The sequence below is a fragment of the Phyllostomus hastatus genome, unplaced genomic scaffold, assembly GCF_019186645.2.
Source record: "Phyllostomus hastatus isolate PE091 unplaced genomic scaffold, TTU_PhHast_1.1 phas_contig_308, whole genome shotgun sequence".
NCBI classification, from domain to species: Eukaryota; Metazoa; Chordata; class Mammalia; order Chiroptera; family Phyllostomidae; genus Phyllostomus; species Phyllostomus hastatus.
Genome location: NW_025333848.1, coordinates 894,925 through 1,142,284, shown reverse-complemented (window position 1 = coordinate 1,142,284; position 247,360 = coordinate 894,925). Strand labels below are relative to the sequence as shown.

The 247,360-nt window shown below is 36.5% G+C and overlaps 4 protein-coding genes and 1 pseudogene across 5 annotated transcripts; 4 read left to right on the top strand and 1 right to left on the bottom strand.

Moving 5' to 3' along the window:
* The first annotated feature begins 14,354 nt into the window (after positions 1–14,354).
* On the top strand, positions 14,355–63,946 carry LOC123819416 (alpha-1-macroglobulin-like). Its single transcript, XM_045839762.1, has 36 exons — positions 14,355–14,500; positions 18,050–18,233; positions 18,895–19,048; positions 19,212–19,264; positions 19,842–19,862; positions 20,318–20,486; positions 21,223–21,307; positions 23,355–23,478; positions 25,100–25,214; positions 27,302–27,411; positions 28,894–29,055; positions 29,780–30,007; positions 31,102–31,165; positions 35,295–35,437; positions 38,246–38,395; positions 40,676–40,840; positions 42,507–42,612; positions 50,796–50,937; positions 51,283–51,511; positions 52,002–52,128; positions 52,279–52,400; positions 52,603–52,654; positions 53,790–53,873; positions 54,415–54,591; positions 54,879–54,966; positions 55,584–55,740; positions 56,126–56,200; positions 56,492–56,669; positions 57,206–57,429; positions 59,975–60,193; positions 60,363–60,493; positions 60,865–60,955; positions 61,529–61,597; positions 62,188–62,290; positions 63,104–63,145; positions 63,781–63,946. Exons 1-36 carry the CDS (start codon positions 14,418–14,420, stop codon positions 63,801–63,803), a joined length of 4,449 nt encoding a protein of 1,482 aa, XP_045695718.1. The 5' UTR covers positions 14,355–14,417; the 3' UTR covers positions 63,804–63,946.
* An 11,413-nt stretch (positions 63,947–75,359) lies between these two features.
* On the top strand, positions 75,360–119,328 carry LOC123819415 (PZP alpha-2-macroglobulin like). Its single transcript, XM_045839761.1, has 36 exons — positions 75,360–75,516; positions 81,988–82,171; positions 82,959–83,118; positions 83,285–83,337; positions 84,806–84,826; positions 85,087–85,255; positions 85,695–85,779; positions 88,126–88,234; positions 88,548–88,662; positions 88,813–88,922; positions 89,823–89,984; positions 91,276–91,503; positions 91,767–91,830; positions 92,254–92,390; positions 92,939–93,088; positions 97,322–97,465; positions 97,832–97,943; positions 101,881–102,037; positions 102,724–102,952; positions 103,775–103,901; positions 104,249–104,370; positions 104,864–104,915; positions 106,036–106,119; positions 106,381–106,557; positions 106,846–106,933; positions 108,143–108,299; positions 108,678–108,752; positions 109,096–109,276; positions 111,982–112,205; positions 113,541–113,759; positions 113,871–113,998; positions 115,204–115,294; positions 115,991–116,059; positions 117,067–117,169; positions 118,544–118,585; positions 119,172–119,328. Exons 1-36 carry the CDS (start codon positions 75,419–75,421, stop codon positions 119,192–119,194), a joined length of 4,449 nt encoding a protein of 1,482 aa, XP_045695717.1. The 5' UTR covers positions 75,360–75,418; the 3' UTR covers positions 119,195–119,328.
* A 16,700-nt stretch (positions 119,329–136,028) lies between these two features.
* On the top strand, positions 136,029–187,266 carry LOC123819378 (alpha-2-macroglobulin-like). Its single transcript, XM_045839699.1, has 36 exons — positions 136,029–136,216; positions 142,434–142,617; positions 143,465–143,624; positions 143,789–143,841; positions 146,189–146,209; positions 146,484–146,652; positions 147,106–147,190; positions 148,427–148,547; positions 149,338–149,452; positions 149,592–149,701; positions 153,646–153,807; positions 160,207–160,434; positions 160,660–160,723; positions 161,727–161,869; positions 162,487–162,636; positions 164,617–164,781; positions 165,245–165,353; positions 168,441–168,558; positions 169,234–169,462; positions 170,472–170,598; positions 170,947–171,068; positions 171,463–171,514; positions 174,833–174,916; positions 175,169–175,345; positions 175,669–175,756; positions 176,565–176,721; positions 177,002–177,076; positions 177,708–177,888; positions 179,928–180,151; positions 181,753–181,971; positions 182,373–182,500; positions 184,428–184,518; positions 185,199–185,267; positions 186,156–186,258; positions 186,745–186,786; positions 187,127–187,266. The coding sequence occupies exons 1-36, from the start codon at positions 136,134–136,136 to the stop codon at positions 187,141–187,143; spliced, it is 4,425 nt and encodes a 1,474-aa protein (XP_045695655.1). The 5' UTR covers positions 136,029–136,133; the 3' UTR covers positions 187,144–187,266.
* Positions 183,606–183,991, top strand: LOC123819379 (annotated as a pseudogene).
* Positions 187,267–214,578: 27,312 nt separating the features above from the next.
* KLRG1 (killer cell lectin like receptor G1) lies at positions 214,579–234,290 on the bottom strand. 2 transcript variants are annotated; one of them, XM_045839743.1, is made up of 5 exons: positions 234,138–234,290; positions 232,431–232,535; positions 229,015–229,184; positions 216,146–216,246; positions 214,579–215,631 (listed from the first exon to the last, which is right to left on the bottom strand). In XM_045839743.1, the coding sequence occupies exons 1-5, from the start codon at positions 234,223–234,225 to the stop codon at positions 215,520–215,522; spliced, it is 576 nt and encodes a 191-aa protein (XP_045695699.1). In that variant the 5' UTR covers positions 234,226–234,290; the 3' UTR covers positions 214,579–215,519. The 2 variants fall into 2 exon arrangements, with proteins under 2 accessions (XP_045695699.1, XP_045695700.1); XM_045839744.1 differs by lacking the exon at positions 232,431–232,535.
* Positions 234,291–247,360: the final 13,070 nt, after the last annotated feature.

Here is a 247,360-nt window from a genome sequence, read left to right as displayed (position 1 = left end):
TTATGTTTATGAGTGAGAATTTAATCCAAGGGCATTTTATCTTTTTAAAATTATTTTATTTTTCTGAGATTATCACTTATTACTGAAAAGCAATGCTCAAAGTCTACCTTTGGCTTAACTTAACACTACTATTTTAGCAATGAATTAATATTGAGAAGAAGGAGGTAGGAAGAAACTGGGAAGAAATAGGGATGGAAATGAAAATAGTTTCTCTACTAACTTTAACACAAGCTTCTGACTCTGCTGAGATACTGCTACAGACAAGAAAAAGCCAAAAGTAAATTTTCCAGTTTTAGAGTGGAAAAAATTTTAGAAAAAGTGTCCTGGACTCTATCAATATTCAACAAACTTAAAATATAGTGTTTCCATAGGAGATGGTTAGACATTTATTTGTGTAACCTCTCTGCCAGTGTACACATTAAATAATACCTAAATTACAATTAGCCCTTAAAAATCTTTAATTGGTTTATCACAGATGAACTGTTAAGCTTAAGTCTATGTCTGGTGCTACAAAAGTTTATTTTACTGTGTTAAGAATATCTTCATACCATCTTAACTCTCTTATTTTACCAAAACATGATGCATCATATGTGTAGATAAGATACCAGTATTCATATTTTTAAAAAAACACCCCATCTCTGTATCTATTCAAGTATTTAACTCAAAGAAAATGTGACTCTTCTAGTACATTTTTTTGCTAAAGGGTCAAGAAAAATGAAGGAAATTTACTTTGTGATAAATAATTTCTCTTAGTGGGAAACTTTGGTTTTCTCAAAGTAAGTAATCAGTTCTTAGCCCTCATTTTACCTGGCATATATTCAATATAGGTCTGCTCAGATAATAAAATATTTCCTCCAATTATAAGCAAGCAAGGAGGGTATGCAGAGTCAACTATTTGCTATACCTCAAGACACAGAGAAAGTCTGGGATTTAATGTTTATATCTGCAAAATTTCATGGTGTCACAATGAATATTGGAGGTAAAAGGAACTGAGATCAAAGTATCTTTGAAAGAATTAGACTGTGGATGAACAATACAGCTCTGTTACTTACATTTTTCATTGAAATCCCTCTCCACTGTATTTTGGACAAAAAACAAACAAACAAACAAAAAACAGTCATTGCCTTGGTTCAAATTTTAACAAAAAAATTAGGCATAAGGTACATTCCAGTTTAGAAATGTTACATAGGAAATGCCAAGCTTTGATGTGATTGTGTGTGTGCTCACTTAAGAAGCTTTTAGCAAATTAGACCACCATGTAATATTTCATGGAGTCTTTATAGTTCTGATTCAGAAGAGGCTTGTGTTATCAAATCATCATCTGGTTCTTGCTCCTCTTCTTCTCCACACAAAAATACTTTGGACAATGGAAATTCATTCCATCTGTCATGTTCTTACATGGTTATCACACTGTTTTGCATTTTGAAATAAATTATACATATGTTTAACTAATGTCTGAAATACTTAGCATTCCTTTTACTGTCTTCTACAAATCCTATTCTCTGACCTCCTCATTTCATTTCATCAATTTTGTCTTCTTTCTCTTTTCTTTAGTCTCAGTTTCTTTTCCTTTACTTTTTTCTTCCATCGTCACTTAAAGGCTTTTCTTTCTTTCCCATAATATACACATTTTTCTTCTTACTTTCTGTAAACTTGTTAATATCCTTGGTTTCAATTGTTTCCCATACATTCTGGGAGACCTCTGCTACATTGTTCCTGAAAATGTTGTTTTGCTTATCTTGCATATTTTCATAAAGAAAATATAGCAGTGCTATTTATATTAACCAAATGTTAGAAACAGCCCAAGTGTCTATCAGATGAGTGGATTTAAAAAAAAACTGTGATACATTTACACAATGGAATACTACACAGCAGAAAGAAAGAAGGAGCTCCTAACCTTCGTGACAGCATAGATGAAACTGCAGACTATTATGCTAAATGAAAGAAGCCAGTGGACAAGCAACAAATACCATATGGTATCACTTATAACTAGAATCTAATGAACAGAATAAACTAATGAGAAAAATAGAACCAGAGATGTGGAAACATAGAACAGACTAACAGCTATAGAAGGGGAGGTGAAGGGGGAGGAATGGTGGAAGAAAAGAGAAGGGATTAGTCAAAGATCATGTTGAATGGCCCACAGAATGGCCCATGAATGGGACTGACTGTGGGAGAGAAGGCTGAGTTGGGTGGCGTACAACAAAAGGGAAAAAATCAGGACAACTGTAATAGAATAAACAATAAAAATTGTGACATAAAAAATAATAAACTTAAACCTGAATAAAGAAGAAAAAAAGTGAATTTGGGCAAGGTGAGTCCTTTGTGGCTCATGGTTTTCAATGTTTGTTTGAACCTAAGGTCATAGTTGCTCATCAAGCCAAATAAACATTGCAAAGAAGCACAGAAGGGTATTGGGAAGTGAGAATGATTCCATGACTACAGGGCAGATAGAGAAGCAGTATTCACGTAGCTCTTCCTTTCTTTCATTACTTCATGTAGCATTTTCAGAAATCTTTTCCCCTTTTTATGGAACAGGAATATCTTCATTAAAATACATTTAATTTTGTTTATTATTAATCCTGTATTTTAAAAGTTAGAAAATTGTATTATTTTAATGTCCATTTCTAAATCACTGAAAAATTGTCATGTTTTTGTACTCTCTAGTTAGCAGAACTTTGGGAAATTTCAAGTATTACAAGTATCTTTTTTACTTCTTAATGTTACCAAGTTGAGAAAAATGTTTTCAAGCGCACCTCTTCTGACATAAAGATAAACGTACATTTTAAGAGATGATTCTGGCTCACAAATTGCTGTTGGCCTTGACTATTTCCTAGAACAGTGGTGGGTTTTCCTTACTATCTTCTCTGTTCTTGGCTCATTCACTCCATCCTGCTCACTCTCAGAATGCAAAAATTTCTTTTTCACCTCTTGGTCATCCAGCATCAAGTGTGACTCTTCATGAACAGTGAGTGAGCCCTGATGGGAAAATCTCAAATGTAATTTTTTTCCTTACTCAGTGATATTAGAGATCAAGGCCCATGCATACAGGAATATATGTATGCATGACCAACTTAATTGATAAAGGCTAGAAATCTGGAATAGGTTCAAATAAATACCAGAAACCCAGAACAAAATGTATTGTCTCTCGCATTCCATCTAGACCCTTTTACCCCAACCCAAATGTCCTTCAAAAGCTCTTGCAGAGAGAGATAAACTGCGTGAAATAGCTTCAAGGACATCAATCTCTCCTGCCATTTCTTTGCCTCCATTTGCTAGCATCCCCAATAACATTTGACTATCTTCTTGAATTTCATGGTTTGGTAAAAACTTTTCCAAAAATTAACAGGCAAGAATAAGTTTCCCTGATAATAGAGGGCAGAAAATTGCTGAAAACTGGAGACTTCTAAGTAAGTATATTCCACCAAAGAATATATCTCTTATTCAACATGCAATAACTCCCTCTCCCCTTCATGAATGAGAGTTGTGGCACCAGTGGGGTGAAATCAGGAACAAGGAGTAAAACAAAAAGAGGAAGAAGAACCAACAAACAATTAAATTTTTAAAAGAGAGAGAGAAAGATTGCCAGACACAACTTGAGAGAGATGAAAGTGGCACAGGGATTCAGATCTTAGAATGAAACAAATGTAACAAGGGTTTAAATTCACACAAGACTAAAAACTTTTTTAAAATTTATTTATTTATTTATTTATTTATTTATTGTTGTTCAATTACAGTTGCCTGAAAACTCTTAAAATTAAAAGATATATGCTTGTATATCTTCACTTTGATTTTTCCCTTTTCCTTAACCAGAATAGAAAAGTGTTGAAAAAGTCAAAAGTTAAATATTCTAATGACAAGAGCTAAAACAATAATAACCACAAATTCTGAAGAGAGGGACGATGTTGTGAAAAGCATACTTTCACAGAAGATATCTTCTCCTTCATGTGGGTTTAAATAAATGCCCAAGGAATGATTCTGGAAAATGAAATTCAGGAGACTTTTACTTTGATGAGCTTTTTAGCATAAGGCTGCCATTCAGATTTATTGGCATGGTAGATAACTAAATCTGGTATTTGCATGACTCTTCTTTGCTAAATATTGTTGCTCAGAAGATAAAGTGAAACTAAGGCTATAGTTATCCGGACAGATTTAACAGTGTGGTGATGCCACAAGGCATGGGGAAGGGGATGGAGGTGGAAGCGGGTATGGGGGTATAAGTGGTAATGGACAATACAATAAAAAATAAATTACTTAAAATTGAAAATAAAAATAAATAAATGAATATTATCCAGTAGTTTTTAGTTGGAATATAGACAAACAGCTAGGTCACAGCAGTTCAGCTGGAGAGAGTTCTATAGTCTGTGTCTTTCCCTCAGTGCTGCTTTCCCTCAGTCCTTCAATGCCTCGGTGCCCAATATTGGGCTCATGATAAATCCAAAATGGCTGCAGTAAACTCGTGCTTTGTCCTTATACTACTATAGTCCTCATGAGTCCATTTACAGTTACGCTCATACAGATATTCACTGGTGAAGAAATTCACACCACTAATAGTTTCTTCCTGCAATATTTCTTCTGTCTAAAGCATGCCCTGAACATAGTTACTAGCACTTTCATCATCCAATGTGAATTTTCTCTTGGCATCTCATGGATGCTTGTTTTCCCCTAAAAGAATTATACAACCTCGATAATACAACCTTGTAAATTATACAAGCTCCACCAGGAGGATGAGCTTTTTAAGGGCAGCAAATTAAATCAATGCAAATGGAGAGATTAAATCAGATGTAATCAAGTAATTAAAATCAGGCATGCTTAGCTTACAGAGCCCTGATAATCCAATGAAAGTTTCAGACTCTTAAAAATTTCATGTGAATGCATAAATTTTCTAGAGGCTTATATAATTCCTGAAGCTAATTTATAAAACAAATGTTTAAAATCCCTGGATAATTGAATTTCCCCTAGAGAACCTAGTGTCTATACCCAGTCATGTTTATCCTGCACCAAAAATTTAGGAAGATCTGTAGTGGTGCAGAAAAAGAGTCAGGGGTTAGCCAAACAAAGAGGTCTTCCATTCAAACTCTGTTTTTCGCTTCTAGAATTTGAATTTGAAAAATAGAATATAAACTTTACCTCCTTCCTTTCCCTCACTCTATACATTAGGAACTGCTGGTATTTGGAAGATTCATTAATCTTAGCATTCTATTCTCAACCTTTAAGCTACAATGAGAAATTACTAGTATGTATTTTTATTAAGCCTTAAAACTTTTTTATGTGCATTTGGTGCATTTTTCCAGAGCTATGCAAAAAACAACAAACCTGTACTCACATCACAATGTGATCTTGATAGGAACTTTTTAAAATTTTCAGAAGGCACTATTTGGTATAGTGGTTGTTAATAATTATATCCAATAGTAGCAAGCACTCAGTAATTATTTGTTGAAAATCATGTGCTCTTGAGACATGACACCACTTCTCACTGAGAAGTTAATAGAGGACAAAGGTTTAAAGTGAGGATGTTAGCTATATATGTGAACATTTAAGGGAAGAGAAATGTTGAAAAGAGGAATAGAAAGCACTACGTCTTTAAGGCAGGAAGGTTCTCAAGCACTGCAGTAAAGCAATGAGTTCAGTATGGCTAAAACAGACAAAGTAAAGGGGAAAGCAGATTGGTGGTATTAGGAGTGAAGATCATTGTGGGGAGGGCAGACAAACTTTCCATTGATGACTCAGAGGAAGAACATTAAGCTGGACAGAACATTATTTTGCCATGAAGGCAGTTTTTAATGATGTATCTGAAAAAAAATATTACTGCAGTCTGAACAACTCAGCTGAAAAGCCCACTGGCCTGATCTCTGAATCAGCATGGTAATATCAAAGATGAGCCTTTCTAATAAAACACAAAATTGAACATTCCTTGCATTCTTTTCCATCATTGTCCTGACTCTCAGTATTTGTTGCAGGAAATTTTTAAAAAATGAAAATGTGTTCCTCAAGTCCCAGATTTTTCCAGCCTGCTCTCTACCAGGCCAAGTATTGAAAAGGAGAAAATATATACAAAAGATCAGCAAGTTATCATGAAAGACAAATTAGCAAAACCAGAATTCCTTCTTCTTTTATTTATTAAAAACATTACTATAAATCTCTCATGATAATATGAACTTTAATTTCATTCTACATGTGTTAATGATTCTAACTCTACCTCCCCCAGTGTACACAGAGGTGTCAAGGGCATGCTCATTCTTCCCACTCACAGTTGCTCAATCTTCTGTAAACATATTTTTCTTTGGAAATACCATTGGTTTAGAAATATGTTCAAAGGTAGTGATGTCTTTCATAGTTTTTTTAAATACCTTTATTTTGAAAATTTTTTAAATTTTTCATACAATTAACATTGTATAAGAATTATCAGCAATTACAAAGTCAAGTCTTTCTACATTTCATTATTCCCTAATCTTTGTAAACACTATTATTAAAGTCAGAATTTAGATTTTGGTCTGTTTTTTCTCACATAGCAGTAAGTAAAGCTCTTGATGTTGGGAAAAATCTTCATGTTTGTCACTTTTGGTAGATTTGTAATATTTTACCAAGGTAATATACAACATGTAACTTAATTGTAATCAAACATTTCCACTCATCTAAAATTTTACTAGTATTAAATTTTGCTTTAGTAATGATTTGGTATGTTCATTTTTATTCATTGTGTAGGAATTTCTTTACTGAGTCCGTTATACTTGGTTCTCAAAACCATGGATCTCACACATCAATTATGTATAGCAAATATCTCCCACACAAAGAAGAGCTTCTAAGTTAAAAATCAGTAATAACTGACACTTGTATAACACTCACTCAAAGCCAGGTACTTTCTAAGTGTTCTACATATGTTAATGAATGTAATCCAATCACAGAATTATTATTAAGCCAATTTAACAGATGAGGAAGTTAAAGCACAAAGAGTTTACGTAATTTGCCCAAGTGACACAGTAAGTGACGACCTGGAATTCCACCCCAAGCAGTTTGACAGTTAAGTATTCTCTTAACCACCATGTTGTGCTGCTTTGAGCAGTTGAAACATTCCCCTATGTATTACAGATTGTTTCTTTTTCCAGGTGCTTTTCTTTGTCCTATAAACGTTTCTGTAGCACAGATAAGATGGTAATTATTTTATTTATTCTTTCATTCAACAAATATTTATTGAGTGCTTATTAAACAGACAACTGACTTTTTGTTACTACATTTTCATTCATGCGAGTTAAGTTGTTATCTACTATTAAAGTTGGAAGACTGTGACATTGATCTTTGCCTTTGACATTTGGCTAAAATCTGCTGTTCGAGTTCATCTTTGGTCACAACCTATTTCGACATAATTTTTAGTATCTCTGAAATTGTGCATGATCAATAATTCTACGATCTTTGTAGGTAATGATTATCTGAAATCACTATAATAATGTTGATAATATAATCAAGGCATGATGTAGATTAATTTTAATGTGTGAATATTCACTTATTGTTACAGAAATTTGCACAAGTTCCCTTACAACATTGTAAGTTCATTGTAGGCCTCATATATCCATCTGTCCTAAATATATTTCTGGTATTTAAAACACTATGACATTAGATGGGCTCAAGATAGTTTATTCAATAAATGGTGTTGGGAAAATTGGACAGATACTAGCAGAAAAATGAAAATAGACCATTTTTTTACACCACAACAAGAATAAATTCAAAATGGATCAAACACTTAAATGTTAGACCCAAAACCATAAAAATCCTAGAAGAAAACACAGGCAGCAAAATCTTGGGTATTACTTGTAGAAATTTTTTATCACATATATCTGCCCAGGCAAGGGAAACAAAAGAAAAACAATAAACAAATGACCTACATCAAACTAAAAGGTTTTTGCACAGCAAAGGAAACCATCAACAAAATAAAAGACAACCCACAGAATGGAAGAACATATTTGCTAATGTATCTGATAAGGGGTTACTATCCAAAATTTATAAAGAACTTACAAAACTCAACACCAAAAAAAACAAACAACCCAATTAAAAAATTGGCAAAGGACCTAAATACACACTGTTCCAAAGAGGACATACTGATGGCCAATAGACATATAAAAAGATGCTCAACATCACTAATCTTCAGAGGAATGCAACTTAAAACCACAGGCTATCACCTCATACCTGTCAGAATGGCTGTCATCAATAAATCAACAAACAACAAATGTTGGTGAGGATGTGAAGAAAAGGGAACCCTTTTGCACTGTTGGTGGGAATGTAGGCTGATATGACACTTGAAAAGCAATATGGGAATATCTCAAAAAATTAAAAATGGATCTTCCTTTTGACCCAGTGACCCCTCTTCTGGGAATATACCCAAAGGAACTCAAAACACTAATTGAAAAAAACATAATCACCTGTATGTTCACTGCAGCATTATTTACAATCATCAAGATATAGAAGCAGCCCAGGTGTCCATCAATAGATGAGTGGATAAAACAATTATGGAACATTTATCCATTGGCATTCTACTCAGCCATGAAAAAGAAGGAAATTTTACCGTTTGTGACAGTATGGATGGACCTGGAGAACATTATGCTAAGTGAAATAAGCCAGTCAGAGAAAGACAAATACCATATGACTTCACTCATATGTGGAATCTGAAGAACAAACTGAACTAATGAGCAAAAAACAGAGACAAAGTCACAGATAGAGAACAGATGACTAGTTCTAACTAGTGGCAGAGGGAGATTAGAGGGTGGAGGAATTGAGCAAAAAAAAAAAAAGTACTCACGGACATGGACAAGAGGATATTGATGGCTGGGGGGAGAGAAGAATAAGGGGACTAAATGGTAGTAGACAAAATGTAATAAAGATTATATATATATGTATATTTTTAAAGTATGGCATTAGAAATGGGTACTTTTGACCCATTTTGGAATATTATGCATTTATATATGTTGTAGGGGTGGATAGCAGAAATGACAATTATTTAAATTGTCTTCCAGACTGCTAGAGACACATCTCTGTTGGGGTTATATGTGTGATCCTTGGAGTGCCCTCATTTGTAGTTCCAGATGTGAGAGAAACTCTAAGACAATGGTGCACAGGGAGCTGGTGCAAGGCCACAGGGAGGTTTGATGACATGGGATGGTCCATGTTCTTGCTGGTTCAGCCATCTCCCCTCCAACTAGGTATCTAGGAATCATAAACACAATAGTAGAAGAGTTTGAAGCCTTTGAAAGAAAACTCAAAACAACCTACCTATTGCTTTGAGATAGTGGAGCAAGGTATAAGCCCAAACACTAAGTGGTATGGGGGGATCTCTGGATAAACCACCCCCTCAGATCCTAATGCCATTAGCCTTCCATGGATATGGTTTCCCTTCCTGGGACTACTGCTGCTAATGCCCAATGCCTCCTCTTCACTTCAGCCTCAGTGTATTGTTCTGCAGTCTTTTCTTGAAATCTCTTAATTGCTTTCCCTTGAGAGCTGTGAACAAAAACCAAAAAATCCTATGCTTTATGGTAGGATTTTGTACCCTGATCCTCTGAGCTGCCTCATTTCTGCCATTCAAAATCTTGACCAGATCTTACACAGAGATCTCTGCCTTTCATTCACAAGGGACTGGGTTAGGTCTTCACAAGATGGTGTTTCTTGTGAATTGTTTCCTTTTTTTCACATTAGCCGTAAGTCTAGGCCTTTGTTCTTCAACAAAGTTGTAGACAGTTCCCTTCACAAGCTACAATCTTTCTATCAACAAAATTTCTGCCAGGCCCACTTGTTGGGGTTATTTAAATCCTTCAGATGTCTTACTTTATTTGTGTCAGTGAGCAGAAAAGATGTTTGAGAATCTTGGGTGCTTAGGTTTGAATTATTTAATATCTAAAGAGCCATTCTAAAATACCAGCTTTTTATAAGTGACTATTGACTCTGGTCTGCTACTGACACCTTTGCAGAAAAAAGTCAGTTGCTCAAATACACCTAAGAGAAAGAAAAGTTTGCTTAGGCCACCTTTTATAAAGCTTCACAGAACTTCTGGACCAGATTCACAATTTCCAGAGTTTGAAACTTTAGGCCAGGAAATTAAGTGGTTTGGCAGCAAAGTCTCAACTGAGGCCAATTTCATATTTGCCAGCAAAGATAATGGGCTGACAAGAGTCATGTTGCTTTAATCTGCCAGGCAAAATTTCTTCGGTGGCACATTGAGGGCATCTGCCCCCAGTTTTGTCAACCCGACAGTTTTCCCCTTTCAATCGCCCTGCCGACTTTGGAGCCAAGAAACACTCATTCCTTGCGACTCTATCAAGTAATTTCTGTCTCTGTTCTTCAAGTGGTTGTTTATAAGAAAGTTGTATGGAATTCAAAGCACATTTCCTCTTTTAAAAAAATGTCATAAATGGGGATGAGCTTTTAAGCCCAAACACACTGACTGGCTTAAGTGAAATTTTCTAATGATAAAAGTGAACTACTACTTATAACTGTGTTGGGGTTTTTTTGTCTTTAAATATACAAGATAAATAATTTATAAATTCCAAATTGGATTGTCAAGAACTCTGACATTACAGTGCTAGTCCTTATGGCTTTATCACCCCTGCCCCCCCCGTCACTGTTAGCCAATTAGAAGAAGAGCTCTCTGGTTCTGTCCATTGGCAGGATTTCTGGAGTATAGACAGGGAAACCGAAGGTGGGAAGAGAGGCCAGGAGGAAGGAGGAACCATGAGCCCTGGGCAGCAATGGCAAAACTCCCTGCCTTAGCTTTCCACTCATCTTTCCCCCAACTCTTTTCCCCCTCACTCAGGCTGTAGGAGTGGCTTTAAAGTGTACTCTATACATTGGGGAATGCTGGTATTCAGAAGATTCATTAATCTTAGCATCCTACTCTCAAACCTTAAGCTGTGTTGAGACATTTCTATATTTTTATTAAGCCTTAAAACTTTTTATGTGCATTTGGTGCATGTTTCTAGAGCTGTACAAAAACAACAAACCTGTATCACATCACAATGTCATTTGATAGGAACATTCTTATTGTCATGAGGCAGAATTATGTATAATCATTGAATTACACCTAGTAATTAAAAAAAAAGATTAAAGCAGAACATGGAAATATTGAAGTAGAAGTCTCATTTCATCTAGGAAATAAATACTCAGCAAGACCCTCTACCTTATCTTAAAACTCAAAAGTGTGATAATTGTCATAGGTGATATGTATTTGTGAGTTTATTAAAATTAAAAATGAAATGATATTTTTCCTATCAAAAATAAGTTTAAATGACTTGATTATTTTGACAATTAGAGCAGGCTTTGCAAATTAACTTACTGGTGGATATTTTCTAGAAGTTAATTCAGCTATGTACATAAATCATAGCTTAGATAATATGAAAGAATTTTGATATTTCATATTGATAAAAGTACAATTAAATTAATAATATTCTCATTTTCCCAAGTTTCTTAAGGATATTAAATGGCTTCTTACTTCTTTTATTTTTCAATTAGAGTTTATTTGCAATATGACTTTGTATTATTTTCAGGTGTACAGCATAAAGTTGTCCCCCCCGCCCGGTATTGCCAGTACCCACCTGGAAACATACATAGTTACTAGAATATTATTTTCTGTATTTCCTATGCTGTACTTTACACACCTGTGACTATTTTGTAACTTCCAATTTGTACTTCTTAATCCCTTCATTTTTTCCACCCAATCTCCCTCCTCTTTGGCAACTACCAGTTTGTTCTCTGATCTATGAGTGAGTTAGTTTCTATTTTGTTTGTTTGTTTATTTTGCTCTTTATATTCTACATATAAGTGAAATTATATGATTTTGTCATTGACTTATTTCACTTAACATAATACCCTCTAGGTCCATCCATGCTGTTGCAAATGGTAAGATTGCATTATTTTTTATGGCCAAGTAATATTCCACTGAGTATATGTAACACAGTTTTTTTTATTGTTGTACCACAGTTTTTTATCCACTTATCTATTGGTGAGCACTTAATTTTCTCCCACAACTTGGCTACTGAAAATGATGCTGCAGTGAACATAGGGGAGCTTCAATGCTTTACTTTCAACAAAATTCACAAAGATGTATTTGATTTATCAGCTGATAATTAAAATCATTTTTGAATGATGATTATAATATGACCTTTGCCTTATAACTTAGATGCCTAAATAATTAAATGATACACAATAGTGGATCTCTTCCTGTGTACCTACTCTTTGTATTTGTGCTACTCATAAAATAGTGTTTTTGTCTCATAATTTTATATTTTTTATTATTCACATACTACATGCAAACTCCAGAAAATCAGAAAATGCAGTTAAAAAAATAATTTCACTCTCCAGAGGTAACCACATTATTATTTAAGCAAATTTTCTCAGATTTTTCACAAGCAAAAATATGTAAATGCAATAAAAAATATATCACATCATATATAGCTACTCTAACTTATTTTCACTTAATATTTTCACCTCTTTATCTATACACACATGAGAAATATGTAATATATTTTTGTAATTCATACTATTTCACTGAATGATTAATCAAAAATCAATTTCTTCATAGTGGAGATTTAGGATGTTTTCAATTCACAAAAACTGAATAATCGCCCTCCCATGCATATCTTTGTGCAGTTAATCTTTCCTTTATTTTAACTAAGGTTGACCAGACCATCATTTTTACTTTTAATCAATTTACTACCAACTGCCTATTCCCACCCAGGGACCATATACATATACGCATATATAAATGGACTCAAATACACCCTTACTTCTGTATGTCCCTTACACCGTCACTTCCATTCACAATCACATTCAGATTCACACAGAAATCCAGTAAGCCTACAGGTTCATATATGCACTTTTCTCTGTCACCCAAACAAAGGGGGAGGCTGGGATGGGGCTGGGGGTGAGTGAAGGTGGGAGTGGGAAAGGAAAGGATTTCTGAAGGTTTGGGAGGGATGAAAGTCAGGTCGGGATTCGTCAGGGACATAAGAAAGTAATAATGGGGTTATGAGGGTGGCATCTCCAGTTATGGGAAAAGAAAATGGTATTACAGCCATCAGCTAGGAAAGATATGGTGCTGAGACTGGGAGGCTGGCAGTGGTATTTGTGCCCCAAGGGTATGATGCAGGCAGGAGGAGGAGCCACATCATAACCTCGCACAGCCCAGGTTGAGGCCACAAGAAAATGGTCTCTGAGGGGTCTTGAAGGAGAACAGAATAATAGATGGAAGAGAAAAGCATAGGCTGATGAAGAGAGGTAGGATTTGATCCCTGTGAGCCACTTTGCTCAAATGCTCAATCAATGCACATGCTGCTGCTACCCAGCATCTCTTGATGACTCAAAGCAAATACTGACACAACCAGCAGATATTTATCCTGAACTCATCTATTTTCAGAAATGTGCTCTAGTAATGTCTGCAGCATCACAGGCCTTCTTGGTTATCACACCATGTCCCAGTGCTATCCCAACCCACAAGAAGCATCCACATACCCACCGAACCTAGTTCCCTACATTTCTCAATTCTACCGTCACTGTCTCCAAGTGAACTCCTTCCCTGCCGCTCATGTTTGCCCTCCTTGTAGCCTCATGAGATTTCCTCTTTCTCTTCACTTCTGTATCCATGTCTCTGTTAAATGGTGATAAAATAGCACGTGCCTCATCGCACTGCTGTGAGGGTTAAATGAATGACCACATGCTAAAGGACTTAGAACTTTGAGATATTGTGAAAGCTCAAAAATGTTAATCTTATTACAATGATTTCCTCATTCATAAATAAAATTGCATATCACTGATGCTTTCATTCCTCATCTCTTACTTAGCCCAAATTCTGAGAAGTCAGTTTCCTCCTGCCTGACAGTTTCAAGTAACTTAAATCAAAATTATTGATTTCATCAAATTATGTAACGTATTTTATTTTGCCTTAAAAATATTTAAAGTAAGCCCTGGCTGGCGTAGCTCAGTGGATTGAGTGCAGGCTGTGAACCAAAGTGTCGCAGGTTCAATTCCCAGCCAGGGTACATGCCTGGGTTGCAGGCCTTAACCCCCAGCAACCACACATTAATGTTTCTCTCTCTCTATCTCCCTCCCTTCCCTCTCTAAAAAGTAAATAAATAAATAAATAAAATCTTTAAAAATATATATTTAAAGTAAAGATTAATAACCAGAGCCAGTGTAGCCTCAAAGGACTATTTTTCAAATTTCTAGAAAATTTTCAGGAAGTAGGTGAAAGAATGTTGATAGTTATGGAAACTTATTTTTTTATACTGGAAGTAGTTAATATGTTGCAAAAAATAAACAGTTAGCAGTTTACTTTCCTTGACCATCAAGTAAAATAAAAACCAATGACTCTGGAACAGCAGGAGAGCTCACGGAATCAAGGGCTCAGACTCCCTTTATTTCCTTTTCCTCTCCACACCATGAGGGGAAGTGATTTGCCCAACCCGGTCTTAATTCTGCTTCTCCTGCTCCTTCCCAGTGATGCCTCAGCTACTGCAAAACCGTAAGCAACATTTCCAGAACATTCTATTGTCCCCCTTTTTCCCATTTTGTTATCTGCTTCTTAATGTCTGTCTTTTTATTTATTTTCTGATTCCCTATGAAATGATCTGTTGTCAGAAGGGCTTGGAAGGGTCATTAAGCTGTTATCACATTCCACTTATATGTAGAATCTAATGAACAAGACAGACAAACAAGCTAGAAACAGATTTATAGATACAGACAACTGACTGACAGTTGTCAGAAGAGAGGAAGATTGTGGGGCTAGGTGAAAAAGGTGAAAAAATTTTTTTAAATCTCACAGACAAGAAGTATGGTGATTACCAGAGGGAAAAAAGGGAGGAGATAGAAGTTATGGAGGAATAAATGGTGATGGAAGGAGACTTGACCTAGGGTAGTGAATACACAATACAATGTGCAGATGGTATATTATAGAATTGTATACTTGAAGCCTATAGAATATTATTAACCAATGTCACCCCAATAAATTCAATAAAGGTAATTTTTCAAGTTCTTATTGCACATGTGAAAAAAGTATACTCTAATTCTAGAAAACTCAGGCATAGGGCAGTAACATTTATGAAATATTCACCAAATAAAAATATATTTTTAAAGTAAAAATTAAAAATTATAGAATTATACAGCACTCATAAAAACATAGAAAACATAGAATTCTGAACTATTCATCCCCCCAAAAAAAGAAGTAAATTTAATATTGGCTCATGAAAAGGTCTGCAGTGCCATGGTCATTGTGAAGTGACTCTATCATTTGCCTTTCCTCAGGTCAGGGCTTGAGAAAATGGACGCAAATCTACAGACAAGCCAGGATTTGTGCATCAGTTCATTAAATCCTTCACAAAACTTTACTGGCTAGCATTAGATCTTGGTACTAACAAAGGTTGACAAGATGTGGACCCTGTCCTTTATACCTCACAGTAGAGATAAGAGAGTTGGTGCACAGAATGAAATGCAATGCAAAACCAGAAACAGGTATTGTGGGATTCTGTGAGAATATTTACAAAAGACATTTAACTCCTTATGGGACCTGGTATAAGGGAAGGGGCATCACTGAAGCCTGCATAGAGACAATTGTTTTCAAGATAAGTTTTATGAAACAAATAGAAGTTTTACAGACAGACAAGGGGACCCCAGTGTATGTTCACAATATAATCTTTCCTTAAGTCAGCCAGGCAACCACTGGGCTAGCTGCCTGCTAAGCCACCCAACATCAAGGAAGAGACAAGAGTCACACAAGTTAACTATGCTATTCACTCAGCTTTTTTAAATGCAGGTTCACTCAAAGTAGAACATCAACATACATTAATATCCTACTCACACCCTAACAATCTAAAAGAAACATAACATACACACACAGCAATCAATGTATAGCATACACACATAGAATTCAAGAGTCTCAAATCAGCAGGTCCAGGAGACAGTATGGTGAACAAGGGATCCACCAGTGTCTTGCAAGGAAGGATCTCTGGAGCCAGGTGAGCAGCAGGGCAGATAAAGTCTTCAGTACATCAGGGCAGAACCTCCAGCAGCTGATGCTAAGAGAGATCAGCATGGTGTGGAACAACACTCTGGTGTATGGAGCTCAGCTGTCTCAGCAGTAGTCTGGAACTTGCCTCAGTTATTCCCTTGAGGGTGGTGTACCACCCTTCTGGGTCTCTTGGTAAGTGTCTTGGCACAATTGAGCTAAGTGGGGAATTTCCCCAAGAACCTATCTATAAGTAGTCCTACTCTGCAGACACAGCTGTTCTCACCACGTGTGCAGATATCTTAGGTGTGTCTCCTTGCCAGATGTGTCTAGCATGACTTAAGTAGTTTCCTTCTTGAACCTAAGTGTCATGGCTGACTGGCGGCCATCTTGGTTGACATAAGTAACTCCATTTTGTTTTATATATTTTATGCTATTTTCACCAGACCAATGCCATTTTATTGGTCTGCTCATACAGGGTCTCTTCATACAAGGACCCTTTCAGAAGGACAAAAGACATGGGCAAGCAGAGCTTCTCAAAATGCAGCATATTTGGATGGTTATAAATAATGAGCAAAGAGCCGCAAGAGAGTGATATTTTATTCTTGGTTTGGTGATTAGGATAGCTTGGCATGGCTTTTCCTTAATCACCAGAGAGTGAAAGATAGAAAAGAGCTAAAGTTGCTTCTAAAACAGTAATAAAAAACAAGGGGCTTGGGAAATGTGGACATCTGTAATAGTGTAAACAATAAAAATAAAGTAAAATAAATAAATAAATAAAGGTAGTGAAAAGCAATTCAAGTCTTTCTTATGCATTAAATGGTATCTTTTTATTGTTCCCTGGAACAATGAAATTTCTTGATATCTTCCATACGAAACAAACCCAAGACTACCTGAAGACAAGTTTTTATGCTTTCAGTGATGATTAATTGATTAATCACATTTTGTTTTTGTTAAAGAAAATAAAGTGTTTTTTCTTCTTTATTGACAATTGATGAAAAAATTATAAGATATTTAAGTGGCTAGTGTGATGATTTGATATACATGTATATTATGAAAGTAATCCCCTTGTTGAGTTAATGAACACATGCTTTTTTCACATATTTACTCTTTTTTTTTTTTGGTGACACCACTAAGAACTACTTTCTTAGAAAACTTAGGTTATACAAAAGAGTATTATCAACTATAGTCACCATGTTTTATATTAGATCCTCAGGCCTTGTTCATCTTATAACTGAAAGTCTGTACCCTTTTACCAACATATCTCTATTCCTACTGCACCCTACCCTGGCAACCATTTGTCTACTCTGTTTCTATGCATTTGATTTTCTTTTTTCTTTCATTATTTTTTTATATTCTACTTAATTAATTATAATAGTGTTTTTGTTGTATTTTTTCATTACCATTTTTATGCCTATACCCTCTCCTCCCTCCATCCACCCCCACCATTACCACACAGTTGTCAGTGTCCATGGCACCCATGAGTTCTTTTTCTTTTTTGCTCAATCCTTCCACCACCCAAGTCCCCTGCCCAGAGCTTTCAGTCAGCTCTCTATTTATGAATCTGTATTTATTTATTTATTTATAGATTCCACATGTGAGTGTTACCATACAGTGTTATCCTTCCCTGGCTTATTTTATTAAGCATAACGTCCTCAACCTGGATGGCCATTGTTGTCACAAATGGCAGGATTTCCTTCATTTTTAAGGCTAAATAATATTCCACTATATATAGTCACATTTTCTTGATCTACTGCTAAAGTTGTAAATTATTTCTATCCAAAATACATAACAATTCATGGATTGCTTATCCATAACTTATAAATAAGTTTACAAATATTACCAGGGCAGATATTTCTACAAGAGAGGCATATACATGTTTAGCTTGTTGGGTTTCTGAGTTTCTAAAATCTTTTGGATAGGCTTTTGAAGAATATGTTTCTCTGTACTCCTGATGAAATCTGGCTTTGTTCTGATTGGTGACCATAACAAAGATTATCTTGGAAACAGCCACAATAATGATGTCTTTGTAACTTCCCAGTGATTGAGCCAGACTCTCCTTCTCCACAGGCAGTATCTGGTGGTGGTCCCATCACGGCTGTACAGTGGAGTTCCTGAGAAGGCCTGCATCATGCTTAATCACCTGAATGAGACCGTGACACTGAACATGATTCTGGAGTATGGAATACACAACCAGACTCTCCTGTCAGACCTGGTGACAGAGAAGGACTCCTTCTACTGCAGCCCCTTCACTGTCAGTATCACTCCTTGGGATAAGGGAGATTGTTAATGAAAGCACAGATTAGTTGAAGCCTTGTGTTCTGACCCCCAGCAATAAAAAAGTGTAATGAAATTCTATTGAATGTGCTTATATAATATTTACAAACAGATATAGTGGATTATATAAAAGCTAACTGTAGACATAGGAAAGATTTTGTTGGCTCTTAAACTTCCAAGACAATGCTTATGCCATCAGAGATATAAACACTAAGATTGGTCAACTTAAGTGACTTATCTAAGATCTCACAGGTGGCTGATGGTTAATGTATTGCCCTAGTAACCTTCTATTACTTAAGGAATTAAATATTTAATCATACTGGCTTGCTACCAATATAACATATAATTGCTGTGAAAATACAAGCATGTCATTTTCTTCACTGTCATTACTGGTTGAATGTCATTACTGATTGAAGATTGTTTTGTTGCAATGCCATTTCCCTTTAATTGAATCAATGAATTGTTACTGTACTGTTACACAATCATAATAATCTATAAAACAGGGGAAATAATCCTTGACCATATCTCCTACTAATTCTCTTGGAACTAACCAGAAAAATGAGAATACCATAAAGGCCGAAACATTCAGAAGCAGGTTGGTCTGGGAAGATTCTTCAGCTCATATTTCTGTTTTACAGATTCCAGAGTTGCCATCATCCTCAGCATTCATTACTGTGCAGGTGAAAGGACTGACCCAGGAGTTCAAAAAGAGGAAGGCAATGGAGATAATGAAAGTAAAGAGTCTAGTCTTTGTCCAGACAGACAAACCTGTCTACAAACCAGGACAAACAGGTATAAGAAACCAAATGAACAAGGGCATCTTCAGCGGCAGGCGGTTGGGAGGCGAGATTCTTTGTTACTTTATTCTGCAGTCATGGAAGTCCTGGCATGTTGTTATCTGTGTTATTACTTCGGATTCCTCTGGAGGGTTTCATGGGAAAAATCTCTGTTTCAGTGAGATTCCGCATTGTCTCTGTGGATGTCAATTTTCTCCCTTTGAATGAAACGGTGAGTATCATCATGATTGGTGAGGTTTAGAGAAACATTTAAAAAGTTAAAAGCCTACTCTTTTGGAGAACCTAAGACCAATATGACATACTTAAACCTATCACAGAAAGAGTTCACGAAAGTACAACTTCTGGAGAATAAGAGAAATCAGTTCATCAATTACATTCTTAAAATAAATTAAATACTGTTTAAATGATATTCTTAAAGATACCAATTATTTTTATTGAACAAAGGAAAAATAACTGTATTTGAATTCTGTCTTAGAGAAATGGAGAATTTCTTAGAGATAAATATCATCTGCAAAATAAGCTTAACTATTCAAACCTTTTTTTTTACCTAATTATATGTTTCCTCAACTTTACATTATTTCATAAAGGGAAAGACATGACTTCCTAAGACATGTGTGTCCCAAACTAAATGTGCAGAGAGTCCTGTGAGACAAATTGGGGCACAATTCCTTGCCTGGACAAGAAATATACAGATTCACTTCCTCTGACCCAGACACTCTATTAATGCTGACATCACAATTTTCTCTTTGTAAACTCTATCTCACACCCTGTTATTTCTTTCTTTTCAGTTCCCAGTGGTTTATATTGAGGTAGGTAATATATCATTGTATCTTACTTGGGATGAGGACTTACTACAAGTTATGTTCAATTGACTGTCCACCTCTTCTGTACCCACAAGCATTTCACCAAAACTAAATAAGCACTGTTTTTTCTGGTTTTTCTTAAATCTTTGAAGAGTGAATAAGATGTAAATGAAGGAACAAAATTCCCTTGGATGATGCAATTTAGTGACTCTTCCAATATTTCTGACCACAATAAATATGGCTAATCTCAAAAAGAGGTACTATAATCTGTAATATCTCATAGCTGGTAAATTTATTGCCCTTTTCTCGCTCTAGAATTCTTCTAAAACTTTGCTAATACCTTTGGTGCCAATTTACCCACCATCTATTATCCAGCCCTCAACATCACACTCCCCAAAGTGTATTTATCAAAAGTCTGCATATTAACTGTTTCTATGAACTCATAATATTTTTACCTATAGAATCCTAAGAGGAATCGAATTTTCCAATGGCAAAGCCTCGGATTGCAAGGGGGATTCAACCAGCTCTCTTTCCCACTCTCAGTGGAGCCCGCACTGGGTCACTATAAGGTCATTGTGCAGAAGGAATCAGGGAGAAAAATTGAGCATTCCTTTGAAGTGGGCGAATATGGTAAGAATTCTCTGCACATGCCCAAGACATTTATAACATTACAATATTTAAGATCAGCTAGCAGGGATTTATTATTTGAATAACTAACTTTATACAACTGTGGAAAGGGCCAGAAAAGTGTCCAGCAGGAATTGATGGATCAGATGAAATTTCTAATAGTTCTCCCAAAACGATGATGAGGACAAATAAATCAGACCTGGCAAGGGTACCTTCAGCTGCCAGAGTGAACCATGAAGAAACACTGATAGAGCAATCTATGGAAGGCTGTTACGTCTTCATAGCTACCACTTCAGTGTTTCTGCAGCCAAATGTCTGGAGTGGGTCTAGGGCCTGTGTTAGTCAGCAGGGCTATCAGTTCAGAAGAAGAATTGGACACAGAGGGAAAGAATAAGAACAAATGGAACCTACTGACCCCACTGTACCTGTTACCACATCTAACCACGACGATCTTCAGAAACTTAAGGTGCTGCTTTCCTTCCACCCTTGAAATACTGAACAAATTCAAGACAAGAAGATTCTAAGAAATGTAGTACCAGCTTAACCAAATTAATGTGACACCAACTGCCCATGATTGTGAATGACATCTCCTTTCTCAGTAGTGTCCCTACTGTTCCAAATTATAAATGAAATCATTTCACCTAATCTTATGATAAAGGTTCTGTAATAGAATTATTACTAACACTTGCAAGATCTCCTGCCCATTCTCACCTCTTTTTTTTTCTTCTACTGACAACAGTTTTGCCCAAATTTGAAGTCCAATTGAAAATGCCCAAGACTATTGGTTTTCTAGATGAAACATTTGAGGTAACTGCATGTGGCCTGTAAGTTACATTTCTTGTCTCCTTTCTATTTTCCTACTTAATTTGTATTGCAAATAACTGTTAATGGACTTGGAAATATTTTAACTACAGAAGGAATGACTCTCCCACTTGGATGAGCCCTGATTAGGGAGCAGGAATAGTAGCATATGACATTTTTACTAGTAACATTAAAGACATTTACTGAACACTTAAAATGTACTAAACAATGATTGAAGTGCCTTGCACTTATTAACATGTTTTAGTCTTACATTAACCCTGTAAGATGGGGATAGTTATCCTCAATTTACAGATGAGGAAACTCTAACACATAGAGGATTTAAAAAAAACTTGCTCAAGCTCCAAGTAGTAAATGGCAGCCTGGAATTTAAATCCAATAGTCTGGTTACAGACACTGAACTCATCACCAATATTCTCTCCTCTGCAATTTTTTTTAAAAATCTAGCTTCATAAGCATTTTTATTTCCCAGGCACTGTGCTAACTTGAGCCTAGACTGTCCAACCCTGGAGCTCATGCTTCTGTGTTATTCTGTGTCCTATCAGCCCCATTGTTTTTATTGCTCCGAATTTCTTAAACTATGGAAATTTAGAAGAAGCTAAGCTGGCCCTTTATTTTAAATGCTGGATACATAGTGTAGAATTCAAAATATGTGTCATAGTTATTTCTTCCCAGACTGCCTCTTCATGCAGTAGAGCATTCTCCACATGCACCAAGGAGAGACATTATGCCTTGCTTTCAAAAACAGAATGAGAAACATGTTTTCAATCTTCTTACCAGTTTTGATGCTTTAAGTTTTTCCAGCATAGGAAATACCTTTTGATTCAGACTTAAACATAAGATTCAACAAAGTGATCAAAATGTACTAAATAACTTATTATTTTATTGTACTTGTAGAAATTTGGGGAAAACATTAAAAAAGGGGAGAAGTTTGGGGACACTGAGCCCAATCTCCACCTTTTCCTCACAGTTTGGGCAATAGATTTCAAACTTAAATGTGCATTAGAGTTTGTGGAGGTGCTTAGTTAAAATGTAGATTCCTGAGCCTCACCTATAGAGAGATTCTAATCATGAATCTCAGAAGAGATTCAGGACTCTGAATCTCAATATGTATATTCAAGTAGTTTCAACATAGGTGGTGTGTACAGCATACTTTGAGAAACAATAAACTAAATTTGACTTCTCATCATGTCTTAGTCCATTCAGGCTGCTATACTAAAATATCACAGATTTGGTAGCTTATAAACAAGAGGAATTTATTGCTCACGGTTCTAGAAGCTGGGAAATCCAGGATTGAGTTGAGAGCATAGTCAAGTTCTGGTGAAGGTCCTCTTTTTGATTCAAAGCTGATGCTTTCCCACTTTGTCTTCCCATAGTGGAAGAGGCAAGGGATTTCTCTGGCACCTCTTGTATTAAAGCACTAATCCTCCCATCCATGAAGGTTCCACCCTCATGATTTAAGCACTTCCCAAAGGCCTTACACCCTAATATCCTCTTTGGAGATTAGAATTTCAAGATACGAATTTGGACACACACAAACCTGCAGACCATACCACATTATATCCTTCTTTCTGATTTGGCAGAACCAGAATTAGTCATTATGATAATATTTATTTATAACATTTTTGTTTCATGGCTAGTGCTTTCCCATGTAACTTCTCTTTTATCCTTTTAAAATACATGAAAGTTAAGAGGTATTTTCAAAACTGGAATCATAACCTAGATAGTCTGACATCAGAGAAAAACAGAAATAAAATCAGCTCATAATAAAACCTCACCGCGGAAGAGGAAAGATCTGAGCAAAACCACATTGTCAATTTTCCATGTGGAGGTGTTTCAAAAGATTCAATATTTTCTCCACATAACTTATAGATGTATGCTTACTCAGATAATTATGACAGTTTCAGAATAAATGCTTTTAAAGTACAAATGCTGTAGAAGGAAATACAATTGTTCTAAATGAACAAGATGGGTATATGAATGGATCAAGTCATGAGAAAAACAAGTTATTTATATTAAATATATTTTTGTATGACTGCTTTATTGTTGTAGATATACATATGGAAAGCCTGTCCCTGGTCTGGTGACAATTAATGTATGCAGAAAATATCCACGATCCCATTCCTCCTGTACAGGAAGGCATTCACAAAGTATCTGTGAAGAATTCAGTCAACAGGTATATGGAAACCATTCTCCCCAGGATATTAAAACCAGATCTTTGCTTTCTCCTGGATTATAATACTATGAAGAATACAATAGAACACTGTGCTCTGAACATGATACAATAGAGAACAGGTTTGAAATAGTCACTTTGAAAAATTGTGAAGTAAGGGAAACATCATAAAATTGTGTGGTAACATTCAGAGCCCACTTGAGGGTTAGGCTCATGAATTTAGAGTGATATTTATTTGACTAGTTTTATAATTTTCTTCCAACTGCAATCAACATGCCAGGTAAAAGGGCAGAAAAGGATGTAGAAGTATCTAAAATTTACTAGATAAATATGAAAAAAATCTAGTAGCCAAAATATTTAATATATCAGAGAAACTAAGATTAACTTTTATTTCCAAGTGAGGCATGACCTCAATATATAATTAAATACAATTAAATTTTTATGCAGTAATTATTTTCATGTAACTACAAAAATAAAAATAAATCTTTATTAAAACATGGCTCTCAATGTTTAATTTAGAAATCTGATTATAGTCATGTGCTGCATAATGATGCTTTACTCAATAATAGGCCTGGTCCACTACTCTCTGTAATATCCCAGTGCAATGCATCACTCATCTGTTTGTGGTGATTCTGATGTAAACCATCCTAACGCTCTACCAGTCCTATAAAAGTATAGCACATACAGTTAGGTACAGTACATAATATTTGATAATAAATGACTATGTTGTTGGTATAGGTATTTACTATACTATACTTTTTATCATTAGAATGTACTCTTTCTACTTATAAAAAAATTGTTCTTTTAAAACTATATGCCACATCATGCCAGCAGCCGCCTCATATAGCTCATGTTTACTGTGTCTCTCTTGATTGCAGCATCTTCTCTTATGTTGGTTTACCCTCATGTTGTTTTGCACAGTAACATGCTATACAGGCTTATAGCCTCAGAACAACGGTCTATCCCATCCAGCCTGGGTGTGTACTAGGTTATGCCATCTAGGTGTGTTCAAATACACTCCGCTCTGTGATCTTTGTACAACTATCTCAAGATGCATTTTTCCGAATGTATTCCCATCGTTAGGTGATGCATGACTATGTTATAATAATTCATCTACTCAGTGAATACTGAGTAAAATACATTTGTTTTTATTAATTTTTGAGACTGAGAAAATACAATTCAGAAAATATATCCTTAGACAATATTTAGGTGGAGGTGGTTACAGAGGCTTTTTAGTTGTTGTATCTAGATTGTGTTTGCAAGAGCAATAACTGTTGGCCAAGAAATGAATGGGAAAAAGAATGTTATCATTTGAGGAATAACATATACAAAAATATAATTGTAAAATACTATGGCAAATTTGGACAATCCAGTAAGTTTAATATGGAAAAAATGAGATGGGCTCTCAAGAGAACAAAGGAGACAAAGATTGACAAGAGTAACTCAATGATTAATGAAGACATTTTATGACATTTTGGGGCTTAAGAAAGGGTAAGTGGCTAAAAGATGATCAGAATATTTGTGAAGTTTTCTTCTATAGCCAACAAAAAATTTCCATAGGTTAATAGCTAACTCTTTTGCTAGCAAATCAGAAGACTTAAGGCTTCTCTTTCTCTCTCTTCAGGCGGACAGTAAAGGCTGTTTTACACAACTTGTAAAGACTAAATTATTTCAGCTGAAACTGAAAGGGTATGGCATGGAGTTAAAAGTGGAAGCCAAGATCATAGAGGAAGGAACAGGTTTGTATTATTTTTAAGTATTAATTCTTCATTTATTAATTTTTTAATTTTTATCAAAATTTCATTCCATGTAAATTACTTTATTGTTTCTAGGGACTGTGAAAATAGCAAGATCCCTGTCCTCAAGAAATCAGAAATCTATAAAGAATTTGTGTGTGTGTACATATACATATACACACATATATGTGTGTATATATGTATGTAGATGTATAACCATAATAAAATTACCACAAGAAATACAAAACATATGAGATAAATGAATATGAAGAGAAATAATTAATTCTAACATAAAGCAAAAGAAAGTTTATATAAGCTGATTTGTATAGAATGAATAAAATTTTGAAAGATAGTTCTGGGCTGGGAAAGCATGATAAGTGTAACACAAATGTATTTGGTCTCAGAAGAATCTAAAAAAGTAGGTTGGTGCTGAGGTATGTAGAAAAAATAAATCATATGCTAAAGAAGTTGGACCTTGTTATGAAAAGTATTGGACATCAAGAAGAATGACATAAACAAGTTGACATTTTTAAAAGATAATTCTAACTGACATGAAGAGGACAGGCTAGATGAAAATAATGTTACAATGTGATACATAGGAACATTATTCAAAGATGACTCCAATGATGACAGATCTGGGTACTGGAAAATGGAAATGCCATTAACTAAAGTAAAGAGTAGATGAAAAACAACTATGCTGATGAGAATGTGTCCAAGATAATTAATTATAATTTGGAATATCAAAATGGAAGTTGAGTCATTCAGCAGATATTTAAAAACAAAGCCAGAGCAAAATCAAAAACAGAAATGTAAATCTGGAACCATTCCCATTGTGTCCATATCCTCCTAAGAGTAAATGCAATTGTTCTGAAAGTGAGGTCACTTAGAATTGCTAAATTGAGGCTAGATATTGACAAGAAGCAGCCCAAAGACAAACTACAGTAGTCCTCTTATCTGTGACCTCCCTTTCCACAGTTTAAGTTATCCGTGGTCAACTGTGGTCCAAAAATATTAAATGAAAACTTCTAGAAATAAACAAGTCATAAGCTTTAAACTGCACGTATAATTTGTAAATTAAACTTTATCTTAGGTATATTTGCATAGGGGAAAATAGTATATATAAGATTGGATACTACTGGTGGCTGCAGGCATCCAGTGGGGGTCTTGGAACATATCCCCCCGAATAAGGGCTACTACTGTGTAATTAAAAGGTAGTATTAAGTAAGTCAGCATAATAAAATTAAAGGTCAGGAGAATAGAGGGCAAATTATAAATGCTATTTTTTAGAAGCCACGAAAAGAGTTTCAGTTATACATATTATGTATGAATTACTTCTGAGTGTTCATTTTGTTAAGTATGAAATGAGACTCCTCTATTGGAAGCACATAGAGGATCTTTTAGACTTGATAGAGTGGTAATTTAGATGATGAAGACAAAATGCAGATTACACTTCATTGAATGGAAAAGCATCAGGTGTTGGTTATACCTTGGACAAGCCTTTCGGTGAAAGGAAGGGTCTTGCTTGAGAAGTTGTTTGTGTAAGAAATTTAAGCATATTTTTAGGCCAATGTTAGTAATTATGTCATATGTAAAAACTCTGGGAAGGGGGCAGAGATGCAAGAGAGACAAAAACAAAGATGGAGCAAAAAATCACAAAGGAGACAGGAAAAACTTAAGCACATAATTTGAATAAGTACAATACTTGTGAAACCACAGGAACTGAAGAATTATAGATGTCAATAATTTTTTATTTTAAAATATTTTTTCTTCTTTTTTAAAGATTTTATTTATTTTTAGAGAGGGGAAGGGAGGGAAAAAAAGAGGGAGAGAAACATCCGTGTGTGGTTGCCTCTCACATGCCCCATACTGGAGACCTGGCCTGCAACCCAGGCATGTGCCCTGACTGGTAATCAAGCCAGTGACTCTTTGAGTTAATATCCAATTGCATGTATTTTGTAAGTGCAAAATCCCCTGGAAGGATTAAGAAAAAAGGATATGGATGGTACTTTGTTGTGATGGAGTGAAGCTGGGATGAAGGTAGGAGGTGAATTGAATACACAGAACTGTTCAACTCCACTTATTTTTTTCAGGGTTGAAATTAACTGGTCATGGATCATGTAAAATCACAAATACCTTAAGCAAACTGGTATTTAAAAAAGTGGATTCATATTATAGACGTGGGCTCCCTTTCTTTGGGCAGGTAAAATATCTTTTCAATATAATCATAATTTGTGGATGTAGCTTTTAATAAAGTGAGTTTTCATATCACAAAATCAAAATGTATTATGAAAATTAATATTCATTTACAGTAAGAAAATAAATTATAGCAAGTTACAAACTTAAAAGGCAATGTCATCACAAAATCCAGAAAATTGAAGCGTAATTTTATCAACTTACTTTCTAATACAGCTCTATATTCATTTTTTCTGAGTAGTTTAGGCTGCATATTCTTTTAAACAATGATTTTATAAAATAATTTTCTAAAGAAAAAGTAAAAAGTCTTTCAACTAGATAATTAATTTTTTAAATTATTGACAATTTTTAATTTTTCTCAAAAAATGGTTTTTATTCAGTTTCAAGGCTCAGTATTGCTAATACTGTTGGTAAATTTTAGGACCAAGATTCAATTTAGTAATCAATTTTCTTTTATATAAGAAATGCAAGATTTCTGGGCATATTTGTTTTATAGTAACTAATCTTTGAATTGACAGTATATAGCCAATTTCCTCATTTTAGTGGCATAGTATGAATTTTATATTATCTTCATTTATTCTAGTATTTCATATTAAATTGACAAAATAATCAATATATAATATGATTAGACAAGATCATTTCAGGTTGGTAGCAAAGCATGAGGAAACTGAAGACCTGAAAGATTAGTGTAACTTGGCCAGAAATTTAAGAAAGATGGGAGAATGTCCAAGGCTCTAACTATGAAACAGCTTTTCAAAAGCAAAAAACTAAGAAGTAGCCAGTGTGACTGGCTGAGTTAGAAGGTATAACTGTATTGACTGACTAGCTATAGGTAAACTAAAACAGATCTTAAGGGGCTTTTTAGTGTATGTTTAGAATTTTGAATTGATAACTTACTGAAGATTGTAAGAATAACATGATTAGTTTAGATGAAGCAGTACAGAGAATGGTTTAAAGCAAGGATGAAGCAGCAAGAAGATGGACTGCATAAGATTTAATAGAAAGCTAATGGAAACCACGTGGGGAAAAATGTTGTGGTTTTAATTAGAAAGGTAGCAATAGATTTGGAGAGAAGTAAATAGCAATAAAATATGTTTTACAAGAGAAGAGATAGCATTTGGCAATGGGTTAGACATAGGCAGTAAAAGAGAAAATGACAGGAAAAAGACCTCAATATTTCTGCATAAACTATGGGATGGATAGAAGTACCATGTACTAACATAGAGAATACCAGACACGAAGAAAATTTAGAAAGGTAATACCATGAGTCCACTTTGCGATATTTTCAGTTGAATGCCCAGGAATTATCTAAATTGAAATTTCAAAAGTAAAAGTAATTCAGAGCCCAGAAAGCAAATCTTATTTTTAGATTCTAAGATCTTCGGTAAATGACAATGACCAAGATGTCAATGGTGAACATGACAAAGAATGGATGATGATGTTATGGCTGTATTATACTAGAAACCAACTATCGCTTTCATATTTCCAGGTTCTTCTAGTTGATGAGAAGGATCAGCCACTCACCAATAAAACTCTAGCTGTCACTTTGGGTGTGACTACATACCATTCCCACTTTACTACGAATGAGCATGGTTTGGCCACCATTGCCATTGATACCACCAACCTCACGTCTTCTTCCATTATGGTTACAGTAAGTGGAAAGAGCATCAGGAACCAAAAAGACAGAGATCACTAGGGCCACATAATTTAAGGACATATGGGAGGCACATGATTCGAGCGATAAAACAAAAGGTGATATAGAGTAAAATGGAAATTAAGCAATGTAGAGAGTTAAATTGTAAGAAACAAAAAAATTTGTTTTATTGTTGTCCAATTAAAGTTGTCCCAATTTCCCCCCATTCTCTCCCCCCCCACCTCCCACTCCCACAGAAACAAAAAGATTTTTGTTATAATTTTATAGATTGGCTGACTATGTTAAATTAACTCTGTTTACAACATCATCTAGTTTCAGGGGATATTTATTAGGTCACTTTGATATTCCCTTGAAAATTTTAATATTTTTACAATTTTATAATAAAATTACATTTTTCTTGATTTCTTCAGTATACTATTTTTTGTCTTGTGCTAAATATTCAAATTCTCTTGTGTGATTTACAGCCATATGGGTTATTAAGAAAAACAAATTGGTCTTGAATGTGAGTGAATATCTACTAAATCAGTACAGTATAACCTAAAATAAACTTAATGGAAAGTCATTCATAGATTATGTGTTTTATTTGGGAAAGCAGCCTATAATAGAACCAAGAAAGCATGGTTTATATAAAATCTTCAGTAAATTATAGAAAGTGACTAACAAAGACAGTATATAATACATATTAAAATAGACTATGTAAGACTTTTATTCCTTCCATTAGGTCACTTACAAACAGAATTCTGGCTGTTTTGATAACCGTTGGCTTGAAGAAACTCATTCACAAGCAGAGCAAACTGTAAGGCATGTTTTTTCTCCGAGCAAGAGTTATGTTCACCTTGAACTTGTTGTTGGTACCATAGCCTGTGGGAAAACCCAAGAGATCCGGGTGCACTACATTCTCAATGGACAGACTGTCAAAGATGAAAAAGAGTTAACCTTCTATTATTTGGTGAGAATGAAAGCCACTGTAGCTCTTCTCAGTTGTGTAGATCCCAAAAGACTGAGTTCCTATCTAAGTAATGCCCTTTATATGATATCAATATAAATGTGCATATTTTTTGTTTTTATGCTTGAAGAGATGCTTTTAGTATATAAGTAAACAAAAGATAAGAATCAAGAATGCATTGAACAAGAAATAAAAATATTAGACAATCTGGAAAATATTTAATTTTGACATTAATGGGAGAAGTAAAAATTAAAACAATAAAGCAGTAGCATTGTATACTTATAAAGGTTTGAATAATTTATGAAGTTTATGACTGGTAAGTCCAGGTAAAAGTACCTTCACAGACATATTATAAATTAGTGTGATATTTTTGAGAAAAATATACCTATTTATGTCCCCAAATTAAATATACTCAAAGCTAGTAGTTACCCAAGTAAGTCATTATTACAAGAAAAATGTTATGTATAGAAAATTCTGTATAGGAACATTAACTATAACATTCTCTAAAATTTTAGTAAAAAATTAAATTTGACAGTAAGTTAGAATCTTAGCTTTCTTTATTGCTTCCTGCTTCTGTACCTTGGACAATGTACCTACTATTATCTGTGAAGAGAAAAGTCAGTCATCTCACCCTAATACTGGAGTTGGCATTTGTAAGACTTTATAACATTACTGTGTAAATTAAATACAATCCTAAAACTATTTAGTTCAGTGCTTAGAACACAGAGAGTGTCAATACATTTACTTTTGTGGTTTTCTAAATGAAGACTATAGAAAATGTTTACATATATTTTATATCTGTTTTCATTATAGGTTGTTTTGCATATAATAGATGTTAAAATACTTTTAAAAGAATATGTAAATTTGAAATGATATTTACAATGCAAAGTAAATATCAAGATAAACTTTGTAAAAGTATATGTCACTTAAAGCACATTAATTATGTGTATAGGAATGTATTAGAAGAGAAATTTGGAGATCAAAAATAATTTCTGGATTAAAGTAGTGAAATTTTTGTTTATTTATATGTTAAAATTTTGATTATGTTTAATATGTGCCCTTCAAAATAATATTAAATGCATTTCTCTCTGTCTTAGATTAAAGCAAGAGGAAGCATTTCCCAGTCCGGAATCCATGTGTTGTCCATTGAACAGGGGGACAGTGAGTACTTTCAGGATTTCCTAGTTTTTCTCTCATATTGTCAAAGCAAGAAGATTTTATCAAGAATAAGTTATTTTTACATTAGAGAAAACTCTCAACGATTCTCTTCCATAAACCAAACGTGAGAAAACTCACACAAAAGTTTTATTTTAGTTTACTTAGTATTTTTCTTCTTTTTTACAGCATATCTATATTTTAAATTTTAGTCCTAAAATATACTCACTTTATAATGATTTTTAAAATGTAGAAGATAATTGAAAATGCAGAAAATCACCAAAGAAAAGTTTTACTCTGTATGTTTTTGTATTAGTTTCCTATTGCTTCTGTAATAGGCTGCCATACACTTTCTGACTGAAAACCATGCAATTATTATTTTATAGTTCTGTAGGTCACAAACCTCACTGTGCTAATATCAAGGTGTCAGCAAGACAACTTTCATTTTAGAGCTTTAGATGATTACCTGTTTCCTTGCTTTATCTAGCTTCTAAAGAACTTTCTCTCTCTCCCTCTCTCTCTCTCTCTCTCTCTCTCTGTTTAAAGGTAAATATTTATTAAAATGGAAAATCAGATCAAGATAAATTGCCAGTGCCATAAAATTATGTATACTAACTTTATTGGGATGATCACTTAGTACGTTATACAATGTCTGATCACTAGGTTGTACACCTGAAACTAATATTGTATATTAATTATAATTTCAAAGTTTAAAAATTATATAAAAATATTGTATAGAAAAAAGGGAAACATTTCTAGTTTCTCATCCCTGCCTTTCTTTTTTAAACATTATTGTGATTACATTGGGCCCACTTAGATAACCCAATATAATCTTCCCATCTCAAGGTCCTTGACTTAATCACATTTGCAAAGCCCCTTTTTCTATATAAAGTAACATATACACATGTTTTCAAGATTATGACATGAATATCTTGGGAGATACATTATTCTACCTCTGGTCCACCCTCTGGTCCAAAATGTTCACATCCATCTCACAGGTAAATTGCATTCACCCCATTCCAACATACCTAAATGTCTCAATGCATTATATCATTAACTCAAGTCCAAAATCTCACATAAATCTCATGAACTCAAAAGTCCCAAATTTCATCATCTGCATCATCTAAATTAGATGTCAGTGGGGCCCTAAGTATAATCAATTCCAGGACAAAATGTGGTATCACCCTCGTTTCTGCTCTCTGAGCTCAAGGCTTCACTTGCAGAATCATTTTCTTTTTCATAAAGTATAGCATATGTTTGCAACTTAATAGTTTAATCAGCTTGTTTCTTGTCTGTAGAATTTGATGAGTCTAATATCCTCCTTTCATTTTACGCTGTCTCTGTCTTTTTTGGCCCAAGCTGGTGGTGTTTCTGCTGATAAAAATTTCTCAAAAATTCTAAAGATCTCCCATATGTCACATGGACTCACTCCATTAAACAAGAATATTCTCCACAGATTTTTCTTGAACAATTTTATCTCTCTTTTCAGCTCTTACTGAGATAGCTTAAGGGATCTGTGATCTTTCTCTTCAATTTTCTGGAAGAATTTATTCAGACTTGTTTTTTGTTTCCTTTAAATATTTTATGGAATTTATTAGTACATCCCTCTGGACATCAAATTTTTTTCTGTGAGAAGGTTTTAGCTAAAAATTCAGTTTTTAGTGAGTTGGTACTTCTTTATTTAAAATAATAGCTAATTAAGTGGAAGCTAAAATCTGTTGTCATTTCAGATTTTCCCCCACAAGATGCAACAGTGATAAACGTGGCTAAATTAAAATGATGCTATGTTCTCTTTGTCAGAGCTGTTTTTAGCCCTAGTGTGAAATTGGAGATTTTCATCTTGACTTTGTCCTTTAACATTTTTAAAATGTTGTATTTTGCTATTCTTAATACTGGAAAAATGCATATGATTGATTTTTTTTAAAGTCTCCATGCATGGTATCTCTTGACTAAAAGCAATCTGAATTGGTAAGTGCCCAAATACTAATATAGAGCCAAATAAAGGAAGACTCATTCACTTGAAGCTAGGAGTAAGCACTTGGGAGTGTACATTATATATATATATATAAAATTTTATTATTGTTCAAGTACAGTCATCTCTTTTTACCCTCACCTCCCACCCTCAGTCCTACACCCCTTTGGCTTTGTCTATGGGTCTTTTATACATGTTCCTTGATGACCCTTCTCCTTCCTTCCCCTGTTATCTGTCTCCCTCCTCCCCTCTGATTACTGTCTGTTTGTTCTTTATTTATATGTCTCTGGTTATATTTTGCTCACTTGCTTGTTTTGTTGATTAGGTTCCACTTATAGGTGAGATCACATGGTATTTATCTTTCACTGCCTGGCTTATTTCACTTAACATAATGCTCTCCAGTTCCATCCATGCTGTTAGGAGGGAAATTTATTTTCTTTCTCCATCAGGTTAGCTATTACTTCTTGAGTGAGATTTGATGGTGTATATAATTCAATTACTTTGTCTAGTTGTCTAAATTGTCTACTTTATTGACATAAAACAGTCCACAATACTTCTTATACTTTTAATGACTGTAATATTTATAGTAATAATACCTCTTTAAGTCAAGATATTGATAATTTCTATCTTCTCTATTTCTTGATCAGTCATGTTACAGGTGTATCAATTATGTTGATTTTCCTAAACAAATGGCTTTGGTTGAATTGATTTCTCTCTGTTTTTCTACATTTATGTCATGATATCCATTGATTTTTGTTATTTATTCCTTTTGCCTACTTAGCATATAATATACTCTTCTCAGTTTCTTCATGTGTAAGCTGAGGTAAATGATTGAGACCCTTCTTCCTTTCATTTTTTAAAATATTTTATTTATTTTATTTTTTTAGAGAGGGAAGGGAGGGAGAAAGAGAGAGAAAAAGAAACATCAATGTGCGGTTGCTGGGGGCCGTGGCCTGCAACCCAGGCATGTGCCCTAACTGGGAATCGAACCTGCAACACTTTGGTTCGCAGCCTGTGTTCAATCCACTGAGCTACGCCAGCCAGGCCTTTCTTCCTTTCTAGTGAAATTATTGGTGCTATGCATTTTCCCCAAAATACAACTTTAAATACGTTCTACAAATGCTTACATGGGAATTTAAGATTGTTGCTAAGAGCATATCAAAACCCAAAGTGCCTCATAAAGCAATTTCTTCCAAATTAGTTCTTGTAATAAAGTTTAAATGGAGTAAGTACTAGAGGGGTGGAATGATTAGAAAAAAGTATTTTTTTAAGAAAAAAGTACTTCATTTTATTTGATTGTATAAATGGTTGTTTTTTCATTTGTCTTTTACTTGTAAAAAACCACAATGCTAAATTTAAGTACTTTAATGTATAACCATTTGTTAACAAAATTCATAAAATTATTAATAAAATTAATTTCTGCCTATGTTTAATCTGGCTTCAGAAATCCACCTTCATACAGTTTCAGTATTATTATTTCAGATTTATATTGATCCTGCTGTTTTTTATATTTTCACTGCCAGCTGCCTTCAAATCTTTTGGAAGGCTATATTTTTTAAAGAATGTTATGCTACAAAGATCAAACTTAAAACATTTATGAGAAAATTAAGCAGGTACATTATATAAGTACTATGCAATTCACACAGAAACAACCACTAAGATAAATTCAGATAATTCTTTTATAAAGATGAGAGGCACAGCTTGTTTTATATGTGATTATTTGTACCTATATCTCTGCTTCTTTGTAAATGATCTGAGGGTAGCAACTGTGTTTCATTCTTTGAATTGTCCTCATGCATATGGCAAGAATTGTGTTGATTTGGACCATAGATAGAGATAATTAAAGATATCTAGAAGTTCTCTCTTAGCTTCTTTCTTAATAAATATTTTCTAATTTAAAAACTGAGACATGCTCTAAATGTTTTTTTCTACCTAAGCGGAAGAAATGAACAAATTAACCTAAATCTTTCAGGAAAAATGTCATTAGTTCAATGTATATTTGTTGAACACTACTATATGCACAACAGTATAAATGCAAGTTTTTTCTTACTTTAGTATACTCCAAATATAAATAAGCAAAATTATTTGAGAAACTCTTCTTTATAAAATTGAGAACTCTTCCCTCTTCCTAATCTATTTTCTTAAACTTCCTTTATTCTCCAGTGAATGGGGTATTTTCCTTCTCCTTTCAAGTGGAGTCAGACATTGCTCCTACTGCCCAGTTGCTTGTTTATACTATTTTACCCACTGGAGAAATTGTTGCAGATACACAGGAACTTGAGATTGAAAACTGTTTTGCCAATAAGGTGGGTGTTTTGCTTAAGCCCAGTCCTTTTATCCAACTCTCTTTTTGAAGTGTATAAAATAAGAACAAACGTATATTAAAAGACCATCATATAATGCTCCTAAAACTTGCCTCCAAAGGTCCTCTAAAGGCAGAGAATGATGCCATACCTTGAGAAGTCTAGTGGGGTAGTCCAAATCAGATTGCCATTAGCACAATTATTCAAGTCTCTTGTTTTATCTTAAAACTTACATGAAATTAAGAATCTATTTTTATAAACTTTTAATACCTTTAATTTTGAAATGTTTTGTTCACATTTTTTTCAATTAAAATTGATGTTTCACAAGGATGTGTCAATTTTATCCCATCATGCCAGCTTGACACACTTCCATGTACTACTACAGAAACCAGTGACTTGTGAATTTAAATTTAGTTTGATAATACAGAACAAGGGCACATGTATGTACCGCATTTTGAGAAACATAGCCTGAGCACTCCAATAATGGCTACAGCATAAAAATATAACAGGTGAGATCTTCATATATTTAAAAAAACACATAGCTGTAAAGAGAGGCCTACTGAGATATAAATAAGCATTATCCCAACAGATTGTGGTGCTGTAATCTTAACATGAATAATCACATAGGATCCACCAACTACAGGTTATCTTTTTAAATCTAGAAGGGCTTTTTAACATGGGTTTTTTTGGATATTAAAACAATATGCATTTATAGCAATTGAACAATTCTGTATTTAGTTTATCTATATCTTAATATACTATGATCTAAAAAATACAGAAGGGATTCTCATATAAATGTTTAATTCCACCTTACAGAAATGCTATTAAACCAGAACAGGTGTCCAAGAGCATACTTTCTGTCCTGTTTAAATGTTCTGTGTGTTTCGTATGAACCAGAAGAAATTTCTGCTTTGAATTTCAATGCCCACATTGCTAATCATAGACAGTTCATTGTTTGTTAAACCTTAGAGTGTCTGTGTTATGCTACAACTTCCAACACTCATTCTAGCAATGGTCTCTCTGTGGTGCAAGTACATGAAAACTCTTGTGTAAAACCACAAACTTGCACATACAAGCAAAACTCCATACACATTGTGTTCAATCACTTATGTCAAATGTCTTTTAACTTACCATTGATCAGACATGGAGATCAGTTATGAAAAATAAGCAATTATAGATGATGATTTATCCAATTTTTAGAAGAAAGTACACTATTTTTATTTACCACAAAAAAAATCTAAAAAGAGGGCTATCAGAGTTAACAGTTGAGGCCCCTACAAAGTCAGACATTCTGACAGGACAAAGAACAAACAGTAAAGAGTGGGCTGAGAACATGAAGAAAGATTCAGGTCAGTTTGAGACATGTGTTCCACCAAACCAATATACTTTAAATATTTTTTCAATTTTGGTGGGGTAAAGGAAAACTGTTTCCTATTCAAAATATTTACTCCTTTTACTTCTATTCATATGCCCCTTTTTTACTTTAAAAATAACAGATTTAGTATAAATATTACATAATATGTAACAGTTTAATTTGCCTGTCATTTTTAGCCAGATGTAATTATTCAATGAAGATTACATTACTTAATATGGATTGGTACAGACTCTCAAAATATAGTCTTTTTTGGTTCTCATGTCCATAAGACATTTTATGTTTCTATCATATCCATTTCTTAGCTAAAAGTTTTTTCAGTTGATTATAATTCCAAATAACTGACTTGATATGGACATAAAACCATATTTTAATGAACTTAAATTTTATAAAAATAAAACACATGTGTTTAAAACAGAATTCCCTATAAGTAGCATTTTCATAGTATAATGAACTATAGAGATGACTATTATGGCATCTTGAGGAAAAATCAATTGTTTATTTTTTCATATATGTCTCATAATACATAAATCCAAACTATTACATTAATTCAGTAGATGGCACAACATATGCCATATGGCATAACATAAGGATAATCATAGTTACATTCAGCAACACAAGTCAAATATTTTTTCACAAAACACACTGACTTTTTATTCCGATCCAAATCAGCTTTCAGTTCAAGAACCTAGACTACCTGATGCCACTATAGTAACTAAATTTTTAATTATTTTATTTTATGTTTTGACTATAAAAATCATGTTGTACACAAACATTAAGGAACCAATAGATTTACTTACCAGTGAATCCCTACCAGCCAAAGCAGAATCAAATATCTGAAAAAAAATCGTGCATGACTTCCCATTATTTTATAGTTCTTATTCTTTATTCACTGTTCTTTGGATTTCTCAACCAATTAATTCTAAGGATGAATATTAGATATTTCATTTTTAAGACTCAATAAACCTCTGATCCTGATAAACATTATTACACTTCTTTAGAATGTCAGATGACTAAGACTGTCAATGAGGGAAGACTTGGGTTGGCTGATCTCAGAGGTAAAGTGCATTTTTTCCCAGCATCCTGCAAAATACACACATTCATCACAAAAACGCTGCATAGAGAAAAGTCAGTTGTAAGATATCTTCTTTAGCATGTGTATTCTTGTTCCCATTCAGGATTCTAGTTCATTGTGATCAAAACCAATTTATATTTCACCAGTTATATAAGGAGTGGGAAACCTGAGTTAACTAGAGCCACATTTTCAGTTTATTCCAAAGACGGTTAACTGGTCATCCCTAGGTGGATTCACCTCTTAATCCTGCTCTAAAAAGGATGAACAGAAAGGAAGTATAGAAAGGACTAGGCCTAGCCTGAGGTAGAAGAGAGTCTGAGATTGTAATAGAAAATTTGCTGCTATAATCATATTTTCTTGACAGGTAAATTTGGGCTTCTCCTCAGCCCAGAGCCTGCCAGCCTCAGACACCACTCTGAAGGTCACAGCCACTCCTCAGTCCCTCTGTGCTCTTCGTGCAATAGACCAGAGTATGCTGCTCATGAAGTCTGAAGCTGAGCTCTCACCTCAATCAGTGAGTCCTATTTCTATCTTGATTGTTAGAAAATGCACATATGATAAGACCATTTTTGGAAGCTGGAAGTTATAATTGCAAAGGACAAGTCCTTCAGCACATCAGGCATAATGTATTGTTTTGAATGAGTTGAAATTCATGCAGTTCCACCAAAGACATTGCACAAGGTGCTCACATATCATCTCATTTCATTCTCTATTATAATACATTCTCAGTGAAGGAACAATCTTACTCACCACTACATTCCCCGTGCCCATCACAGAACCTTATATATGAAAGGTGCTCAACATATTTTAATGAATGAATAAATATATAATAATTCTTTAAGATGGATTTTATTACCTCAATTTTATAGATGAAAAACAAAGCTAGGATAGACTAAGCAACTGTAGAAAGAGTATGCCTCAAATATATTTTAAAAGTGGAATTCCGACCAAATTTCACTCAATGCCACTTTCACTGCACCACATTTCAAGTTCGTGTGTGAAATACCAGCTTTTTAAGCTTCCTCTAAAATCCAGGCACTTACTCACTGGTTTTAATTATGGACAAAAGAGAGTTTTCACTCAAATTTGTCTTTTAAAGATGTCTCTCATAATAAAACATTTTCAAAAGGACCCTAGAGTTTACAGGCCTCACAGTCCAATTCATTTATTTAACAAATATTCATGACATCTTGACTATAGGATGGATAATGTGCTAGAAATAGTTCTGATGGTAAACAATCAGATGCTGTCTTTTACCATTTCAGACTTACAGTCTTGTGAGGTATTAAACAAACAAACAGCAAAAACATAAACATATAGAGGTTCCCAGTTTTGATAAGAATAATAAAAGGAATAAACAGGATGTTGAGATAAAGGAAAAAAGAGTTGAACAATTTTTGACGTAGTAACTAAGGGTGTCTTCTTAGATGGTCAGATAATGAAAGGACTGGGGCAAGCATTACAATGAACGAAAGTAAGATGCCTGAAGGTGTGCAGTCAGAATAAGTCTAGAGTGTTCCAAAAAGGGATACAGCAATCACCTGTTATGTGGTTGTGACAGAGGGGGATGGTAGAGGCCATAGGTGGAATGGAAAGTAAGGAAGAACATCACGAGCTCTGCCCTTGGAGTGGAGATTGGCGTCAACGATAAATACAGTAGTAATTCACTGAAAAGTTTTAAGCAGGAGAATGACAATTTAGATTTATCTGTTAAGAAGATCCTGTTTGCTGCTGAAAGTATGCGAACGAGAATGAAAGAATAAAAAAAGTGAAGAGGTTGTGGCTCAGATAAGAAATGACAGCAACCAGAGTAGAAGGTCTGCTTGGGGTCCAGCATGTGTTTAATGGCCTCAACACTATATACCTGTGCAGGTGGCCTTATTTTGGGCAAAAGCTGAACTGGAAATGATTTATTTCAGAGAAAATAAGATGCATTCATTTTTTTCTCGATTTAGATGTGCTCCTAAAATAGTAGGCTTTAAAAAAATTTTTTTGAAAAACTTGGTAAGAACTTAATCATATAAAATGGGAAAGAGAAATAAATCAAATATTTACAGAGGTTATTCCTGGATGATGGAATAAGTGACTTTTGTTCTCTTGTCACACTTCTTTGTACTCACCATATTTTCTGCTTCCTTTTAAAAGGAAGCATCTGGAGTGTGAGACAGGTGACTTGGTTGTATTGTGACACAGCCAAAATGGGCTCTGAGACTTTGATCAATTAATTTCAATTAATTTGATTTCTTTCTATATTAATTTTTTTCTTTTTTATACTCATACGTTTGTTTTTCCATTATATTTTGTTGTTTATGCTATTACAGTTGTCCCAATTTTTCTCTCTTTGCCTCCCTCCACCTGCCCCTGCCCCAGCCCCACACTCCCATAGTGAATCCCCACACCATTGTCCATGTCCATGGTCATCCACGTACCTTCTTTGTCTAATCCTTCACCTTCTTTCATCCAGTCCTCCCTTCCCCTGTCCCTTCTGACAGTTGTCAGTCTGTTCCATATTTCTATGGCTCTGGTTCTATTTTGCTCATTTGTTTATTTTATTCTGGTTCTATTTTGCTCATTAGATTCCACATGTAAGATCATATGCTATTTTGTCTTTAACGAAAGGCTTAGGATCCATAACCTTTAATATCTCTCCATGATTCCTTATGTTGTTTTTCATAATGTTTTCATGGGAGTGTTAAACACTATGATCTTTTAAATCCCGGACTGAATATTATCACACTTAAAATTTAAAAAAAAAACACCACAAAACTTTTCTTTCCTTTTCTCAATTTTTCAGGTCTATAAGTTATTACCAGTAAAGAACCACTTTAATGCTCACTATGGACATAACACGAATGAAGATGCTGAAGGATGCATAAGTGCAGAAGACATAACTCACAATGGAATCCTTTACACTCCAAAGCAGGTCTTGGATGACAATGATGTTTACAGTATCTTTCAGGTAATCCTTTATCCTAAAAACAACCAAAATTGCTTTCTAAGTCCTTGTAAGCTGGAGAACAAATAGACTTCTGAGCTCTAGAATCTGATCCTGAACCTGCCCTGTTCCCAAACAAAACAATGATTAACTGAAAAACATTAAAACCTCAAATACATAGCCAACTTTGTATGCATACAGATACTTAATCATGAATTTTGAGGCACTTTCAATATTGTCTGGTATACTTTTAGGGCCCACAGCTTTAATTAAGTTGATCCCAAAGCTAATTCCTCACAATATGTGAGGAAGACATTTCCCATGGTGCCTCTGACACCTCTGGAAAGGTGAGTACTCAGTGGAAGACATTATAGTAGTCATTGGCTCAATAAAGGCATGTCAAATGACTGAATACACAAATGACTGAATACAATACATGAGCCATCCCCCTTGGTGCAGTAAAATTTCAGGAAACTAAAAGTAATCTTTCATGAAGAAAAGATCTATAATACTTGGGGTCGAGATGTTAGCATGCTTTAGGGATATTAGATAAAATGAATGTCTTTGGGATTAACTATAAGTAGGTAGAGTTATAAAAGGGAGTTTATCCAGGTTGTGAGACTAAATATGATCACTTCCAAAAAGGAACAAAAAGTCTCATTATGCCTAAGGAAAACATGTCATTCATCCAATAGAGGTACAACCTAGCTGTGAACAATTTAAGCCTCCTCCTTCTGTAATCTCCAGAATCATAAGGTGGTGGAAGAATACAAAGAGGACTCTATATTGAAAAGCTCATTGTTTCATCTTTAACATTTATTTCTTCTTTCTCCTTGTTCATATTGCTACCACCACTAGCCACTGTGCCTCAGAGTCCCACAGTTTCTGATATATTCTAAGACAAGACAGCTAGTAATATTCAACTGTGGCTACTGTTGAAGAAAGAGGAAGTTGGGGACAGGTGGACTCCACAAATAAAGCTACTTCAGACATGTGTGTTTTGGATACAGAGATTCAAGATAGTTTAAAAAAACTGACAAAGAAAAAAGGAAAGAATGAATTAAAGAAGGGATGAGTTGAGCAGAACCATTCAGGGGAAGCTATATTTTCCAATAAAACATAAACAAAGCAAAGTTTACTAAAACTGTGAAAAAAATCTCCAATCCTACAAATTAAAAAAATTAAAAATTACTCTCTGCAATAAAGCTATGAGCTATGTATGTTTGTGCACACACACACACATAAATAACACACACATGTATATACACACATGTGTGCATACATACATGTGTGTGTTGTCTATCTACACATACATGTGTGTTCATGTGTGTGTGTTTATACATATATATGTTATATTTGGGGAGAGAGGGAAGAAAACATCCAAGGCTAAAATACTCAGTTTCCTGTATACAAAAGATAATGAAAGAGGCATCAGCAGAGAGCACACAAAAATTTAGAAATAAGAATCAGAAGAAGTGGTTTCTAATCCTAATTTCTATTCATGAACTGGATACCCTGGACTTTTTGTATCTTCATTTTCACTTATAAAATATCTCTCTTCTCCATTATGTAGAATTTTCATGATACTATGAGCTATATGTATAATATTAGTAAAAGTATAATGCAAACTTAAGAAAACATTCCAGTCTTAGGATTGGATTAGCAATATGCTCTAATAATTTTCTTCTAGTCTGCAGGATTAAATATTTTTACCAACTCAAAAATCCACAAGCCATATTTGTGTCATCAGTCTGAAGGACTTTTAGACTCGTTGAGGACCACAGGATATTATTACGGTGAGATTTACTTGTCTGCTAGAATAATAGAACATTTTATTATATTACATTGCTCTTATAAAATAATAGAAAACAAAATAACAAAAAAGAAAAATAATTCTTTGCTAGGTTGAGTTGGCATAAAAACTGTAACTATTTTTCTTTTTTTCATTATTAGAAAATTTTTATTATTCACTTTTCCTTTAAACATGTAAAATCCCATAAATCATGTAAAAATAATCCTTAAAGTAGATGATCAGTTATATAGGACATAAACTATCTTTAAATATTCTATTTCATTCTCCCCAACCACATTATTTTTTATTGTTGTTCAATTACAGTTGTCCCAATTCTTCCCTTATTGCTCTCCTTTGCCCTGACCACGCGCTCCCTCCTAGAGTCAAAACCCACTATGTTGTCTCTGTCCATGGGTCCCTTATACATGTTCCTTGACTTGGCCCTTCCCCATCTTTCCCCCATTATGCCCTTCCCCTTCCCCTCTGGTCACTGTCAGTTTGTTATTTATTTCCATGCCTCTGGTTCTGTTTTGCTGTTGTTTGTTTTGTTGATTAGGTTCCACTTATAGATGAGATCATTGTCTTTCACCATGTGGCTTACATCACTTAGCATAATGCTCTCCAGTCCCATCCATGCTGTCACGAAAGGTAGAAATTCCTTCTTTCATTCTACTGTGTAGTACATCATTGTGTAAATGTACTACTGTTTTTTGATCCACTCATTCACTGATGGGCACCTAGGCTGCTTCTAGCACTGGGCTATTGTAAATAACGCTGCTATGAACATCAGGGTGCATAGGTTCTTTTGAATTGGTATTTCAGGATTCTTAAGATATGATCCCACCAGTGGGATCACTGGATCTGAAGGCAATTGCACTTTTAGTTTTTTTAGGAAATTCCATACTGTTTTCCACAGTGGATGCACCAATCTGCATTCTCACCAACAGTGTACTAAGGTTTGCTTTTCTCCACGACCTCATCAGCAACTGTTGCTTGTTGATTTATGAATAATGACCATTCTGACTGGTGTGAAGTAGTATCTCACCATGGTTTTAATTTGCATCTCTCTGATGGCTAGTGCTGCTGAGCATCCTTTCACATGTCTCTGGGCCCTCTGTATGTCCTCCTTGAAGAAGTGCCTATTCAGGTCCTTTGCCCAGTTTTTAATTGAATTGTTTGTCCTCTTGGGGTGGAGTCCTTAGTCCTTTGAATATTTTGGACATCAAACCCTTGTCTGAGGTATCACTGGCCAATCTATTTTCCCATATGGTTGGTTCCCCTTTCATTTTGCTGATGTTTTCTGTAGCCCTGCAGAAGTTTTTTAATTTGGTGTAGTCCCATTTGTTTATTCTTTCCTTATATCCCTTGTTCTAGGGAACATACCCATGAAAACATTATTGCATGGGATATCTGGGATTTTGCTGCCTATGTTTTCCTCTAGAACTTTTATTGTGTCATGATTCATTTAAGACTTTTATCCATCTTGAGTTTGTTTTAGTGCATAGTGTGAGTTGGTGGTCTAGTTTCATTTTTTTTTACATGTACCTGGCCCAGTCTCCCAACACCATGTATTGAAGAGACTATTTTTATTCCATTTTACGTTTCCTCCCCCTTTGTCAAATATTAATTGACCATATTGGCATGGATTTATTTCTGGGCTCTCCATTTTGTTCCATTGACCTATGTGTCTGTCCTTATGCCAGTACTACACTGTTTTGATTACAGTGGACTGTTAATATAGTTTGATATCAGGTATTGTGATCCCTACTACTTTGTTCTTCTTTCTCAAAATTGCTGTGGCTATTAAGGGTCATTTATGGTTCCACATAAATTTTTGAAATATTTGTTCTATATCCATGAAATATGTCACTGGTACTTTAAATAAGGATTATGTTGAATCTATAGATTGCTTTGGGTATTATGGACATTTTGATGATATTAATTCTTCCAATTCATGAACATGGTATATGCTTCCATTTACTTGTGTCTTCTTTAATTTTTTTCTTCAGTGTTCTGTAGTTTTCTTAATACAGGTCTTTTACATCCTTGGTTAAGATTTTTCCTAGGTACTTTATTTTTCTTGTTGCCATAGTAAATGGGGTTTTTTCCCTAATTTTTGTTTCTGATATTTCATTTTTGTGTGTACAAAGATGCCTTCAATTTCTGAATGTTGACTTTGTATCCCTCTGTTTTGCCAAATTCACTTATTAAGTTGAGTACTTTTTGATGGAGTCTATAGGGTTTTCTATGAAACTATCGTGTTACCTGCAAACAATGACAGATTTATTACTTTCTTTCCCATTTGGATGATTTGGATGCTTTTTACTTCTTTTTCTTGTCTAATCACTGTGGCTAGAACTTCCAATACTGTGTTAAAAAAGAGGCGTAAAAACGGACACCCTTGTCTTGTGTCTGATCTTAAGGGGAAATCTTATAATTTTGCCCATTTAGTATGATGTTGAATGTAGCTTTCTTATATATGGCCTTTATTATGTCGAGGTATGCTCCCTCTACTCCCACTTTACTGAGTGTATTTATCATAAATGGGTGCTGTACTTTATCAAATGCTTTTTAAGCATTTATTCATGATTATGTAATTTTTGTCTTTCATTTTGTTTATGTGATTTATTACATTTATTGATTTGCAAATATTATATCATCCTCGCATCCCTGGGATGAATCTCACTTGATCATGGTGTATATCTTTTTAATGTATTGCTGGATGAAGTTTGCCAATATTTTGTTGAGGGTTTTAGCATCTATGTTTGTCAGCGATATTGGCCTGTAGTTTTCTTTCTTTGTTGTGTCTTTACCTGTTTTTGGAATTGAACTGATGCTAGCCTCATCAAAAGAGTTTGGGAGTCTTTCCTCTTCTTAGATATTATTGGAATAGTTTGAGAAAGATAGGTATTAGCTCTTCCCTAAAGGTTTTATAAAATTCTCCTGTGAAACCATCTGGTCTAGGGCTCTTGAATGCCAGGAGTGTTTTGATTACTGCTTCAATTTCACCAGCTGTATCAGTCTATTCAAGCTTTCTGCTTCTTCTTGATTCTGTTTTGGAGGATTATGTATTTCCAGATTTTTGTTCATTTTGTCCAGGTTGTTGAATTTCTTGGCATATAGTTATTTGTGGTAATTTCTTATAATTCTTTGTATTTCTGTGGCATCAGTTGTAATTTCTCCACTTCCTTTTCTGATTTTATTTATTTTGGTCCTCTCTCTTTTTTTCTTGAAGAGCCTGGTTAAAAGCTTGTCAATTTCATTTATATTTTCCCCAGCTCCTGGATTTGTTGATACTGTGAATTGTTCTTTTAGTCTCTATGTCATTTAATTCTGCTCTGATCTTGATTATTTCCTTCGTTCTACTGGCTCTGGGCTTTGTTTGTTGTTCCTACTCCAGTTCTTGTAGATATAAAGTTTGGTTGTTTATTTGAAATGTTCCTACTTTTTTTAAGTAGGCTTGTATTGTTATGAACTTCCTTCTCAGGACTTCCTTTACTGTGCCCATAGGTTTTGGGCTTTTCTATGTTCATTTTCATTTGTTCAGAAACTTTTTTATGTATTCTTTAATCTCATTATTTGTCCATTCATTGTTTAATAATATGTTATTCAGTCTCCATGAATTGAACTGTTTTTGAGTTTTTAACTTGTGGTTATTTTCTAGTTTCAAGCCATTGTGATCTGAGAAAATACTAGATGTGATCCCAAATTCCTTGAATTTGTTGAGGCTTCTTTTGTGTCCTATCATGTGGTCTATCTTCGACAATGTTCCATGTACATTTGAAAAGAATGTATGTTTTGCTTCTTTGGAATGAAAGGCTTTGTGTATATCAGTTAAGTTCATTTGATCTAATGTGTCATTCAGTTCCACAATATTGTTTGGGAGATCTATCCATTGTTGACAATGGAGGTGTTAAAACCCCTAGTATAAGTGTGTTTTTGTCTATATTTTTCTTGAAGTTGTCCAAATTTTTCCTTATATATTTTGGTACCCTTATGTTAGGTACATATATGTTTACAATGTTTATATCTTTTTGATGGATTCTATCTTTATGATGTGTCCTTCTCTATCTCTTTTCATAGCCTTTCTTTTGACATCTATTTTGTCTGATATGAGTATTGCCACCCCAGCTTTTTTTTTCCCCCAGCTTTTTTTTTCCTTACCTTTTTTTTGGAATATTTTTTTTCAGCCCTTCATTTTCCATCTGTGTAGGTTTTTTGCTTTGAAGTGGGTTTTTGTAGACAGCATATGTTCAGGTCATATTTCCTTATCCATTCAGCTACCCTATGTCTTTTGATTAGAGCATTTAATCCATTTACATTTAAGGGTATTATTGATAGGTACTCATTTATTGCCATATTTCCCCTTTGTACCCATGTTCCACTCTCTCTCTCACTCTTTTGCTTCATCTATTTAAAGCAGTCCCTTTAGCATCTCTTGCAGTGCTATTTTGGTGAAGGTGTAAATTTTTAGCCTTCTTTTGTCTTGGAAACTCCTCATTTCACCTTCCATTTTAATTGAAAGCCTAACTGGGTAGAGTAGCCTTGGTTGCAAGCCTTTTTCTTTTCATTACTTGGTATATTTCTTGCCATTACCTTCTGGTTTACAGGATTTCTGTTGAGAAATCAGCTGTTAACCTAATCAGAGCTCCCTTGTATGTTGCTTCTTATTTCTCCCTCTTTGCATTAAGATTCTCTCTTTGTCTTTGAATTTTGCCATTTTAATCATGATATGTCTCTTTTAATAACTTTATCAATTATGCTATTACAGTGGTCTCATTTTTTTCTCCCCTTTGTCACCTTTCACCCTGCATCCCCACTCCTACCAGCATTCCCCTCCCTTAATTCATGTCCATGGGTCATACATATAAGTTGTCTGGCTTCTCCATTTCCTATTCTATTCTTAACCTCCTCCTGTCTATTTTTTACCTACCATTTATGCTTCTTATTCCATGTACCTTTTTTCCTATTCTCCCCTCACTCCCTCCCTGCTGATAACCCTCCATGATCTCAACAGACCCCACAGATCTCCATTTCTGTGATTCTGTTCCTGTTCTAGTTGTTTTCTTATTTTGTTTTTGTTTTTGTTTTTCTAGGTTCAGTTGTTGATAGTTGTCTGTTTGTTCTCATTTTACTATTCATAGTTTTCATCTTCTTCTTTTTCTTTTTCTTAGATAAGTCTCTAAGTCTCTTTTTCTTAGATAATTCATATAATAAAGGCTTGGTGATGATGAACTCCTTTAACTTGACCTTATCTGGGAAGTACTTTATCTGGGAAGACCCAAGCTTGCTGCTCTTTCAAAGGAGGTTCACCCTGAATTCTCCACTTTGAACTGTACTGGGTTAAGTCCTCCCATTCCTTCATTGTTTCAGTGTATTCTCTGCTTCTTAGTTTTGGTTAGCAAAACCACTGTACCCCACCCATGCACATGAACTTGGGTCCCTCCTGATCCTCAGGACTTCCCTCAGCTCCCTTTTTAAAATAATTTCTGTATGGCCCCCCACTGCAGTGCCTTGTCTCACCACCCCAGTAACTCATGAGTCCTGAGCCAATCTACAGCTGCCCCAACTCTGTCCAGCCAGCAGTGCTGGGCTGAGCAGCAGTGGTGGTACCCCCACAAAGCCCAGGCCATTGGCCCCCGGGTGCCTCGCAGGCAGGCCATTTCCTGCATAGTCTTGCACACTCCCTATACTCTTGCCCATGTAAGCACTCACTTACAGATGCTTCCACTCATTCTGCACTCTGTGTTCTGACTTCAAATCTGGTCTGTGTCTGTGAGCAGATTAACAGAGCAGCCCGCTACTCTGCCACCATCTTCTGTTCCCATTCCCCAACCCTATTTTCTAAGTATAGAATGTTATGACTGCAGCAACTCCTTGGTAACTTTTCTTCCAATGACATTTTTCCACTAATGAATAGGATTTTTAAAGCAACTATTGCCTCTCTCTCCTCAAAATTGATTGATTTTTGGCCTGGCCTTTAATAGCTTTGCTACTTCAAATTCTTCTTATCCACAATGTATTCAATGTCTAAATTAGTCAGGATAAGCTAGGTTATACTGCAGTAACAAACAAACCCCCACATCTAAGTGACTAAGCATGTAAGTTATTTTTCACACAAAAACTGCTTGTGAGTCTAGTAGCTCTCCAGAGTAGCTCCTTAGCAATGATGAGTCAAAGATTCCCATTCTGATTTCATCTTGTGACTCCATCATCTCCAATGTGTCTTTAGAGGTTACTACCATGGGGAAAAGGAGCAGGTTTGCACATGACTTTTATGACCAGCTGTGCAAGTGATATATATCACACCCACCCTAATGGCAAGGGAGGCTGATAAAAGCGAAGGACCATATTGATGTTAATTGTTCCTGTCGTGTTCTTTTATGAAAAAAATAAAGTGATTTTGATATACTGAACAAAATAGAATAACTCATTTTTTGGCAGACATACTACTAGTCTCTTGGTGTGTTTCGAGTATACCTAGAAATATAGAAAAGTGGAAGAGATTCTAATCTGAGAATTCTTTTCTACTGTCAAGTCCAGAGAAGTTTCTCTCTGCATGCTTGGATGTCTACTAATGCTACCTCATAATAGTATTATAAAGTAGCATTAGTAGGTATAAAGCATTTTTAATAAAAATAAACCTCTATTTTAATAAGGTAAAAATTATTTACCTGGGAAGACAATGAATAAAGTTCTACTAATAAAGTTGAAAATGGAATAAGAACATTTTCTCAACAGAAAGAAATTTTTGTGTAGTGAGAAACAACACCATGCTAAGAGCTAAGGGACATGTTTGTATCATATCCCTATCTGGCATAATGTATGTGAGCATAAAATTAAAAAATACAATTATGATTCCATGTAATAGCATGTTCTTTGTTAAGAAAGTTAAAAGAACTATTACTTTATTTTCTTATTCCTTTTAAAAGCAAGTGCATATATTTGTTTCAATCCCAAGAGAAAACACGTTGATGAAATGATCCAGCAAACCTATATTTGAGTACCATTGTTACATTCTTACCCCAAATATTCAGCAATACTCTATACAAATTTTGCATTTGGTATTTACTAGTTATTCATTCTTTAATTCTCAGTTATACCACCTTACTCCTGTACCTTATTATTTTGTAACCAAATTATTACTTATAAACCACATTAATTTATTTTCTTTGCCTCTGGTCTTTCTCCACCTCAGTCTGTTCCATCTCCTGTGAAAGGCATATAATCCTTGAACACTGTTTTATCATGTCATTTATTTCTCATACATAGTTCCTACTTCCAGGATTTGTAGAATTATTACACTTAAGGCTTTAGAAGACCATGTCTAACTCTATTTCATATATAACATATATTTTACATTATATATATTATACATATTATCTTTATACATCTTCTGATGTATGGAATAACACTTTTTAATCAAGCTAACATCTGCTTTAACAAATCTATTTGTCCTAATCTTCATGGTATTTTATCATATAATTACACCTCCTATTTACTCAATTATGTTAAACATAACCCCAAAACAGACATTTCTATTCCAAGGGGTAAATTTTTTGGACTATCCCTTTCAATTTCTGTGTGCATATTAGCATAGCCATTGCCTTGAAATATCTTCTCCATCCTCATGTTTCTCCTCCTTCAATGATCATTTTAATGTCTGCTTTGAAAAAGTCTTCTTCTGGCCAGTCTAAAGTTCATTTTCTGTCCTTTATTAAGTCTTTGTTGTCTATAACATATTGAAGTATACCCTACTTTTCATGTCTTCATATCTCATTCACTGTTACTTTTTTAAAAATAATCCCTAAAATACTCTTGCAGTAGCTACTATCAGTCCTTCTAGTTTGAGTCTTACCACAAACGGAAAATATGTGATCATCAGTTCAGTGTAAAAGCAATATTTGGCGTATTAAATTACTCGTTATTCTTCCCTCCACCAGTTGAGTAATCAGCTCAAGGAAATACATATTTGTTTTTATATCTAGAGAAAAATACATTCACCTCTAGACTGAGGAAGTAATAGGATAGGCCTTCCTCTATAAGTGACAAGTTTGTAGGTTAAATTGTTCCAGTAATAAATATTCACTGAGAAGCTGCCCTTATTCTGTTTGATTATCAGGCAAGTATAAAAAACTAATGATAGAATAAGCTTTACACTGGGCCCTGGATGTTGTCTTTTCATAGACGTTTCACCAGACGTAGCTGTAGAAAATGATGATTCAGTTTATCCTATGATGCTGAGAGAAGCCCTTCTAGCGGAGGGAGTGCAAAAGACAGTCCGGAAGTATTTCCCAGAGACCTGGATCTGGGATTTGGTGCCACTTGAGTAAGTTATGCATTGCCTGGATTTTAGTTTAAGAGAAGATCTGCATTCTCCTTTGTGATTCCAGTGTTATCGTTTGTTCCTGATCCTTTTAGTTCTACTTTGTTCCTTTCTGGTAAATATTTAGGTTAATAGTTCATTGATCTTGTAGTTAAACAATGAAACTTTTTTTCTAATTTGGTCTTGAGGTACCTAAAATAATAGAAAGCAGGAAGCTAGTCTCGCCCCTAAAAAGAAAAGAAAAACTTTCAGAGACTTCAATAATAGTGACACAATTTATATCAAGTTTAATAAAAAGGAGGGGGATGGGGATTCATTCACTGTCCTCCTTTTTTTATTTTCATTTAGTTCATCAGGTAACAGTGAGCTGGAAGTAAAGGTCCCTGACACCATCACAAAGTGGAAGGCCAGTGCACTATGCTTGTCTGGAAAAACAGGGCTTGGCCTCTCCCCCATCATCTCTCTTCAAGTCTTCCAGCCCTTCTTCCTAGAACTCACTCTTCCTTACTCTGTGGTGCGAGGAGAAGCCTTTACACTTAAAGCCACTGTGTTCAACTACTTGCCCTACTGCATCCGGGTAAGTAACACTTCTCTAGAGATGAACAAAAGTAGAAGGAAGGAACACAATCACCATTCATTACCTAGACCTAGGTAATGTCTATAAATCATAATTGAATGTGATGGCACTTAATTTTGGAATGGAACTAAGAGCAAACTACCTGACAGGTCCAGGGTGGTAAGGTTACATTCATTTGGGGCTCTATATTATCTGTGTATTCCTAATTTCAGATATTATTTATACTTGATTACTTCATTTTTCACTCTAATAAAAAAAAATACTTTCCTTGTGTTGGTACAAGTTTAAATCCTGGACATTTATCCTAATTCCTGTCAGTTTTTAACTCCTTTATTGTAAACATCTAAATGACAAAGTATTTGACAGGATTTCCCCTGTTTGAGCAATTCCTCAAAGCCTCTCAAGTAGTATGTGTTGTCCCTTTAGGCTTCAGTCCCCTATTACCGACCCTCTGCTTGTGCTCAAACTTGTGGGTGGGTATGGGGGACAGGTCAGCATAGAGCTGGAGGACTCCCCTGCCTTCTTGGCTGTCCCAGTGAAGAAGAATGAAGAATCTCACTGTGTCTGTGGAGATGGGCAGAAAACTGTGTCCTGGGCTGTGACCCTCAAGTCACTAGGTGAGTGGTAATAATTCCGCTTTCTTCTCTGACCCAAATATATGTCTTTTTTTCTTTAACAATGATCAATTGACACAAAAACATTATGTATATTGAGGAAATTGGAAAAGAAAAAAACATTCACCATAGAATCGCTGTGTAACTTCTCAGGAAAGGTGAATTTCACAGCAACTGCGGAAGCCATGCAGTCTGCAGAATTGTGCAGCAGTGAGTTCCCTCAAGACTCAGCACTTGGACACAAGGACACTGTAGTGAAGCCCTTATTAGTTGAGGTATGCAGGTATACTTTCTCAGATGTTTATTATATAATAGCAGACCATCTAATATGTGTGTGACAGTGACATTTAATTCCCATATGGATATACCACAACTCAATTTTATACTAACATTTTCTCCTCTTCTAAAGAGTGACTGATTTTTCTCTTATACATCCAGTGTCACTTCATCTTTTTTATTTTTTCTTTTCATATAAAGCCTGAGGGAATAGAAAAGGAGGAAACTTTCAACTCACTCGTCTGTGCAACAGGTAAGTGTCAAAAATAGACAAAATTCTCATGTTTCACCCCTTGCCAAAATATATGGTTATAGAATGCCCTTGGGGGAATGTTGTCCTTTGGGGAGGGAAATTGTATACTTTCCCATGTACAAATCTAAGGACATTTGGTGAAAAACAACTTTTTCCTGATGAAGGCATAGAGAAGTTAAAAGGTCCAAAAGACCTTGGCTAATATTAAAGACAAAAGCTGGCGTGTGTGGGACAGGATTTCTGCCAATACAAAAGTGTGTCTCCCATACTTCTCTCTAAACAATTTTCAAAATACTGCAATAACTATGTGACATTAAGACTATTATTCAATTAGTTGTTTAAATGTGCTCAGATTTTTAAAAATTTAAACACAAATTATAAGAAAAACTTTAGGTCTAATCTGCTTTTGGAGTACATCCAGCATACTCTATTCTCCGGAGTCTTTTCACTTTTTGTTTCTTTTTCCTGGAAGTTTTTTCCCGGAAGTTTTTTCCCCAGATATCTATAAATCTTACTCCATGACTTACTTTAAGTCTCCAGTCACCTATAATTTTTTTAATCAATGAGCTTTTTAGTAGGTAATCCTCTCCCTATACCATGCATTTTCTGATTTGATTTTTCTTATTAGCTTACCCATATAAACACTCTACTTTAATTTTCTCTATAAAACTTAACATCTATCATATTAAATATTGATTTGTTATCTTATTACTCCCATTAAAATAAAAATTCCAGGAAGACAGGAGATTTGTTTTGAAAATTTCTATATCATTACACTTAAAACAGAACCTAACTTGGCACACACTTCATACATATTAATGGAATAAATGTAATTTTTCTAAAAACTAACAATATTAGAAACTAACATATGCAATGAAGAAAAGGGAATAAATATACCATATGATGTACACATCAGAAATCTATAGAAATTTAGCACAAATATATATACTTAATATGAACTACGCTGTGAGAAGAATCATGGCTTTAGGAGAAACTTGGATTGCATCAAAGAAATTTTATAAAAAAACAAGAAATGAGAGTGTGGATCTTGATCATATAGAGGGAAGATATGCAAAAAAAAATAGAACATATCTCTCATGTTTAACTCCCTTATATATGTTTTTTTTTTCATCAGAAACTGGAGTACCTGAAAAGTTGTCACTAAAAGTTCCTTCAAATGTGGTTGAAGGATCTGCCAGGGCCACATATTCAGTTTTGGGTGAGTCTCCCAGCCCAAAGGAAGCAGCTGCCTATCTCCATAATTCTACTGCACAGGGCCTCACCATCTGTTGGTTAATGAGATCACTGGCTCTAGTCACTGGAGTGAGAAAAAGAGCGCTAAACTAAGTATTGCATTGTGTATTCATCAAAAAGGAGGTCAAATAGATGTTGTGATATATATCTTGATATATTGTAAAAAGTATGAAGGGTCACCTCTCTGTGTCCTTATATTCAAAGGATTGAGTATGTGGTGCTGCTTCTTAATATACTTGAACATAGTTGGTTTATACCAGACATGTTTGTCATCAGGAAAGATGTATCCTGTCATTCAGTTTTCCTTGTTTTATTCAATCCTTCAACCACCTACTTTACTTTTCCTACTCGTCTCTTTTCTTTCTATTTCTTGTGTTTCTTTACGTCCTATGTTTTTGTGTCCTCCCCTCCATTAGGTGAGTGACCTCTCACTTAGCTAGTATCTATCTTCCATACCAACAAAAACAAACAGTTCTTCTGATTTTTCTACACCTTTCATTCCCCAGGTGATATACTAGGCTCTGCAATGCAAAATCTTCAGAATCTTCTCCAGATGCCTTATGGTTGTGGGGAGCAGAATATGGTCCTTTTTGTCCCTAACATCTATGCTTTGAACTATCTGAATGAGACACGACAGCTGACAGAGAGGATCAAGTCCAAAGCCATTAGCCACCTCATTAGTGGTAAGAGATTACCCCAACACCAGAAATGTTAATTGAGTCCCAAAATATCTCCTTTAGGGAACTCGAATCTGTATCCCTTTGGTTAAGATTTGATCATTATCATTGCTGTAATGTCCAATGAAATGTCCCACCATACAATCAGAAAATTCAATAGAATCATCAATTCTTGGAGATATCTTGATAAAAACAACAGTGTTCCTATGTCTCCTCAACAAGTATTGAGGAAAAAAACAGTAATTCCCCAATGTCTCTGCTGTTTCACAAATCTATGAAAACTTCTTCTTCAGGATATCAAAGACAGTTGAATTATAAACACAACGATGGTTCATACAGCACCTTTGGGGATCAAGGAGGTACAAGTCAGGGAAATACTTGGTAAGATAATTATTTCCATGTACTCTTTGTAGATCCATATTTCAGAATTATGGAAATGGCTATTTTCTGATACTTGGAGTTCTTTTATGGAAATCTGTATCCTTTAAAAACCTGTATGTGTGTCATCACACTGGGTGATCTCACCATTCATCTGTGAAAGCTTACCTGACCTGATAGCACAGTGCATAGCAGTGAAATAAGGATCCCCCACAATGGCAATGTAAGGCAGAAAGTGTCATAATGAGAAATGATCAAGGAAGAAACTTCTACATTCTATAGTAAGAAAGGGGAGCCTGGAGAAGACAAAAGAAGATTGTAATGTAGAAAAATCATTCAGAAAATGGGAGTTTTGGTGGTGAGAAGGCTTGGAGGCTCCAACAAATACTTCATGAAAAGAAAATAAGTGAAAAGCATCAACTCTGGAGAAACCAATAAAATTGAGAGATTTACAAAAAGAGACTCAGAGTTTTGGGGACAAACAGAGAAATTCAGTGTTCTAGTATCATTTCACCCCCAAATCACCCCACTGATTTTCTTCACTGAATTATGAAAATCAGTGTCTGGAGGCAGTGCATAGAGTGAGCTTGTCCTGATGTCTCATCTTCTTTGCTGGACAGGCTCACTGCATTTGTGCTTAAGTCCTTTTCTCAAGCTCGGTCATACATCTTTGTGGAGGAATCACACATCATGAATTCCCTCAGCTGGCTCTCAAAGAAGCAAAAGGAAAATGGCTGTTTCCAACACTCTGGATCACTGCTAAACAATGCTATTAAGGTGATGCCTTTAACATTGTTTCAGTTCTAATAATAGTGACATGTCAGAGCAATGAAGCTCCTATTCATTCCTCAAGTCTTGGAGACATAGCTTTGAGGGAGTATGGTAGGCTCTAAAGCTTCTGAAATCTAGCAATTAATTAGCAGGGTTTTTTTTTTATTGAATAAGGATAATGTGCAAAAAACCCAGTATATTACTAAAAGTTAGGAAAAGGGATTCAGGGCAGATTTGAGAATTTTAGGGAGGGAGAAGGAGGTGAAAAATCAATAATATTACTCAAATAAAGATACTTTCTAGTAAAGACTTTCTAGTGAAATATAGAGTTAGTTGACTCTGGCTAATGAATATTGGAGTGCTTTAGTGTCTCTGCCTCTGACCCTTACAGGGTGGAGTAGATGACGAGGTGACACTCTCTGCCTACATCACCATTGCTCTGCTGGAGATGCCACTGCCTGTCACTGTATGTACTAGCACATACCCTATACCTGCTTCTCACAAATGTTAAGGGGGAAAAATCATAAATCTCTGAATCTCTGAGGAAAATGAGTTTTGGTTTTGTGTTATTTAATTTTGGTATAGTGCACTGGAACATAAAGGACTACATCCATTTGGATGCTGCAGAGGAAATTATTCTCTGGTCCAAACTATGAGGTTGCACAAGCACGTTCGGGCTTTTAATCAGGGGTTAGCCTGGGAACAGTTCATTATCCTACTTCCACTATCTTAAGATGTCCTTTCATCTTCTTCACAGCACCCAATTGTCCGCAATGCTCTATTCTGCCTGGAAAGTGCATGGGCATCCACTTCAGAAGCCCAAGAAAGTCTTGTCTATACCAAGGCATTATTGGCCTATGCCTTTGCCCTAGCAGGAAACCAGGCCAAGAGAAGTGAGCTGCTTCAATCACTGGACAAAGAGGCTATAAAAGAAGGTAAGAGCCACTCCTGAAAAACTTACTTCCAAAAATCACCAGTGATCAGAAGGGAGAGGACCTATTGAACTCACACTTATTATTCCATATTATACTATTTATATCATATCATATCATATCATATCATATTATATTTTAGTGTATTTAGTATAGTATAGTATATGATTTATCATATATGTGATGTTATACTCATATTATATTATATTACATTATGATATAATAAGAATAATTATCATTGATCAAAAATAAATTCTCTAGGTAACATGAATCATTTTACCTTATTGACTCTATACAGCCCAAATTCTAATATCACACAAGTATGTAATGAACAGAAAGGCACAATAGGATTTGCAGGGAACTTAATTTATTTTCTTGGCAAAGATTTGATAGATCAGTGATTACTTTAAATTTTTACTTTATTTATTTCAATTCACTAGGTGAGCTCTATAATGGCCTCACTAATTAGATTTTGAAACCATTCTCTAAGTTTAAGATTGGGTTTTTGTTTTGTTTCATTTTGTTTTTCCATTTCAAAGAGGACTCAATCCACTTGCAACGTCCTGGGAAACTTCGAGAAGCTAAGACATTCCATTATCAACCTCGGGCTCCTTCTGCTGAAGTGGAGATGACATCTTACTTGCTCCTTGCCTATCTTACCTCCCAGCCTGCCCCATCTTCAGAAGACCTGTCTGTAGCCTCACGTATTGTGAAATGGATAACCAAGCAACAAAACCCCAATGGAGGTTTCTCTTCCACTCAGGTCTGTGGAGAGAGACCTGCATGTAGCTGTCCAGATCTCTCTAGGAAGAAAAGATACCTATGTAGATACAACCATATTCTGAGTTGAAAAATTGTATAGTGTTTCTGATTCATACTTTCTTCATTTCTCCATCACCACAAAGGTTAAGGCCTCATTATTGTGTATATGGGTTACTGCTCTGTCCTCTATACAGTCCCCTATCTTTTCTCTTTAGTTGGACCCTCAATTGTAAAATAGACCAATCTTCCAAAAGCAATGTTTTTATAAGATTACTTTCCTGATAACACAAATGTTATTCAAGTACAGTTTCCTGCCTTTTCCCCCATCCCAGCCCACCCTTCCAGCCCTCTCGACCTCCCTCCTATTTCCACCGCACCCACTGTTATTGTCCATGTGTCCTTTATACTTGTTCCTGCAAACCCTTCCCTTTTTCCCCTGAAATTCCCTCCCCTCTTCGCTCTGGTCACTGTCAGACTGTTTTCTGTTTCAGTGTCTTTGGTTATATTTTGCTTGTTTGTTTGTTTTTGTTGATTAGGTTCCTGTTAAACATGAGATCATATGGTATTTGTCTTTCACTGCCTGCTTATTTCACTTAGCATAATGCTTTCCAGTTCCATCCATACTGTCACAAAGGGTAGGAGCTCCTTTCTTTCTGCTGCATAGAATCCACTGTGTAAGTGTACCATAGCTTTTTGACCCATTTACCAATGGGTACCTAGGTTGCTTCCAGCACTTGGCTATTGTAAATTGTGGTGCTATGAACATTGGGGTGCATAGGTTCTTTTGGATTGGTGTTTCAGAGTTCTTATGATATAATCTTAGCAGTGGAATTGCTGGGTCAAAAGGCAGGCCCATTTTCAGTTTTCTGAGGAAATTCCATACTGTCTTCCATAGTGGTTGCACCAGTCTGCAATCCCACGAACAGTGCATTAGGGTTCCCTTTTCTCTACAACCTCTCCATCATAAACTTTGTTTATGATAGCCATTCTGACTGGTGCGAAGTGGTATCTCATTGTGGTTTTAATTTGCATCTCTCTGATAGCTAGCCATACTGAGCATCTTCTCATGTGTCTCTGGATACTCTGTATTTCCTCCTTGGAGAAGTGTCTGTTCAAGTCCTTTGCCCATTTTTTAATTGGATTGCTTGTCTTCTTAGAATGGAGTCACATGAGTTCTTTATATATTTTTGAGATTAAACCCTTGTCTGAGGTATCATTGGCAAATATGTTTTCCCATACGGTTGGTTCTCTTTTTATTTTAATACTATTTTCTTTAGCCATGCAGAAGCTTCTTAATTTGATGAGGTCCCATTTGTTCATTCTTTCCTTTATGTCCCTTGCTTTAGGGGACATATCAGTGAAGATGTTGCTGCATGGAATGTCTGAGATTTTCCTGCCGATGTTTTCCTCTAGGATTTTTATGGTGTCATGACTTATATTTAAGTCTTTTATCCACCTTGAATTTATTTTTGCATATGGTGTAAGTTGGTGGTCGAGTTTCATTTTTTTTGCATGTAGCTGTCCAGATCTCCCAATGCCATTTGTTGAAGAGGCTATTTTTACTCCATTTTATGTTGCTGCCCCCTTTGTCAAAAATTAATTGACTGTAGAGATTTGGGTTTATTTCTGGGCTCTGTTCTATTCCATTGGTGTGTTTGTTTTTATGTCAGTACCAGGCTCTTTTGATTACAGTGGCCTTGTAGTATAGTTTAGTATCAGGTATTGTGATCCCTACTACTTTGCTCTTCTTTCTTAAAATTGCAGCAGCTATTCAGGGTTGTTTATGGCTCCACATAAATTTTTGAAGTGTTTGTTCTATATCTGTGAAATATGCCATTGGTATTTTAATAGGCATTGCATTGAATCTGTAAATTGCTTTGGGTTATATGGACATTTTGATGATGTTCATTCTTCCAATCCATGAACACGGTATATGTTTCCATTTGTTTCTGTCTTCCTTGATTTCTTTCTTCAGTTGATAATATAAATATTTTTATCCAAAGACTAAAATTATGTAATGCTTTACTCAAAATATTTCTTTTCCTCAGTGAACATGAGTATTTCTTTCCCTTCACTTTTTCTGGAATTGGCTCACTCTCTTTTCTGTGTCTTCACTTAGAACACTTCCCACACCTGATGCCTCTCTTCTGTCTATATAAACTTTTCTTCTTATTTTATATAATCATATTTCTTACCTCCTTGATAGTTTTGTTACTATTGTAGCCCCAGTTTCTTCAGCCTTCTCTGAATTTTTACAACAAATATTATTATATAAATTTTTGAAATAACCTCTGCTTTGTGTCAAGTATTTGAGTCTTATTTCTATATGTATATTTTAAGTTATTGAATGAGGACTCTTCTTCATTTTTCCCCAAATTACCTAGAATAACTCCTAATTAATACCATGACTGTGCTTAATTGAAATTCAGTTAATGAACTGTGTTTATAAATGAATAACTATGAGAAAGAGTAATATTGGTATGATTTACTTCTAGTGTAATGTTGTAACCTTCCTCTCCAGTGATTTCTACTCCCATCTTTTGCAGGATACAGTGGTAGCTCTTCAAGCCCTCTCCAAATATGGAGCAGCAACTTTCACTAAAAGGGAGAAAGCAGCTACAGTTACTGTCAAGTCTTCAGAGACCTTCTCAGAAGAACTTCAAGTAGATGAAACCAATGGCCTATTGCTGCAGGAGGTGGCATTGCCAGAGATCCCAGGGGAGTACAGCACAACAGTGTCAGGGTCAGGATGTGTGTACCTCCAGGTGAGACTGCCAGGGTTTAAAGGATGTTACAAATGGGGGAAAAGTCTCAAGAATTAGATTTGAATTTCAAAATAGAAAAGGAAATGTGTGCTAAGGGGAAATATGAATCACCTAGAAGAGATAGACTATTTAAGTGCAAAAATAAATAATTCTTTTCAATTTGTTGCAGACATCCCTGAGATACAATGTCCTGCCCAAGAAAGAAGAGAAAGTTCCCTTCACCCTGAATGTTGATACTCTCCCCAAGGATTGTGATGGGGTAGATGCTCACAGGAAATTCCAGATTCACATCAACATTAGGTAAATTCTAAATCACTACCAGAACTATCATAAAATATGGTAAATTGATTTTCTTGTGTGGGAGAATGCTACTATCCAATGACATACATAATGTAGATGGAATTCTTATGCTATATATCAGTGAGAAAATATTCTTCACTCTTACTGAAAAGACTTAACATTGAGAACAAAATGTTGCCATAGCCGCAGAGTACAATTTTATAAAGATGGGTTTCCCAAGCAACCATAGCAGAGGCAAATAAAGTAAATGGAGAAGCTGAGTGGTTGGTAGGTATAGTGAACACTACAAATAAGGAGAAGGAAAGTTTCTATCTTGATGAGTTCTGAAGAATTTTGTTTGAATGCCTTGTCCCTGTGCCTTGGCTTCACAGTTATACTGGGGAACGACCCAGCTCCAACATGGTCATCGTTGATGTCAAGATGGTATCTGGTTTCATACCTGTGAAACCATCAGTGAAAAAGGTAAACCCTACATCCCTTATGGATAGAAGAGTCATGATAAGTGTTGCCATTTATGCTTATCAAAATTTTCTTTTATTGATTCAGTTTTCAAGAGCTTACTCCCTTTAACTTGCTTCTTTAGAAGATGTTTCCATCATTTTAATAGTGGGAATCATTGTTATATGGTCTCAAGTATAAGACATATTTCATAAATATAGTTTATAGTATTCTAGCAGGCCCTGAGATACTAGGGGTATGTGGAGAGGTATCAAATTATCTTCTATATATTATATATGTATATACATACACAGTGGGGCAAAAGTAGGTTTGCAGTTGTAAGTACATGCAACAGAGTTTACTCTTGTATTATTATTTATTAATTATTATATTATTTTCCATACAAACAATGGTAAACCTACTTTTACCCCACCCTATGTATGTGATATATGTGAAATATTATAATATATTCTAAAGAAATCAAAATGAGCAGTTTGAATGTTTCTGAGCAACCATTTGGATTTTAAATACCTGAAAACTGCTGTCAGCCTAAAATTTTTTCATCCTGTATCTCTGTCTTATCCTCCTGGTCAACAGCTCCAAGAAAAGTCTCAGATTCAAAGGACTGAAGTGAGCACCAACCATGTCCTGATTTACTTTGAAGAGGTAAGATTTCTCTGTAATATTGCTAGATCTGGGAGAACTACTAGAGATTCCAGAAAAACTGGTACAGATTCCAAATAGTGTTTTTCAAATACACAGGTGAAGGAGAACATAATTACTTAGGGAAATGAAGACAGGACTAGTCAACAAGGTTCAATTTACTACATTTGGCTGTCCATAGAATTGACTCTTTTGCCCTTCTTTTATCTGTCACTGTGTTTTGCAAGTCCTCAAATGTCCCATTCTTTCCACAGTTTTTGTTACAAATAGACAGCATAACCATAGGGTTTGACAATATCTTAAGAAGAGAGGATGATACTCTAGCTGGTGTAGTTCAGTGGATTGAATGCTGGCCTGCAAACCAATGGGTCACCGGTTTGATTCCCAATCAGGGCACATGCCTGGGTTGCAGGTCATGTCTCCAGTAGAGGGTGTGCGAGAGACAACCATACACTGATGTTTCTCTCCCTCTCTTTCTCCCTCCCTTCCCCTCTCTAAAAATAAATAAAATCTTTTTAAAAAAGAAGAAGAGAGGATAATAATTGGTAACTAAGTTAATCTTCAACTGTAATTCAGTTTTTCTGTTTCTCCAGCTAACCAAACAAGTCCTGAGTTTCTCCTTCTCAGTGGAACAAGACATTCAAGTAGAGAATTTAAAACCAGCCATAGTAAAAGCCTACGATTATTATGAGACAGGTGAGTGGGATTCACACATACTGTACTTTGATTTTTAAAAAATGGACTAAACTAACAAAGGGTTGTCTTAACGAAAACAAAACTCTGTAGTTTGTCACAGGGAGAAAAACTGAGTTTATGGGCATCAGACAATCATGTTCTTATGTATTAACCTTTCATTTGCTCCCTAAACAAGTCTTAGAGCTATATGAACTGATCTTGAAGCAATAAGGGGGTAAGCTCTTTCTAAATCCCTTTACAAAGTTGTTTGCTCTGGACTGAATTTGCTCTAGGAAGACAAGAATAACAATAACTGAAAGACCACATCTCAGTACTGATTATGTGATATAAGATCTAAAATTGGATCTATTTTTGACTTGGGCCTTGGATAGTCTCACAAAATCTGGTAAATTTTGAAACATATCTGGAAGTTCTTTCATTTACTCATACCTTTGAACTAGAAACTTACCAACATTTCAGCATGCTAGTAGTGTTAAAACTTTCCTCCTTCTTAGATTAAGGGAAGGTTCAGAGAGAAAGGTATTAGAACTCAAATGACAAAAACACAGCTGTGATAAAGGGCGGTACAGTGTTCTATACATAGAGACAGTTTTCCATCTGTGAAACCTGCCCCTCCATTCTGATCCAACCCAATTTTCTCTTATTCACCCCTCCAAATGCTTTTGTACAGAAGGCCATCGCTTTTATTGGCTCCATGACTGTTTTTATACTTTCTTTTTTAGCTTCCATTGTACATTTTGCTTACAATTCACTGCTCATGTGCCTGTTACTGAATGTCTTCACTCTTTCTGTTTCATCATTTTTGTATTTCAGATGAATTCACCATTGAAGAGTACAGTGCTCCCTGCAGTGCAGGTAAAGTATAAATGAAAAAATCTAATGCCAAAAGAAAGCAAATAAATAAATATCTGTTGTCTGCATGAGGCAGCTTCTTGAATATATCCTTATCATATGATAAAACTCCTTGGGTTATTATTTATGAATTAAACAATTTCAAATGTATTGTAGAATTCCTAAGTAGAAAAAATGCAAGTTAAATATAATTTTTGGTGTCTGGGATAACTTGTTTGAAGATGAGTTCAGTAATTTGCCACATATGAAAAACAAATCATCTAACATTTTGTTGTATTCCATACCTAGTGGTAATATGTTTATCACCTATGACATTCCTAGAATGTTTCTAAACCTATACTAGTTAAGATCAGGAAACTTTTCACTGTAATTCTGCATACAGGATAGCATGAAAGATGTTATGTACAAGACCTTCCTCTGGACTGGTTGACAGGGTTTATCTTTGATAATATAACACTTCTATGAGTCCTTCAGTTCTCCACTTTAAAATAGTTTTTTTAAAAAACTGAGAACAGCTCTATCATTAAAAATAATTGAAATATATAAGTTCAAATATTTACAATTAAGATATGAGAAACTATTACTTTAGAAGATCACAGAATTTCCCAAGTATTTGTACCTTTCCTTTTACTGTTTAGAATCTAAACTTGGAAATGCTTGAAAATGGAAACTTATCGGACCTCATCAAATGAAATTCTCCAAAAATGAAGAACAAAGACTTATAGGAGAGAAGACAGTGGGAGAGAGGGCAGAAATTGGAAATAAATAATATTTGTGTGTTGAATAAATTTATAACATTTACAACTCTGTTGTTTCTTTTGTTCTTTATCAATGTTATATTTCTCTTCTGAAATATGTTTCTATTCCTCATAATGTTTTTAAAAACACTAAACTACTATACAAAGTATTGTATTCCAAAACACTAGTGATAAATTGGGGTTGAAAGAAATGTTCAAGTAACCCACAGGAAGGTAGAAAACAATGTTTCCAAGTATTGAAACAACTAAAATGCCCATCAATAGGTGTATGGTTAAACTACCTGTGGTATCTTTATACCACAAAATACTTCTCATCAATAAAAAGGAGCAAACTTGATATACACACTTGTGTGGATTTCAAAGACAATATGCTAAGTAAACTCAAAGCCAATTTCAAAAGGTTAACTGTATTTCCTTTTATATAACATTCTTGACATGACAATATTACAGAAATGGAAAACAAATTAGTGATTTCCAGGGGTTATGAATGATAGAGTGTGAAAGGTGTGCCTATAAAAGGATAGCATGAGAGAGATCTTTGTGGTGATGAAATCCTGTATATGTGAGAACAGAAGTCCCAGTTCAAGCTTTCACATTTAATTCCTTCTCAAATTATTTTGGTTATTGTGTGATAAGTATCTAAATGGACTTTTTCTCTTGTAGCTTTCTAATAATCCCATTATCATTTATTGACCAATTATATATTACCTGGCTAATAAAAAATGACTCCTTTATCACACATTAAATTATCATACATTCAAAAGCTTGTTTCTGAGTGATTTATCTGATTCCATTGATTAGCTAGTCTATTCTTTCACAGACACCTTGTGTCTCTCTGTTCATGTTGTCTTTACACTACTAAGCTCAATATTTATTCCAGGTAAAACATTGAAATCCATTTATCAAGTTAATTATCCCCATAGTCACACTGGGTATTGTTTAGTACAACATTGAATATGAATGAATTTATAATGATTGTGAATGTAAACATTTTACAGTATTTTAGCCACCCATATTTAGACACATTTTATCTTTATTTAAGTCACATGAAGTTAAAATTAAAAATTAACTTAAGAAAGAAGACCAAAAACTGAACAGTAAAATGACAACAAACTCACAACTATCAACAACTGAACCTAAAAACCAAAAACAAAAACTAAGCAATCAACTAGAACAGGAATGGAATCATAGAAATGGAGATCACATGGAGGGTTATCAGTGGGGAAGGGGGGAATGGGGGGGAAATGTACATGTACTAAGAAGCATAATAGATAGGCACAAAATAAACAGGGGGAGGTTAAGAATAGTATAGGAAATGGAGAAGCCAAGGAACTTACATGTACAACCCATGGGCATGAATTGGGCAGAGGATGGTGGAGGGTGGAAGGGTGGTGCAGGGAGGAGGGGGATAAAGGAGGGAAAGAATGGGGCAACTGTAATAGTATAATCAATAAAATGTACTTTAAAAATTAACTTTATGGACATATATAGTAAGATAAACTGAAAGCTTAAAGTAACATATATATGGAGAAAATTTTAAAGATATGGACAAAAACAAAATTAAAAGATAATGAAGGACTAAAACACTATTTCTTATTTGTTGGTAGAAACTTCTGGAAAAAAATTTAGCAAGAAAATATTTCAGATTTTTCATTGTGAGAGTTTATCTTCTAGGGAATGATATGAAGAAGAAAGCAAGTTTTTTGCTGATCTCCAGATACACAGAACATTTGTGCAGGACTGGGGTGTCTTCTTGAGGCTACATCAAATGTTTTAGCGCACATATTTTCTTCCATGCTTATATCATTAAACACTTTTAAATTTTATTTTCTTCTCATCCATAGACTCAAATCTCTTTAAAAGCCAAACCTGTGTCTTAATCATGTCTATAGCCCACTCACTCAGCACAGTGCTGGGAATGTGGTCAGTAAAACAAAGGTGTCATTAAATGGGTCAGTGCTCAATGAGCATATTCCTGTAGGTAAAGAGAAGACAAATACAGTAATACATAGGTATTGGCATATACTAATACAGAAAATGAACTGCTGGAAAGATCATTTTCACAGAAATTTAACTTGTTGCTTAATGTTTCACAAATGCTCCATGGAAAACATTCACATACTTTTTCAAAGTCAAATTAATGAGGGAAAAACTTTTGGTTATTTATTAGAATTTTAAGCAGAATATGTCTAACAGTACATTTTGCATTCACTGAACTCTAAGAGGAAAATCATTGCCTATATCTTGTAAAACTAGCTGTCACCAATCATCAAAAGGATAAATACAAATTATCTCTGTTGTGGGTTAAATTGTATCCTCCTGGAACATACATTGGAGTTCTAACCCTGCTACCTGTAAACATGACCTTATTTGGAAATAAGATCTTTACAGGTATAATTAAGATGTAAGTTAAATGAGGTCATACTGACCTCAGTAGGTTGGGCCCTTTACTTAATATTACTCTTGTCCTATAACAAGAGGAAAAGGCACACAGAGACAAGCACATGCAGAAGGAGGATAATATTAGACACACAAGGAGAATGCCATGTAATGACTGAGAAAGAGACAGGAACACCAAGGATTGCTGATAACCCAAAAACCTAAGAAAAAGGCATGTAACAGATTCTCCCTGGAGCAAGGCCCTGCCAATACCTTGATTTCTGACTTCTAGACTCCAGAACTATGAAAAAATAAACTTCTCTTGTTTTAAGCCACCCAGTTTGTTATGACAGCTACTGTAATATCCAATTAAAATAATACATTTTTCTTCCGGCCAAGATAGAGGCATAGGAGACACACTGTGCCTCCTCACACAACCAAGATAGAGACAACAACAATTTAGAAACAGAATAACAACCAAAACTGATAGAAAATTGATCTGAATGGAAGTCGGACAACCAAGTAAACAGACTCGTTCATCCAGACGGGTAGGAGGGGAAGAGTCGGGCAGTCAGGTGTGGGTCGCTGCGCGGAGAGCAGAGAGCAGAGAATATTGAGACCGGGCAAGTGAGGCATCCAGGGCGTGCAAGTCCACAGCGGGTGGACCCTGAATGCACAAGCGGCAGTTGGCAGACCCCAGCTGAGGGGTGGCAACCGGCAGACCCAGTGAGGCAACAATTGTGAAGCAAGGCACTGCACACAACCCAGGATCATAGCGCTGGGAAATAGAGCCTTGGGGCACTGATTGAGGACACCTGTGGGGATTGAGGAGCAGGGAGGGACTCCCAGCCTCATAGGAGAGGTCCTTGGAAGGTCCCACAGCATGCACAAGCCCACCCACATGGGAATTGGCACCAAACAGGCCCAGTTGGCTAGGGGGAAGCAGAAGGAAAGACTGAGGTCCCACGGAGAGCAGAGCAAGTGCCATTGTTCCCTCTTGGACCCTGCCCCCACATACAACGTCACAACCCAGTGACTGGGGTGCCCCGCCCTGGTGATTACCTAAGGTTACACCCCTCTTACGTAACAGGCACAACCAGACCAAAAGAAAAAGAAAAAAAAAGATGGCTCAAACAGAATAGAAAGCCCCTCAATCAGTTTTTTTAAGCAACCTAGAGATAGCCAACCTAACAGATGCACAGTTCAAAGCACTGGTGATCAGGATGCTCACAGAATTGGTTGATTTTGGTTGCAAATTAGATGAACAAATGAAGGCTACAATAAGTGGAATGAAGAAAAATATACAGGGAACCAATAGTGATCGAATGAAAGCTGGGTCTCACATCAATGAAGTGGACCAGAAGGAAGAAAGAAACAACCAAACAGAAAAGAATGAAGAAATAAGAATTCAAAAAAATGAGGAGAGGCTTAGGAACCTCCAGGATATCTTTAAACATTCCAACATCCAAATTATAGGGGTACCAAAAGGGGAAGGGGTAGAGCAACAAGTGGAAAACTTATGTGAACAAATAATAAAGGAGAACTTCCTCAATCTGGCAAAGGAAATAGACTTCCAGGAAGTCCAGGAAGCTCAGAGAGTCCCAAAGAAGTTGGACCCAAGAGGGAACACACCAAGGCACATCATAATTACATTAGCCAAGGTAAAAATGAAGGAGGGAATCCTAGAAGCAGCAGGAGACAACAAGGAGACAGTAACCTACAAAGGAGTTCCCATCATACTGTCAGTTGATTTCTCAAAAGAGACCTTACAGGCAAGAAGGGGCTGGAAAGAAGTATTCCAAGTCATGAAAGACAAGGACCTACATCCCAGATTGCTCTAAACACCAAAGCTTTCATTTAGAATGGAAGGGCAGATAAAGTGCTTCTCAGATAAGGTCAAGTTAAAGGAGTTCATCATCACCAAGCCCTTATTTTATGAAATGCTAAAGGGACTTATCTAAGAAAAAGAAGATAAAAAATATGTATAGTAAAAGGACAGCAAACTCACAATTATTAACAACCATACCTAAAGCAAAACCAAAAGAAACTAAGCAAACAACTAGAACAGGAACAGAACCACAGAAGTGGAGATCACATGGAGGGTTAGCAACAGGGGAGTGGGAGGAGGAGAGAGGGGGAAAAGGTACAGAGAATAAGTAGCATAGATGGTAGGTAGAAAATAGACAGGGGTAGGGCAAGAATAGTATGGGAAATGTAGAAGCTAAAGAACTTATGACACATGGACATGAACTAAAGGGGGGAAATGTGGGTGAGAGAGGGTGTGCAGAGTAGAGAGGAATGAGGGGGGAAATAGGACAACTGTAATAGCATAATCAATAAAATATATAAAAAAAGAAAGAAAGAAAATCTTTTTTTTAAGATTTTATTTATTTATCTCTAGAGAGAGAAGGGAGGGAGATAGAGATAGAGAGAGAGAGAGAGAGAGAGAGAGAGAGAGAGAAAGAGAGAGAAACATCAATGTGTGGTTGCTGGGGGTCATGGCCTGCAACCCAGGAATGTACCCTGGCTGGGAATCGAACCTGTGACACTTTGGTTCGCAGCCCGTGCTCAATCCACTGAGCTACACCAGCCAGGGCTAGAAAGAAAGAAAATCTTAAAAGAATTTAAAAATAATATCTTTTCACTCACTTGCCCAGTTTACTTAGTTCATTCTTCTTTGTCTTTTAAATCAGAACAAATAAATGAGAAAGTCCCAATGACTGGGTGGATGAAGGAGAAAGCAAGAAATTTCATTGTGTTTTATGTATTTCTACATAGTTTTATTTAGCAATAAAAATACCTTGTCCTATAACTAAAAACAAACAAATATATAAAATCTGAGATATAGGGTATAGTTTTTCACTTCTAGCACTCTGCCACACTTATAGCTTATCTCAAAAAAAGAAATGAATCTCTTCTTGTTGTTAAAGTCCTCCAGGAAGAATTTTCTTGTTCATTTCTCCTGTGGTCATAACAACAATGCAGTAATTCATAATAAAAATAAATAAATCTATGAGTCTAGACTTCAATGCACATTTGGGTGAAAATGTTGATTTGTAGATTTTGATCTGTCCTGGTACATGCTTTCAGGAATGTTTGATTAGTATTTATTTTTTTAAAGATTTTATTTATTTATTTTTCAGAGAGGGGAAGGGAGGGAGAAAAAGAGGGAAAGAAACATTAATGTGTGGTTGTCTCTCACATACCACTTACTGAGGACCTGGCCTGCAATCCAGGCAAGTACCCTGACTGGGAATTGAACCCATGACCCTTTGGTTCTTAGGCCAACACTCAACCACTGAGCCATGCCAGCCAGAGTGATTACTATTTGATACAAAGCAGAAGTATTGTTAAATACCTTTCTTCTTAGTCATTTTAAAAATATAAAAGAGTGTGAGAAATATCTTTATGCTTTTCACTTAATATTCTCAAGTATTTTTCTTTTAAAATTTAAAAATCAGAATTAATAAAGCACCAAATTCAAGACATTAAAATTCAAGACACCAAAGGCAAAAGTTTTGCAAGGACTCAAGTTATTGTTGAGCAAAGTGCTGCATGAGAAAATCTTGCCAAGGTATATTTAATCTAACAAAAATAAAACTTGTCATGTCCAGTAAATGACCTGATTACTCAAAGTCTGTTAATATACAAGCCATGCAAAAGACTTTCATCATCAGTACACTTGGATAACACATGGCCCCAAAATTCTCTCTTCATTGGCACTGAGAAGCCAAATATAAAAGTAAATTTCTTCTTGGTATCAGGCATAAAAAATTTGAAAACAAAAAGGGAAATGTCTTTATCAAATTGTTTAGAGTAGAACATCCAAGGTGGCAGGAAAGTGGAAGCTACACTAACCTCCTCCCAGGACCAATCTGGAATTATAATTAATTGTAGAAAAATCTTTCTTAATGACCAACTGAACACTAGCTGGAGAAAAGTCTTATGACCATGAGAGCACAGAAAAACCCACTTCACCACAACAAGACTGGTAGGGAGTGTGGAGGAGGTGCAAGAAGATTGGCTGGGCTCCTGTAGGTGGAGGCTGAAGTTTTGGAGGGATATTTCAGTGGCCAGGGTGTTTCACCTGAGAAGTGTGGGGTCTAAATCCCAAGCTAGGCTCTCCAGACTACAGCGCCAGAGCTGGAAAGGAACCCAGATAACATCCAGCTGTCAAAGAAGCATGGTTTCTATCTGCCAGGGAGAGAAAGCTGCACACTCAGAGAGCCTCTTAAAGGGCCAACACACAAAATTTCATTTGCAGCCACTTCCCTGGGCTCTGGTAGAGAGAGGAAAGAGTAGGCTAGAGACACTTGAGAAGAGGCTGGGTTGGTGGATCTGGAGAGGGAACTGAAAGAACAGCTGCCAGGATCCCTGTGCTGAAGCATCCCATACTGCAGAAGCCACCTTTCTCAGGCAGAGCACTCCTCTCCGAATGGCATCAGCCTGAGGGGAAGCAATAGCCTGCCAACAGAAAGTACTTTGCCCCATCCTGTGGAGCTTAAGCCAGGCTGCTGATTACAGCTTGAGGCTATATCATTGATTATCTTAACGACTTCAGCAGATCTCTGGGAGCTGTATAAGACTTCAGCTGACCCTCACCTGGATGGGTGCTAGTTGGTCTTGGTGCACAGCCTGGTTCCTTCTGCACACAAACAGGCCTAGCAAGGGAGCCACACACTACAGATCACTGATAGCTTCAAACAGGTTGACCAGGGCCGGTCATAAGCAGCACCTGACAAAGGCCTCCACCAGAGTCTTTGCAGATCTACCAAATACATGGAAACAAATAAAAGAAGCAGCCAAAATTAGAAAACAGATAAACAGACCCAAATGAAAGAACAAGAAGTTCTCCAGAAGAAGAGCTAGATAAAATGGAGGCAAGCAATTTATCACATAGAGTTTAGAGTAATGATTATACGGCTACTCAGCAGAATAGAAAAATGACATAGAAACCATAAAAAAGGAACCAGTCAGAAGTAAAGAATGCAATATCTGAAATTGTTAATACATTGGAAGGAATAAAAAGAAAGTTAGATGAAGCAGAGGATCAAATCAATGATTTGAAAGACAAGGCAGAAAAAAAATTGAGGCAAAGAAGCACAAAGAAAAAAGAATTTTTTAAAAATGAGGAAAGCTCAAGAAACACTTTGGACGATGTGAAGCATAAAAACATCCACATCATGAGAATACCAGAAGGAGAGGAGAGCAAACAAGTGATCAAGAAACTATTTGAAGAAATACTAACCAAAAACTTCCCTAATCTGGTGAAGGAAGAAGACAAGCCCAGGAAGCTCAGAGAGTCCCAAACATTTGGACCCAAAAAGGCCTACACTAAGGCACATCATAATTAAAATGGCAAGACTTGAAGACATGGAGAGAATCCTAAAAGCCACAAGACAGAAGCAGGTAGTTACATACAAAGGAACACCAATTAGTCTGTCACCTGATTACTCATTAGAAACACCTCAGGCCAGAAGGGAATGGCATGAAATCTTCAAGGTGATGAAAGCAAGGACCTACAACCAAGGCAACTCTACTCAGCAAAGACATCATTTAAAATTGAAGGAGAAATAAGGAGCTTCCCAGACAAGAAAAATGTAAAGGAGTTTGTTAACAACAAATCAGTACTTCAGCAAATGTTAAAGGTCTTGCTTTAACGTGAAGAAGAAGAAGAAAAAAATAAAAAAGAGAGAGAAAAACAGTCTAACAATAAAATGGCACTAAACACATGTGTATCAATAATCACCTTACATGTAAATGGCTTAAATGCTCCAACCAAAAGATAGAATAGCAAAATGGATTGGAAAAAAACCATATATTTTATATATATATATATATATATATATATATATATATATGGCCTCTAAGACATACATTGCAGATCAAAAGATACATACAGACTAAAAGTAAAGGGACTGAAAAAGATATTTCATACAAATGGAAAGAAAAAAAAGCTGGGGTAGCTGTCTTACATCCAACAAAATAGACTTTCAAACTAAGGTTGTATATAGTAAGAGACAAAGAAGTACACCACATAATGATAAATGGAACAATCGAACAAGAGAATATAACCCTAGTAAACATTTACACACCTAATATTGGAACACCTAAATATGTGAAGCAAATCTTGATGGACATAAAGGGAAAGATCAACAGAAATACAGTATAGTTGGGGATTTTAAAATTCCATTGACTTCAATGGGTAGATATTTCATGCAGAAAATTAACAGGGAAACAATCAGATCAAATGAAACATCAGATCAAATGCATTTATTGATATCTTCAGAGCATTTCATCCCAAAACAGCAGAATATACATACTTTTCAAGTGCACATAAAAGGTTTTCTTTTTTTTTTTTTTTTTAAATATTTTATTTATTTATTTTTAGAGAGGGAAAGGAGGGAGAGATAGAGAGAAACAATGTGCGGTTGCTGGGGGTTATGGCCTGCAACCCAGGAATGTACCCTGGATGGGAATCGAACCTGGGACACTTTTGTTCCCAGCCCGTGCTCAATCCATTGAGCTACGCCAGCCAGGGCATAAAAGGTTTTCTAAGATAGACCACATGTTAGGACACAAAACAAGTCTCAGTAAATTTAAGGTGATTGAAATCATATCAAGCATCTTCTCTGAACACAATGTGATAAAACTAGAAATCAATCACAAGAAGAACACTGAAAAACACACAAAGACATGGAAGCTAAATAATATGTTATTTAACAATGAATGGGTGAAAAACAAGACCAAGGAAGAAATCAAAAGATACCTTGAAACAAATGAAAAGGAGGACACAACAATCCAAAATTTCTGGCACATTGGTAAAGCAATCCTAAAAGGGAAATTCATAGCATTACAGGTTTATCTAAAAAAAAATAACTAAAATAAATAATCTAACTTTACACTTAATGGAACTTGAACAACAAAACCCAAAGTGAGTAGAAGAAAGAAAATAATAAAGATCAGAGCAGAAATAAATGAAATAGAGTCTTAAAAAATGATACAAAAGATTCATGAATCAAAAGCTGCTTCTTTGTAAAGATAAACAAGATTGACAAACCTTTAACCAGACTCATCAAGAAAAAAAGAGAGAGGACCCAAATAAATAAAATCAGAAATGAAAAAGGCAAAATAACAACTGACACCAAAGAAATACAAAAGATTTTGAGAAAATATTATGAACAACTATATGCCAATAAATGGGCAATCTGGACAAAATGGATACATTACAAAAAAACATATAATCTTCCAAAACTGAATCAGGACAAATCAGAGAATCTGAATAGACAGATTGCACCTAGTGAGATTGAAGCAATACAATACTGAAAAAAAAAGGACAAAGAAAGAAAATTCACACTTCTTATTTTAAAACTTCCTATAAAACTATAGGTAGTCAAGATAGTATGGCACTGGCAAGGGTGGATGTATAGATCAATGGAATAGAATTGAGGGTTCATAAGTAAAATCATGTATCTATAGCCAACTAATTTTCAACAAGGAGCCAAGAAGTCCAATAAGAAAAGAATAGTCTTTTCAACAAATGGTTCTAGGACAGCTGAATATCCACATACAAAAGAAGGAAGTTGGGCCCCTAACTTAAGCAATATACAAAAATTAACTTCCAATAGATTCTAGAGTTAAATGTAAGAATTAACATGATAAAACTCTTAGGAAAAAACATAAGCGTAAATCTTTGTGACTTAACGCAATAATTTTTTAAATACGACACAAAACACAAACAGCCAAAGGAAAAATTGATAAGTGTTACTGTATCAAAATTAAAAATGTTGTGCACCAAAGAATGATATCAATAGAGAAAAACAAACCATATAATAAGAGAATATTTACAAACCATTTATCTAATATGTATCTAGTACCCAGAACATATAAAAAGCTCTTACAACTCAACAATAAGAAGACAACTGAATTAAAATATGGTGAATGAACTGAACAGAAATCTCTCTTAAAAATATATACAAATGGCCAATAAGCTCATAAAATATCCTAAACATAATTAATAAAAGAGAGGCAAAATCAAAACCACTTCATTTCTACTAGATTTGGTGTAATTAAACAAACAAAATAACAGAGAATGGCAAGTGTTGGCAAAAATGTGGAAAAAATAGAAACCTCATAACATTGCAGGTGGCAATGTAAAAATCTGCAGCTGCTGTGGAAAACAGTTGAGCAGTTCCTCAAAATTTTAAACAAGAGTGTTTCCATGTGAACTAGCAATTCCACTTCTATTTATATACCCAAGAGAATCAAGAACCTATATTCACACAAAAAATTTTACTCAACTCTTCATAGCAGAGTTATTTATTATAGTCAAAGAGTGAAAACAAACCAAATGTTTTATCAATTGATGAATAAACAAAATATGGTACAGTCATACAATGAAATAATTGTCACTCATATAAAGCACTGACACATGCCACAACATAGATCAACCTTGAAAATATAATGCTAAGTGAAAGAAATCAGACACAAAAGGCTACATGTGGTATTATGCCATTTATTTATATGAAATATCCAGAGAGAGAAATCCGTACAGCCAGAAAATAGATTACTGGTTGTCAGGGGCTGACAGAGGAAGGAACTGGGAGCAAGCACATTTGTTTTGGAGGCAATGAAATGTTCAATAATTAGATAGTGATGATGGTTGTATCACACCATGAATATACTAAAAATAACCTAATTGTACACTTTAACATGGTGACTTTTATGTTATGTAAATTATATTTAAATTAAAAATTGCTAAAAATGTGCCAGCTATGCAAAAAGTTGTATTTTTTTTTCCAGATTCAATGCTTTAAATAAAGGAAAAATTCACTTCCTGCAGACCTTATTCTATTACCATCAGGTTTTTCTTTCACTGTTCTATTTCACACTTTGAAAGAACCAGGAACTTTAAAACAAAACTACTCTCTTTTCTTCCCTTTGAAAGCAAGTATGCAGCCCTGAGGGTAATGAAGCAATCACTGAAAGCAACTACCCATTTAGCGAATCCGTGCCCAACTCTGAACTCTATTTTGAATCCTAAGGGTGGGGCTTGTTTGCAAACAGCAGCTATATAAAGCCTGGTAAATTGGGAGATATCAAAGATCTGGCTGAAGGCAGGCGTAATCATCTTTGAGGAATGCCCCTCACTATGGGGAAAGGCAGACTTCCTCACTCAAGTTTCGTGCTACTTCTCCTTGTCCTGTTTTCTACCAATGCCTCAAACTCTGCAGAACCGTAAGTCTCACTCAAAGTCCTTTTCTCAATGGTCTGTTCTTTATTTTAATCTATCATTTATATCTTTGCTTTCTTTTTCCTATTAAATGCTATTTTTTATTCCTTAAGATTCTTTCTAATCATAAGAAATTAATTATAAATAGTTAATACATTTTTCCTTTTATTTATTCCGTACTCTTAAAATAATAGTCGTCCACACTAAGAAGCATGTTTTCATTACAAACTGAAACCTCAGACTCCACATTCACAGATCCATTCTTTTTGGATAGACATTATTGACTATAAAAATATTTAAAGTGTATAGTGGGGTGCAATTTAACTCACATTGTAGACCACATGCAAAGAGAAAATACAGCTCCTTCATTTTTCAATAATTTATTGCATCTTCATCAAGAGGCTTCAGTAAATAGTCAATGCAGGGGGGAAATAGTTTAACCTTACTTAGTTATAAAGTTGGTGAAATCCAAAAACTAAGACTTCTCTTCCGTTTCTCTCCAATTCCTCTCTGAGGAATGTGAACTTCACTAATTACTGGTGGAGAAGAGGGGTCAGGGTCCTTTGTCACAGAGTTCTCTGTCTTCTTGGCCACTGTCGATCTGTCTTCTCCTTGTCTGCTAACATTTATCATTTGAATCTTTAACCATCTAGTTTGTCTCAGTTTGGTCCCTTTGCCAAGGAGTCCCAGAAGTTCTCTTTAGCTGACTTTAACTCACATTAGCCCTTTCTTGTCACATAGAACTACCAACTCTCTACACCATTCTGCCTCCAATTCCATGGCAGTCATTCCAACACAGCCTATGCTGCAGGATCACCTTTGCTAGTCACCCATTTGAGGCCTCTGACCTCAACCCAGCTGCCTTTACATTTCTTCTGGAGGGCTGCACAATTCTTAGATCCAACAGCAACATGTAAACACTAAAGTATCCTGGAAAGGTTAAACTTCTATGCCTCCCTTACCTACCCACACTGTACTCCTAGATGACTCTGATATAGCTACATCCCTGATTGATACAGAGTAGCCTCCAGAGTACAAAATGAGGAGAGGGGTAAATAGACCTGCTCAGTATGTTACCTTTATCCACTCATCACAGTTAGTCCTCTCCAGATCAAATCAAAGGAAGCAGAAATCAGAACTCTAACCAACTGAAGTTCTTTCATTCCTCAGGCTTTGTCAAAGCACAATTACTTAGTAACCAGAAGGAGCACATTTCTCTTTCATTATTCTTCTACCTCATCTACAACTGTGGATGGGGGTTCCATCTTCCATTGATTCCACTCACAGAGCACTTTGGAAATATGTAGGGGCTGTTCAGTTTTCTAAGTACAGGCTGAATAGAAGAAGCAAGTGGCATTTTGGGGAATCTGAAAGTTAAGCAGTCTGTGTTTTCAATCCAACACAACAGAGAACTATTCTGCCCATTGAAAACCATTACTTTACATCTTTCTCACCATTTAACAAAGAATGAGCCTCGTGACCTAGTTGCCAATACGTGGAAAACCTCACCTTAACCCTCCAGCATTAGCTTTTGATGTGATAAATGAGAGTTATTGCCTAGAGAATGAGTTCTCCCCTGCCTTCTGTCAGTAACTTCAGAGAGATAGAGGTTACGGAAAAACATGATGAAAAAAGAAAATGAAAAGTGATCAGTTTAATCATCTGCAAAATTTAATCACTCCTACAAAGGCAAATAGTTAAAATTCAAACATTCATGATTAAGTAATACTTTAAACGATTTACTCAGTTTCAAGTGAAATCTTAGGCAAATTACTCAACCTTGATAAGTCCCAATTTCAATATTTGTAGAATGAATACTAACGAAACCTTTGCAAAATAGTTGTTTGAAATACCAAACGTAGGTGAAATAAATTTTTTAATTGTGATCTCAATTAGGCTAATAAAAATAAAAGGAGTATGTGGAATAAAATTATAATACACTAATGATTTATTTCCTATTGATATCAAAAAAATAAAAGGGGAAAGGAGATGGGGAGGTTAAAAAGTAATTATTATTTTATAGAGTCTATAATTAATACTATACTGCATACTTAAAAATTGCTAAGAGGATAGACCTTATGTTGTGTTCTCATTACAATAATAATAATAGTTGAAGAGAGGGAACTTTTGGAAATGATGGATATGTTTATAGCAAAGGTTGTACTGATTTCACAGCTATATACTTAACTACATACTAGTCAAGTAGTACACACTAAATATGTTCAGCTTTTTGTGTGTCAGTCATACCTTAATAAAGTGATTTTACAACATGTAGAGAAAATAAAGTCTTTGGAAATGAAGCGTTAAAGTAGCCATAACTTTGGTCTATAAGTTTATTATGTAAGCAGCGTCCAGAGAATAATATTACAATTCAATTTGGAGAGGTGAAAGAGATACGGCAATAGACCAATGTATGAGTCACTCAAGTAAAAACTGGTAATCTTCTACTTCCTAAATATGGTCAGGAGTTACTAACAAATGAGGAGGTTTTTTGTTTTATTTTGTTTTTAATATATTTTATTGATTATACTATTACAGTTGTACCATTTCCCCCCTTTACTCCCCTCCACCCCATACCCCCTCTCCCACCCACGTTCCCCCACTTTAGTTCATGTCCATGTGTCATACTTATGAGTTCTTTAGCTTCTACATTTCCCATACTATTCTTGCCCTTCCCCTGTCTATTTTCTACCTACCATCTATGCTACTTATTCTCTGTACCTATTCCCCCTCTCTCCTCCTCTCACTCCCCTGTTGCTAACCCTCCATGTGATCTCCATTTCTGTGGTTCTGTTCCTGTTCTAGTTGTTTGCTTAGTTTCTTTTGGTTTTGCTTTAGGTGTGGTTGTTAATAATTGTGAGTTTGCTGTCCTTTTACTATACATGTTTTTTCTTTATCTTCCTTTCATAGAAGTCCCTTTAGCATTTCATAAAATAAGGGCTTGGTGATGATGAACTCCTTTAACTTGACCTTATCTGAGAAGCACTTTATCTGCCCTTCCATTCTAAATGAGAGCTTTGCTGGATAGAGCAATCTGGAATGTAGGTCCTTGTCTTTCATGACTTGGAATATTTCTTTCCAGCCCCTTCTTGCCTGTAAGGTCTCTTTTGAGAAATCAGCTGACAGTCTGATGGGAACTCCTTTGTAGGTGACTGTCCCCTTATCTCTTGCTGCTTCTAGGATTCTCTCCTTCATTTTTTACCTTGGCTAATGTAATTATGATGTGCCTTGGTGTGTTTCTTCTTGGGTCCAACTTCTCTGGGGCTCTCTGAGCTTCCTGGATTTCTTGGAAGACTATTTCCTTTGCCAGATTGGGGAAGTTCTCCTTTATTATTTGTTCAAATACATGCTCAATCTGTTGCTTTTCCCCTTCCCTTTCTGGTACCTTTATAATTCGAATGTTAGAATGTTTAAAGGTGTCCTGGATGCTCTTAAGCTTCTCCTCATTTTTTTGAATTATTATTTCTTCATGCTTTCCTGCTTGGTTGATTCTATCTTCCTTCTGGTCCACTGTACTGTTTTGAGACCCAGTTTCCTTCCCTTCACTATTGGTTCTCCTCCGTACATCTTCCTTCATCTCTTTTATGGTAACCTGCATCTTTTCATCTAATTTGCGCCCAAAATCAACCAATTCCGTGAGTTTTCTGATCACCAGTGTTTTGAACTGTGCATCTGATAGATTGGCTATTTCTTGGTCGGTCAACAGGATGAGTTCTGGGGGACTGATCTGTTCTTCTATTGGAAACATGTCTCTCCCTGTCTCTCCTTTTTTTTTCTTTTTTTTTTTCCAGTCTGGTAGCTCTTGTTACGGTGGGAGGCGGAGCCTTAGGTGTTCACCAGGGCTGGGCACCCCAGTCACTAGATTGTGACGTTATATGTGGGGGCGAGGGCGGGAGCAGGGATGGGAGGGAACAATGGCGGTAGTTCCCTTCTCCTGGGATCCCAGTCCCTTCTCTGGGATCCTGGGCTGCAAGCTCTGCCCTGGTCCACAATCGCCGCCTCACTGGGTCCGCCAGCCACAGCTTGCGTACTCAGGGACCACCAATGCGTTCTTGCGCACCCCAGGTGGCTGAGTTCACGCCAAGTTTTCCCCGACCTCCGGGGGCCCACCCGGTTCATCCTCATGGCCCCTCCTGCCAGTCTGGATACACGGGTCTACTTCAACTTCTTGGCTGGCCGACTTCCATTCAGATAAATTTTCTATCAGTTCTGGGTGTTATTCTAGCTCTAAATTGTTGTTGTTCTAATCTTGGTTGTGCGTGGAGGTACAGTGCGTCCACCTATTCCTCCATCTTGCTGGAAGTCCACAAATGAGGAGTTTAACTAGGAGTTTGAAGGAAATAGAAAACTTTGCAAAGAAATATCTTAAAGTAATCATCCTAGAAGTTTGACCCTACTTTGTTCTTCCTGAGTTGGATGGAAAGAATTCAGAATAGGAAAAAGATGTATAGAAATGGACACTGGAACTGCCTGCTCCCATATGGTTGTTTTTACCACTGTCAATGCAGTAAGGCTTGTAGAAGGCTGTTGTTGTTGGGAAAATTTTAAAAAATATATTATTTATCACATCTTAGAAAGAGCAGATGTGCAGTTGATCAGAAATACTCAAGTGCAAGAAAGGGATTCAGTGAGAGGTACTATCTGAATGACCTTGGGTAGTTTATTTAACTACTCTGAGTCTCTCTGCTTCAGAACAAAACATTAGTATTTGTGCAATAAGCAGTCTGAGGTTTTAATGATTTAAGAGTGACTCTAAAGATTCATGGCATATTATTTTGCCAAGGAACAATTTAAAACATATACAGGAAGACTGCTGGACCAGACTATGTGGAGACTGCACTTGACTTCCAGGTTCAACAACTAAACTGTCTTTGTTATTCTCTACTCCTAGTCTCACACTTATTAATTTTGTAAAGTACTAAAATTGTGTTTCATGTTGGTGATAGAAAGGAAAGGACAATAAAATAATATAAAATAGTTCATTTAATTGCAAAGATATTCTATAAGTAAATGGCTTAAACCTACAGGCACTAAATTAGTAAAGCTTTGAGGATTCACATTTTATGTATAATATACTGATTTAGTGAAGGGGCAGAGATATTATCTCACTGTTATATATATTCAAATGTGGGAATTAATGAGGATCATGTGTTTTAGCTCTCATGAACATGAGGATATATTGCATGTACCTTATAGGATTGTTGAGAGAATTAAATGGCTTAACAGAAACTAGTTAATACGATTCTTGGCAAGCAGCAGATACTTAAGAAACACAGATTCTCTTTCAGCCCATGGAGATTCAGAGTATGGAGAGATTATGTGGAGCTGAATGCTGCAGGAAAGGTGTCACTGAAAATGGTTCCTGAAGAATGGATCGAACTGTGACAGGGAATATGAGTATGTCATAGACAAAGGAAACTCATCAATGAAGTCAAGATGAAAAGGCAAAGCTCACATAAAAAATTTCTCACACCTCTGAATAATTAAATACATTCAAGAATTTAAGTCAGATTTTTCAAAGTAATATATATTACAAGAACTCATTTTGTAATAAAAAGATAATTTATCCATTGACAAATTCTTGACATAAGCATATATTTTATAAACATAGAAATATTCATACTGAGACATTCAGATTGATTACCTCAAGAGAATCAGAATGAAAGAGAATGGGAAACAAGTGCTCTGTGGACTTGTGTGACATGTATGTGTACGTAAAAATTATTGATAAAGAGCACAGGCTGAGAACCAAAGTATCGCAGGTTTGATTCCCAGCCAGGGAACATGCCAGGGTTGCAGGCCACAGCCCCCAGCAACTGCACATTGATGTTTCTCTCTCTCTTTCTCCCTCCCTTCCCTCTCAAAAAATAAATAAATAAATCTTTTTAAAAAAAGAGAATTATAAAAAAATTGATAAAAATTAAAACTTGTTGATTGAAAAACTATTGATTTTTTGAATAGGCTATATCCGAGGAACCTAAAGAAACCGCATATATGTTCTTTTTCTGCATTAAGAAAATTATTTTGCAATATACATATATATTACTTTAATAATGAATATATGGTCACTGAAGTTTTTCCATTGAATTTATATAAATCCAGTCATGGTGTTCATGCACAGGTGATGCTTACTTAGATAGATTTTAATGTAAATTGTTTCATAAAGTAAGCAATCACCCATCATTTATTATGTGTGTGTCCTTTTACAAGAACATGAAAGAAAAGAATTTAGCTATTAAGATTCTTTAAAACAAAGAATGCCTATAAAATTGAAACATCTTTGATGTCAACTTCCAGTAGACTGTGTGCCTGAGGAACTATTGATGAGTAAAAGGTACTCTTATGCTAATAAGATGGAGGTCACAGTATAGAACTGACTGAAGCAGTAAATATATATTGTTATGGAAAAGACAATTATGGTTGAAAATGCTTGCTATCTTGTATTTTTCTCTAATTTGGCCTTTTTCCCTTCCCAGGCAGTATATGGTGCTGGTCCCCTTCTTGCTCCACACTGGAACCCCTGAGAAAGTCTGCCTCCTTCTGAGTCACTTGAATGAGACAGTGACTCTAAGTGCTTCCTTGGAGTCTCTCAGGGAGAACAGGAGCCTCTTTGCTGACTTGGTGACAGAGAAGGACTTATTCCGCTGTGTCTCCTTCACTGTGAGTACTAGCTGCCTGTCCCTGTTCAGTACATTATATTGAGTCATGGTGATGGACAGCTCATGTTCAGTCCCAAAGAATGATGTTAGAAGGTTAGTGAGAATTTCAGAAAGCCAAAGTAAATGAGTTTTTAGCTACTGAGGAATAAACCATGAATTTTTTCACCAGAGTAGGGGAGAAATATTTTTGTACATGCCAAATTTCAATTTAATTCCTAAAAAAAAATATTAACAGTTGTATTAGCCACAGAAATTGTATAATTTAGAGGAGCTTTCTTGCTTTGTTATATAACCATCTCTGTCGGGCCAGAGTTGGGCAATGCCTAGAAACAGCCTGAACAAATACCTCATTACAGAACAGCATGGAGCAGAATTCCTCTCTTGCAGAGGGACATTAAGTGTCTTTGTCCTTGGAATGTATAAATGATTCAAGATTCTCCAAGCAAATATACAGTACCTCTGTGAGGTTGCCCAACTTAGGACACTTAGCTCCTATATTGTCCCATACTTTTTCAGAGATGTTTCTCTCCATTTGTTCAGAATACACATTGCATTTAACAGGAGTAAGACTTAAAAAGTAGAGTTCCAAATGAGCTATATGAGGTTCCATTGATGGCTGATCTTACTGATATTGTTCTCATATTAATATCTATACTCTTATACATGGAGAAATATTCACACTTACCTAGCCCTTGGTGAAGCTGAAGAAGAGAGAGAAAGTAGTCATGATTGAAGGAGTCAGAGGGAGAAGACTGAGCTGGTCCTCAGTAGCATCCTTTGTTCTTTAGCTCCCAAGGATCTCATCCTCTTCAGAGGTGGTTTTCTTCACTGTCCAGATAAAGGGACCAACACAAGACTTCAGGAAGAGAAAGACAGTATTGGTAAAGAATGATCAAAGTCTGGTCTTTGTCCAGACAGATAAACCCATCTATAAACCAGGACAGACAGGTATGTAAGGAAATTCCACCATTTGGGGCAACACTAAGCAGAGCCACCCCCTCAACAGGTTTTCCAGCCAAAGTCACCATTACCCTGATCTCTTGGCCCTCTGGGTTACTACCCAAAATACCTCCTTTATCATGTCTTGAGACTCATCAGAGAATTTCTTTTCCAGTAAAATTTCGTATTGTCTCTGTGGATGAAAATTTTCACCCCCTGAATGAACTGGTAAATATCTCAATATTTTATAGTTTGGGTGGGTGATGGGTGGTGGGTGGTGGGATGAGAGCACTCATCCAAGGAAGGATGGGAGTATTGAGGAAAAGTGAGATGAAAGACATTCTTTTGGGAACCTAGATTCCAACTTTACTACAAATCTAGAGTCTTCTATAAGGCATAATTGAGGGGTAAGAGGTGAGGAAGCTCTTTTCTCTTATAACAGTATTTACTCAGTCTGGAAATAGCTATAATTTTTGCTCTCAAAACACTACATTAAGCAAAATGAAGATGCACATTAAAAGTTATGTGCTATCCAGATCCATACTCTGAAGGAGTTTATGACTAATTAAAACACCAAGGAGTTTCACTTCTTCTAAATATATATACATTATAAAATATATTTTATTATACAGTCAAACCTAAGTTCTCAAATGTCTTGGTTCTCAAACAATTCAGTTCTTGGCCATGTTGTTCATGGAAAAAATGTCTCCGTTGTCTAACAGAATTATTGGCCTTAATTCTCCACCTGACAACACTTTCATGCTGATACCTATAGGATCTTTCATGTGTCTCTTGGGTAACCAAGAAGATTCAGTTTTTAAACAGATCACTTCTTAAACAGTTTTCCAGAACAAATTAAGGTCAAGAACTGAGGTTCCACTGTATTATATATATTTATACATGTGTAATGTACATTATATATGAAGTCTTCATTTATATAAATTGTATGTTCCTTCAGCTAGCTTTCAATATGAAGGCAAAGAAGCAAGGCTACTTTTAAAAGTTAGATATTAAACAATTTTTTAAAAGACTATTTCTTTATTTTAGAGAGAGGTAAAGGAAGGGAGAAAAAAAGGGAGAGAAACATCAATGTGTGGTTGCGTCTCACATGGCCACCATTAAGGACTCAGCCTGCAACACAGGCGTGTGCCCTGACTGAGAATCGAACCCTCAACCCTTTGGTTCTCAGCCCGTGCTCAATCTACTGAGCTACATCAGCCTGGCATAAACAATTTTAAAATTAGAAGAAATATTCTTGGTTTACTTTTAACCAAATAATTCTGGGAATTCTTTCCTATTAAGGCTAAATAATAACATATAACTCTATGAATATCCATTTCTAATCTATGTAAGTAAACAGTGTGGTTATATTCTTCACAAGAAGGGTTTTTAGTACCTAAATAATATTATTGGTGAATAATATCAATAAATTGATAGATATTAACAAGTATTATTCAACAATAACATTTTTCAGGGAAATGATAACACAATGACTTTTGAAGAAATATATCCATGCTTTCTCAGAACTATTTATTGATTTCCCTGAACAATTCCACTTACTTTATGTTTCAGGTTAAATTCTGATATATCTTATTACAAATATTATTTGTCCTTAGTAAGCTGTTTGGTCATAAGTCCGAAATTGTAGTCTTTGGTGAAATTCTAATTACATCTCTTCTTTCATTTTTTCACATAGATTCCACTGGTATACCTTGAGGTAAGCAACAGAAAGGGTATCTTATAAGTCAGTGCATTTAAGAAAGAGGAAGTTCTGATAATATTTTAGACAGACAAACTTCTGTTAAAACAACTTTCAGATCTGTATTTTCCTACTCTCAGATGTCAGGTTTATTGTGGTTCACCTTCCTTCTGGGTTTCTTCCCTGAAGGCAATGTCAGTTATCAATCCAAAAGTCATGTATTTTGTCAAGGGCTGTCATGACTAAATATTATTCCCATGCTCTTTTCTTATCTCTAGAACCCAAAAAGGAGTCGAATTGGACAATGGCAGAATCTCAAGTTAGAGAGTGGCCTCAAACAATTAGCCTTTCCCCTCTCATCAGAGCCAATTCAGGGCTCCTACAAGGTGGTGGTGAAGAGGGAATCAGGCGGACATATAGAGCACTTCTTTACTGTGGAGGAATTTGGTATGGATTATGAAAGATAAAAGGGTCATAACTTTTTGGTTCATAGTATGAACTCACTTAGATCCTTTGACTTTTCCACAAGTATGTTTAACTTGGAGTAGAGTCAACTATATCTTATTCTAAGGCCATCATCATTCTGTGAACGCAGAAGTTTGCAAGAGCTTGAAGATTTTTAGTAGCAAGTTACACTTTGCCAAATATTAAAATTCTTATTTCAATGGAACCATCATCATTTGTTAACATTATTAAGATCTGTGGTGGCCACAAAGTCAACCTTTGCATAAATTGTTAAACTTAATCATCTTCAAGTTGATACTCTACATTGAAAAATAAATGTAACTTTCTATGGTATTTTTGTGGAAAAATTATAGGCATAAAAATATTTGTATTTCCATTAAATGTTTACCAGCCTCTTTATTTTTGTTATCTCTGTCAACAGTGGTTCCCAAGTTTGAGGTCAAAGTTCAAGTCCCAAAGATAATCACTGTCATGGATAAAAAAGTGAAAATATCAGTATGTGGAATGTGAGTTAAATTGTTTTTGTCTGAAATTCATTTTTGCCTCAGTTTTGAGTGATTATTTACCTACATACACAATTATAAATTACTTTTTTCCTCAGTACTTTTTAAAACTTATTTCAATGACTCCTCTTTATTTTTAGCATTAAATTTTTCAAATGCACAAGAGTGGAAACACTCATAATCATAACTTAACAAATAACATCTTTCCTTATTTGCTGTATCTTTTTTTTCTTTAACAATTCAGGATAAATTACAAAAATCATGACATTTTGACACAGCTGCAACATATGGACTTCTAAAGATCAGTGACATTTTATTTATGTATTTATTTGTTTATTTATTTATATTTTTAAAATATTTTTTCTCTTTTTTATTGTTGTACAGTTACAGTTGTTCCCATTTTCCCCCCATTATACTCCCCTGCCCTACCCACCCCCACTTCCCACCCCCTCCCCACCATTGTCTTTGTCTATGGGTCCTTTATACATGTTCCTTAACTTGACCATTCCTCTTCTTTTCTCTGTTACAACCCTCCCCTCTGGTCACGGTCAGTTTGTTCTTTATTTCCATATCTCTGGTTCTGTTTTGCTTGCTTGTTTGCTTTGTTGATTAGGTTCCACTTACAGGTGAGATTATATGGTATTTGTCCTTCACTGCCTGGCTTATTTCACTCAGCATAACACTCTCCAGTTCCATCCAGGCTGTCGCAATAGTGACATTATGTAATCATGATGCCATTATCACACTTAATAAACTTAAAGGTAATTGTTCAACACTAATTTTGAATTTATACTCAAGTACCTTTGATTTTCATAAAAATGTCTTTACACATCGCTTTTGGTTATGACTCATATACACCTTTTCTTTCCAAGTCTCTACAATGGAAACAAATGAGCAAAATAGAACCAGAGGCATGGAAATAACAAACTGACAGTCACCAGAGGGGAGGAGGGAAGAGGATAACAAGGGAAAAAAGGGAAGAGTCAAGTCAAGGAACATGAATAGAGGACTCATGGACAAAGACAATGGAGAGGGATTGATATGGGAGTGGGGGATCTAGGGTAGGGGAGAGAAACGGGGGAAAATGCTGGACAACTGCAACTGAATATAGTAAAAAATTTTTATTGTATTCTTCCCATTACCATTTGGTTCTGCAATCACTACACCATTGTCCATATCCATGAGTTTTTTCTCCTTTTTGCTCAACGCCTTGACCCTTAACCTACCCCTGAACTTAGTGGAAATTTTCAATTGCATACAAAAGTTGACAGAACAGCAAAACATAACTGCATGTGCCCTGCATTTTTTATAATTAAAAAATTATAACTATAATTTTTTATAAAAATTACAAAATTTGCCAATTTTGTTCCATTGATTCTTCCCCTAAAGTTTTGCCCTAATATTTTTAAACATGCCTTAGGAAATCTATAAATACCTCGAAGTTTTAAAAATCTAGGCCCTCCTTTTTCCCCATAGTATTAGCTTATGGAAAACAATGGGCCCATTGGCCTGTAAATGTGCCACTTGTTCCACTTGCCCGATTGCTCTCTCATGGTACATTGATTTAATTAATTTTGCTCTTTCTTCTAGCCAGTTTTAAAAGAAAAGTCTGGCTGTTTTGCATCAATCCTCTGGGTGCGGTAAAAGAACAAATTTTTAAGCACTAAAATAATCACTATTTTTAATTTTTTGAGCAATTTCCATACTGGTTTCATACCAGTATGAAATCAGAACTGGTTGTTCTGATCATATTGTTTACTTGAAATGATATTGGAAGCATTTGCAATTAGGAAAGAAAACTAATGATCCCCCAAAGAATTATCAATTATTCCAGTTGTATTAAAAATAGAGAGATGTAAGAATAAATAACTGATGTAAGTATAGAGTGCACACAAACAAAAATTTATATGCCCCATGATTGGTTTTTCAGGACTTTCTCTCTCTCTCTTTCTCTCTCTCTCTCTCTCTCTCTCTCTCTCTCTCTCTCTCTCTCTCTCTCTCTCTTTGTGTGTTTTCTTTATTACTTATTTTTTATTTATCACATAATTTTTATTTGGTAGAAAGAGCAAGTTTTGATTTATAATGACAAAATAAAAAGAATAAGAAAAATAAATAGGCTAAACAGAAGAAATAAAAATATTCCAAACAACTTGGCTGTACATTGAAGTATCAAATGTCTTAATGGGTAATATATTGATAGAGGCATTTTCTAGACATGTTTCTACTTGATATGAGTCTAAAATAAATAAAGTTATACAGGGAGCTGTAGAGAATAATTGTGCTGTACTGGGCTGGTAGTGAAAATTTATATAACTTTCCTCAGTTCCTGATTTATTTCTTACATGACAGATACACCTATGGGAAACCTGTCCCAGGACTTGCAACTGTGCGCGTGTGCCGAAATTCATTTCGATCTTTTTACTGTAAAAAAAATGTCTGTGAAGAATTCAGTCAACAGGTTAGTACACAGTGTTCTCTCTAGAGACTGTCATTGTTGACAACCAGTGAGCTACCCCATTTTACTGAAAGGCATCAGAGTAAGCTGATCCCCAAATGTTCCTCACCAAAAATAAAATATTTACCTTTAGTCAACAAAATTCTCATTTTGATGACTGATCATAGAGATTACAAATCAAATGTGAACATTAAATTCCTAAAGGTCGATTCGCCTGTTTAACCCAAAGCTGTCATGGCATCAGAAAGAAAATAGTGGATTAGTGACTATTGGCCTGAATCGGTATGACATTTATCAATTCTTATATTCTTTTCAGCTCAATAGCAATGGCTGCACCACTCAAGAAGTAAATACAGGCTTGTTCCATATTAGATCTGCGGGTTTGGAAATGCAACTTAATGTGGAAGCCAAGATCAGAGAAGAGGGAACAGGTTTGAGTACCAAATTAACATGGGAGATAAAGCAGTAGACATTGACTTGTTTCCCATAATAAAACAGGGGTCATAACAGAGGTGGTAGAAAATGAATTTTAGGACTAAAGTAACTTCAAGAGTACTTACTCTTTTCTACATATTTTTCAGAACTAGAGTTCACTGGACATGGGACCAGTAAAATCACAAACATTGTAACCAGACTCAAGTTTGTGAAAGTGGATTCACACTTTAGACGAGGAATACCCTTCTTTGGACAGGTAGAGTGTGTTGCAATTTTACAGGTAAATGAAGTGTCTAGTTGTACCTAGTTCGAGGACACACTGATGTAGTCCATACCTGGTTAGTGTTATCAATTAATTAATATGACCAAAATCATTGAACCAAACAAAAGTAGATACTTTCCTTCATAATATCACTGATAAAATGCACAAACACACAATACATTATTATGAGAATCAGAGGCACTGTTTCTTTGTTGAACATGTAACTAATCAAGATGATTAATGTCATGTAAGTTAGTCATTTCAAGCCCTTTCTCCCACCCATTTCATAATAAATAAGTATATATCTGCCATTATCCAGCCCGTATCAGAATTTTAATAGACTTTCTCACAAATGACTCTCAAGTTATGGCTGTCAGTATCTTTCTTTAGATCTCTTATTCTGCTTAAAATAAATGAATAAGTGGTTTTCATTTTAAACATTGGAATTATAATAGTGCAGTTTATGGTTATTATTCTTGTATTATTTTCACTTTCAGGGTATACTTTAAGAATAACAAAATAAACAGTAATGGGAGAAAGTTGGGGCAACTGTAATTGAACAACAATAAAAAATAATAAAATAAATAAATAATAATGATTTTATTCATATTAACTGTTAACTTTACCAGTTTTATGGTTATTTAATTTTTCTCAAACATTTTGTGTGGATTTGTTTCAGAAAATAAAAATAGAGTAAGAATTCAAATTATAAAAAGGAGATGGAAAGACATGAGGATTCAAATGGTAGGAAATAGCTTTGCAGTCAATATGGAAAAGCTGATTCTTGGTCTTTGGTTTTTGTGCTCAGTTAGGGGAGCAAATAAGTGTGTTCCCAGGAGTTCTACCCTCTCTCAGTATTATCCACATAACTTAGCAAGTACTTTTCTTCTTTAGGTGCTTCTGGTGGATGAAAATAATGTGCCCATCTCCAATAAACTCGTCTCCATCTTTGCAAATGAAGTCAATTACTTTTTCAACGCAACCACCAATGAACAGGGTCTTGCACAGTTTTCAATCAATACTACCAACATATTGAGTAGCCAATTTTTTATTACAGTAAGTATGAAAGGAAAAAAAAACTTGAGGACAAAGAAAAACCTTAGTAACAGTCATGCATTCAAAAGTGAATAAGTACACAGATTAAGAAGCTATCCAACTTGGGATAAACTTGAGGAAAATGTAATTGAAAATAAAAAAGATGTCAGAAAAGATATTGTAGAAGTGCCTGATAATTTGATTATAATTTTTTTTTAATGTTATGTATTATCCAAAAATTTTTTTGGATTTTTTTTCCTAAACAATATCAGTTCTTCAATGGGTAATTCATGTAATTTGTTCTATGTTGCTTTTCCACATCTACTTATTTTTAAAATTATTAGAATCCCCCTATACATGCACACTTATATATTGCCTAATGAATAGGAGAAAAAGAGTTCTATAGCTAAAAAGCTTTCATGCTTTCAATTTCAAGCCAAAAATGGTAAAAATACTATGACTTATTGATTCTAGCTTAGATAAATGGCATATATATTGTTTACATTTTCCAAGGTTCATATGTTAATTCATTTTAAAAATATGTAATGATGTTTGTTTTCTGTGTAATAGATACCTATTCTTCCCTATGATTGAAAAGGTGAATAAATAGTGCCGCTTTACTTGAAAAATTTCTGTGAAGTTAACAGAACTATAAATTAATAGCCTAATTTATTTAAGTGCAGTAATTTTAAAAATAAGAACTTTATTATGAGAGCAAATAGGGTACACACAATACACCTAATAAATTCAGGAAAAGTATAAGTGCACCCAGAAAAGATCTGAGTAGCAACTCTTGCAAAGGAAAAAAATAGAAATCTCTGCTAAGCAATATCTTCAAGATTTATAGGTCCATAAACTACATAGGCCTTAAAAATAAGAAGTCACAACAATGATGAGTCATAGATGCTAATTTGCTAAGAATTATTTATAAACAATTTTGAGACCCATAATGCAATAATATATTTGGTTTGTATATAATGAGATTTTAATTAAACCAATTTAAAAAGAACTCCCATTATCTGAAGATTTTATCCTTCTAATTGGGGCATTATTTTTCTGCCGGCTCTGAGCTGGAGAGTCAAATGAGTGATGAGCTGGAAGAATCAGGGCAAAGGAAATACATTTGTAGATAATTTTTTATCTGTGTAAATTTAGATGTTGACAACATGTTTAGCTGGTGGTCAACAGGATGAAGGAAGATGCACAGTATATTTTAGAGAAGATACAAAATTTTAACTATTCCTTTCGGTGGGAGGCTAACATGAAGAACTTCAAGACAGCATTAATTCTTCACTCTTCTGTTTTTAATCAGGCCCACCATGAGAAACCTAACATGTGTACTAACTATGCATGGCTAGAAGAAGAGCACCAGACAGCTTTTCACACTGCGAGTCAAGTTTATTCCTTAAGTGGAAGCTATGTTCAGGTGGAGCCTGTGGATAGTACCCTGCCCTGTGGCCAAACACAGACTATCAAGGCACACTACATACTCAGGGGGTCAGCCACTGGGGAACTAAAGGAGCTCACTTTCTATTACCTGGTAAGATTAAAGCCACAGAATATATTTGGAGTTTATCAGTAAACAAAAGTGGTGAATGGGGCCAGTAGTGTAAAAATTACTTCTGCACTACCATCTTGCTTTCTCATCCATGTTTCCCTTGATTCTTTGATTTTCACGGGGTTGATTCTCTCCAGCAGAGACTCAACAATCAAAAGTAGGTTACATGGGGAATAAAGTTGAAAACTGTCAGGCTCAAGAAAACGTTTTGTTGGGTTGTTTTTTTTTACAATTTTTCATTTCAGATCATGGCTAAGGGAGGCATCATCAGATCAGGAACACACGTGCTGCCTGTAGAGCCAGAAGATGGTGAGTACCTCCCAGTCAGTCTCCCCATTTCTTTCCCAGCACACCCACCCTTACATCTCAGTGAAAGTTCACAAATGAGGAAATCATTTCCATTGTCTCTTTATACTAGGACACAAAAGAAATTGTAAATAAGTGTGTGTGTGTCAGGAGAATAATTTTGAGTTATTCAGATTTAAGTTGGTTTAGGTATCAACTGGGTGTAAAATCAGATAAAGAAAATAATGAGTGTAGGCCACTTTAACTTATTCTACAATTGAACTTGTGAAGTGAGACATTAGCCTATTAATTTTACCAATTAACTAGAATCACACTAAAGAGATTAAGCCTTTGAATGTATATGCATAGTTCTAAATTGGACAAGACCTACTAACAGCATCCTGACCTATGACCATATTGTCTCATTCTCTCCATGCCCCATAAAAGGCAGTTTTTCCTTATCCATCCCTGTGACGTCAGACATTGCTCCCATTGCACGATTGTTCATCTTTACTGTTTTACCAAATGGAGAAGTTATTGGAGATTCAGAGCGTTTTGAGATTGAAAACTGTCTAACCAACAAGGTGAGTGTTTTTAACATAAAATAAATAAGTAGGACTATAGGAACCACCTATTTTACCCCAGAGGGAAAAAAATGAGTGCAGAAAAGTAAAATCAGTTGTCCAAAGGTTCTCAGCAAATTAATGGCACAACCAAATCTCTAGTCAGCTAACACAATAATTTTTCAATTACACAAAATTCCTTCCACATAAAACATAGTTTAATTTTGTGTCCATGGTCCTCTGCTCCATTGATTCAATTGTGTGAGATATGTAAGATGCTATGACTCAAAAGTCTCAAAAACCTGAAGAATACAAATACTTTATCATGAATTAGAGGTAAAAATGGATTTCTAAAATTCAAACAAGTTATCTATACCTAACAATCATCCATTGTCTCCTTAGGACAACACAGCTTTTCAACAGCAAAGGAAAGATGAGTGACTGACTTCATGACTGACTCCCAAACATAGCCATTTACAGCTGAATGTCAGGATGACTCAAAAACTGTGGGTTTCTGCAGGGATCACACAAATAAAAGTACTGGATGACTTTTACTTCATGTCTCACAGGTGGATTTGAGCTTCAGCCCAGCACAAAGTCTTCCTGCCTCACGTGCCCACCTGCGCGTCACAGCTTCTCCTCAGTCCCTCTGTGCCCTCCGCGCAGTGGACCAGAGCGTGCTGCTCATGAAGCCTGAGGCCGAGCTGTCCCCGTCCTCGGTGAGTTCCCTCAGCCTTGGGGGTTAGAAAGGGACACATGAAGGGCTCAGAGCAAGGAGAAGGCCCTGCTGAGAGTAAAATACAAGAGTATACTAAAATATTTACCCTTTATCTATTTTTTATGATTTCTCAAGCTCTCTCACACATTTTCTCATTTAATCTTTCCAACATCCCAAAGTAACATCCTCATTTTATGATGTAAAAACTAAGATTTGTAACAGTTGAGAGACTTGTGCAAGCTTACCCAGTAGTACGTGACATAGCTGAGATGTCATTCTGAAATTGCCCACAAACTTTAGTCTCTTCCATGACATAATTTCTCTTTCTATAAGGAATCAAATCTAAACCCCAATTACTCACACTGTATAATAATCTCAATGAAAGCTAAATTTTGTTAAGATCCACCACTTATGTAGGTCATAAACTGAATAGGTTGCTAAAATAAAATCATTTTTGATCAATGGAGCAATTAAGACTTTTATAAAATTAATAATATGAGCATAAGTCATGAAACTTTCAATAGATCTAACAATGTATGTTTCTAGAGTACTTGGGATCTGTAAAAGTGGTAATAAGTGATTCACAAGTTATTTTAAAAAAACAACTTATCACAACTTTGTCAGAAATGATGATTCAAGGACTAAAATTTTAAGTCTCTGTTTCTTTCTAGAATTATATAATTCATAGTGGTGATATTCGAGTGTCATGATAATTCACTGTTGTTACCACCATCATCACCACCATTGTAAGCACACTATGTACTCAGTCCATTGTAGGAGCTAAGAAAATAGCAGTAAACATATCACATCCTTGTCCTTGTAGAGCAGTGACCTTAGAGAGACTATAATAAAAGTGATACATAATATAAGGTTATATATGGCTCAGAAAAATAAAAGGTGAAATATTGGTTAATAATTAGCATCAGGAGAAAATATTTTTAACTATTTTTATTGTTGACACTTACAAATGTCCCCATTCCCAATTCTGTCATCTCCACCCAACCCCCATTCCCCTTTCCTTCTGGCCCGCACCACACTGTTCTTTGTGTCTGTGTATCATGCATATACGTTCATTGGCCGATCCCTTCTCAAACATGGGGTTTTTGAAGAGAAACCTATCAGCGAAACAGGAAAAATCAGAGACTCCTTTTCTAACCCATTTAGAACTAGGTTACTCATTTTGAAATTTTTTAATATAATTCGAGTAAAATGATATGGTATTAGGAATATATCATTGTCAAAAGGTTGTCACTGGAAAATTTTATAGCTTTAATTGCCTCACGCATCAATATTTAAAAGCAACAATTAACTTTCTTGTTTGGGAGGTATTGTTACTTATCAATGATGGAAGATAAATCAGTAATATTGCCGTTTCTTTTAAGTTTGTTAGTTTCTACTTCTCAAACTTCAGTTGTATGTGTTAAATTTTAGCCCTGGTTGGTGTAGCTCAGTAGACTGAGCATGAGCCTGCTAACCAAAAGGCTGATTGTTCAATTTCCAGTCAGGGCACATGCCTGGTTTGCAAGCCATGTCCTCAGTTGGGAGCATGTGAGAGGCAACTGTTTGGTCAATGTTTCTCTCTCACATCGATGTTTCTCTCAGTCTCTTTTCCCCTTCCCCTCTCTCTAAAAATAAATAAATAAAATCTTTTTTTAAAAAAAGAACACTTATGTTCACTTAAAAAAAATTAACTGTGAGATTTCTATATCCAGGATCACAATCCTGTTTCTAATAATCAGACTTAATATTCTTCAGAATGGAAGGTTTATACCAAAATTCTATGCAACCTTTATTAGTATTTTATTAATAGGTCAAAATATCTACTCATAGCATAATAATTACTACACAGAAGACAATGACCATATTTCTCTATTTTAATTAGAAGATGGCATCAGGAAGTTAACCTGAAACAAGGGAATTTTCTTTCTGGGTGATTTCTTTGGAGACGTGCCTTGTTTTTTACATTCCCTATTTATGGTAGTCTATTCTAAGCTAGTTTTTTCAGCTTCTATTGAAGGAATTTGGTCTGGTGCTTAATATTTTATGTCTAACCTATTCTGTTTAGTAGGGTAAACATAAATTTAATAGTTATTCCAGTTGCATCATGAAGCTTTGAGTGTTATAGAAGTGGGAAGGAATTATGAACAAATGGAATATTTGGGCTCTTGGAGTTGTAAAAATCTTCAAGCTTGCTTGCTTTGAAGATGACCTGGAAAACACTGGTTCAGCTAATAGAGATAATAGGCATGCTCATTTATGTACTGGTTTGACTCTTCTACTCAGGAACAAAGATTAATAAAGAAGTTTAAAGGGGAGTTGTGTTAGTTATCTACTGATGCATAACAATTTTCCCAAAAATTATTGGTTTAAAACAATAAACATTTATTACCACAAGCAGTTTCTGTGGATTAGGAATCCAGAAGTGACATACCTCGGTGGTCCTGGCTGTTGATCTCTCATGAGACTGCAGTCAGCATGTTGGCCAGGGCTTTAGTTATCTGAAGACTGGATTGAGGTTGGAAAATCTGCTACTAAAATGTGTTTCTCCTACAGCTGTCAGGAAGCCTCAGTTCCTCACTAAACAGACTTCTCCATAGGGCTGCCTGAATGTCCTTATAACATAACAGGTGATTTTCTTCAAAACAAGTGACTTGGAGAGAGAAGCTAAAGCATCTTTTGTGACCTAGCCTTGGAATTCATATAACATCATTTCTACAAAAATCTTACTAGTTACAGATGTCAGCTCCACTCATTATGGGAGGAGCTACCAGAAGGCAGAAATTACTGGGGGCTATTTGGAAGGCTGTCTGCACAGTCTACCCTCTGACTTCCAGTGATTCATGACTCTGCCACATGTAAACCCTGTGCTCACTTTTCACCCCCAAATTTCTAAAAGGCTCATTCCAAAATAGCAACAGCTCAAAGACAGAACCTCATTCTTTAACTTGAGTCTAGGTGCATATGATGCCCCTTGCCTGTAGATCCTCAAGTATAGTTTCTCTAGCTATAAAGACCTTTAACAAAAGTTTACAAAAGTTATTTACGCCCCCCCCCCAACATGCAATGGTAAAAGTGGCATACTGACACTCCTAGAGTGGTGTTTTCTTTTTTCCTGTTTTTTAATTAAATTTATTGGTATAACATTAGCTAATAACATTATATACATTTCAGAAGTACAACTTTATAATATGAAATCTGTAAACTCTGTTTGGTACACCCCATCCAAAGTTTATTCTCCCTTTGTCACCTTGTAATTGACCCCCTTTATCTTCTTCATTGTCCCCCCACCTCTCCTCTCCTCTGGTAACCACCATTCTGTTTTCTGTATCTATGTATCTAGTTTTTTGTTTGTTTGCTTATTTGTTTATATGTTTTTTGTTTCTTCATGTGTTGCTATTTGTTTTATATCAACATATGGGTGAAATCTTACAGTCCTTGTCTTTCTCTACCTGACTTACTTCACCTAGTATAATACTTTCAAGGTCCATCCATGTTGTCAAATATGGCAACATTTTATGGATTTTTATGACTGAGTAATGTTCCATAGTATATATGCCCCACATCTTTTTTATCCAATCATCTGTTAAAGAACACTCCTGTTTTTAAAAGTGGGGGAAACAGGAGGCACACAGGAGTTACTGGTCCATAACAATTCTGAGATCCAGTCAAGCAAATGTTGGAAGTTCTTTGATAGAATTCAGTCTTACTCTACAAGGGATAAATAACCAGGCCTCTTTCATTGGTCATCCTTTTTGTTTCAAAAAGTAATCTGTGTTTACAAATACATAGACACTGTTCTATTGAATAGAGATGATATGTAGTCATTTATGTACCTATGTGATTCTTCTATCCAAGAATTAAGATAAAATTAGAAGCTTAACAGATGCCAACAATTCCTACCTAAATTTCTCAGGGCATTAACAATTCATCCAACACAGAAGCAAGTTAAGTCTCCTTGCTATATTTGATCTAGTTTTATCTCTAAACATTACAATGAAGTGTTTATTAATCCTTAGTAATTTAAGATTTTGTTCAGTGGAAGTATTTTCCCAAGTTTGTTTTACATCTTTAGAACAAAAAACACTACTAAACAAATGTTTTATCCTCTCTAAGGTACTAACTACATGAAGGTACTCAGAAAAGAGATGACAATTATCATATTTTTCTCAGTTCACTGGATATTTCAAAACAAAAGCAGGTTAAAATTCTGTCTTTAATCTCTGCACTGCTACAGGTATATAACCTGCTCACTACGAAGGACCTCACTTATTTCCCTGAAAATTTGGAAGACCAGGAAGAAAGACAAGCACGCTGTGGTTATAATTATATCTTTGGTCAAAGAATGGACATTGAAGGAGATATCTATAGCTTTCTAAAGGTAAAATCCTTACTAGTTAATATGAGAGTCTGAATGTTAGTAAAGCTTTATACACATATATAATTTTTCAAATTGTTTAGCCTGGCAGTAAGTCAGAGCCAAGGCTAGATGTAATCTCTGACATTTCATTGAGATATCTCAAAATTGAGATATTTTTAGTTATATTTAGTTACTGTATTTTTAAAAGGTGATAAATTACACAAGTTTAATGAGCCATAAAGTGCTATAATTTTACCATTCTATATTTATTGTCCACGAAACTAATATAACAAGAAGGCTATTGGAATTACATAGGGAAATTCTAAGGAAAATATATTTTATGCCATCTAGTCAAGTTTACAAATTTATTGAATGTCATTTTTACAGGGCATGGGATTAAAGGTGCTCACCAACTCTAGAGTCCGAAAACCAGAGTCATGTTCGATGCCTAACCAACCCATAGCAGCAAGAGTTCTAGCAGATCCTATACCACATAGAGGTAAAAAGAAAAAGTTGTTTTTAATTAGGTGCTACATACAACAATAATACTTCATAAAAACAAAAAAACTACAATGAGATACGTAATGGAAACTTGCAATGCTTCTTGCTGAGATCAGGTAGCTGGGAAATGACATGGCCAGAACTGATCAGAGTTTTTCTGTTTGTTTGTTTGTTTGTTTGTTTGTTTGTTTGTTTGTTTTAGATGAGTCAGATACTTCAGGGCACAGAATCAGCTGAAATACAGGGAGGGAAAGCAAGTTTATAATGGAAAAAGACAATAATTCTGATTATGAAATCAGAAAAGACATTCATAGAAATGCTTTACCTTGCAGAATAGAAAGAAGGAGAAAAAGCATCACTGGTCAAAAGAAACAATGTAAACATGGCAGAGATATCTCATAACCCAGGGCCAAACAACACCAAAATAAAATATCAGTAAAGAAGCCCTTTTCTAGGCCCTTCAATTTCTGCTTAGAAACATCTGTCCAGCCTCCAGGTAAATTTGCAGTGCATCATCCAACCCATTTCCATCCCTCTCTCAGGGAATTCTGGTTATCCTTTGCTCCAAAATATTCTTGATGTCTATCTGTTAACAAATATTAATATCTTTTGAGTTTGGGATTATGACTCAGAGGTACTATATATGAAGTGGGTGTGTAATGCCTTTTTTCTAAGCCTCAAATCCTTCATTAATAAATTGAAGCAATTTAAAAGCACTGCAAGACATTTCAAACTATGCGATAAAATAAATACCAAGTACAAAAACAAATAAAGAATTTTAACTCTTTAAAATCTGTTTTCCGTGTTCCTTGACATCAAGTTTATTGTAGTCACCATGTGATGTCAATACCCATCTGCCAAACCAATCTTATCATGAGGAAAACAATGCTGTCAGCTCACTTTTAAAAGACCATGGACAGTTGTCTCCAAGTATAACCTTTAACAATAACACCAATTGCAAATAGTTTCTTAGTAATGGTAAATATTATTTTTGTCAGGTAACTAAGAAGTTTTATAAATAAGAGAGATTAAGGAAAAGAAAAATAATCATGAAGTTTACACTTAAAAAAATTTGAGCTTATACCATGAAATTTAAGGGAAAAGAAAAATTTCTGGAAGTTGATAAGAAAAGAATTTCAGGCATATAATATAATTCAGAAAAAAATAACTTCTAAAATGTATAATGAATACACAAAGGAGATTGAAATGAGAAAATATATAAATGGCTCAGGACTATGAGCAATGAAAAAGACAAGAAAAATAGGTATTTTGTGAAAGTTCTTGAAAATAATTTGAAGAACATAAGTCCATTCCCATGACTGTTTGGGAAGTCATCTTGCACCTTCAAAGTGATTGATGGCTAAGAACAGTAAATATGGAGAATATAACTTTAATAGTATCCCTAAGAACTGAGAGTGAGTGACAGAGAGAGAGACAGAGAGAGAGAGAATAAGGAAAAGAAAGGTTAATCTAAAAAAAAGTAAAATTATGCTGGACAATGATAGAAACCATTAGTGCTTGGAATGATAAAAACTAAGGTATGAATATGAAAATTATTATTTTTCATGGGTTCAGTAAATATTAATTGAATACTTACTGGCCTAGTTTGTGAACATATAACAAATATTGAGAAGAAAAATCTTCAGTTGTATGAAAGTTATATGTTAAAAGGCATAAAGAGAATGTAAATAAAATAAGCAAGTAAATTATGCAGTTTATTAGAAGGTGATAGATTCTATAGAGAACATTTCAACAGAGAATAGGGTGATAAGTGAATGTCTTACCAAGAGAGTAAAATTTTAGCAAAGATTTGAAGAAACAGAGCCAACTAAATGACTATCTGGAAGGAGAATACTGCAGTCATAAAAGGCAACTCCAGTAATAGAAAATACCTGCAGATTGCTTGTTATATTTCAAGAGATTAGATTAGATAGATAGATGATAGATGGTAGATAGATAGATAGATAGATAGATAAGATTGATAATAGAATTTTCTTAATTCTTACAACAATCCTTTAAGGTAAGTGTATATTTTTTATCACCATTTTCTTCTTTTTTGTTTTTTTCCAGCTTTATTGAGATCTCATTGACATATATTGACACTATTGTTTAAGTTCAAGATATACAATGTATCCATTTGATACGTGTTGTGAAACACCTACCAGAGTAGAACTAGCAAATGCCTCCATCACCTCACTTATCACCATGACTTTTTGTGTGGTTATCAGCATTTTTGAAACAGAAAAACTGAACCCAAAAAGATTAAGTAACTCAGCCAGTAAATACATGGAAGGGGCATTCCAATCAAATGGTCTGACTTCAGATCCATGTTTTTTAACTACCACACTATTCTGCCTCTCAAAGGCTCTAATCTATAAGGCAAGAGATTGTCTGGAATGTAAAAGGAGTGAGGAAGCCAGTGTAGGAGAAACAGAGTAAATAAAGTGAGGACACTTGGAGAGAGAAACCAGAGGAATAATTGAGATCAGATCACATAGGGCCTTGTAAATCATTGAAAGGATTTGACTTTTTGCTGTGAGTGAGGTGGGGAGACTTTCAGAAGAGGAACGACATGATCTAATGTTGCTCAGAAGGATCACACTAGACACTAAATTTAGAAGAAAATAACTTTTACACTTTTTGCTTCAGAATAAGGAAGGTCAAAAATGAATGCAACTATTACAAAGCTAGATTAAGTGTTTCTTTTTAAGCTGTGAACAGAACATCCAGTTGAATGTATTTTGTCATCAGCAATGGAACAGACGGTACGTGGGTTAGTCCAGGGATCAATACATTTTAATGAAGTCAGATGGGAAAAGGAGGGGGGGAAGATTTTGTCTTGGCAAATGAATTTTAAAACATTTAAAGTATAATTTATTATTGTAGCATAAGGAAGACTCAAATTTAACATAGAGATGGTAAAAGAATAGGTAGAGAATCAAATTGACATTGAGAATAAGAGACAATAAGGAGGAAATAGCTATCATCTAATAACTGAAGTAAAAGTAACACATCCTGCCATGGTTTGTTAACTGTAATAGCTGTAGAAGTTGGAGAGTCTTTGATATGGGGGGGGGGGGGCTTGAAATGGGAAATAGTTCATTTAGATGCATCATCCTCTTATATACTTATGATTAAAAATAAGAGTAAAGACAGAGATAATAGACCATCAGTGAGAAATCAAAGTCAGAGACAGAGATGGATACCATTTGACATGAAAAAGATGAGGGACAAGGACCTGATGGAAAGAAACTATGATATCTATTTTAAAAATTACCATTGATGCTTTTAACAGTTAAGAGAAATATCCAGGGGAAATTCCTGGAAATATGCCTTCTCTTATTAATATTTCTCACAAGGTTATTCTGAAATATAAGAGGGGATACTTGAGTGGAGAGCCTAATTGATACTCAATTTATAAGCATGGTTTTGGGCACAATATGGACCAGTAACCTTTACACTTAGTTCTCTACCCTCCCTTTTGTAAATATTTTCCTTGCCTCAGCCATAGAGCTATTCCAAATGGAAATACTTCTTTTGACATCTTGAGTTCTTTATTTTTCCTTTCCATCAAATAAACAGAATAAAATCTAATGATCTAGCCTTGTTATCAAGAGAGCAATGAATTTACAAGCTACGATATACAGAATTGATATTATTAAATTCTATTCACTTCAGTGGTAATTCAATGTCCAATATAACTAACACTCATGTTGCCTAAAGAGAGTTTTACCTTTTCAAAGGTAGAATTTCTACCTTTAAAAAAAAAGAGTCCTCTCTGCTGAAATAACATGGACACAAGAACTTATTTCTAAAGTTCTACAATTTTTAGGAAAACTGAAAATTTGCTCTGCCTCACAAAAACATGCACCATAAAATAAATGGATGCTTTTTCCCTAACTAGATTCTTATTATTTTTTTCTTATTTTGATAAGGTTTACCTGGTTTACCAGGTGCAGCAAGTCCATATATTCCTCAATCTATGGCATATAATGTAATGTATGAAAGTAATATTCAACGTCCAGAGCCAGTCTCTGAAACGGTGCGGAGTTATTTTCCTGAGACCTGGATCTGGGAGTTGGCGGTGGTGGAGTAAGTAACATTCTCTCCTCCGTTTGCTATGGGTGAGGCTATATGGCCCCTCCAGCATTTTCAACTCTGAGATAATCTTTCTGAAAAGTTTCATATAATTGTCTTAACCTTTTACCCTTTCATGAGAGACCTAAGAAAAACACATTTATTGTGTAAGTTTGCTATAGTATAATTATCTCTCAGAGCTAAACAAGTCTAAAGTAATTATTCCTACCAGAAAACAGACATGGGGGGCTAAAATATTCAAATTCTATACTGTCTAATGCCATCCAGAAAGCCCCTCATAAACAAGATTGGAATAAGCATATAAACAAATCAGGTTATATAAGTATGATGGTTTATTTGTTGGATCATGAATCTTAAACATGCTTTATGGGTAAAGCATGTCCAATAATGAGGGTATCTTAAGGACCAAACTGAATCACACTCAAATAATCCTTTTTAAAATACACACATGTAATGTGGCCATAGACTGGTAAGGGAAAGATATAGATATTTGCCCATTTAATCCCTTACTGTTTCCCACCTCAGTCCCCAGTACATAATCAGTATACACATGCGCCCTTGCACAGGAATCCCTGAGTGGATTTCATTCTTAACAGTTCCTTCACACACATTAATTCTCACTTGAAAAAAAGACATTTTACCTGCTTACTCTCTGTTCCTCGCTTTGCCATCCTCCCCAGCTCATCGGGTGTGGCTGAAGTAGGAGTAACAGTACCTGATACCATCACTGAGTGGAAGGCAGGGGCTTTCTGCCTGTCCAATGACACTGGACTTGGTTTCTCTCTTCCTGCCTCTCTCCGAGCCTTCCAGCCCTTCTTTGTGGAGCTCACAATGCCCTACTCTGTGATCCGTGGAGAGGCCTTCACACTCAAGGCTACTGTCATCAACTACCTCCCCAAATGCATCCGGGTAAGAAATAAATGAGGGTGAATTGAAAAGGTAGATGGAACTTCATTGGTCAGTCAGCTCCTGATTTGCTCCCAAGACTATGGATAATTCTAGGAATTATGAGCTAGCACTGCAAATAAACAGTGCTAAACAACTTGAGACAAGATCTGAAAGATAACACAATGACATGTGAGCTATAGGTACTAAAACTAAAGATCTCCAACCCACATATATATATTTAGGTGTCCTGAATCTTGCAGAATCCTGACACAAGATAAACTTTTTGGTGGAAAATTTTTGATGTTGACACAAAGCTCAGTTTTCTTAATTTTATTGGTGTCATTCTTTAAGCCCTCATCTCTACACTCCCACAATATGTACTTTTAACTTCTCTTCTAACACTTGTAAATTATGTCATATTTTGTGGAGACATTATCCCTTTTGTAATACAATACCTTCTAGGTAGGAGCTTTCCCTTCAAAATTTGCTATGTCTTATATAGAATAGACATGACATGTATTGGAGGAAGTAGGAGAGGTAGGAAGAAAATCTACAAGGAGGTAAGAGCCAGCAGCTAGAAACCAGGACACAGTATTCCCAGGGACAGTATCTACAGATGTCCCTGATCTCCCCTAATCTAAGTGCCAGCTCCTCCTACTAAGTAATCAGTCTTGATTTGTGTCATTCCTATGTTCATGCTTCTCAAAGCATACATGAAGTCATATTTTTTTCTTCCAAATCCCAGTTTCGTGCAGTATCTCAGATGTGGCCTCATTTCTGTGCATTCAGTGTCTCTCCATATTCTGATAACATCTATCTCTATGCCTCCCTTGTGAACAATAGGTCAGAGTTCAACTGGAAGCTTCTACAGCCTTCCTAGCAGTCCAAAACACAAAGGGAAAAGAATCCTACTGCATCTGTGTAAATGAGCGACAAACCGTCTCTTGGGCTATAACTCCTAAAACTCTGGGTGAGTGTGTTTCCTCCAAAATGTTTGCCCATCAACAAAGGTGGTAGATCTCTGAACACTGCTTACATCATATTCTCTCTTTTGCTACCCACATTGGCCCCCTCCCACTACTCCGATGACATCTGAGCCCCACAATCACTCTCCTTGGGCATTGGCCATTCTGCATGCATCAGCCTTGAGTTTTTTGTTTTGTTTTGTTTTCAGCTTTCTTTCCTATTGCAGCCAACTGTAAGGTTAAAGTGCAGCCCTTTAAGATCATTAAAGAGCATAGTCCTTTTCAGCTATTAGCAATGGTTTGGACTGCTGTCAAGATGAATACTCATATTTTCTGTGTTCTTTGTTTTTAGGGAATGTGAACTTCTCAGTGAGTGCAGAGTCAGTGCAGTCCCTAGAGATGTGTGGAAATGAGCTTGCTGAGGTCCCTGAGACAGGGAGGAAGGACACAGTCATCAAAACCCTATTGGTGGAAGTAAGTCTCTGTCACTTTGACATAGTTTTCTGAGCCCCTAACAGTAGTAACAATAAAAAATAGTATGGACATCCTTGAGATAGCAAAGGATAATTACTATCATGCTCACACAATTCATCTGATAAGACCAATAGAGTTTCCTATCATAAAAGTATGTAAGAAACCTTGGTAGATAAACTTGTTAGCATATTGAAAATAGTTGTTTAATACATTATGTGGATACTTTCCCTTATCTTGATCTCTACCTGTCTTGTAAGGTTCATATATATCTCGTACCTGAATTACATTTGATTTTACGCTCTTATTATATGTCATTTTCCCCTCGGCCAATATCCTAGGTTGTTCAATGCTTTATAGGTTTATAGTAATTTGATAATAAGGATGTTAAACATCATTTAGTGTAAACACCACCCTTCAAAGCAATGAGCCTATGGTTGTCCTTCAGTCACCTGGTTGTTTATCCCTCTTCTCCATTTTTTTCTTTTCACCCAAGCCTGAAGGTATTGAGCAAGAAAAGACTTTCAACTCTATGACTTGTGCTTCAGGTAAAAGTCCATCTTCATAATCATTGTGAGAACAACACCTCACCATGGTATATATTCCAAGTTACCATGCATGTTCATATATATTGTCTCCCATGATTTTCAGAATGTTTCATTCAATTTGGCATAATACTGAGTATATCTTTATATGCTTTTTACAAATAGGAACACTGAGCCCAAGACAGTGGGTTAACATGGCTTGCAGGTACAGAAGACTAATACTGGGACTTGCTTGGTTCAGTTTTAGGCTTACTGCCACAACCCAGTGGCTGCTCATTAACAAGCCAGGATGTAGAAACTTAGAGAATAATGGGACTTGGTAGAAAGAAAGCAGGATCATGATAAGTCTGAATCACAGTTAATATTGTTTAAAATAGTTGACAACAAAACATAAGGTGCTTTCTATTCATTTTACTAAAAATGTGATTCTCATGGCAAAAAACAATAAACAAAAAACCCTCCACTTTAAATTGGGACTTCACCATATCATTAAGAAACAGTTGTAGCTTTTAAGTTACATTGGTACATCAGTATTGGTTCTATGTCCATAGTATATACAACAATGTTCTTGTCATTTAAGAAAGACCAATTTAAGGCATAAAATCAGAGACTAATAAAATCAGAGAATTATACAATCAACTCAGAGAACTATAGATTCCCACCAGCTCCTAGCATTCTTTTAGGGGGCTACTGTGCACAGCAACCAAACATGGCAAAGTGTGAGCAAAAAGACTCAGGAAGTCACATAGTGCCAAGAAAAGCTGGGCTGTTAAAGGTAATCTCATTGTAAGTCAAAATTCTTATTCCTTGAACTCAGGTTTCCTCCAAAAGATGTAATAATGCTACTGCTAAATGTAATGGTAACAATAATAATAATTGCTCACATGTATTGAGATTGAAGATGTTGCAGAGGCTTTTCTAATTCATACGTGTTTTATATCTATTATTTCACTGAATCATCACATGAGCAAGTTAGACTAGGAAGAAGTTAAGCAATTTTTCCAAGTTCCATAGCTAGTAAATAGCAGGGCCAGAATCATACTGAGGCCATGTGGTTCTAAAACCCTGTTCCTAACCACTACATTATATTGCTATAACAGATATAAATTGTCTGTTTCCAAAGGTACTGAAATATCTGAGCAATTATCCCTGAAGCTCCCAGAAAATGTTGTCAAACAATCTGCCAGAGCCTCTTTCTCAGTTTTGGGTAAGTCATCTTGCATCTAGGAAACCTGGGACAAAAGAACTGCCACCATGCATCTTACCTATATATTTATGTTGTAAATATCAACTTATTGATAGTATCTATTTACATAGGGTCCTGGAAGGCTCACTCTCTCTAAATACAAATTTTTCCTTGCCTAAATGATAGAGTATATGACTTTTCAACACAAAAATTATTTGTCTTTAATAATATTGGCTACATATGAATTTAAATTACTCTGACATTTAATCTCATGTTCCCCAGGTGACATATTAGGTTCTGCTCTGCAAAATATACAGAATCTGCTCCAGATGCCCTATGGCTGTGGAGAACAAAACATGGTCCTTTTCGCTCCTAACATCTATGTGTTGAACTATCTGAATGAAACCCAACAGTTGACCTCAGAGATCAAGTCTAAAGCCATTGGCTATCTCATCAGTGGTAAGTGAGACAACAAAGTTTACTGTGTTACTCTAATGAGTTTTTCTCACTAAGTGTGCAATCTATCACCAGACTTTAAGCTAATATGGTGATTTTTGTAGAAATTAAAAGTTTCCCACCATCTAATACGATGTTGCATTCTGACATATCCACAATAGCCATGAAACTAGGACAGATCCTACACATGAAACTGCCAAATGTCAGTGGCATCTGTATACATCAGCTTGCACCTACAGATACCCTGCCTTTCTATAATACTTCTTAAATTTTTTTAACCTTTTTTTCCAGGATACCAGAGACAGCTGAACTACAAACATCAAGATGGTTCCTATAGCACATTTGGGGAGAAATATGGCAACCAACAGGGCAACACATGGTAAGAAAAGAAAATCATTCTGAGTTCCAACTATGAGTTCAAAGTATGTACATAGAGGATGGGGCAAAAAACTAGATTTATATTTGCTCATATGGAAAATAATACGATAATTAATAATAATATAAGAATAAATTTTTGTGTACTCATTACTATAAATCTACTTTTGTAACTATGTATATTAGCCTATTTAATTTTTATGACAATCCTGTGAAGTGAGAGCTCTTAGCTTCATTTTACAGAGGGGGAAGTGACATCCATTGTGGATAAATAAATGTCTCTAGTACAAACAATGAGTAAGTGGCAAAACTGAGGAGACTTTGAAGATTCTTTTTATATCCAACACACCAAGCCTCCCTTCTTTCTCATGTTGCTAAAGGAACATAATAAGTTTGTGATCTGCCCTCATAAGTTGTTGATCAGTGCTGAAGGATGCTAAAATTGACTAGAAAAATGTCAGCCATTACTCATAGTGTGTGCTTTACCACCTTCTACTGGATGATCCTCTGGCTCTATCTATCCATCTGTCTCACTATCTATCTCACTATTTATCTCACTATCTATCTATCTATCTATCTATCATCTATCTATATTCACTAAGTTAGACCACTCCTCCAAAAAAAAAAAAGAGGAAATCAAGGACCCTAAAAGTAGTGAAGAGGCAGGATGACATAGAGGAAAATATTTACTGAAGCAGAACATTAGAAGAAGCCAGTCCAATAGAAGGGTAGCTACAGAATACAAAATAAGACATCAGTGGAAAGAAATATAGAAAGTACAGAATGTGAGAGCAAATATCTTAAACACGCAAGAGAACTAGGAGAAACCTAAATCTCTAAAGTGATGCAGAAATGCTTTCAGAAGCAAGAATTCTTGGCAGTGCATTTAACAACATGCCACAGCAAAACTATATATGGACATAGATGATATAGATAGATATAGATGATACAGATAGAGATAGACATAAATAGATAGATGATAGAGATGATAGAGATAGAGATAGAGATACAGATAGAGATACAGATAGAGATAGAGATGATAGAGATAGAGAGAGCCAGGTTAACAGAAAAAGTTTCCAAACTCAATAATAGCTTTTTGATTCTCATGAGGGTGAATTGGTAGGAGAGGGGGTCTTATGTGTTCAAAACAGAACATTAAGGTGCTGTATGAAAAAAAAATGGCCCCAGCATGCCACTCTTCTTCACTTTTCAGGCTCACAGCTTTTGTACTGCAGACTTTCGCCCAGGCTCGACCTTACATCTTCATTGATGAAGCACACATTACTGGAGCGCTCACCTCGCTGTCCCAAAAGCAGAAGGACAATGGCTGTTTCAGAAGTTCTGGGTCACTGCTCAACAATGCCATGAAGGTAAAGAGTTGTGAGTGCTTATCCTAAACTTCATGATACATCAATATTAACATTTTTCCAAGAGCGAGGCAGAAAGAAGACGCAGAGAAATTGCAAAGATGAAGTCCAAGGTAACATGAGAGGACATCCAGGAAGGAGTATTAAACCTGAAAAAAGAATTATAAAGATAAAGAAATGGTGCTTTGCATGAGGGTGTTACTTTGTTTGATAGAAAAGATACTGAGGACAATTTGAATAAAAAAAAACAGGAGAGAATATACTAAAATTAGAAGTCAAATTAATCAAGTACAATTAATCAAATTATCCCTCTCTCTCTCTCTCTCTCTCTCTCTCTCTCTCTCTCTCTCTCTCTCTCTCTCTCTCTCTCTCTGTTTACAGGGAGGAGTGGAAGATGAAGTGACCCTATCTGTCTACATCACTATTGCTCTTCTGCAAAGTGCTCTTCCAGTCACTGTAAGACCCACCTTATTCCCATTTCTTACCCTGAAAACTCCAGACCTGATGTTTGGAACACCACCCTAATAAAAGCCAAGTCTCTTTGTGCAGTGATGAGGCATTTCTCAGCTAGATGAGCTCTTCAGTCAGTCCATCAAGGGGAATTTATACTTGTACAGTAATGCCCTTGGACTATGTACTAAAACTAATCCTAAAACATGGGTTCTCTAGCCTTATTTTTTGAGAACTACCTATAAAGTTAAGAGATTTAAAATGTTTCTCAACATAAGTACAGTGGGCATTTGCTTGCTCCATCCTCTGCTTATCCTAGTTTGATACCATCACCTCTTTGTCTTCACAGCATCCTGTTGTGCAAAAGGCCCTGTTGTGCCTGGAGTCTGCCTGGAACACAGTGAAGGAGGGGACCGGAGGAAGCCACACCTACACCAAGGCATTGTTGGCCTATGCTTTTGCCCTCATGGGAAACCAAGATAGGAGAAGAGAAATACTGAACTCTCTGGATAAGGAAGCTGTAAAAGAAGGTGAGAGCAAACAGTAAAAAAAAATTTTTTCCTTCCACTTACACGGGTTCTTTAAGAAGAGAAGTATATTCCTGCCAAAAGCAACAAGGTTAGTCTTGAATTCTTTAGCCAAGTCATGTGTTTTGAGATCAGAGCACCTTTTATAAAAATATCTTGTCTGTGATTGCATATGTTATACCATACAGACATAATGCTGCAGGCAAATTATGGAATTTTGTTCCTACCTGCTGAGACCAAAATATTAAACAAGTATTTATTAGATATGTGTAGAAAGAGAGAGGGAAACCAACACTGGCACTGACATGGGCTGCCTATCTGGCAACATATGGAGCTCACCAGGCTGACAGAGCAGCTGTGTGCCCCAGGGACTGGGTCTCTGGGGACCCAGTTCTCTGAGCTCCTCCTTAGTGCCCCCTCCACCCACCAGACTTCACATCTTACTCCAGATGTGCCTGCTGCCTTGGGAGGTCCTGCTTCCCTTCCCCTAGGGCAAGATGCCCATCCTCAAGCAGCTGGAGCCCAGCACAGTGCACTCCAACAGCTGCTAGTGCCTGGATCCAAGATGATCAGTGCCCCATTGGGTGAATTCTACCACACCATGCACGTGGGCCAGGCAGAGGATGCCTTTGGGGACACCTTGTTCCTCAACAACAAGACTGGTGAGCTGGACAGTGAGTTCCTGGATGAACAGGAGTCATCCTCATCATCCAAATGCAGCCTCCTGTCTCAGAAGTTTCTGGTCAGCAAGCTGGTGCTTTCCCAGCTGATAAGGGCAGATAAAGTGCTTCCCAGATAAGGTCAAGTTAAAGGAGTTCATAATCACCAAGCCTTTATTATATGAAATGTTAAAGGGACTTATCTAAGAAAAAGATCAAAACTATGAATAGTAAAATGACAACAAACTTACAACTATCATCAACTGAACCTAAAAAAAAAAAAAAGATAAGTAAACAACTAGAACAGAAACAGAATCACAGAAGTGGAGATCACATGGAGGGGTTATCAGTGGGCAGAAGGAGGGGGAAAAACAAGGGAAAAGGTAGAGGGAATAAGAAGCTTAAATGGTAGGTACAAAATAGACAGGGAGAGGTTAAGAATAGTATGGGAAGAGGAGAAGCCAAAGAACTTATTTGTACACCCAAGGATGTGAACTAAAGGGGGAATGCGTGTGGAAGGAGGTATGCAGAGTGGAGGGGGAGAAAAGGGAAGAAAAAAATGGACAACTGTGGTAGCATAATCAATAAAATATACTTTAAGTTTTTTTAACAAAAATTTAAAAATAGAACATGTATAAATATATTTTACATAAGTGCCTACATACTTAGATGAAAAATGGTTGAACAAAAAGCCATACTGAAGAAAGTACAATAACATTTTCAAAGTGATTTTATCTCATTTTTGTGAGATAAATTATTACAAAAGTCCTCTGAGATTAATAGGTAGGTTTTATTTTTATTTTATTTTTCAATTACAGTTTATATTTAATATCATTTTATATTAGTTTTAGGTGTATAGCATAGTAATTAGACAGTCATATACTTTACAAAGCAGTCCCACTGATATTTCAAGTGTCCTTCTGGCACTGTACATAGTCCTTAAAATATTGACTGTATTCCTTATGCTGTACTTCACTACCCTGGAACTATTTTATGACTAAAAATTTGTAGTTATTAATAGCTTCACTTTTCTCATGAGCCTCTCAACACCCTTCTCCTCTGGCAACAGTCAGTCTGTTCTCAGTAACTATGAATCTGTTTTAATTTTGTTTATTTGTTTACTTTGTTCTGTAGATTCCACATATCAGGGAAATCATACAGTATTTATCTTTCTCCGACTGACTTATTTCACTTAGCATAATGTTCTCTAGGTCCATCCATGCTGTTGCAAATGGTAAAATTTCATTTCTTTTTATGGCCGAGTAATATTCCATTGTATCTATGTACCACAGCTTTTTTTATCCACTTGTCTATTGATGGACACTTGGGTTCCTTCCATATTTTGGCTATTGTAAGTCATGCTGCAATGAAAATAGGGATGTATATATTCTTTTGAATTATTGATTTGGGTTTCTTCAGCTATATTCCCAGAAGTGGAATCCCTGGGTCATAAGACAGTTCTATTTTTAATTTTTTGAGAACCCCCCATACTGTTTTCCACCATGGCTGCACCAGTCTTCATTCCCACCAACAATGCATAAGGGTTCCTTTTTCTCTACATCCTTGCCAACATTCCTTTGTTGATTTTTTAGTGATAGCCTTCTGACAGGTACAAGGTCATATCTCACTGTGGTTTTAGTTTGCATTTCTCTGATGCATAGTGATGTTGAGCATCATTTCATGTCTATTGACCAGCTATATGCTCTCTTTGGGGAAATGTGATAAGTAAGCTTTATATCAATTTATACTCCAGTTCCCAGGAAATATAACAAACAATTAAAGAATGCTGTCTGTCACTTTTCTTTTCAACCAGTCCAATAAAAAAAAAACATTTGAGAGATTGCTAAGTGTACACTATGCTTATTCCTCCAACAGCATTCTCCACTTTAGGCCCACAGGACTAAACCAAGTTCAGCAATGTAATGTAAGCTAGTGGGTTTTGAGGAATTACGACAGAGAGGGCCTTACTTCAGCTCAATATTGCTTTCTATATGATATGAATGCATATATCTACCAGTAGTTATAATTCTCTCTTTTCTCACCCTCAAGATAACTCAGTCCACTGGGAGCGATCTCAAAAACCCAGTGCAACAGAAAGTTATTTTTACCAGCCCCGTGCACCCTCTGCTGAGGTGGAGATGACGTCCTACGTGCTTCTTGCTTATCTCACTGCTCAGCCTGTCCCAAGTTCAGAGGACCTGACTTCTGCATCACACATTGTTAAGTGGATCACAAAGCAACAGAATTCTTATGGGGGCTTCTCCTCTACCCAGGTTTGTGCTTCCCAAGTAATCTTCTCCTCCAGGTTCACTTGGCACTTAGGAAGTTTGAAAACAGACCAGTTACACAGAAAAGAGAAGATACTAAATAAATCATTAAATCTTGGAAGAAATTTAGAGATATTTGAGAACAGTAGGAAAATAAAGGAAAAAGACCTGAGACATTCCCCTAAAACAATTTTCACTAAGCCCTATGTTATCCTATCACTTTGACTACCTAACCATCTCTAAAGCCGTAGCATATCGTTAGCACACATTGGTCGATAGCCACACTATAGACCAGAGTTTCTGAATATCAATACTGTTGACATTTTGATCCAGATAATTACAGTTGTGAGGGGCTGTCCTGTCCATCGGAAGATGTTTAACAGCCCCTTGGTCTCTCCCCACTAGATGCCAGTAGCACACTACTTCCATTTGTCTTGAGACAAGACAAAAATCAACTCTGGTTTTGAACAAGTATTCTAGACTATAGACTACATTTTTAGAATCCTGCAAAAGATTCTCTAAGGTGGACCAGAATATTGTGTGATTAAAAGGAAAGTGGCCACATCGACCCTATTTTGATCTTCATAGAATGATTGACAAGTTCTATTTAACCACTCCAAGAAATTCAGACTTTCTACTCTTTTCTAACTACCCTGAGACCTCCCTTTTTACTGCCCCTTTAAATTAATTGTTTTTAAGCTGAAGCTCTTAAATTATTTTCCCTACCACAATTCTGAAAATATTTTGTTGAGTGTAAAAATGTGTTAAACATCCATAGAGTATGAGTTGTTCCTCTTTTACATCCTCCTTCAATATTTAGGATATAGATAATGAAACTTGTTTTTTAGGGATATTATATGGGACAAATAAAAATCTATATAAAGAGAAAAGGAAACTTAGGAAAGTGCAACTTGTCTTTTACTACACTTTTTATTCACAGACTATTTTTCTCATTCTCCCATCTAAACAACCATCTAGTAAATGACAGTCACTTTTTTTGTCTTAGCTTTTCCTTTGTAAACCTATACTTTGAAAGATATAGAAAAAAGATCTGTTGATGAGAAAGAGTAGGGCACAACTGGGTACAGAAAAAGTCCCAAGGACAATACAAACACAAGTGAAATTAAATTGTGAGGTTAATTTGCATCAGTAATCCCTTACTTCATTTGGAGAAACTGTAGCATGACTTTGATTATATCTTAAAGGCAGAGAAAAAAGAAAAGCAATTAGCCTTAAGGGGGGAAAACCAGTGTCCCCTTGTGATAGCTAATGCAGACTTTTGAGGAAAACCCCAGCCACCAAAAGCTAACTGGGTGCGGGTTCTCCATTCATCTCTTGCAGGACACAGTGGTGGCTCTCCACGCCCTGTCTAGATATGGAGCTGCCACTTTCACCAGGAGTCAGAAAACTGCTCAGGTGACCATTCGCGATTCACAGACATTTTCCACAAAACTCCAAGTGGACAGCAACAACCTCCTGTTACTACAGCAGGTCTCCTTGCCAGAGGTACCTGGAGAATATGTCATAACAGTGACTGGAGAAAGATGTGTGTATCTTCAGGTGAGACTCTGGAGTTATATGGGAAAAAGTCAACTAAATTTAACCTCTTCTGTTGAAAAGGGAGTACCCCCAAAAAATGGAGAAACTAATGGTGTCCTTGGTGCTCCACAGACCTCCATCAAATATAATATTCTTCCTGAGAAAGTAGACTCCCCATTTGCTTTGGAGGTGCAGACTCTGCCCCAAACTTGTGATGGAGTCCAAGCCCACACCAGCTTCCAGATCTCAGTGAATGTCAGGTAAGGCCTTCTCTATATTAAAAAAAAAAATTAATTCTGTAATTATGATGATAAATTTTAATTTGATTTACTATAGTGATCATTTTGCAATATATACAAATTGTGAATCCTTGTGTTGTATACTGGAAACTAATATAATGTTAAATGTCAATTATTTCTCAATTAAATTTTTAATTAAAAAACAAAAAACCTTCCGACTGAATCTTCTAATCCTGGGATCTAAAAGCTACTTGGAACCATCAGTAATTAATAATGTATTTGGAAGTTATTAGATAAATATAAATTAAAATTAATATATCTATTAGGAAGTTAGTTTTTTATCATTATTAAATGATCTTTTTCTCTAGTAAAATGTTTATGTTAAAGTTTCAATAATTCTTCAAAGCACTTAAAAGCAATGTATAGTCTTAAATCTGTCAATAAAAAAATTTTCAAATGTTCTAATCAATTCTGACTTATCTTTTACACTAATTTTTATTGAACTTATTGCTAAAGAATAAATTACTTTCCTCAAATATTTTTACTTTAAGTTGAAATAAACCTTTCTAACCTCTTCTGAATGATTATATTCTATCTTATTTTTAGTCAAATGAATAAATAATAAATGCTAATATTAAATACAAAGTATAAATTTTGTATAACATATAGACATTTCCCTATCATAAACCATCAAAAAACTTTGCATGAGTCCTAAGAAAACATAGCCCAAATGATATTGCTTTGTCTCTAATACTAATGACATCAATATTATAAAACAAAAGATATTTCAGACAACCAAACCAATTAAACATCAATTTAATCAAAGTATAAAGCATAAAAATCTATCTAACCTCACATTTTTGAGCCACTTTGGAAAGACATGATACATTCAAGTTAACTAAAAATATAAATTAAGACATATCAAATAACAAATAAGAATATAAATGTATTCAAAAGCAGATTAGCAGGCTACACACCCAAAGATTCTGTTTTGATAGTTTGAGACTGGGGCTTGAACATCTGTGATTTTAGTAGGCTGTAGACCTAATGTACATACAGGGTTCTAAATGTCACTATCATACATGTCCCGGAAACACAGACCTCTGTAGGTATAATCTCAGGGAAAACTTCATGAAGATGGACAGGTTGATGGTAGATCTTGAAGGAGGATATCTGGCTTTCTTTCACATGATAAACCCTACCACCTTTTCTCTTTGACACTACAGTTACAGAGGGAGCCGCTCTGTCTCCAATATGGTGATTGTGGATGTAAAGATGGTATCTGGTTTTATTCCCTTGAAACCAACAGTAAAAATGGTAGGTGGATTTTAAGCCTACTGGATCTCATATAAAAAGACAGTCTGTATCTTTAAACTGAGACCATACCAATATCAAACGCCTATCAATATCATCCTGCCTCAACAAATACTTTTCCCAAACCCAGGAAATTAAATTCATTAACTACTTATTTGGCTCTAAGCTAAGGGACCTTTGTGATGCTAGAGAAATACAGGGGAATCCCTATCTTTTGGCCATTCATGGTGTAGTTAAAAAATTAAAGCACATGGGTATGAGACAGTAAAATAACAAGCAAAAAAAGAGACTATGATTCAGTACCAAATTGATATTCACAAAAAAATTGGCAACAATAAAACTAATGTGAGCTAGAACCATCAAAGATGCCAGAAGGTCTAATAGGTTACTTGGATACTGAAACATAGTGAAAATCTCGACCTGAAAATATCTGGCTTCCTCCTCTTGATAGAAAGCCACGAGATGTTTTTCACAGTCAAGACATGACAGTGATGAAGCTTATTTGAAAAATGTTATTCCCTCTCCTCACCCATCTTTTGCGTGGTTACTGCACCTTGACTCTTTAACCATGAAGATGATGAATAGACATCCTAGCCCTCACAGTATTTAAAGAGTAAACATTTGTCCCTTACCACTCAATCCTAGATCTATGTTCTCATATCTATTGTCTAACTCCCTGAGTTCTCTAATTTTCTTCAGCTTGAAAGATCTAGCCACGTGAGCAGGACAGAAGTGAGCAATAACCACGTCATCATTTATGTGGAAGAGGTGAGAGCTCTGACATTTCGGCCGAGACTATACACATCGGTGGTCTTTCTAAGTGGGTCTCTTCACTAAAACATAATTAATGTGAGCAAAACAATACTTAGAAGCTCCATTCCAGGAAGTTATTCTATTCTAAAGAGAACAAAAGGTAAATTTCCTTTTAAATCCACAGAATGTTCTGCTCTCTTTTTAATTATGTTACAATTGGAATATGAGTATTTCAATGATTTCCAGTATAAAATCAGTAGAATAAAATACTATCATGTGTGTTATTTTAAAGACCCACTAAGAGCCCTAGCTGATAGGCTACCTAGCCGTAGCTGGTAGCTCAGTAGATTGGGCACCAGCCTGCGAACTGAAAGGTTGCTGGTTCCATTCCCAGTCAGGGCACATGCCTGGATGGCAGGCCAGGTCACCACTTCAGGTGTGTGAGAGGCAACAATCAATGTTTCTCTCCCTCTCTTTCTCCCTACCTTCCCCTCTCTCTAAATATAAATAAGTAAAATATGTGTATATATAAAAAACCCACTTAAAAAGAATAAATATACCACTGTGGTTAATTGATAGTGTTAATACCCTGATATATTACAATATAAAATGAAATTAAATGTAGACCTCATGAATATCCTCAAATTCAACTGTAAAGCCAAGGGAATGGTTTACACAAACAAAACACACACTCAAAAAGTCTTGTTGGTATTATAATTACAGACAGTAAAAAGCCATGTCTCTGCATGTTAGAAAACATTCACATAGACTCAGAGAGTCAGTTTCTTACGGAGGACTACAGTAGCATATGAATTGTCTCAGTTGTTTAAGAGAATATCTGGGAGATTTTGTTCACTAAAGAGTTTAAAGGTTGCCTTTTAAACCCACCTTGAGAACCACAAATGTTTGCTTACCTGAAAGACACAGGTAAATAAGAGTCAGAGAATAATAAAGAATATGTTTTACTCAAGGAAGAAAGAGGAGGGTTTCTAGCCTCTTTATGACTCCATTTTTCCTTTTAGGTAACAGATAAGACACTAAATTTTTCCTTCACGGTTCTTCAAGACATCCCAGTAAGAGATCTAAAGCCAGCAATTGTTAAAGTCTATGATTACTATGAAACAGGTAAGTGAGAGAAAATGGAGACAAATAGTCCCAACCCAGACCAAGAAACAGATTCTATTATGACAGTAAATCCTGTTTTTAGACCATGCAGTCAATATTATATCTGTTTCTTTCCTCCAAGATATATACAATAGAAACTACCTATAAACAAATTTATCAGTTAATAGTTATTGAATCAGAAACTTAAGAATTTTATTTAAAGGAAAATATCTAGTGAGTGCTCTCAAATAGTTTGGAGACATAGAGAATATAATACACATGGAAAGACAGTTAACGATGAATGAGTGTTAGGGAGCTAATGGATAAGAAGTTGGGGGAGTGAAAACAGCACAGAAGGCTAGTACTTAAGATGGACAAACAAAAGAGAAAACAGAAAGTCAAACTAAGGAAGAAAGATGTGAATTGGATCCTAACAGATGAGAACATCTTCTAAAGTAAATAGGAGGTGTTTTAGGCTAGAGCAATAATCTTAGAAAAGGGATTCAGAAAACAAGCTGGACAGAGTAGAAGCAGTTTGTGGAAGAGAGAAAGAGCTACAAGCTAATGCTTAGATCATCTTCCTAAGAATTTAAAATTTGAATAGCTGCTATCGGAACAGGCTTCAATCCTTCTCCTCTACCCCAGAGGAGGGAAAATATAGATATGTAAACTATTCTGTTCAACTCTGGTCTATTTAAATGGTGTTTTAACAATCCTGCTATGGATATGGACTGTTAAAACTCCATTTGAATAGACCTAAAAATCCTGAAACACCAGTTCAAAAGAACCTATGCACCCCAATGTTCATAGCAGCACAATTTACAATAGCCAAGTGCTGGAAGCAACCTAAGTGCCCATCAGTAAATGAGTGAATCAAGAAACTAGGTACATTTACACAATGGAATTCTATGCAGCAGAAAGAAAGAAGGAGCTCCTATCCTTTGCAAAAGCATGGATGGAAATGGAAAGCATTATGCTATGTGAAATAAATCAGGTAGTGAAAGACAAGTACCATATGATCTCACCTTTAACATTAAACTAATCAACAAAATGAACAAGCAAGCAAAATATAACCAGAGACACTGAAATAAAGAACAAACTGACAGCAATCAGAGGGGAGGTGGGAGGGGATAATGGGGGAAAATAGGGAAGGGCCATCAAGGAACATGTATAAAGGACACATGGACAAAGCCAAAGGGAGTAGGTTTGAGGGTGGGAGGCAGGGATGAGTGGGGCAGGGAGGATTGGGGTGGGAGGAAAATGGAGACAACTGTACTTGAACTACAATTTTAAAAAAATCCTGATGCACTTTTTGCCAAAAGAAAAGTGAATAAACCCAATATGGCCTCTGGTTCATTGATTATTTTTGTTTCCCTCTCCACCTAACTCTTTCAGATGAGTCTGCTACTGCTGAGTACATCGCTCCTTGCACCACAGGTAAGGGGTCACATGCCATGACCAACATCATACCCCATTAACTTTGCTCCCTAAACATTCTTCTAAATTTAAAATTCCTTACAAGTCTCTACCTAGATCTGAAACAATTCATGTGGCATATTCTCACACAAAGAGAGCCCTGAAGAAGAGTATTTATTCTGTAGGCAGACTCTCTAACTTAAGATAACCATTCTGTTATCACAAAAATCAGTAAGTTTTATTTGTTTGTAGGATAGCCATCACTAATGAGCAACATTTCACATCACAGCTAATTGGTTTCTTTCATCCCAAGGGCCAACTATTATTATTCTCTTGCCTAATCTAACCCCACATCTATTTTTATAAGTGAAGTTCTATTGGAACAGGGCCCCACTCATTATATCACTAGTTGCTATGGCTGCTATCATGAGCTGAGTAGCTATGATATAAACCATATGGTCTGCAAAGCCCAAAACATTTAGCATCTGGCCTTTCACAGAAAAAGTTTGCTGACCCCTCCTTTAGCCCACAGTCACTACCCCAACTCAACTAAGGGAGTATTCCTGAGAAACCCCACAACCCTCTTATGTTTCTTTTCCCACCATAGGTGCAGAACAAGAAAATGTTTGAGGACCGTATTTAGGCTACATAGTTTGGTGGATTCACTGTCCTGTACTTCTATTTAGAAGAAGTCAAGTTGTTCATTTCTGTAAAGCAGACATCAAAATGGCTTATTGAATAAATATATATTTCTGGTCAAGCCATTATTTGTTCCATCATTCATTCATTAAACATTAATTGCATGCTTACATAAGAGTTACATTGTTTTAAATAATGTATGTAAAGAGTATAAATTTGTAACATATCTGCTTGTATTCCAGCTGTGAATATAATATATAAAGTCAAATAGACAATAACTGAAAATAACTTACCCTCTGAAAGACCTTCCTCTAGGAAGCTGGGGAGAAATGTGCTGATTAGAAACTAGGAAGGCATAAATATTTCTTCAGAGAAAACAGAAAATATTTGTCTTTGTCCCTAAGCTAATAGAACAAAATGGACTTCACAAGAGACCAAGCTGATTAAAGTTAAACAGTGTCTTGGAGACAGACAGCATTATGCAGTGGTTTAAGTCTAGATACTGGAGCCAGACTGTCTAGATTCAAATGCCAACTCCATCCCTGCCTCACCATTTGAGTGACTAGGGCAGTGACTTAGACTTTCAGCTTCAGCTTTCTGACAAAGAAATGGGGATAATAACAGACCCTACCTCAAACTATTTTGAGGACAAACTATTCTGTTGGAAGCGGGGAAAGAGAATAGCTGGATCAGGCAATGGCTCTTAAAGCTTCAGCTCAGATGAGATGTATGTCATATCCATTTACATTTCTATTGGCTAAAGCAACTCACGTGACCAACCCTAGCTTCAGTTGCAGGTTTGGGGCAGTGTAACTCTCCCCACAAGGAAACACACAAGCCTCATAGCAATGTAAAGCAACATACAGTTCTCTTACAGGAACAATAGTAAATAATTAAGAAAAATAATACAATAACACACAGAGGTAAAGTACAGATAAAAATCTATCCAATTGTCCCAGCAGCTTTTATTAAGCAGTTCATCTCCAGCATACTAATTTGAAAAACCACTTTTATCACACCCTACAGCCTAAGCCATATTCCCACATGTTTTTGATGGGCACTTCTGGGAACTTCTAGTCTGTTTCTTTGGTCTCTCTGTGTATTCATGTGCTAGGACCACACTTGCAACTATCAAGGGTTTACAATGTATCTTAACAGCCCAAAGGACTAGTTCGCACTTCCTGCATATACTTTTCTGAGTTTTCTCAGCTATGTCTTTATTTATTTTTCTATGTAAACTTTAGAATCAGCATTTCTGTTTAAAACAAAAGTTGTATAAATGGTAATGGATGGAGACTTGGGGTGGTGAACACACCATACAGTGCACAGATATGTTGTAGAATTGTGCACCTGAAACCTGTATAATTTTGTTAACAAGTGTCACCCCTACTAATTCAATAAAAAAGAAAATTTAAAAATATATAAAAATGAAAATAAAACAAGTTGGATATTTTACTGTAATCTTCTCAAATATATACAGTAACATAGGGAAAAATTGTTGACTTTTTTAAGATTGACCTCCCTATCCAAGAACAAGGTGTTTTGTGTTTTATTTTTAATTTTCATTTTTTCAAGTCTTCCTGTGTGTGTTTCAGTGCTATTTTAAAGTGTTTTTTTTTTCAGATAGAATATACACATTTCTTGTACTCTTTTTTAGGTAGTTCATTGTATTCTTACTGAAAATGTATATGTGGTCTCTTTATAAAAACTACTTATGAAAATATTTATTATGGACTTTTATTTTATTAAGATATAACTCCTGCACCAAAAAGTGCACAAATATTGATGGCACAGCTTGATGAATTTTTACTTAAGATTAAACCTCAGAAACCATTTTCAGAATCTTAGACAGGACCTCACATGCCCACTCTCAGTCAATACTCCTCTCCACACCCAGGGTAATGAATGTATTCTGACCTGAACAGTCACAGATTAGTTATGCCCATTTGTAAATTTCATACAAATAGAATCATGCAGAATGTATGATTCCCACAAAAGCATGGATTTTGGCCTGGGCCAAAATTTAACTTTAAAAACTATAAAGGAGCTAGAAGAAGACAGAAAAGACATATTGTATAACCCATTATTTTATCCAACTATGAGTTATTATACTGTCAGTTGAAGCAAAACAGTTTTTAGTTATGAAATGAATTTTCCAGGATAGAGAGGCTGAAGCAATAGAGGGTATGCCTACCATACACTTTATGGCGGGGAAATGGCCTGATTCAGTAGAAGAAGCTTTGAGAATAGCCATTACTGGAGCTAGAAAGCCAATTTGTGAGTCTTGATGGCTGAGGGTAATTGGACACAAGGACTCTTTAAAAGAGGGGAGGATATTTTGATAAATAAATGCAAAACAGTTTCAATTGTTTTATAACATCTGAATGAGTTCATCACTCGAATTATATGTTGGAGACATATAACTTTGTGTTTAATTAATGAAATCCAATCTAATCATGACACAAACACAGACAGAGTGAGGAGTGTGGGTGAGCAAGCACACACATGGAGGACGCGCCTCCCCACCCCTGAGGCCAGCAGTGTGAGAAACCACTCTGCTTGGCCTTCTTGTAGACCACAGTCAAATGACACAGTGCTCCACCATGAAAAACTTCAGAAAAATCTTTAAAGATAATCCCCCCAAAAATCTAAATTAGAATATGAGAAAGAATTTGGTAAGGAACAAGAGGTTGCTCAATCACAGGGATTAGATGGGACAATAAGAGGAGGGGCAGGAGGCCAGGTCAGCCAGAACCTAAGAAATGCTCTCCCTAATCCAGGCAATGTTTTTATTTCATCTTCATGTTTTCCACACAGAAGAGAGCTGTGTACTAGTCCCCTTTCCTCAAATGATGTACGTAGTACTACTTATCATTATGCATTTTGATCCCTTTTTCATAAGGTTAAGTATTGCTGACCCATTTTTACATGAGAAATTGAAAAAAATAGGAACAGAGATTAACATATTTTCCCAATATCTCACTGGTTCCAGGAAAACAGTTGTCTGTTAATGCTAATGTTCTTGGTAGAATCCTGGGATTAAAATTCCATATTTCCAGGACCATATTTTCACTTGCACAAACAGAAAAAATAACTGCATGGGGTGGTGATGACATTATCATTACAGACCAAAGAAGAAATTGAGGAGGAAGATAATTTTATCACTGTTTATAAGAACATCATAACCTGGGATCCTACCATTAGAAAGATCTGCATGTTTTTATTCAATAATGTGAGGTTACAGAGATAGCTGAGAATGAGAATTCCCGAAATTCTAATAAGACTAGCCTGCTCTTCCCCTCCCTTTATCTTTTTCTTTCTTCTATTTTTTCAAAAAAAAAGGAACAAAGAAAAAAGTTACAAGCTATAATTTAACTAAAACTATACATGCTCCTTTTTCTTTTCCCAAAATAAGTGAAATATTTCTGTTTTCTAAGCTTTTCTCCCTGACTAACATGGAAGGATAAAGTATTGAAACATTAACTGGTGTTTTGTTTTTACTGATGAAAAGGATTTGGAAAGAATGTGATCTCTGCTGATTCTGATCCTCTGGTATTTTTCCCTTTCCTCTTTCAAAAGTGTAGCCAAACCCTTGTGTTCTTTTGTCTTAAGAATTTTCAAGGTTAGAAGCAGAGATAGCTTTAAAATAACTTTGTGAAAGCCCCGGTTCCTTGAGCAAATTATTCTAGGCTCTCCTGAAGAATGGAAAGAAATCTTTTATAGGGAACTAAGAACAGAAGCCTAGGTGGCAGGAAGAATCCACCAGGAGGTGAATGGAGGTTTGTAGGGCCTGGGATAGTGGCACCTGGGGTCCCCTTCATCATTGCACCCAGAGGAAAAGACAGGACCTCTGAGTTAAAACATTGTGTGAGGCAGACTCTGGGTCAAGAACTCCCGAAGAGGGCAAACATTCCTGTGTCCAAATATAGTGTAAAAGAAACCAAGCAACCAGATTTCAAAGTAGTTGACAGGTTGGACAATGGCATGGTGATATTAGGAGTAACCCGTTTCAAGCAAAGACTAAAACAATCTTACAAAATATTTTGCTTTACAAACCCAGTGTGAGGAAAGCTGTAACAAAACCTAAGATCTAGGCACCAAGACAAAGAAATATGGCCCAAATGAAAGAACAGATCAAAGCTCCAGAAAAAGAGCTGAGAATCTAAGAATTCTCTGGAGTCTAAAATTGTGACCATTTGAAAAAAATTTAGGACTCATCCAACTTTTCCAATCACTTTGTTTTCCTTAAAATGTTTTGATTTATGGGGTGTTTTTTTATGGTTAGCAGTCACATGGCTCAAATACTAGGACATATACAAAGATACACAGTGAAAAATCATCTTCTCACCCTTGATCCTAATTTACCCACTTCTCATTCTCACTGACCAACCCCCCACCCAACCAGGCAACTTTTTCTTAGCATTTTATGTAATTTTTTAAGCTTTCTTTGTTGACACCCCAACAAATATTATTATCAATTCTTATTTCTATCATAACATAAAAGGTAACATAAACATACTTTTTTATTTTAATGTAGTATCCTTAGACATGCTTTCACATCAGTGCATAGAGATTTTCTTTTTTTTTTCCCCGGAGTTTCTCAGCATTACATTGTATGGGTGTCCTATAATGTACTAACTAGCTCCCTATTGATGTAAATTTGAGTGTTTCCAGACTATTGTACTACAAACAACTGAAGTGAATAACCTTGAACATAATCTTTTCACAAGGTGCTAGTATGCCAGTAGACTGAATTCCTGGAAATGTAATTAGAAAGCTTAGAGTCAAATGATTTGTGTAATTGTGGGATTTTTCTTTTTCTGTTTTTGTTATTGAGTTTTCATAGGTTACATATTTTGTATATATTGACATATTGCCAAATAGTATTTTTTGTTCAGCTGACTTACTGAGTTCTCTTATTTTACAAAGTGGTTTCTTGGTTGATTCTCTTGTACTTTCCATGTATAAAATTACTTCACTTTCAAAATCATTTTACCTTTTCCCTTTATACTTAATATCTCTATTTTATTTTATTTTTATTAGTAGAAATCTGTTGGACAAACTTAAAAAAAGAAGTAAAGATAACATTTTTGTCCTGATTTACTGTAAATAATGTTTCCTTATTAAGCACATTACTGGCTTTCAAGGGCAGAAAATATATAAATATAAAATACTACATAATTATAAAACTACCCATTGTTTACTCTTTTGCTGGGTATTTTTATGAAAAACAGATGTTTAATTTTGTTAAATGCCATCCTACATCTATTAAAATGAAATCAATTTGGTCACAGTGCAAAATTGGTGATTCTTTAATGTGCCACTGGATTATGTTTACTAATGTTTCATTTAAGATTTTATTAATATTTATAAGTGAGATTAGTCTCTTCATGTTGCCTTTGCCAGGTGTGGATATCAATGCTACATTTGATTCATAAAAGGAATTTTGAGTTCCTTTCTTTTCTGTACTCAGACACATCATTGATATCACTGGAATCTGTGTTGGTGCTCTGCTGTGAGAAATTGCTCCACCACACCACCTTTACTGTAATGTTTATTCAAGTACAATGCTCTGCATATACCAATTATTTATATCCATATGAGTTTACAAAAAACAAAACTCGCCATATTTTGGGGAAGAATTATTCACCTTGAACTCAATGAATGATCAACCAATGTTGTACTTGGGTAAATGAAAGGAAAGGAAAGGAATCAATTCCTAGTAGTATAGATAAAGACGCAGCCATTCTCTAACACAATATTGGCAAAAAATCTAAAGAAATTATGATATCTTTATGTAAAAAATTTGAGAAATACAAGTCACATATTTGTTAGTGAGTTCATAGCCTAATTTACAATCAAATTACTTGAAAAGAAATGAAGTCAGAGGACTGAACCTTGAGACACAGCAATGTTTAAATGTCAGGAAGATAAATTGTCAGCAAAGGATCCTGAAAATAATTGACAGAAAATCAAAGGAGTATGGGGCATTGAAATCCAAGTAAAGAAGTTTCTTTAAGAAGGATTTCAAGAAGAGAGTCAGAAAATGTCAATTGCTTCTGAAAGACAGAATAAAAAGAGAACTGAGGGTTTGCTACTGAAATTAGTAACATGGACATCATTTGGTGACTTCACCAAAAACTGTTTAGGTCCAATGGAGGAGATAAAGCCTGATGGGAGCGGTTTAGGAAATAATGGGGAGGGGGGAAGAAGCAGAAGCAATAAGTTTGGACAAATATTGTGACACAGGGAGAAAAAATACTAGGTGGTACATAGAGGAAAATGTATAGCCAAAGATTTTGGTTTTTTCCTGGATGAAATATATATTTATACACTTATGAGAATAATAAGGTTAACAGGAGAAACTTTATGGTGCAGTAGAAAGAGGTAAGGAATTTCAGTTATGAAGTTTTTGAGCATGTGAAAAAGAGACAAGGTCCAGTACAGAAATAAAAATCCTGGTTTAGATTTAGATGCACAGCCAGCTAATCCAAGATAATAAAAGAGAAGGCAGAATACACAGGTACTGATGCAGAGGAGCTGGTAGTTTCCGTACTGGGGGAAGATCAGAACTTTGACTTCTGGTTGTTTCTATTCTTGCAGTGAAATAAACAGTGTCACTAGTTGAAAGAAAGCAGGAAGGAGGGCACTTGGAATATTGAAGAGATAATAAAAGGTATAAAACACTGACCAGGGAGAGTGGGAGAACAAAGTCACTCCAGTCACCAGTAGTAGCATTGCAGGGAAGCACTGTGTTTGTACCAAAGTTTATAGTCATGAATTTAAATCTGTCAGCAGGCTTACAGGTCTTTCACTAGCCATATTCTTTAATTTTGATGCAAGTAAATATATACTTCCCAATGGCAGAGATATATGGATTTTGTGAATCACAAAACAGTGTCTGTCACAAAATATGCATTAAATCACATGTAGACTGAGTAAATAACACCCATCACCTCAACTTGACTGCTTTGCTTGTCATAATATCTCCAGTACCCAATATAGAGCCTAATTTATAGCATTCCCTTAATTATTGACTAAATAACTGAAGGACCCAATCAATCAATCCTTTTTTCCCCTTAACTTCTGAACTTTATACTCAACTCTCTACTAAGTCCCTATTGAACAGCTTCACTGGTTATTTCTAGAGAGCCTCAAATTGAAGATATCTAAGACTATTTCCTACTTTTTATGTACCTGTTATTAGCATTATTATACATGCATTTGCCCTAATGAGAAACCTAGAATCATGTTCTATTTATCATCTCTAAAATGAAAAAGTATATAACTATTTCATAAATTTTTGAGAACATTAAGTGAAATAATCAAAACATATAGTACCTATAAAATTAGCTGTTACTAGCTTTCACTGATTCTAAGATACACTTAGAAGGCCAATGTCTTTGACCATCGGTCATGTATCATAATTTAATTAGATGAATTATTTGATAATGGTGTCTTTTATATCAATGGTGTCTTAGATGTGATAAAGTGAAGTAATATAATTTCTCTAATATGCCCATTAATATTAAACTCATGCCCAGTATACTTCAAACCCATATTTTTCTCTCTCTCTCCATTATTGCAACCTTAATTTGAACCCTTATTTCTCTCACCTGATCATTGAAATGGGCTCCTGAAATGGCTCCTTGCCTCCTACATCACCTTTTCCCAATGTTATGCCGTGCTCCTACTGGAGTGATCATGTTTCTCCCATGCCTAACTTACGTCACTGTGTATGGAAATGCCTAAGGAATAAAATCCAAATTCCTTCTTATAACACACAAGGTTCTAACTCTCTCTCTCCCTCTCTAGTCTTATCCCTAAGCCCCAGCCAAGCTTAACTTCTGCACTTGCAGATCACCTACCACCCCGTGTTGTTTCACAGTCCCATGTCTTTGGTCTCACTGAACTATCTATTTAGAATATATTTTGCAAATGTCTTTGTATCAGCTAAGGATCCCTCTGGCAATAAATAACAGAAAAGCAGCTAATGTTTACTTAAACAAGTAAGGAGGGAGTACATAGGTTGACATTCCAAGGTTAATGAATGCAATTGCCCAATAATGCTGGCAGAGACTAAGGCCTTTTCTATCTTTTGGACTGGCTTAGCATGCAGATCTTCATCTTCCTGGTTGTTGTTTCATCATCTCAAATGACCATTGAAACTTCAAGCATTACATCAATGTTCTATGCCGGAACAATGAAGGACATTCAACAGTGTGCCACTGAAATTTTCTCTTTTTATTAAAAAGGCAAAAGTTATCCATAAGCCTACTCAGAAATTTTCCATTTATATGTCACTGGCCAGAGGAGTGAAGTAGCCACCCATACCTTAAAGATGGATAGGGAAAAGAATACTGTGTAGTTACTTAAGCCAACATCACTAACCATCAGAGAAATGCAAATCAAAACCACAAGAAGACACTACCTCACACTTGCCAACATGGCTATCATCAATAAAACAACAAGTATTGGCAAAGATGTGAAGAAAAGGGAACCCAAGGGCACTGTTGGTGGGAATGCAAATTGGTGCAACCACTATAGAAAAGGGTATGGAGGTTTCTCAAAAAATTAAAAATAAAATTGCCTTAGGACCCAGAAATTCCATTTCTGGGTATATATCCAAAGAAATCCAAAACACTAATTAGAAACAATATATGCCCCCCATGTTCACTGCAGCATTATTTACAACAGCCAAGATATGGAAGCAACCAAATTATCAATAGGCTAGTGGATTAAAAAAGATGTAGTACATTTATACAATGGAAAACTACTTGGCCATAAAAAAGAAGGAAATCTTATCATTTGTGACAGCGTGGATGGCCCTAGAGGGTATTATGTTAAGTGAAATAAGTCAGACAGAGAAAGACATATATCATATGATTTCACTTATATGTGGAATCTAAACAACAAAATAAATAGACAAAATAGAAATAGACTAGTTTCATAGAGCCATAGACATAGAGAATGACTGACAGTTGCCAGAGGGGAGCAGAGTTAAAGGGTTTGGTGAAAAAAGTGAAGGCATTAACAAGTACAATTGGTAGTTACAGAATAGTCACAGAGATGTAACTATAGCATAGGGAATATAGTCAATAATATTGTAATAAATAGATATGGAGCCAGGTGAGTACTTGAAATAGCAGGAGGACCACTCCATAAAGTACATGATTATCTAACCACTATGCTGCACACCTGAAACTAACACAGAGTAATGCTGAATATAAACCGTAATTTAAAAAATTAAAAATAAACCAGAAATAAATAGCATAAGATGCCACAAAAAAAACCCACAGTGAGGTATCATCTCACACACATTAGGATGGCTACTATCAAAAAAAAAAAAAAAAAAAAAAACAGGAAGAAATTGGAATGCTGTGCACTATTGGTAGGATTGTAAAACAGTGCAACCACTATGGAAAATGGCATGGTGGCTCCTTAAAACATTAAAACTAAAACTATCATATGATCCTTACTTCTCAGTATATAAATTCCCCAAAATTGAAAGCAGGGTCTCAAAGGAATACTAGCACATTCAATGTTCTGAGCAACGTTATTCATAATACCCAAAAGTCAGAAACAACTTCAATGTCCATTGATAGGTGAACGGGTAAACAAAATGTGATATAAACATATAATGCAATGTGTGATGGCATTTCTTTTCCTTTTTAAGCCTGGTTCATACAAAGATAAGTCATAGGAAGAACAGTAGACCAAAGATGAATTTCCCTCTCAAAGAATTCTATGTCACAAAGAGGAGCTGTTTCATAGAGTAGATTTGTCTTAAACATGGAAAAGTAACAGTTGTTACTCCTTTGAAATAGTTTCAATGGAATACTATGTTTACATTAACATTTAAGTGAATTGTAGGAGAAACTTTCTTAACTTGGCTTCACATAAGACACTTACCATATGAAATAATATTCTCTATTTCAGGAAATAAAACCAGTGAAATATTAGATGCTTATGGTTAATAATAATCTCTAATACCTCCAAACAATTTTGTTTCTAACAGTTGAGTTATATGCTCACTCAGAATCATTTTGGTATCATGCTAAGTATGCAGTTGTGCAGTTGCATTATTATAATTACAAATTTTAGCAATAAATCACACAAATGATAAAACATAAATACAGAAAAGAATTTTAGTTTTTAGCCCTGGCTGGCGTAGCTCAGTGGATTGAGCTCGGGCTGGGAACCAAAGTGTCCCAGGTTCGATTCCCAGCTAGGGTACATTCCTAGGTTGCAGGTCATAACCCCCAGCAACCGCACATTGATGTTTCTCTCTCTCTCTCTCTCTCTCTCTTTCCCCCCCTTCCCTCCCTAAAAATAAATAAATAAAATTTTAAAAAAAAAGAATTTCAGTTTTTATATAAAAGCTATGTTGAAGTCATTGGAAAGACTCAAAGTAAATGAATCATTTAAAAATGCCATTAAATTAGACTTGCAGTAAATAACTATAAATGTTAAAGAAAAGGGTAAGGAATCTAATAAGATTAGTAACTCCAATTGCTTCCCAAACAAGAGAGAACCTGAAACTACAAATGTGTCTATGTGTGGAGATGTGCTTCAGGAAGGAAAGAGAGTGCACAAGATTTAATCAGGTCATTTAAACTCCATTTATAAAATTGTGTCATAAAATAGTTATTCCAATTACAAGAAATCTTCAACTTATTTCATTTAATAAAAATTAACATTTTTTACTTTCTAATAAAAATTGAAATATGTAACATCAGCAAGATGGCAGAATAAGAAGTACCTAGAATTTATTCTCTCACATAAACTCCAATTGATACAAAATGTCTTTATTGGGGCCCTGAGATCCAGATAGAAATCTGTGACCTTAATGGAGCCCAAGACGGAAGATAGCTAGCTGCTTTGAGAAGTCAGGTATACTTCCCATTAGCAAACCGACCAATCAAGAATCTTGTTGCAAATCTGGAAGTAGCCCACTTCCCTGTGGACTCAGCTTCAGCTTTGCTCATATATGACCATATCAGGCCCACTTGTCCACAGAACTATCAGGAACTATGTCCATCTGTGACCTCAGTAACAGACCTGTCTACCACAGACCTGACCCCGCTCAACCACAGCCCCAAAGGCAGTCCTGTCCTCCAGGGACTCAGGAGAAACAACACTCATCTGCACCCACAGCCCACTGAACCAACTGAGGATCCAAAGCATCCATGAGAACCTGCCTCCAGCCCACTTGACCATGATCTGTGACACCCAGTAGCAGTTCTATCAGTCCAGGAACCTGGCAGGACAGAGAACCTGCCAAAACCAGTCTATAAAGAATGAAAGAGAGACTGCTCACTCACATGCAGGGACACCAATGCAAGGCTCAGAGGATCATAAAAAACAAGGAATAATGTGACTTTTCCAGATAAACAAAAACTAATAAACGTAGAGGCAAAATTTTTAAAAAACTAAAAAGTAAATTGAATATCATGATCAAGTTGGATTTACCTCCGGTATCTACATGACTCAATCAATGTTACACATTACATTAACAGAATAAAAGATAAAAATCACATGATCATCTCAATACATGCAGAAAAAGTATTTAACAAAATTCAAAATCCTTTCATGTTGAAAACTTTCAATAAATTAGGTGTAGAAAAATTTACCCCAACACACACATACAAAAAAATACTTAAGCTCACTACCAGCATAATACTCAATGGTAACAAGTTGAAGACTCCACTCTAAAATTCACAGAAAAATGCAAGGATGCCTGCTGTCTCCTCTTCTATTCAACATAGTGGTGGATGTCTTAGCCAGAACAATTACCCAAGAAAGAGGAGGAGGATCAGGAAGAGGCAGAGGAGAAATAAAAGGCATCCCTATTTGAAAGGAAAAAATAAAACTATCTCAGTTTACAGATGTTATGATCTTATATATAGAAAACCCTAAAGACTCCCAACACACACACACATGCACACACATTGTTAGAACTAATAAATAAATTCAGTGAAAATGCAGGATACAAAATCAATATACAAAAGTCGGTTGTGATCCTAAACTCTTAACAACCTATCTGAAAGAATACTAAGATGGCATCAAAAATAATAAAATACTTAGGAATAAACTCAACCAAGGAGTTAAAGATCTACACAGTGAACTATAAAACATTGATGAAAGAAATGTTAAAAGATGCAAGTAAATAGAAAAACATACTGTGTTGTATTGCAAGCATTAACATTGTTAAAATGTTCATACTTCCCAAAGTGATCTATAGGCTCTACACAATCTCTATCAAAATTTCAATGATATTTCTTGAAAAAATAGAAAAAAAAATCTTAAAATTCATTTTGAACCACAGAAGACTGCATATAGTCAGAGGAATTTTGAACAAGAAAGACAAAGCTGGAGGTGTCACATGGCCTCATTTCAAAACATATTACAGAACTATAGTAATCAAAATAGTGTGGCACTGGCATAAAAAAGGAGATAGAGATCAATGAAACAGATATAATCCCTCCATAAACAGTCAACAAATCTTCAACAATAGTGGCAAGAATTTACAATGGGAAAAGTAGTCTGTTCAATAAATGATGTTGGGGAAATTGAACATACACATGTTAACCTTAAAAATCAAAAGTGTGAGAGACAACAAGTGTTTCAGGCAGAAATCCAGTGTTATGTTATGGGATAAAGGAAAGGAGTGTTTATAATAGAAAGGAAGAAGGAAAATAATTACATAAATAGAAGAAATGAATTTTTATGAATGCTAATAAGCTCTTATTCTTTAGATATACAAGACTGTTTACTGATTCTAAAGAATAACTTTAATTACTGTTCCTCATAATCAGGAGGTCTGATTTTTCTGTTACTTTCACGGTTGTTGAGAACACAATACAGCTGTGGCTGTGTCCAAAGGTTGTTTTGGCCAGTTCAAACATTCCAAAAGTTCAAGGAGTAAGACGTATGATGCAGTTCCTCTGGAATGGCTGCCCAAGTCTGTTTGAAAGTGGTTCAACCCATGCCAATTTTTCACACATGCAAAAGAATGAAATTGGAATCTTATTTTACACTGTATGCAAAAATCAGGTCAAATAACTTAAAAACTTAAATGTGAAACCTGAAATAATACAACTCTTAGAAGAAAACAAAGGAGAAAAGCTCTAGATGCCTGACTGGGCAATGATTTCCTGGATATGACACAAAAAGTACAAACCACAAAAACAAATAGAAAAGGCAACCTATGGAATGGGAGAAAATATTTGTGCATTATATATATATGACATGAGGTAAATATACAAAATATATATGAAACTCATAAAACTCAAAAGGAAAAAAACAGCAAATAATCTGATTTTAAAATGTGAAAAGGATCTGAACAGACATTTCTCAAAAACAAAAATGACATACAAATAGCCAATAGCTATATGCAAAGGTATTCAACGTCACTAAGAGGATTAGTCTTGTTGATAGAAGATAACTGGCAGGGTCATTTTTAAAAGGCAATGTGACCGTACCTATAAAAAGTTTTAAATGCTTATACTCTGACACAGCAAAGTCACAGTATAAATTCATCCCACAAGCATTGCTATCCATGATAATATTTACAGATTATCTTTGTAATTCATCACAAGGCACTGACTGAATGCTATTAATGTTATTGTCCCCCTCCTACTTTAAGTAATTAGTCTTACAAATTAGTGTTTAACTATTTCTAGTTTCTTTTTTTTTTAAGATTTTATTTATTTATTTTTAGAGAGGGAAGGGAGGGAGATAGAGAGAGAGAGAGAAAAAAACATCAATGTGCGGTTGCTGGGGGTTATGGCCTGCAACCCAGGCATATGCCCTGGCTGGGAATAGAACCTGCGACACTTTGGTTCGCAGCCCGTGCTCAATCCACTGAACTACGCCAGCCAGGGCTTTCTAGTTTCTTAAAAGTTGATTTAAGTTCTGCTATATTTTGAATCAACACATTGAAAAATCATGAAAACTTTTGAAATGATTTTTTTTATATTGTATGCTATTAACATTGATGTCTTGGCTAAAGCCCCAATCATTATGACTAGTAAAAATATTCTCTTGACTATTTTTTCTTAACTGTCCCTTCTTTGGTACTAACAGATCTCTGCTTTCGTGGTCATTGCTCCCTTCTATCTCTGTCCCTTCTTGTTCCATATGTGTTCCCCTGTCCATCACCTAGACACTAGTATCCCCCAGGGCTCTGCCTTGGGCTCTTTCTTTTTCATCAACATATCCCACCAGGGTGTTAGCATCTATTTCAATAGCATCAGCTTTCTCAATAAGCCGATAAATCTTTAATCCATATAAGTAGGCCAGAACTCTGTAAACTGGTAGTGCTCATATTGCTTTAAATCTAACCTACAATAAGAATTTTGTACATTCTGTAATCACATTTTCACAATGTAAATTTTGTACATTATAACTTAGGATATTCATAGTTAAGAATATAGATGATCAAGACAGAAAAATTGATAAAGAAAGAGAAATTTTATTAGTTAAGATACAAGTTACTGCTTAGATACAAGTTAAGATACAGTTTACTGCTTCAACAAAGAGATCTCAAAAATGCAGTGGCTTAAATAAGAGAATTCCCTTTTCTCTTAAAGGAAAGTGCAGTCTAGATGATTCAGGGACCGAGGCTGTGTCTTGCTTGTCATTTTGCCTTCCTTGTCACATGGCTCCCATCTTATGGTCCCTGGCAGAAGATCTTACACAGCCATTGTGTCCACACTCAAGCCAGGGTTAAGGGAGAAAGGGGTAGCACAAATTCTAACCCTTCCTTTTTAAGTCATGAATGGAAAGCTGCATACATCACTTGTACTTATAGTCCAGACACCAGAACGCAGCCGTACCCCTTCCAGAGGGAAATAAAAGACATGCTGTGCCCTGCTAAAACTCAGTTCTATTATCAAAAATCAAGTTGGAAAAGAGGTAAGAGGATACACCCAGCAGTTCCTGCTAAAATTATGTGAAACAGATGTTTCCAAAACTCAATATTTTCACTTACTCTTTTTGATACACTATATTTTCTATTTTATTATATTCTATTTCATTTTTTAAAATCTTGGTCATGACTCACTGATCATGATATCATAACTCACTATAGTGAGTGATTAATGGTGACCTATAATTTGAAAAACATTGCTCTAGGCTGATTATGTCAAATATGGTGACCAGTAGCCACAGGGGCAATTAATTAGGTGCTTACAATGTGGCTAGTCTAAATTGATGTGTTGTAAGTATAAAATCCACACCAAATTTCAAAGACTTGGTACAAAAAAAAAGTAAAGTATCTCATTAATAACTTTTATATTGACTAAAGGTTGAAATGATAATATTTTGGATATGCTAAGTAAAACAGAATGTTAAAATTATTCTGTTTCTTTTGTTTGTTTAATGTGGCTACTAGAAAAAGTAGTCACATAGGAGGCTCACATATATTTATATTAGACAACACTGCTTTAAATTCTAAATGAAAATGATATATTCTGTATGAATATTAATTCTTGAATATCCCACAAAGAGTTTCTAAAACTAGACCCTTTATCTTTCTAACCCTCAGCCCTTCTGTCCTTTTGTTCCCATCCTGTATTTCCTCTGTTTCGCTCACTCAGTGAAAGACAACACAATTCACTCAGTAAACAAGCAGGAAAATTGAAAACCACATTCTCCTTTATCCAGCAAATCCATATATTCATGGTAAATATAATGTTACCTTTATATATAATATACAGTTGTCAACCTCTTTTCAAACTTATTATGAATACCCTAGTTCAAAATACTCTCATCTCTCACCTATATAATTGTACCAATTCACATTCTATCTCCATGATTTCACATGATACCTAGCCCTACTAGGCTCTAAAATACTTATTTAAAAAACCTGGCTGATGTGGCTCAATGGATTCAGCGCTGGCCTATGGACTGAAAGGTTGCCTGTTCCCAGTCACAGCACACGCCTGGGTGGCACAACAGGTCACCAGTTGGAGGTGTGTGAGAGGCAACCAATCCATGTTTCTCTCCCTCCTTCCCCCGCTCTCTAAAAATAAATAAACCAAATATTTTTAAAATGAAATAAAATAAGTCCAATAGTTGAATAAAGAAATGGATGGAGAGATCGAGGAAATAGTTTATATGATCAAAGACTGATAAGGAGCAGCATGTTTCAAAGTCAGTAACAAAATTTGTATAGTAGATGGTAAAGGCAACTGGGCTCTTTGTGAGGCACAGTAGGTCAAAGCTTGTTGAGGTCTGCTGCTTCTCCTTTCGTCTGTTCGATTTTTTAATACAGGAAAATGTTTTCAATTATCATTCTTCCAGGGACTGACTCTTCATCTGCAATCCAGTGATATCCTTAAGGTCAAAAACCTATTAGCTTAGTCCAGTATCATTTCCATAGAAGACCACTGAATTCTGAAACCACTTCAGCCTTTAAGGCAGGCATATCTAAGGGAAAACTTGCAGGCTCACAGTAAAATATCTATTTGAACCTGTCTAGTATCATTTAAATTGTATCTTCCCTTACCAACTATTCATGCAAAAGATGTAAGGAAAGCCATAAAATGTGCCATGGGGAAGTGGAAGGCAGAAGTAAGAGAGAAAAGGGGTTTAAAAGCCGATTAGCTGCTCTACAGTAAAACCCAGAGAAAGTGAGTACTTACAGGAATGTGGATTTTATCCCTCCAGGAATTCTATTTAGCCTGACAGTTTGGCCCACCAGGAATTAACCTTGACCGTAATTAGGCCCCTGAGAGCAATGATCTTTCCAGAGAATGTTCAAAGACCTCAACTTTGTTTAGACACCTGGCATGGGAGGAACTTCCTGTTTGCTCAGAGAAGCAGCATAAAGCTTAGTTGCTCTGAGGAATGCTTGGTCCGAGACCAGCAGCAGGGATTCGGGTGTGATACGGTCTGGTTTCCTCCAGCCCCTTCTCCCTGCAGCATGGGGAAGAACAAACTCCATCCAAGTCTTACTCTTCTCCTTCTGGTCTTCCTGCCTACAGATGCCTCAGTCTCTGGACAACCGTAAGTTTCCCATAGAACATAAACTTAAAGACTCCTTTCCTTAGTTTTTTTTCTGCTTTGAATTGAAATAGTCTGCAGAGTAACCACTTATATAACTGTTTTAAATTTTTGCTTGCTTTATTAAAATACATTTTTAAGAGTTATGAAAAAGAATCTTTTCCTTTATTTCAGATTCCCCATTATATCATTCATCTTCTCTATGAAACTGCCATCTTCTTATATCTAAGGTCTCTTCCAGTTGAGATTTCATAAATCTGATTTATTCATTCTTTACTTATTCTTAACCATTTTTCTTAAATTCTCTGGATCTCTGGATGTCTAAATTATCTGGGGGATATATTAAGACTTTCTAATGGGCATTAAAAATGGATACTTTTAAAGGAATCAATTTTCAGATTCTCACATTCATACCGATCTGCTTGAGACCATGGTATTTATCCTTTCTTACTTCCCCTGTCTTAATTGCCCATCTTCCACTTTATAAGAGAAAGAAAAACCTCTCTCTTAATCAGATGTTACCATGGAGCATTGTCTGGAGTATAAATATCTTTTTAAATTATATTTTATTGATTATGCTATTACAGTTTTCCCAACTTTCCCCCCTTTATCCCCCCTCTACCCTGCACCCCCAACCCTCTAGCACCCCCACCTTAGTTCATGTCCATGGGTTGTACATATAAGTTCTTTGAATTCTCTGTTTCCTATACCATTCTTGACCTCTCCCCATCTATTTAATGCCTACCAATTATGCTTCTTCTTCCCTGTACCTTTTCCCCACTATTCCTCCCTTCCCCCTCCCCACTGAAATCCCTCCATGTGATGTCCATTTCTCTGATTCTGTTCCTGTTCTAGTTGTTTGTTTGCTTAGTTTTTGTTTTTGTTGTTTTACTTTCTTTTATTTTTTTAGGTTCATTTGTTGATAGTTGTGAATTTGTTGTCATTCTACTGTTCATATTTTTTATCTTCCTTTTCTTAGATAAGTCCCTTTAACATTTCATACAGTAATGGCTTGATGATGATGACCTCCTTTAACTTGACCTTATCCTGCAGTTTACCTGCCCTTCCATTCTAAATGATAGTTTTGCTGCATAGAGTATTCTTGGATGTAGGTCCTTGCCTTTCATGACTTCAAATACTTCTTTCTAGCCCCTCCTGATCTGTAAGGTTTCTTTTGAGAAATCAGCTGATAACCTTATGGGAACACCTTTGTAGGTAACTCTTTCCTTTCTTCTTGCTGCTTTTAAGATTCTCTCTTTGTCTTTAATCTTAGTAACTTAATGATGATGTGCCTTGGCATGTTCCTCTTTGGGTCCAACTTCTTTGGGATTCTCTGGGCTTCCTGGACTTCCTGAAAGTCTATTTCCTTTGCCAGATTGGGAAAGATTTCCTTCATTATTTGTTCAAATAAGTTTGCAATTTCTTGCTATTGTTCTTCTCCTTCTGGCACCTCTATAATTCGGATATTGGAATGCTTCAGATTGTCCCAGAGGTCTGTAAGACTCTCTTCACTTTTTTGCATTCTTGTTTCTTCTTTCTATTCCAATTGGATGTTTCTTTCTTTCTTTTGTTCCTAATCATTGATTTGAGTCCTGGTTTCCTTCCTGTCACTGTTGGTTCCCTGAATATCTTGCCTTATTTCATTTTGGGTATTTTTTATTTGTTCTTTCATTTTTTTGACCAAGCTCAATCAGTTCTGTGAGCATTTTGATTACCAGGGCTTTAAATTCTCCAACAGATAGGTTGGCTATACCCTCCTTGCTTAGCTCTCTTTCTGAGGTTTTGCTCTGTTCTTTCATTTTGGCCCTATTTCTTCGTTTGGGGCTCCTGGTAAATTGTAAGAGGGCAGGGCCTTAGGTATTCACGCAGACAGGGCAAACCTCCTTGCTGTGCTCTGGCGTTGCCTGTTGGGGAGGGGCCAGAGAGGGAACAATGTGACTCCCCTGCTGGACTCTAGCCCCACTTTCCACCAGACTGTCATGTGAGACTGGGAGTTTCTCCCACTGAGGCAACTGCCATAGCCCACAGCCACCTCTGAGCCTTAGTTTCCCCTTAAGTCATCCCCACCCGCACAGCCTGCCACCATGCTGCAGCCAGCCCCTGCTCGCACGGTCCACCGCCTCACCAAGGGTCTCTCCATTGGCTGATTTACCAGTCTGGATATTCTTTTTGACTGTTTCTTTAATTCCATTGTTGGAATTCCATGCAGTTTGATTTTCTGGCACTTCTGGTTGCTTATTGATTTTAGATTGGTTGTTATCCTCCTTTTGGTGGTGCAAGGAAGCAAAGGGTTTCCACCTACGCTTACATCTTGGCCAGAATTCCTGGAGTATAAATATCTTTACGATGCCAAAGAAAGGAATAATTTAAAATACTGATGTTGATATTGATGTTGAGAAAACAATGAATTCTAAGAACAAGGCAGAAAATCCTTTTGCAAATCATGTAGTGACAAATTATTTTGTTTCAAGAAAATTGAAGGAAGATCTAAAGAAAATACCAGCTAATAGCTGGTAATTCTTGATAATAGAGCACTAGGTGATTTCTAGCACATTAATTACAAATTACAAAAATTAATAATAATGATATATAATTGTTTCATTTGTCACTTTTATGTGAATAAATTTTCATGGCAGTTAAATCTATACAATCAAAAATATAATGATAGACCTTGTTTAATTCTTGCAATAGGAAATAGCCACCCATTGACATACAAAAAAGTGCATCATTCATTTAAAGATGTGCTTCAAAAGAATTTTGATTTTGTATCTAATGCATATGTATTATAATTTGAAATATATTTATTTTGTTTTGGTCAGTTGTATATGAATAAGACTTTTGAAAATAACTGAAACCAGAAGAAAATGTTCAACATTTGTAACTTTATGGTCACATTAAAATTTTTTAAAGATTTTATTTATTTATTTTTAGAGAGAGGGGAAGGGAGGGAGAAAGAGAGGGATGGAAACATCAGTTGGATGCCTCTCACATGCCCCCAACTGGGGACCTGGCCTCTAACCTAGGCATGTGCCCTGACCAGGAATTGAACTTTCAACCCTTTGGTTCACAGCCTAGCACTCAATCCACTGAGCCACATGAACCATGGTTATCATCACATTAAATTTAAAAGAAGAGTTAAAGTTAAATTTATATACCTTCATAGATGGAGAATAGATGACAGCTGGGGGGGACAGTGGGGAGGTTAGGGTGTAGAGGGATTGAGCAAAAAGGAAGAAGGACTTATGGACAACGGTGTGGTGATAGCCAGAGGGAAGGGAGTTGGAGGGATGCAGAAGATGGCAAAGGGGGAATAAATGGGGATGAGAAGCAACTTCACTTTGGGCAATGGGTGCATGATGCAGTGGCAGATGTTTTGTTGAATTCTACACTTGAAACCTGCATGGTTTTGTTAACCAATATCACCCCAATAAACTCAATAAAAAAATGTTTGAAAACTACAGGGTCAGTAAAGGTATATATAAGGGTATTGAAAATGTTTCTACTTTGCTGACTAGTTACCAAGACCCAAAATTCAATCACTAGAAGACTATTTCTGAGTGGAGTCATTGTCTAGCCAGGAATTAAAAAGCAAATATTTAAAATGCAAACATTCAGGGTTAGGTAACACACTAAGACTTCATTAGTTGTTTACCACAACTGAGACTTTAAACCAATGACTCACTTGCCTTAAGTCTCAGATTCCACATCTGTAAAGTGGAAAGTAAATGCTTTCCATGCCATTTGCTCAGATTTGTTGAATATATGTATATGTATGTATATACACACACAGGTATGATATAGATTAAATATATAGATATTCAATGAAAGTTCTATAAATTGATTTTCTCAGTATCTCACCTGAGACTTTACATGCTTTCTACAGCAATCTTAATGTAAAATAGATTTATAACATACAACATATAATTAGCATACTTTTAATTTGAATTCAGGTACTTACATTTTAGAGTTTCTTTTTTTCTTTTTATTTTTTTCTTTTAAATATTTTTATTGACTATACTGTTACAGTTGTCCCATCCCCCCCTTTATTCCCCTCTACCCTGCACACACCCTCCCACTCGAATTCCCTGCCCCCTTGGTTCATGTCCACGAGTCATACACATAAGTTCTTTAGCTTCTCCATTTCCTATACTAGGAAAGTTTATTTTGGAGTTTCTTAAAGTAACCTCCCCCTGTCTATTTTATACCTACCATTTATGCTTCTTATTCCCTGTACCTTTTCCCCCATCCTCCCTGCTCCAGCTCCCTGACAATAACCCTCCACATGATCTCCATTTCTGATTCTGTTCCTGTTCTAGTTGTTTGCCTTGTTCGTTTGTTTTGTTTTGTTTTTTAGGTTCAGTTGTTGATAGTTGTGAGTTTGTTTTCATTGTACTGGTCATATTTTTTTATCTTCTTCTTTTTCTTAGATAAGTCCCTTTAACATTTCATATAATAATGGCTTGGTGATGATGACCTCCTTTAACTTGACCTTATCTGGGAAGCATTTTATCTACCCTTTCATTCTAAATGCTAGCCATCTTGGATAGAGTAATCTTGGAAGTAAGTAGGTCCTTGCCTTTCATGACTTGGAACACTACTTCTTTCCAGCCTTTTCTTGACTGTAAGGTTTCTTTTGAGAAATCAGCTGATGGTCTTATGAGAACTATTTTGTAGGTAACTGTCTCCTTTTCTCTTGCTGCTTTTAAGATTCTCTTCTTTTCTTTAATCTTGGATAATGTGATTATGATGTGCTTTGGTGTGTGCTTTCTTGGGTCCAGCTTCTTTGGGACTGTCTGAGCTTTCTGGATTTCCTGGAAGTCTATTTCCTTTGCCAGATTGGGGAAGTTCTTCTTCATTATTTTTCCAAATAAGTTTCCAATTTGTTGCTCTTCTTCTTCTCCTTCTGGCACCTCTGATTCAGTTATTGGAACACTTAAAGTTGTCCTGGAGGTTCCTAAGCCTCTCCTTCTTTTTTTGAGTTCTCGTTTCTTCATTCTGTTCTGGTTGAATGTTTCTTTCTTCCTTCTGGTCCAAACTGTTGGCTTGAGTCCTGGTTTCCTTCTCATCACTGTTGGTTCCCTGTGTGTTTTCCTTTATTTCACTTTTCATAGCCTTCACTTCCTCTATTTTACGACCATACTCAACCAATTCTGTCAGCATTCTGATTACCAGAGTTTTGAACTCTGCTTCTGATAGGTTGGCTATCTCTTCATCGCTTAGTTGTATTTTTTCTGGGGCTTTGATCTGTTCTCTCATTTGGGCCATATTTTTTTTGTCTCCACATGCTTGTTACATAGTAAGGGGTGGAGCCTTAGGTATTCACCAGGGCAAGGCAACCCACATCTCTGTGTTGTGGCTCTGTGTTGGGGAGGGGTCCAAGAGGGAACAATGACACTTGCTCAGCTCTTTGCTGGCTTTCAGTCACCTGCTCTGCTACCCACAAGCATATTGGGCCCTTCTGGTGTTGATTCCCAGGTGAGTGGGTTTGTGTATGTTCTGTAACCCTGTGGGTCTCTCCAACAAACTCTCCTATGAGGCTGGGAGTTTCTCCTGCTGCTGCAATACCCACAGGTTATTTCAGAGGTTTTGAGGCTTTATTTCCCCACACTGGAATCCTGGGTTGCTCAGTCTGTCTTGCCCCTCAGTTGTTCCTCCTCATTTATCCACACACAAATGTGGGACTGCCCACTCCAGCCAGCCACCACCCACCCCAGTCTTCCAGCTGCCACCTTACCAGGAGTCCTCTCTGCCAGGCTGCCCATCTTCACCCCTGCCACTAGTTTAGATGAATGTTTCTTCTTTACCTCCTTGTTTGTCAGACTTCCATACAGTTCAATTTTCTGGCAGTTCTGGTTGTTTTTTGTTTTCAAATTTGTTGTTGTCCTGCTTTTGGTTGTGCAAGGAGGCACAGTATATCTACCTATGCCTCCATCTTGGCTGGAAGTTCATTTTGGGGTTTCTTAAAGTAAGGTAAACCTGCAGATTTTAATCTGTTTAAGTCTCACTTCAAGCAAAGTGTTCACTGCTATGGCACTGGTGATGACAGAGGAATAATTTTCATACACACTATTCAACAGCAAAGATTAATTTTATGCTTATCAATATATCTTCTCTTGGTATGGAACGAATGATAGTATGAATAATTTTTATAGAAAATAGTGCTTCTGATAACAGTGCCTCTCTTTGTACACTCTCCTCTAACTGGACTTCCCATTTCCAGGCAGTATATGGTGCTGGTGCCCTCTCTGCTCCACACTGAGACCCCTGAGAAGGGCTGTCTCCTTCTGAGCCACCTGAATGAGACAGTGACTGTAAGTGCTTCCTTGGAGTCTCTCAGAGGGAACAGGAGCCTCTTCACAGACCTGGTGGCAGAGAAGGACTTATTCCACTGTGTCTCCTTCACTGTGAGTATGACTGTTTGACTTAATATACTTGGTTCTATTGGTCAGGGCCATAGGGATCCAGAATTCAGTTCAGGGCCTCAGGGATCCAGAATTCAGTCAAGATAAGGCTTTAAAGGCTGGCAAGGACTTTGGAAAGAAATCTAAATGTAGTAGAAATTAAAAGGGAATGCAGCAATTTCGAACTGTGGAAGGCAAATATTTATAAGCATATTAAGAATTAACTTAATGATCAAAAAAATTCCTATTAGCTTGCGGGAAAAAAAGCAGTATGCCCCAGACAAAGGGAAAATGTGACCTCTTCTTAAAATCAAATGCAAAAATAACGCAAACAAGGCCAATACACAACATAAGCTCCCAGTAGTGGGCTGACAGGAAGATATTACCCCATATTCTTTCTAAGAGTGAAAGTTGTAGAAATTACCATGAGCAAATATCCAATAGCTCTTCAGTGTTGTCCATATGTAAAATGCTTATAACCTATAGCAATAAAATAGTGTGTTTTTCTTTCTCACAACCTTAAAATGCTCCTATGATGCCCTTTTGGTACATTAAAAAAAAAAAAGCTTGGCAAAGTTCAGTGTATAATTGAAGTTCAGTGTATAACTGATCCATAAGATGATGTGATTCTCGTTGACCTTTCTTACTGATGTGTTTTCCTCCATCTTGTGTTCTGTCTCCCTACTGGTACAATGACAGAAGTAATTCCTACCCATACCAATTTTTCATGATAAGAATTAGGGAGTGAAGTTGAGTAAAAGAGGCAAGATCTCCAGGGAGGAGTGGAACAGGGATGGGGGAGGAAACATGGAAGACTGAATGAGCTCTTGGGATCTCTTCTGTATTTCAGGTCCCAAGGTCTTCATCCTCTGAAGAGGTTATGTTTCTCACTGTCCAAGTGAAAGGAGCAACCCAAGAATTCAGGAGACGGACCACAGTGATGGTTAAAAACCAAGACAGCCTGGTCTTTGTCCAGACAGACAAACCCATCTACAAACCCGGGCAGACAGGTACAAAGAAGCCTACAGTCAGGGCAACTTCAAAGAGGAGAGATTCTCCCCTACATATTCCTCAGTCTAAATCCCTGTAATTCTGGCTCCTTAATAACTTTTCTTACCAACCAATAAGCCTGGTTTAAGATTTTTGGGACTGATGGAAAATATTTCTGTTTCAGTAAAGTTTCGTGTCGTCTCATTGGATGAAAATTTTCACCCCCTGAATGAGTTGGTGAGTCTCCTAATATCTACACAGAATCATTATGATCTGTGTCACCTGGCGGGAAGCCTGTTTTTGGTGTTGGGGGAGGACCAGGGAAAGAAAGAATCTGGTGTCAATAACAGTAATTTCTGGCATTACAATAATGTAAGATCCTTATTTTATTTTTTTAAATTTTGTTATCCTTTATTATTATTAATATTATTATTGTTGTTGTTGTTGTTTAAGCTATTGCAGTTGTTCCCACTTTCCTCCCCTTTCCCTCCCTCACCCAAACCTACCCTCATTCCACCCCCAGCCAATCCCCACATTGTTGTCCATGTCCGTGAGTTGTGCATAAAGGTTCTTTGGTTAACCCTTTCACCACCTTTCACCCCTTCCCCCCACCCTTTCCCTCAGCTGTCAGTCCATTCTATGTATCTAAGCTTCTGTTACTATATTGTTTATTAGTTTATTGTATTCAGCAGATTCCACATAAAAGTGAGATCATGTGGTATTTTTCTTTCACTGATTGGCTTAATTCACTTAGCATAATTTTCTCCAAGTCCATCCATGCTGTTGCAAAATGTGAGAGTTATATCTGTTTTACTGCTGCATGATGTTCCATTATGTAGATGTATTACAGCTTTTTTATCCACTCATGCACTGATGGGTGCTTAGGCTGTTTCCAAATCTTGACTATAGTAAATAGCACTGGTGTATATATATATATATATATACACACACACACACACACACACACATACACACACACACACTCTCTCATTATGTATATATTCATATATATATATATACATATATATTATTTTATTGGTGTTTTGGGAATGTAAGAGCCTTATGTTAAACAGTAACTGCAGTCAAGAGAACAGTGAAGTCTTTCTGCCTTTGTACTGATACTCAGGCAATTGTCACCCACTTAAGCTTATTCTTTAGAAAGTTATCAATTAAGTAAATTAGAAAGATGTATTAGATAACATACACCTAAATCCTCAAATAAATTAAGTTCAAATAACTCCTCAAAGATGTAGAATTTTGCCAAACATACCTACCAAAACCTCTTTTAGAAAGGAAGATGAATGAAATCAATATTTTTCCTTAAGATTAACACTTGCAGCCTTGGCTGGCGTAGCTCAGTGGTTTGAGCTCAGGCTGCAAACCAAAGTGTCACAGGTTCGATTCCCAGCCAGGGTACATGCCTGGGTTGCAGGACATGACCCCCAGCAACCGCACATTGATGTTTCTCTCTCTCTCTTTCTCCCTCCCTTCCCTCTCTAAAAATAAATAAATAAAATCTTTAAAAAAAAAGATTAACACTTGCTATTTATGATGAAAAAGAGCTATTTTAATTTTAATGAAAATATCAAACCAAAGTCTTAATTTCTTCCCCCAGATCTATTCTTCCACATTTTTCTATCACAAAAAGAGGCAATTTTTTTTCTTCAGTCCCTAAGGCAAAAAGTTCTGGCATAATTCTACTTCATCAGAAAATCATGTTAGCTTAAAATGTGTCCAGACTACTTCTTTCCGTCTTCATGCTACAACCTCTTCCTGGCCAACATCACCTCTAAATAAGCCTTGAAACTGGTCTAGGTTTTTACTTTTGCTTCTCTATTTAGCATTAAACACCTCATCCATTACTCTATCAGCTTAACCCTACTTTATTTTTATATCCCGATCCTTAAACTACCTGATATTTATAGATATAGACATAGATAAAGATGTAGATATAGATTTCAAATATATAGACATATCAAATACATGTCAAACATATATATCTCAAATATATATATAAAATATAAATCTCAACTATATGTATACTTATATGCATGTATGTGTGTGTTTCTTATGTATGGATTCCTTATTGGAAGGTAAGCTCTAGGGAAGCAGATACAGTGTTCTTTTGTGCATTGCTATTGTTCCCAGAACTGAGAATGACACACAGCACATGGTAGGCACTTAATAAATATTACTTTTTAGTAATGAATAACCACTGATAGTGGAGGAGCTATTTCCATCCCCCATTATTCTTAGAACTACCCATCTTAATACTCAGGTCTGACCATGATTACTTATAGTTCCATTAGTATTTTATTTCTCAGCCTATAAAAGTTCAGGGCAAAAGAGTGTTCCTCACTGGGATGGTATACATATTTAAGTAATGTCAGTAAACCCCACTCCTGATGAATGTAGCCAATTAAATTCTTACCATTATTTATTAAATGCTTATGATGATTAATGAAAAGTTCTGTAAAAACCTATCATTTTTGTGTGTTTTATATAAAACTGTCATGCTTATAAATCAAAGATGAGAATATTTGTGAACAATTCTAAACTGCTTTCTTTCTCTTTCGTCTTTCAGATTCCACTAGTATACATTAAGGTAAGCAAAATGAAACATTCCATAATTACATGTAAAGTAATCAATTTAGGGAAAATGTTCTTATCTGAGAGATTCTTACCATACCCCAGAAACTTGTCATTAAGGGAGAAGCCTTCAAACTCATAGAGCTCAGATGGTTCTAACTCATCTCCCCTTTCCTCTCATTATCACCACCCCATTTTCCTCTCTGAGTAACATAGGAGTTTTCATAGATTTCTTATATTGTCGCTAATGCTCTGAGCCCCTTTGTAAGTTTCAATTACATTATCTATAGAACCCTAAAGGAAATCGCATCGCACAATGGCAGAAACTCAAGTTAGAGAGTGGCCTCAAGCAACTGACCTTTCCCCTCTCATCAGAGCCATTTCAGGGCTCCTACAAGGTGGTGGTACAGAAGGACTCAGGAGAAATAACAGAGCACCCCTTCACCGTGGAGGAATTTGGTATGGATTGTGGAAAGTCATGGAACATTTTTCTTCATATTTAAATTTCCAGGGTGTAGAATTTGAGCTTATTTGGAATCTTTTCATTTCCCCTGAGTAAGATTGGGCTTGGAGTAGAACCAATTACATACCAAACTCCAGTGAGGACAATGATTAGTGAATAGGACATCCTATAACTTAATTATTTGTACAGCAATTTTTAATCTCAAAAAATGTATATTCTCCCTGTTTTAGTAGAATTTTCCCTAGTTCATTAAGGTTGCAGTGATCTATCATAGTCCTTCAAGCAGTCTCCATTTGAAGAAAAGATAGGAATATTAGAGAAGAGAGTTGCCTGTTCAGTGGCCTAAAATACTATTAGGGAATTACTACAGATAACATGAAAATACTGAAAATACTAATTTCCCCAAATTTGAAAACTAATTTCAAACTTCGTTTATCTCTAATCAACAGTGCTTCCTAAGTTTGAAGTGCAAGTAAAAATGCCAAGGATAATCACTATTTTAGAAGAAGTGGTGGATGTGTCAGTGTGTGGCATGTGAGTTTATACTTTTTTAGTCTTTGGAGGGGAATTATCTTTAAAAGACTCACCATTTGGCTAGTTTCTCTAGGAAAAGTGGCAGCACAAATCCTTTCAATAAATGAGAGAATCCCATCTCTAGAACTTTCCTCTATTATTGTTTTCCTATTTTTCCTTCTGATTTTCTTTCCTAGTCCTACCAGCATTATTACAACTCATGGCACAGGCAACTGTTCCTGGAGAAACTATCCTGCTAGGGTTCTGGAAGTAACAGAGCTGTATGTGTGCATGCACATGCACACACATACCCAAATAGGAGGGTATCAAAGGGTAGTGGCTTTCCTTTGGCTCTATTGGATTATAGAGGAAATTCAGTCACTAACATTATTTACCTGACCCTACACACATGGTACAAAAATAACGTAGATTCAGAATTTGTTGAGGTAGACATACCAAAATCTCATCTAACTCATCAGTCTGCCTAAGGCATGTTACATACCTCTCTCAATATGGTCCTTTCCAACTTTGAAAATTTGTGTTTCCAGGAGCTTATGCTCCTATCTTCAGTAGCCCAGCAGTAGCACAAGCAAAAAAAGCAGACAGTGATATAGCCAGTCCTGCTTATGTAATCCAATTGTAATTGACTATTCAACTGGGTCCCTGCCCTAGCACTGTCTCAGAGTAATGGCCACCAAGGTCCTGGTGCTACATACCTTGTGAGCCAGTGCTTTTACAAAGAGAAATATAGATGAAATTTTAAATAGGAGCAACAAATACTTTGGAAAACACAGCAATTATCAATGATATATTTAGGGCACAATCCCATTTTTTTGTAAAATGTAAGCAAGTAAAATCCTGTGTAAACCAAAATGGGTACACGTGGGGAAAGGATGATAAAAGGAGAGACACCATCATATTAATAGTTTGTATTCCTAGATAGAATTGAGGGTGTTTGTTCCTTCCCTCTGTTTTGTCTTATTGGTGTTGGTTTTTCTTGTAAGAATGGGTGGTAGTACAAAAGGTAGCGTTTAAAGATAAAACTGAAAAGTAAAAATTAAGAAAAATATGTTTTAAAAAGACTGAAGAATTCTAGAAGAAAAAGGTCATTCCTTACCTGTGCTCAACACTGTTTGAGCCCTGAAGAGGGAAAGTGCAGGAAGTAAATATACTGTAGCTAAAAGAGAAAACATAAATACATGGAAAATGTGTATGTTCAATGTTTGTTTTGATTAATTTGACAATGTCTTATAACAGATACACATATGGGAAACCAGTCCCCGGACATGTGACTGTGAGCATGTGCAGAAAGTATAGTCATTCTTCTAGCTGCTATGGTGGAGAGTCACAGGCTGTCTGTGAGAAATTCAGTCAAAAGGTAGGTGGAAAACGCTTCTAGAAACTACTAACACCTAAGGTGCTGTCAGTAAGCAGTGAGTTACAACATGGTGCTAATTCAGGAAGACAGCGATTTATAAAAGAATTTTATGCTAGCTATAATTGTTTTAAAAATAGGTGAATTACCACAATAGGAATTATTTATTTCTTACAATTTTCCATTGTGGGTGTTCTTGGTGCACCAGCCACACAGAAAGGTGGAAGCTGAGCCAGCTCCAATACCTGGCATCCAAGCCATCTTTGGCATCCACTTGTATGAAGAAAGGAGAAAAAAAAACATGTACCTCTTAACCACCTTCGCTGGGAAGAGTGTCAGTTTTACTCTATGAGCAAGAACTTGTCATGTGGCCTCACATAGGTGCCAGGAAGGTAGGAAACACAGCCCCCAAATGGGTTGTCACTTTCCAACCATCGCTGTCCACAGTGGAAGCAGAGCCAGACTTTGATGAAGGGTTAGCTGCCTGTTATAGTAAGATTACCCCAAAATTTTTAAGACATTTCTACCACATTCACTCAAAAACTAAGGAATATACCTGTCGATTATAAACTAGATACTGTTGTGAAATGTGATAATAACCAGTCCCTAGAGAATAAATACTGTGTTCTTATAGGAAATACCTAGGTTCTGTTTACTGCCAAACCACCCTGAACATACCTGATCTCATTGGAAATACCTAGGTTCTGTTGATCCCCACCAAAATCCCATCAGATTAACTGACCACCAATCTGTCTAGTATTATGGTATTGTATTTGATTTTACCCTCTCCTAGCTAAACAACGAGGGCTGCTTCTCCCAGCAAGTAAAAACCAAGGCCTTCCAGTTGAAGAGGGAAGGGTATAACATGGAACTTGAAGTGGAAGCCAAGATCAGAGAAGAAGGAACAGGTTTGTGTCCCAAGGGAGAAAAGACAATGGGCACTGATTCATTCTCTTCGCCAATGTACAAACTGAAAGGAGAGAGGGAGTATAAGAAGTTCAGGGAGATCATCCTTCCAAAAAACTTTTTTTCTCCTTTTTTTTTCAGATGTGGAGTTTACTGGAAAAGGGACCAGTGAAATAACAAGAATCATATCCAAACTCTCATTTGTGAAAGTGGACCCACACTTTAGACAAGGGATCCCCTTCTTTGGACAGGTGGGATATTTTTCAGTTCACAAATCAACCTGGGTAGCCATCACTTAATGAGCACAACGTATTTGCTAAAACCATACCTCATTATTGTTACCTGTTGATTAATATAAGCAAAGGTATAAAACCACATAAAAATGAATCTGCTCCTCTGTAAATTTGTATATGATACCCATGAAGTCATTCTAGAATACTATCAAAATTAGAAAGTTTTTTTTTTCACTTTTGGAAAAGCATTGTATGATATCACTGAATGTCCTTTTCATGATTTACCAGACAATCTTATAATTTTATGATATTTTCTCACAGGAATCTCAAAATTCATGGTGGCCACATAATCTTATAACACTAACTTCACATGGAAGTGAGTGGGTTGGTGGTTTTAATTTTTACTTTAAGGCATACAGTATTCTACCACATCTGGTATTCCTTTCATAGATATTATATTTATAGTACTTTCTATGATAGCAAGTACTTTTACAAAACACAGTACACACAAAGGTAAAATGCTGTTATTTAAGGTACTCAGCTTTAAAAAATATAAATTTTCTCACAGATCTACAAAAAAATCTTCTATTGTTATTTTTCTATTATAAACAGATGTGCAATGGACCTTTCTGACTCTAAAGTCTGAGGTAATGGTTGCATGTATCTCAGTGTATAATTACTGTGCATCATATTCTTAATGGAAATGCTATAAGACTTCAGTGGTGGAAAGTGTAAAAGACAGAGGGACTAGACTCAACAAATGAGTGGTAGAGTACATTTTAGAATGTTTTGATTATGTTATGACAGCAAACCAAAGTCAGAAACTTTGGTCACATCCTAAAATGAGAGTATATTCCATGTTTTTAAATTTCTCAGAGGTACATTGTATACTTTTGATAATGTATTCCTGTTAAATAACTATTCCATTAGTCATAAAACTCATCAAGAGGAAAAAGTCAGAACTTTGTGCTTATCCTTATCTTTGTGCATGCAGCCAACAGTTCAGTGACAAACTAAGGTTTTGTTAATCAGTTACAAACACTGATCCCAGTCTGCTGCTCTGCTTCTTTCTACTGTGAAAAGTAGCTTATCCTGAAAAAGAATCACAATCTTTACCATTTAAACTTCATCTGCTGAGTTTAATACTAGCAGTAATGTGACTTTAAGTTTTTTTGGTTTTCTTCCAAGTTTTGTTTTTTTTAAAGATAGTTTATTGATTATGCTATTACAATTGTCCCATTTCCCCCTTCTTCCCCTCCACCCTGCACACCCTCTCCCACCCACATTCCCCCCCTTTAGTTCATATCCATGTGTCATATTTATAAGTTCTTTAGCTTCTACATTTCCCATACTACTCTTAACCTCCCCCTGTCTATTTTCTAACATCTATGCTACTTATTCTCTGTACCTTTCCCCCTCTCTCCTCCTCCCACTCCCCCGTTGCTAACCCTCCATGTGATCTCCATTTCTGTGATTCTGTTCCTGTTCTAGCTGTTTGCTTAGTTTGCTTTTGTTTTAGGTGTGGTTGTTACTGTGAGTTTGATGGTTTTTTTAATGTTCATATTTTTTATCTTCTTTTTCTTAGATAAGTCCCTTTAACATTTCATAAAATAAGGGCTTGGTGATGATGAACTCCTTTAACTTGGCCTTATCTGAGAAGTACTTTATCTGCCCTTCCATTCTGAATGAAAGCTTTGCTGAATAGAGCAATCTGGGATGTAGGTTCTTGCCTTTCATGACTTGGAATACTTCCTGCCAGCCCCTTCTTGCCTATAAAGTCTCTTTTGAGAAATCAGCTGACAGTCTGATGGGAACTCCTTTGTAGGTAACTGTCCCCTTATCTCTTGTTGCTTCTAGGATTCTCTCCTTCATTTTAATCTTGGCTAATGTAATTATGATGTGCCTTGGTGTGTTCCTCCTTGGGTCCACCTTCTCTGGGACTCTCTGAGCTTCCTGGACTTCCTGAAAGTCTATTTCCTTAGCCAGATTGGGGAAGTTCTCCTTCATTATTTGTTCAAATAACTTTTCCACTTGATGCTCTTCCTCTTCTCCTTCTGGTACCCCTATAATTTGGATGTCGGAACATTTAAAGATGTCCTGGAGGTTCCTAAGCAACCTCCTTTTGTTTTGTTTTTTTGAATTCTTATTTCTTCATTCTTTTCTGTTTGGTTGTTTCTTTCTTCCTTCTGGTCCACTCCATTGATTTGAGTCCCAGCTTTCTTCCATTCACTATTGGTTCCCTGTATATTTTCCTTCATTTCACTTAGTGTAGCCTTCATATTTTCATCTAATTTGTGACCAAATTCAACCAATTTTGTGAGCATCCTGATCACCAGTGCTTTGAACTGTGCATCTGCTAGGTGGGCTATCTCTTAGTCGCTTAGTTGTATTTTTTCTGGAGCTTTGATCTGTTCTTTCATTTGGGCCTTTGTTTGTTTGTTTTGACAGGCCTGTTACATAGTGAGGGGCAGAGCCTTAGGTGTTCACCAGGGCGGGGCAACCCAGTGTCTGGGTTGTGACACTACATGTGGGGTGGGGTCTGAGAGGGAACACTAGCACTTGCTCACTCTCTGCTGGATTTCAGTCACTTCCACCACTTCCCACAAGCAAACTGGGCCCTTCTGGTGCTGATTCCTGTGTGGGTGGGTTTGTGTACATTCTAGGACCCTGTGGATCTCTCCAATGAACTCTCCTGTGAGGCTGGGAGTTTCTCTTGCTGCCTCAATCCCACAGGTGTTTTCAATCAGTGTTTTGAGGCTTTATTTCCTTGCGCTGGGACCCTGGGTTGCGCAGTCTGCCTTGCTCCCCAGTTTTGCCCAGTTTATCTGCGAGAGAATGTGGGAGCGCCCAGTCCACCAGCCACCTTGTGTGCTGCATCCCTCCACAACCACTGCCTTGATGGGTCCCCTCACTGCCACTTTGCCGTGAGCACTCTCCACCTGGCTGCCAGACTCCACCTCTCCTACCAGTCTGGATGAATGTTTCTTCTTTAACTCCTTGGTTGTTGGACTTTCATAGAGTTCAATTTTCTGTCAGTACTGGTTGTTTTTCATTTCTAAATTTTTGTTGTTCTTATTTTGGTTGTGCAAGGAGGCACAGTGTGTCTACCTCTGCCTCCATCTTGGCCAAAAGTCTGGTTTGGTTTGGTTTTTTACTTTAAGTTTTTATTAATACCGTGTGCTTCTCAATTTTACATTTTTCCCATGGGAAATGCCTCATGAAATCTGCCTTACCTCCAAAAGATTGAAAATCTGTGTTGAGAAGCAGATATCGTACATAAAACAACTAGAAGTTCACACCAAACTAGTTGCTTACTTGTGCACTTATTATACTTTAGGACACTAATCCTCAGAAAGTTAGTTGTCTGCCATACAATAAGAGGAGCTCAATTAAATCTGGCTAATGGATTAAAATTTTTCATTACTTTATGACTCCTGTGCTCTGTGACTCCTCAAGAAAAATATATGATACACAGCATTTCCAAAATATCCACAGAATACATTTTTCAGTACACCCTATTATGATTCTCATCACTCACTACCTTTTTACACTGCTTTATTTTTTAATTTTTTAATTATAGTCTACATTCAATATTACTTTAGTAATATTTTAGTAATATATTACTAATACATTCAGTAATGTATTAGTTTCAGATGTATAGTTTTACAGAGCATTCTCCCTGATATTTCAAGTATCCACCTGGCCCCATACAACACTGCTTTATTTTTCTTCTTAAGACTGATTACTACTAAATAAGAGTATACTGGTTATGTGTTTATTTAATATCTGTCTCTTACTAACCGTAAGCTCTATGGTGGAAGGAACTTTGTTTACTGCTATAGTCTCAATGCTTGGAACCATGTTCAACATGTAGGATGCACTCAATAAATATTTCTAATAAAATGGATTTGGTGCCTGTTGGGGATTAGCCACATAACTGATGCATAGCTTTTAATCTTCAGGTGCGCCTAGTGAATGGGAAAGGTGTCCCCATACCAAATGAACTCATCTTCATCACAGCAAATGCTGCTAACTATTACTCCAATGCCACCACTGATGAGCACGGCCTGGTGCAGTTCTCCATCAACACCAGCAACATTAAGGATTCCTCCCTCTCTATCAGGGTAAGCTTGTAAAGAAGTTACCAAAAACATGAAGTAACCTTGGGGAATGTTTGCAACATAAAAGTGATGAAATTCCCAAGTTGTGTCTAACCCTATGGAGAGAAAAGAAAAAAAAGTCTGAAAACTAGAAACCAAGTCAAGATCAACTTTGAAAAAGTTTATTTAAAAGGAGGCAGTATAGTTTTGTGTTTAGAACTGTGAGTTCTTCTTGTGTACTATTGCTGGGAATATAAAATGATGCAAATGCTATGGAAAACAGTATGCCAGTTCTTCAAAATTAAAAATAGAACAACCATATGATCCAGCAACCCCACTTCTGGGAAGATAGCTAAAAGAATTGAGAGTAGGGCCTCAACGACATATCTGCACACCCATGTTCATAGCAGCAATGTTCACAATAGCCATGGAGTGAAAGCAACTCAAATATCTGAACAGATGAATGGATAAATAAAATGTGGTATATACATGTAATGGAAGCGTATTCAGCCTTAGGAATGAAGTGCTGTCACATGCTATAACATGGATGAATTCTGATAATATGTTAACTGAAATGCTCAGTCACAAAAAAAACAAATAGTGTATGATTCCACTTACATGAAGTATCTAAAGCTGTCAAAGTCATAGAAATAGAACGTAAAATGGTGGCTACCTGGGGCTCAAAAGAAGGAAAAATGAGGAATTGTTGTTTAATGGCTATAGAGTTTTAGTTTTACAAAATGAAAAATTCTGAAAATCTGTTGCACACTACTTAACACGGCCAAACTGTAGACTTAAAATGGTTAAAATGATAATTTTATGTTGTGTGTTTCTTACCACAACTTTTTTAAAGATATAGGTTCCAGAATCAAATAAATTAGGTTAAAATCCTGACTCAACTCTTTTTAGGAGCAAATAACTAAAAACCTCCATACTTCAGTCTCTTATCTGTAAAATGAGTACAATATTAGTACCAGTTAAAGACAGTACATGTTAAAGCACCTGGTAAGCCCCCTTTAACTGCTAAGTATTATTACTATAAAAGCACATTTTTAACATCATTAGCATTTAGTTTTAATTATATATACTCCATAAATTATTGTTCTTACATTATTTTTGCCCTGCTATTCTAATTTTCTCCAGACTCTGTCCTTACCCATACAATCTGTTTTGTATACCATATAATTCTCTATTAATCAATGGAGATATAGATATGCATTTATTGATATATGACTGCACAATAGATATTACACAAAATAGTGATGAAAAGCCCCTGCCTCTTAGAATTTTTCATATAAATATAAAAAAAGAATAAATAATATACTTTATTCATCTTTAAATAGTAGGCATAAAAGCCTATACTTCTAATAGCTGAAAATTAAATAATTACTCATTAATTCCATCAAGGAGTATCTTGAATACCTTCTATGTGCTAGGTACTGGGATAGTTCTGAGAAATGAAAATGTTATTTCTAAATGATCGCTCTTTTTGATGAGCATTTATATCGCTAGAACATACACTGATGTACAAACGATGTAGTTTGTTGACACAGGAATTCACTCATGCCACTTGGGGAGTGAAGATGAAGGTAGGGGAAGCCTGAAAAAAAACTAGTGAACAATTTTATGTGGAGAAAAATTGAAATACAACCCAAATAGTGCCTACAAAGCTTAAGAACCCAGAATCACAGGAAGCATTAAAAGAATCAGCCTAAGACAGCTCAGGAGAAGTGGACTTCCGCCAACTCACCAGCTCAACTCTTTTTTTTTAATTAATCATTGTTCATATACAGTTTTCTCCTTTTTACTCCCAATCCAGTTCCCCCTCCCACCCGCCCCCCCCTTCCCTCCCATTACCACCCTCCCCTTAGTCTATGACCATGTGTCCTTTAAGTTTGTTCCTGTGAACCCTTCCCACTGTCCCCCTTAAATTCCCTCTTCTCTCCTCCGGTCACCATCAGCCTGTCCTCTATTTCAGTGTCTTTGGTTACATTTTGCTTGTTTCTTTGTTTTGTTATTTAGGTTCCTGTTAAAGGTGAGATCATATGGTATTTGTCTTTCACTGCCTGGCTTGTTTCGCTTAGCATAATGTTTTCCAGCTCCATCCATGCTGTTGCATAGGGTAGGAGCTCCTTCTTTCTTTCTGCTGCATAGAATTCCATCGTGTAAATGTACCATAGTTTTTTGATCCATTCATTTACTGATGGGCATCTAGGTTGCTTCCAGCATCTAGCTATTGTGAATTGTGCTGCTATGAACATTGGGATGCATAGGTTCTTTTGAATTGGTGTTTTAGTATTCTTAGGATAGAGTCCCAGTAGTGGAATTGCAGGGTCAAAAGGCAGATCCATTTTTAGTTTTCTGAGGAAGTTCCATATTGCTTTCCATAGTGGTTGTACCAGTCTGCAGTCCCACCAACAGTGCACTAGGGTCCCCTTTTCTCCACAACCTCTCCAACACTTGTTGTTTGTTGCTTTGTTTATGATGGCCATTCTGACCGGTCTGAAGTGGTATCTCATTGTGGTTTTAATTTGCATCTCTCTGATAGCTAGCGATATTGAACATCGTTTCATGTGTCTTTGGATCCTCTGTATGTTCTCCTTGGAGAAGTGTCTATTCAAGTCCTTTGCCCACTTTTTTAATTGGATTCCTTGTCTTCTTAGAGTACAGTCGTGTAAGTTCTCTATATATTTTGGAGATTAGACCCTTGTCTGAGGTGTCATTGGCAAATATGTTTTCCCATACAGTTGGTTCTCTTTTTAATTTTCATACTGTTTTCTTTAGCTGTGCAGAAGCTTTTAATTTTGATGAGGTCCCATTTGTTTATTCTTTCCTTTATGTCCCTTGCTCTAGGGGACACGTCATTAAAAAAGTCTCTTCGTGAAATATCTGAGATTTTCTTACCTACGTTCTCCTCTAGGACTTTAATGGTGTCATGTTTTATATTTAAGTCTTTTATCCACCTTGAATTTATTTTTTGTATATGGTGTAAGTTGGTGCTCAAGTTTCATTTTTTTTGCACGTGGCTGTCCAGTTCTCCCAACACCATTTGTTGAAGAGGCTATTTTTATTCCATTTTATATTGCTGCCTCCTTTGTCAAATATTAATTGACCATAGAGACTTGGGCTTATTTCTGGGCTCTCTGTTCTGTTCCATTGGTCTATGTGCCTGTTTTTATGCCAGTACCAGGCTGTTTTGATTACAGTAGCCTTGTAATATAGTTTAGTGTCGGGTATTGTGATCCCTCCTACTTTACTCTTCTTTCTCAATATTGCAGCAGCTATTCGGGGTCGTTTATAATTCCATATAAATTTTTGAAGTGTTTGTTCTATGTCTGTGAAATATGCCATTGGTACTTTAATAGGAATTGCATTGAATGTGTAAATTGCTTTGGGTAGTATGGACATTTTGATGATATTAATTCTTCCAATCCATGAACACGGTATATGTTTCCATTTGTTTGTGTCTTCCTTGATTTCTTTCTTCAGTGTTGTGTAGTTTTCTGAATACAGGTCTTTTACCTCTTTGGTTAGGTTTATTCCTAGATATTTTATTTTTTCTTTTTGCTATTTCAAATGGGATTTTTTTCCCTTGATCTCTGCTTCTGCTGTTTCATTGTTGGTGTACAGAAATGCCTTTGATTTCTGGATATTGACTTTGTATCCCGCTGTTTTGCCAAATTCATTTATTAGGTCAAGCAGTTTTTTGGTAGAGTCAATAGGATTTTCTATGTATACTATCATGTCGTCTGCAAACAGTGATAGTTTTGTTTCCTCCTTTCCGATTTGGATGCCTTTTATTTCTTTTTCTTGTCTGATTGCTGTGGCTAAAACTTCCAGTACTATATTGAATAGAAGTGGTGAAAGTGGACAGCCTTGTCTTGTTCCTGATCTTAATGGAAAAGGTTTTAATTTTTTGCCCATTGAGAATGATGTTGGCTGAAGGTCTCTCATATATGGCCTTTATTATGTTGAGGAATGCTCCCTCTATTCCCACTTTGCCGAGTGTTTTTATCATGAATGGGTGCTGTACCTTATCAAATGCTTTTTCTGCATCAATTGATATGATCATGTGGTTTTTGTCTTTGCTTTTGTTTATGTGATGTATTACATTTACTGACTTGCGAATATTGAACCATCCTTGCATCCCTGGAATGAATCCCACTTGGTCATGGTGTATAATCTTTTTAATGTATTGTTGGATGCGGTTTGCCAGTATTTTGTTGAGGATTTTAGCGTCCATGTTCATCAGTGATATTGGCCTGAAGTTTTCTTTCTTTGTTGTGTCTTTATTTGGTTTTGGAATTAGGATGATGTTGGCCTCATAAAAAGAGTTTGGGAGACTCCCATCTTTTTTGGATTTTTTTGGAATAGTCTGTGAAGGATAGGGGTTAGCTCTTCCTTAAATGCTTTTGTAAAATTCTCCTGTGAAACCATCTGGTCCCGGGCTTTTGTGTGTTGGGAGTTTTTTTGATTACTGCTTCAATTTCTTTTGTTGTTATTGGTCTGTTCAGACTTTCTGCTTCTTTTTCATTGAGTTTTGGAAGATTATATTTTTCTAGAAAGTTGTCCATTTCATCTAGGTTTTCAATTTTTTTGGCATACAGTTCTTCGTAGTAATTTCTTACAATCCTTTGTATTTCTGTGGTATCTGTTGTAATCTCTCCTCTTTCATTTCTGATTGTGTTTATTTGGGTCTTCTCTTTTTTTTCTTGATGAGTCTGCTTAAAGGCTTGTCTATTTTGTTTATCTTTTCAAAGAACCAGCTCTTGGATTCATTGATCCTTAGAATTGTGCTTTTAGTCTCTATATCATTTAATTCTGCTCTGATCTTGGTTATTTCCTTCCTTCTGCTTGCTCTGGGCTGTCTTTGTTGTTGTTCCTCGAGTTCTTGTAGACGTAGGGTTAGGTTGTTTGTTTGGAAAGTTTCTAACCTTTTTAGGTGGGCCTGTATCGCTATGAACTTCCCTCTCAGGACTGCCTTGGCTGTGTCCCATAAGTTTTGGGTTGTAGTGAGTTCGTTTTCATTTGTTTCCAGAAACCTTTTGATTTCTTCCCTAATATCATTCTTGACCCATTCATTGTTTAATAGCATGCTATTTAATCTCCATGATTTTGAGTGTTTTTTGGTTTTTTTTCCTTCAGGTTGGTTTCTAGCTTCAGTCCCTTGTGGTCTGAGAAAATGCTTGGTATGATTTCAATTTTCTTGAAATTCTTGAGGCTTGTTTTGTGTCCTATCATGTGGTCTATCTTTGAGAATGTTCCATGCACATTTGAAAAGAATGTATATTTAGCTTCTTTTGGATGGAGGGCTCGGTATATATCAGTAAAATCCATTTCATCAAGGGTATTGTTCAATGCCACAATATCTTTGTTGATATTTTTGTTTAGAAGATCTGTCCATTTTTGATAGTGGGGTGTTAAAATCTCCCACTATAATTGTGTTGCTGTCCATATCTTTCTTGAAGTCCTCTAAGATTTTCTGTATGTATTTCAGTGCTCCTATGTTGGGTGCATATATATTTACAATATTTATGTCTTCTTGATGGATTCTTCCCTTGAGTATTATGAAGTGACCTTCTGGGTCTCTCTTTATGGACCTTTTTTGGAAGTCTATTTTGTCTGATATGAGTATTGCTACCCCAGCTTTTTTTTTCCTGACCATTTGCTTGAAGATTTGTTTCCAGCCCTTCACTTTCAGCCTGTGTAGGTCTTTTATCCTGAGGTGGGTCTCTTGTAGACAGCAGATATGTGGGTCATTTTTTTCTTATCCAATCAGCTATTCTATGTCTTTTGATTGGAGCATTTAATCCATTTACGTTTAAGGTTATTATTGATAGGTACTTATTCATTGTCTTTTATGTATGTGTGTTCCTCTCTCTCTCTCTCCCTCTCTCCCCCCTCTCCTCCTTAAAGCAGTCCTTTTAGAATCTCTTGCAGTCACCAGCTCAACTCTTGAACCAGAATACAGCAAGTATTCTCAGACTTCTCAGGATGCAATATTACATTTAGTCATAATACCTATTTGAAGCTCATCACAAATGAGGCACAGATTTTCTGAAATGCAATTCTTCAGTTTTTGGAGATTATTTAGCCTCCTCAAAGAGGTTTCATAGCTCCAGTGTCTATAGTAAAGTGGCCAGAGAAATGTCAAGCAAGCTAATTGGAGCAAAGATTGTCTCCTTTTATGCTCTTCAAAACTATGAGTACCAACCCAAGGAGCCTCTTCAGTGTAAAGGCACAAACCTTGCCTGAAATACAGATAAACAAATGGGAAGGGGCTTTCTCTGTCCCTTTTTACGGTGAGCGAGAGATTCCTAGGTACTAGTCTAGGCAGTACAGTCAACTAATGCAGTTTTGTGAGAACATTGATTCTCTATGAGATGTAACCTATAAAGTAATATTGTTTTTCTAATTTATTAGGTCAAACACAAGGATCAGAGCCCCTGTTATAGTTACCAATGGCTGTCAGGAGAATACGAAGAAGCTCATCACACTGCTGATCTTGTATTCTCTCCAAGCAAGAGCTTTGTCCACCTTAATCCCCTGTCTCGTGAACTGCCCTGTGGCCAAACTCAGACTATCCAAGCACATTATGTTCTGAATGGACAGGCTCTGCAGGAGCTAAAGGAGCTGTCATTCTATTACCTGGTGAGAAGAAGGCCATTGCATTGGCTCATCTGTAAACAAACACCCTCTGTGGAGCAAGGATTTTTGAAGTTCTTTAGAATGTCTGTTTTTTTTTCAGAAAGTTTGACTTCTTTTAGGCCTACTTAATGCCAGCAGGGGTGCAAGAAAACAAGCATATTACATGTAGGGCAAGACTTGAGATAAGAAGCTTTTCATTGCCTTTTTTTCCTTTTTTTTTTTTTTCAGATAATGGCAAAGGGAGGCATTGTCCGAACTGGGATTCATGTACTGCCTGTGGAGCAAGGAGACAGTGAGTATTTCCATAACTCCACATGCCCTCCCTACTCTGACACATTCAACCTTATGTTACAGAAATACCAGGAATCGTTTAAAATAAAGAGAGAAATTTTCCACCTAACACCAGTAAAGAAGTTGAGAGGAGAAAGCAATATTTCTTTTTTTCACCCAATATTTTTTCCTTCAGTGTATTCTGTTCAGATTATTTAAAATGTATATGTAGTGTTTTTATAATCCATGCTTATCCAAATTTTCAAGCTACAAATACTCATGGACCATCTTCACAAAATGACATTTCGAAATTGTTTTAATCATTGAAGAGAAGGTAAAATTTTGTAGTGCCTTCTGTAACTAGGTGTTGTGCAGATTGATTTATATTTGTATATCATTTTTCCTTTTTAAAGATAGTTATGACTCATGAAGAGTTTGATTGAATTGGACTCCCCTCATGAATAAATATGGAACAATATAAATCTCTGATGGTTTCTATTCTAAGAAAGTCTAAAATACCACTTACTAGAAAACTGTCAGTGAATTACTCTTTTCTTGCTTTTTCATAGCAACACAAAAGCATCACGATTAGACTTACAAAGTTTAATACAACCTCTGAAGAATCTATGTAGACTCAGCAAATAACTTCCAAAGAAGCAGTGTTCTTCTTAAGAAGAATATTATGTTCATAGAGGACTGGAGAGGATATAAGGATAAATACAATGTGTTAAACTTTTAATATTATAACTCACAACTTCAGGGTCTATTTCCCTTTTCTAATGTGAGGTCTGGATCAAATAGCAGCCAAGAAGGACTTCAATAAGGCATTTTCCCCTAAAACTAGAGTTCTTAGGGGCAGTCATCCATTTGTTACATATCGTTTATTATATCTATTACATGTACTACTAGAAACAACTATTAACTACACCAGGTTCCTAAAATGGCTTTGTGTAATAGAAACTTTCATGTTTTCCCTGGGGAGACGTCTAACCCATAGTCACTTCCTCATTGTCTCTGTGCTCCAGTGAAAGGCCACTTTTCTGTGTCATTCCCCGTGGAATCAGACATTGCTCCAGTTGCCCGATTGCTCATCTATGCCATTTTACCTGATGGGGAAGTGGTTGGGGATTCTGCGAAATACGAGGTTGAAAATTGTCTGGCCAACAAGGTGGGTGCTTCATACCATAAATTTTTTAACATTAAACTAGAAGTTACTATCATAATTAATTATTTTCTTCATTTGAGCATGGGGACCAAAGGAGTTAAGTGAATTTTGCAGAGGATTTCAGCAAGGTAATGGCAGTCACTCGAAGAAACCATGTCACTTGACTCCTAGTGCAAAATTCTCATGCATTATCTCTTCCCATATGATATGACTCAGAGTACCTTGTTCCCTTTTTCTATGATGAAATGTTGGGAAATATGTAAGTAAGTTTTTAAGACTCCTAAAAAGCCAAAAGAAAAATACAAGAGCATCTAGACTAGAACCATTTGCTTTCTATATCTTGTAGTTAATGAACACTTCACCATGTATCAAAAGTAAACATGACATCTCAATTTAATAAGTTATAAAAATAATTAGATATCATTATAATGGCTCCACTTATTCTTGGAAAAAAAATCAAAATGAAGTAGAAGGGACAAAAAGCGGCAGGTCTCACACAGTACTCACCCCCGTGAAGTCAGTAATTATGCATTGGATGTGAGCAGCACGCAGAAAATGCTGGTGCCTACAGGATTAGGTCAGGAAATTTGTTTTTCTGGTCTATCTCTTTAATCTCACAGGTGGATTTGAGCTTCAGCCCAGCACAAAGTCTTCCTGCCTCACACGCCCACCTGCGCGTCACAGCTTCTCCTCAGTCCCTCTGTGCCCTCCGCGCAGTGGACCAGAGCGTGCTGCTCCTGAAGCCTGAGGCCGAGCTGTCCCCGTCCTCGGTGAGTTCCCTCAGCCTCGGGTCAGGAAGGGCAGGTAAGGGTCTCCAAGCAAGAAGAATTGCCTTTCTGAGTAGGACAGGATCTGTTACAATTATATTTACCTACAAGTGAATAGTTTTGAGCTCTCTCATGTGCACTTTGAATTATATCAAATTCAAATTGAAATACTGGAGAATACAAGATGGACACAATTTCTGAAGGAAGATGTTGTATTGTCTCTGATGAGTAAAAATTAAGAAAAATGAATTACTATATGATAAATGACATTAATAAATGAATTATTTTAACATTGGGTTAACAAGAAATAGCAAAAGGGTATGCTGGAGTGGAACAATAAGAAACTGTTAACAATGTGTGTTCTAATAGTCACTTGCTCATATCTTCAAATGTTCACTCTGACACCAATTGAAATAGCCTTTTATTGATGTTTTTTACCATCAAAATTTTACAAACAGAAATTTATATTTTTACTTTCCTAAAAGAAAAACCTATAAGAATTGATTACTTTTCAGCCCTTCCAGTGGAATTTAATTGAAAGTATTAGGATATGTTTTTGTCATTTTTATTTTATTTTTCCATTACCATTTATTCCCCTCATACTCCCATCCCCACCCCCAGCAATCTAGAATACCTCTAAAGAAAGAATTAAGTACATTTTAATAGTGGGAGTAAGAGGATATATGGAAAAATAACACTGATGTTTTGTTTGTATAATAACATTTTATAGTCCTCAGAATTTTTTTTAATTATAATAACCTCAGGGGGTAAAAAGGGCAGAAAATCCTATTAACATGTTAATAATTAAGCAAAAGCTACAAGTATTTAGTAGTAGACCTGGGTTACCACAATAGTTCCTCTCGACCCTTGATAGTGTTTTACTAATGAAACACTTTGCTCCAAATAGCATAAGCCATTCATTCAACACATTTATTTAGTCCCTACTGTGTTCTACGTGTGCCTACTTTGCGTTGAAGTTCTGGGTATCTAGTAGTGAACTACTGGAAAGACAAAAATCCATGCTCCTGTGGAACTAACATTTTCATAGATTAGAAAGACAATAATCATATAGTATGCTCTGGATAAAAATTAGCAGTGAAGGAAGATCTAGAATAGTAAGAGACAGCTGCCTTTGAGAAGATATCTAATTTCATTACCTTACTCACTTTGCTAATCTGTTCTTATCAATCAGTTTCATACTTCTATGAATACTGCAGTACCCGTCAGCATTTGTATGTCTGTCTTACTGTTCCTTTCTCAATGAATTTAAAAATACTATTTCCAATATTTTGCAGTTAAAGTTTTATGTATTTGTGAAGATCTGGAGTATTTTGTTCCTATGAATAATACCGAAGAAAATACTGTCCTGTTTATATGTTTAACATGGGTATATGTTTATTCATGTACCTGTTTAGAAAGTGTCCATTAACTTTGTCACATATACACTGAGTCAGTTGCTAACCTCAAGGTAGAGACAAAACTATCATATCATTCTATCATCTTAAAGCTTTGTACAGCCCTGGCTGGCGTAGCTCAGTGGATTGAGCGCGGGCTGTGAACCAAAGTGTCGCAGGTTCGATTCCCAGTCAGGGTACATGCCTGGGTTGCAAGCCATGGCCCCCAGCAACTGCACATTGATGTTTCTCTTTCTCTCTTTCTCCCTCCCTTCCCTCTCTAAAAATAAATAAAATCTTAAAAAAAAAGCTTTGTACAATGTCTCCTAATGAAGTTTTATTTTATTCTAGTATGTAGTCTAAGGTTTGTCTCTGAACTATGTGGCAAAGTATTATGATCCTGGCTTAGATGGAAATATTTTAGTGTTTTTTCCTTAAAATTGTTAAACATTTTCAAGATCATCTTCTCTATAAAATATGTAAGCAATGGAGACACTCTAGGACTGATGGTGATTATTCTTTTTTTTTACCCTTGCACTTAAAAGAAATAAACCACAAATGTGTCCTTTTGTCCTTTGCATTTGTACAGGTTTATAACCTGTTACCAGTAAAGGACCTCACTGGTTTCCCTGGGAGTTTGAATCAGCAGGAGGATGACAGTGGAGACTGTGTCAGCCATAATGTCTATGTCAATGGAATTGTCTATTCCCCAGTGTCCAACACAAATGAAAAAGATATGTACAGCTTCCTGCAGGTGAGTTCCTTATATTGCAGATGGCGGGGGGGCTTCTTAGGGTTTACAAAATATTATATATTTTTAATTATTTATTTTAATGCCACACAGCCTAGGAAGCCAAATGCCTTCATATCAGAGTTGAGAGTAATGGGACATAGAGAGGTCAAGTGACTTGTCCAAGGTCACTAAGAATAGCAGATCTACTAACAGCAAAGAGCCAGTACTGTGACTTTTTGGGCTATTAATCAAGTTTCCTTATATTTACTTATATATATCATATATAGAAAATAATTACTGAAGTGTTTTTTAAAAAGAATGAAATTACCTCTATAAATACATCAATGTCCCTTCTATAGATCTGAACATCAAGAGCTTAATATGAAACAAATTGGATTGTTTATTAATTTCAATTTTTAAAAGTATGTGCCTATATATTTTTTTAAATATTTATGTACTGAGTAGGTGATCATTTTCTTCACAGGATATGGGCTTAAAGGTATTTACCAACTCAAAGATTCATAAACCCAAAGTATGCTTACACCATCCAGTCTATTCAATGATGAGTTCTCCAAGATTATTATCTTATTCAGGTAAAATAATAGTTAATAATATATTGTCTAATGTATTGAAACAAATAAAAGAATTTTTAAGATAAAAAAGTGATAAAATTGACCAAAAACATCTTGTGTTTAGATATATTAAGGTATTGCTCAAAGTCACGTAGCAACATAAACCCCAAAGTTCTGACTGTGTCAGGGGAGCAAACTTAAGTCAGATTGTGAACAGTGTTAGAACACAGGGAAAGTTAATTCTGATTGAGGAATCAGGAAAGCCAGTCATGAAGAATCTGTATCTAGTAAATAAAGATATGTGGACTCAAAAAAGGAAGAGAAAGTTTTAGGCATATGATCTATGTAAACAGAAACAGAATGTTCAGAAGTCAAGTCTACATTCTACTTCCAGGCAAGAGGGAGGTGTAGGTAGACACTCTTCACCTCCTCACTCAACCACAGAAAGAATTACTACTAGATCTCAAAACAAGTAACACCCAGAACCATCAGAAAATCGAGCTGTGTAAAAATCTGACATCCAAAGATTTAAAGAAGCAACATTCATTCAGAAGGGTAGGAGGGGTGGAGTCGCGGAGACAGGCAGAGAGGTGCAGAGATGCATTGTGTGCCGTGGAGAAGTAGCGGAAGTGGCAGAACAGATGGTCCCACATTCACATGTGGTGGATAAAAATTGGGAGGCACTGTATCCCTGGGCTGTGCAGTCTGGCCTTGGGAGTGCACAGTCCCAGCTCCAGGCCAGACCACACAGCCTAGGAAGCCAGTGCCAGGAAGATAAACCCTCATAACTTCTGGCCATAAAAATCAGAGTGGATTGGGATGGTGGAAGAAACTGCAGAATTCTCAAGAAACTCTAAAGAGCCCACATGGACTTAGAACAAATGCAAACCCACTCACTCTGGAATTCAGCACCAGAGCAACAGCTGGGGAACAAACACAGAGAACTGCCAAATTGAGAATACAAAGAAACATGGCACAAATGAAAGAACAGAACAAAACTCCAGAGAAAGAACTAAACAAAATGGAGATAAGCAACCTATCAGATGCAGAATTCAAAACACTGGTGATCGGGATGCTCAAAGAACTCACTGTACAGCAACAACAGCAACAACATAAATGAGGAAGTAAAGTTTACACTAAGTGAAATAAAGAAAAATCTACAAGGAACCAACAGAGGAGGGAGGAAGCTGAGAATCAAATCAATGATTTGAAACACAAGGAAAAAAAATTAGCATTCACCCAGAAGAGCAAAAAGAAAGAAGAATTTTAAAAAATGAGGATAGTATAAGGATGCTCTGGGACATCTCCTTAAGTACCAACATCTGAATCATAGAGGTGCCAGAAGGAAAAGAGGAAGAGCAAGAAATTGAAAACTTATTTGAAAAAATAAGGAAGGAGAACTTCCCTAATTCAGCAAAGGATATAGACACACAAGTCCAGGAAGCACAGAGAATTCCAAACAAATTTGACCCAAAGAGTACCACACCAAGATGCATCATAATTAAAATGCCAAAGGTAAAAGATAGAGAGAATCTTAAAAGGAGCAAGAGAAAGGCAGAGAATTACCTACAAAGGAGTTCCCATAAGACTATCAGCTGATTTCTCAAAAGAAATTTTGCAGGCAAGAACAGACTGGCAAGAAGTATTCAAAGTGATGAAAACAAGGACATAGAGCCTAGATTACTCTACCCAACAAGGCTATCATTTAGAATGAAAGGACAGATGAAGTACTTCCCAGATAAGGTAAAGCTAAAGAAGTTCATCATAACCAAGCCATTATTATATGAAATTTTAAAGGGACTTATTTAAGAAACAGGAGAAAATCAAGACTATGAACATTAAAATGGAAACAAATTCACAATTATCAACAACTGAATCTGAAAAAAACAAACTAAGCAAACAACCAGAACAGGTATAGAATTGTAGGTGTGGAGATCATTTGGATGATTATCAGCTGGGAGAGAGAACAGGAAGAATGGGGGAAAAGGTACAGGGATTAAAAAGCATAATTTGTAGGTACAAAATAGCAGGATGTTAAGAATAGTATAGGAAATGAAGAATCTAAACAACTTATATGCATGACCCATGGACATGAACTAAGGAAGGGCATTGCTGGAGGGAAGGGGGCTACCACATAGAGTGGGGCAAAGGAGGAAAAATTGGGACAACTGTAATAGCATAATCAATAAAATATATTTTTTAGAAAGACTACATTCTCACCAATCAAGTGAAGAAGCCCCTTAATGTTCCCAAAACATTAGCCAATATTCATGTTGAAATCATACCTGTTTGTCAATGATATGGGCTACCTCTTTGATAAGTAAGTCAGATAGTAACCAGGCATTTGCTTATTGTCTGAGATTGTCAAATCATAGTTAAATACATAGTACAAACTAAAGAGTTTGTCAAAAATCAAGGAAAACATTCGATGAGAATCAATGGGCTATGTGGAATTTAAACAAAAATTATTGTATGTTTTTATTTATAAATTATATACTATAATTCTTTATCAGATTTATAGTTAACTTATACATGTACAAATATATATATATATGCACAAATATTTTTCCAGAGAGCTGATTGTTAAATATTTACCAGCACACCATTAACAGAAGGTAAATAAAATGAGAGATTCTAACTCTGATCTTTTGACATATAAGGAAATAAAAAGCTTTCACTTCTATGAAGTGTTTCTCAAACCCACTGTCATAATGATATGATTTTTTTTGCTCCCACAGAAAAACATACCAAATGAAAACTTTAACTCCTGCCCTCCTCCCACCCCCATGTCATAGAAATCTCCCCTTAGATAATGTACAGTAGCCACAGAGGACTCCTTTCTGCCCCATGGGCAATCCAAGCCTCTTTCTGCCTCTGGGCCTCTATGTTCTCTGTGATTCTCTTTCCCCATCTCACTCTTAGCTTATTCTAATACTTATGAACTCAGCTAAAACATTGCCTCTTCAAAGAAGCTTTTCCCTAACACCCAAGTGTCCTCTCCTGGTTCCTATTTCATCACCCTGTTTCTTTCTTTTGTAGCACTTATTACTTATTATTAGCTTGATCTTTATATTTATTGTTTCTGCCTCCATCCCTCACCCATCATAGATGTAAGTGCATTGGAAAGTGTCGTTCAGGATTCTGTAGCCCACGTTTCAGAGCCTCTCACAGAGACTGTGCGAAAGTACTTCCCTGAGACATGGATCTGGGACTTGGTGGTAGTGGAGTAAGTAACTGTCATTATATATAAAATACAATAGAGATTCCTCAAATTTTTCCATTTTTAGCTAATTTTTCACCATCCACATATTTTCTTTTAGACACATTGCTGTTTTCAGGAGAAGTTGGATATAACTGCTTCTGCTATGACATCTCATTAATATAATTACATCAGTGCTAAGAAATTTTGCATAAATTTAATTCAAAGATTTCCAGAAAAATAAGCATAAGGACTAAATATAACCAAGCACTGCATAGATTAACACTTAGAAGAGATCCTTCATGGGTCAGCAATCTTGAATTAAGCACAGAATCAGTCAGACCAATGATACACAGTAATAATAGAACTGAAAATTATAAACCTGCCCTCGGTGGAACAATATTTTAGAGAGGAAAATATAAGAACAATCTCAAATTATAAATTTAGTTTATAATTATATTGTCTATCATAGATTATACTATAGCTATATGTCTGTAGAAAACTCAGATATAGACTGAAATGGAAAACAAGAGTTGGAAGAAAAGCAATTATATATTCCTATATTAAGTCTTATTTATACTCATTATTGGCATTTCTTCTGAGTGCATACAAATTATAACAGAATCATTTATAAGTTTCTCTTCCTTGAAAGGATTTCCTCAACTGCTTACTTTCTGTTCCTCACTTTGCCATCCTCCCCAGCTCATCGGGTGTGGCTGAAGTAGGAGTAACAGTCCCTGATACCATCACTGAGTGGAAGGCAGGGGCCCTCTGCCTGTCCAATGACACTGGACTTGGTCTCTCTCTTCCTGCCTCCCTCCGAGCCTTCCAGCCCTTCTTTGTGGAGCTCACAATGCCCTACTCTGTGATCCGTGGAGAGGCCTTCACACTCAAGGCTACTGTCATCAACTACCTTTCCAAATGCATCCGGGTAAGAATCTCTCTCTACTAAATTAAACACAGGGTTACTTAAATTATAAATTTCATCCCAGGAATAGTAACAGACTCCTATGTGTAAAATGTGTCCACCAGAGGAAGAATACTATCAGATATTTATAATATGTGCATATTCATCACTATAGTTGTTGTTATCTCTAAATACCAGATTGCAACTTAAAATAAGTTTCTCTTTTTTTTCTAAGATTTTTTAATTGAATTTATTAAGGTGACATTGGTTAATACAATTATATAGGTTTCAAGTGTTCATTCCTACGATACATAATCTATATATCGCATCCATGCCTACCAACCAAGCTCAAGTCATCTTTCCCCACCATATATTAAGCCCCCTTTACCCTTTGCTACCACCCCATCCACCCCTCCCTCTGGAAACGACCATGCTGTTGTCTGTGTCCATGATTTTCACAATGAGTAAAATCGTATGGTTCTTGGCTTTTTCTGACTGACTTATTTCACTTAGCATACAATTCTCCAGATCCATTCATGTTGTCACAAGTTTCTTACTCTTATCACAATCTTCTAAGGTTAGGAAGGTTTTGTCTTATGAAGAGTTCTGATATGGACATCAAAATTATTAGGCTCCATTTATATGTCTTAAATTCTTCAAGGTTTCAACCTCTATATTCTCATATATTTAACTTTTCATGTATCATTCATTAAAAATTATTTGTGAACATCTTATTTCTGCTGAAACAATAACTTTATAAATCTTATACACTCTGCTGGGAAAGCTTGGAGAATGGTCAAGATTCCCAGCCAAAGGAATCTTGTCATCATGATGTTTCCTCACCTCACCCACCACATGAAAGAGAAGATTATACCAAAATACTAATATTTAGGGTTCAAATCTACCTATAAAATCTTCAGAATTAGGCAACTTGAAATCTAACCATGTCTCCAAAATGTTTTATTACAAGCCATTCTCACTTCACTCCCCTTCTTCCTCTGATCTCTTGTCTCTGTCTCCTGTGTGGTTTCAGGTCAGTGTGCACCTAGAAGCCTCTCCTGCATTCCAAGCTGTCCCAGTGGAGAAGGAAGAAGACTCTTACTGCATCTGTGAGAATGGACGACAAACCGTATCCTGGGCAGTAACCCCAAAGTCATTAGGTAAGAGACAGATTCCTAGGAACTACTCAATCTTGCTTCAAGTTTGTATAACAGTGGGATTCTTATATTCAGTTCTACTTCTCTCAAAGATGTCTTTTCTCCCACACGGTAGAATTTTTTTTCTTTGTTTCTTATTCTAGGGTGTCTAGAAGGATATTCCTATTTCCCTTTCCTCCTTATCACCTTGGATACTCGATATCATTATTTTCTAATTTATGCCACTTCCATTTCTAGTCTTGTGTTTTTATAAACCAAAAAAAAAGTTTACAGAACATTTATAAATCTTGGAGTTTAAAGGTATGGAGGAAAGGGGAGACAGTGCTCATCTCTACTGGCCCGTTTTTTCAGGGAGTGTGAATTTCACCGTGAGCGCAGAGGCAGTGAAGTCTCAAGAACTGTGTGGGTCTGAGGTGGCTGTGGTCCCTGAATATGGAATGAAAGACAAAATCATCAAGCCCCTTTTGGTTGAAGTGAGTAAGCCTACACATTTGATAGGTTGCAATGAGTTAATAAAAACAACAGTGAATCCAGTTAAGATTGTAACTGTTAGGTAACAGGAGCTAAATAATATATGATCATCTTTCATAATCTTATTTTATAAATATAGATATCTGTGCATGTCTATATCTCTGTCTCTCCATCCCTTTTCTCTTAATTTATTTTTTCATTTTCCCTCACTTTTTCATCTGTCAACCTGTCTCCTTCATATTTGTTTTACTTATAAAATTTATTTATATAGTACATTTGAGAAGTCAGTTCCACTTCTCCTGTTTACTATCAAGAAATTTGTGGTTACCCTATCAATACAATTTTTCTGAAAGTGAGTCCATTCTTACCTCTGACTTTTCTTTTTTCCACACAAAGCCTGAAGGACTAGAGAAGGAAATAACATTCAACTCCCTGCTTTGCCCATCAGGTAAGAATCAGCCTTAATAATTAAAATAACATTGACTAAAACTTGTGTAACATATGAAGATCAAAGAATTTTATATGTTATATCTACACTTAATCCTATAAGGCCAGTAAGACCCAAAGAACCTGGTGGTTCTCATTTGACAAATGAGAAAACGGGTCTTAGAGAGGCCAAGTAATTTGATCAGGAGAATATCCCTAGCTCGTGCATTATAACTCTTTTTTCTCTTACAGCATCTGTGCAACCACCAAAATGTCTTTCTGACCAGTATGTATGTGGTTATAGGTAGAAAGTGGGTGGAATCAGAATATTGCCAATGGGATATTTCTTTGAATACTTAGTAATACAATATATGGATAGCTAAATTCAGGTTATCCCACCACTGAGTTTTTCAGAACCTACAGCGTTTTTTTTAAATTGATCCACTCTCACTATAATCTATTTTCTTCCTTGAAGAAAACTAAGAACCTCTCTTGCACATGAGAGCGTGCTCTTGCTCTCTCTCTCTCACTGTTGTTCAAATACAGTTGTCTCCATTTCCACCCCCACCCCAGCCATCCCCACCTCCCACCGTTGATCCTACCCCCCTTTGGCTTTGTCCATGTGTCCCTTATACATGCAGAACCAACAGCATTTGATAATGGGACCATGCTATTTACCAAAAATAAAAGCTGTTGCAGCCTGTACCATTACTGTCATGTCAGTATTTGTTCGATGCCAATCCTGTACCTAAGCTCTCTCAGTCATTTGCCAGTGACTGAAGTTTACAGTAGAAGATATAACTTTATCTTGGCAAAGAATTTTCTAGTCTAAACAAAAACTTTTATAGAAATTTAGTGCGCTAAGAAATTTATCAACACAATGTGTTCTTACCTCAAACCAATGTCAAAACAACATCATATATGCGTTCCTGGTCTTTCTCTATCTACATACCGATTTCTGACCAATGTGATTTTTATATTGTCAAAACTTCAAATACATAGAGTATTCCAAGTACATAACTGTCTGGTTGTTTAGCTTTCCTTCTACATTTAAATGAACTTAATGTTATCACCAAAGCATTTTATCCTGGTTTCTCCTCCAATTCTGAGTTCTTCATTTTGATTTATCTCTTGTATGTCAAAGCTAATCACCAGGCAGTTTTATTAGAATTAATTTTAATTACCTATGTAATACAGAAACGCATTCTCCTTTAAAAATGAAACAAAACAGAACTTCGTATCACAGGCCAGTATCACCCCCTTACAGTCTTTTTCAACACTTCCATGACCATACCTGTATGATTAAAAATAATAATGTGCAGATGAATTTGTGTATTATGGTTTATGTATGTGGTATGAGTTTCATAAGTTTCTGCCTATAACTAACTCCCTTTTTCTTACTCATCAACTGGTCTTGACATGTTTCCCATGTTAAATTATAAGGTTAGATAATTCCTCCTAGTTCCCTCTAATTCCACACTGTCAGTATCACAGTTCTGCCTGGTTCCTCAGCCAGTCCCATGTGTGCACACAAGTACACCTAAAGTTGACACCAGACTGTGACTTTCCTGTTAAAAGGCAGTGTGTATATATTCTTACTTTTAAAAGAATTAAAACATTCTATTACCTAAATTTATATTTCTACCACTTTGCATTCCCCATAATGATCACTGTCATCTATTGCCATAAAAGTTTCCATTTTAACCAAATATTTGGATGAAATAATATGTTGTTGTTTTAACTTACACTTCTCTAGTCATGAGTGAGGGTGAATTTATTTATTCATATTTATGAATTGCTTTTATATCCTTGACCATTCATATTGGAGGAGTTGGTCTTTTCTCTGATTCAGCTGTATGACACTGAGTCTTTATCTATTGAATATCTTACCAAATATTTCCTTTCAGTTGGTAATTTGTCTTTTTACTTTATTTATGGTATCTGTTTCCTTACAACAATGTGTTTTGGAAGGTAATAGACATATTTGACATATGAATGATATATTCATAATTAGTATAACCATGCATTTACCATACTTTGCTGTGTATAACAGGCTCCTGTGTATAATGCACATCCCTGTTTTTGGCCCAAACTTTCAGGAAAAAAATCTTGTATGTTAATTTTTTAATTCAATTATTTATTTATTTATATTTAGATACTTGTTTTTTGTGTTGTAAAGGAACTTTAGTATTTATTTTTTAACATAGTGTGGTACAAGAAATTTCATGTAACAAATAATTACAAAACACAAGAACAGATACAAGGTATTTCAGGTACTTCCCGTGTATAATTGCTCATCATTTTTCCCTCAAAAACTTGGGCAAAAAAGTGCACATTATGCACAGCAAAATATGGTATTTAATGCATAATTATATTATATATTTAATTACATGATTGAACTTAAATTTAATTACATAACCATATGTAATTAATATAATTTTAAAACATACAGAATTAATGTATACAACTTAATGAGTTTGGAGAGTTAAGTATATACCATAATCTATACTATAAACCTAATCATCATCTCCAAAAGTTTCCTCCCACTCTATTATTTAATATAAGATCTATCCTTAACAAAAGTTTAAGTACAAAATGCAATATTGTTAACTGTAGGCACTATGCTGTACAGTACATCTCTAGAACTTACTCATCTGGCATAACCAAAACTTTGTACCCTTTGACATAAGTCATATTAATTTTATGAGCAACAGATGTAGTATGAAGATAAATATAACATTTCTCTTTTTTATCTTCATATAATTCGTGAACATTAAAATGGCAATAAATGTACACTTATCAGCAACAATTATTTTATTAATTTTCAATGAGACAAATACTGTTCATCTTCACCCCCATATCTAGAGTCTCCATAAAAATGCTATCTTCATATTTGGTGAAATTTGATAGAAGTTAAAACAGAATGGATTGTAGAATACAGGAACATTGGGGATATTTTTATTTTGCTTCTGTATATATAAGGTGTTTTTTTCACACAACTGTTGAGTAAGGAGGTTGGGAATGGGCATTAAATATACCATCTTGTGATAGTCATCTCATATTAGCTTTGGATGACATCAGGGGCACTTGTAAATGTGTAGACTTCTTTTGGAATGCAACTCTGTACATAGGGAGAACAAAATGGTTGGGGAAGGAGAAGTTCTGGAAATTTCAGTATCCTGTTCATACACATTTAAGATATAAAAATCTGAAATATTGAGAGACAACTTTTCAGAAGTTTAGGTATAAGGCATAGTTCTGACTTCTTGGTCTTAGAGACCTTCAGGAAGATATATAGCAGAAATAATTTTAACTATGGCTGCTTTGTTTTTTTCTCTAGGTACTGAAGTACCTGATCAGTTACATCTGAAACTGCCACCAAATGTGGTAGAAGAATCTGCCCGAGCCTCCTTCTCAGTCTTGGGTGAGTCTCTAGTCCCATAGATTATTCTATATTGATAGTTTCTACTATGTTTTTCCATAACTACTTTCTCAAAATAACAACTGTAATTGAAACTTCTTTCTTCTCTACCTTTTAAGGCTCATTTATTGATTCCAAACATACTCCTGTCCCTGGAAGACTTACCTTTCCTAAAAATCCTCATTTCTTTACCTCCTCTAATAATTTATCTCTTCTTACTGATTCTGATAGGTTATTATCTCTTCCATTCCCTAGGAGACATATTAGCTTCTGCCATGAGAAACACACAAAATCTCCTCCAAATGCCCTATGGATGTGGAGAACAGAATATGGTCCTTTTCGCTCCTAACATCTATGTTCTGAATTATCTAAATGAAACACAACAGCTGACTCCAGAGCTCAAGTCCAAGGCCATTGGCTACCTCAATACTGGTGAGTGATTGACTGAGTGAGTGAAAACTTCAGTGTTACTTTAACAATAGAGTGGATTTCCCAATAGGCTTGAGCTACTTATCAATACTATTATGCATTAGCTTGTCATACTATGATTGTTCTTATGATAAGAATACTATGACAGTTAATTTTACGGTAACTATCTGGCATCCAACCTCCAATAAAATATTTAGGACTCAGAACCTTCCAACATATGACAGCATAATTTAGGAAATATCACAAGAGAAACCAAAGCATTTCAGTATTTTGCTGGCTGCAGCATATAGGATCTTTCATGCTGTATCATTAACCTTCCATTCCAGGTTACCAGAGACAGCTGAACTATAAGCACAACGACGGCTCCTACAGCACCTTTGGGGAGAAACATGGCAGGACTGCAGGCAACACCTGGTAACAGAAAGAGTTATTTGAGCTCCTATTTTTTTGTACCAGCACATTTACATATATTATCATAATTATATTTATCATAACCCTATAGATATGTATTGTTAAACTTATAGTTGGTTATACTAGATACATACATCAAGATTATCAAGGTAATAATCAGAAAAGCTGAGATTCAAATACATGTATGTTACACTTGTTTCCAAAATTCATCCTGTTAATGATACATCAAGGTCTTCCTAAAATGGCTATTTTTTTTCCTAAAATAACTCCCATTACCATGAGCATTTTAATGATATGGCCAATGAACATATCATATAACTTCTAGATAAACCATGTTCACTTCAGATTATATTATGTTTTTTAGATCATGTTCAAGTTAACTGAGAATAAATTCACCAATGGAAGAAAAGAAGTGAGAGGGACCAGTAATATGAAACATTTTTAAAATCTCCAAGACAAACCAATATTAGAGGTTATTATTGCATGTAACAGCTGTATGAGAAGATTCTTCCATCAGCAGGAGGAAATCTGTAAAGAGAAGAAAGATTTTAAAACTTAAATAATTATTTTAAGTAACATTAGAACTATTTAGACTTTATAGCAAAGGGGAAGTGAGTCCACAAGGAAATTTTAGATCTAGCAAGTTAATCCAATAGTCCAAAGGAGATGGGAGCTTTGTATGTACACAAGAATTCCTGTTAGATGATTTATATAAATGTATGAAGTGTCCTATGAAGCCTATTGCTGCAAAGTGCTTGTAAAACCATTTATGGGATAAGACAAATACTATCATCCCTTCTTCCACCCTCAGGCTCACCGCCTTTGTACTGAAGACTTTTGCCCAGGCTCGAACTTACATCTTCATTGATGAAGCATACATTACCGAAGCCCTCACCTGGCTGTCCCATAAGCAGAAGGACAATGGCTGTTTCAGAAGTTCTGGGTCACTGCTTAACAATGCCATTAAGGTGAAGTGTTCTCAGAGCTTTGACTTGTCAATTATGGTGTGTATGAGGGTGAAGAGAGGAGGTAACAATGAAGAAATTCTTTAAGGAAAGTATCAGAAAAAAAATAAAACCTGGATAGCACCAAGAAAGAGGGGATGGCATTTAGGTTGATTGTGATAATTTGCCCCCTGGGAATGAATATGGGTAAGGATAAATTCCATGAAACTGCAGAAAACAGAGCTGATTGAGAACATTCTCTAAAGTTAAATTGCTCAAATCTCTCTCACACTCACATCTACAGGGAGGAGTAGAAGATGAAGAGACCCTCTCTGCCTACATCACCATCGCCCTTCTGGAGATTCCTCTTCCCATCACTGTAGGTACCACCTCCTTCCCTGCTGAAGCATAATTCCGGTTGCAATGATACTACTGACCTGCTGTTTGGAATGCCACTCTACTGAAGCCAAGTGTCAGCTTTCCTTGTATGCAATGTAATGCTTCCCAGATCAATAAGTAATTTCATCAATCCATTACCAGGGGTGTCCAACCTTTTGGTGTCTCTGGGCTGCATTGGAAGAAGAACCACACATTAAATAGAAGAGCCAACATGTAATCACAGAAAAGTCTCATAATGTTTTAAGTAAATTTATGATTTTGTGTTGGGCCACATTTGTAGCCATCCTGGGGCGCATGCCGGTCCATGGGCCACTTTTTGGACACCCCTTAGACTTTTCCAGTGATACTTCTAGGCTATTTATCTATCCCCTAACGGCATCCCCTCAAACACCCACACACAATGAATTCTAAAGATATGACTTTTTATTCCTGCCTCATAAATCTGAGAATACCAGATTAAAAAAATACTATTCTCTTTATAAGAATGAGAATAGATGGACAAATGCATTTGAAATCCTTTTTTATCTCCTATGCTGCAATCTGCGTGTTCACCTGGGAATGCTAGCCTCCTGTTCACGTAACTCAGTTCTCTTCTTGTTCACCTTTCACAGCACCCTGTTGTCCGCAATGCCCTGTTCTGCCTGGAGTCAGCCTGGAATTCAGCAAAGCAGGGATCCCATGGAAGCCATGTCTATACCAAGGCACTGTTGGCCTATGCTTTTGCCCTGGCAGGTAACCAGGAAAAAAAGAGCGAAGTACTCAAGTCACTTGATGAGGAAGCAGTGAAGGAAGGTGAGAGCACACCTGAAACCCCCATCCCACATTCTCTGTACAGTAGTACAGTAGTCTCTGTACCACTGCATTGCAAAATCCCCTACGCCTACCTCTTGTGATCCCTTTCTTTTCCCCTCTTGTGTCTATATCATTATAAAATCCAGCATTTCTCAGTCAAGTCACATATCAAAAGATAAGAGGCAGTATGCTGCAGTAGTGAGAAGGTTGGCCTCAGAAAACCAGCTCCAAAACATATTGCCTATGTGACCTTGAGCTAGTCATTTCACTTATCTGTGTTTCAGTTCCTTCATCAGTAAAATGGGGATAATACCTCATAGGGTTGTTGTCAGAGTTAAATGAGAGAATACGTGTAAGGCAGTGGCTAGAGTATATGGCACATAGTAAGTGCTATAAAAGTGTGAGCTACTATGATTAAGATATCAGTTCTTACTATATATAGAACCCTTATCTGATATATCACATCATCTTAAATATAAGAAAGGGTTGAAGAAAGTAACCCCATGAAAAAACTCTAGTATTTTATGCTCATTTTATAAGACAGGCGATGTTGACAAATCTTTTCATATCTACACAATACTTCTATGTAAACAATAGTCTATGTGGAAGGCAGGGGTCCAAGAAAAAGAGAAATAAAATGCAAACGATAAAAAGAGATCCAATGAAACACTCTGCCTTTCTCCCTTGACAGTGTCGTTAATAATTTATTCTTAAAACTTCACTGGAAAATATTTCAGATACATAAAAATGTATAAATAATAATTAGAAAACATCTTTATACCTTTCTTCCTAAGAAATAAAATATTACCATTGTAGGAAAAATTCCCTGTGTACCACTCCCACTCCCAAAGGGAATCAGTATCCTGAATTTGTCATCACAATTTCTGTTGAGTTCTTTAATATTTTTACTGCATAAGTATCCCTAAATAATATTCCAGTTTCTTACATTTTTAATCTTTAGATAAAGCAGCATCATACTTTTGAGTATTTCTGCATCTTGTCTTCTTATCTGTTTGTTTGTCTTTTATTTTCTGAAGTTCAGCATTATGCCACCAGAAGTCCCCTACATGGGTGCTTGTGCTTCTAGTTAATTAATTTTCTCTGCCACATAATATATTACCATATATAAAAGGTCATAATTTATATGAAGAGTCTCTCCTTGTGGATATCATTTCTTATTTGTTGCTATAACAAGGCATGCTTCAGTGAATACATACATGTTTCCTTGTGCATATGTGTGAGTTTCTCAAAGTCATACTTCGAGAAGCCTAATTGCTGAATAGTAGGCTAAGCACATCTTCCCTTCTGCTGGATATTGCCATATTGCCTTCCAAAGAGCAGTTTATTTCCCACAGCAGTTAAATAGGTTCCCATTATTTCACACCCTTGTCAATATTTGGTATTTTAAGGATCACTCCATTTTTTTCCAACCTAATGAACATGAACTCCATTATCTCAAGTGATCTATAATCTTCACAAGAAGCCTCTAACAGGGGTGTCCAACCTTTTGGCATGTATGGGCCACACTGGAAGAAGAGTTGTCTTGGGCCATACATTAAATACACAAACACTAACAAAAACTGGAGAGCAAAAACAAAAGGTTTAAAATAAACTTACGATTTTGTGTCTGGTCACATTCATTACCATCCTGGGGTGCATGTAGCCCAGGTTGGACACCCCTGCAAAGGTAGGTTTTATAAAAAACTTAACAAACCTCAGATTAAGTCTGGGAAATGTCAGAAATAAGAAAGTATGACCACCAGTGAGAGAACTTGCTCTCTGCTCTTTTGCTCTGTCACCAGAAGTAGCATACATTTGAAAACTTAAATGGCTATGGGCTTCTGATTCCAGCAACATTTTCTACCTAAACCTGGCTAAAACAAGCCATGTTCAGGTTTACAGAGAAGAAAATCATTGAGATAAGGTTCAATAGGGTATCATAGGAATGCAGCCCTCATTTCAGCTCTGGCTTAGGTACTTTCACCTTAAATTAAATGTGAATATGTAGTCACTTACAAATGTATTTTTCTCACCCCCAGATAATTCTGTTTACTGGACACGACCTCAGAATCCCCAGGCACCACTGGAGTATTTTAATGAACTCCAGGCTCCCTCCGCTGAGGTAGAGATGACATCCTACGTGCTCCTCGCTCACCTCACGGCCAACCCTGCTCCAACCTCAGAGGAGCTGACTTCTGCATCACACATTGTGAAATGGATCACAAAGCAACAGAATTCTCAAGGGGGCTTCTCCTCTACCCAGGTTTGTACAACAGTTTCCCAGAACTTCTTACTTCACCTTTAGGTATAAGAAGGTTTGAACAAGATAAAAACATACCCAAGAATAAAACATAAAGGTGAGAATAACTTGAAATGAGGAAAATATTATTAGAATTCAGGGATAATGAGAAATAAATAAAAATAAAAGTCAGAGAGAGCTACAAAGAAAATGCCAAAAATTCTGTTCATGTTCCTGTGTTATTATCACAGTGTCTTCTTTCCAGTAACAACTCTGCCTCCCTAAAGCAATGACAGGGCACCTCTTTGTGCCATAGCAGAATGACTTTAAAAATCTATCAATATTTTGGAAGTTATAAGAGGTTCTTTCAAAATATTCCCAGGAGTACTACTCAAAACCAAATAATCTCTCCCTGAAAATTCCTTCATTCTTAGGTCTCCTTTAACTGGTTTCTTCTATAACAGATACATTTCATGCTTCTTCTGTCTACTTATTCATGAAAGCATAAAGAAGTATCTGTTCATCCAACCTCCTGAGCCTAACTTTAGGTATGAATTTTATACCTAAAAAATTCATCAATTTGTGGAATTTATCTTCAGGGAATTTAGATGTTAGCCTATATACCTATGGAAAAATGGCATTCCATCCTTTCCTCATTGTATTTGATGTTTTATTTCTCCACATGAATGGAAAAAAAAACTAAATAATGTTGTTAGAACAGTTAGTATTCACTTCTTATAAATATGTTATTTAAAGGATGTCATACACCTTCAGTGTTGATGAGAATTGAAAGTAGGAGCATGAATAGGAGAATTCAAACTTCCAGTAAAAAAGGAAAAGCCAAATAAAAATATCAACATACCAAGGAGATCATTATAATTACTGTTAATTATTATTTTCTTTGGGGAAACTAAAACATGACCTTGATCATGGCTGCAAAAAACACTGGGCTCTTTCAGGGCACTGACCTCCACAGCAGAGCAGAATTTAATTTGAGGGTGAGAGCCCGGCTGACCTTTGGTTGGGTGGTGGCATTTACGACCACAGCTGTGCAGTGTTCAAGCGCTTTCAGAGTGACAACTGAACTTGTTTTCATTCTTTTTCTCAATATGTATATTGAAAGTGAAAAGAAAATTATATTATACAGATAATCTAGATTTTTAATATGCAAGGTAATTAATACTTAGGAATCATCCAAAAGAAAAATACATAGTTATGACTCAGCTTTATAATATTTCTAACACAAAAAAACTCTTTGATGAAGAAAAATCATTATTCACCAAAAAATATATATACATATCAGGCAAAGAGCTAATGCCAATAAACGATTCCCATTCACATATACCTTCTATATTTATATCCCATGTATATTTATACAGAGAAAAGGATCAACTTTCTGGAAAATAAAACAAGCTGTAGTCCAAGGCAGATATGTGAATGTTATGGTGCTGTCATCTATTTAAGGATTATAACCAATATTGAAATTAGGACTCCAATATTTAAGAAGTGAGGAAAATACAAAACAGGAAATCAGAAAGGGCGGCCCCTTTGTGGCCGCTAACATGGGACTCTGAGGCCTCAAAGCTTTATCATACTTAAGTGGTCCTCTCACTTGTCTCTCTCAGGACACAGTGGTGGCTCTCCATGCTTTGTCTAAATATGGAGCAGCCACTTTTACCAGTACTGGGAAGGCTGTAAAAGTAACCATCCGATCTTCAGGGACATTTTCCACAGATTTCCAAGTAAACAACAACAACCGCTTGCTACTACAGCAGATCTCATTGCCAAAGATACCTGAAGAATACAGCATGACAGCGACAGGAGAAGGGTGTGTCTACCTGCAGGTGAGACTCTTGGAGCAGATGGGGGCAGATGGTCAACAGTAACCATTCTTACCCTGGCTGGTGTGGCTCAGTGGATTCAGCACCAGCTTGCAAATGAAAGGTTGCCAGTTCGATTCCTGGTCGGGGCACATGCCTGGGTTGTGGGCCAGGTCACAAGTGGGGAGCATGTGAGAGGCAACCACGTGGTGTTCCTCTCATATATCATCAGTGTTTCTCCCCTTTTCTCTCTCTTGCCCTTCCCCTCTCTCTAAAAATAAATAAATAAAATCTTTAAAAAAATAACCATTCTCACTGAAAAGTCCTAATTCAGGAAATGATGGAACAAACCAAAAAGAGCTAAGGAATTTGTGAAAAATACTAGGGAAGGGAGAAACAAGATTTTTGTCTTTGATCTTCCACAGACATCCTTGAAATACAATATTCTCCCAGAAAGGCAAGAATTCCCATTTGCTTTGGAGGTGCAGACTCTGCCCCAAACTTGTGATGGAAGTCAAGCCCACACCAGCTTCCAGATCTCACTGAATGTCAGGTAAGACTGGCTTACTGAATCACTTAATTCTGAGTATAACAACCAGTCTTCTTACTGGACCTCCTCACTAAGCAGAGCAGTGAGGTGGCAAATGTTTGCACTACATTTATCAAAAAAAAAGTGATGTGTTCTCACATTGATACAGGATTTCTGTGATGAGGTTTATATTCTACATCCAGAATCTATTATTGTCACACCTAACTATTTAAAGGTTATCAATTTCCCTCAATAATAACTGAAAAAATAACATACCCCTTGCCTTTGACCTGAATTTCTTATTTTAGTATAATGAAATGATTCATCCTAATTTTACTCTACTATAATGAAATACTACATTACTCTTGCCCTATCCAGAACAGGGATGAGGATTTTTTTTTCATTTTTTTAAAGTTCTTAGTTTATGAATCCTCTCACGAAAACTCTGTACAATAATCAACATAGATCAAATCACTGAAGACTCTTACTCCTTCTGTTGTCCAATCTCTAGCCCATTTTTGCCAGCAGCAACATTGGCCTTGGCAGTCCCCCTGACTTTCTTCATCTTGTTCTTGCATTCCTTTCTCTGTTTCATGAGGTCTTCTTCTCATGCAGGTCATGTCTTACAGGTCTATGTTTGGGTTCATTTTCCTTTGTGCAATCCAAGGAATCATAAATCACGCCAAAGCCAGTTGTCTTGCTGCCACCCAAATGGGTTCTGAGTCCAAACACTAAAGGTGACATCTGGTGTGGTCTTACACAAGTTGGCTGGTTTTTCCCAAATTTTTGTCTTAGGTATTGTTGCCTTCCCAGGGAGCAGATGTCAGTGGCTGTTTGTTTCCGCTGAAGTAATGTGTTGGTCTGGATACTGTGTTCTTCACAATGGTGGCCAGTCTTCAAGCAGCCAGGGAAGAAAAGCAAGATGAGAAATTCTTGACACACATGAATAGAAAGCTAGTCATGACTCTCTAGTTAGAATTTCTACTGGCAATAATTAAATATCAGATTATATACCCAAAAAATCAGCTTAGGAAAAAATACATATTATACAACAATATTCAAATAGCTACAGAACTTACAAAAAAATATGTCTATCTTTCTGCTATCTTTTCATGCCACCATAGTGGTGTGCATGAATGTCCTGGCTGATATTCTCTGAGTATCAACAATGCTGAAAAGAGAGGCAAACGCCAGGTTCTTACCAGGCTGTACTCCAAGGTCATTGTCTGGTTTCTAACTGTGATGATGAAGCATGGATACCCTGACGAATTTAAAATTATTGATGACCACAGAGCTGGAAAAATTGTTGTGAACCTCACAGGCAGGTTAAACAAGTGTGGAGTAATCAGCCCCAGATTTGATGTGCAACTCAAAGATCTAGAAAAATAGCAGAACAACCTGCTTCCATCCCGTCAGTTTGGTTTCATTATACTGACAGCCTCAGTGGGCATCATGGACCATGAAGAAGCAAGACGAATACACCCAGGCAGGAAAACCCTGGGATTCTTTTTCTAGGGATATAATACATACATGGAAATAAAATGCCTCAATGGACAAAAAAAACGTATCTGTTCCCAAGAATATCATAACCTGATTGGAGACAGTATTCAGTAAACAAGTTAAAATAATGTATATGTAACAAAAAACTGACATAGAGTAGAGGTCTCATGCAAGTTATGCATCATTTGTAGAGCTTTCTTGAAATGCACATCTGCAGATCCACGCATGTGAAATTCTAATTCATTGGGTCTAAAGTAGGCCTGCTCTCTGTGGCTTTAACAGGGTCCCTGGAGATTCTAAGGCAGAGCCAGTTTTCTGAACCACTTGGGTAGGATACTTAGGAAAATTCCCATGTACCTTTCAGGGCTGCTGAGTGCTTACTGTAGAAAAAAATTTTAAAGACTATTTAATAACAAAACTCCAATTCTTCCCTTTTTCCCTGGATCTTCAGTTACAATGGGGCACGTCCTGTCTCCAACATGGCAATTGTTGATGTGAAGATGGTATCTGGCTTCATTCCCCTGAAACCAACAGTGAAAATGGTACGTTTATTACAAGCCCAGGATTGCCTATTTTATTTACTGTTTTATATATCTCCAGACTAAGACAATGTAAATATTATAATCCTATTGAGTCAGCCTCTGAGAAAGACTGGTACTTTCTCCAAATGAAGAAATATAACTCAGATGGTTTCATTGGTGCCCACCATGTGCATAACACACTCCTAGAAGCCACACCTACTAGAAGAAAATGTCAGCACGTTCCTACTTTCATAATCTTGAAAGTAAAGCATCTACAAATGAACCAGTGAAAAAATATGAAAATGACAGATTGATATAAACTGTATTACAAAAGTGCAAACAAAATGACATTGCTTTAAGTTTGAGCAAGCAAAAAGAAAAAAAATCTCCTTTATTAAGGAATAAAATGTGAATTAAACCTTGAAATATAGGTAACCCCCAAGTTTACAATATTTCTCTTTTCTTCAAATAAATCAACCCTACACATAGGCCATGGCAAACTGATTTTTAGTAATATTAAACCCTGCATCCCAATTACCTTTTACTTTTCGTTTTACCACATTATTGCCTTTAGTTACAAAAAATACTGGAATAAACGTTATGCTCAGGTTTAATTTGGTAATGAAAGTTCTTCTTTCCTCTGGGTTTCCCCAGGGCTTTCTTCTGTTTATCACCATTTGTAATGTCTTATTTTTCTTCAGCTTCAAAACTCTAATGATGTGAGCCGAACAGAAGTCAGCAGCAACCACGTTCTGATTTACCTGGATAAGGTGAGAGCCCTGTCACTCTAGTTGAAAACACCATAGATAATAATCCCTCTAAGGAGGGTATCTGAGAAGTGAAGAAAGGCATTTTGGAGACATTACTTCCATGCTAAATATTTGAGAATTCTAGTATTGATTCCCATAAATGTTCCCCTATCCTTCTTTATATATGTTTCACTTAGGATTATATAAAGAAATGGCTTACTATAATATTGGGATATGAATATTTCTAGGACCCCACCAGCAAGAAATTCTCCACAAAATGTGCTCACTATGTCCCCAAGTTATCTTGAAGACAATGAGTAATGTAAGAAAGTAACATGGGATTAGTCAATTATTATATCAATAACACATCAATAATATAAAAGGGGAAAATATTGTCATTCTCAACAAGGACTTAGGTCATAAAATAATAAGACCAGTCTACCATTAAAGTGATGTAATTTTATAGTTATGTGCTATAGTGTAGTTTATCCATTTAGGGATTGATGAATATATTATAGTTTACAACTTTACAAAACTTAAACGAGGCTACAATGACTGACCTTTTATATTCCTTTTTGATTCAACACAAGAATTTCTACAAGATAAATGAAACTATACCAAATCTCTGGAGATTCAAAAATGAACATAGCTATTCAACCAATAAAAATCATATGTCATTCACCCTCTATGAACAAAGTCATATACTTGCTTTGATGGAAATATATGAATTGTTTTAGTTATTTAAGAAGCAATTTTAGGGGGGTTCTTTTACTCTGGGAGCTTTCTGAACATTTTCAAGACCCTGCTAGTTGATTTGTAAAAAGTTTTTTTCCTCAAAAAGCAAATGAATACTTAAACTCATTCAAAGAAGAGAAAAGAAAGCTCATTTAATTCCCTTTTGCTTTCTAGGTGACAAATCGGACACTGAGTTTGTCCTTCACAGTTCTGCAAGATATCCCAGTAAGAGATCTGAAACCAGCCATAGTGAAAGTCTATGATTACTATGAGACAGGTGAGTGTGAGCAACTTTCACATGGAAATCAAATCCTGATCACAAAAATTTAGATTTCGTAAATCTGTAGGGGCAAGTTATTGTATTAACAGGTCTCATAGCTTCATTTTGTTTCTATCAAGTCTGATTCTCCTCTCTTTGTCCTCTCTCCATACATTGTAGAAACTGCCTATAGTATAAATATATCAACTAATACAAAATACCTATAGAATATTTAGTGCCCTTTTCTAAACTAAATCAACTATACAACAATATTAGATTTAAATAAGTACAACACTGAACTGTTCTTCAGAAGTATAGGGTAAAGAGAAATATAACACAACTATATTTGAAAAGTTAACAATATAAGGCAGCCAGCAATATACTGAATGAATGATGCTGTTTCTAACACAATACAATTTTTCTCATAATATCCTATCACTGCCCTGTATCCGACAAATGTTTGCTAGCCCTATTACTTCACCTAATGATTTTCTTTTTATTCAGGTGAATTTGCAATTGCTGAGTACAATGCTCCTTGCAGCAAAGGTAAGCAATTCATACTCCTCCCAAATGCAGTCAGAACACCTTTGTCTTGTCCCTCAAACCTCCTCCATAAAATTCTGGCTCAATATTCTTCATAGGCACGATATTGCTCATAATGCAACTTATTATATAAAAATGCATTTGTTTGCAGAGGGCGACTGACCATCAACCCTCAGATAGTTCACAAGATTGCTCATTTGATGATCATAAGTAATGGATCTTGTTTCCCGCTACACTGATTGGTTTCTGTAGGCGCACTGTACTACCCAGATCTAAGAGAAGGAGTCATCACTGCTCAGGAAACCAAGTCCCTCTTAATTTTCTATTCTTCCCGCTATCACAGATAAAGGAAATGCTTGAAGACTACATCAATGGAAACTGATGTGCTGGAGCCCCTGATCCACAAACTCGGGTTTCCATGGAAGAAAATAGTTTTTGTATCTCCAAAGTCTTAAAGAATAAACCTTTTCTAGTCCATCTCTATCACTGTATCCACAGCCTCTCAATTAAACACTTATAACATTTCCATGTGAAATAAAGTTCATGAAATAAAATCCTGAAAGAGAGTTTCACAGCACTCAAAGGCCAAGAGGCTTCAGGACTGAAAGTGTTACAGTGAGGTTGCTCTGACTGGGCTTCATGTAGGAGCTGTAGGGAAAAGAAGAAAAGATGAAATTGTGCACTAAAAGAGTGTAAAATGTGTTTGGTTAAGGGAATACCCTAGGAAAAAGTCAAAGAGTGGATTTTATAAGAAAATTAATGACTGACCTAACTAGAAAAGATTTTCCACACTGAAGGGAAGTAATGAAATACAAAATTGAATTGGTTACATTGGGACACAGCATAATTAACTGGGACAAGATCTGAATTGGGAATTATGTGTCCTCAGTTAGAACCAAAGCTACCATTGACTAATATATAGAATCAGTCAGTTCACCTTGGGTTTCAGATTCAATAAAGGATGATAGATTGAAAATGTTGAAGGGGTGATACATGTAGAAGAGAGTTTTCTTAGAAGAAATATATGGTATTCAAAGCCCAAAGAGTAGCATTACACTGGAGCATCTTTTTTCTGATAAAACATGTCTCAGAGCTGGATAAACATAATTGGTGTCAATTAAGCATCAATCCAGAACACAAAATAAGAAAGAAATTAGGGGTAAGGCTAAAGGGAACAAGCCAAAGGATTATAATAAATTCTGTTCCTTTTTTCTGTGTTCATATGGAAATCATGACTGCAAAGGGTGTAGTTGTTGCAAATCATTAGTTGTATCTCCTGAACCAAGATTTATTCCCAAAGCATTTATGTTTCATGCTATGATACAAAATTGAACAATGTAGGAATCCTGCCTTACAGAAACTCACTGCAAAGTAAAAAAAAAAAAAAAGTAATGGATCATTACAATATATTATGTGATAAGTACTACAACTATTTATTACCACAATGAACCAGAGATAAAATGACCTCAAGTTTTGAGGTACCACATTCAAATTCTGATATGACCCTGGGGAAGGGGCCTAATTATAATTAAAAATGGGTGTGCCACCAATCTGGTGGCATGGGAATTTTATAACTAAAATTAGGTAGGATTATAAAGAGTGATATGTTTTGACAAAATCTAATTTTTTGAATTTATTGGAATTCTTCCTATAAAAGTACATGGAGGCAAGACAGGGAATAAGACAGAGATGTGTGGGGATCAGTTTATCAAAAATTTTATATTTTATTTGTATTTTATTTTAAAATATAATCATCTTTTGCATTTGCTTATATGTGGCTTGTCATCAAATTCAACTTTCCCCACTTCGGGCCAGCTGGTCAGAGGCACCCATTTGCCTCAGGGAAGTTTGGTGGTTATGATAGAAATTCAAAGAGAAAAAAGTAGAATACTTGAATCTACCTTGGAAGAATAAATGACTTAAATTTATTTAGATCCAACTGATAAATCAAAATTTATTGCTCAGATTACAGTATAACAATTTACTCTATCAAAGGGGTGGCAAAAATTCAAGATACAGTATTAGGAAACATCTAAACAATAGCAAAATATGTCATTGAAACAGAATGAGAAAGCATACTATATACCAATACAGAAATATATCCAAGATTATGTTATGAGAAAACTGTAGAGCACATAACAGGGTACAAATTATGGACTCTTTTATGCAATAAAGGGGTAAAGGCAGAAATAAGGTGTCCATGTGTTTTATATTTACATAAAGTGGGACTGGAAGAATACCTACCAGGAAAAAAAAAAGCTACTGAAAAGTGTTTACTTGCCTGGCTGGCATAGCTCAGTGGATTGAGCGTAGGCTGCGAACCAAAGTGTCACAGGTTCGATTCCTAGTCAGGGTACATGCCTGGGTTGCAGGCCATGACCCCCAGCAACCCCACATTGATGTTTCTCTCTCTCTCTCTTTCTCCCTCCCTTCCCTCTCTAAAAATAAATAAAATAAAATATTTTTTAAAAAGTGTTTACTTACCTTTAGGAACAGGGAAAAGTAAGCAGAAGTTTTCGACAATGAGAAGAATATTATTTCCTAAATACCATTTTAAATTATTTAACTACTGAGACATGTGAACATATTTATTATTCTGAAAATTAAACTAAAATCCAATTAATAAAAAGCTTTAGACTAAGAATATTGAATATTGAATTCAGTACCTGCCAATTTGTACAGGGAGAAAGAATACTTACTCTATAAAGAATATTGAATATTGAATTTGGTACCTGCCAATTTGTACAAGGAGAAAGAATACTTACTCTATAAAGTACAATTAAAGATAATTTATCTTCTTAATCTTTACCTCTTAATCTTCACTTGGTCTTCAATCCCAAACCCTTCATATTTTGTTTTGTGAAAAGTATATTTTTGCTCTTGCTTCTCTTTTTCCTTCTCTCATTCTCTTTTGAGTCTTCTTTGATTCTCCTCCTTTTCCCAAATATCTCTTCTTCCTCAGCCTTTGTCCAATAAGTTCTTTAAAATAAAATAGCACACATTTACTCTGATCCATCAAATATTTCTACAAAGGAAATATGACATCTAAGAGGTGATGGCAGACTTTCATAATTCACTTCTTTACATATTAAATAACAATAACAGTATTAAGTCAACATCCTGAGACATAGGTTAAGAAGTCTTCTTAAGATCTCATAGTCTTCTTATGATGTCTGTCATTTATTTTAAATAATTTAGCTTAGACAGTGTGATATTATTAGGTATGTTTAATCAGTAGAAGCTAGTGCTCTGGAATGTGGGCCTCAGATAAGTTTAAAGCACAGCCAAGTTTCAACCATTCTTTAATCTGGTTCTCAAAGAGTGGTCTCCAGACCAGCAGCATCAGCATCACCTGGGACCTGACAGAAAGGTTCATCGTAGGAGCCCATCCCAAACCTACTGAATCAGAAACTCTATTGGTAGAACTGAGCAATCTAATTTCATTAGCCCTTCAATTGCTCCACATACACCTTAGGAGAACCAATGAGCGATAAGTTAGGCCCGAGTCAGTCACAGCACTGACTGAGCATCAGAATCACCTAAGGAGGTTTTGGTTTGTTTTATTTCACTAACCCCATGGTTCTATGCCCAGATACTCTTATTTAATTGGCTTACTTGGCCTGATATAGGGTCTAAGTAGCACCCTTTATTTTGAAATTGATTCTAATGTACAGACAGATTGGCTGGGACTGGTTCACCAAGGGTCTCCAAAGAAGTCTGCCTATTACCTGATAAGTCATAGGAATCCAATGTTTTATTTCCAATTTTTTTAAATATTTTTACCTGATTTTTTTAAATTAAATTTATTGGAGTGACATTAATTAATAAAACTGTATAGGTCTCAGGTGTATAATGTATCATAGGACACATCATCTATACATTGCATTGTATGTCCACCATCCAAAGTCAAGTCTTCTTCCATCACCATATATTCCACCCCCTTTCCTTTTTACTCTCCCCACCCCCTTCCCTCTGGTAACCACCATACCATTTCTGTTTTTGTTTGTTTGACTTTCTTCTGTATCTACCCCCCAAAATTGAAAACATTTATTTACAAATATATATACACTGCTGTGTTCATTGCAGCACTTATTCACTATGGCCAAGACATGGAAACAACCACAGTGTCCTCTGACAGATGCCTGGATAGAGAAGATGTAGTGCATACATACAATGGCACTCTGCTCAGCCATAAGAGAAGGTGAAACACCGCCATCTGGACTGCCACCTTGGACTATCATGCTAAGTGAAATAAGCCAGACAGAAAAAGTTTAGAACTATACAATTTCACTCATATGCTATACATAAAACTGAAAGCAACAAATGATCGATGGAACTATTTAAAAAGAAAATAGTGGGGGACTTCCAGCCAAGATGGAGGCATAGGTACATGCACTGTGCCTCCTCGTACAACCAAAACTAAGGACAACAAAAATTTAGAAACAAAAAAAAAAAACAACCAGAACAGAGAGAAATGAACTTAATGGAAGTCTGACAACCATTCATCCAGACTGGTAAGGAGGGGTGGAGTCGGAGGCCTACAGAGAGGGGTCAAGGGGCCCTGGGAAAAAGCAGTGGCTGGCAGATGTGGGTGTGCAGGGCACAGGCGGCAGGTGGCAGTTGGCAGACCCCAGAAGCACAGGGGCAGCTGACAGACCCGGTGGCAGACCCTGGATGCGGAAGGCAATGAGCAGACCCAGTGAGGCATGCAAGGCAGCTGGCTGTCTGCAGTCACACATTCAAGCGCAGACAAACCAGGTGAAAACAGGCAGCAACACAGACCTCGCAACCCAGGGACCCAGCGCCAGGAAACAAAGCCTAAAAGCACTGACTGAAAACACCTGTGGGGATTGAGGTGCCGGGAGAATCTCCCAGCCTCACAGGAGGCTCCTTGGGGAGACCTACAGAGTCCTAGAAAGTACACAAGCCCACTCACCGGGAACCAGCACCAGAAGGGCCCAAACTGCTTGTAGGAAGCAGCAGAGGAAACTGAAGTCCTAGAGAGAGCGGATCAGGTGCCATCGTTCCCTCTCGGACTCCGCCCCCACATACAACTTCACAACCCAGACACTGGGTTGCCCCGCCCTGGTGAGCACCTGAGGCTCCCCCCCTCATACATAACAGGAGCAACCAGACCAAAGGGGGAGAGGGGGAGATGGTTCAAACAGAATTGAAAGCTCTTCGGCCAGTACTTTTAAGCAAACAAGAGATAGCCAACCTATTAGATGCACAGTTCAAAGCACTGGTGATCGGGATGCTCACAGAATTGGTTGATTTTGGTCACAAATTAGATGAACAAATGAAGGCTACAATAAGTGAAATGAAGAAAAATATACAGGGAACCAATAGTGATGGGAAGAAAGCTGGGACTCAAATCAATGGAGGGGACCAGAAGGAAGAAAGAAACAAGCAAACAGAAAAGAATGAAGAAACAAGAATTCAAAAAAATGAGAAGAGGCTTAGGAACCTCCAGGACATCTTGAAACATTCCAACATCCAAATTATAGGGGTACCAGAAGGGGAAGAGGAAAAACAACAAGTGGAAAAGTTATTTGAACAAATAATAGAGAACTCCCCCAAGCTGGCAAGGGAAATAGACTTCCAGGAAGTCCAGGAAGCTCAGAGAGTCCCAAAGTGGTTGGACCCAAGGAGGAACACACCAAGGCACATCATAATTATATTACCCAAGGTAAAAATGAAGGAGAGAATTCTAGAAGCAACAAGAGATAAGAGGACAGTTACCTACAAAGGAGTTCCCATCAGACTGTCAGCTGATTTCTCAAAAGAGACCTTACAGGCAAGAAGGGGCTGGAAAGACATATTCCAAGTCATGAAAGGCAAGGACCTATATCCAAGATTGCTCTATCCAGCTAAGCTTTCATTTAACATGGAAGGGCAGATAAAGTGCTTCTCAGATAAGGTCAAGTTAAAGGAGTTCATCATCACCAAGCCCTTATTTTATGAAATGTTAAAGGGACTTATCTAAGAAAAAAAAGATAAAAAATATGAACATTAAAAAAAAAAAACATCAAACTCACAGTTAATAACAACCACACCTAAAACAAAAGCAAACTAAGCGAACAAATAGAACAGGAACAGAACCACAGAAATGGAGATCACATGGTGGGTTAGCAACAGGGGAGTGGGAGGAGGAGAGAGGGGGAAAGGTATAGAGAATAAGTAGCATAGAAGGTAGGTAGAAAATAGACAGGGGGAGGTTAAGAGTAGTATGGGAAATGTAGAAGCTAAAGAATTTATAACACATGGACATGAACTAAAGGGGGGAATGTGGGTGGGAGAGGGTGTGCAGGGTGGAGGGGAAGAAGGGGGAAAATGGGACAACTGTAATAGCATAATCAATAAATTATATTAAAAAAAGAAAATAGTAGAATGATCAGATTTGATTCAAGATGGAAACAAGTAACAGAAAAGGGCTAGAATGGTAAAGACAGGTGACAAGGAGATTATTACACATATTTCTCACAAAAAAAAAATGTCCCTGTAAATAGGCTGTGAGGATACTACACCTCTTAAAACTGTATTCTTTTATTCTCACCACTAAGGGAAAGCCAAAATGCTCTGCACCAATACGACAAGTTCTAGGCCAAGATGAAATTCTACAAAGAAGTTTTAACATATGGGCCTGCTGCAGATAGATAAGCTCAGTGTCCTGAGCACCTTTGATTCTGGGGTCCATTGAAAGCCCTAATGAACACTAACTGGCAAGTCGGGCCAACATGAATGTGTTCCCAGAGTCACTGTGCATCTGGGCTGGAACTAGGATGAGAAATGAGAAACTACTAAAATAAGCTTAGACACAGACTAGTAACATTTTAAAGCATAAATACTGATCCATAAGAGACACAGATAGCATGTACTAGGTTCATGTTTAAGATCCTAAGCATTATGGCACAATACCATTTTGGATGTCGTGCAATTTCTTTTTAATGTGCTTTCCCTACTCTTCTCCCTGTTTTGATGACTTAGAAGTTCTGACATGCCATTTTTGTGTGCAATAATGAAAGATAGCCAGAGGATGGCAGCAAAAGTTAAAAAGAAGAGTACTGCTACTTCATTTTCTTTTTTAACTTGTAAAAAATTTTAAAAGTTAGGCAAAGGAAAGAGAGAATGAAAGGAGTAAATAATCAGTAAATGAATGGATCAAAAAACTATGGTACATTTACACAATGGAATTCTATGCGGCAGAAAGAAAGAAGGAGATCCTACCCTTTGCAACAGCATGGATGGAGCTGGAAAGCATTATGCTAAGCAAATCAAGCCAGGCAATGAAAGACAAATACCATATGATCTCACCTTTAACAGGAACCTAAACAACAAAACAAAGAAACAAGCAAAATATAACCAAAGACACTGAAATAGAGGACAGACTGACAGTGACCAGAAGGGAGAGAAGAGGGAATTTCAGGGGAGAATGGGAAGGGTTTACAGGAACAAATTTAAAGGACACATGGACAAAAGCTAGGGGGAGGGTGGTAATGGGAGGGAAGTGAGGAGGGTTGGGTGGATGGGCTGGAATGGGAGTAAAAAGGAGAAAACTGTACTTGAACAATGATTAAAATAAAATTTAAAAAAATAATAATTGTGGAAACTTAAAAGAAGAAGATAACAGAATACAGTACCTAGTACAAATTATCCTTATCCATGGGCAGAGTAGTACTCACAATCCTGGGAATAGTTAGCTGAAGAGGGGGCAGGGATGAAGCTGTTTTGTTTTGTTATTTTGTTTTAGAATCAGTGTATTCTATAAGAAATAATCCATTCTTTATTTTCTACAAATGAACTGTGACTCCAAACCTCAGCACCATTAGACTACAGGAAATTCATCTCACATATCCTGGGGTTTCCCTACCTGGTGACCTAATATGGGATCAAGGTGCTTTCCCCACCCCACTGCCATCACCTGTCTGTAGTCCACATGATGCTTTCAGATCCTCCACTCCGAGACCTCCTTGTCATTCTTGGTGACAGAATCTTTGAACAAACACAAGTGGCTGGGCCTGGCATTGAGCCTTCTGGGTTCTCCATGCAGACCTTCCCTGAAGTCCCCAGGGAATCCACTGATCTCCTGCCCTGCCTGGACAAACCGTGTTAGTCCGAGCACACGTTTGAATCTTTTAGCCAGTTTAGTCATAAACTTTAGTCTCTTACTTGGCTTTTTTTCTTCTCAAATTCTGTTATTCCCCAGTTGTTGTTTTTTAATCAAAAACCAGGAACCCTGCCCCAAACTTCCCTTGAGGTTCAATTCTTTTGGATTTTCTCCATAGACAATCATGTAATCTGTAAACAAAGGCAGTCTTATTTCTTCTTTGCTAGTCTGTATTCTTTTTATTTGCATTAGCTAGGACTTTCAAGGTGATATTGAATAGCAATGGTTAGAGAGAGGATATCTTTGTCTTGTTCCATATTTTATGAGAAAGTACCTAGTCTCTCACCAGTAATATAATGTGAGATGTAGGCTTTTTTTTGTAGGTGTTCTTTATCAAGTGGAGGAAGTTCTCTTGTATTTCTAGTTGGGTGAGAGTTTTGATCATGATATTGAATTTTATTCAAATGCTTTTTCTGCATTTTTTATATTTATCCTGCTTGGTGTGCTCTGAACTTTCTGAATCTGTGGTTCAGTGTCTGTTAATACCTGGAAAATTCTTCATCATTATTACTTCAAGTACTTCTTCTGTTCCTTTCTGTCTTTCTGCTCCTTCCAGTATTCTTATAACACCATGTTACACCTTTTGTAATTGCCCCATAGTTCTTGGATATCCTGTTCTATTTTTTTTTTCAGTCTTTCTTCTGTGACTTTCAGTTTGGGAAACATTCTGAGTATCCTGATACACGCCACTGAACAACTTTAATCTCTTAGTGTTTCAGTCACTGAATCATTTAATAACACATGAAACTGGAATTGGAATTCTGATTGTCATTTGAAACCCTCAATTGACAACTTCTGGTAAGAGCAAAAAAGTGTTAGCAGGAAGCCCCGCACAGTGGTTGTCAGCTTGGCCAACAATCCTAGAGACAATAGTGAGGCCCTCCTAGGGCCTGCCTCATTGCCAACAGCCTCGTGATGTCACAGACCACAAAACTGTGTATAAGAGTCTGAAAGTGACAGAGTCTGAAAGTGACTCAGAAGAATTTCACTCTACATGAAAATAAGTTTTAGGAATACCGAGTACCAGAGGTGAGCATGGGAGGCAGGCACAGAACAGAAAAGCTAGCTGACATTCTAAATATATCGTGGCTATTTAATGACAGGATAATATTTAGGTTGAACCATATAAAAGTATCATTTTTGTAGATCCAAACGGTCAAACAGTGAAACATCTCCTGATTTCCAATCTAATGCTTCCTACAGAACACCAAGGAAAGAGTTCCTGACATGGGTACCCTAAAATGGGAGGCATTTAAACCAACCAAAAAATGGATAGCATGGCATTTGTCTGTCAAATAGTGTGGGGGAAGTTCAGTCACATGTTATTCTTTGAAGACACAAGTAGCCTGGAGACCCAGCACTGTGTCTGGGACTCTGTGCTGTGTACTGAAAGTATGTATCTGTGATCGTGAACCATTCCAAAATGATAAGACTATCATAGATTCTACCCTAATTTTTCTTTTTTCCCTCCTACTTTTCAGAAACTTTAATTCCTTGTAATCAAATGTCACTTTTTTATTAAGAATATGATATGTTTCTGTTTTATCTTCTTTTGCTCTTTTCTTCACTAATGAGGCTCCTACTACTGATATTTCCACTTTCCTTGTTACCCAGTGTTAACAGGTTCTTTTCTTTTTCACCCACCCACTATCATTCTTAAACTAGGGTGCATAAGTAGCAGTGACCTTGAATACGGTGCCTCAGCAATCTTGCTGATCAAATGACCATACATCTCTATCATGAAAAAGCAGGGACCAAAGGAATGACAGGCCACAAATGAACTATTCATATCTAAGGTACAATAATGCATGAATTTTTCTAAGGTCAAAATAATAAGAAAATGTTCTTTCCTCTAGTGATTGAATAGAGGGTACTCTACCCCTTTGGTGGATCTTTAGAAAAAGACTGAAGAATGTCTTTACCTCAGTACCCTCTGAAACAGCCTTGGGAGGAGTGTCTAACATGTGTCATTATCCCTGCAATTGTTGGCACTGACCACAAAATGACAGTTAAATCCAGTAATGAGATTATTACTCATCAGTTCTTAAAGTGATGATTCAAAGAAAGAGAAGAACCAGAAGAAAAGTTAGTGTGATAGGGGGGAAATGCTTTATGTTTAAAAAAGAAACCATAAAGTTATACATGTGCAGAAACCAAAAAAAAAAAAAAAAAAAAAGACATGAGAATAGAGAATAGTGGACATCCTCTGCCCCTCTTCTCAGTTCCACATGTTCTCAGGGTTTTAAATTTGGCTTCTTACTATTACACGAGGACGGGGAGAAATGGTATATCCCAGTTATAGTTTGTGTTTTCTTAACTTCTAGTGTGTTTGAGTATCTTCTCAAATATCTGTATTTTCATCTGAAATACCTGTTTTCGCAAGCATTTTCCCCTCTATCATTTGCTTTTAGATGTTATAGAGAGTTTTTCTTTCTATTCATACATTTTAAGTTTTAATAAAGTCAAATCTCTCATCCCCTCCCCAATTGTGGATTCTGGTGTTCCCCATAGAATCTCCTACCTAGGATCATATGCACATCTTCTATACCTTGTCTAATGTTTACATTGTTCCTATTTTGTTTCACATTTTAACCATGGATTCACTGTTCCTGTTTTGAGTGTGGGTCTAACTTGGAGTTGAGAAGATAATTGAACTCTGGACCGGAGTCCTGGATCACTGTAAGGGAAGGAGCAGGTGTGAGGATGACAGTGGCAAGCAGAAGCAGAGTCTGGGGTGGGCAGATGGCATAGGTCTCAGAGGAGCCTAAAACACGTGACATAAAATTTATCATTTTAATCATTTTTAGGTGTACAATTCAGTGGCGTTAATTATACTCATAATATTTTGAAACCCTCATGACTATCTATTTAAGGAGATTTTATAGAAAGTTTTTTTTAAGATTTTATTTTATTTTTAGACAGGGGAAGGGAGGGAGAAAGAGAGGGAAAGAATCAGCAATGTGTGGTTGTCTCTTGTGCGCCCCCTACTAGTGACCCAACCTACAAGCCAGGCATGTGCCCTGACTGGGAATCAAACCAGTCACCCTTTGGTTCACAGGCCAGCATTCAATCCACTGAGCCTCACTAGCTGGGGCATTAAGAAGCCATTTTTATATGCTGAAGAAATAATGGTCTGAAATCAGCAAAGGGAACAACAAGAATGCAAGAGCACAGATGTAGACTTTCCTCTTCTCACCACTTCCACTTCCCTTTCCACTTTGTGGGAAATTTAGCAGCCACCTTTTGAGAGGACATCATTTTTTTTTATTTTATTTATTTATTTTTTTAGAGAGGGAAGGGAGGGAGAAAGAGAGAGAGAGAGAAACATCAATGTGCAGTTGCTGGGGGCTGTGGCCTGCAACCCAGGCATGTGCCCTGACTGGGAATCGAACCTGCAATGCCTTGGTTCGCAGCCCGTGCTCAATCCATTGAGCTACGCCAGCCGGGGCAAGAGGACATCATTTTAAAAAAATAGTTGGGGTAGGCAAACGTGATAACCACTACAATTTGGAGGAAAAAGTTGGGTTTCAGTTAATGCAAAGAAGTGTGAGAATATTCTACATAAAGGTTAATAATATAGGGTAACCTGTTTTCAGTGTAAAAGGGTTCCATGAGCATACCAGATAGGATTTCCTGACAGGGCAGTGAGAGACTGGTCAGACTGCAGAGGCACAGATCAGGCTCCGGACAAGAGTGTGGACAGGTAGCAAGGCCAGGCACAGGCATGTCTTGCTGACTCAGATTAGGCACTGCTTTTGGCCTGGTTGGTGTATATACTTGTTACTGCCAGCAATCAACTCAAAAGAAATGTTTGTACAAGAGCACAAAGATTTATATACAAAGAACTTTGGTATATTTCCACAATAGGAAAAACTAGGAACAATTCAAATATCTATCAATATTGAAATAATTGAGTAAATTAGTTTACCGTTTGCTTTCTTTCTTCTTCTTTTTTTTCTACCTTGTGGAACAAACCTTTCAAAATGAAAACCTTTTGCCCTGGCTGGTGTGGCTCAGTGGATTGAGTGCCAGCCAGCCTGTGAACCAAAAGGTCACTGGTTTGATTCCCAGTCACGGCAGATGCCTGGGTCGCAGGCCAGGTCCCTGGTGGGGGCATGTGAGAGGCAACCGACTGACATCCAATTGATAACCGATTGATGTATCTCTCGCACGTCGATGTTTCCGTCCCTCTCTCCCTCCTTTCTCTGTCTCTAAATAAATAAATAAGTAAATAAATAAAATCTTTAAAATGAGAATGTTGTTATCCTTTACCTGTGTAACTAGAAAACAATAAAGACCAAAAAAAAAAAAAAAGAATCCGATCTGCACCCTCCAACCAAACTCTCAAGCTGGAATGTCAGTGAGGAGCTCTTCGGGGTTGGCAGTGCTGTGAGAGCCTGCACGTGGGCTTTGGGCTTCTCCAGGGCTCCTTCCCGGGTGTAGGTCTGGTCTGGTTTGGCTGCCACGGGATGGGAGCGGGACTGCAGTTGTAGTGTTCCATCTGTGCATTGGTTATCTATTGCACCCTCTTTTCCTTTCTCCCCTCCTGCCCAATTGTTAAAATCTGCTCGGAAAAGTGGCATTTTTATTTTTGGCCCCTAAAAACAGGTTCTGTTTTCAAAAAGGTCACCTGTTTGGTCACATGGCTATCGGGTCAGTGACCTCGCTGACCCTATATTCCAAATACATTCCAAGTTCTGTATTGGATGTCAAGAATGCTCTAAGGTTTTGGCCTTTTTTAGCTAACACGATGGCTGTGGTGGCCTGGAGCTGCCCTCACCAATTCGGTCCCTTACACTTACATATGTGACATTTCTCCATGGACTGGCCAAAATGTGCTCTGTCTATCTCTTTCTAGTAAGGGCCAGCGGGAAGCACTTTTTTTCTTAGTTCTTTCTGATTTTTGTTTAAGTAATTTTCCCTGACTATAAGACCCTGCATGCCTTGTAACCAACTATTTGCATTTAAATGCTTCCTTCCATGACAGGAATAGAATGCTCACTTTCCTGAAACCAATTAGTTACACTGGTTCCTAGGATGGTCATATGTTATATATATTTTTTCTTACAAAATGTTTTGTCCCCACTTGAGGGCAGTGGAGATATAGTGGCAGGATCAGTGCTGGAGTCAATAAGACAAATCTGTATTCAAATCATTTTTCTAATGATTGCCGTGTGACTCCAGGCAAAATGCTTAACTTCTCTGAGCCTAAGTTTAGCCCTACTATATGACCATTCTACATAATTTAGCCAGTTTCCTTACTCTCTGTGACATCTACCAGTTTGGTTCCTTGGAAACTCTTTGTCATAGTCTGTGATTCTCTTCTTCATGGATTGCTCCCTTAAAATTACTTGCTATGTTGTGAAGACATACATGCTCACAGTATAAAATTCAAAAGCTACAAAGGGATATATCAGTGAAAACAGAGTTTCTGCTCTCTCCTCTGATTGCCAGCTCACCCAATCACATTTCCAGGAAAAAATACTGTTGCCTTTTTCGTTGTTTCCCAGACATAATCTGTTCATAACACAAACAGGTCCATGAGCACACACACACTTACTTAACTCAAGTTCGCACTGTTCTGAACTTTACTTTTTTCTTTCAGATAATAGTGCACCTTGAATCTTTCTGTTTATACTCTGTTTATTAGAACTGCCACGTTCTTTTTACCGAATGAGTAGAATCCTAGTTCGTGGATTTAGGATTCATTTAGCTTGTCTTCTGTTAAGGTGAGTTTAGATCACTCCTCTCTTTTGTGTTTACAAACAATGCTGCACTACATATTTCCACAGGCATAATTCCGTGCTTTCTGAATGTTCGTAGACATGTCAGTTTGCTCTACATTAATCTACACATTGTCACTCCAATCAACACTGTCTGGTAGTTTCATTTTCTCTGCATCTTCACCAATGCAGTTCTTCATCAAATGTTTTGATCTCTGCTATTTTCAGAGGTAAAAATTGTTTTCTCATTGTGATTTCAATTTGTATTTTTCCCATTAAGAATTATAGCAAGCATTTTTTCACATGCTTAAGAGCAATTTGTATTTCCTTTCCTGCAAACTGACAATTCATAGCCTTTATCTTTTTTTTAAAAATGGGTGATTGACCTTTTCCTTAATAATTTGTAAGAAAAAGTTCTTTAGGCAGTAAATAAATTAGCCATTTGAGTGTGATACAAGCTGAAAATACATGGTCTTAGTTTATCATTTTTTCTCTTAAGTGTACTTGTGTATGATGGTTTTTTTCCTAGTTAGAAATTTTGGATTTTTCATGTCAAATTCATTATCATTTTTTTATGAATTCTGGGTTTTATGTCACTTGAAATTCTTCATTCTCTATTCTAAAATTAAATTAGCGGGATTGGGGGGCATATAAGACCACTGACCTAGTGACAGGCATAATCTTAGAAGCATCGGGAACTACCTGGAGTTGGCATTATTGTGGGAGGAAGGATGAAAATTGGTGCATCTGCTGGCGAAATGCTGAAATGAGCACAGTGCTTACATCTACGAAGACCCATCCAGGAGGCTCCAGGAGCCGTGCACGGCAGTGACAGGCTCGTGATTCATCAAGTATCCCTGGACTTAGAAGCAGAACCACACACGAAAAACATCGTCAGGAGACTAAAACAGCCGCGGGTGCTCTTTAAAGATACAAAATTCTGGATGGAAGCTTTCTCATGAATAACCAGCTTTGTGAGAGGACAAAACCTAACCAGGGGTGACAGTAAGAGACGATGAGACAGACTTGACTTCTGTGGTCTCAGACTTTCCCCTGAAACCGAAAGGTGAAAATAGTAGGTGTGAGGTCTTATATTCTAAAGAAAGTCCTTATACATACTGCACAGGCCTTTCCAAGCTGATTTAGGGACAATTACCAACAGCCCAAAGAAGGACAAAATAAAGACTGATGACAGACAAACTCTGTGAAGGAATCTGTGGAAGATGAGCTGGCTGGGGTGTCACACCCACCCACCCCCTGCCAAGCCAAGTGAGAGGTGAAGCCAGAGGGCACCCGGGAGACTTGGGACACTGCTTGCTGGAGGTGGACCCAGAGTCTTACTCCCTGAGTATGTGTGGCTTTGCTTTGGGAACTCGTAGATTTGAGGCTGATTGGAGAACAAGAGACTGCTTAGAAGAACTTGACCTAAGTCTCCGATTGTGGAAGGCATAAAACTTTTTTCCCCGAATGTTGCTTAGGGAGGTCTAATCGTGGGAAGCTAGTAGAAATTGCCCCTAAAGATGGAGTAAAAAGGCGTAGCAGCAGTGAATGTTAGCTGCCTTTTCACTATTGCTGAATAGGTACATGAGCTCGCCTGACCCTGAAGCAGCAGAAGTTAATGGGGTTTGAATGATCGACAAAGGGCTTCATCCAACATCACTTCCTGCCAGGTGAGGAGATCCCAGAAGAAAGAAGTCAGGTGTGAAATATTCCACCATAAATTGAGAGTTAAGGTAGTTAAGAGGCCTTTCAGAGAGAACATCAACTGTATCAGGAAATGATGCTGTGCAGAAATTTCTCAGTGCTGTATCTGTCTGTGGGATCTCCCGAAACCCACAGAAGTGCCGCATAAGAGATACTTAGTATTGAATATTGTGTCAGTCAGAGTTCAACAAGAGAAGCAGAATCAGTAGGTGATATATATCATGAAATTTATCACAAGGAGTTGGCTTATGCAATTGTGGAGTTCATTAGGTAAGTCCCAAATCCAGAAGGCGGGCTGTCAGGAAGGCCAGGTTAGAACTCTCCAGCAGGGGCGGAAGCTGCTGTCCACAGGTGGAAGTGTTTTTCATCACAGAAGCAACAAGTTTGCTCTTCTGACCTTTCAGCTGATTGAATCAAGCCCACCCACGTTTTCTATGATAATCTCCCTTACTTAAAATCAACTGCTTATGGATTTTATTCACATCTACAAAATACCTTTAAAGCAACATCTAGATTAGTGTTTGAATAGCAGGACTGTTCCCTAGTCAAGTTGACACACAAAGTAATAGCCAAATAACAATTGATAGACGTGGCCCTTTTCTTCTAATCCCCTGTCTTCTGAGGATGGAGGGCTGCCTTACTTTCCACCTGCTGGTCTGTGGAAGCAAGAATCAGAATTAAGGGAACTATAGGAAGAAACTTTGAATTGGTTATAAGATGGACCTTTTTTTGAGTTTACAGGTTTTATTATTTTATTTTATTTTATTTTATTTTATTTTATTTTATTTTTTACAGTTTTCAATTATAATTGTCCCTATTTCCCCATTACTGTCCCCTGCCCTACCCACCCTGACCTTCCACATTCAACTCCACCTCCTGACCCATTGTCTCTATCCATGGGTCCCTTATACATGTTCCTTGACTTGGCCCTTCCCCTTCTTTCCCCCATTACCCCCTCCCCACTCTCCTCTGGTCACTGTCAATTTGTTCTTTATTTCCATGTCTCTGGTTCTATGTTGCTTACTTATTTGTTTTGTTGATCAGGTTTCATTTATAGGTGACATCATATGGTATTTGTCTTTTATCGCCTGGCTTATCTCACTTAGCATAATGCTCTCCAGTTCCATCCATGCTGCCATGAAGGGTAGGAGTTCCTTCTTTCTCTCTGCTGCGTAGTATTCCATTGCATAAATGTACCATAGTTTTTTGACCCGCTCATTTACTAATGGGCACTTAGGTTGCCTCCAGCAGTTGGCTATTGTAAATTGTGTTGCTATGACCATTAGGGTATGTAGGTTCTTTTGGAATGGTGTTTCAGGATGCTTAGGGTATAATTCCAGCAGTGGAATTGGCAGGACAAAGTGCAGTTGCATCTCTAGTTTTCTGAGGAAATTCCATACTGTTCTCCACAGTGGCTGCACCAGTCTGCCTTCCCACCAACAATGCACTAGGGTTCCCTTTTCTCCACATCCTCTCCAGCACTTGTTGTTTGTTGATTTGTGTATGATGGCCATTCTGACAGGTGTGAAGTGGTATCTCATTGTGGTTTTAATTTGCATCTCTCTGATGGCTAGTGATGCTGAGCATCCTTTCATATATCCCTGGGCTGTCTGTATGTCCTCCTTGGAGGAGTGTCTGTTCAGGTCCTTTGCCCATTTTTTAACTGGATTGTTTGTCTTCCTGTAGTGGAGTTTTGTGAGTTCTTTTTATATTTTGGAGATCAAACCCTTTTCCAAAGTATTATCAGCAAATATATTTTCCCATACATTTGGTTCCCTTTTCATTTTGCTGATGTGTTCTTTTGCCCTGCAGCTTTTTATTTTGATGATATCCCATTTGTTTATTCTTCCCTTTATGTCCCTTGTGGTGGTATTTTAAATTTGTCATACATTTTAGCTCATGACTCTCACTTTTAGAGATATATTATGGAGAAATAGGCTATATGAATAAAAATGCCCATCTCCTATACTATTACTCCCAAAACTTTTTCTATCCAGCATGTTCCTCACTTAAGGGTCCCCTTCTCTTTGGATTTCTTGTCTACTTCTGGCTAATTTTATTTCTTGACATCTTTTTTCTCCCCTGAAACCACCCTGTAAAGTGCCCTGCCTTGCCCTGGCTGGTGTGGCTCAGTGGATTGAGTACCAGCCTGCAAACCAAAGGGTCACCAGCCCGATTCCCAGTCAGAGCACATGCCTGGGTGCAGGTCAGGTCTTCAGTGGGGGTGGGGGTGCATGAGAGGCAACCATGTGGGGGAGATCTATCCTGTGGAGTCCTCCCAGCTGCCATGGATGAAAATAAAGAGTCGTCCTGGACACAGTCTTGTTGTCCTGGCAGGAAAGAGGGTGGCAATTCCTCCTAGTGGAGAATGCCCCAACCCTTCTCTGACATGGCTTTGATTAGGGTTGAGAACTGCAGGGGGATACAGCACGTGTGCATAGCTTATCAATGTCCAAAAGGCCATTTTTTTGGCCTTCATAAAAAAACTGACACTATCTATAGATAACAATTGAAGAAACACAGAAGTCTTTTCAGGTCAGGATCATGTGAGACATGCAGATACCAGATGGTTGTAAAGGTGTATATCATGAAGTAGGGAGTTTCACTCCTTATGCCTTGAACTCAAACATATGGGTTATACCAACAGGGCTTATCACTGGGCAGAGCAGGCTTCAAAGGACAAAATGTACATCTCAGGCCTGATTCCCATGGGAACCCTCGGTGTTAGAGTCAGATCATGCCTGCCACCTCCATTTTTACCGGGTTTTCCAGGGAGACTTACCAGCCCCTTTCAGAGCTTGCTCTTGAGGGGCTGCAATTTCTGAAGCCACACAGAGTGTCCCCAACACAACCACACATTGATGTTTCTCTCCCTTCCTTCCTCCTTCTCTTCAAAAATAAATAAATAAAATCTTTTTAAGTGCCTTTCTTTTTAAAAAAATATATTGATTATGCTGTTACAGTTGTCCCATTTCCCCCCTTCATTGCCCTCTACCCTGCACACCCTCTCCCACCCACATTCCCCCCTTTAGTTCATGTCCATGTGTCATAAGTTCTTTACCTTCTACATTTCCCATACTATTCTTGCCCTCCCCCTGTCCATTTTCTACCTACCATCTATGCTACTTATTCTCTGTACCATTTCCTGTCTCTCCTCCTCCCACTCCCCTGTTGATAATCCTCCATGTGATCCCCATTTATATGGTTCTGTTCCTGTTCTAGTTGTTTGCTTAGTTTATTTTTGTTTTAGGTGTGGTTGTTATTAACTGTGAGTTTGATGTCATTTTACTATACATGATTTTTTTTATCTTCTTCTTCTTAGATAAGTCCCTTTAACATTTCATAACATAAGGGCTTGGTGATGATGATCTCCTTTCACTTGACCTTATCTGAGAAGCACTTTATCTGCCCTTCCATTCTAAATGAAAGCCTAGCTGGATAGAGCAATCTTGGATATAGGTCCTTGCCTTTCATGACTTGGAATACGTCGTTCCAGCCCCTTCTTGCCTGTAAGGTCTCTTTTGAGAAATCAGCTGACAGTCTGATGGGAACTCCTTTATAGGTAATGGTCTCTAGCTGCTTCTAGGATTCTAATTTTGGGTAGTGTAATTATGATGTGCCTTGGTGTGTTCCTCCTTGGGTCCACCTTCTTTGGGACTCTCTGAGCTTCCTGGACTTCCTGGAAGTCTATTTCCTTAGCCAGATTGGGGAAGTTCTCCTCTATTATTTGTTCAAATAAGTTTTACACTTGCTGCTTTTCCTCTTCCCCTTCTAGTACCCCTATAATTCAGATGTTGGAACGTTTCAAGATGTCCTGGAGGCTCCTAAGCCTCTCCTCATTTTTTTGAATTCTTGTTTCTTCATTCTTTTCTGTTTGGTTGTTTCTTTCTTCCTTCTGGTCCACTCCATTGATTTGAGTCCAAGTTTTCTTCCCATCACTATTGGTTCCCTGTACATTTTTCTTCATTTCACTTATTGTAGCCTTCATTTTTTCATCTAATTTGTGACCAAATTCAACCAATTTGGTGAGCATCCTGATCACCAGTGCTTTGAACTGTGCATCTGCTAGGTTGGCTGTCTCTTGGTTGCTTAGTTGTATTTGCTGTGAAGCTTTGATCTACTCTTTGGGCCTTTCTTATCTTTCCTATTATGTATGAGGCACAGAGCCTCAGGTGCTCACCAGGGCGGGGCAACCCAGTGTCTGGGTTGTGAAGTTGTATGTGTGGGCGGGGTCTGAGAGGGAACAACAGCACCTGCTCAGCTCTCTGTCAGATTTTAGTCCCTTCTGCCACTTCCCCCAAGCAAACTGGGTCTTTCTGGTGCTAATTCCCCTGTGGGTGGCCTTATGCACATTCTAGGACCCCATGGGTCTCTCCAACGAACTCTCCTGTGAGGCTGGGAGTCTCTCCCAGCACCTCAATTCCCACAGGTGTTTTCAGTCAGTGCCCCAAGGCTCTATTTCCTGGCACTGGGACCCTGGGTTGCACTGCCTGTTTTCACCTGGTTTATTGGTCTGGATGAATGTGTGTATTTTAACTCCTTGGTTGTCTGACTTCCATACAGTTCAATTTTCTGTCAGTTATGGTTGTTATTTTGTTTCTAAGTTGTTGTTGTCCTTATTTTCATTGTGTGAGGAGGCACATTGTATCTACCTATGCCTCCATCTTGGCCAGAAGTCTTAAGTGCCTTTCTTATTAAAGAAAAAAATACCCACCCGTCGCCATTCCTACCATTTGACTTCACTGTCACAGCAACTAATCTGACACAGGCTGCTGCCAATAATCATGCAACTGCACAGACTGAAATCACTAAAAACATAAAGGCTTCCTACTGCATATGAGCTCTCCATGCTGACCAGCAATACAATGTCTCTAAGCAGATGTCCCTCTTTTCCCTTTCTAAAAATCCAAAATTCTGACCTTCATACATCCCAAACTTACCACTTCCTCCTTCATTCTTTGCATGTGGCTTTGTCTTTTATTTCACTAAGAAAATGGAGTTTGCCAGGCAAGAACAGTCTACATATTCTTCCCTATTACTTTCAAATATATCAGAATCTTTACCCATCTTCCCCTCTTCCCTGGGAAAGGGACACTCTTTCTACCCCAGGTTATTTATTCCATGTGTGCTTTGGGTCTCATATTCATCCACTGCCTCAAGGATCTTGGTCTTGTATGCATTTTTAATCTCTCCCTTTCAAGTGAACTTTTTACCTCAAGTTATAAACATGAGCTATTTTCTCATATATATGTGAAAATATATTGACACTGAGTATAACCCTCTATTTAGATATTATCTTTTTCCTTTCTGCTATAACAAAATTCTTAAAAAAGACTTCTAAGCTTATTTTTTCCACTTCCTTACCTCCTATTGATTTCACATCTGTCACCAGTATACCAATGAAAGCTGATGAACAGTGATCTCTATATGGTTAATTTTACTGAATACTCTTCTCTCGTTATGTTACTTTACATCTCTTTAGCATTTTTTTTATTAATGCTCCCTTCACCTTGAAAATCACTCCCTCCTTAGCTTTCATCACATCATTTTTTTACCCCTTTATTTTCTTTGCCATCTCAGTATTAATATGGAAATGGAGACTTTACCATAGTCAAAGGTTTGCTGTGAGAGAAGAGTGTTACTAACTAGGGAAAAATCTGTCATCTAGCTGATTCAATGTGAAGAATCTGAAAGACCTTCTCCTAAGTAAAATCTCATCATTACCCTTCAAGGACAGAGCCAGGTGTAGTAAGTCTTCATGAACATCAGCAGCCTGTGGTTCACTTCACCTTTACTTGATGAGAGTTAGAGAAATAAGCACTTTAAATCATATATTGCTAGAGAGTTTAAAGTAGTAGGCCAACTTGAAACAACCCACTAACATAGGAGTTCCCACAAATATATTCATAAATGTACAAAACAACATATAAATATTTATCTAAAATCTACAGAAAAAAATCATAGGACCTATGATACAGATTCCGGCCAGCAGTGTCCACAGTGTTGTGGATGTGATGAACAAATTCACACGGACTTCAGAAGTTCTGTGGAGAAAAGGGACAGCGTGGCCACTCTCTGAGTGACAGAGTACCCCAACCCTTGCCTGGACAGGCTTTTATTGCTTTTCTGGTAGTAATACATCAAGGAAGGTCCTCATTCACTATGCACAGGTTTGCTTTAGGTGATTACCTTTTACAGATAACAAAGAAAAGGATGTTGCTGATTACTTCTTACAGGTAACAAAGAAAAGAATGCTGCAAATGCAAGGGGGAAAAGTGGTTGAACTGGTTACACTCCATCCTTGGGAGGTTTAGCACAGACTTTAGGAAGATACTTCAAAGATGTGCATTAAACATTTGCTGCCTTAATGCAGGGTGATGAAGTTTTAGCAAAAGCAAGCCTCAAAGCAGCCTAGATGCAATGCAGGCCTGACCACCCATGGAAAAGCCAATCTGTGGGCCTGGCTCCTGTGTGCCACCTCTCACCTGTCAGTTTTCCAAATAGGGCTGAGCTACATTCACCATTGCCATACGGACCAGTCCCCTGTAGACCTAGAACAGCTAAAACAATTTTGAAAAATAAAAACACACTTGGAGGACTATGCTACTGGATTTCAAGACTTACTATAAAGCACTGAGGTAGAAGTGAAAGGATAGGCCACATAAATAAATAAAAGGAAAATGCATAAATAGACCACCTATATTATTATTAATTTTCAACAAAGCTCATAAGGAAATTCAATAAAGAGAGGGTAGTTATGTCCATAAATGGTGCTGGAACAATTGGACATCTGTAAGAAGAAAACAATGACCTCAAACCATATCTCATCTCATATATAAAAGTTAGATCAAAGTAGATCACAGACCTAAGACTGTAAATGTCTAGAAGAAAACAAAGGCAATATTTGTGACCTCAGACTAAGCAATGATTTCTTAAGCAATATACAGAAAAGTACAAACTATGATACAAAGATTGATAAACTAGACTTCATAAAAATAAACAATTTCTGTTCTTTGAAACACACTGTTAAGAGAACAAGAAGACAAGCCACAGACTGGGAAAAATACTTCCAATGTGTATATCTGATAAGAACTTCTATCCAGAATATACAAAGAACACTGAAAATTCAAACAAATAAGCAAACAAACAAATGGGCAAAATATTTTAACAATCTTTCATGAAAGAAAAATATATAGATGGTATAAAAGCAAATGAAAAGATGCTCAACATCATTAACCATTAAGGAAATGGTAATTAAAACCACAATGAGATATCACTACATGCCTAATAGAATGGCTAAAATTAAAAAGTCTCACTATACCAAGTGTTGTTGAGGATGTGAAGGAAATGGAACTCTCACACACTTCTGGTTGGAATATAAAATGGTACAATCACTTTGGAAAAGAGCATGGTAGTTTCTTATAAAGTTAAACATACAACTACCATATGATCCCACCATTCTACCTCCTAAGTATTTACTCAAGAGAAAAGAAAACCTATGCCCATAAAAGGTTTGTACCCAAATGTTCATCTTTATTTTTACTTTATTTTTACTTTATTTTTAGTAGGCAAAAACTGGAAACTACCTAAATGTCCATCAAAAAGTGAATGGATAAACAAATTGTGACATACCCATATAATGGAATATTTGCAATAAAAAGGAGTTAGCTATTGATGCACACAGCAACATGGATGAATCTTAAAACAATGATGCTCATAATGACTCTGTAAAACTATGTACTCTAAAGCTCTAGAAGGTGTAATTTACTTTATAGTGACAGAAAGTAAATCAGAGGGTGCCTGAGGGTTGGGGGAGTATTGGGCGACAGGGAAGAGAGAGAGAGAGAACTACAAAACACATAAAAAATCTTTTCAGAAGAATTGACATACTATCTTCACAGTGGTGACAGATTCACAGGTGGCATATATACATATGTCAAAACTTAACAAACTTTATTCTTTAAATATGTTCAGTTCACTGCACATCAATTGCACCTCAGTAAAACTTTTTAAAGGGGGTGGGTAACAAAAGAAGTTGTCACAATAAGCTAGGTGAACAACAGTGGCTTGGACTAGAGTTAAAGGTGAAGATGGGGAGAAATGGTGAGCTTTAGAATATATTTTGGTAGTAGAGATGAGAAAAACTGTTGATGTCATGACTAAAAAACCGAGACATAAGAGCACTCCAGTTTGAAATCTGAACAACTGAGTGGATGGCAGGGCCATTTCCTGAGATGGGGAAGGCTTGGAAGTAGGAATACACAATATTCATCCACCATTGTTTGTGACAGTGGGAAACAAAGGCAAACTAGGTGTCCATCATTAAGAGAATGGATACATAAAATGGAGACTATGCAGCAGCTAAAAGAATGAGTACATATACATAGTACAACACAGACAGATCTCAAAAACATAATGCTAGTAGAAAAAGTAAAACAGTGAGATATATAGAAAAAGCATTTAATTAAATATGAAACAAATAAAGAAGAAAACTACTTATGTTATATGGATACAAACAAACTCAAGTTATATATCAAACATTGACATATGTTCCTGTAGAGCCAGGGTGTCAAACTCATTTTCACCAGGAGCCACATCAGCCTTGCAGTTGCCTTCAAAGGGCTGAATGTAATTTCAACTCCTTAACAGTTAAGGAGTAGTTACATTCACACAGTCCTAAAATTACTTCGGCCCTTTGAAGGTGACTGTGAGGCTGATGTGGCCCCCAGTGAAAATGAGTTTAACACCCCTGCTGTAGAGGGAAGGGCAGTGGAAGTAGGGAAACAGGAAGAAGAGGAAGAGAAAATAAGCATAAGGGAAACATACATGGATCATAAAGACAGTGACCCCATGAACTGAAGAGTCCGACTCACTCCAGGCACTGTACCTGAAGTCCAGATATTGTTGATTGAAGTATAATAAAATAGCAAAAACAAAATGGATAAGAGGCCAAGGACTTGTCATATCACAAAGATTAAACAGTCATATTATTTTCACTTCTCCTGCTGAGCCCTCAGATACTACATAGCTGTATGCTCCAAGGAGGTTTTTCCCTCTCTGGATTTTCTTCATTCTCTTTTGTTACTGCTTTTTTATTATCTTTAATAAATGTCTTATTCCAAACACTGCATGTTCTAAATAAGTTTAGGGTATAACATTTACCGAAGGGGTCAGCTGTGGAGTGCAAGGGCTGATAGAAAAAGTTTAGTTTTCAGTTTAACCAAACATTCTGTCATGAGGCAAAGGTAAATGAATTGAGTCAATCACTGATCTTAGCCCCTAATAAATAAATCTAAAAAAATAAATAAATTACAAGGAAACAAGCTATGTATAATACCACATCCTTAAAGAAACAAAGCATTGAAGAATTTGATCTGATTCTGATGACAGGAGGTGAAAACCCTTACAAGAGGACTGAGCCTAGTCACAGAGAAGAGCTGCACGTATACTGTCTGCTCAGAGGAGAATTTAGGAGGCTGCTGTATGCCTTTATTTCTCTTTGAATAACTAAAGGAGATTGTACAGCCAGTAACCTCCAAGCCATGGTCCAAGTGGAATCACTATCATTACATCCTTAACCAAGTGAGAGTCACTACCATCACATCCATAACCAAGAGGTACCCTTTGGCCCCAGAACCAAAGGTAAGAGTTCATAAGGAGATGGGAGATAGTTGCTACTACTTCCTTCTATGAACATTATAACTGGATTAAACTGGCCCTTTGCCTTTGTAGAGTCAGCTATGGAATGCTCACATGGGTGGGGCTAGGGAAGATTAAGATAGTGGAACCTCAGCTCTCCAAATTAATTCATTCTGGAAGACTGTTTGAGAAATGATTTGTTCAAAAATCAAACGTCTTTTGTCACCTGAGAGACACATAACTGATCATACAGTTATCCCCATGAAAGAGTTGTTTAATGAACAACTGAGACATTTTCTCTGTGAGCAACCTGATTGAAAACCAAATTGTCTGAGATGGGAGATATTCAAGAACTGAGATTTGACTGTATTGTGTTTCTTGTCCTTAATCCCTCTAATTAATTCATGTACTAACAGAAACAACTAGAGTTAGAAGTTTTTTTTAATTTTTAAATTTGATAATATAGTCCTGGCCAAGATGGAGGCAAAGGTACACTTCACTTCCTCACACAACCAACAAAGGGATAACAGTCAATTTAAAAAAAAAAAAAAAACAACCAGAACCACCAGAAAATCAAGCTGCATGGAAATCCAACAACCAAGGAGTTAAAGAAGAAATATTAATCCAGGCTGGTAAGACAGGTGGAGTCAGGAAGCCAGGGCAGAGAGGACACACAGCAAGGTGGCAGCTGGTGAACTGGGATATCCAACATTCGTGTCCAGATAAGCCAGGAGGAACAACTGAGGAGCAAGACAGACCATGCAATGCAGGGTTCCAATGTGGGGAAATAGAGCCTCAAAACCTCTGGCTGTAAAAATCTGTGGGGGTTGAGGTGGCAGGAGAAACTCCCAGCCTCATGGGAGAGTTACTTGGAGAGACCCACAGGGTCCTAGAACATACACAAAACCACCCACCTGGGAATAAGCACCTGAATGGGCACAATCTGCTTGTGGGAAGCAAGGGATATGACAGAAAGTGGGGCAAGAACCGAGCAACCTAGCAAGTGACATCATTCTAACCCCTCCCCCACATATAGCACCACAACACAGCAAAGTGGGTTGCCCCACCCCAGCAAATACCTAAGGCTCTGCCCCTTACAACATAACAGGTGCAACAAGACAAAGAAATATGGCACAAATGAAACAACAGATCAAAACTCCAGAAAAAGAACTAATCAGTCAGGAGATAGACAACCAACCTATCAGGTGCAGAGTTCAAAACACTGGTAATCAGGATGCTTACAGAAATGACTGAGTATGGTCACAAAATAAAGGAAGAAATGAAAGCTATAAAAAGTGAAATAAAGGGAAATATACAGGGAACCAACAGTGAAGGGAAAGAAACCAGGACTCAAATAAATGATTTGAAACAAAAGGAAGAAATGAACATTCAACTGAAACAGAATGAAGAAACAAGAATTCAAAAAAATGAGGAGAGGCTTAGGAATCTCTGGGACAACTTTAAATAATTCAACATCCAAACCATAGGGGTGCCAGAAAAAAAAAGAGGAAGAGCAAGAAACTAAAATCTTATTTGAACATATAATGAAGGAATACTTCCCCAATACAGTTCTGGTGAAGGAACTAGATATGCAAGTCCAGGACACTCGGAGAGTCCCAAACAAGTTGGATACAAGAATAAACACACCAAGACACATAATAATTAAGTTACCCAAGATTAAAGATAAGGAGATAATCTTAAAAGCTGCAAGAGGAGAGAACAGAGTTACGTCCCAAGGAGTTCCCATAAAACTATCAGCTGATTTCTCAAAAGAAACCTTGCAGGCAAGAAGGGGCTGGAAAGAAGTATTCCAAGTCATGAAAGGCAAGGAACTACATCCGAGATAACTCTATCCAGCAAAGCTATCCTTTAGAATGGAAGGTCAGATAAAGTGCTTCCCAGATAAGGTCAAGTAAAAGGAGTTCATCATCACCAAGCCCTTATGTTATGAAATGTTAAAGGAATTTATATAAGAAAAAGAAGATCAAAACTATGAACAGTAAAATGACAGCAAACTCACAACTATCAACAACTGAACCTAAAAAACAAAAACTAAGCAAACAACTGGAGCAGGAACAAAATCACATAAATGGGGATCACATGAAGGGTTATCAGTCGGGGTGGGGTGAGGGAGAATGGGGGGAAAGGTACAGGGAATAAGAAGCATAATATAAGCAAAAATAAACAGGGGGAGGTTAAGAATAGTATAGGAAACAGAGAAGCCAAAGAACTTGTATGTACAACCCTTGGACATGAACTGAGGAGGGGGGATGCTGAAGGGAGGGGGGATGAAGGGCAGAGGGGGATAAAGGGGAGAAAAAAAATGGAACTGTAATAGCATAATCAATAAGATATACTTAAATTTGTTTTTAATTTTAACCAGGGATATGTTATTTATTGATTTTAGAGAGAGGAAGAGAAGAGAGAGAGAGATAAACATCTATTGGTTGCCTCCCATATGTGCCCAACCAGGGATCGAACCCACAACTTTTGGTGTACCGGACAACACTCCAACCAACTGAGCCACTAGGCCAGAGTGAATAAGAATTTTTAATTCCTTTATTTAATATTTATTGATACAAGCACTATTGTAGGTGTTTGGGATACAATGGTGGATAAGATAGAGTTCACGTCCTAAAAAAACTATAAAGAGAAAGACAAGTAAACAGATTACAATACAGTGTCATCAGCAGTACAGGATTGTGATCTCCCTCCTTACTCACTTCTACATCTTTAAACAGCACCTTCTCACTTATCTATGTCTAAATGCTACTAAGAAAAAATAATAACTTTTTTCTCAATTTTGAGGCACTTGTACATAAAATAATTCAAAGATCAACCACCTAAACTGCTTCTATCTATAAATTTTCTTCTATAAGAATGTTTTATCATATAGACCACTGTGGTAAATTAACATACAAATCATATGTTTATAGCACAGAAAATATAGTCACATACTGGTTTATGCATACTCAACAAAACTAAATTAGGTCAAGGCTGGGACTTTAAGTAAGTGTGAAGAAAGCCCCACCCTGCTCTCATTCTTCTTTAGCATCATTCTTTAGAATAAAGCTTTATCTGCACAAGGCCACTCTTGACATAAAAATATATTACCAGGGAAAAAGTAACATGTCAACCCACTAGCACACATAAAAATTCTCTAGAACATTAGCTATAGTACATATTTGCACAGATTTCATCAGCTCAGAAAATAACATAAAAAAGATAAATTTTTGACAAAAGGATGGATGTGGAGATGAAGGAGGCAGCATTAGTCACTTGAATGAGAAATATTAAAAACAAACTTTATGCATTTGTTAAGATAATATCTAACTACTCTCAAAGAGCACATAGCAATAAACTATTAATCCTAGGAAGCTACATTAATCTTACATCTAGTGGGATATCCTGGAAGGTTCAGCATTCACTAAATATACACTCATGGCTATCCATGAGTATCCCAGAGGTGGCTCCCTCCTTTTAGTGACAGATCTGACAGTCTATCAAAGTCTGACCTTCTTACAGGCCCATTGTAAAGGAACTTCACAGCTAGAGGCCTGGAGACCATCTTTGCCAATGGCAACACACTTCTGTACCAAGCTGTTTGAAATAACCCTGTAAGAAATCAGAAAAATCAATCAAGGTGACATACAAAGTAAAGAAGTTGGAAGGCATGAAAGAATAAAAGAATAAGCAAATTCTTTCTCCCTATTCAGACCCCATTTCTCTTAGCAACCAAAACACATCAGAATTAAAAAATGCTCATTAGCCTCTCTTTAAAATATCATCTTTTGCCCTGGTGGGTATATTTCAATGGATTGAGCATGGACCTACAAACCAAAGGGCCATCGGTTCAATTCTCAGTCAGCGCACATGCCTGCCTGGGTCTGCAGCAGAGAGAGGGCCTGCAGCAAGCAACCATACATCGATATTTCTCTCCCTCTCTTTCTCCTTCCCTGCCCCCTCTCTAAAAATAAATAAATGAAATCTTTTTTTCTAAATGTTATCTTTTTTTGTCCTTATCCACTGTTCATTTCCTTCCCTGCTCCCTATTTTTTTCCTCTCTTCTTCCTCTATTTGTCATCTAGTTCACATAATCTATCTTTCCCCCACCTTTGAAGCCTCTTACCTTGAGAAGTTTAAGACTGATCCATCTTCCCACCTCCAGCCAGAATTGTTCCTTAGACCAATCCAGTAAAAGCCTTCATCCAAGAAACTTTTGAGCAGGTTCTAAGAGAGAGATTGAAGATGAAAAAAGCAAGAAAGATGCAAAAAACAAAGAAAAGACACAGTGTTACAGTCAAACATTTATTCCTTACACCCTCTCTATCATCATCATTATGGACTGAATATTTGTGTCCCCCCAGATTTTATGTTCAAGCTCCAACCTCCACTTTGATGGAATTTGGGGGTGGGGCCTTTCAGAGGTAATTAAGTCTAGATGAAGTCATTAGGGTGGGCCCTCACTAAGGAAGGAATCAGTGTCTTTATATGAAGAGGCCAGAGCTCAATCTCCCTCTACTATGTGAGGACAAAATGCAAAGGTGGTTGTCTGTAAGCCATTAAGAAGGCTCTCTCACCAGGAACTGAATCTTCTAGCACCTTGATCTTGAACTTCCCAAACTTGAGAACTGTGAAACATAAATTTCTGTGGTTTAAGCAACCCAGTCTATGGTACTTTGTTATAACAGTCTAAGCTGACTAAAACAACCACATACTTCAGATAAACTATTCTCTCTTCTAAATTCTAATTCTAGAGATTTGTTGCTTGCAGAGTGTATCACTTCCTAGAATTGACCTGTATGTCTGTAATTGCATTCTTAATATAACAGATAAGATAAATATTATATCTCTACTTTCTCTTGCAGCTTCCTTCTTGATTGGATGGAGCACCTGGTAGGTATTCAGATAACTTTGAAAGAAAAAAAGTTGGACTCTCAGCCAAGATGGAGGCATAGGTGGATGCACCGTACCTCCACACACAACCAAAATTAGAACAGCAACAATTTAGAGGCAGAAAAACACCCAGAACTGATAGAGAATTTATCTGAATGGAAGTCGGACAGCCAAGAAGTTGAAGTAGACCCATTCATCTAGACCGGTAGGAGGGGTGGAGAGGAGCAGCCGGGTGCAGGGCACGGCACAGGTCACAGCGAGGAGAGCAGAGAGAGTTGGACGCATAAGGCAACTGGGGGAGTGTAAGGCATCTGGGGTGCATAAGATCACAGTGGGTGGACACTGAGTATGCAAACGGCAGCTGGCAGACCCAGTGAAGCAGCAATTGTGGAGCAGGGCAGAGTGCACAACCCAGGATCTCAGAGAAGGGACTGAGGTCCCACGGAGAATGGAGCTACTGCCGTTGTTCCCTCCTGCCCCCACATACAATGTCACAATCTAGCAACTGGGGTGCCCAGCCCTGGTGAACACCTAAGTCTCCACCCCTCACCCTAACAGGAGCGACCAGACCAAAAAAAATAAAAGAGAGAGAGAGAGAGATGTCTCAAACAGAAGAACAGATCAATGCCCCAAGACTCATCATTTTAAGCAACCAAGAGACAGCCAATCTATCAGATGCACAGTTCAAAACACTGGTGATCAGGAAGCTTACAGAACTGGTTGATTTGGGGCACAAATTAGATGAAAAAATGCAGGTTACCATAAAAGAAATTAAGGAAAATGCATAGAGAACCAATAGTGATGGGAAAGAAACTGGGACTCAGAACAATAGAGTGAACCAGAAGGAAGAAAGCAACAACCAAACAGGAAAGAATGGAGAAATAAGAATTCAAAAAAATGAGGAGAAGCTTAGGAACCTCCAGGACATCTTTAAACATCTGAATTATAGGGGTACCAGAAGTGGAAGGAGAAAAGCAACAGACTGAACACGTATTTGAAGAAATAATAAAGGAGAACTTCCCCATTCTGGCAAAGGAAATAGACTTCCAGGAAATCCAGGAAGCTCTGAGAGTCCCAGAGAAGTCCCAAAGAGAGTCCCCAAGAAGAAACACACCAAGGCACATCATAATTACATTAGCCAAGGTAAAAATGAAGGAGAGTATCCTAAAAGCAGCAAGAGATAAGGGGACAGTAACCTACAAAGGAGTTCCCATCAGACTGTCAGCTGATTTCTCAAAAGAGACCTTACAGGCAAGAAGGGGCTGGAAAGAAATATTCCAACTCATGAAAGGCAAGGACCTACATCCAAGATTGCTCTATCCAGCTAAGCTTTCATTTAGAATGGAAGGGCAGATAAAGTGCTTCTCAGATAAGGTCAAGTTAAAGGAGTTCATCATCACCAAGCCCTTATGTTATGAAATGTTAAAGGGGCAGGTGGATATCTAAGAAAAGAAGATAAAAAAAAAAACATGTATAGTAAAAGGACAGCAAACTCACAATTATTAACAACCACACCTAAAGCAAAACCAAAAGAAACTAAGCAAACAACTAGAACAGGAACAGACCCACAGAAATGGAGGTCACATGGAGGGTTAGCAACAGGGGGGTGGGAGGAGGAGAGAGGGGAGAAAGGTACAGAGAATAAATAGCATAGATTGTAGGTTGAAAATAGCTAGGGGGAGGGCAAGAATAGTATGGGAAATGTAGAAGCTAAAGAACTTATAAGTATGACACATGGACATGACTAAAGAGGGGGATGTGGGTGGGAGAGGGTTTACAGGGTGGAGGGGAGTAAAGGGGGAAATGGTACAACTGTAATAGCATAATCAATAAAATATATTTTAAAAAGAAAGAGAAAAAAACTAAATACTGCTGGGGAAGCAGTCACCTTTTTCATTATCATTTAATACATGAACTATTATTAAGCCTACAGCTAATTTATTTTCTTTTTCTACTAAACTCCCATTTCCTAAGTTCTCAGCAAACTTATATAAGACAAGGAAAAAAAACAGATCTTAAGGAAACAGCTTAAGGTAAAGTTAAGTTGACTACCTATTAGAACAGAAAAAAGATTCTTTCCTCTGTAGAGTCTGACATTGAAATACAGTTTATATCATAAGGGAATTGCCTCTATAAATTAAATAAGATAAAGGATAAACCCCAGAAGATCAATTTTGTTGTAGGATTTGGTGTTAGTGTAGTGAATATATTTTGCAACAAATGATCACCTTGGATTTTGTTACAGAGTTTCGTTGTGATGTTTAACTTCCCCTGATGTGATGTTAGTATGATGGGTATTGTGTTTGTTCATGAGGGAGAAGCTAACACTCTAAGTCTGAAGACCAAAAAATTAATGGAAAACCGGGAAAGCAAGATAAGAACCTCAGTGTTTTTATGTTTTACAGTGTGACTGAATATTCAAAAGCATTCATATGTTCCTTAACACATAGCAAAATCTCCTGGTTATGTGTTGTGGGCAAGCATGAATGTATGCAGTAGCATTCATGAGTATCGATAACTGAAGTCTCTGTGTGTCCAGCAAATACTGTATATATAACTAATGAGATAATTGCCTGGATCTTCTCTTTACTTCTTATTCTAATTCCCTGAAGTCACTGCAAATCCCTTGTGAAAGAAAATGGAAAACTAATAAGAAAGCATTTAAATTGTTTACAGTTCCTCCTATTTCCCAGCAAACTTGTTTTTTAGTGTTTTTGTTCAGTGAGTTGGTTTAGTTTCCACTAAGTTGCTGTTTGATCTGATAGATGTTAAAGAAAAAGACCATAACTTGGTCTCATGATCATTTCCTGACTGATCATTTGCCTCACACCTCCTTCCTGTACCAATGCTTTGAGATAATCTGCCATGTCATCCGGCAGTAGCCATTACACAGAAAATCGTGTTCTCAAATTCAATGAACTTGATTCCTCTCCCCGCTCTGTAAACTTCTCTCCTTCAGAGGAATAGAGGCTCAAAAGAGGCAATGAGATATGTTGTTTCACAGTTATTTAGGGGTAGGACTTGGACTTAGAAGCTAAAGTCTCTGCATGTCTTCTACTGATAGAGTCCATCTTACTGTATCTCATCTCTCTCTTTAAACTGCACTCTCACTAGACCTGAAAACAGTGTGAGACCCATAGGAGGTGCCAAGAATCGCACTCACTCAGCCAGCTAAGACACTGTACATCCCCTTTGATGAAACAAGCCACGATGACAACTTAAGCTTTTATTATAACATTAAATTCCAATATTTGTTACTTCCTTAGGGTGTTGATGTTGCTACAGAACAGGATGATGTATGAATAAAAATGTTTATTAAAGCTAATACATTTTGTTTTTCATTATACCCAAGGTCAGATATCCTAAAACCTGGGCTAGAAGAGGGAGATCCAAGATGGCAGGATATTCCTGGACTTCCTTCAGGCCTTCTGAAAAACCTCCTCTAAAAGTTTCTTAAAAATCAAAGAAAATTATTTTCTTCTTTAAGTTTCAGGAAAAAGTATTTTTAAACTTCCTCATTTTGTTCCAAATATACACATTTTTGTTCATTTAAATGTATCAGTATTTTCTATTGACAGCTTACTTAGTTGAATACCTTTAAAAGAAAATACTCTTTTTTACCCAGAAGCTACTAAGAAAGCAGTGAGATTTCAACCCTCTAGGATTATTACAATACCACCAGAAGTCCCATTATGATGCCCTTTTTATTCTACTCCAGAAAGATGGTTACTAAAAAGTAAGAATGCTAGAACAGTGCTCTTAATGCTGACTCTAGACTATAGCTTCCTTTCCCTACTTAGAAACTTTTGCTAGCACAATTAAGTGATCAAAGAGTTTCTCTTCTAATGTCAAGAAGAGCATAAAGCCTCTTTGCACTCCCAGTAAAGACACTAAAGGAGAATGTCTTGGCTTGGGCAGCTATGACAAATTACCATAGACTGGGTGACTGAAACAATGGACATTTATTTCTCACAGTCGGGAGACTGGGAAGTCCAAGATCAAGGTGCCGGTAGATCTGATGTCTGGTGAGAACCTGCTTTCTGGCTTGCAGACAGCTGTCTTCTCATTGTATCTGCTCCTGTGGTAGAGAATAGAGAGAAAGGCAAACTCATTTCTCTTCCTATGGGAGCACTAATTCCATCATGAGTGCCCCACCCTTGTGATCTAATTACCTCCCAAAGGCCCATCTCCAAATGCCAACACATTGGGGATTAGGGATTCAACAGGTGAATTTTAGAAGGTCACAAATATGCAGTACATAACAAAAATAGAACAAAATCTTTTGTGCTATTTGTCATTTTCACAATAACTTCTATTTTCTCTTCACCAGATTTCAATTCTGATTTCCACTGAATACACGTGGTTGTTAGAAAAACCAGCACAACTTGTTCACTAGAACTTCCTTCCTAAATAATCAATCTCCTACGACAGCTTGTCTTCTCAGGGTAAAGTACCCTGAAAACAATTATGTTTCATATCATTACATATGGTACTTGAATGTTTACAAAATCCCTTTTCATTCTACTGCTAATTTCACTTGACGTGCTGGATATGCAGTATAGCATTTAGGAAAACAAAACAAAAACAATATACCAGTGCTTATCACTAGCTCTGTCCCTGCTATCTGAAGATGAACAAGTTGCTTAACCTGGCAGAGCCTCAGTTTCCTTGTGAGGATTTATTTAGCTTAGAGAGTTACTAGGATTTCTTTCCAATAAAAAAATTCTTGACAACCCTGGAAGGAATGCAAATATTATCAACCTCACCTTTATAAATTAGGAAACTGGTTTTCATGAGGGAAAGTATCTAATACTCAAGGCTCCTTATTAAATAAGTATCAAATTTTCTCTCCCAGTGTTAAATGTTTGCATTACATAAGACTCTCCCTTTCTACTAATAAATAAAGTCACATTGTGCCTCTGATTAATGCTCTCCAATAATTTCCATTTTTACTTAAAATAAAATCTAAAATCCTTACTATGTATTACAAGATCTTACATGACCTGGCCCCTCCCAACAATTTATTCACTTACTAGTTTCCAGTCACATGAGCCTTCTTCCTGTTCTCTGAACATGCCGAGGTCATTTTTACTTTAGGGTCTTTACCTAGCTTTCCCTCTGCCTGGAATACCCTTTCCCTAGATTTTTACAGTGCTCTCATTCAGATCTAGGCATCAGCTCAAAAATTACCCTTAAAGATGCCTTCCTTAACTGGTCAATCTAGAACAGTACCTACATTCACTATTATAACATACTGCTTCATTTTCTTGAAAGCACATAGCAACATATTTATTTGTTTACTGGTTGTCTGTCTTTCCTCTGACTAAATAGCAACAGCCCTTAGTTATTACTATATCCCTGGCACCTAGAAAAAATACATGAAATTATGTCCAATACTGTTTATAGAATTCAAGAATATAGAGTCTAGTCTTATGCTACAAGAGATTAAAACTTTTTGAATGCAAGATCTCTGCATTTTTTACTTTACCCTCACTGAGTACTTAATTGTGTATGTTGGGGGTAGGGGAGTAAACTGAAGAATACAGGAAGGATAAGAGAGATGAAATAATATCTTAATTTTCAGAATAGCTTGAAACCATTTATGCATTTCTTAAACAATTTGCTACAAAGGATTAGTTAAATTAGGGGAAATTAGTTTTTCCTCATTTCTCCAATGGAATTATAAGAAAAAGCAATGCAATTCTTTCTTCCTCTCCTCACAATAAAAGTAATGACAACTGTAATGATAAAGCACGCAAATGAATAAAGACTTGCTCAGAAACCTCATCTAGCATCTGAAGAGCTAGGCTTAAGAGAATGCTGCTTACCAGTGCCAATCCTGCACTGAGTACTCTGAAGAGCTGGACAAAACTCTAAGTCACCACTTCTCACTAGTGAGGGTGGACAGTAAAATCTTAGTGCTTTCACTTGAACACCTTTCCCCTGGAAGAAGCTTTTAAAACCAGAATGTAATTCTTATATTCTGTGTATTCGTGGATAATGTGTGTGTGTGTGTGTGTGTGTGTGTGTGTGTGTGTGTGTGTGTGTGTGTGTAGAACAGCATAGAGGTATAAACAAAGACTTAATTCAACTCTTGGCCTCTAGAGAAGGTGTGAACTAAAGAAGTTAGGTGTTAAGTGACTTTAGAGTTTGTAATGTTTGATTATATTGTAGAAGGGAAAAAATGCAAAGCCTAAATGCAAGATGAAGACAGAACCCAAACATATAAAATTAGGTACATTTTTCTGTCCTTTTTCTTTTTTTTAAGTCAATATTTATACCTTACACACACACACTTTTGCAGGTAATATTTTAAAATTGTAATTAATGTATTTTAATGTGCAGAATATATTCCTTAAACATCTGAAATTAATGTGGTTTATGGAGTACATCTATTATTTCAACCCATAAAGAGGTAAACTACCAATATATCAAAGCTACTAAATTGGCCATGCCTTTGACTGGCTAACTTAATTTCAGGGACCACATCCTAAAGAAATGACCTCAAGGAAAATAATTTACATAAATATCCTCATAGCTGCATAAAAATTGAAAATAAAAATTTTGTCTTAGAATATAAAATAAGACATAACAAAAATAATACAGAATTTTAAAAAATAAACACCTAGAACAACATATTGTTTGAAAACAAGAATGAAACAATGATATATGATTTTTAAAAATGCAGAACATAGGCCCTGGCTGGTGTAGCTCAATGGTTTGAGCTCGGGCTGAGAACCAAAGGGTCACCAGTTTGATTCCCAGTCAGGGCACATGCCTGGGTTGCAGGCCAGGTCCCCAGTGGGGGGCCATGTGAGAGGCAACCACACACTGATGTTTCTTGCCCTTTCTTTCTCCTTCCCTTCCATTCTCTCTAAATGAATAAATAAAATCTTTAAAAAAAAACAGAACATAATTACAGGATGACCAAAAAGCCTAGAAACATAGGATAAACATATTTTTAAACAATATGTCTGATATATTTTTAAATAACAGCATTAATATGTTTTTCTTCAATCTCCAGACCCTTTCCAGGTAAAGTAGTTAAATCAATGAACATAGCTAAAAATTTGAAAATAGTACAATACATTCCATAAAGTCTAAACTCAATTTAATCTATTGCTTAAATTTAGAGTTATTTCAGCTGAAAATGTGTCCAGAAGTTGAATAAAAACACACTGAGCATATTACTTGTACATATAACTAACATATTATTTTTAAATAAGTTTTTCCTGTTTCCAGACTTTTTAGATATCCTTTATTAAGTAAACATGGATTACTGTCATATCAAAATATGCAGAAAATTATGCTAAGTGAAATAAGCCAGTCAGAGAAAGACAAATACAATATGATTTCACTCATATGTGGAATCTAATGAACAAATTTGCACTAACAAGGAACATGAGACCAAACTCATAGATGGAGAGCAGGATGACAGCTGGGCTGGGGGTGCGAGGTTAGGGGTGGAAGGATGGAGCAAAAAAGGAAAAAGGACTCATGGACATGGACAACAGTATGGTGATTGCTGGGGACATGGGGTTGTGTACAGTGACTAAATGGTAATGGAAAAAATACAGTAAACTTTTTTTGAAATCAAAAAATGCAGATACATTAAGAGAGTTCAAAAATTGACAGGCTACCAATTATGACTTTCATATTGATAATCATTTTCCCTATAATTTTGTGTATGTGTACAATACTTAAATAAGCCTTGTTCTATAAACCAGAGCACTTTAAAAGATCATAAAAAAACTGTCCATCAACAAACAAATGGATAAGCAAAATGTGATATATTCATATAATAGAATATTATTCAGCCATACAAAGGAATGAAACTCTGGTAAATGCTACTGCATGAATGAACCTTGAAATAATGCATGTCTAAAAAGATCTAATAGGCAAACTCAGAGAGACAAAAAGTAGAAAGGTGGCTAGGGGAAGGAGAAAACATGGAGTTACTGTTTAATGGGGACCAAGTTTCTGCTGGGGACAATGGAAACATTCTGGAGCTAAATGGTGGTGGTGGTTACACAACAAAGGAGCTGCACTTAATGCCACTGAATTGTACACTTGAAAATGGCTAAATGTTAAATTCTATACTATGCATTTTTTTAAGTTTAGAAAGAAAAGATAGAAAGAAATATCTTAACCTATCTACCATACCTATGCTTGGTGTAAAACTCACGCTGGTTGCTTGATCTGTTTGTAAAGATAGGATGATAGAGGACACACACGTTACCAGATCAGGAAGACCTCCACGGTGAAACAATTCCTTTATAATCTGCCTCGTGTTTCCAGTCATTTCTTTCAATCTTCCAACATACCATTTCAGGTTCCCTCATAAGGGACATACTCAGTTAAACAAGTCATAGTTTACTCTGTGATACATATTTTACCACAATTTCATGTCTTAAGAAACAGAAGAGAAAAACAAAAGTTATTCTGGCTCTGGAGTTTATTTTGAGTGACAAGGAGAATTCAAGTGGAAAAGAAATACTATAATTAATTCCTACTATGTTAAAAAATTTCCATATAGATTTTTCTCACTTAATATTTATAACAATTCCTGAAAATTCTTTCTTCACTTGGTACATAAGGAAATGGAAAGTTAAAGAGGTTAAGAAAATTGCTTGAGTTCACGTAGTAAGTACTGTAGTAAAAATAGACTCATAATGTCTGAAAGAAACTAAGCTCTTCCCATTACCTGATTCGACTTTAAAATATGGGGAAAAGTGACCAATTTGTTGTAGTGTTTGTACTGCAGTCTCCAAAGAAGGAAAATATGCATATAATTAGATTTAAACCCTAAATACAAGAAAAACCAGGGAGAAGACAAAAACAATCCCAAAGTCATAAATTCTAGTGGGAAAGATAGTTGAAGTGACTAGGTTGTTAAAACAGTAAACTCTGATTAGATCATCTCAAATTATGGTAATGAAGACGAAAGATACTGTGAGGTAGGGAGCATCAGGACAAATCTTAAGAAACAAAAAAATTTCCACAAGGAACTCTCTACCAAATGTGTACTTTTTGAATAATACTTCAACAACTCTAAGGAAAAAATGCTACCAACCAAAATAAACTGAGCTTTGTCGGGGTAAAATAACAACAAAAATCAAGGATTTGAATATATCTAAAACCTAAAGATAAATTCAAAAAGCAGGACGAACAACAAAGGCCAGATATCATATATGAACAGAAACCTGAGGAAATAACAGAGTAATTCCAATTTCAGTTTCGTTTTATTTTCTTAAAAAATAAAATAAATCTTTATTTATTTTATTATATGTCTGATATATTTTTAAATAATAGCATTAATATGTTTTTCTTCAATCTCCAGACCCTTTTCAGGTAAAGTAGTTAAAGCAATGACTTTACTTTATTTTGAAGTAAAATAAATCTTTATTTATTTTATTTTTTCCATTACCATTTATCCCCCTTATACTCTCTTCCACTTCCACCCAAATCTTAAAGTCCAAGAGAAAAGACAGAGATAAGTGAACACTTGACCATTTTAAAAATCTTTAAATCCCATGGACCATATCATGTACATTCAGATTTCAAATTCAAATAATTTTTTAAATATATAGGGAAGAAAAGGCAACAGAATGCAATTAATAGGAAGATTTTTATCTCGTTTTTCAGCATATACAAGATAGATTCTAGAAGCTGTCAAATACAATATTTCTGTAAGTGACTTTAAAGGGTGGGCTAAAGTGGAGTTTAAAATCTGGCTCCCAAAGAAGAAAAAGAAGGAGGAGAAGAAGGTGGAGGAAGAGAAGGAAGAGGAGGAGAAGGGGGAGAGGAACTGGCTTTGTCAGATTTGTGACCTTGGATTTGTACTCATCAGTGAAATGGAGGTGTTGAATTCTACTTTGCTGTGAAGATTAAGAATAATATAGATAAAATACCTGGAATATAGCAAGTGCTCAATACAAGTCAGTTTCTATTATTGTTTTTATACTCTGCTATAGCTGAATATAAAAGGGGGGGTATAAGTCCTTTAGCACCCAGCACATAGCAACGTAATTCCCTAGCAGTACTCTCCACCAAGGGAAGGCCAGTTTGAAAAACTTCCATTTTAATATACTCATATGCTCTTTTGGTTGCCGTTCAGACCTAAGTATGATACTAGGAATATCAAGTAAACCTTAACATGGTATGTAAATCTTGCCTTTGAAACAAAATAATGACAGTAGTACAAGAGGCTTATCAAATCAAAATTAAGTCAAGTTGATTCTATAGAATCTGACAAAAGCTGAGGCAGAGAAAAAAGTTAAGCCAGAGAACCAAAGGAATGTCAGAAGCAAAACTTATCTGTGCTTGCTATTAAATTTCTCAGGGACACTCCACCTTCTGCAGTACCCATTTGAACCTAAGGGCCTTAAGAGAAGATAAACTTATCTTCTTAAGAGAAGATAAGTCTTGGAAATACAGCCAATCTAACTCCATTCCACTTATATAACAGCAGAGGCAAGATCCAGGGAAAGCAAAGACAGAAAAGAAACACAAAATTCCTCTAATAGCTACTCCATTCCACCAGGGGACCTTGGGAACACTGACATATCCGCAACTCCTAGACACTCTCCATACCTCAGCCCTTTCCCTCTGCATCTCATTCTCACATGGCATAGTCTGTAGCAGCTGCGGCACCATGATTCTCTGTGGCAGTGCCTTGCATTATGACTCGCTATTCTGTTTATCAGTAGTTGCCCAGCAATGTTTCAAGCTCTTTGCTCACTTCTGCTATTGATTTCAGTCAGTTCAAGTCCTCAGAAGCAGCTTCATCAGACTGAGAATAAAAGTTACTGCAAAAAGGTCCAGAAAGCAAGGTTACTGTTACCAGGTGCCATAAAATAAAATTTTATATCCCAAATACATTTTGCCACCTAGTTTAGGAAAGGCATAAAGGAAAAGTAAGTCACGGAGCTGGGCTGATTTGGAGTTACAGTCTATGCAAAATTTCAGAGGAAAAAGCATTTCTTTGATAGAAAACAAGAATGTAGATGCTTTAATCTTTTTTTTTTTAGTGGGATATTATAAAATCTAGGAACTATACATTCTCCCCAATTGATTTAGAGTAATTATCTCCCTGAATTTCCACTAGGGATGTTAATATAATTGAACTTTTAATAAGCTGTTTTCTATATCTTGATTCTATCCCCCCAAAATATAGAAAGCAATGGTAATACACAAAAATCATGTGTATGATTTGGCACTAAAAGCCATGCTAGGATTTCTTATTTTCTTTGTGTATGTTGTTTACATTAAGTTGGAATTTGAGTTTTTACCAGGTATCCACAGGATGTCACTCCTTATATTACCTTGAGATGCTGTAGGATTAATAAAGAGCTCTCCTCCAGCAGGCTAGACAGAAAGGATCTGAGAGCCCTGGAGGAAGTGGAGCCCACCAGCTTAACTCTGAAAGGAGCTTAAGATCTCTCTCTCTCTCTGTCTCTCTCTGTCTCTCTGTCTCTCTCTCTCTCTCTCTCTCTCACACACACACACACACACACACACACACACACACACACAAGTTTCCTTCCTTCTTTCCTAACTTTCTGTAACTGTTTTCTCTTTATATACCCTAACCCACCCCCAACTGCTTCCTAGCCTGGAACTCACTTGATTCCAATGAACGAAGGACAAATATTAAAAGAAAGGCATTTAAGCCCTTGCCATAGTCTCTTCATCCCCATGCTGTCTCTCTTCTTCTCACCCCCAAGTTCCACAAGCTCTCACATAGGAACCTGCTGCCTCCTTGTTGTTGGGCCGTATGTTCCTGGATCTAATGAGTCTTTTATTAGACCTGTACTTCAGGTCCAATTTCTCTCTGTAACATACTCATCACTCTTCCACCTCCAATGTGCACACATATATCCTATACAAACATCTAGGTTTCTATAACTGAAGGTTGTCGGGTCAGGCCAAATAAGGAGTGAGCAAGGAGGAGGCAGAAGGGAGAGGAAGAAGAAGGGGAAAAAAGGGAAAGAAAGAGGAGAGAGAAAGATACTCCTTTCGTTCATCAAAAGAGCATACATGATAGATTTAAACAGCATTCACCAAGAAAACAACCTACATTCACTAAATGTTTGCATTTACCATTTCCTGGTTGTCTGTAAACATAAGGAGTTGTGAGCCTTTGGCTAGGCAGAATTCCAGACTAGAATTCCAGTTCTTTTTCTTCATTGAGAAGTAATAACAATGGTCACCATACCCCATCCAGAAGTCTGGGCAGCAATGACAGCTGGCATAAGTGGTGTGCTTGGAACCTAGAAAGGAAGAGGACCTGGTTCATAATCTTTATGGACCACTCTGTCTTGGAAATGAAATGGGAGATAAAATGGAATGTGACAGTCACAAGTGTCTTCCCTGTCCCACCACCTTCCAGATTAAGGCTTAAAGAGATGCACAAGAATGTGTTAGGTAAGATAGATAGTTAAGCAAGGCAGGGAAGAGGAGGGAGACATGTCTCACCCACTAACTCAGCAGTCCTAAGCCTGGTCCAATAATATTGCCAGGTGTTCCAACATCACAAGAAACACAGTGTTAGATGGGAGAAGGGAAACCCTTGAAATTCTATGTATCATTTTCACTATCTGAGAAAGAAAGCCTTGAAACTATGTGTTCATCCCAAGGCCTGCCCACAGAGCCCAAAGAAGAAGCCCATAACACTACTTTGGTTAATTGCCCACCTCTGGTTACAATCTCCTTTACAGGGGAGTCCCTGAAACTTACAGAAAGAGCACATAAATAATTTTGGGTAACTGCCCCAACTTTAATTAACTGCCTCCAGTTACATACCTGTTTTACAATAAGATGAACAAATAGAGTCTAATGCAAGATAAGGATTCAGGCTAATAGACCCCTACATATAGCTAAGTTTGGGTAGCCAAGTCCCCCCTAGGAAAGCTGGCACCACTTTTACCCATCAATCAATATGCAACTTCTTCACCCCCATCCCACCAACTATGTAAGTCCTCAGAACAAAGGACCTGGGGCTCTTGCCACCCTTGTTCTGACCACCCTTGCCCTTGCCTAATGCCACCCTTACCTTGCCATGCCCTGAACCTATGTCTTTTGCCCTCACCTCGGCAAGGCCTGTTCTCTTCCAAGAGAATATACCACTGATAACCCTGCTTCTGCACTAAAAAACTTGCTGATCTGTAATTCTTTACTGTTTCTGCAAGAATAAATGGGTTTCTCCTGCAACAAATGCACGGCCTCAAGTTAAATACCTCACTACGTCCAGCTCCATCACTACTACTGTACATTCCTCTAAGCAAGGATGGGACGGAGACTGAAGGGGCAGGGGAGGAAATGGGAACAATCTGGCTGAGAACTGTGAAGAGAGTAGCTACTTGTGCTAGTGATATTTATGCACATGTGATAAACCCATCAGATAAGATTACTGCATTTGCATATGTGTCAGTGTACTATCTATACAGGCTCAGCATATACACTATGTAACTGCATAACACACATTGCTTCAATTAGGCAGAATCTTTCAGAAGGCCCAACCTGACACTCCATAATAATGCAAAAGAAAAGGACAGAAACTAGAAAGAGCAAATGTAACTAAACTAAAATGTAGTTTGATTTTTGTGTCAGAAATATGATTGTATATCATCATTGCAAATTGAATAAAAGACATTTCAGCAAAAAAACTTACTTCAGGTATTGAAAAAAATTTTCTGAAAGGGAAGAGTATCAGATACTAAAGAAAATACAGAGCATTCTCATTCCTTTAAAATGGTTGAATTATAGGTCTGTGAAAATAAAAGGGAACTAAATAAACTTTCAAGGTCATTTTAACCAATATTCCACAATTTTATTAATTTTTTACTTCCATGAAACATATTTATATAAACTTACCATAAGCAGAGTGGGCAAAGATGAGCCATTATATCAAGTGAACACACGTGTAGGTACATAAGTGAAAACTGACTATGCACTGTGGACGAGAAAGGAGTTCTACGAAAAATAACCTCACAGGGTGGCCTGATCATAAATTCCTGCCTGGGCAGGTCATGGTAGGTACTTACATCCCAGACCTGTAAGTTCTTTAGTGAAAGGTTTTAAAGTAAACCCTGTCCGTTTTTCCTGTGCATCTAGGTTAACACACCTTTCAAATGCTGAAAAAACAATACCCCTCAAAGGCATAACCACCCTCAAGCAAGCACATAATCTTAACTAGCCTATAATACAATCCCCACCTTGCTATTGTCTCCCACCTTCATGTAATCTTCTTAATTTTAAATGCATTAAAGATCCCGAAAACCCTGGCTGGTGCGGCTCAGTGGATAGAGCACTGGTCTGCAAACTGAAAGGTTGCCAATTCCATCTCTGGTCACAGCACATGCCTGGGTTGCAGGCCAGGTCCCCAGCTGGGGGTGTGTGAAAGGCAACCCATTGATGTTTCTCTCGCTCTCTTCCTCCTTTCCCCTCTCTCTAAAAATAAACAAATAAGATCTTCTAAAAAATGAAAAAAGAAACTGCAAAAATGTTATTCTCTGAAGCATTTGGATCTTGCTTCCTGGCAATTGTCAATTTTGGCTCAAATAAACTTTTATAAAAATTCTCTATAGATTTGGCTGTTTCTTATGTGGACAGTATCTATTCCAGATCTGAGAATTAAAAAGTGGGAAAGTCATCCTTTTTAATGTAAAGATTAGACAACTTTTGTATGGATAGCCCTGGCATGGAACCAATATAGGGTTCTAGAGATTAAGCTTAAAGTTGGCACCTTATATATTTGTGCTTTTTTCCATGCAACTGTAACATTACCCAGCCTGAATAAGAATTTCCCAGATTCCCTAGGAATCTCCTTCTGTCAAAGGTAGGACTTGGATCTGAGGTGCTTACTGGACCTGGGGCTGACCCCTTAGAATCCTAATGAATAGTCTGTAAAACATGTCACTAACAATCATCCCCAGATAACATAAATCTAAATTAGGACTCTGGATTATGAAACAATAAATGAAGGGCCCTCTGGATCATCATACTTAAGGACCTAGAAGAACTAAATCTAGAAAAGTTCATTTTATAAAATGTGAATGCTCTCTAATTGGAAATATACATATGTTTAATTAAATCATGACATATTTATAATGTGAAAAGTAAACAATAATGATTACCATAATAAACATGACAGTAGGTAGGAAAATGTTTATGGCACAATATAGAATTATAAAGCAATATATAAAATTGTTAGCATGCCTTGATTACAACTATAACCAGCCTTACTTAAAAAAAAAAGAAGAAGAAGAAGAAGAAGAAGGTGGGGAGATTTTAGAGAACTTGACTGAAATTCTATGAAGAGAATAAACACTTACATGAAAACATGTAGTCAAACACTAGGAGGCTACACCCAGAAACTGTTGTTTACAAGAGGTGAATTATTTTGTTGAAATTATTTTTCATTATTCAAATTTTCTGCTATGTTATATTGCTTTTATAACACAAAGTGAATACATGGATACAATGAAAGATTGACTTTGGTTTAAATTAAAACTTACTCCGGCACAGGATCCATATGCATAGCAGCACACTCAAAAGAACGGCACTCAGAAGCCCCGAAGCTATTATCATACGACGAGAGAAAGAGCACCTGGAAGAAGAAGCTGCAAGAACAGAATCCCAAGCAAAATCCTGAGTCATAATTAAAAATAAAGGAAAAGAAAAGGTCAGGGAAGGATATCTTGGATCTTGAAGCAATTTGGCCTAGTAGGAACTGAGATCCCCACCCTAAAGATCTTGGATCTGTCAAGAACTTATTCTAAAGTCTAGAGTAACCATCTCTATCAAGTTACAAGCTATATTTATCAAGTTAAGAATACTTTTTTTCTGTCCTGATCAGTGTGACTCAGTTGGTTGGGTGTTGTCCTGCAAAGCAAAAGGTTACCAGTTTGATTCCCTTGATTTCCTGTCAGAGGAGAGGCAACCGATGTTTTTCTCCTTCTTTCTCCCTCCCTTCCCCTCTCTCTAAAAATATTTTTTAATCTAAAAAAAAGTTTAAAAATTTTTTTCAAGATTACTTCTTTTGAAAAAGTGAATACTTTTTCCTCTTAAATTTTGGCTTACACTGTCTCATGTTTCAATAGTGAGCATATAAATTGGTGCAAACTTTTTGGAGGACAATTTGGCAATGTCCACCAAAATTGCAAAGGCATTTATCCTTTACTTAACAACTTCCTGTTGAGAAATTTTTCATACAGATACTCACCCATGTGCAAAATGTTGTATTTGTAAGGCTATTCATGGCAACAATATTCATAGGAGAAAAAGATTGAATTCAGTTTCAATGTCTATCAATAAGACATCAAATACATTTTAATATATTTATAACATAATATGCAGCTTCTAACAAAGGAATAAAGACATGTTTTGGGGGGTTAAGATTTTATTTATTTATTTTTAGAGAGGGAAGGGAGGGAGAGAGAGAGAGAGAAACATCAATGTGCGGTTGCTGGGGGTTATGGCCTGCAACCGAGGCATGTACCCTGACTGGGAATCGAACCTGTGACACTTTGGTTCACAGCCCAAGCTCAATCCACTGAGCTACGCCAGCCAGGGCTAAGACACGTTTCTAATGGATTTGGAATGACTGCCAAGATATATAGTTGAGCCCTGGCCCGTGTGACTGAGTTGGTTGGAGCGTTGTCCTGTACACCAGTAGGCTGTGCATTCAATTCCAAGTCAGGGCACATACCTATCTTTTGGGTTCAACCAATTGATATTTATCTCTCACATCAATATATAAATTTACATTCTCTTACTTAATATGTGAATCAGTTTTTCTTCTGCCAAAGTCTTATACTTGTCCTCACCTCACAGAAAAACAGAACTACCTGTAATTTAAACAGCTGGTTTACTCAAGACTTTACTAAAGAGATAAGTACCCACCACACACACACACACACACAAAGTTCCTGCTTTAGTTCAAGAGCAATAAAGAATAACAGAACTGCCCTAGCTGGGGTTTCATAGATGAGATCATAGAAGTGAACGGTTAGAAAAGACTCTACCTGAGATCTAAGATCTGATCCTTGACCATATACCAAATTTTCACATTCCAGTTCTGGACTTCAAACTGAAACTAACATATGCCCTCAAATTACCTTCAATTTTTCTTCATCCTCTACTCAAAACTTATTCTACCTCCCATACATCCCTTAGCCTATGGTAACTATGCACAGTTTTCCAGACTAACTTTGTTTACTTACTTTTTTGCTGTGGTCTGTAGTCATTCTGGGCTTGGGGTGCAGTAGACAATTCTAGTGCAGAATAAAGAGCATTGTCAATCACCTCCATCTAGTATCTTTCACTTCAGCTGAGAAAGTCAAATTAGAGAAGTATGGGGAGATGTGCGCCAGTGAGGAAATAGCCCAATCTGTAAACTGCTAGCAGGAAACTTGTAGGGTTTTTTTTTACAAGATATAGGTGACAAAAAAAAGTAATTTTTCAGGAAATGACCAAATTCTGGGGCTGCCTCTAGAAATAAGTATTCTAAATTGTGATGATTTGGTGGCCCCACCTTACTCTCTAGATGCTTATTAAATATAAAGGGTTGAGCAAAAGAAGGCTTACAGTTGTCAATATGCAAAACAGTTTATTCTTTTATTATTATTTATTAATTATTATATTGCTTTCCATACAAACAACTGTAAACCTACTTTTTCTCCACCCTGTATATTAAATTGACTGCCCATCTCATCTAATTCTATGGAGCAAGAACAAGTTGCTCTTCAGCCAGCAATTTCAACCATGGAAACTGAAATAAAAATGAGAGTGATTCCTAGCTATGAGTTTATCTCAGATTTTGTATTTGCTTTTTCCCCTTTTGAGAAAATACATGCATGCTAAATGGGACTGATTCATGGATTCTTGGACCTTTTGGGTTGTTATATGTAATAGAGAAATGGACTATTGGCTAAGTGTGCCTGGAATTATGGAAAAAATGGGCTATTGCCCAATTATATTTTGTGAATATTCTGCTCCCCTATATTCCCCAAATCATTCTGCCAAGCGTGCTCTAATCTTTACCTTTCATGGTCTCAGAAATTCCATTAAATTTATCTCCCATTCTCTTGTTTTTGTATGCAAAGACAACATAAAAGGAAATACATTAAATAATATATACCAAAGTAGTTTATTTTTAATATGTGAATTGTTAATAAAACATTAACATAGGAAAAACAGAAAGGAAACTGAAACTCTAGGAACTGATAAGGGCACCAAGACAGAATGTATTGATATAAACGTAGAAAAGAGGAGAAACAGGAAGAGCATATTAATAAAAACTACTGTAGTCCTTTTTCCTGCCATGACAGGGTGCTACTAGACTTGACCTTCAGCCAAAAGACTATGCATGACAAAATACATGAGGCAACTGTTTCCAGGCAAAGAACATAGGCAGGACTGTGATCATTGATAGAAGAGAATCCTATGAACACCCTAGGATTCCACCAAGGCCACTTCCTGGCATAAGGCAGAAAAATGCATTCTAAACAGAACAGCAGTCTCTCCAAGCTGAGGAGACAGAGATTAAGTCTTGAGCTGCTTCTATGGCTGGAGTTTGAAGGGCAGGGTAACTAATAAGAGAGAGCTGCATAAAGAGAGCTGTACAGAAGATTGCATGGGTGCTCAGCAGAGGTCCTTGGCTAGGAGCTAGGCTGCACAGATTCTGCAAGTCCTAGCTAAGAGGGCCTCCTGAAGGGCTGGCACCTAAATAAGTGAGACCAGAGGTGGTGCAGTGCTAACCAGAATGAAAAATAAACAAACAAAACAAAGCTTGACAACCCAAAAGATCCACCAGTAATTTAGCTGTCTGTAAGAACAAGTTTTGAGAACATTTGTGATCTTACTTCCTGGTATATGTCATCAGTTTGGCTCAAATAAACTCATACAAAAATTCTCAAAAAAAAAGAACAAGTATTGATGCTCTTAAAAGGGAGACAACAAAAACAAAATGTGGGCTACACATACAATGGAACATTTATTATTTGGCCTTAAAGAGGAAAAAGATCTTGTCATATCCTACAACATGGATCAACCTTGAAGACATCATGATAAATGAAATAGGCCAATCACAAAAAGATAAATTGTCTCTGATTCCACCTATATGAGTCATGCAAAGTAGTCAAATTCATAAAAACAGAAGATAGGATGGTAGTTGTCAGGGGCTGGAGAAAAGGAGAAATGGAGAGTCGTTTAATGGTTATTGAGTTTCAGTTTTGCAAGATGTGAAAACTTCTGGAGGTCTGTTGCACAAACACTGTGAATACACTTGTCTTAGTCTGCTTAGACTGCCATAACAAAGCACATCAGACTGGGTGGCTTAAACAACATTAATTTATTCTCACAGTCTGAACCTGGAAGTCTAATATTAAAGTGGCTGGTGAAAACTCCCTCCTGCAGCAGCCACCTCTTCCCTATGGTCTCACGTGGTCTTTCTGCAGCATGTGTGCGCATGAAGAGAGAATGAGCTCTCTGGTACCTCTTATAAGGACACCAACCCTGTCAGATCAGGAGCCACCATAATGAGCTCATTTAACTTTAATTATTTCCTTAGAGGCCCCATCTCTAAATACAGCCACACTGTAGTTAAATGTCCATGTAGGTCTTCAACATATGAATTTGGGGGTGGAAATGGACACAAATACTCAGTCCACAACACTTAAAATGGTTAATATGGTTTAAAAAAAAAAAAGGAAGACAACACAGGAACCAGGGCTCCTTGAAAAAATGACTAATTCTAGGGTCAGGGCAGGAAAAATACAAGATGAGCCTGAAACATCTATTAGTCTTTTTAGTACTAGAAAATAAGGAAGTATTCAAAACCATAAATAAAAAAAGAGAAGGGCACCCCAGCTAGTGTGGCTCAGTGGATTGAGCGCCGGCCTGCAAAACACAGGGTTACCAGTTTGATTCCCAGTCAGGACATGTACTTGGTTTGCCCGCCAGGTCCCCAGTAAGGGATGCACAGAGGGCAACCACACGTTGACATTTCTCTCCCTCTCTTTCTCCCTCCCTTCCCCTCTCTAAAAATAAATAAACAAAAAATCTTAAAAAAAAAAAAAAAGATCAGGGCATATCAGAAGGGCCCAGAAACCAAACCAAACAGATCCCAGAGGCCAAATATGAAATAATTAGAGCAAAAACATAGTGTTGGATTATAAACCAGGAATTAAAAATTCTGATCCCATACTGACTCATACTTATTTTTGATACCTAAAAACTGTACAGATCATCCCTAACTTACGATGGTTCAACTTTTTTTTTTATTTTTCTATAGTCCAAAAGTAATATACATTCAATAGAAACTTACCTCAAATTTTGATCTTTCTCCTGGCTGGCAATGTGCATTATGATATTCTCCTGTCATGCTGGGTAGTAGCAGCACTGAGCCTCAGCCCCCAGCCAGGCATGCAATCAGGAGGGTAAGCAGTCAATACTGAACAGTGTATTCATTGTCTGAAATTATTTTATCCAATTAATTGCAGGCTAATGTAAATGTTCTCAGCACATTTAAATTTGTATTGGGTTTATTTCACTTAGATCAGAGGTCCCACCACCCAAGCCACCAACTGGTAGTGTCCCCAGCCTGGGATCTAAGCTCCCCTGAACTCTATCTCCTGCACCCCGCCCCCACACCATCTTAGAGGAAACCAGTCCCTGGTACCAATAAGGATGGGGACTGCTGACTTAGATAATATTCCCCAGGTTCATATATATATTGTTGTAAATGGCAGGATTTCCTTTTTTTTTTTTTTTGAGACTAAATAATTTCCTATTTTATATATGTACATTTTTCACATTTTAACTTATTTTATTGTTGTTCAAGTGTAGTTGTGTCCATTTTCCCACCACGCTCCCCCTGCCCCACCCAGCCCCACCTCCCACTCTCAATTCTAACCCCCTTTGGTTTTGTCCATGTGTCCTTTAAACATGTTCCTCAACGACCCTTCCCCTTTTTGCCCCAATTATCCCCATCCCCACTCCCCTCTGGTTACTGTCAGATTGTTCTTTATTTCAGTGTCTCTGGTTATATTTTGCTTGCTTGTTTTGTTGATTAAGTTCCATTTATAGGTGAGATCATATGGTATTTGTCTTTCACTGCCTGGCTTATTTCACTTAGCGTAATGGTCTCCAGTTCCATCCATGCTGTCATGAAGGGTAGGAGCTCCTTTTTTCTTTCTGCTGCGTAGTATTCCATTGTGTAAATGTACCACAGTTTATTGATCTACTCACTTACTAATGGGTACTTTGGTTGCTTCTAATACTTGGTTTTTATAAATTGTGCTGCTATGAACATTGGGGTGCATAGGTTCTCTTGAATTGGTGTTTCAGGGTTCTTAGGGTATAATTCCAGCAGTGGAAATGCCAGGTCAAAATGCAGTTGCATCTTTAGTTTTCTGAGGAAATTCCATACTGTTTTCTGCAGTGGCTGCACCAGTCTGCAGTACCACCAACAGTGCACTAGGATTTCCTTTTCTCCACAGCCTTGTCAGCACTTGTTCTTTGTTGATTTGTTTATGATGGCCACTCTGACTGGTGTGAAGTGGTATCTCATTGCTGTTTTAATTTGCATCTCTTTGATGGCTAGTGATGCTGAGGATCCTTTCATATGTCCCTGAGCCCTCTGTATGTTCTCCTTGGAGAAGTATCTGTTCAGGTTTTTTGCCCATTTTTTTAATTGGATTGTCTTCCTGGAGAAGAGTCATGTAAGCTCTTGATAAATTTTGGAGATCTAACCCTTGTCCATGATATCATTGGCAAATATGTTTTCCCATATGGTTGGTTCCCTTTTCATTTTACTAATATTTTCTTTAGCTGTGCAGAAGCTTTTTCTTTGATGAGGTCCCATGTGTTTATTCTTTCCTTTATGCCCCTTGCTCTAGGGGACATATCGGTGAAAATATTGCTGTGTGGAATATCTGAGATTTCCCTGCCTATGTTCTCCTCTAGGACTTTTATGGTGTTGCAACTTATATTTAAGTCCTTCACATTGATAAAATGTCATATATATGTGACATTTTCTTTAATCACTTATCATCTGATGGACACTGAGGTTGTTTCCATATTATGGTTACTACCAATAATGCTGCAATGAACATGGCAGTGAGGATACCTCTTTGAAATAGTAGTAATTTTATTTCCTTTGGATATATACCCAAAAGTGGAATTGCTATATGATTATTCTATTTTCAATATTTTGAGGGCATCCATACTGTCTTTCATAGAGGCTGTACCAATTTACAGTGGCATTCATTTTATTGATTTTCTTTCACTGTGCAGAAATAATTAATTTGTTGTAGTACCACTTGTTTATTTTTGCTTTTGTTGTCTGTGCTTTGGGTGGACATTCCAAAAAATCATTGACAAGACCAATGTCAAGGAGCTTTCTCCCTATATTTTCTAATAGAACTTTTATACTTACAGGTCTTACTTTTAAGTTTTTAATCCATTTTCAGTTGTTTTTGTACATGGTGTATTAAAAGGGCCCCATTTTGTTCTTTTTCATATGGATATCCAGTTTTCCCAAAATCATTTATTTGAGATCATCCTTTCCCCATTGTATATATATATATGATGCTTTTGTCACAAATTAGTTTACTGTATATAGGTGGGGAATGGGATGATGCAGGGAAAATGAAACTGTTCTTCTTATCTTTTTATGGAGTTATTCTCAGGTTTTTTGCTCTACCACATCGCTAATGCTTCCTAAGTGGACTCCTGAGATCTTCTAGAACTGTTTTCATTAGTGGACAGTTGTCTAATCATTGTTCTTTGTGGAAGGACAGACCTGGGATTCTCTGCCATCGTGAGAATGTTACTCCCCTGAATCCATGCTGACTGAAATAAATGATTGAGCCCTGGCTGGTATGGCTCAGTGGATTGAGCATGGGCTGTGATCCAGAGGGTTGCTGGTTTTATTCCCAGTCAAGGCACATGCCTGGGCTGTGGGCCAGGTCCCCGGTGGGGGCCACATGAGAGGCAACCACACATTGATGTTTCTCTCCCTCTCTTCCTCCCTCCCTCACCCTCTCTCTAGAAATAAATAAATAAATAAAATCTTTAAAAAGAAGAAAGAAATGATTGAATAAATAAGTAGGGGAGAAGTGATAAATCTTCCTCACAGAGATTCCAAATAATATATGCAGGTACTCACCCTATGTGATGAGCAATTTAATTCTCCTCCCCTTGAGTATTGGCAAGACTTAGCAACTTACTATCAAAGAATAATGTATAGACAGGGAAAAAGAGCAACTTTGCAGCAGAGCTACCTGGCCAACACAACCACAACCACCTAAACAGGGTTAACCATGTGAACCACCTGCGATGTCTTGTTGATATCATCCACCTCCAATATCGTGCCATGAGAAAGGCAGCTAACCACTACAGTATGTTTTGCCAAACCCAATAACCTCAATCTAAATGTGAATAAAAATTATATAACTTCAAATTGATAGATATTCTACTAATATCTAGCTCTTCCAATATATCAAGGTCATGAAAAATAAGGATATATTGAGAAACTATAACAGACCAGAGAACACTAATGTGAAGATTAAATGCAACACTGTATCCTGGATTAGATTCAGGAACAGAAAAAGGACATTAGTGAAAATCTGGTGAAATGAAAAAATACCTGGAATTAGTTGATAATAATGTAGCAGTGTCTATTTCTGTTTTTACAAATGTATTGATTATTTATTTAGCATTAGGGTAGGTGGGGTGAATGATATAAAGGAATGTTCTGTGATCTTTAAAACTTTTTAAATTATTCCCGAATAAAATTGTATTTAAAAGAAACAACATAATGCAGACTCCCTGTAATGTAACATATTAATGTCCACTATGAAATAAAAAGTTACTATAATGCAAAGAAATAAGAAAATGTGGGTCATAATCCAGAGAAGAATCAGCAAGTAGAAAAGAAATTTAAGATGACATAGACAGTGGAATTAGCAAACAAGGACTTTATATATAATTATATGTAATAGTTACATAGATATGTTCAAAGATATAGAGGAAAATGTGGACATAATGAATAAAAGAGATGAAGAATCTATGCAGGGAAATAGAAACTATTTTAAAAACACAACTGAATATTCTAAAGCAAAAAAGAACAACATTCATAATCTTTGAAATAACTGAATACGCTCTGGCTAGCATAGCTCAGTGGATTGAGCATGGGCTGTAAACCAAAGTGTCGCAGGTTTGATTCCCAGTCAGGGTACATGCCTGGGTTGCAGGCCATGACCCTCAGCAACCGCACATTGATGCTTCTCTCTCTCTCCCTTTCTCCCTCCCTTCCCTCTATAATAAATAAACAAATAAATAAATCTTTAAAAAAAATTTAAAAAAAGAAAGAAAGAACTGAATGGGAGCCCTGGCTGGGTAGTTCAGTTGGTTAGAGCATTGTCCTGATACACCAAAGTTGCAGGTTCAATCCCCAGTAAGGGCACATACAAAAATCAACCAATGAATGCATAAATAAGTAAAACAATAAAGTGATGTTTCTCTCTTTTCTTCTCTCTCTATCTCTCTCCCCTTCCTCTCTATCTCTAAAATCAATAAATAAATAACTGAATATAATTAAAAGCAAATTGGGACAGAAAAAAATAAAAGGTCAGTAAATGCAAAGATAGATTGCTAGAAATTATCCGATATGAAGAACATGAAAAAAAGGACAGAGCCTCAGTGATCTGTGAGACAACATCAAGCAGTGTAACATAAGTGCTATTGAAATCCCAGAAATATAATGGAGCAGAAAAAGATTTGAAGAAGTAATGGGTGAATATTTCCCAAATTTAATATAAAGTTTATACATATGAGAATAAACAAATGAAACTACATCAAACTAAAAGTCTTCTGCACAGCAAAAGAAACCACCAACAAAATAAAAAGACAACATACCTAATGGGAGAAGGTATTTATAAATGATTTATATGAAAGGGGTCAATATCCAAAATATATAAGGAACTCATAAAACTCAACATCAAAAAAAAAAAACAAATAATTCAATTTTTAAAAAGGAGAGAGGACCTGAATAGACATTTCTAAAAAAAAAAAAAACAAACAAACAAAAAAAAAAACACAAACATACAGATGGCCAATAGATGTTGAGAACTGCCCTGCCTGGTATCAAAAGCTGTAACCCCCAAGAAGCTGTAACACCAAGGCTAAGGCTGAGGGAATGACCTTGGACCATAAGCCACCAAGGAGACAAAAACTTATCTTCCCTGGCAGGACCACCGCTTCTGCTCCTTTTACTTTACCCTGCCTGGTCCCCAGTGCTTGGTCAGTTAGCCAATGACGGGTAAAATTCCCCAAGGAGGGAACAATCTAAGACAGGCATGATCATGTAGGAGGCCTCCAAGGAAAGACTTTAGGGGCTACAGCCAAGGGTGGTGATGGACCCTCACCCCTCAGCTTTGACATAGCCTGAGTCTTCATTGTCTGTGAGAAAATCTCCTAATCTCTTGGCTGCCTTACTTCCCTTGCTCCACCTAAGCCTGAAACAATGACAGAGGGTGGTGCAGCACTGTGCTAGAAAGGGCGGGTTCCCCGGGTGATCAGGCCTGAGAAAGAATATGTAAATCCTGTGAAACCTGCTTTATTTAGAATGCTCTCAATTAAATGATAAGGGTCCAAGGAAGAAGTAAGTTTGTTCCTTAAAGTTTTTTACAGCTCTTTAGCTATCTGACCCTGACTCAAAGTAGGCCCTCAGAGTTCCTTGTTATTTGATCCTTACTTCCCGGCAATGAGTAAGGAGCTTTACCTGAATTCCTGTGTAAATGAACCCAATAAAAGCCATTGAGGAAAAGGCTCTTGGTCCTTCTCCTTTGAGAGATCAGCCACCTTTCCTCCCCAAGCAGATCATGTCTTGGTAGACTTATTCTCATCCATGGCAGCTGGGGGGTCCCTGTGGGTGGAGCCTCCCCACAAATAGACACATCACTAATAATTAGGAAAATGTAAATCGAAATCACAGTGAAATATACCTCACACACATAATGGTTATTATCAAAAAGACAAGAAATAAGTGTTGGCAAGAATGTGGAGAAAAGAGAATCCTTAAACACTGTGGGTGGGATTGTAAATTGGTGCAACCACTATGGAAAACAGTATGGAGATTCCTAAAAAAATTAAAAAGTGAACTACTATATCTGGGTATCAATCAGAAAAAAGCTTCAACACTAATTTAAAAGATATATGCACCCCTATGTTCACTGAAGGATTATTAACAAAAACCAACATCTGGAAATAGCCATGGTGTCATGTGCAGCATCATGGATGGACCTAGAGAGCATTGTGCTAAATGAAAGTCAAAGAAAAGTACCATATTATTTCTCTTATATGTATCTTTTTAAAAAAGTAAACATACCTCTTATGCCACTATATATTTTTTTCCTCTGGTTGCTTTTAAGATGTCCTTTTTCTTTTAATCATCACCTGAGGAAATGCTTATTGATTTTAGAGAGGGGAAGGGAGGGAAGGAATGAGAGAGAAAGACAAACATTGACATGAAAGAGAAAAACATTGATTGCCTCTCATCTGTGTCCTAACTGGGGATCATACCTGCAACTTAGGTATGGGCCCTGACTAGGAATCAAACCAGCAACCTGTTGGTTTATAGGACGATGCTCCAACCAAGTGAGCCACACTGGCCAGGGCAAGATGTTCTCTTTATCACTTCTTTTCAGTAGCTTAATGATAATGTATCTTGCTGCACTTTTCTTCATGTTTCTTTTGATTCGTATTCATTAAGCATCTTTGATCTGTGAATTTATATTTTCATCAAATCTAGAAAATGTTTGAACATATTTTGCCCTCTTTCTGAAACCTTAATCATATATTTGTTATATTGTTTGATATTGTACCCTACGTAACAAGTTCTGGGGTTTCTTGGCGGGCAAGAAGGGCATCTTTGTGTTTGTTTGGGATATTTTCTAATGATATGTCTTCAAGTAAATTGATCTTTCCTTCCACAGTTTCTCATCTACTGTTGCATCCAGTGTATTTTCATTGTATCATTTCAATTATTGTTATTTCTCATTCCAAGAGCATGATTTTGGTTATATTTAAAATAGCCTGCATTATTCTCTCCATCATGTTCAATTTTCTTTTATCTTTGGAACATATGATATATGTTGATAATAGCTGTTTTAACATCCTTTCTGTGAATTTTCTCATTTTTGTCATTTCTGGGTCATTTGCAAAATAAATTTTTCACAACAATTTCATTTATAAAAGCATTGAAACATATAAATACTTGGGGGTAAATGTAAAAATGGCATGTAAGACCTCTTATTGAAAAATATAAAACATGGCTGAAAGAAATTAGATAAGATTTAAATAGAGAGTTATATCTTGTCCATGGATTATAAATCCCAACATTGTTAAAATGTAAGCTTTCCTCACATTTATGTTTACATTCACATTAATCTCAATTATAATTGCAGCAAGATTTTTAAATAGAAATTGGCAGGCTTATTCCAAAATATATGTGAAATGCAAGGGACCTAGAATAGCCAAAGCAAACATGAAAAAAAACAAGAAAGACTTATAACACCTTAATTCAAGACTTACTATAAAACTAGAGGAATCAAAACAGTGTGTTATTGGCATAATAATTAACAAAGAGATCAATGGAACAGAATTAAGTCCAGAAATAGAGCCATATTTATACAGTCAACTGATTTTCAACAAACCTGCAAACAATTGAAAAGATAAGTCAACAACTGTTACTGAAAGAATTACATATCCATGCAGAAAAAAAAAATGACACTACCTTACTTAATCATATACAAAAATTAATTCAATATTGATTATAGACATAAGCATAAAAGCTAAAACTGTAAGGCTTCTTAGAAAATGGAGATGCAACCCAAATGCCCATCGAAAGAACATATAAGCAAGTTGTGAAATAGTCATACAATATAATATTATTCAGCCAAAAAGAAACCTGCTACTGATATGCCACAGATAATCTCACATATATTATATTGAGTGAAAGAGACCAAACATAGTATATGCTTCAATTTTATATAAAATTCCAGAATAGGCAAAACTAATCTATGGTGAAAATTTCAGAGCAACAGTTGCTTATAGGGCTAGGAGACATGACTCAAAATAGGCATGAGGAAGTTTTCTTGGGTGATGAAAATCTACTAAATCTTGATTACAGGGTGGTCACAGTTACAACACATTTGTCAAGATTCATTGAACTGTATACTTAAGAGTTGTACATTTTATGATTTATACATTTTGCTTCAACAACAAAAAGATGGAACTTTACATAAATACTGAACTCTAAGTAGGCTTGCTTTACACAATAGTATGACTTAGTTTTAAAAACTGCTTCCTGTGTTTTCTTATGTGTGAACAAATGTGTAAGTAAATTGAGCATAATAGGAGCCTGGTTTCTCACTCTGAGAAAGATTTATAGATTTCCTAACTCTACTGATAAGGACTTAAGCGATGACACACAAGCAGCAATAAATATACCTTGTAATCAGATCTTGGTTTCCCAACACCATTCTCTACTAAAAGAACCCAAGCCCTTTTGAGAAATACTGACTCTAGGGTAAGAAAAATACAAGATAAACAAGGAACACTTATGTGTCCAAAAGTAAAGAATTAGTCAAAAAAAAAAATAGGGAAATATCCAAAGGAGCCACCATAACAGGCTTCACGCTGGTAGTTCAACCCACACCCTCTAGCAATTTTTCTGTTAACTCATTAGTAGACTGCATGTTCCTGTGGCAGGAACCACACCCTCTTCAAAGGTCTGAATTGCTACCCTGTGGTCTGTAGAGTAAGCTTTCAAGTTACCTTCTTGTTTTCACTTCTTCAGTCCTGGAGATAACAGCTGCACTCTGTAGTTGCTACTGCTGTATAACTCCCATATATCTTAGAGTTCTCTCTACTCCTTTTAGTAGGAATCAAATGCTGAGGATGCCTCCTGTGGCATCCTCATTTGACTCCTTTTTACCAGAACATAATTCTTTATATTAAGTTTGTTCTTAAAATCATTGGTGTGGTATCTGTTTTCTGATTTAATCCTGACACAAAATACATCACTTATTTCTCAGGCCCATCAAGAAATGTGTACCTGCCCTGCCCAGGTAGCACAGTTGGAGCATCATCCCATGCACCAAAAAGTTGCAGGTTTGATACCCTGTCAGGGCACATACCTAGGGTTGCAGGTTCAGTCTCCAGTTGGGAGGCATAGAGGAGGAGACCAATCCATGTTTTTCTCTCATATCAATGTTTCTCTTTCCCTTTCTCTCCCTCTCTCCGGCCCCCCGCTTTTCTCTCTCTTAAATCAATAAAACATATCCTTGGGTGAGAATTAAAATAAAAATAAAATAATGCATATCTAAATATGACATGAAGAAACATCAGACAAACCCCAAATAAGACACATTCCACAGAATAAGGCACCTGTTTTCAAAATTTCAAGATCAAGTAAGATTTTTTTCAATGACAACTAATTGCAATGCGTGACCCTGACTTGGCCTCTGTGGTTGGGAGTGAGAAGTTATTGTAAAGAGCATTTGCCCTGACCAGGGTAGCTCAGTTGGTTGGATGTCTCACACAGCAAAAGGTCTCTCTGGTCAATTCTGGTCAGGGTACATGTTTGAGTTGCAGGTTCGGTCCTGGTCGGAGTGTCCAAGAAGCAACAGATCAATGTTTCTCTCCTTCTTCCTCCCTCCCATCCCTTCTCTCTAAACATAAATAAATAAAATCTTTTTTAAAAAATTGTAAAGAATATGTATGGGGACCATGGAAGAACTTTTGAATATGGACTATGGATTAGATAATGATACTATATCAATGTTATAGTTCTTAATTTTCATAATTATACTGTGGTAATGTAAGAGAATGTCCTTATTCTTAGGAAATACACACTGAGGTATTTAGTGGAAATATAGAACTTACTCTCAAATTGTTCAAAATAATTGTGTGTATGGGTGTGTGCAGGGAGGAGAGAGAGAGACTAACAAAGCAAATGGGCAACATGTGAACAATTAGTGGATCTAGGTAAAGTATATATGAAAGTTCTTTGTACTATTCTTGCATCTTTTCTAAAAATGTTAAATTATATTAAAATTGAAAATTACCAAAAACAAAAATATATCCATTCTTTGAAACATGTTAAAAGTGATTTCATTTTATTTTAACGTGATCACTTTAAAAGGAAGACACCAATAAAAGTTCAAAGTTGAAATATGATTCAAGAGCTCAAATTAAATATATGAATAACAGGACTGAGGAACTGATGTAAGAGAGGATCAAATTTTCCTTCTACCCTTCTAGCTTCTTTAACTGGTCTAATAATTAAGTTGGCCTAAGACATATTAAAAGGAGCAAATCCTATAACACAAAATTCATACAAAATAAAGCTCCTAACAAAGCTCCCAGCTCAGAGTCA

Excerpts from the sequence above, each read along its gene's own strand:
- LOC123819415 (XM_045839761.1), top strand. The coding sequence starts at position 75,419 with ATGCCCCTCACTATGGGGAAAGGCAGACTTCCTCACTCAAGTTTCGTG. Across the intron at positions 104,916-106,035 it reads CTCTATGACTTGTGCTTCAG|GTACTGAAATATCTGAGCAA; the intron begins GTAAAAGTCCAT and ends CTGTTTCCAAAG. Across the intron at positions 117,170-118,543 it reads CTATGATTACTATGAAACAG|ATGAGTCTGCTACTGCTGAG; the intron begins GTAAGTGAGAGA and ends TAACTCTTTCAG.
- LOC123819416 (XM_045839762.1), top strand. The coding sequence starts at position 14,418 with ATGAGGGGAAGTGATTTGCCCAACCCGGTCTTAATTCTGCTTCTCCTG. Across the intron at positions 25,215-27,301 it reads GATCATAGAGGAAGGAACAG|GGTTGAAATTAACTGGTCAT; the intron begins GTTTGTATTATT and ends TATTTTTTTCAG. Across the intron at positions 54,592-54,878 it reads CATTAGCCACCTCATTAGTG|GATATCAAAGACAGTTGAAT; the intron begins GTAAGAGATTAC and ends CTTCTTCTTCAG.
- LOC123819378 (XM_045839699.1), top strand. The coding sequence starts at position 136,134 with ATGGGGAAGAACAAACTCCATCCAAGTCTTACTCTTCTCCTTCTGGTC. Across the intron at positions 143,842-146,188 it reads TTCACCCCCTGAATGAGTTG|ATTCCACTAGTATACATTAA; the intron begins GTGAGTCTCCTA and ends TTCGTCTTTCAG. Across the intron at positions 180,152-181,752 it reads GGGGCTTCTCCTCTACCCAG|GACACAGTGGTGGCTCTCCA; the intron begins GTTTGTACAACA and ends TGTCTCTCTCAG.
- KLRG1 (XM_045839743.1), bottom strand. The coding sequence starts at position 234,225 with ATGGAGGTGATTGACAATGCTCTTTATTCTGCACTAGAATTGTCTACT. Across the intron at positions 232,536-234,137 it reads CTACAGACCACAGCAAAAAA|CTTCTTCTTCCAGGTGCTCT; the intron begins GTAAGTAAACAA and ends CTGTTCTTGCAG. Across the intron at positions 216,247-229,014 it reads TTACAGACAACCAGGAAATG|AACCTGCTCAAAAGTTTCTT; the intron begins GTAAATGCAAAC and ends TCTCTCTCTTAG.